The 220958-nt window shown below is 28.2% G+C and overlaps 41 protein-coding genes across 43 annotated transcripts; 22 read left to right on the forward strand and 19 right to left on the reverse strand.

Moving 5' to 3' along the window:
- Positions 1 to 8103: 8103 nt before the first annotated feature.
- Positions 8104 to 11454, forward strand: OCT59_001597 (uncharacterized protein; the record flags this gene model as incomplete). The annotated part of the gene is made up of 3 exons (XM_066143938.1): positions 8104 to 8186; positions 8290 to 9472; positions 11005 to 11454. 3 exons carry the CDS (start codon positions 8104 to 8106, stop codon positions 11452 to 11454), a joined length of 1716 nt encoding a protein of 571 aa, XP_065995149.1.
- Positions 11455 to 11547: 93 nt separating this feature from the next.
- On the forward strand, positions 11548 to 12042 carry OCT59_001598 (uncharacterized protein; the record flags this gene model as incomplete). Its single annotated transcript, XM_025332159.2, has 1 exon — positions 11548 to 12042. One exon carries the CDS (start codon positions 11548 to 11550, stop codon positions 12040 to 12042), a length of 495 nt encoding a protein of 164 aa, XP_025176147.2.
- Positions 12043 to 12124: 82 nt separating this feature from the next.
- Positions 12125 to 12595, forward strand: OCT59_001599 (uncharacterized protein; the record flags this gene model as incomplete). The annotated part of the gene is made up of 1 exon (XM_025329198.2): positions 12125 to 12595. One exon carries the CDS (start codon positions 12125 to 12127, stop codon positions 12593 to 12595), a length of 471 nt encoding a protein of 156 aa, XP_025176251.2.
- Positions 12596 to 12704: 109 nt separating this feature from the next.
- OCT59_001600 (uncharacterized protein) lies at positions 12705 to 13094 on the forward strand (the record flags this gene model as incomplete). The annotated part of the gene is made up of 1 exon (XM_066143939.1): positions 12705 to 13094. One exon carries the CDS (start codon positions 12705 to 12707, stop codon positions 13092 to 13094), a length of 390 nt encoding a protein of 129 aa, XP_065995150.1.
- A 10626-nt stretch (positions 13095 to 23720) lies between these two features.
- OCT59_001601 (uncharacterized protein) lies at positions 23721 to 24320 on the forward strand (the record flags this gene model as incomplete). Its single annotated transcript, XM_066143941.1, has 1 exon — positions 23721 to 24320. One exon carries the CDS (start codon positions 23721 to 23723, stop codon positions 24318 to 24320), a length of 600 nt encoding a protein of 199 aa, XP_065995151.1.
- Positions 24321 to 28100: 3780 nt separating this feature from the next.
- Positions 28101 to 28616, reverse strand: OCT59_001602 (uncharacterized protein; the record flags this gene model as incomplete). The annotated part of the gene is made up of 2 exons (XM_066143942.1): positions 28101 to 28299; positions 28429 to 28616. 2 exons carry the CDS (start codon positions 28614 to 28616, stop codon positions 28101 to 28103), a joined length of 387 nt encoding a protein of 128 aa, XP_065995152.1.
- A 7064-nt stretch (positions 28617 to 35680) lies between these two features.
- OCT59_001603 (uncharacterized protein) lies at positions 35681 to 39966 on the reverse strand (the record flags this gene model as incomplete). The annotated part of the gene is made up of 12 exons (XM_066143943.1): positions 35681 to 37113; positions 37189 to 37359; positions 37443 to 37691; positions 37764 to 38094; positions 38173 to 38333; positions 38427 to 38502; positions 38568 to 38791; positions 38857 to 38991; positions 39136 to 39256; positions 39338 to 39507; positions 39582 to 39645; positions 39736 to 39966. 12 exons carry the CDS (start codon positions 39964 to 39966, stop codon positions 35681 to 35683), a joined length of 3366 nt encoding a protein of 1121 aa, XP_065995153.1.
- A 4574-nt stretch (positions 39967 to 44540) lies between these two features.
- OCT59_001604 (uncharacterized protein) lies at positions 44541 to 45644 on the forward strand (the record flags this gene model as incomplete). Its single annotated transcript, XM_066143944.1, has 2 exons — positions 44541 to 44604; positions 44682 to 45644. 2 exons carry the CDS (start codon positions 44541 to 44543, stop codon positions 45233 to 45235), a joined length of 618 nt encoding a protein of 205 aa, XP_065995154.1. The 3' UTR covers positions 45236 to 45644.
- Positions 45645 to 49911: 4267 nt separating this feature from the next.
- On the reverse strand, positions 49912 to 55190 carry OCT59_001605 (uncharacterized protein; the record flags this gene model as incomplete). The annotated part of the gene is made up of 13 exons (XM_066143945.1): positions 49912 to 51425; positions 51505 to 51771; positions 51839 to 52166; positions 52247 to 52419; positions 52499 to 52574; positions 52636 to 52865; positions 52931 to 53119; positions 53203 to 53862; positions 53978 to 54105; positions 54346 to 54497; positions 54592 to 54761; positions 54838 to 54901; positions 54969 to 55190. 13 exons carry the CDS (start codon positions 55188 to 55190, stop codon positions 49912 to 49914), a joined length of 4173 nt encoding a protein of 1390 aa, XP_065995155.1.
- A 4575-nt stretch (positions 55191 to 59765) lies between these two features.
- On the forward strand, positions 59766 to 60212 carry OCT59_001606 (uncharacterized protein; the record flags this gene model as incomplete). The annotated part of the gene is made up of 1 exon (XM_025322799.2): positions 59766 to 60212. The coding sequence occupies one exon, from the start codon at positions 59766 to 59768 to the stop codon at positions 60210 to 60212; it is 447 nt and encodes a 148-aa protein (XP_025165370.1).
- A 4621-nt stretch (positions 60213 to 64833) lies between these two features.
- Positions 64834 to 65990, forward strand: OCT59_001607 (uncharacterized protein; the record flags this gene model as incomplete). Its single annotated transcript, XM_066143946.1, has 7 exons — positions 64834 to 64918; positions 65317 to 65328; positions 65403 to 65444; positions 65511 to 65567; positions 65645 to 65701; positions 65776 to 65832; positions 65914 to 65990. The coding sequence occupies 7 exons, from the start codon at positions 64834 to 64836 to the stop codon at positions 65988 to 65990; spliced, it is 387 nt and encodes a 128-aa protein (XP_065995156.1).
- A 2187-nt stretch (positions 65991 to 68177) lies between these two features.
- Positions 68178 to 68977, forward strand: OCT59_001608 (uncharacterized protein). 2 transcript variants are annotated; one of them, XM_066143947.1, is made up of 2 exons: positions 68178 to 68610; positions 68724 to 68977. In XM_066143947.1, exons 1-2 carry the CDS (start codon positions 68198 to 68200, stop codon positions 68737 to 68739), a joined length of 429 nt encoding a protein of 142 aa, XP_065995157.1. In that variant the 5' UTR covers positions 68178 to 68197; the 3' UTR covers positions 68740 to 68977. The 2 variants fall into 2 exon arrangements, with proteins under 2 accessions (XP_065995157.1, XP_065995158.1); XM_066143948.1 differs by having other exon boundaries at positions 68188 to 68977.
- A 2006-nt stretch (positions 68978 to 70983) lies between these two features.
- OCT59_001609 (uncharacterized protein) lies at positions 70984 to 71968 on the forward strand (the record flags this gene model as incomplete). The annotated part of the gene is made up of 6 exons (XM_066143949.1): positions 70984 to 71023; positions 71343 to 71354; positions 71547 to 71612; positions 71682 to 71738; positions 71818 to 71874; positions 71958 to 71968. The coding sequence occupies 6 exons, from the start codon at positions 70984 to 70986 to the stop codon at positions 71966 to 71968; spliced, it is 243 nt and encodes an 80-aa protein (XP_065995159.1).
- Positions 71969 to 75224: 3256 nt separating this feature from the next.
- OCT59_001610 (uncharacterized protein) lies at positions 75225 to 79114 on the forward strand (the record flags this gene model as incomplete). The annotated part of the gene is made up of 6 exons (XM_066143950.1): positions 75225 to 75446; positions 75533 to 75596; positions 75670 to 75839; positions 75925 to 76441; positions 76510 to 77202; positions 77277 to 79114. 6 exons carry the CDS (start codon positions 75225 to 75227, stop codon positions 79007 to 79009), a joined length of 3399 nt encoding a protein of 1132 aa, XP_065995160.1. The 3' UTR covers positions 79010 to 79114.
- Positions 79115 to 81714: 2600 nt separating this feature from the next.
- On the forward strand, positions 81715 to 84072 carry OCT59_001611 (uncharacterized protein; the record flags this gene model as incomplete). Of its 2 annotated transcripts, none has more annotated exons than XM_025328718.2 (2): positions 81715 to 83702; positions 83811 to 84072. In XM_025328718.2, the coding sequence occupies 2 exons, from the start codon at positions 81715 to 81717 to the stop codon at positions 84070 to 84072; spliced, it is 2250 nt and encodes a 749-aa protein (XP_025165365.2). The 2 variants fall into 2 exon arrangements, with proteins under 2 accessions (XP_025165365.2, XP_065995161.1); XM_066143952.1 differs by lacking the exon at positions 83811 to 84072 and having other exon boundaries at positions 81715 to 83433; positions 83513 to 83566.
- Positions 84073 to 88543: 4471 nt separating this feature from the next.
- Positions 88544 to 89215, forward strand: OCT59_001612 (uncharacterized protein; the record flags this gene model as incomplete). Its single annotated transcript, XM_066143953.1, has 1 exon — positions 88544 to 89215. The coding sequence occupies one exon, from the start codon at positions 88544 to 88546 to the stop codon at positions 89213 to 89215; it is 672 nt and encodes a 223-aa protein (XP_065995162.1).
- A 7584-nt stretch (positions 89216 to 96799) lies between these two features.
- OCT59_001613 (uncharacterized protein) lies at positions 96800 to 97189 on the reverse strand (the record flags this gene model as incomplete). The annotated part of the gene is made up of 1 exon (XM_066143954.1): positions 96800 to 97189. One exon carries the CDS (start codon positions 97187 to 97189, stop codon positions 96800 to 96802), a length of 390 nt encoding a protein of 129 aa, XP_065995163.1.
- A 6119-nt stretch (positions 97190 to 103308) lies between these two features.
- OCT59_001614 (uncharacterized protein) lies at positions 103309 to 105951 on the forward strand (the record flags this gene model as incomplete). The annotated part of the gene is made up of 7 exons (XM_066143955.1): positions 103309 to 103527; positions 103619 to 103682; positions 103755 to 103924; positions 104004 to 104499; positions 104568 to 105776; positions 105853 to 105860; positions 105949 to 105951. 7 exons carry the CDS (start codon positions 103309 to 103311, stop codon positions 105949 to 105951), a joined length of 2169 nt encoding a protein of 722 aa, XP_065995164.1.
- Positions 105952 to 107136: 1185 nt separating this feature from the next.
- OCT59_001615 (Ubiquitin-conjugating enzyme E2 1) lies at positions 107137 to 108422 on the forward strand. The gene is made up of 7 exons (XM_066143956.1): positions 107137 to 107184; positions 107286 to 107384; positions 107453 to 107530; positions 107610 to 107715; positions 107820 to 107861; positions 107948 to 108046; positions 108128 to 108422. The coding sequence occupies exons 1-7, from the start codon at positions 107143 to 107145 to the stop codon at positions 108130 to 108132; spliced, it is 471 nt and encodes a 156-aa protein (XP_065995165.1). The 5' UTR covers positions 107137 to 107142; the 3' UTR covers positions 108133 to 108422.
- A 564-nt stretch (positions 108423 to 108986) lies between these two features.
- Positions 108987 to 110424, reverse strand: OCT59_001616 (uncharacterized protein; the record flags this gene model as incomplete). The annotated part of the gene is made up of 1 exon (XM_066143957.1): positions 108987 to 110424. One exon carries the CDS (start codon positions 110422 to 110424, stop codon positions 109204 to 109206), a length of 1221 nt encoding a protein of 406 aa, XP_065995166.1. The 3' UTR covers positions 108987 to 109203.
- Positions 110425 to 112798: 2374 nt separating this feature from the next.
- On the forward strand, positions 112799 to 113730 carry OCT59_001617 (uncharacterized protein; the record flags this gene model as incomplete). Its single annotated transcript, XM_025316022.2, has 8 exons — positions 112799 to 112886; positions 112967 to 112978; positions 113063 to 113104; positions 113180 to 113248; positions 113316 to 113372; positions 113438 to 113512; positions 113584 to 113649; positions 113720 to 113730. The coding sequence occupies 8 exons, from the start codon at positions 112799 to 112801 to the stop codon at positions 113728 to 113730; spliced, it is 420 nt and encodes a 139-aa protein (XP_025181563.2).
- A 610-nt stretch (positions 113731 to 114340) lies between these two features.
- Positions 114341 to 114652, reverse strand: OCT59_001618 (uncharacterized protein; the record flags this gene model as incomplete). Its single annotated transcript, XM_066143958.1, has 1 exon — positions 114341 to 114652. One exon carries the CDS (start codon positions 114650 to 114652, stop codon positions 114341 to 114343), a length of 312 nt encoding a protein of 103 aa, XP_065995167.1.
- A 601-nt stretch (positions 114653 to 115253) lies between these two features.
- Positions 115254 to 115865, reverse strand: OCT59_001619 (uncharacterized protein; the record flags this gene model as incomplete). Its single annotated transcript, XM_066143959.1, has 4 exons — positions 115254 to 115360; positions 115446 to 115487; positions 115605 to 115659; positions 115857 to 115865. The coding sequence occupies 4 exons, from the start codon at positions 115863 to 115865 to the stop codon at positions 115254 to 115256; spliced, it is 213 nt and encodes a 70-aa protein (XP_065995168.1).
- Positions 115866 to 116939: 1074 nt separating this feature from the next.
- Positions 116940 to 118136, reverse strand: OCT59_001620 (uncharacterized protein; the record flags this gene model as incomplete). The annotated part of the gene is made up of 1 exon (XM_025316021.2): positions 116940 to 118136. The coding sequence occupies one exon, from the start codon at positions 118134 to 118136 to the stop codon at positions 116940 to 116942; it is 1197 nt and encodes a 398-aa protein (XP_025181562.2).
- A 3364-nt stretch (positions 118137 to 121500) lies between these two features.
- OCT59_001621 (uncharacterized protein) lies at positions 121501 to 122845 on the reverse strand. Its single transcript, XM_066143960.1, has one exon. It carries the CDS (start codon positions 122410 to 122412, stop codon positions 121591 to 121593), a length of 822 nt encoding a protein of 273 aa, XP_065995169.1. The 5' UTR covers positions 122413 to 122845; the 3' UTR covers positions 121501 to 121590.
- Positions 122846 to 123078: 233 nt separating this feature from the next.
- OCT59_001622 (uncharacterized protein) lies at positions 123079 to 124443 on the reverse strand (the record flags this gene model as incomplete). The annotated part of the gene is made up of 1 exon (XM_025316020.2): positions 123079 to 124443. One exon carries the CDS (start codon positions 124441 to 124443, stop codon positions 123247 to 123249), a length of 1197 nt encoding a protein of 398 aa, XP_025181561.2. The 3' UTR covers positions 123079 to 123246.
- A 6429-nt stretch (positions 124444 to 130872) lies between these two features.
- OCT59_001623 (uncharacterized protein) lies at positions 130873 to 131196 on the forward strand (the record flags this gene model as incomplete). Its single annotated transcript, XM_025310532.1, has 1 exon — positions 130873 to 131196. The coding sequence occupies one exon, from the start codon at positions 130873 to 130875 to the stop codon at positions 131194 to 131196; it is 324 nt and encodes a 107-aa protein (XP_025181559.1).
- Positions 131197 to 133910: 2714 nt separating this feature from the next.
- OCT59_001624 (uncharacterized protein) lies at positions 133911 to 135194 on the reverse strand (the record flags this gene model as incomplete). The annotated part of the gene is made up of 1 exon (XM_066143961.1): positions 133911 to 135194. The coding sequence occupies one exon, from the start codon at positions 135192 to 135194 to the stop codon at positions 133911 to 133913; it is 1284 nt and encodes a 427-aa protein (XP_065995170.1).
- An 8300-nt stretch (positions 135195 to 143494) lies between these two features.
- Positions 143495 to 144268, forward strand: OCT59_001625 (uncharacterized protein; the record flags this gene model as incomplete). The annotated part of the gene is made up of 7 exons (XM_025331098.2): positions 143495 to 143522; positions 143599 to 143640; positions 143714 to 143779; positions 143846 to 143902; positions 143982 to 144044; positions 144117 to 144185; positions 144258 to 144268. 7 exons carry the CDS (start codon positions 143495 to 143497, stop codon positions 144266 to 144268), a joined length of 336 nt encoding a protein of 111 aa, XP_025181556.2.
- Positions 144269 to 150967: 6699 nt separating this feature from the next.
- OCT59_001626 (uncharacterized protein) lies at positions 150968 to 151366 on the forward strand (the record flags this gene model as incomplete). Its single annotated transcript, XM_066143962.1, has 1 exon — positions 150968 to 151366. The coding sequence occupies one exon, from the start codon at positions 150968 to 150970 to the stop codon at positions 151364 to 151366; it is 399 nt and encodes a 132-aa protein (XP_065995171.1).
- Positions 151367 to 154343: 2977 nt separating this feature from the next.
- OCT59_001627 (uncharacterized protein) lies at positions 154344 to 154701 on the reverse strand (the record flags this gene model as incomplete). Its single annotated transcript, XM_025325380.1, has 2 exons — positions 154344 to 154491; positions 154604 to 154701. 2 exons carry the CDS (start codon positions 154699 to 154701, stop codon positions 154344 to 154346), a joined length of 246 nt encoding a protein of 81 aa, XP_025181555.1.
- Positions 154702 to 158298: 3597 nt separating this feature from the next.
- Positions 158299 to 158706, reverse strand: OCT59_001628 (uncharacterized protein; the record flags this gene model as incomplete). The annotated part of the gene is made up of 1 exon (XM_025325379.2): positions 158299 to 158706. One exon carries the CDS (start codon positions 158704 to 158706, stop codon positions 158299 to 158301), a length of 408 nt encoding a protein of 135 aa, XP_025181553.2.
- An 878-nt stretch (positions 158707 to 159584) lies between these two features.
- Positions 159585 to 162707, forward strand: OCT59_001629 (uncharacterized protein; the record flags this gene model as incomplete). Its single annotated transcript, XM_025316018.2, has 10 exons — positions 159585 to 159806; positions 159898 to 159961; positions 160036 to 160205; positions 160288 to 160915; positions 160996 to 161225; positions 161292 to 161367; positions 161456 to 161628; positions 161709 to 162036; positions 162103 to 162216; positions 162286 to 162707. The coding sequence occupies 10 exons, from the start codon at positions 159585 to 159587 to the stop codon at positions 162705 to 162707; spliced, it is 2427 nt and encodes an 808-aa protein (XP_025181552.2).
- Positions 162708 to 172214: 9507 nt separating this feature from the next.
- Positions 172215 to 172820, reverse strand: OCT59_001630 (uncharacterized protein; the record flags this gene model as incomplete). Its single annotated transcript, XM_025310531.1, has 1 exon — positions 172215 to 172820. The coding sequence occupies one exon, from the start codon at positions 172818 to 172820 to the stop codon at positions 172215 to 172217; it is 606 nt and encodes a 201-aa protein (XP_025181551.1).
- Positions 172821 to 179729: 6909 nt separating this feature from the next.
- On the reverse strand, positions 179730 to 180356 carry OCT59_001631 (uncharacterized protein; the record flags this gene model as incomplete). Its single annotated transcript, XM_025331835.2, has 1 exon — positions 179730 to 180356. The coding sequence occupies one exon, from the start codon at positions 180354 to 180356 to the stop codon at positions 179730 to 179732; it is 627 nt and encodes a 208-aa protein (XP_025181550.2).
- Positions 180357 to 186156: 5800 nt separating this feature from the next.
- On the reverse strand, positions 186157 to 187685 carry OCT59_001632 (uncharacterized protein; the record flags this gene model as incomplete). The annotated part of the gene is made up of 11 exons (XM_066143964.1): positions 186157 to 186226; positions 186299 to 186322; positions 186583 to 186629; positions 186700 to 186771; positions 186860 to 186882; positions 186963 to 186987; positions 187150 to 187187; positions 187264 to 187274; positions 187434 to 187464; positions 187537 to 187607; positions 187672 to 187685. The coding sequence occupies 11 exons, from the start codon at positions 187683 to 187685 to the stop codon at positions 186157 to 186159; spliced, it is 426 nt and encodes a 141-aa protein (XP_065995172.1).
- A 3511-nt stretch (positions 187686 to 191196) lies between these two features.
- On the reverse strand, positions 191197 to 191859 carry OCT59_001633 (uncharacterized protein; the record flags this gene model as incomplete). The annotated part of the gene is made up of 1 exon (XM_025329743.1): positions 191197 to 191859. One exon carries the CDS (start codon positions 191857 to 191859, stop codon positions 191197 to 191199), a length of 663 nt encoding a protein of 220 aa, XP_025181549.1.
- A 7638-nt stretch (positions 191860 to 199497) lies between these two features.
- OCT59_001634 (uncharacterized protein) lies at positions 199498 to 200148 on the forward strand (the record flags this gene model as incomplete). The annotated part of the gene is made up of 1 exon (XM_066143965.1): positions 199498 to 200148. One exon carries the CDS (start codon positions 199498 to 199500, stop codon positions 200146 to 200148), a length of 651 nt encoding a protein of 216 aa, XP_065995173.1.
- A 1208-nt stretch (positions 200149 to 201356) lies between these two features.
- On the forward strand, positions 201357 to 205466 carry OCT59_001635 (uncharacterized protein; the record flags this gene model as incomplete). Its single annotated transcript, XM_066143966.1, has 4 exons — positions 201357 to 203722; positions 204290 to 204396; positions 204796 to 204809; positions 205172 to 205466. The coding sequence occupies exons 1-4, from the start codon at positions 201394 to 201396 to the stop codon at positions 205464 to 205466; spliced, it is 2745 nt and encodes a 914-aa protein (XP_065995174.1). The 5' UTR covers positions 201357 to 201393.
- A 2656-nt stretch (positions 205467 to 208122) lies between these two features.
- OCT59_001636 (uncharacterized protein) lies at positions 208123 to 209674 on the reverse strand (the record flags this gene model as incomplete). The annotated part of the gene is made up of 4 exons (XM_025310530.1): positions 208123 to 208451; positions 208536 to 208739; positions 208804 to 208858; positions 208925 to 209674. 4 exons carry the CDS (start codon positions 209672 to 209674, stop codon positions 208123 to 208125), a joined length of 1338 nt encoding a protein of 445 aa, XP_025181547.1.
- A 6076-nt stretch (positions 209675 to 215750) lies between these two features.
- On the reverse strand, positions 215751 to 216789 carry OCT59_001637 (uncharacterized protein; the record flags this gene model as incomplete). Its single annotated transcript, XM_025330253.2, has 5 exons — positions 215751 to 215788; positions 215865 to 215909; positions 215979 to 216095; positions 216166 to 216273; positions 216342 to 216789. The coding sequence occupies 5 exons, from the start codon at positions 216787 to 216789 to the stop codon at positions 215751 to 215753; spliced, it is 756 nt and encodes a 251-aa protein (XP_025181546.2).
- Between the last annotated feature and the right edge of the window lie 4169 nt (positions 216790 to 220958).

Below are 220958 nucleotides of genomic sequence, written 5' to 3' on the forward strand. Positions count from 1 at the left end.
TGGGTAAATTACTCATATAAGTGACTACTGTACCATTGCATATTTACTCCAGTATCACTGTCACTTTTTTACCCCATGTAATTTTTTGTGGCGCATCAGCTTCATTTGCTTTTTTGTGTAACATTTATCTTAGAAAAATTTTAATTGCAAAATTTTTCGCTTCTTGCACTTTTAAAATATTTAAAAAATTAAATTTTCATACTTAAAGTATAAAAAATATTGATTTCTTCCTCTTAAAATTTTATGTTTTTAAATTTAATAAAAAAACTAAAAGTTAATAAAACAATAAAATATGCTTTATTAATAAAAAATGATAAGTTCATTTGATTTTTACTTTGAAATTTATATCTGCTTATTTATTAATAAAATAAAATGCATAACCCATAAAATAAATGTAATAAATAATACTTAAATAAATATAAAAATGCGCGTCTCCTATATCTCCTAATAAATATAATAAAGCAAATACAATAAATAACATTTAAATAATATAAAAATGTGTATCTCCTAATGAAATAAATATAATAAATAATACTTAAATAAATATAAAATGTGTCTCTTTTAACTTTCCTAATAGATATAATAAAACAAATATGATAAATAACCTAAATAAATATATAAATATGTGTTGTATAAAGAGGACCCCAGATATCTAATATAAAGGTCATAATGGACTTTTGGCCAAAAACACCACTTTTTGCTGAAACTCAAAAAATCGTTTCCAGTGATTCAATTTTAATGAACTTTTTTTTATTTTGTAGCCCTCATTTAGCTCTACAATTTAAAAAAACGTTCATCAAAATTGGACCACTAGATGCCGAGATATTTACAAAAAACGATTTTTTGAACCCTGAAAAATGGGCCAATCTGCCAAAAGTGTGACTTATGACCTGTTTTGGAGATATCCGGGGTCCTGTCTAAAGAGATTTAAAAAATGTATAATGCACTTAATATTGTTACAAAGTATAATTATAACTCCATAAATATGTAAAATAATTCAAAAAAATAATTATTAAAGTACACTGGTAAAAAAATGGTCTATCCTACACATATCCTACACATATCTTACACATATCGGGTACTCAAAATGTAGAAAATCATACACAAATAATACACATATCATACACATATCGGGTACTCATATATATAGTATACTTATCAGGTACCTGATACACTCCCGCGCAATAAGTTTAGGACCACCTTATTTTTGTTTATATTAATAAAGTTTTATTCTTATTTATATAATTTATTTTTTTTAAAAAAAAATTTGTGTTATAATTTTTTGAATAAACATAAAAAATTACCATATTTGCATTTATAAATCATGTAAAATAAAGTTTTTTTTTAATAGTAAAATTTTAACTCTTTAACTAAAGCAGTTACAGTAAAATGAATACAAAATTCTAATAGTTTAGCTAACAATAAAATTATATTCCAAATTTCATGAAAATTGAGTCAGTAGTTATCGAGAAATTAATAATTAAAGATCGACAATTTATATATGAAAATCATTTATTTATTAGGTCAAATATATAAATTGTCGATTCTTAATTGTTAATTTCTCAATAACTACTGATTCGATCTTTACGAAATTTGAAATATAATCTTATGTTTACCTAACTATTTAAATTTTGTACTTATTTTTGTTGTAATCACTCTGGTTGAAAAGTTAAAAATTTGTCATTGAGAAAAAAACCTTGTATTATATGATTTATAAAGATCAATATGATAATTTTTTATATTTATTCAAGAAATTACAATGTAAAGAATTTTTTTTAAAAAAAAACTTATATAAATAAGAATAAAACATTATTTATATAAACAAAAATAAGGTGGTCCTAAACTTATTGCGCGGGAGTGTATATATATGATATATATATTAGTACCCGATATGTGTATGATATGTGTATTATTTGTGTATGATTTTCTACATTTTGAGTACCCGATATGTGTAAGATATGTGTAGGATAAATCATTTTTTTACCAGTGGTAATGCTATACTTGTTAAGCAACTTTATTTAGCTTTTAAAAAATGACCAAAGTACCAAAATTATGCTCTAATCTTTGTATAAAGAAAGATAAACAAAAAAATAAAAATAGTTAATATAGTAGTTAAAAATAAACTAACAATAAATTTTATACTTAAATAATTATTTAAACTCGATATTTACAGCTTTTTATAAACTTTTTGTCTGATATTAAAGAAAGAAAGAGAAAAAAGAAGAAAGAGTTACAAAAGTTATAAAATTACTGTTGTTAAACATAAATAAATAAATCAATGAGGCTAATGTGGCACAAAATCACGTAGGGGTAAAAAAGTGATGGTGATACTGGAGAAGATGCTATTGTATTATATACTAATCTGCAGCAACATGTGATCATGTCACTTGCTGTATATAGGGGTCGTTTAAAGTCATGTTCAATCATGTGACTTGACATTTTATGAATAAGCTATTTTTTTATAAACTAAGATTAATGTAAGTATGAAAATTTTAGAATAAGTGTATTTTGATCTGCTTTACAAGTTTACTTAGTGAAAAAAAGCTGGTTTTAAACACTGTTTTTGACTTTACATATGAATGAATAATCTTTGCTGATCATATCCAAACACAGGTCGAAAAGTGAAAAATCAGGCATCAATCAGTCACCAATCGGTCACCAATCAGGTACCTGATTGGTGACCGATTGGTGACTGATTGGCATTTTCGTCAAATACCGTCACCAATCAGGCAGTTTGTTAACTTTTGATCCAGTGATCAGAAAAGAATGAAATATAGCTCATTGGAATCGTCTCAACAAGACGAATCTAATGGTAGTAAAATCGCATCTCTAGGATTAATAGTTAATAAAAAATTAAATAAAATATAAATGATACATTTTATTTTTATATTTTACTTAATTTCTCATCAAGTATTAATCCTAGAAATGCGATTTTACTACCATTAGATTCGTCTTGTTGAGACGATTCCAATGAGCTATATTTCATCCTTTTCTGATCACTGGATCAAAAGTTAGTAAACTGCCTGATTGGTAACGGTATTTGGCGAAAATGCCAATTAGTTACCAATCAGTCACCAATCAGCTATCTAATTGGTGACCGATTGGTGCCTGATTTTTCACTTTTCGACCTGTGAAAAATGGATAATGAAAATGAAAAAATTCAAATAAGTCAAAAACGGTATTCAAAACCCCATGTTGCGCACTAAGTAAACTTGCACAGCAGGCTAAAATACATATATTATGTATAATTTAAAAGTTTTATGTATTGGCAAAAAAGTTTTATTTGTAAAAAATAAATTTTTACAAGTTACGTGATTGAACATGGCTTTAGATAACCCCTGTATATAGTAATTCTGCAGCAAGTCACGTGATAGCAAATATGTGCTTTTTACTAGCCAGTTGTAGTCGTAATAAATAACAAATTACTGATGATACACAAAGCTATTATTAATGAATTTTTAATAAAAATTCGTTATACAAATATTCTGAATTTTGCTATATGATATTAAAAGCCCATTATAGTATTACCAAATTTTTTCATAATAAAAGTTAGATTAGTATGGACACTAAATTTGTTATAACGTAAGCCAACTATATATATTTAATTTTTTTTATTTGTATGTCAATCAAAATATTTATGACACTATATGTATTACAGTAAATGAATAATTTTTTTTTTTCAGATAAGAAATCAATAAGATAATTTTTTGATTAAAAGTGATGAAACATATTAAGACAATGATACAGATTATTAAAGATCAATTGAATGAATTAAATTTTTTGAATAGTTTGAACACTTATACAAGAAATAAAAATATTTTTAATGACCTTTAGTAAATTCCATTCATATTAGTAAATAAACAAGTTATTATTTAGATAAATTGTCTTTAAAAAAGTTGAGCTAGTAATAAAATAGCCAATATATCATTATCAGTTATACTGATTTACCAGTATATATTTCTTTATAAATATCATAAATACAGTATCATATAATCTTGTTTTTCTGTACAATTATGTATTTTCAGTGATTCAGCATAACTAGGAAATGGTTCAGTTTCTTTTGGCAAAGCAAATAGTTTATAGAAGAACTAATCAATAGACTAGTGATTATAATTAAAGTAAAATAAAATATAATTACACATTTGAATCAAATTAAAAGGATTGAAGTTTTTTTTAAATACAGTCAAACCTCTATAATATACCGATAAGGTTCATCAGAAAATTTGTTTAGGCGTAATTTAGTGTAATATTTCGAAGGTGGTGTAAAATTTCGAAATATTACACTAAAAACGTAATATTACAAAAGTTTACACTTTTAAATTTAAATAATTATAGTAATTTAAGAATATCTCGCTATCTACTGATCCAATCAAGACGATCTATAGCTTATTGGAATCAGCTCATCAAGACGAATCGAATGGTAGTAAAATCGCATTTCTACAGTTGATAGAACGCTCTATAGTATACAATAAAGTTTTAAATTAATAGAAAGCCATCTATTGAACGTAAAGATGCGATTTTACCACCATTCGATTCGTCTTGATGAGCTGATTCCAATGAGCTATAGATCGTCTTGATTGGATCAGTAGATAGTGAGATATTCTTAAATTACTATAATTATTTAAATTTAAAAGCGTAAACTTTTGTAATATTACGTTTTTAGTGTAATATTTCGAAATTTTACACCACCTTCGAAATATTACACTAAATTACGCCTAAACAAATTTCCTGATGTTGTTTTAGGGAAAAAGTATCAGTATATTGAATTATTAGTATACAATTCTTTACTAAAAATGATATATTTTTTGACATATATTTTTAGTATTTCTGAATGCCTTACAAAAGCTCTACAAGAATATTTTGTTATACATTACAACCATATTATCTGGACTTATAATTTCATCTCAGTATATTTGAAATTATTTTTTTATATTTTTGTCATACATTTTAAATAGATTTTGAAATAAATATTTATTAATTCAGTAATCATTTACATAATAGCTTTACAATGTATTTATAATAGTTTTTTAATTAATTTGCAATCTTTATACAATATTCACAATGTTATTAAATTATATATTTAACACGTGATATACATTATTTTTTCTTATACTTCCTACTATTACCATCTGATTTTTGGCATTAAAGTATAGAACGTAATGATCCATGTCGTCGGGCTGGTAGTGTGCCTCGCTAGCGCTCACCCCACCTCGGCCATGGCCTCGCAGTACCTACATCCCCCCTCCGTGGGGCAGGTTTACCTGCCACAGTACCATGGTCTGCCACGGTATTTTTCCACTTTTTTTTTTTCTACATTTTTTCTTATATATAACTTACTATGACAACTATGGCAACTATGGCAGACTACTTAAAAACGGAATAAAAATGTGAATAAAGCCGAAATCAAACAGAATCTCCTGCCATAGTACCTGCCATAGTACGAAAAATCTTATAATAATACTATGGCAGCCTTAGTCAGCCCCTCAGACCCCAAAACCCGATTCACGCTATGATTACCCTTTATATACTCACCTAGACCCTCCAAGTATGATTCCCTATGTCCTGAACTATGGCACCCGAACTATGGCAGCCGAACTATGGCAGCCGAACTATGGCACCCGAACTATGACCACTTACCCCCGTCAGAAAAAATATATTCGGCAATTGAAGATTAGGTAACTATAAATTAGTACTCGATTTGATAGAACAAAAAATGGCCGCTCAAGTTCCAGCAATCTTTAACCCCAACAACCGTTTCTTCTACGATGACCTTCTTAAAAAATGTGTAGGTACACACACGAAAGAAAGCGTCAATTCAGCAATCTTGGCTTCTGTGGCTTTCATCACCACAAAATCCGGCATGTGGATTAGAAAAAAGAAGGCTTACAATGGAAGCATATACTTCGAGTTCGCCGCAGATCTTAAGGGGATTTCTACTAAGCACAAGGTAATTATTCGGTCAGATACCGGAGAAGACAGTGACGTGACCACATCCACCAAATTAAAGGATCTTCTTCTCCAAGCATCAATCGCAAAGATCTGTTATACAGATGTAAACTTCATGCCTTATCCCCCAAATGCGCCAAAGTATAATCCTGAATTCTTCAATCTCTTCCTAGGTTTCAGGGCCCAACCCGCTAAGCGCATCAAACCAAACCTAGTTAATCCAATCATCCGACACGTTCATGAGGTATGGTGTGCAGAGGACAAGCAATTAACTATATACATCCTCAACTGGCTCGCATTTCTAATTCAAAATCCAGACAAAAAACCCGGTACAGCAATTATCATGCGCAGTCCCCCCAGATGTGGTAAGAATATCTTAACCGATTTTATCGGAGAACGTATTCTCGGCCGTGAAAATTTCCTCTCCACTACTCGTCTTGAAGATGTAATGGGAAGGTTCAATGTGGCTGTTCGTGCCAAAAAACTTATCATCCTCAATGAATGCGATATGTCAGGCAAGGAATGGCACGGGGCAAACAACCGACTCAAGAGTTTAATCACCGAGCCTTACATCTCTATTGAGGAAAAGGGGATAGATGTGAAGGTTATTGATGACTTTGCTGGCTACATGATCCTTAGTAATCATGCTATGCCAATTCGCATAGAAATGGGAGATGAAAGATTTGTAGTTCTCAACGTCTCAGCCAAATATAAGGGCAATAGAGAATACTTCGGTTCTCTCGTAAAAGTATTAGAAAATCCGGATACAGCCAGTTCCTTCATGTCCTATCTACTTAGCCGAGACTTAACTGGCTTCAATCCCCGATCTATTCCTGATACTCAAATGAAACAGGAGTTAATTGAAGCAAGTATCCCGAATCCCCAGCGTTTTATACAATATTACCTTGAAATGATGTGGCCCGACAATTGCGACACACTTGAAATCCCGTGTACAAATTTCTATAGCACTTACCAGAATTGGTGCAGTGAGAAGGGTGAAAACAAAATACTAAGTGACAATAAATTCGGTATGGAGATTAAACAATTCGCCCCTAAAATGCGTGTAAGCCGCTCAGGTACCCGAATAAACTATTACATACTAGATAAAGCAAAAATCGTGGAGAATTTTAGTAAAGTAATCCAAGATGTACAAGACGTACAGGAAGCACCAGTAGAGGGAGTAGAGTTAGTTGCCGAGAAACCCGCTGAGGAAAAACCCGCTGAGAAAAAACCTGAACCCGCTGAGGAAAAACCCACTGAGAAAAAACCCAAACCCGCTGAGGAAAAACCCGCTGAGAAAAAACCCGAACCCGCTAAGGAAAAACCTGCACCTGTAATTCGCAAGACTCCTCCACCGCTTCCACCCAAGCCTGACCACTTAAAAGAACGTCCACAAGAGTTAAGAAAAGAACAACCAGATCCCGATGAAGATACTAATGAGTCAAACACTGATAAATCTATAGATAACTTCTCAGATTGTTATCTATCTGACGAGGAACCCGACCAAGAAGAACCTATCCCCGAGCCAGATAACTACGACGTTTTAGATGACTTGCTATCTGACTCAGATTTTACAACTGTGAACCCAGCTCCTGAACAACAACCCGAGTATCCCGCAGAATCTTCTGCATCTGTCACTAAGCCTGACCCAGAACCAGCTTCTGAAGAGCAATTTATCCCAGAACCCGACACAGAACCAGAAGTTGACCAGGATCCTGAACCAAAGGAAGGCACTCGAGCGCACTGGGCTTGGCAAGAAAGGCACCGATGGGATCGCAAACCATGGGTTAAAAATTTAAAGGACCAGGTCTTCAATGATCTCTACAATACAGGTAAGGAATTATGGGCCAAGTACCAAGACGCGTCAGACGAATATGACTGGGAAATACTCGCGTTTGAAATAGAGGAATGTCCCACAACGCGTATTGAGGACGAGTACCAGTACTACCTTATGGAGGTAGTAGACCGCTTCAAGGACTGGATTGAATATAATGGATACTTACCTAAAATACCTAGCCGTAAAGAACTCGCAGATTTAATAAGAATATACAAGGAGAATCGTAATGCCGAGATTATTCCCACCCCTCTGGTTATGAAACTATGAGGGCAGATAAGGGTAAAGCGCGAGAGATCCCCGAAGAACGTCCAAAAACCGATATGGAACGTGAATGGGAGGCTGCCAATGGAATCATCGATGACTGGGACGAAGAGGATACTGAGGGCGCTATCAACGACATATTGTAAGCGCTATTTGAGATTATTTCTTTTTTTTTTCGTATATATATAGAAAGATATTATTTATAGTTGAAGACAAATCATATACATAAAAATGCAATACTCAAGAATTGCCCGCACTTTACCAACACGACCTGACATCAAGGAACTTCAGTATTCCGGTACTCGCTTTTCCAGAGGAGCTATCGCCAGACTCGGTCAGACTCTCCAGACGCGATTTCCAGATAGAAAGTTCCAGATCCTACTTCCCTATGAAAACTGGAAACCCGGTGGATGGACATCAGGAAACCAACCAGCCAGCCTCTTTTCACTATTAGACCATTATGATGAAGCACAACTACCGGATGACGCAGACCCTGATTATTTTGAACGATTCATAATTTATGCAAGAGATAGTCCACCGGCCGCAGGAGGATGCAATGGGGAGCTAAATGATTGCCTGTATGAATGCCTAAAAAATATTTACGGCACATTCTCTAAAATGCCAAAGTCAATCGAAAAGCCCGAGTATATCAAAAAGGCATTAGGTCTCAATCGCGATGCTCCCATCCCAGTTTCATGCATGGACAAGGTTGAACAACTCGCAGGAAGTCTCACAATTAATATTGTGGGGGACATTACCCGAATCTCTAAGAGTAAGTCCGATAGATGTGTAACACTCATCCTATCAGAAGGCCATTACTCCCTCGCGTTAAATCCCGGAAGACTCCACCCCAGTAAAATAGATAGAAAGCGTAATTTACCCATCGTATACCATGAAGATGGGACCAATAATGTAGTCACAATATACAACGGCAAAACGGTTAAGTCTTGTACAATTGCGCAGTTTCAAAAAACTAAGAATTCCAAGAGTTCCTTTATCTCTGTTGAGAAAAACCGTAAAACGGGAATATATGAAACTCTTGAAGAAGCATATCAGAGAATCCACGAGGAGCGGGATGTCTTCTTACAAACTACAAAGAAGTTCGGTTTAGGAATCGACTTATCATACCATAACTGGTCTTACAAAAGAACGGCTCTCTGGTTATTCGAACGATTAAGTGTAGGGATTCCAGCCAATGATCCTCTTGACCCGATAGAAGCAGAGTGGTTAAGTGATGCAATGATGGGAGGATTAATCTGGGCAGATAACGAGTGGAAGGGCTATGGAAGACAGTACGACGCAACAAGTTTATACCCGAGTATTCAACAATCGAATGCAAACTTTCCAATCAGACGGGGTAAATTCCAGACACTTAATGACTTTGTTGACCACAGGGGTTATGCCTTGTATGGATTATTCTGTGCCAAGGTAAGTGGGAATAATATTCTCTTCCGACAGAATAAAAGGGGAATCTATACATTCATCGACTTACAACGAGCAAAAAAACTTGGTCTTAATATACAGTTAATACAGAATGGTGAGATCCCCCAATTCCCTCTGTCATCAATTTACAGAGTTGCCACATCGAACGGGCATTCCCATGGTCGAACGAACGAATAAACGAACGAACGAACAATTAAACGAGCGAACAATTAATCAACAACATAATCAAACAACATAATCAACAAACAACATACAACAACATATAACAACATATAACAACATATAACAACAACATTCTTGGTTCACAAAATAAATAGCGTTAGTAATATAAAACGTCGAACGATATAAAATAAACTTTAACTTCTCTAAATTTTCCCCAAATTATATCCACTTTTACCTTTAATTTCAAACTTCGATAGCTCTCGCTACGAATTATTACTTTTCAAAACATATATTTAATTCATCTTAAAATTTTTATTTGTTTAATTAAAATTAATTAAGCGAACATTAATTAAAGTTTAGGGCGAACCTATTACCTTTAATTAACATTAAACTTCATTAACAAATAATTAAATGAAACTTATATTTTATTTGAGTTCTGTGGATGAGAACTATGGAATTACTTTGAATTCCGCTCTCTATATATACAATTTTTATGCTACTTTCTATTCTATCTATATACTATCTTTTATATTCTTTACATATTATCGTTGAACTATCTTTCTAATATACTTCTTTTATGTTCTTTTACATATTATCTTTGAACTATCTTTTTAATATACTATTTATATTCTAAATACGCTATCTTTTAATATGCTATCTTATATATTATTTTATATATTATCTTTTCTATTATTCGAATATTACATCGTAAAGAAATAATTTATAACCCATCTTTTATGGCTGTGCTATCTTTTCTTTAAAATAATCTTTCAAATATTATGTCGTAAAGATATAATCCATCTTTTGTGGCTGTGTTATCTTTTTATATATGTTCTTTTTAATATGTTATCTTTTATATTCCATCTTTATACTATCTCTTCATATTATCTTTTATATTATTTCGTGTTCTTTAATCTTTCCGACATTATTTTATATGTTCTTTTAATCCACTTTATGTGTTTTGCTTATAATTTATCTTCTGTGGCTTATAATTATTCTTTCTTATCGTTCTTATTGTTAAAGATCGCTAAGCCGCAAATGATCGACTCTATTTTTCCTATTGGTTCTTTGTCAATCATTTGATAAATATTACATCATGTAGATCATTACTCTTCCTAAATGTTTATCCTTTTCGGCTAATTATTTATCCATCCACGCCAATTCACAATCAATTTGTTCGTTCTTAATATTTGGAAATTACATTTGGTGGTTGAATTTTATCATCTTTTCATGCTTGATATTCGACCGTTTACAATGGGAAGCCAAATGCATTGATATATGATAGAGAAGCGAGAATCCCTGGAACTGTAATATTCGGTGAGTATGTACACTTCCTCTTCAAAATTAAAAACCAGGGTGGCGTAGCTGGCCGCGTGGCAAAGCGAGTTCTCAACACATTATGGGGAGCATTATGCCAGAGGAAGCGTAATTACAAGACACTCACCACAGATCAAACAGACCCATTTACATTTCCAGAGGGCCATACACTCGACTCTATCATACCAGTAGGATCTGACCAGTGGCGATTCCAGTTTACAAACCCGGGTAATCCCTTCAAAGGTGAGTATCCCAGGATCGCCCCATTCTTATTAGCACGTGGTCGCAAAATCACATCTGAGGCAATTCAACCATACAAGGATAAAGTACGACATATCCATACAGACGGATTTATTTTAGAAGAACAGCCAGATAGCCCCGCGCTTTTCACTTGTTCAGAGAATGCAGATACGACTCTAAAGACTTTCAAGTTTGAAACCGCGGGATACTGCCATGTGAAAAATGCGAACAAGGTTATCTGGACATGATTGCTAGGGACCGGTATGTATATTTTTTACTGACATATCGTTATGGCATAATTGAATAAACCTATGGGATATGTAATCTTACGAGATACCCAAATGCAAAACACCGACGGATTAGGTAGACAAGACGATGAAAGTTTCCACGCGTGGGCTAAGCGCATTCAGAATGCTGTGCAATATTATGAGACTTGTAGTAGAATAGGTTTTCATAGGCGGCTACCTTATCCAAGGTCTCGTCAAGCTGTATATGCTTATATTGTGCACATTAGAAGAATAGTATCACGACTACCAAATAGGTGGTACTGTACCTACTGTAAATCTTTTATTGATCGCGGATGGGGAGCTGACGCTTTCATGGATCAAGCGGTGCGACTACATTTATATAGTTGCCCAAAGCATTTTAATTTCGACTATTATACTCATCATGCTGAAATGATCCAGAATGCCTTTAGGAGATATATAGAAAGAAGGAACAATAAAGCGGCTAGGATAATCCAGAAAGTCGCTATCCCCTGGTTATATAGACCAGGCTCTCCATTGATACAAAAGGCTGAGCGACACTTCTACTGCCTCGCAGTATCCCAAGTGTAAACCCCGAGGTTCATATTTATTTTTTCTCATTCGAATGAACAGGTAACTGAAGATTTATATTTTTTACAAAGTACAAAGAATCATGTCAACATATACCGAATTCACAAGCATTGTTAACAGCACTGACAGCACTAGTGAGGAGGTTATTTACGAGGCATCGCGCATTCAGCCTAGTGTTATCTCTGACGAAACTGTCCCCAAGATTATCCGCGCATTAAAAGATACTATAGTAGTCGCATTAGTATCTGGGTTTAGCAAAACCAGTTACCTCGTCCAGGACCACGTGAAGTATATCAAGCGAATCCAGACGGCAAATTCTCCTGTATCATATGTGAAGTTCGTGGCCAGAAAACTCTTCCCAGATAATGCGGCATATACTGCTAAAATAGCAAAAATCCGCGAATCATACAAGAATAAACAAGCTCTCCTAGATAAGCTTGAGGCCCTCTTCGAATTGTATTATAATGCGACTAAGGACTCATCAACCGGTCCCCCAAAGCGAGCTATTACTAAAAACGAGGCTGAGAAAACCTTAACAGAACTTCTTGCATAAGCGGCTCCTGTGGTCCTACGATTCTGTACGAATTTAGTCTATATTTTTTATCCATGTGTAATAGGCATACAGTAATTGAAGATAGCTATAGTATAAGTAACATAACATCATGTTGGACCGATTACCAGTAGAAATAGTCGAACGCATTGTCACAAAGATCCTGGATACTGACCTTATTGCAGCGAGTAAGGTAGATAGAGTGTGGTGGCAGGAAGTTCGTCGAGAGGCATATAAGAGGTGGAAAAATTATGCCACTACGATCGGGTATGTCCGAGCTCTTGGAAAGCCATTCAAAAAAGGGAATGTTGACTGGATAACATTTGAAGATGTAAACGACTTCTATAAAAGATGGATAGACCGCCTCACCGAGGATCAGCTTTATATTATGGAGAAAATGCTTAGGAATGGGATGGTCGTGACCCAAGAGAGGGAAACCATAGAGCATGCATTAAGTGAACATAGATGGGGAGGCGATCCTTGGAGACTGGGAGTGGAATGAATGGACTCAACAGGAGTAAGCATTTTGTACTTGACTTTCGTAGGAATTACCCTGCAGAGTCATATTTTTTAGATCCGGCCGGCATTACCGCGTAATCCCGAATTACCGAAAAAGGAAATTTATGTTACACAAGGTTCCAAACGCATTCTTACCAAATCGATTTTTTGTGGAACGGGTATCGCCCAAAAAGGAAATGATCTACGTACCGCATGAAATCACGTGACACTCTACACATTTGTTCAGGGTATCACGTGACATGAACTCCGTTCACATTTTCTGTAATATAATCCATAGTTTTTCCATGAATGCTTTTTAGGCCAATAATCCAATAACTTATTCATCAGGTATCCTCGTGTTTTGCGACAAGGACTGATGACCATGTAACCTCATCATCAGGCATCCTCGCATTTTTTGACAAGGACTGATAGATCTCTTACTGCCGATCTATTAACCAAAAATTTTCGGAAAGAAAATTTTATATCTTCGTATTAACAACTCTTATATTTTACCCAACTCATACCTTCTAACATGTCTAGAAACCTTGCTAGAAGAGGTGGCGGCAGCTATAACCCTAACAGTAATAAGGCTGCTCGTCAAGAGAAGAAAAATAATAAAAAACAACTCTCTGACAACTCTGGTTCCGATAGTGATAACACTTCCCAAAAACGTTCCCGTATTATTACAAAAGACTCTATGGATGAAGACTATGAAGATTTCGTTGCCGACGCGCCGGCTGACGGTGGTTTAGTTGGTTCAACTTCGACCGCTATTCCTCAACAAAATAATTCCCGCAGCACCGCCCAAGAAAATACTCAAGCTTCTACCCCAAATAATTCTGCTGCGCCTACTGCGCCTGGCCAAGACGCGTCCACTGGAGCTAACGCGTCTATTCATGCACCTCGAAACAAAGAAAATAACTCATCCCCTAACGCGTCCCTCAATATGGACGTGAATGATGGCACATCGCCCGATCAGGCTGTCGATCCCTCCCCTACCATTACCATTAATCGTCAAGATTTCCTGGCTGCGGCTGCGCCCAACTCCGCTCCCCAAACTCTAGAGAAACTTAAAACTAATAAGGCAATTATAGATGCCGTTAACAATTTATTTTTAGAAACTTACGAATCATATACCGGTCGGGCTCGTATTTATGGATTCAGGTTGGGGACGCTAAGCGTCCCATCATACATTTTCATACTGCGGAGGCTCGTGATTTGTGTGTTGGAAGCACACACTCCAATTTTCCGGACCTACAATTCCACCTATACGATCCCAAACAACTCCAGTCCGATGAAGACCTCCGTGCAATTCAAGTCACAGATATACCTTTCTTCATTACTAAACCGCAACTCCAATCCTACTTCAAGAAATTCAGCAATCTCCTCGCCCCTTCATCTCTACTCAAGGAAAGGCGCTAAGATGCAACAAGCTCGCATTGTCTATGATCATGCTGATGCCATCTCCCGTTTCACTACTCAATGGGCAGTTTACTTCTTTTCCACCTGCTTACGTGTTACCCCATGCCATTACTCTTTGGATCAAAAAGCTGCTCGTAGAACGTTTGTAGCTGTTCTCTCTGGACTTCCCGCTAATACCAAAGATATCCATCTCGCCCCTTTGGTCAAAGAACATGGAGCAAAAGCCATTAACATCCCCCTTTCCCTAAATTCTTATAAACCCAAACCTTGGGCTTATGTTACCTTCAACTCGCAAGAGACAATGGATGCCGCTATGGAGCAGACTATTGGTTTCCAAGGTCGTACTCTTCGATGGGGTACATCCAACGATTCGAAAGCTCTTTGCCACCGATGTGGTAAACTCGGTTGTGCTCCTACCTCTTGTCCGCTTAACCAACGCCGTGGTCGTTCACGTACACGTGACCCTGTAGCTGCTCTTAAAGAACGCTTCAACATTGGCCAAAGGCCCACCCAACAAAGAACGCCGCGCAATAATTCTCGATCTCGATCTCGATCTAAATCTCGGGATCGTTCTGCTTCAGCTCAACGTTCTAATTCCAACTCCAATAGATCTAATAATAATAATTCCAATATTAATGCTAAGCCCTCCTCCTCCTCTGGCTCAGCTAACTCCTCCTCAACTGCTCATGGACGTACACCTTCCAACAACCGTAAAAGCAAAGATAGATCTGTTTCCTTTTCATCCAATGCTCGTGCTCCACTTCCGGATCAGAATTCTCCTAATGCTCTTGAGGCTGCCCTTAAGATTCTTAATGTTTTAAAGAATCTTCAACAAGATGTTGCTCAAGTGGAATCCCGCATTTCAAATCTTGAACTTAACAATCAACGGCTATCTGCTATTGAAGCCCATTTAGGCATCAATCCTCCCTCTGCACCTGTCGTTAATACTGAACCTGATCGAATGGAAGAAGACCCTCCTGAAACCACTGGCACCTTAATCCAGCATCCCAATGCTCCTTTATCTGCTGGTTCAATGAAATCCTCTTCCTCTGCATCTACATCCAACAAAGCCCCACACTCTGTTTCCGCATCCACTTCTAACCCTTCCCCGCAAGACGAATTGATCTCCGTTATTCAAGATCAAAAAGCGATTAAAGATACTTTACAATCGCTCACTGGTTCCATCCAAGGTTTTATTGCTTCTCTTGGTGGTTCTCCCTCCGATCGAGCTTCAGCTCCTTCGCAATAACTGATTTCTCACCTCCTTTCCCCGTACTTTATTATCATAGTGTTCTAATGTCTGACAATTTTAATTATGATACGTTTGTTCGAAACCCACCCAATTAGAGATGTGCCACTTAGTGTTATATAACATATATAACACATATATATAATTAAAAAAATACATACAATATGAATAAAAATTTTTATAAATACAATATATACTTTTATTATTCTATATTAAAAATATACCATTTTTGCTATATAATATTTATAACATTAAAAACAACAAATATAACAAACATAACATGTTATATATGTTATTTATGTTATTTATGTTATATATATCATTAATCTCACTTCACGTGACCAGTGACAGATAAGGGATGAAAATTTTTGTGACTTCAGAATATACAGCCTGGTAATTGATTGATCAAAAAAATTTTTATTCATATTATATGTATTTTTTTTAGTTATATATATATGTTATATATGTTATATAACACTAAGTGGCACATCTCTACACCCAATCCTGTAGATACTTATAATTTTTCAGAACATGAATCTTTATTTACTACATTAAATTCCCCCCCTATTCCCAATTCCTTTAATATTTCATCCTTTAATATTAATGGCCTTCGCCATAATAGTCAAGTTAAAATTGAACAAATTTCAAACTTTTTCAACCTCAAACATATTTCCTTTGGTGGCATTGTAGACACCCATTTACCCCCCAAACAAATTCATTTTTTATCTAAACGCCTTCCTAATTATACTGTCTTTTCCTCTGACATAGATAAAACTAAACAAGTCAAATCTACTGGTGGCGTTTCCCTTTTTATTGAAAAATCTCTTGCTTCTCATGTACAAGATTTTGTTTCACATTCCTCACGTATTTTATCTGTTGACCTTTATTTTAAAGGCAACATTAAATTGCGTATTTTTGTTATATATATCCTCCTATTTCCGATTCTAAACTACGATCTGAAACTATTGATCTCCTTTTACAATTATTAGTGCAAACTAAACAACAAAATTTTTATCACGCCATTTGTGGCGATTTTAATATGCACTTAGATACTTATTACCCTATTTATTTTAACCGCCCTTCTGTTGCTTCTCAACGATCTTATCGTTTGTTGCATCATCTTTTATCTCATGGTTATGAAGAAACCATTCCTGTTAATGCTTCTGATTCCCTAGACACCTTCCACCGTGATGACCAGATTACTCGCATAGACTATGTTTGGTCCTGCCCGATGCTAAAAAGCTTTGCTCTCACTTCCTACATATTCGACGCCCATGATACCTGCTCTTCTGATCACAATCCTGTCATCACGTATTTTGATGATTCACTCTTGGCTGCGTCTATCAAGGTTGCTCGTGCTAAACAACTTCAACGTCGAACTCGCCGCATTTTCAAATTTGATTCAGTCACTACTCAACAATGGGAATCTTTTTCCACTCACACTGACTCATTTTGCGACGTTCTTCCTTCTACTTTTTCAACATGGCACATCAATCAACAATGTGAATACTTACATTCTCGTATCGTGAAAGCTGCTAATGCTTCTCTTCCATCTGTCACAGTTGGTAATCAATACACACCTACGGTGCCTAAAGATTTGGAAGCTTTAACTCAACATTATCGTTTTCTCAGCCATCTTCTGCATTCGATACGCTTATTGCGCAAATATCCTTCCACATATTTTAATAGATATGAACATGTTTGGTCCACTCATTTCATTAGACTTCAAAAGATTCTTCATCTTTATAAGAAGGTTATTCCTTCCCCCCTTATTTTACCTACTTCTTTAACCACATGTAGGCAAGACGGGTTTAATTCTTTACTAGAATCCTTAAAGACTATTTCCAGTGCCCTTTATGGCCTCCTTCTTCTCAAAGAAAAAGATTTTCAAGATTTTTCCATTCGTGCCAAATTGGATTAGGGACAACAATTTTGAATCTGATATTTCCTCATTCATTAATTCAGCTCTCTCAAGGACTCGACGTCGTATCACATTGGATCGTGTCTTTATCGACCACCCTACACAACCTAAACTTCTAACGGACCTGCATGATATTGATGACGCTGTTATCAACCACTTCCAGAATTCCGTACCTATTAAATCATCTCCTCCTGATAACATTTCAGCTCTTCCTGAAAAATGGTCTTCTGCTTATCGCCCTATGGATGATGTGAATTCTTCTATTTATGATTCTTTGTTGGATCCTCCTACTCTTGAAGAATGGTTGTCTACGGTCTCTTCTATGCCTAACGACAAAGCTCCTGGTCCTTCTATGATTACTTATGAGATGCTTAAGCATCTGGGTTCAAACGCTACTGCTCTGGTTTTAATCCTGGTCCAATCATGCTTCCACACTGCAGACATTCCTGATTTATGGCGTCAAGCTATGGTTTTCCCTATCCCTAAACCTCACGAATGGAAATGTCAACTCAAGAATACAAGACCTATTACTTTACTTGAAGTAATTAGGAAATCTTTGGTCAAACTCTTTTATAATCGTCTCGCTTCCATTTTGGCTTCGAATGAAGTTCTCAAAGGAGGAAACTTCGCCGGTCTCCCTGGTGGTTCTTGTCGCGACCCTATTGTCGTCCTGGAATCTATTATCCATGATGCTCATGTCAACAAATCGCCGCTTTGGATCCTTTCACAAGATATTTCGAAGGCTTTCGACTCGGTTGATCTCAAGATGTTGCGTTTTGCTTTAGATCGCATTAAACTTCCTGCTTCTGCCACCAAGTTTATTTTATCCCTTTTTATGAAGCGCTCTAATCGCGTTTTTACTGCTCATGGCACTACACCTTTTTACCGTGTTCGTATTGGTATAGATCAAGGCGAAGTTATCTCTCCTTTACTCTGGGTTATATATATAGACCCTTTATTGACTGTTCTTAAGAATGAAATGATGGACCCATATATACTTCATGCTCCTTCTTTATCTAATCCCTTGGCTGAGACAAGTCCAGATGGATTACGTATGAATAACTTAGTCTTTATGGACGATTCCACTTTAATTTCGTCATCTAAATCTGGAATGGAATCGATGCTTTCTATTACGGAAGAATTTTATCAGATCAATAATACTTCCGCTAATCACAACAAATATGTTTTAATTACTAATTCGTTGCCTCCCACTTCAGCTCCTTCACCTTCTCCAGTCGTGTTTGACTTGCAATTATCTGGACTGAACAAAGTTCCTTCCATTTCTATTGTGCCTATTTCCATGAATAGTTCTTTTCGCTTCCTGGGCGTCTGGTTCAATGTCGCTAGATCTCGTGATTTTGTCAGAAAGCAAGTTGCTTGAGAATGTAACTCTTTCGTTGCTACCGTTCGTCCTGCCAAATTATCTGCTAAACAAGTAGTTTATTTACACAACACTGTCCTTATTCCAAAATTGGAATATCGCATGCAAGTCATACACCTCTCTGAATCTGAATGTGCCTCGGCAACCAGCAGTATCCGTTCCTTGGTTAAACATAAGGCCAATTTTTCACGCGTACTCCCTGATTCTATTTTGTTTTTATCTCAAGGCTTGGGATTGAGGCTGCCTCTCTTGCTTTTGCTGTCTCACCGTTAGCGACTCCTCCTGATAATCATTATTGTTTTTATACTGATGGTTCTTTAATTAACCTTGGCACTCCTGATGTTTCTATGGGTTGGTCTTGGGTACAAGTCCTTGATGGCGCTGGTTTTTTCCAATCTATCGCTGCTCACGCTCATGGAATTTTTCACAATTGGCCTTCTTCTACAAAAGCTGAAATCGCCGCTATACATGCTGCTCTTACAGTCACTCCTCCATCTTCAACGGTCACTATTCATACTGACTCTCAATCTGCCATAGATGGCCTTAGTCTATGTGCTACCTTTTCTTATTCCAATAGTAGGCTTTATTACAAGACCACCAATTTTGAACTCTGGGCTATTATTGAACGTCTCATTTCCTCCAAATCTTTATCCGTCACGGCTGTTAAAGTGAAAGGTCACTCTGGTAATTTCTATAATGACTACGCGGACTCTCTGGCCAACTCTGCGCATACTTCTCCTTCAGCAATTCTTCTTTCTGATCTGGATCAAGTATCTCCTCACGATTTCTTATTAAAATATGATGATATTTTATGCGAATCCAACCCACGACGCCTATTTAAGCAATATTCGCAAATGCTGTGGATGCATAGATTAACGCGTTTATCGCGTTTTAACTTTACCATTGCTTTATCCTCTATCTCAGATTTCGTGATTGATTGGGATCTTACCTGGTTCTCGCTAAATTCTGAACCTCAGCATGATGCTTCATTTACTCGTGCTCATGCTTCCTTTCATCGCACCTTTAAATTCAAACTCTTTTTGGAAGATTTGCCTATCTTGGAACATCTTAAAAGAATTCGCCCGGACTTGTATATTGACATCTTATTGTGTCGTTCGTGCCTCGACTCCAAGGAAGATTTCATGCACTTGTTTATGTGCAAATGTAGACGTATCGCTATGGAACAGATTCTCTTCTCCTACCAACATCACTTTATCAACAAACTTCAAGAAGCTGGTGATCTCGTTAAGAAAGATCCCTCTTTAATTATTAACAAATTTAAATCTCTTCCTTGTTGGTCCTTTTCTTCTTCAAATTGGACTTCATATAGCCTTGTCCATGGCTGCCTTCCGAAATCCTTTGTCGAATTTTTTGAAGAACTTTCTATTCCACGTAACTCTGCGATGAAGGTTATCTCTGCTATCCACAATCACTTTATCCAAAAGATTAGAAAACGAATTTGGCTACCGCGCTCCTATGATAAATCTAAATGGGAAGACGCGATGAATATTACTCATAAACTCAAACTTTCTCGGCCTTCAAATTTGCCAAAGTCTACGTACTTACCTTTCTCAACTTTACCTCCTCCGACCCTTTCCGACGCTGCACGTGACTCCGACGTTGATTATTTAAAGAACTCGATGAAATATGGTTTGCCTTGGTTTAATCACTATTCGGGTTTTATGGGTCGTCTAACGGTGCAACTTACTAACAGCTTTAGCAGGGTGGTGTGTCGATTTTAATAATGGGCGCATTGTTCGTTGGTTTGTTTGCATAGTTGCCTCTTCTTAGGTTGAAATATATTTAGGCGGGGGATCAGGATAGTTTTAGTGTTATGCGATTTTTCTTTTTGAATTATTTTATAGCTTTATTACTGTTTTGGAGACTATATAGTTTTGTTTTTAGTTAATTTTATTTTTCTTTTTTTGTACTTTGAAAATTTTATTTTATTTTTGTAAGTTCGTTAAATAAATTTAATAAAGATAAAGGCTACTATGCCATGTTTGCCTTGACAAGGACTGATGACGATGTCACTTGGTTATTGTAAATTGAAGATAACAATTAGGTATGTAGACACGTACAGAAAAAAGACATGTCATACCCTTATATAACTAATCCTATAACCGGACGTCCAATCCGTGTTGGTGGAGATACCTTTAATCGAATAGTTATGGAATCCCATGATTATATCGATGGAAGGCTTGTCCGTAGACAAACCGTACCGCCTCCACCCCAGGAACAACCTGTATATTTAAATACAGATACAGGACGCTATATTCAACACAGTACTAGAACGTATCATAGACTGGTTGAGAGTGACTACGAGGTAGTTGAGGACTACTACCTTGTTCATTCTGAAGAGGAGGAGCTTATAGAGGAAATCATCAATGAAACACGCTATAATGAGGAAAATCTTGATGGCCAGCGGTTAACTTTCAATAATATACAACAAATCAGAGCCGCTATTCAAGCTGACCAAGATGAATATGATGATTTTATCTTACAGCAGAATACGACTAACGGGACACCTTCCTCCGGTCCTTCCGGTCATCCACGAACTTTGGAGGACCATGCCCCGAGATTTGCAGAGCTTAATATTGAGTTGTGTAGGGAATGTCTCATGCCTGTAAGCCCAAGTGACTTAACGGACAAGTTGTGCAAGGACTGCGCTTCCTAATGGTCAGTCCTCCGGTCCTCTGGTCTTCCGGTCTTTCCAACGGTTGATCCCTTAATGCCAGTTATTTTTTTTTATACAAATGACAGGTATTTAAAGATAACAATATATAAAAAAGATTGTGAAGGATACTAAGTGAGCGAATAATCAAAGAAAGATAGCCATGTCAACATCAATCGTAATAAACCAGTGTCAGAACTGTGGAGTATTCTCTGCAAAAGCGGCATATAGAGGATTATCCAGCGTGTTGTATAGACAGATTATAAAGAAGATTGGTGACGAGAGTGAACCTTTACAAGCCTTGGGACTTGCCAGGGATAAGTTGGTCCAGATTATCCGTCGGGCAAGTAATGCAGATTTTACGCAATTATTCACACAAAGACTAGATATGAAAATTATGGACGGAGATTCATACGAGGATACTAGGAAGTGGCTTCTTGAACAGCTTATAGCCATTGGATGTGACAGTGGGGAAATTGCCTTATATCAGTTCTTACGGAATACATACTCGGATGGTATTGACGAACCCTTTACTACATTCTATGAGAACTATGTAAATCATGTAAGAAATCCGATGACTAAGAACTTTGCTTCTCGAGCCTTAGGAGCTATTGGATTAAAAGCTAGGATGCTACAGATTGACTTCGAAGGACGTAAAAAAAGCGCCATGATTCTTAGGGCTTCTGCGGAAGAACTTCACGAGATGGGTTGCTAAAGCAGCCAGATTCTTACAAAATACTATTGATCCCTACTCGTAATGCTCGACGGTCCATATGACCCTTAGAAAAGATCTGTAAAAGGACCCCGATGCCTTCTATTAATTTTTTATTATCCAAAGGGTGACTAGACTTCAGGACTTCATATCGGGAGAATAACTCCTTTACGGTCTCAGGTTTTGGAATTTCAGTCTTCGTGGTCCTATCCCGTACTTTCGCTAAGAAGTTTTGGAAGTCTGATCCCAAGGTCTTACCAGATAGTCCGTAAGCTTCCCAAAAGACGTACTTAATCCAGGTATCTGCGTTCTTAGCTATAACACCAGATACGAGAAGGTGTTTTCTCTCTTTAGGCGACGGATATTCCCGAGCAAACTCGATTAGCTGGGAGGACTTTTTTGCTTTAGCTACGGCTTTCTGGCCATAGAAACTAAACTTTGATCGAACTGGGTTCAAACTCGGATTGAACTTCGATCGAACTGGGTTCAAACTCGGATCGAACGGGGATTGAACTGAGATCGAACTAGGATCGAACTGAGATTGATCGGTGATCGAACTGAGACTAGTATCCCATCTAACCCGAATAGATAACGGATCGCTCTTGGATCTTCTAAGATCAAATACTATAAATTCGCGTTGTAGAGTAAGGTCATCAATTACTGGAGCTAGTGACTCCGATTCTTCTGTATACTGGCGGATGATCCTCTTAGTATCGGTCAAACTTCCGTGACCTCCATGTAGGGAAATATAATTCACATTTTCACGAATAGCCTTGGGAATGGTAAAGAATCTTTGGGCCACATAGATACACGAGATATTTTTGTGATGCCCGTGTGTAAAAAATCCAGTGATGAGATCCTGGGTTTTTTTAGGCGCATCCATCAAATCCTCGAAGATTACCACAGTAGCCTGGGTGGAGTTGAAGTCCTTAACATTTGGAATCTCACTATGGGATACTGCGGTAAACGGAATTTCTTCTTCTTTGAAAAAATCACGTACGACTGCCCACTTCGGTTCATCGAGGTATCTGCCAACTAGAATTACCGCATCACATAATATGTACCTTTCGCCATCCTCCTTTGCCTTCTTGTCTCCCATTAACAAATTAATAATCATAGTTGTCTTACCCGAGTCAGAACTTCCTGCTACGGCAAGACGGAAAGGCCATGATGGGGCAAACTCATTACCCTGTCTCGAGTCGGTCGTGTACTCGTCCAAATTGTATACATAAAGATCCATTTGAATTTTATTCTATCTTAGTTTAAATACGATGTCGACATCAATTGCAATTTATACTTCTTCAGAGCCTACTGGACCGCCTCCTAGGGATTTGCGTGATATGAATAATATACCATTAGTTGCGGTAATTAAGGATCTAACAGATTTTTTAACTGTCAGTGATCGCATAGTTGTTAATCGAGATGTACAAAATGCAAACCATCGTCTTAAACATGCTCTTAATTTATTAATTCATCGCTGTAGAGAAACATACGAAGAACGCGATATATTAAAAGCAGAACGTGATCGATCTCGAAAAGAACGTGATGAATTACAAGATGAACTCGAGGTTCAAACGGGTTTGTTAGGTCTTACACAAGATGAGCTAAATAACGTACAAGATACTATTACTAGTTTAGAAGCTAATTTGGCTGAATTGGAACGTGAGTTTGGTGGTATGCGGACGACTAATCGTCGTCTTCAGCAGCAATATAATCTTATGAGAGGAGAATGTAATAGAGCTATAGGTGAACGTAATAGAGCTATAGGCGAGCGTGATGCGGCACGAAATCGGCTTGTATATGCCAATAATCGGGTTCTTTTGGAATTCGGACATTGGGACGTCTTAGGAATCGACTTTTCCAACAAATAGCCGCTCTGCATATCCAAGTACAATGGTTTCGGATTAGACAATTGAACTTTCCTCCACCTCCTCTCAACCATCCACAAAATACGATATGGCTGCCGTTGGTATAGCTGCCCCCATATTTCATGGTCGGGAAGATGAAGATCTTAATCTTTTTATTGATAACTTTTTAGGGTATATTAATACCGTTGGTATTGATCCATTGGACGATGCTGGTGCGCCTCCGGGTCGGGTGCGAGCGATGGGGGTTCTTCGTAGCTGTATGAGAGATGAAGCGGCGAGGTGGTTTGATGCAGAACTTACTGGAAAAAATTGGGAACTCTCGAATATTCGGTTAGTGGCTACTGCAAATGGTGGAGCCGGTGCTACTCGCCGAGCGTTCAGAGCTTTAGCTGTTCCTGAGGTTGCTAATGGATTACATGTTGGTACTTACTTACCCGGTTCTGATGCTGATGTATATTCAAGGGTTGCAGGTAATGCGGCGGTAACCGTTGGAGATGCATTTTTCCCATCACGCGCTGATATCATTAGAACGAATTTTAAAGTTGAAGAGCAGTGGAGGCGTGCGGGCGGACGTCCTACTCATCTACCCGTTAATGGGTTGGGAGATCATGGAGGTCCATTCAATGCTGCTGCCCAGAATCAACCGATAGTCTTACAGGGGATTCTCCTGGATCAAGCATTTATGCATATGCGCACAAATTTTCCAACCGTCGTGGAAAAAAGACTTCAAATACGATTTAGTAACCTTTACCAGGAACAAGGTGAACCTGTTCGATCTTACTACAAGCGAGTTGAGAGGGCTGGAGATATTGTAGGATATAATCGAATTATGGTTACTGACCAGTTCTATAGAGGACTTTTGCCGGAAAACGTTATTGAAGCTTCCAGAATCGGGGCGGCACCTCTTAATACATTAATCGATAGATTGAGTGATCTTGAGTGACGAAAGGGTGAAATGTTCTATGGATTACAAAGGCGTCAGGGTATTGAAAAGGCTAAAAAAGAGGAATTGGCTGGCTATACTCATCCCGTGACTCCACACGAAGGTGCTGTAATACAAAGGTCAACAGACGTTATTACTCAAGAACGATTACAAGAATTGCTCAAGGCGCAAGCCGAGGAACTTACCAAGAATTTCCAGGCACAATTTAAACAATTACAAGCATCTAAGCCAGTTCGTAAACCACTGGTCTATAGACAACAGATTAAACCTGTTCGGCCAAAGCCACGGCCACGCGTTGTTCAGGATCATCAGGATCCTGATTGGGATGATGGTTATATAGATCATAATTTTGGTGATGACCCTGGTGACCCTGATGCTCCTGAGTGGACTAGTGAGGATGATCAACATGTTATTGATCTTATTATGGGATATGAGACGTCTAAAAGATTTCTAAAGAGACTTCAGAAGGCTAAAGATAGACGCGATGATCTGGAATTAGCCCGAGCAATGAGAAACCTTGATCTTAATGATGATGCTATGGATATTGATACTAATACCGCGAGTTTTGATGACTTGAAAATTGTTCCCGATGAGGAAGGTGGTTTTCGGATTTGTGCAGTTCGAAGTACAAAAAAAAAGTAAACTCGGATAAGGGTGTAAGTATCTCGAAACTTCTTAAATCTGTTCCAAAAAAATCAGTTAAAATGACTCCTATTAAGATTCCTGTGAAGGTTACTAGTAGTAAGCCCACACTTATAAAAGCCGTCACCAAAAATGATTCATTAAGTTTATTAAGGTCTGCAGATTTTAGAAAATTACTCCGCGAGATTCTTCGGGAAGAATTAAAGTCTGCTCGTAAAAGTACGGAGATTCCGGAAGACCTAGTTGAGGAAAAACAAGAAGAGGATATCAGGGAAGATGACCCGATGGATATTGACGTAGCTCGTTTGGAGAATACTAAAGATCTTTTAGCGCTGGATGGGAAGGTCAATGGGATAGCAATTCAGTGTTTAGCAGACACTTGTGCTAACGCGTCTTTTATTCAGAGGGAAGCCGCTGAAGAATTAGGGTTGGATATCGACAAGAGTATTACACATAACATATCCGGCGCTCCGGGTTCTGGTAGGACATTTGGCATGGTAAAAGGTGTGTCAATCAAACTAACCCCTGATTGTGTAATCACTGAGAATCTCGCGGTTTTAAGCGATTACAAGCATAGGGAGATTGGATTGAGCCGGACGTGTCTGAAACGTTACAATTATGATGTCCATGAATCACGTGAACATATCGCCCTTACTTGTAATGAGAAGAATGTTTTTATCCCGATAGTTTCTGACGTGAATCGAGGAGACAAAAAATAGGGAATATTTATTTTTTATTCCCAAAATTTGCGAATTAAATCGGGAACATCCTCCTCCAACCGGTCAGCGGGTTCCCAAGTGGCTTCGGTATCTGGGTATCATTCCCACTTGATTAGATATTGGTCTTGACCCTTCCTGATGCGATGCCGGAGTATCCGCTCAGGTACAAATCTTTCAGGTTGCCCTCTTATCACGGAATCAGGTGGGGGATATTCATTTTCTGGAACAATCTGCAACTCTTTTCGGGTGTACGCACATCTGGATACACCTAGTCGCCCGTGTGGTCCATCAAGAAGATATGTAGGAGGTTGTTCGGGTGAGAGTATCATTTTTTTGATGACACGGATATTGGGATTCCATCTTATGTCTCCTGTACGAAATTTTCCATGGAGTTTATTACCGAGTACTGAGATAGGTTCATCTAACTTTACTCGGACACGCGTTCCTTCAGAGAGAAGTTCCGTCTTTTTTGACACCTTGGGTGACCCAGTCGGAATATCTGGAGGATTTTTTTGCCAGATTTCATCTATTTTATTAACTACATCATAGAAATCTTCTGACCATTCCACGGATGTCACCCCGGTCTTCAACTCCTGTGCCACCATTCGTTTTAGGAGAGGCTCCTGGATCGCTTGGATAGCTCGTTCAGCGTATGATTGCTGTTTGTGTCTTCCTGGCTCTCCAAACCTCATCATCACCCCTAGGCTGTTCAGGAAAAAATCACGTACCTGTTCGTTAGTGAATTCTGATCCAGAGTCCATCTCCAGTCTGTGTGTTGGTGGCTTAATACGATTTCTTCTGTAGATTTTGACAAATCCATTGAGAACCCTATTTGCGGTTTTATCCTTTAGGGGTTCTGCGTCGACTCGTTTACCCGCGACTTCCACCACTACGAGGAAATAGTGGAATCCTTTGGGGTCGACTGGCATCTCTGCGAGATCTGCCTGATGCGTCGCATTTGGTTTCCATACAACTACTCGTGGACGCTCTGATGACTTTTCCTTTAGGGGCTTTTTGTATAGGTTGTAGTGCTCCTCACCTTTTAGAATTCGTGCTGGTACTCCGGAGAGATTGTAGTATTTGTAGTAATTCTCTAATTGCGACATATTACGACAAATTAAAGGAAAGATTTCGGACTTCAAATCTTAAAATGACACGATTTTACTGCCTAAAGTGTAAGAAGGAAACCGAGACTGCTAGTGAAATACAAGATATGACCACAAATGGGCGTTACCGGCTGCATGGTGATTGCACAGTTTGTGGTATGCATAAGAATACTTTTACTGGGATAGACTGGGTTATCAAAAAGAAAACCAAGGAGAAGAAAAAAGAAACTGCGGCTAAAAGACATCAGACGGCGTACAATCGGCAATGCAAAAAACTCGGGCAGAAAATCTTAGATTCTGATGACACGTGTAAGCAGTGTATTGATAATGCCTTAAGGAGGCAAAAAAGAGGAAGACGGATTAGTACCGCCTTCTAAAAGTATTCCTCATCATCTGAGTCATCGAGAGATACCTCTCCATCATCTGATTCATCATCCGAATCGTCAGGAGTGCGACCTTCCTTAAGCAATTGGATGTTGTACGTTATTTGAGTCCATTTCTCCCAGTCGGACTCTTGCGTTATAAAGCCGCATCTGAGGAGTGCTCTTTCTATTACTACTATCCCTGCAAACCTGGTGTATTTTTTCTGATCGGCTTCATTGAAATTGTCAATGGCTTCCTTGTAGTAGTCTACTGCCTGTTTGTATACCTCTTCGGCTTCTTTACGCCGCTTCTACAACTCGGCTTTACAACAGTTATACCAGAGTCTGTTAATCTTGAGATGTTTTCCGAATTCTTTAACCGGAAGGTTTCTGACCATCTCTGCTACTATGTCCGGGTCATTGAGGGGTGATGCCCGAATTTGGATCCATTTACGGATTCCATAGATGTCTACAAGATCAAGCCCGAGGTCTTCGGCAAGAGAAGTGGCGGCGTGTAAGTTTATCATTGTATGTTACTTATAGTTACCTAATCTTCAATTGCCGAATATATTTTTTCTGACGGGGGTAAGTGGTCATAGTTCGGGTGCCATAGTTCGGCTGCCATAGTTCGGCTGCCATAGTTCGGGTGCCATAGTTCAGGACATAGGGAATCATACTTGGAGGGTCTAGGTGAGTATATAAAATGTAATCATAGCGTGAATCGGGTTTTGGGGTCTGAGGGGCTGACTAAGGCTGCCATAGTATTATTATAAGATTTTTCGTACTATGGCAGGTACTATGGCAGGAGATTCTGTTTGATTTCGGCTTTATTCGCGTTTTTATTCCGTTTTTAAGTAGTCTGCCATAGTTGCCATAGTTGTCATAGTAAGTTATATATAAGAAAAAATGTAGAAAAAAAAAAAGTGGAAAAATACCGTGGCAGACCATGGTACTGTGGCAGGTAAACCTGCCCCACGGAGGGGGGATGTAGGTACTGCGAGGCCATGGCCGAGGTGGGGTGAGCGCTAGCGAGGCACACTACCAGCCCGACGACTCCATCCATTTGACTAGATAATTGATTGCTATCAACGAGTCACATCTAAAAGGAAACAAAAGTTATTAGTAACGGTGTGAGCGGTTGAATACCTAGCATGAACAAATAATATACCAAATGGACAAATGTGAACGTTAAGTATTAAGTACGAACGAACAAATCTTGAATCAGCGTAAATGGATAAATGATTAGCCGAAAAAGATAAACATTTAAGAAGAGAAATGATCTACATGATGTAATATTTATCGAATGATTAACAAGAAACCAATAGATTGAGTAGGGAGTCGATCAATTGCGGCTTAGCAACCAGTTTATTGAGTTCAACAATAAGAACAATTAGAAAGAATAATTATAAGCCACAAAAGGAGGACCCCGGATATCTAATATAAAGGTCATAATGGACTTTTGGCCAAAAACACCCCTTTTTGCTGAAACTCAAAAAATCGTTTTTTGTAAATTTCTCAGCATCCAGTAATTCAATTTTAATGAACTTTTTTTATTTTTGTAGCCCTCATTTAGCTCTACAATTTAAAAAAAAGTTCATCAAAATTGGACCACTGGATGCCGAGATATTTACAAAAAACGATTTTTTGAGCCCCTGAAAAATGGGCCAATCTGCCGAAAGTGTGACTTATGACCTGTTTTGGAGATATCCGGGGTCCTCTCTAGAGTTTTAAAAAGAATTATGAAATAATATTAAATATATATTTTAAATTAAATACAATGAAAACTTTTACTTACGAACAGTTAAGACACATGACTTCTTGATGCGTATTTGCATCTTTATTTTTTCTGAGTTGATTTGTTAGTTCAGCAATATCAATAGTCTCAGACATTATTTCTTATTCATTAATAAAGTTTTTTACAAGAAAACTCACATTTTGTGGCTTAATGATGGGGAAAACCTGCGTCATCCGGGTCATCCGGGTTGATCTGGGTCAAAACAACAGTACGACCCTAACCCGATGGGTTGGGTCATGCGGGTTACAAGTCATTAAAATGATCAATCCCGATTCGATTCAAAATTCGAGTCGGGTCGATCACCCGGGTCTGATCTGACCCGTACAGAGCACTAGGAATAATTAAAAAAATAACTATTTTTCTAGGACCCCGAACATCACATATATAACTCATAACTGATCTGCATGAATTTAAGTACTTTTTGCTCCTGCTAAAATAGACCTAATTTGCTAAAAATTAAATTATCACATTTCAAATCTATACTAATTTGCTAAAACTCAAAATATGAGTTAATAATCTTTTTTTTTATTATCAATAAAAAAATAAATGATTAATATAAATTAAACTGCCAATTTTTATAATTAAAATATATAGATTATAGATAAAATAATAATTAATAAAAATAATAAATTAAATAAATAATTATTAAAAAATAAAATGTTGCGAAACTAAACGGACGGGTTTTGGCCCGCATTATGCTTAATTTTGGCCGGAATTATACTTAATTTTGGCCAAAATATGACCTGGACCCCGAAACTAATATTTTTAAAAATATTATTTATAAAGTTAAAAGCAAACTAAGGATAAGTTAAATTTAAAAAAAAGTACCAATTTGCTCAAATATAAAATATGACTTTGTAAAATCAATACAATTTGCTAAAACTCATAATTATGACTATTAATTAATTTTCAATCAATTTGCTCTTTCTAAAATTATGAGTTTAACCTAATTTTGATTGAATTTGCTAAAACTCAAATGTGAGTTATATATGTGATGTCCAGGGTCCTATTTTTCTACTAAATTTCCATATATTTAAGAAGAATCAAGTCGTCTGAAAAAAAGAGAAAATCAAAATATTAGTATTACGTTTTAAAAAATAATTCATCTAATTTGTATAAAAATAGTATATATATTTATTTAGCTTCAATAAAAAAATACATACAAAATCGCAAAATAATATCTAATTATCAATAGAAATTTTTAACTTAATCCAAATTTCCAAGTAAATGTGAAACTTTTGTTAAAAAAAAAGATCGTAAGAAAAATACCTAAAAAAGTAAAATTGAAATATTAGTAGATATTTTGTTAAAAGAAAATTCAGAATGGAAATAAAATTCCTACCAAAATCCTGTAAATTAGCTAAAAGACCAAAATTCTAGTTGTCTAAAAAAAAAAAATTAATGAGAAGCTATTTATTAAAATAAAACAACTAAAATAAAATTAAAAAAAAATGAAAACTTGCCAGAATGTCATGTTCAGGAAGACAAAAAGAACCATGAAAAATTGGAATGTTAATAAATTAAAAAGGTTTCATTAAAGAATATTTTTAATAGAAAGTACGGGAGAAAAGGTTAGGAAGAAGAATGAAGCAAAGGGAGAGGGAAAGAATGAGATAAAGGAAAAGAATGAAATAAAATAATAGTGATAAAGTTAAAAAAAGCTTAAAAAATAAGATCTGTACATCACGCCAAGCTATATTATTAATTTTAATTAATCACGTAATATGCAAGAAATTCTTAATTTAATATAAATAGAAAGTATTGCAAAATATATAAATAACTGAGTCACTAAGCATTGGCTGCATTGCACAATATATCAAATTAATTTTAACATACTTATTTTTGCAATATTTTTGTTATTATTTATAATCTATTTGCAAACTATTTCAAAATACATTACAAAAATATTACAGTTATAATTTATTATTACAAAATAATACATAAATATTACCAAAGTATTGCAGAAATATTAAAAATACATATCAAAAAAAGCATCATTTTTAGCAAAGTTACTGTATATCATATTGTAATCACTGTCTATTATCAGATTAGCAGACAGTCAGACCAGGACATTAATCCTTTACTAATAGTTTATTTTTACCTTACTTTTTTTCTTAAATTCTATTGGTTAATTAGCTAAAAAGGAAAAAAATCATAATAATGTAATATAAAATTTCCTTTTATAGTAGGATTTGCAAAGAATTTTATATATAATTTTTACCTTAGGCCTGGAGGTAACCTATTTATAAGTAAACGGTTCTGTCAGACCTTAATAGTTAATACTAATGAAAAATATAAATGCCACCTGATTAATGGGCAAAATAATCAAATTTTGGCAAAATAAACCGCAAGAGTTCAAATTAAATCTTTTTACTTGTGCCAACTTTATAGTAATATATATTTAGATGTACTGATTATTATAAAGAGATTGAGAAAAAGTATTAGTATACATTGCATCATGAAATTACAGTATATAATACAACGATAAAATTATTTTAAATTGTCATAAATCAAGTCTTATGTTTTCTTGTGTTAAGTGAATATTGTATAGATTATTGATTTATTGCCATTTTTAAAATAGTTGAAATATTTCTCTATAAACATTGGTTATTAAGTACTATATAACTATTTTAAAATCTATTTAGTTGAAAAACAAGTTAAATTTCTTTATTTTAATAAGATACCATCATTATTTTTAAAATTATTAGTTATTAAATGTTAAAAAAAGGAAATTATAAATTGAATTAATTGTTAATTCACATATATATGATAAACTAATAAAAACCCTATTTTTACTTAATAATTTGAAATATATATACAAATACAGTATATATTAGAATATATAGCTGCTGTGCAATATATTTTAAAGTATCAAATTTTGATTTTGCATTATTTAGCCTGAAAATTTTAAAAAATTTAGAAAAAAAATGAAGTTTTGCTGTAAAAATTTAAAATATTGTGGCTAAGGTTGCCTGCTTAAACCTCTCCAAAATTCTACAATTAGTTTCTCCAAAATTTTACTATAGTTTTATTATAGTTTTGGCAAGGTTTTGGCAGTTTCAGCATTTATAATAAGTTTCGTCAGGTTTCGCTTTTCTCTAGAATTTCGCCAACTTTTTAATAAGACTTTTATATAATTTCGGCAAAGTTTCACCATTTCAGCATTTCACCAACTTGCCAAAACCCTCTAGTTTCTCCAGTAACCTTAGGCCACTCCAATTTAATAGTTTGTTTAACGTATCCCATCCCTTCATTTTTGAAAATTTTTTAAAAATAAACAAACATATGTTATATCATGCAACTTATAATAACATCACCGATCTGTATAATATTTAAAAGAATTTCTTTCCAGTGCATTTGAATCTACCAAAGAGTGGTATAATTAGTAATAAAAGTAATATATGTAAACTTATTAATTGCATTATCTGTAATAAACCAAGATGTATTTTTAGTAAAAATGCATTGAATGATAAAGAAAAAACTATGTTCATTTTTAAATGTTTACTTAATTTGACCCCTTTCCCCCTCAATTTTTATATAAAGTTAGGATGTTAAACAAACTATTAAATTAGAGCAGCCTTAATTGTAGCATACATTTTTGGAATTGTCAAATTCTCACTGGTAAAGTTACTTGTCTAAACCTCTTCAAAATTCTACGATTAGTTTCATCAAAATTTTACTATAGATTTATTATAGTTTTGGCAGAGTTTTGGCAGTTTTGGCATTTATAATAAGTTTTGGCAGTTTCGCTTTTCTCCAAAGTTTCGCCAGTTTTTTAATATAACTTTAATATAGTTTCGGCAGAATTTCACTTTTTGGCAAAATGCCATCTTGCCTAAACCCCTAGGTTTCAGCAAGCAACCTTACTCACTGGTGGTGATTTTCACCGGTCATGATCATGTGATTACTTATATTACATAACATAATATATATTTACTATCATATTTATGAAATTTGTTTTTGCTTTACTTGCTTTGCTTTTCTTTTAATATTTTATGTGTTTTTAATACAAAAAATATTACTTTTGTTACACTATTAAACCCATAGAAGTATATTTCAATTTCATAAAGTTAGATATAATATTTATGGAAAAAAACACATTTAAATATTTATTTTTCTGTTTACTAACTTCAAAGCGTAATTTCAACACTTTAGTCAAATGAAATCAGCTTTCTTTATTAAGTGAAAGTTGTTTAGCGAGATTGAAACTAGTTGTATATCAAATTTCATGAGTGTAAGTTTAATACTTGTGGAGAAAATCACATTTTTCATAACGGTACTAACTTTCAAAAATTTTTTTCTATTTGTGAACTTCAGAGCGTAATTTCACTACTTTAGTCAAATGAAATCAGCTTTCTTTATTAAGTAAAAGTTGTTTAGCGAGATTGAAACTAGTTGTATATCAAATTTCATAAGTGTAAGTTTAATACTTGTAGAGAAAATCACATTTTTCATAACAGTACTAACTTTTGAATTTTTTTTCTGTTTGTGAACTTCAGAGCGTAATTTCACCACTTTAGTCAAATGAAATCGTCTTTCTTTGTTAAGTGAAAGTTGTTCAGCGAGGTCGAAACTAGTTGTATATCAAATTTCATGAATGTAAGTGTAATATGTGTGAAGAAAATCATATTTTTCATAATGATACTAACTTTTGAATTTTTCTTTTTTGTTTGTTAATTTCAGAGCATAATTTCACAAATGAAATCATTGTTCAGCAAGATCAAAACTAGTTGTGTATCAAATTTCATAGGTGTAAATGTAATACTTTTGGAAAAAATTGCATTTTTCATAATGGTATGGTGGCCGTCACCTATAAACCACACTAATATTATGTGACTTCAAATTTTTATAAATTGTAAATTGAATAGTAAAAAGAAAAAACTAAACTGATAAAATGATAGAACAACATGTACTGAACATTTCTATCAGGTTATTTTATATATTTTAATAAGAATTTTAATTAATATTATGGGTTAAAGTTAGATAATTTTAATAAGTAACCATAATAAAAACATAAAATTTCGGACTAGTTTTTATATAATTTTTATGGATTTTACAAAAATTCCATGGAAATCCACAAGAATTCCATGTAATATAGCAAAAAAAATTTTGCAGCAATTATTATATTTTAGCAAAGTACTTTAAAAATAAGTTACACAATATAAATAAATAAAATTTTAAATTTTGGACTATTATTAATATTGTTGTTTATAAGTGACGACCACCATATTAACTTCTGAATTTTTTTTTTCTGTCTATTAAATTTAAAGTGTAATTTCCCTACTTTGGTCAAATAAATTAAGTTTTTTTATTAAGTAAAACATGTTTAATATTTAAAAAAAACTACTTATATTTAATTTTTTTCTTGGTAAAAATTTGCAAAAAAATTTTTTATAATTCTGGCTAAATCATAATTTCTGCCAACATTAATAATGGTAAAAATTACTACCGGTGAGATTTAGCAATACTCTACATTTTTTATTAAATTTCTTCTTATTCATTATATAGTGTATAATATAATAATGAAATTTTTAAAGGTCATTATTAATATATTTTCAGTGATAAAAATTTTTTATTTATTATTTAATTAATTTAATTTTATAATAAATGTAATATTGTAAAATTACACAAATAACAAATTGTACAAATTGTTAAATCTCTGTATTACCTTATTTACAACAAATTAAAACATCATTGTATTATACATATATATGGATTTGATTTAATAATTTTGATGAATCCAGTTTATTTTTTAATTAATTGTGATAAATCAAGTTATTTAATAAGTTTCTGATTCTATTCTAATTCTGATAAATTCTTACAATTACTTTCTATATATTCAGCAACCAGTTTATGTGTCTCATCCCATGATTTTAATTTAAAGTAATCTACCTGACATGCTTCATCTAAATAGTCCAACATTATCTTTCTTGACCTTTCTCTTATTTTTTTATTAATATTAACTGTATATTGATCATCATCATCAGTAATTTGAATATTTACTGAAGGATTGTCTACATGAATAACATCTCTACATGATTTAACTATTTCACTAATACTCTCATTTTCATTATGCAATTGATTCTTATCTGCTTCGCATTCCTTTTTTTTCTTAAAATTACTGAACTTAGTTCTCACAATAGTAACATATTCAAGAATGTTAATTTCAAAAATATTGATAATAAGACCTTTGAGTAAGTTGAATATTTTTATTTCTTCTGTTGTGAATCTTCCATCAATCACAAATAAAATTTGGCTTATCCCTTCTAGCATAGAAAAGATTTCTTCTACTGATTTAAGTAAAGTATTTCCTGTAGTTAGCTTAGGTCCAATAGCATCAACTATACAAAAATATTTTCCATTCCATTTAAAATGTTTTTTCTTGAAATTTATAGTCTTACTAGCTGTGTATGCACTTTTACTGAAATAATCAGAGCCAGTTATTATATTGGCTAATGTAGATTTACCAACATCAGTGCAGCCAACTATCACTATATTCTTAATTTTTTCTTTTTCTTGGATAATATCCATATTAGGAGGTTTAACCATAATAGATTTGGAGCAAATACTTAGGTCAAGAATAGTTAATTTACTGCTGGTACAATCAAGAAAGTCTAATTGTGAACAAATGCTTACATCTAAATTAATTAGTTTTTCATTGTTAGAACAAATGAGTTTTTTAATATTTGGACAAAAATTAAGATTTAATTCCTCAATTGAAGTATTTGAACAGTTGAGCTCAATAAGATCACTAACTTCCAACTCAGTTAATTTACTATTAGAACAGTCAAGCTTGGTCAGTTTTTGACATTCAGTTACAGATAGATTTGTGAGTTTAGGAAGTTTTGACAAGTCAATCTTATTAAGATGATAACAATTACTTATTTCCAAACTGGTTAACTCATTTGATGAGCAATTTAATGTGATTAGTTCCGAACATTTAGTTATGGATAAACTTGTAAGTTTGAAAAGCTCTGATAAGTCAATCTTAATAAGCTGAGAACAACCACTAATTTCCAAACTGGTTAACTCACATTTCTCTAAACTAATACTTTTTAACTTCATAAAGTCTTTTATTTTCAAAGGACCTTTAAGTTTTAACTTTTCACCTTCAATAATATCCATAACTTCTTTATTTGAATATTCTTCATTAATCCAATCTTGATCTCTTAATTTTGATTTACTGAGAGAATGGCTAAATAAATTCTTGGAAGTGTCTGAAGATAAACCTGATTAATATCAGTAGCAGATTATTAATAAATTCATTCTGATGCTAATCAACATAATTAATATATCACACTTACTTATTAAATTTGAATTTTGATAATCTGAAGAAATAGTTAAGTTGTCATTGTTATCAATATTTGGTAAATTAAATTGTGAAGATTGTGAATCCTCAATATTTAATCGACTTGAAATTTCATGTACTACTTCAACATCAGATCTTGATTTTGATTCGCCATCCCAGCATTCTTCTGTAAATTAAATTAATATAATTTATAACTACTTTTTTTTTCAAAAAAATTCGATCGAGCAACAGATACTTGATATTGCATACTTGAATTGCTTCCAGATTCTATATTATTTAATGTGGCAAAATCCACTGAACCTACTGATAAACTCTTATTTATATCTTCTATTCCTTCACTCGATTTTGAGCTTGATTTATATTTTTCTAATAAGATATTTTCTTCTTTATAAATGTCATCAAATTTTGTATCATTTTGTTCAGGAGAGATTAAGGCTTTAAGAATTAAAACGACATCTTGCATATTTGGACGTTCATCTGGTTCATATTTCCAACATTCTAATAAATAAATCAATAAAATTTAATTTTATCATTAATTAAAAATAATTAAATAATAGAATTAATTATTACTTGTATATAATTTACTATATTCAGCAGGGGTCCCCTCAATAACTTCTTCTCTTCTTCCATTTATTATTGATATGGCTAAACTTACGTCATAATTATTATCATATGATGGATATGGATGATATCCACTTGAAATTTGCCACATTAGAACACCAACACTATATACATCAGACTTCTTATTTAATTTATAATTTTGCTGATCGCTTAACCTTTTTGGATCGATATAAGGTATCACTCCAAATACTTTTAGATTACTTGATGCTGCAATTTTCCTTGATAAACCAAAGTCTGCCAGTTTTAACTTTTTCTCATGTACAAATACATTGTCAGCATGCTGTTTTAATTAAATGCAAAAACTTTATTACTAATCAGCTAAAATTAATATTAAAAATCATAAAATTTGACTCATTACCAAATCACAATGAATAATATCACATTCATGTATACACGCTACCGCACTTGCTAGTTGCAATGCAAACTGGTATTTATCATCCCATCCAAGTTCATTAAAGTGATGCTGTAAATAAGTCTTTAGTGTACCACTATCAGCATATTCCAAAACCAATGCGTATTCTTGAATTATATTTAAATGTAGTATTAAAAAAAACATTAAATATATTTTCTTTAAAAACAAGACAGAAATAATGTAATTATATGTAGATTTACCAGCTTTTTTTGTTATTGTGATCCCATAGAATCGTAAAATATTTTCATGAAAATCAACTTTCTTTTGCAATTTTATCTGCAAAGAATTTATTAGATAAAAATCATTGAAACATTTTTAAACTATTATATATAATTTTGTACCTCATTAATGATTTCCTTTAGTGTTGTTTTATCATCATTGAAACTTTTCAATGCAAAATATTTATCAGTATTTTTCCAATTAGCACGAGTGACATTTCCAAATGAACCTTTCCCTATTGTTTGTGGATTTTTAAATTCCGAATATTCGTAATATGTGATAAATTCTTCGGCAATTGATTTTTCTAACCAGTCCGTATACCAATTTTTTTCCGGTCCGAGCTTTTCTATATTTAATTTATATTTATTAGTTTTTCGTTAAATTCATTGTTTACATTAAATTATTTTGTACCTGTATTTAATTGACATAAAATTTCATGTACTTCTTCGATATCGGGTCTTGATTTTGGTTCGCCATCCCAACATTCATGATAAAGTCTTTGATACTTTAGAGGTGTACCCTTGATTGATTCTTCTCTATGACCATCTTTAATGAGATGATAAAGTTTATTTCGTGTGTCTTGCGAACAGTTAGAAAAAGGAGGACGTCCACTTGAAATTTCCCATAATAAAACACCTAAACTATAGATATCGGACTTTATATTTATTTTATAGTCGACATGCCTAAAACGTTGTGGATCAATATATTCTACCATCCAGTTTTTACTGGTCGTGACTTCTGTCAACTTTTTAAATGATCCAAAGTCTGCAATTAATAATTTTCCATTATTCACTAATATGTTGTGTGAGTGCTACAAAATAATTGACAGTAATTATTAAATTAACCATCGAAATATAATCACGAACAAAAAATTATAAACTCCTTTACCAACCAAGTCTCTATGGATAATATCTTTGGAATGTAAAAATTTCAATCCATTAGTAATATCCAATGCCATTTGAATTTTATCATTCCATTTCAAGGAAGTAAATTTTTTTTTCAAATAATCTCTTAAATTTCCTTCATTGGCATATTCCAACACCAATATATAATACTCAGAATCTATTAAATTGAAATATAAATAGGTTAGGCTGGACTGTATAAATAAATTATTTAAAAAAAATCTTAACATAAACCTTTTGTTATTCCCAGAATACGATTGATGTTTTGACGATAATCGATCTCGCGAAGGAGTTCTAACTAAAAAATAAAATGATAGAACAAAATTAATCCTTATTTTAATGAATATAAAGCTAATATACTGTACAACATAAAAAAAGCGATTCCTACCTCCTTGACAAGCTCATAATTAGCCTTAATAAGTTCATATTCTCCAATATTTGAATTTTTACTAAAAATAATTTTTAATGCGACCAATCCCGTATTAGCCAAATTTGCTTTACTCACTTTACCGAAACCTCCTCTATCAATTTCAACGATTTGACTAAATTCATCATATTCAAAATATTGGATATATTTATTTTTTATCTTTTCCTCAACCCATTCTTTTACCGAAGTCATTTTATCTAGTAGTGGAGTTTATTTCAGTTATTTTTTTTTTTTGAGCAAAAAAAGCCCGATTAACAAATGATGTGGTAGACAAAGTCACAAGTCACAACATAACTACTGTATGTACGTTGCCAATCCATTGTCACTCTGCATAGATCAACCGTACACTTTTTGTTCCTAATTTTATATATTGCTTATAAAATTAATTGTATACAGTGACTACTGCGGACGAAGGGAAATAGAGAGAGCTTTTTGTATAGTTTTATTATAGTTTTTAGTTTTAAGTTAAATTGCAGATCGCAATATTGCTTCATGTTTCTATTGTTTCTTTTCGATATATTTTATTTTTTAGCATTTATTATTAAGTTTTATTTATGTTCAATTGTTAATAAACGTATTTATTATATAGTATACACTTTAAATTTAAAGCTACATTCTTATTATACACTTTATTTACGATCTACCAATAAAATTATTCTGTTATCAGTACACCAAAGAAAGAGCTAAACAGATAATTGAAATTATAACTAAAGGGTATAGATATTACTATATGTAAGTTTTAAGTTTATTAATAATTTATTCTACACTTGAATGATATTTATATTTTAACGATAAATTGCTCTTAATCTAATTTACTTGTAAAGAGATCACAAAAGAATGAAATCCATAAGGATCGTGAATATATGGATGGATTCAATTGGGAAGTTCCTGTAAAAGTTTCAATTAATATGGATAACGTGCAACTCGAACATGGCATATTGCATAAGCGTCTTGAATGGTTTGATGTTACCGAATTTGTTAAAGAATATATCAAAACAAGTACTTGATAACTGTTAAAGTGAATTTTGCAGTTTACGATCACATCACATGATCAATAATTAATCAATATCGAGAAAATTTTATTATATTATGTATATTTTAGCTTTAATCCATTAAGAAAGATGCATATTTTAAGTTCACAATGAAATCTAATAAGCCAAGATCCACTTTTGTTATGTTATAATTTTTACATTAGAAAAATTAAAAAATGGTTTAATGAATAATCAGGTTAATAGGTTAATAATACAGATAATAGTTTGCAAAAGTGGAACTTACAATATATAGCTAATTTTAAGGTAGTAGGAAAAAGTACTACAACGTTACTGTATGGAGTAACGATTTTGGTATGGAGGGAGGTAATTTCGTATATAGACCCTATTAAGTTCTAATGTGACGCGTGTGACAAATTCTATAAAAATCAAAAAATAAACGCTACAATTAAATAGCTTCAAAATATAAATGAATACAGCAGCATGTCAAATCCTTAACATGATGAGATTGTGGGATTAGGGTTGGAGTCAGCAAATTGGTATTATTTACATACTTTTAAATGATAGTGGCATTTGTATATAGTATCGTTGGCTCATTTTTGCCAACCAAAAAAAACTTGCGATTATGAAATTATTATAAAAAAGAGAATACATTATACATTTGAAATAATATTTGAATAAAATCAATAAAAATTTTCCTCATTAACTGGAATGTTAACTGTGTTGGAAGCGTCTGAATAAATTTTGAAAATAAAGATTTATAAATAAAGTCCTTTTTTCCGGCTGAATTAAAATTTTTTTCATAAATGTCATTATTCACGATATAATCAATCAGGCTAGCCAATTTTTACTTTAATCACTTTTTAGGAGACTATATAACTTTATTTTTAGTTAGTTTATTTTTTATTATTTCCTTTATTGTAATTTGTTTTAATTGTAAATATTTCTAATAAATTTAATAAAGATAAAGGCACTATGCCAATCAGTGCCAGTCAGGTGTCGATTTACACGACTTACATATAGTTACAATGATCATCTGACATGCGTCTTTTTTTTTAAAAAATTTTTATTTTTACAACTGACACTTTTTAGCATTTACTTTGTTTTTGTAAATTTAAGTTTCAAAAGCTTGAAATTAACGTTCAGGACTCTTGAAAAAGGTATTTTTGAAGGTGTTAGTGTTAAATTTTTGTATTTTATTATTTAAGAACATTACTGATATTTTCTTTTCTTTGTTTGTAAATTTCAATTTTGGAGACTTTGATTAACGTTCAGAACTTTTTAGAAAAGAGATTTGAGTGGTATATTTTATTTTTTATTGCAAACAACTTACTAATTACTGTGTATTTGTATTGCACTTAAAAAATAAAGTTTTAGTAAGAACAATTTTTTATCTCAAAAGTTTTATCTAGTTTTTACGCTGTTTTTACATGGACGACCACCTTCCACAATAGCCTCCTATCTTTTTGCAACTACATTTCATGCTATTACGTTCACTTGCAATTACAAGTAGCGCCTCAGCACCCTGTAAACTCTGACAGAAATTTTCAAATTGCTAAGTTCAAGAAAAGACATTTGTACCAAGCGCTAAATGGCTAAAATTTCTCCAGCAGGTGAATAATATGAATTAATGATCCCAAATTTTGATCCTAAGAGATATTTATCATTTCCTGTTATCTTTATTAATTTTACATGGAAGTATAGCATGATTTATACCAGAACCATCAATTTTTGGATCATTAAATCTCCTACTTCATGTTTCTTCGGCCTTTATTTTTCTTGATCATTTGATTTACCATTTGGTTGGCATAAATTTGAAGCGTGCAGCCTCTCTTAAATTCCATGTCCTGTTGACATAGCTTCAACCTTTGATGATGAGGTTGTATTTGTAATATCATCAAGGATTGGATTGTAAGTTTTCAGGTTGATTAATTTTCGTCCATGTGTATTGAATTCATTGTTCAAAGGTTTCAATATTATTAATGCTCATATTATCATCATTTGGTCGTTCTTCAAGTATATTCTCTGCAATTGAATTTATATTTAAGTGCAACAACGTAGATCTCGATGTAGATGATGATAAAGTTATAGTAGATTTTGCTGAAGTAGCTCATGGTAGCGGGGTAGGTGCTAATGTTGGAGATGAAGTTGCGCCTATTGGTAAAAAGTAACTGCTGATGGCATATGAATAATAGGAAATGATAAGATAGAATCTAAAATTATAAAGAAAAATGGGATGAGTTAAAAAAAAGTGGTTATAAATAGAAGTGGAATACAAAGACGATATAAATAAAAAAGAATTAATTGAAGATAAAGTTCGTATTATTGCGATAGCACATATGGATGATGCGACATTGATAAGTAACTCACGTGAAGCAGTGAAGGCGCAGCAGAAACGTTTAGAAATTTGTCATAGTTTTTATAAAATGAATGATATAAAAGCCAATCCAGATAAATACGAGATAATTAAATTAATAATAATAAGAAAGAAACAGATATATTAATAGATGAGAAAATAATTAAAAAAGTCAACGCATAAGACGGAAATAGGTTTTTAGGGGTATTTTTTACACATAAGAACAATAGGAGAATACATGTTGAGAAAATTGAAAAAATGATAAAAGGTTTTGTAAAGATTACAAATCGGAAAATTTTAACAGACAAACAAGTCAGATTGTGAAATGTGACGCTAATCCCTGCAATAGAATATCAACTTTTGGGTGTAGTACTTTCGAAAAAGGAAGCTGAAAAATTGATGTCGCCGCTTAATGTGCTAATTAAACACAAAAGCAATATGCCAAAGTTGTTGCCCAATTGTATTATATATGATAAAGATTTATACGGGATAAAGAGTATATACGATCTTCAGTTAAAAAGCATTAGCAAGAATATATTGTACTTAGCGAACGGTAATGAGGAATTAAATAAAATCTTCAAAATTCAGATGAGAAAATTGGACGGAGGTATTGGACAGCTTTGTGTTTTGCAGAAACAGCGGCAAGTGAGAAGTTTCCAACAGGTACACATGTAGGTGATAGTTTGATAATTTTGAACGAAAATAATTTTAAAGATTTGTAATCATGAAGATAGAAACGGTCAGTTTCCGAATCATAAAATTAAAGGGGATAACATTCGAATAGAAGAATTATTCAAATATGAATAAGTTGCATAGAGATAGAATGAAGAACAGAGGGATTTTATTTTTGGAACAATTGATTGAACCGTATACAAATAGGATGATGAAATGGTCACATTTTTGGCAAAAAATAATTTATCTGCAGAGCTAGAACCATTATGGTACAAAAAATTGAGTGAAAAAGTGATGGATACGAAAAGGACAATAAGTCTATCAAAAATAATTACGTGATTTTGAAAAAATATAACGAAGGAGAAATTACGCTAAGAAAAGTGTTACCACCAAGTACGAGGAAAGAAAGCAATAAAGAGATGGTGATGTGGAAAAAAGGGGAGGATAATATATTTAGTATTAAAACAAAAAGATCGAAAAGTAAAAATTATGATGAAGTGGTAATTGTACATAAAGATTTGGAGATGTGAATGAAAAACTAATTCACCGTTTTTGGTGGATTGTAAAGGATGTGTATATGATAATAGTAGAAAACGTAGTACAGGGAAGTGTTTAGTATATATTGAAAAAGAGATAGCGACAATGATAAAGGGGAGAAAAATTAAGAATAGTGGAGACGAGAATATAATGAAGCCATTCATGACGTCAGAAAATAAAATGAGTTAGCGATAAAGGCGAACATAAAAGAAATGCGAGAAGTGGATGCTAATGTTATGTGGATTGATAACAATAAGTTAGACAATATAGAGAATAGTATGATGTGGTTAAATTATATATTAGAAGACAATGATGCGGTGAACAAATTGAGTGACTTTATACAAAAAAGACAGGTAAAGAAGTAATCGTAAACATGGGAGCAGTGATTCAAAAAGGAAATGAATTGAGTTTATACGGGTTCTTTGGATTTGAGTTAATTCTGAAAAACAGTGATGTTGATAAATTTAGTTTTGAAGGAAAATTAAGATCTGTTAAAAGTGAACGGAAAGTATATGTGATTGCACCAATTATCGTAATAATTATATTACCATGCAATATAAAAATAGAATTAAGAACAGATGTGGATATTATTGCATGGTTATTTAGTTACAGTAAAATAGGAAGTGTGCAGAGAGAATTAGATGATAAACAGTATATTTATTTAAGTTTTATTAACACGCTATTAGAATTAAAAAATGTAAAAATGTTAGTTAAAGATGATAAAGCTGGGATGCAAAGGATAATACAAGATGTGAAAATACCTGCGATAAAGAAAGAACTTGTTAGTTGTAAAGAGACGATCGAAGAAGTGGTAATCATAACAAGTAATCTGTTGGTCAATGAGTATGCGTTAAGATGGAATTACATACCGATCGAAGGTTCATTAGATCATGGTTTAAAGAATTGAGTTTTAATAGTACGAAAATAAATATAATGTTATTTGGATTATGTCAAATAAGGTTGGTTGCCGTAAGTAACGATTATTATATATCGAATTACAACCTTTGGCGGTTGTAATATTATTAACGTAAGTTGTAAATTGGCTGTAAATACTACACTATTGTGGTTTATAGTTAGGCCAAGTCAAAATTGAATCAATGCAGTATGACATTAGATTAGCTATAGAATCATTTTCTTTTCTAATTATACGCTTAGAAATATGTTGCAGGTTGCGCGGTCAACAAAACTATATGGACCCATATAAAAATTTACTATTAAAGACTTTCTGATTAAACTATTGATTAATTACATTTTATAATAAATTCCTATGTTTTTCATACTTCTGTAACATTAAATTCTTCCAATTATTTACATTCAAAATTCTACAAGTATTCTACCTGAAATTATCGACTCTTTTATGTGGAGTATATATAATATTAGTATAGTATGATTTTTTAAGTTAGTATGTTTGTGGAATTTTTACTTTGTATGTATGATTTTTATGGTACTGTACATACAGTATATACTTTATCGGGTCTGGTACAAAATCCTGAATGTCAAAATCCCGAAAATCCCGAACCAGGCAGCATTATGCTTAATGCTGGCCAATTTTTTGGGATTTCGTACCATTCAGGATTTTGACATTCGGGATTTTGTACGGATCCCACTTTATCATATATAATATTATGTATGTATGATAGTATGATTTAAATTTTTTATTAGATAATTCGAAGTTCAATCAACGGTTACACAGAAAACAATTACACAATATATTAAATACGAAAAATATAATTATTCTTTCCCTAATTTTTTTATCAATTCGAAATTTTTTTTTTAAATAAAAAAAATTCTTCATAAATATTTTATAAATAAATTTCACATTAATTAAAATAATTATATCAATTAAAATATTAAATAATTAATAAAATGGAAATAGTTCTCTCAGATGTAAAGGAAATTATTGAAGCTTTAGAATTGGCTAATTTAATAAAGAAAAAAGATTAGAATTATAATGTAGGCAAGAAATCCTATATAGTTTATTTATAGGTAATTTAGTATTTTGCAGATATTTTTCACTTAAGTTCTATGAGAAAATTAAAAAAATTTAAAAATTTAAAATTTAATAAAGAACATGAAAAAGCTTAAATATGATTGTATTTACAATAAATTTATTTAAAGATAAATGCACATAAATAATGACATGCTAGTATAAGTGTATAACAAATACCCTACGAAAAAATGCGTCCGGAAAATATTCTGAAATTATCCAGAATATAATTATACAAATTCTGGACAAAATGAGTGTCCTGAAAACATCTGGAACATTTTCCGGTCATTGATTTTTGTCCGAAATTTGTCCAGATTTGGAATTTTTCCGATTTTCTCTAAAATGATCGGCAAGTCATAATATCAATGATATATTCCTTTATAACATCACAGATAGTATTTTTGCTTGCTCTTTAAGTTTACTTAGTACACATACAGAGGTTTTAAATACTAGTTTTTTACCTTTTACATTTTTTGATTTTTTATTGTCCAGAATTTGTCTGGAATTTTTTCTTGTCCAACTATCAGAATTTGTCTGGTTTTTTTTTATCCAGCAGAAAATGTGTCCAGGATTTTTTGTGTCCAGAATTTGACCAGTTTTGTTTATCCGAAATTTGTCCTGAATTTTTCATGTCTGGACAAATTCCGGACTTGAAAAAATTCCGGACACCATGTTTTTTCATAATTTCGGACATTTTCCAGACATTTTATGGGTATACTGGACAATTTCTGAACAATTTTGGCAACAAATTCTGGACATTTTTTTTTCGTAGGGATAAAAATATTTATTTAGATTTTTATTTTCATATTTTAAAGAATGAGCGAGCACTATTGCATAAGACTACAAGGGATTGAAAAAGTGTATGGCGAGGCTGGTAAAAAAGTATGTATGTATGATTTTTCTATATTCAGCAATCAAAGCAGTGTTCAGAAATGACCTGGTCATTTGAACATTTTTTCGGATTAGGAGTCATTTGGTCAAATGACATCCTATCATTTGGCATTTAGCATTTGAATTATTCGCGAAATGATAAATGCCAAATGATTGGGTATCATTTGACTGTCATTTGCGTCCTTTGTCATTTGGTCATTTGTCATTAAAATATTTAAAGATTATTGGACAATTTATAATCACGTGATGTACAAAAAAGGAAGGACGTAATCAAAATAATCACAAACAGAATCAATTTCACCAAATTATTTATTTTTTACTGTAATCTGAAAATAATAAATAACACAACCATAATTATTTAAGTGATAATATCTGATATGTTATTTATTATATATAATTTTATTATATAATTATATGCATAAATAAATATTATGGCCATCTTATGATTAAATAAAGACAACAATTATATATAAAAATGGTGAAAAATGGGATCCACTACATGTGTTACAATTAAATATTTTATTGCAAAATTAATTAACTTTTATCTGTGTGGATAAAATGATCATTAGTGAAATAATTATAAGTGAAATAATCCTGTCTATAATAATATTATTAACAAATAATAACCTGTAAAAATAATACTCAAATCACATGATTAAAAAATCTTTACTACTATTGGAACTTTTTTGATTATATATATTAAACCAATTTTGTTTTAATATTTTTGTTTTCTTAATTAAAATAAACAAAATAATTAATAAAAATTCTCAGAATATTTAATATTTTTCAAATGACTTAAATGACAGGTCATTTGAGTTGCAAATGACAAATGACAAATGACTTGTCATTTGAGTCATTTGTTCATTTCAAGTCATTTGCTGAACACTGAATCAAAGTAGTACGTACGATTTAAAATCATACGTACTAACAAAAAACGCAAACTACATACTATTTTACAAAATCATGCTATACTAAGATCAGATACATCGTTTATGTGACAGTCTGTTTGTTTCCAAAAAGATCGTTTGTGTTTAAAAAGTAAATAAAATAATACTTTTGGACGTAACTGCATAAGGAAAAAAAAAAATTTTTTTTTTTAGCGTTTTTCAAAAAAGCGAGACTGTTGTATCATTTTTCAAGTTATTGGGTATTTATTTAAATTTTTATATTCTTTGAATGTTAATTAAGTTTTAACAGGTAATACCACTAATTTGTATTATTGAATAAAAAAATCTTTAATAGTAATTTTTATATGGGTCCATATGTAGTTTTGATTTAATTAGTTGACCACGCACCTTAATCATCTGTGTATGCATCAATTGCATCATAAATACATTAAAGGGCTTATTTGAAATGAAATAAAATAAAAATAAAATAAAAATAAATTAGATTTCGCAATTATAAAAAATGAAATTGGTAAAAGAATGGATTAAGGAAAAGATAATGTTATTTTGAATATGCATATGACGAATTTAGCAAAATCGTCGAAATTGATAGTGGAACTTTTAGTCAAGTGAATAAAACGAATATAGCTAATATGGGTTGATTGTACTAAAAAACTAAAGAGAAAATAGATGAAACCAATGATGAATTTATCAATGAGATAGCATAGGGATCACTTTTTTATGTTGTATGGTATATTAGCTTGGTATAAAATTAATTCTATTTTACCTTTTTTTAGTTAAAACTTCTTCGTGAATGGTAAAATCAAAATGGCATTGGATATTATTAGTGGATTGAAATTTTTACACTCCAAAGAAATAATTCATAGAGACTTGGTATTTAATATTTTGTTTGTGATTTGACCGGGCCCTATAAAAACGAAATTTGTTAAATTTGTTTTATAGTTGTGCTCATGTGTAATAAATGTCTAAAAAGCACCATTTTATCCGATTTATGTCTTATTACAAAAAAACAAAAATTAAACATAATGGTGCTTTTTTAGACATTTATTACATATGAGCACGAATTTAAAATAAATTTAACATATTTTGTTTTTATAGGGGGGTGATGACTAATAAATACTATCCAATCATTTTGTAACACTCTAAGAATATATTAGTGAATAACTGATTGCGTAACGGATATAACGTTAATGAATTTGTAGTTTAATAGTGCCGCAAAGAAAATGTAATAACTTACCGTCATATTGACTTTTGGATAGAAATTCTTTCACCACCCCGCGATCATCAAAGGATATAACCTTATTATTTACGTCACAAGTGCATAGGTTATATCCTTTGATGATTACCTGAGTGTGTGTCTTTCATACAGTATTTCACTTTTGGCATACTGCAAAAAAATTAAAATACTTTTGGTCTTTGATTTTATGATGGAGTCGTCATCTTCAGAAATTTGTTATTTTTTAGATGCTAATAAATTCTTAACGCTGCTGGCATGAAATCAATAATCATGAAGTACTTGAAATTTAAATACTGTTCATGAATATATATACGTACTGATTTATTAGGAAAAAAAATTTATTTTATTACTCTTGCATTAAAACATTATTTCTATTTTAAACCTGTCGATACATAATTTCTTATCCTAATTCTAAAATATGAATTCAACTTCACGAACATTGGAATAATGAAAGCATCGAGCATAAATTATTCTTCTGATTTTATTCTTACACGCTATTTTTTAAAGAATTAAGCAAGCTTCTTCCGTCAGACAATCAGAATATCTGGATCAATTTCTAACTCTTATAAATTATGATTCGTATATTCAACAATCTTATTACATAATTCATCCCAATTTTCTGATTTGTAACGTTTGTCCTGATATTTTTCCTCCAAGTAGTCTAATATCTTCTTTCTTGATTTTTTTCTGACATTTTTATTAGCCAAAATTCGATCTTCATAATCATCATCATCATCTTCTTTAACAATATCTATTGGGGGATTGTCCACATGAATGAACCCATTACATGAATTAATTATTTCAGCAATTAATTCATTTTCTTTACTTTCTTCACGAATTTTTTTTATGTCCACTTCACAGACTCTTTTATCTCTAAAGTTAGAAAATTTAGTTCTCACAATAGTGACATAATCAAGAATACCACTTTTAAAAATGGAATCTGTAATCATATTAAACGTGCTTATTTCTTCTTCTGTAAATCTTCCATCAATCACATATAAAACATGGTTCAGCCCCTCTGGCATTGAAAGGATTCCTTCTGCTATTTTGAATAAAGTATTCTCTGTACTTTGTTTAGTACCTCCAACTCCAATAGTATCAACTACGCGAAAATTTTCCTCATTCCATTTAAAATCAATTTTCTTAAAATTTTTAGTCTGACTAACTGCATAAGCTCTTTCCTTGAAATTACTAGTGTCAGTTAGTACATTAGCCAACGTGGATTTACCACCACCAGTGCGACCAACTAGTAATATATTTCTGAAGTTTTCAAGTTTTCGAGTAATAATCAGGTCAGAAGGTTTTACCGTAATAGATTTGGAGCAATAACTTAGGTCAAGACTAGTTAATTTACTGCCAGTGCAATCAAGAAAGTCTAAGTAGGAACAGTTGCTTAAATCTAATTTAATTAATTTTTTATTATTTAAACAATCGAGTTTTGTGATATTCGGACAAAGATTAAGACTTAATTCTTCAATTGAAGTATTCGAACAATTGAGCTCTTCAAGATCACTAACTTCTAACTCAGTTAACGTCTTAGTTGATGAACAATCTAGCTTAGTCAGTTTTGGACAATTTATCACGTATAAACTCGTAAGTTTAGGAAGCCTAGAAAACCCGGTAATCTGATTAAGTTGAGAACAACCACTTGTTTCCAAACTAGTTAACTCAGGAAAAAGTGACAAGTCAAAAATCTTTTTAAATTGAGAACAATTGATTATTTTCAAACTTTTCAAACTGGTTAACCCAATTAATGAACAATCATCCGTAGTTAGGTTTGGACAATCTCTTACATATAAACTCGTAAGTTTAGTAAGTTCAGACAAGTCAACCTTGTTAAGTTGAGAACAATCATTTATTTTTAAACTATTTAACTTAAGGTCCTTCAGATTAATAATTTCTAAATTTTCAAAGCCTTCTATTTCTAAGGAACCTTCTAATTTTGTAAATTCTGATTTAAAAAAACTAAATAGTATGCTTCTACTACCAACAATGTATATCTCTTTCTCTTTCGAGTATTGAGTATTAAACTTTTCTTGTTCTTTTGACTTGGTATTTCTTGGTTTTGATTTGCCATCTATAAAACGATTTAAATTCATAAATATTCTATTTTCAAAAATATTAAAAATATTCACCATTAATATAAGTTACCTTACCTGGCATTTTTGGTTGGGCAACAGATACCAAACTCGAATTGCTCTCAGGCTCTATATTATTTAATACGTTAACATCTGAACCCACTGATAAACTCTTATTTATATCTATAGTTCCTACACTTAATTCTGGAATTTTTAATGAGGTATTTCCTTTTTTATTAACATCATCGGGGTTTGTACTATTTTGATCAGGAGAAATCAAAGCTTTAAGAGTTGAAACAATATCTTGCATGTTTGGACGCTCATGTGGTTCATATTTCCAACATTCTAGTTAAATAAACCAAATAAAATTTAATTTTTTAATAAATAATAATAATGATATAGCTATTATTACCTGTATATAATTTACTATATTCAGCAGGAGTTCCATCAATAATTTTTTCTCTTCTTCCATTTATTATTGATATGGCCAAACTTACATCATAATTTTCATTTCTATATGGTTGATATCCACTTGAAATTTGCCACATTAGAACACCAACACTATATACATCAGACTTTTTATTTAATTTATAATTTTGCCGATCTTTTAACCTTTTTGGATCGATATAAGGTATCAAGCCAAACGTATTTGGATTACTACTTGATGCGGTAATCTTTCTTGATAACCCAAAATCTGTCAGTTTTATCTTTTTCTGGTGTACAAATACATTGTCAGCATGCTATTTTAATTAAAAATGAAAATAGTTCAATATTAATCAGCTAAAATCAATATCAAAATCATAAAATCTTAAATTATTACCAAATCACAATGAATAACATCACATTTATGCATACATGCTATCGCACTTGCTAGTTGGAATGCAAACCGATATTTATCATCCCATTTGAGGTCATTAAAACAATCACTTAAGTAAGTTCTTAATGTGCCGCTATCGGCAAATTCTAACACCAATGCATATTTTTGAATTGTATCTACATATTTAAAAAAATATGTTATTATTGGATGTTTATTTTAAAAAATAGAAATAATTTATATTATATGCAGACTTACCAGCATTTTTCGCCACTGCGATTCCATGGAATTGTAAAATATTTTCATGAAAATCCACTCTTTTGCATATTTTTATCTATAAAAGAAATTAATTAATAGAAATCAAAAAGATTTTAAGATTATTATAAATTTAATACCTCATTAACAACTTCTTTCAGCGTGGTTTTATCCCCATTGAAACATTTTAGAGCAAAAATTTGGTCAGTATTTTTCCAAGAAGCACAATAGACGCTTCCAAATGAACCATTCCCTATCTTTCGTATTATTTTAAATTCTGAATATTCATAATATGTGATATATTCTTCGACAATGGATTTTTCTGACCGATCCGTATCGGTATACCGATTTTTTCCCAGTTTGTTCTTATCTATATTTAAACTAAACTCATTAGTTTTTCTTTGAATTCATTGTCTACATTAAATTATTTTATACCTGTATTTAAAATTTCATATACTTCTTCAGTATCGGGACTTGATTTTGGTTCGCCATCACATTCTTGATAATATTTTGAAGATGAACCTTCAATTGGTTCTTCTTTATGATCATCTTGTAGTTTATTAAGCATGCTTAATGAATTTGGATTTAGACAATCAGAAGAAATATATAAGTCGTCGGCATCAACTTTTTTGATATATTAAGATGCGGAGATTGTAGATCAGTATTTAATCGACTAAAATTAGTAAAAATTATTAAATTTACTTTACTTGTATTATCAGCTTTTTTCACTTCTTCAGTAAATTCCTTATTTAATTTAGAATAACCGGCAATCTTACTTTGTAAATCGTCCCAATTTTCTAATTTGTAGTATTCTTCCTGACATTCTTTCTCCAAATAATTTAGTAATATAGCTCTTGACCTTTTCCTTATATCTCTGTTAACAATGATTTCATCTTCATCACAAGTAAATATTGGAGGATTATTTATGTAGATGGTATTATTGCACGACTTAACTATCTCAGTAATTATCTCATTTTCTTCAAACACATGTTTTTTATCCCTTTCACACTCATTTTTAATGCTAAAATCATCAAATTTATTTCTTATAATAGTAACATATTCAAGAATACCAGTTTCAAAGATAATTCTTTTATATGACTCCAACATTATCTTTTCTTCTGTCGTAAAACTTTTGTCGACCACAAATAAAACTTGACTTATCCCTTCTGGCATCAAATCTATTATTTCATTATAAACTTTCTTTTCAATTGATCCAAATACAATTTCAATCATATAGTATTTTAATCCATTCCATTCGAAATCTTTTTTAATTATATATTCATTTTCGCTAAAATCATCAGTATTACATAATACGTTGGATAACGTTGATTTACCACTCAAAGTTCGGCCAACTATGAGCAAATTCCCTAGTTGATTAGAATAATTGAATTTAGTAATGCTCAGTATTGAAAATGTTGTAGTAAATTATTAATAAATTTTATTGTTATTAATATATATATAATATTAATATATTATACTTACTTATTAAAGAGGGATTTAGACAATTAGAAGAGATGGTGAAGTCATCATTATAAACTTTGGAATCACCTTCGTCGTCATCAATAGATTGTGGAAATTGTATATCAAAAGGATTCTCAGCATTTAATCGACTTAAAATTACATATACCTCTTTAATATTAGGTCTTTTTTCCGGTTCGCTTTCCCAACATTTTTGATAAAGTTCTTGATACTTTGGAGGCGTACCCTCAATTGGATCTTCTCTTTCATCATTTTTAATATAATGGTAAACTAGATCTTGTGAACAGTCAGAAAAAGGAGGATGCCCACTTGAAATTTCCCAGAATAAAATACCTAAACTATAGATATCGGACTTATTATCTTTTTTATACTTTCTATTCTTAAGACATTGTGGTTCAGTATATTCAACCATTCCCCTTCTATTACCCAGTGAATTACTAGACATAACTTCTTTCAACTTTTTAGATAATCCAAGGTCTGCAATTAATAATTTTCTATTATTCACTAATATATTTTTTGAGTGCTAAAAATAATTGGACAGTATTTATTAAAATTATCTTCAAAAATAAAAACAAAAATAGTGAAAATAAAATATTATAAAGTAAATACTCTTTTACCAAGTCTCTATGAATTATTTCTTTGGAGTGTAAAAATTTCAATCCATTAGTAATATCCAATGCCATTTGAATTTTATCATTCCATTTTAAGGAAGTAAAATTTTTTTTCAAATAATCTCTTAAACTCCCTTCATTAGCATATTCCAAAACCAAAATATAATGCTCAGAATCTGTTAATTTAAATATTAGTAATTAGTTAGATTGAACTGTATAAATAAATTATTTAAAAAAATTCTTAACATAAACCTTTTGTTAATCCTAGAATACGATTTATGTTTTGATGATAATCAACTTCACGTAGGAGTTTTAACTAAAAAAAAAATTATATTATTTATATGCACACACTAAGAAAATACAACGTAAAAAGTGATTCCTACCTCCTTAACAAACTCATCATTATCCTCATTAATTTCCTCTTTTGAATTTTTACTAAAAAGAATTTTTAATGCGACCAATCCCGTATCAGCCAAATTCGCCTTACTCACTTTACCGAAAGCTCCTCTACCAATTTCGTCGATTTGACTAAATTCATTATATTCAAAATAACGAATGTGCTTATCACTTATCTCTTTCTTAATCCATTCTTCTACCAAAGTCATTTTGTCATTTAAGTAATAATAATGAAATTTTATTTATAAAAAAATTTCTTCAAACGTATTATTTTATTTCATCCCTTAATGCATGCATGATGCAATAGATGTATACACGGTAGCCATATGCATACATTCTATAACTACCAATCTAATGTCACACTGCATTGATCAATTTTGACTTGGCCTAGCTAGTGTTGATCCGCCAATCCGCCAATTCGCGAATTTATCCGATTCGAAACCATCCGGATTGTATCCGGATGAAGATACGAATGATTCACATCTGCTATTTCTGTATCCATCCGTTGATTAGTACTGTTTGGTTATCCGGATCATCCGTTATTTACGGATTGGTCATCCGGATTTTATATTGAAATTCATTCGGATGTCATCCGGATCATCCATTTATTTACGGACCGGGTTAAACGAATGACGAATCCAAATTGTACTAATTTTCCAAATTAATAGATTATCAAAGTTTTAATTTCTAAAAAAGCTTATATTTTTAAATTTTTCTGATATTTATTTTTGGGTTTTGTATTTTGTCGCGCCTGCGATACATCGCACCCTGGGCACCCTGAGCAAAATTACGTAATGCCGGGCAAAATTAAAACATGTGACATTTAACTAGGGTGTGAAAAATAGATTTTTTACAACTGAAAAAAGTTAAAGTCCCAGAATACATCGCAGGTGCGATAAATTATAAAATCCGTTATTTTTATAGTTATAATTTTGGCCACTATTATAATAAATAATTTTGGCATTTTATGTTAAAAGTTGCGCCACTAAAGAAGTTTTTACTCCTCTTGGCGCATTAGGAGAGACGCAGTTTATATTTATTCAGGTGTTATTTATTATACTTATTTTATTAGGAGATACGCGTTTTTATATTTATTTATGTGTAATTTATCGTATTTGTTTTATTTTATCCATTAGGAGACATAGGATACGCGCGTTTTTATATTTATTTAGGCGTTATTTATTATACTTATTAATAAATAAGCAGACATAAATTTCAATGTAAAAATCAAACGAACTTATCATTTTTTATCAATAAAGCATATTTTTATTAACTTTTAGAAAATAAATAATTTTTTTTTTTTATTAAATTTAAAAACATAAGTATGAAAACTTAATTTCTTAATATTTTAAAAGTGCGAAAAGTGAAAAAATTTGCAATTAAAATTTTTCTAAAATAAATGTTACGCAAAAAAAGCATATGTGACGGGTAAATAGAAATTCTTTTTTTTTTTCATAGTGCGTAGACATATATTGTCCTTCGCTTCGCTCCGGACGATAAAAAAAAGTAAATAAATTAAGATTCATTAAAAAAAGGCTATTATAATTTCATGATAATGTTCTACATATACACGGCTAATAAAAAAAATACATATAACGTATACACTGTTTTATTTCATAAAGAGTTAAAGAGTTCAACGTGCAGTGTCGAAACAAACAGAAATTTTACTAGGCCAATATGTTACAAAAAGAACAAAATAACAGGAATAGCACCAACTTATTGAATCACGAACTAAATGAGAGAAATAACATCAGTGTTCAGAAATGACCTGGTCATTTGAACATTTTTTCGGATTAGGAGTCATTTGGTCAAATGACATCCTATCATTTGGCATTTAGCATTTGAATTATTCGCGAAATGATAAATGCCAAATGATTGGGTATCATTTGACTGTCATTTGCGTCCTTTGTCATTTGGTCATTTGTCATTAAAATATTTAAAGATTATTGGACAATTTATAATCACGTGATGTACAAAAAAGGAAGGACGTAATCAAAATAATCACAAACAGAATCAATTTCACCAAATTATTTATTTTTTACTGTAATCTGAAAATAATAAATAACACAACCATAATTATTTAAGTGATAATATCTGATATGTTATTTATTATATATAATTTTATTATATAATTATATGCATAAATAAATATTATGGCCATCTTATGATTAAATAAAGACAACAATTATATATAAAAATGGTGAAAAATGGGATCCACTACATGTGTTACAATTAAATATTTTATTGCAAAATTAATTAACTTTTATCTGTGTGGATAAAATGATCATTAGTGAAATAATTATAAGTGAAATAATCCTGTCTATAATAATATTATTAACAAATAATAACCTGTAAAAATAATACTCAAATCACATGATTAAAAAATCTTTACTACTATTGGAACTTTTTTGATTATATATATTAAACCAATTTTGTTTTAATATTTTTGTTTTCTTAATTAAAATAAACAAAATAATTAATAAAAATTCTCAGAATATTTAATATTTTTCAAATGACTTAAATGACAGGTCATTTGAGTTGCAAATGACAAATGACAAATGACTTGTCATTTGAGTCATTTGTTCATTTCAAGTCATTTGCTGAACACTGAATAACATTGCTTGTTCGTCGATCATCCAAAGAGTTTTAAATTTAAGAAAGCATTGGTCGCTCGTGTATTTATATTCCATATGTAATAATATGTCTCGACCAATATTCTGATTTAAGATACAATGGATATAGCGCTATATATAGAATTTGTAGTTAATACAGTAAAGAAAATGAAATACTTATCGTCATATTGAATTTTGGGTAGAATTGATTCTTTTGGATATTCCACTTTTTGGCATACTGCAAAAAAACTAAAATACTTATGATGGAGACATATAAAATGTTACTTAAAATTTACCCAAATTTTACTCAATACAGCAATAAATAATGCGAAACCAATTTTTAAGATAACCCACATTTACAGTATAAACTTGGTTTAAACAAAATATTTTTACAAAGATAATTAAAAACCAATTTTTATGCAACAGCAAATAAAATTTTCTCGTCTGATATATTGTAGTTTAATGGCTAAATTAGGTTAACATAATTTTCTCTAATAAATAAATCTTTAATGACGTAATATTAAAAAAGAACTTTAATATTAATCATTTTAAATTACATATTTTCGCGTAAAGATACTGCATAGTGCGTTAACAAGTAAACTGGAACATTTCGTAAATCAATTCTTTTTTAATTAAATCATTATATTATTAAATATAATAAATTTCCGTGGAAAAAACCTTTGGAGGAAAAGTTATAAAAAAATTTTACTATTCATATTACAAATTTGTTTCCAACATATCAATTTACAAACTATATAAAAAATCATAATAATTAAGCTTGTTCAATCAAGATTTAACGAGCTTTCACGGTCAATTAATTTAAGGCTACGTAATTGTTATATCCATTAATTTTTGTCAATATTAGTATAAGTTATAGCGAAAACTATTTATCTAATTCATGCAACGAACGGTTTTTTGAATCTGTCAGATATTCAGCTTCAGTCCAGAATATGCAATAGTTTTAAATTAAAGTGCTAAGGAGTAATAAGTATTGTTTATGAAAATAGTTTAAAGCGCAATTTCGTATGATTAAAGTTCCAGGAAATAAATTATTTATATTTTGTTTCATCTCATCTCGGTTTTTACCTATGATAATAAAGTGTTCGATATATCGAGCGAGAAATGATACCCTCCATCAGAAATAACAAAGAAATATTTAACCTATTTATTTCCTATTAATTTATTTATTTTTATTTTATTACTAGAAGAGTATTACTCCCAAAACTATTACAAAATAAAAGTAAGACTGCATTTACATGTTGGACAACTAATATACGTGTATAGAATTTTGGAAATAAATCCCCTACGGGACCTCACCCTTCGGACAAACTATTCAAAATACTAGGACTACGCTAATATATCAAATGGTAAAAGAAGAAAAAGAAACCAAGAATTCATCTGAATCTATAAATATAAAGAAAAAATTAGTCCTAGCAGATGTGGTACATATATACGGAAGTTACTATTTATTTCCTATTAAAAATTATTTGACGTTTTTTGTATCATGTTACACTCAATCACGTGACTAGCATCCGTCTAATTTTTTTTTTTCCGAAAATTATATTTGGTAGCATTCTAATAATAAAGTTGTAAACTTTTACGTACAGATGAGCTCTACCAAATGTTATAATTATACAGAAAAAAAATGCGAAATTTTTTTTTTTACATAAAAGCATATCAATAATATCAATGAATAAAACAATAAACAGATTTTAATGTTTACAGTCTAAAACGTATATATCCGATGAAAGATTATCTCTTCAATTTTAATACGAGGCTAAATTATCAACATACCTTTATAACGAATTAAAAGGATCAACCAGTATTAGTGATGTCACAACATATTGTACACCGTCGGTACACCATGCAGGTACATCATGTAGTGTCAGACATCCCTGTAAAGAACACTCATCGTCACGTTACATCTTGTTTACGTTAATTTCGGTTATGCCGGTTACTCTCGTTATATCATCCTTCCTGGAATTCAATGTTACGCTATTTTATTGTTCACTCGGCTAAAAAATCATTTTGAGAAATTAGTGTAAACGCCAAGAAATTAAATAATCATTTTAAATTTTTATAAAAAGGCAACTTTTTCGACTTACTCTATTAAAAACTTACCCTGATCAAACATTTGTTAAGTTATCAATTATTACATTCATAAAAAGAACTATGAAGCAAAATTTTATTTTTGTCATCACTTTATTGACTATATTTTCAATAGTCAACGCTTTTCCACGTCAATTTTATAAAAGAGATACTATTTTTAATCCATGCACTACTGGATCTCCAGACACAATCACTGTAACAATTACACCTGATCCTCTCGTCGCTGGACCTAATGTTTTTAATGTTACTGGAACGCTAACGAATGGAACCATCGACACAGGTTCTGAATTACTCATTCAACTTCAAGATGACGCTGGTGAGGTCATTGGTGAACCTTTTCCTTTTGACATTTGTGCTAATGTCACGTGTCCAGCCACAGCCACAACCTTTAGTTTACAGGAAGAAATTCAAATAGATACATTACCTGAAGAATATAATATTCAGGTCCAGATTAATGATGCAGATGGCAATACTTTAGCCTGTGCCACAAGCACCGTTCCTAGTGCTTAAAACTTTTTAATTGTTTTACATATTTTTTTTTAATCATTGAAAAAATTATACTATTTAATTAATATTTTTTTTTTAAAAAAATCATTACTATATTTATTGATAGAGTTTATTTTACTGTTAACAAAATTTATTTGAGCTATAGTATTTAATGATGTAATAACCTTTTTTTTTTACTTTTTCTGTAAAATAATCAATAAATTTAATATTTTACAATTGACTGAAATATGTACCGTTATTAAACATTATTATAATGCTGACCAAAAGCTTCATGGTAACGGTAATGCGGACCGAGTGCCTATTCCAAAGAGTAATAATAACTATATAATGAAGTAATTGAAGTTTCAAAAACTAAATTTAATTGATAGGTTATTGTGTACATGTAATCTTCAACTTGAGCTTTGTCCATATGAGCAATAAAATGAATTTGTGTCTTACACAAAGATAATTAACGTAATATAACAGATTATAACAATCGCCAAAATATGTTTAACGCAATTTCGAAAAAATGTGAGACATCATAGAAGTAGAGGTTGAAACCGATAAAAAGCTTATAATGGACGTTCAACGTTAGAAGAAACCATAACAGATAACGCAGTTTGGTAGGTAGTGAGGATATATGATTTATCATATTCAATCTATGTACTTATTTGTGCTATGCTTTATGTAATTTGTTATCATTTTACAAAGCTCAATAATGGCCAAAATAAAAAAAGAAAAATTTATAATAATAATCAATTAATTAACCGGTTGCATTCTAATGCATCGTTATCTAATAATGATAATAAAGCTAAAAGTCCTTTCTTGATAAGATTAATGAATTTCCCTTTATATTGAAGTATGCTAAGTAATATTTTAACTAGGAAACGGGAACCGTTGTAAAGTCCGGAGCGAAAAACTAAAATTTGCGATTCATGTGATCGATTTTTTTTTCACAGTGCTTCGCTCCGGACGATTAGTCTTAATTTACAGTTTAACATATCCCACCTTCTCTATTTTTTAAAAAACCCAAATTTTGATAAACATATATTTTGGAAATTTTGGGGAAATAATTTATGTTTATTTTATTTAGTTTGTCACCTCTTTCCCTCAAACTTTTCAGAAAATCCGAACTTTAAAAGAATAATTGAGTTGGAACGGTATAAAAAGAAATTTTTATACGGATATAAAGTGGCGCTCTAGTTTTAGTCTAATTTTAGTAAAAATTATTTAAATTTGTAAAATAAACGGAAATCCTTCGAGTAAAAAACTGAAACATAAATAGAATCGCTTAATAATTTTTATAGCACCAGAAGTTATTGTTGGAAAAGGTAGAAAATTAAAATTTGCCAAGATGTTAACTTTGGCCAGAATTTTAATGCCGGCCAGAATTAAGGTCATATGGATTTTTGCTTGGCCGAATGAAATTTTTATTAGGTATGTTGACGGTCACTACTAGCAACACTTATTTTGATAACTTTTAGTTTAAACAATATCAAAGTTTTTTAAATTCAATAAATATCTTGATTTATATGATATATTTATTGAGAAAAAGAATTGATATTTGTCCGGATAATACCGGGATATTACTCGAGACTCGAGTAATATCTGATAAAAAGGTAAATGGGTATAAACGGGTAATACCCGTTGTGGAGTCGGTAATACTTTTTTGATTGATCTGGATCCAGAAATTCTGACGGATAGCAGTTCTACCCAGTAGGACCAGTCTTCATGGTTCATTTTTCCAATAATTCACATATCATAAATCAAATTATTATTTTCGCAATTACCATAATAGTATAATGATCAATACTCAATCATGATCCTTAATTCTATATAGGTCTAAAAGTAAGTTTATTATTAAATTTTGCAAGAATTATCTATCATATTTCAATCTGAACACGGATAAAGTTTTTTAAATTATACCATATATCTAGGGATGGCAAAAAACATGTTTTAAAACAATTTTGGCGTTTTAAAACATGTTTTAAATGTGTTTTAAAATATTAAGCACTTTACTAGCCTTTACTAAGTAATACATATTTGCAATAAAAATTTAAGCACTTTATTATATAATATATATTTAGAATATAGCAAAACTGACCTTGTTGGGAATTTTATTTTGTAATAGCTTAATGATACTCTACTATTCGTTAAAAAAAATTATATAATATATTAATTTTAAATCTTCTAATCGATCAATTAAATCAATAACTAATGTCATTTCCACAATAATTACACACTTTGACGAGGTATTTTTCGTAACTTTTCAAAGTGCTTAAGGACGTCTTCTGATGATGGTTTTCCACGAGAATAATTTTAAAAAAGGTTGCTTAAAAATAAAAAAAGATGTCATTAAAAAATAATTACGCAATAATCCGATCAATGTTTTATTTAAAACAAAAAAAAACGTTTTAAAACAATAAAAAATTGATTTAAATTGTTATAAAACATCTTGTTTTAAATCACGTGCCATCCCTACATATATCACGGGCCATAGTACCCCATGTGTAGTATCCTTTTTCTGAAAAAAATCTCCGTTTTCTTTTGATTATACTATTTAAACAATCTAATTTTACTCAGGCTGTTAACACATTTAAATATTTTTTTGAATATATTACAAGTTTTTAAAACCCTTCATTTATAATAAAAGTTTCGTACATCCCTGGGTACAGCATCAACTGACCCCAAAATTTGCAAGATACCTGGCTGTGATATGTAGTAAAATGGGTAGTTTTTAAAGTATAAAGTGCGGTAAAGTTTATAAATTATATAACAAAGCATTAATATTATATATAATAGAGCAAAAACTATGACTACAAACAAAAAAAGGAAAATTTTAGTTTGTTAATAATCATGAAATATATTTCTACAGAAACCTTTTTTATATAACTTTATAATAAATTGAATATGATGACTATAATATAACAAATATGTTTTAATGGGTTACTTTTTACAATTTTTAAAGTCATATTCCTAACAAATCGGCTAATTATAGCAATATATATATTTTCTTATATCATATTAGGAATTAAAAAAAGTCAAAAAAAAAAAAAAAAAATCGACATATAATAAGTAAACCAGCTAATTTGATTATAAAAAAAGTTGCTTTTTATAATTTAACATTGTTTTTTTTTAATATATTTACAATTTACGACCGTTCCCAATTTTTTATCTAACAATAAAATGTCCAAGCCGACGTTAAACCAGGATATTCGTAATTCTGGCCAAAATCGGCTTAATTCTGGCCGAAATTAAACTGGCCAAAATTAAGTTGGCCGATTTTTTTGTTTTTACAAATTGATATAATAATAGTCCGGGTCCGGGTTTTAATATATTAAGTCCGGGCCGGGCAATTTAGGTTAATTTCCAAGTGCGGGCCGGGCCGGGTTGTAAAATAGGGGTCAATGCAGACCTCTAACTCAGAGTTACGGTTTCGGTAACACTATGCGGTATAAAATAAATGCGACGTACAGGGTTAGCCAAATTAAGGATTATTTATATTTTGTGAACCTCTCCGAATTAAAAACTAAAACGCAAATAGAGTCGTTTAACAATTTTGAATTTTCGCTATTATGGCAACCATTCGAAATGATTTAGTTTATGCTGCGTATATATGAGCACATGCATTGCTTAATATTTATGACAGTATAGATAAACAAATTGAACTTGCAAAACAAACTATTCTTGCTGATAAATCTCTTACAAAAGATGAAAAGCAACAGTAATAAAAATTTTTAATGAAGATTATGATTATACTAAGATTATTTTAAATGAAGGGAAAAGAAGGATTTGTGAAAACTGTCAAGAAGAATGTTTGACAACATTATACTGTGAATTTTGTATTAGAAATTATTTAAAATCAAAATTTTCAAATTGGACATCTGGAAGTAATGATATTAATGATTTAATACAGAAATGTCAAACAGAATCATGTTCTCCAAGATTTATAATTGAATGGATTCCATATAGTAATTTACAAAATATTAAATTTTTAACTAAAGGTGGTTACTCTGAAGTTTATTTGGCGGATTGGATTGGTGGACAATATCATGAATGGAATTCTACAGAACAACAATTAGTAAGATATGGATCTCAACAAGTTAATCTAAAAGAGTTAAAAAATGTTGAAAGTGCTAATAGAAATTGGTTCGATGAGGTATGTTAATTGAAAAAGTATTTTGATAAATCGAACTAGTATGTTTATTTAGCAAACTTTTTTGTAGGCCAAATCTCACCTAACAATAGCTAACAAATGTCCAGATATAGTACAATGTTATGGTCTAACTCAAGATCCATCAAATGGAAATCATATGCTTGTAATGAGAAAATTAGATACAAATTTAAGAGAATATTTACAACAAAATCATAATCAACTTACATGGAAAGAAAGAATTAAAATCGCTGAAGATGTAATAAGATCACTTAGTAGGATTCATAGAGAAAATGCAATTCATAGATATTTACATTCAGGAAATATACTTTATAATCAACATACTAATTATTGGTTTATTAGTGATCTTGGATTTTGTGGACCTGAGTGCTGATAAGCCATTAGAAAGTATATGGAAATCTTCCTTACATTGCACCAGAAGTTATTGTTGGAAAAGGATGTACTTTTGCATCTGATATATATAGTGTTGCAATGCTATTGTGGGAAATTTCATCTGAACAACCACCTTTTGCTAACTATAATGATGATTATAGACATGCAATGGATATTGTTAGTGGTATGAGACCAAAGATTATATCAGGAACTCCTTCAAAATATAAAGAATTAATGGAACAATGTTGGGATGCTGGTCTGAGAAAAAGACCTGATATTTATACAATTAGATATAAAATAAGGGAAATTAATAGATTATATTACCTAAACGTAACAGATAAAAACACAAGTATTTTATAAAATTCTTAAAAAATTTTAAAAAACCAATAATTTAGATAAAAAAAGTGATTTAGAAATATTGAGTTGTTATTATGCAAGTAGTAGATTATCTACAAGTAAAGTTTATAAATTTGACAATTTGCTTGAACCAAGAAATGCAACTGAATGTATGATTAATAATTTTCTTCTAGATTTTATTAAATTGATTTTTATTTTTATTTTTAAAAAAAAAATATATAATAGAAGAGCAAGAAGGTTAGTTATATATTTGATGTTTTTTTATTAAATGTTTAATTTTTATAATATGACATTATTTTATTTTTAAAAAGCATATCATAGCAAACTTTATAATTTTAATATTCCCGAAGATAGTGAGTATTTTTTTATTTGTAATATCATTATATGATTACATTTATAATCAAAACTCTCTTTTCCAGTTGATGATTTAAATCTGAATAATGATAGTGCATCAAAAACAACTAGTGATTTTAAAGGTGAATGTTCAATATCAAAATTTTATTTTTAATATTCATATAAACATATCAGATATTAATTTTCATTTAAAATGTAGGAAATAGTAAAGCATTATCTAAAGTATTTCAAAAATTGCGTCTAGGATCAGGAGATAGTAAGTAATTAATATATAAATATGACTACTCAATATAATTAGCTTTAATTATATTTATAATTTTTTTTTTTTAGATAATCAAGATAATTATGGAAAAGAAATTGTAAAACAGCAAATAAAAGAAACAAGATGTTAATGGTATGTAAAGTTTATAAATTTTATATCAACAACAATGATTTTAAATATTCTTATTACTCTCTTTTATTTTATAGATAATGAAGAAGATATTTTTAATAATCCAAATATTGATTCAAAAGATCAAGAAATTCCTGATGGTAATTTAATTTAATTGTTATGAAAATAATTTCAAGAATTTTAATATTAAAATACTAATTTTATTTATTTTAAACGGTTTTTAAATTATTCTATTATCAATAACAATTCATATTTTTCTTAGTTTGTAATTTAAATAATTCATTTTTTTTTAATTTTGCTATAAAATTTTGTATAACAATATTTCTTATCACATAATAAAAAAAAGATAACTAAATTTTTCAAGATGATTATGTCAAAATGGAGTAATGTAATATAAAATTCCTTGAATTTTGTATGTATTACTATAATATTTGGTAGTTGAAGTAAGAATGAGTGTCTGTATTTTCTTTTTATTATGTATTTATTATTCAGGCTAAATTTATTGCCTTTTTTGATTTAATATTAGATCACGTAATAATATTTCACAATTCATATCATCCGAATAATTTTTGTTATATAAATGTTGTCACATATGGAAATTGGGCGTTGATATCTAATCTTGATAATCTTTTAAAAACAACATAAAATTTTATATTGAATAATGCGATAAAACTATCAGCATGTGTAACGGGTCTGCATATTCCAATTATTATTACAAAGTGATGAAAAACAAGTACGGCTAGTAGTTAAAGAAAAACATCCCATATTCTTGTGGATTTAATATATAGAGATTGCAAATTGACGTTATGAAATGATTTGTGTTTTTAATCGTGATTGTAATATTTTACTTAATTTACTATATATTTATATGAAATATTTTTCTTTCTGATTATCTAATGCTTTGCTATATATAAACTGAATAATTTCACATTTTTTTTATTTTTTAAAATATAAATAGGACATCTAATGATGCGGAATCTAAAAATTAGATGCATGAATTTTAATGGAATAATAGTTTAAAAATTCTAAATTTTCCACGAAGTATATTTCTAAAATCATCATCTTTTCACGTGGTTATTTAGGGTGTGATTTGATAAATTGATCTTCATCACCATTACTCATTTTATTAATTATTTTTTTTTAATATTTGAGTAGAAAATTCGTCAAAATTTTTTTTCGCTTCTGAATAAAGACCATTCATTCTAGAAAATAAGATTTCGCTATTACTTCCATACGCCTGTTAAGATCACTATATAGATAATATATTCTACCCAACGGAAGACCAGTATAATCGTGCACATCGATTTTATCTCGCCAAAAAGCAGCATACATTTACATTTCATATATTGTATAATATCTTCAACGATCATCGTCATTTCTGCTAATAAATATTATCTGTACAAACGATCCACAAAATATTAATTAATATTAATTTGCAGTACGATCTTGTCGTTCATTACGCCATTATCCCATATATAGTGTTTACTACAAGAAATATACAAATGTGGCTTTTGAACGGTTAGATGTTAATTTGAAAAATAAACTAAAATGATATTATATCATATCACTACTACCTTCAATATGACATTTAAATTGTAATCGAAATGGTGAAAAAGTTTTCATTATTTTTTTTTTAATTGACGATATATTTATGTGATAAAAAATTGTTATATAACGTAAAATAGATTTTTAAAAAATTAGAAAAGATAGAAATAATAGAAAAAGGAGAAAAAAGTATCTTCGTTAGCGTAATTTTACTAATTTTTACTCATTTTTTCGAGATATTTATTCATTATATAATTAAAGTGAGTCATGATTATCCTTCTGAATTGTATGAATTTGGATGTTTCCAAATGAACGTTTTTTAAATAGCAGACATTTCTGAAATGATTTACAAAATGATAAGCAATTAATCCATTTTTAAATTTTTAAATTTTTTTTTTTTTTGATGAACAAATTAATTGTTACGCAAAATGATCATTCGATTATTACCAAAAAGCGTAATTCAAAATGTACATATCAATCATTTCATTTTTTTCATTTTCATTCATTCCATTTAATGTAATATAAATAAATATATCTTATTTTGGTTTCGATCTTCTTTTTAAATAAATTGCTGACAAATTCAATCAAACAAAAAAATTATGCAGCATCTTTTTTTCAACTTCTTTGTTACAAAAAATGCCGAATTACTAAAAATAGAAAATTGGTTGCAAAGGTATTTTATCCTAAATTGATTTAGATCTACATCATTACATCATATGACATCGACACAACTCCTGCATACACATAGTGTAACCAAAGAATTATTTAAAAAAAACTAAAAGGACGCTAAAATTTCGAATTCTTTTGTTCAACAAAATGAGTAATGAACAATTTCACCCAGTAAATTTTAACGATAAACATATTTATGAAAAATTGTCTGACGAAGTAATATTTCCCGAATTAGATAAGCAAACCATTAATTCTTATAATTTTTATTTACCTTTAGATACACTGATAAGTAATAGTCAAACTTCTAGAAGACCAAAAAAATTAAGAAATAAAACTCCTCGTCCTCAAAATGCTTGGATACTTTATCGTAAGGATAGATTAGCAAGAGATGCTAAAGTATATCGAGGTTGGAAAGCTTGCGATATTAGTAAAGACCTTGGTGAACGTTGGAAAAATGAGGATGAAATTACTATTGAAGCTTTTAACGCTTTAGCTAAATTAGCTAAACATAGACATGGTATAGTTAACGAAGGTTACAAATATATACCACTTAAGAAACGGTAATTTTTTTTTTCAAATGAGGTACAAATTTTTTTTTACGCGTAAAGTACTTAAAGTATCATTTTTTTTACTATATTTTTTCTCGATATTAACTTTTTTTTTTCATGATAAGAAATATGATAGATTGATATCACTTCTTATTGTATATTGATTTTATGTTGATTGTTGGAAATGTGATTTATGGATTTTTTTTAGAATGGGAAAATAGACGTTATATATAAATGGGTGATTTTATGAAATTAAATATAGAATTTAGGTTTTTAGATAATATAAATTATATTAATGAACATTAAATATGAACTTTTGAACTTTGAGATTAATAAAGATTATAGAATGATTGTATTTTGAACAGTCTGAATTTATGAATATCCTTATATCCAGCGTTTTATAGTTAAATGAGAGTTTATCAGTTAATTTACATTTAAATAACTAAATAAGTGTTATAATTTTCATACATAAATTATCTTTTTTAACTACCGCTAACTACAATAAGCTTTTTTTTACTCACCAAATCCAAAGTTCTAACGGTTGTAGTGTTACACAATTTTCAATATCATGAATATCATGGTATCATATCACTTCAGAAAAACACTCGAGTTAGTTGACTATTTAATCAATGATAGCGTAAAAAAAACTTTTTGATATAAAATAATAATTTAAATCATTCTAAATCAGCGTACTGGAATGAAGTTAACGTAGTACGCAGTCACTACTATAAAAAATTTGGTTTCATAATTGATATAATTTTTTATTCTTTTTATTTCAATGATAGTTTAGCATTATTAAATTTTGATACATCACATTCAAATTTACGACTTTTTAAATTCTTATCCTACGATAAAATAAAATTAAATATTTTCAAAGATAAGAATCAACAAATGAATATGCACTTTATATCTATGGTCACTCGATAATATTTCTTAATCTAATTTTTCTTTTTTTTGCTACTGAATCTGTATTTTCGTGACGTCATCATTGATTTTTTTAGTCCTATAAAAAAGTGCATGTGGTATCACGGTAGTACTAAATTAATTGTGGCGCATGATGCGTTCAATTGGCCTAATTTTGGTAAGGATTATTTACATTTGTGAAACGAGCGGAAATCACCGCTCCGAGTTAAAAGGAATCATACGCACTTTTTAATTTTGGTTTATTAAAGGTTTCTATTATGTCAACCATTCGAGATGATTTAGTTTTTGCTGCATATAATAGAGCATATGCATTGGTTAATTTTAATGATAATATAGACAAACAACATGAATTTAAAGAACGAACTATTCATGCCGATAAATCTCTTACAAAATATGAAAAATCAAAAATAATTGAAAAATTAACTAGAGATTATGATTATCATAAAGTCCTTATTAATAAGGGAAAAAGAAGAATTTGTGAAAATTGTCAAAAAGAATGTTTAGCAACTTTGTATTGTGAATATTGTATTAGAAATTATTTAGAAACAAAATTTTCAAATTGGACATCTGGAAATAATAATCTTGATGATTTAATTCAGAAATGCCAAATAAAATCAATTCATCCAGAAATGTTAATTGAATGGATTCCATATAATAACTTACAAAATATTAAGTATCTAACTGAAGGTGGATGCTCTAAAATTTATACAGCAAATTGGATTGGTGGAATTATTATAAATGGAATTCTACAGAGCAACAATTAATAAGATATGGAACTGGGCACGTTATACTTAAAAAGTTAGAAAATGTTGAAAGTGCTAATAGAAGTTGGTTTGATGAGGTATGTTAATTGAAAAAGTATTTTAAATCAAATATATTTTTAAATTATAATACTTAAATCCTTTGTAGGCCAAATCCCATCTAACAATAGCTAACAAATGGCCAGTTGTAGTAAGTTGTTATGGTTTGACTCAAGATCCATCAGATGAAAATTATATGCTTGTAATGAAAAAATTAGATACAAATTTAAGAGAATATTTACAACAAAATCATAATCAACTTACATGGAATAAAAGAATTAATATTACAAATGACATAATTCAAGCACTTTATAGTATTCATAAAGAAAATGTAATTCATAGAGATTTGCATTCGGAAAATATATTATATCAACAATATAATAATAGATGGTTTATTAGTGATCTTGGATTTTGTGGACCTGTTGATAAGCCATTAGAAAGTATATATGGAAATCTCCGTTACATAGCACCAGAAGTTATTGCTGGAAAAGGATATACTAGAGCATCTGATATATATAGTATTGCAATGACAATGTGGGAAGTTTCGTCTGGACAACCACCTTTTGCGAATTACGAAGATGATTATAATCTTGCAATGGATATTGTTAATGGTATGAGACCAAAGATTATATCGGGAACTCCTTTAAAATATAAAGAATTAATGGAACAATGTTGGGATGCTGATCCGACAAAAAGACCTGGTATTTATACAATTAGAGATAAAATAAGAGAAATTAATAGATTATATTACCAGAATGTAACAGATAAAAACACAAGTATTTTTATAAAATTCTTAAAAAATTTTAAAAAAACCAATAATTTAAATAAACTAAGTGATTTAGAAATATTGAGTTTTTATTATGCAAGTAGTAAATTATCTATAAGTAAAGTTTATCAATTTGAAAATTTACCTGAACCAATAAATGCAACCGAAGGTTAATTTCATTTTTTTTTTCTGAAAAATTTCGTTAATATTAAAATTAGTTTTCCAATTAATATTTTTTTTAAATCCCATAATAGAAGAACAAGAAGGTATATATTTTCAATATTTTTTATATAATCATTTTTAAAAGTTTAATATTTATGCAACATTTTTTTATTTTTTTAAAAAAAGCATATCATAGTAAAGCTTATAGTTTCAATATTCCTGAAAATAGTAAGTATTTTATTTGTAATTATTATGATATATACATATACTGTGTAATTAAATTTTCTTTTTTTTAGTTGATGATCTTAATAAATCAAGTGATCACGATAATGATAGTACAAAAATAAGTAGTAGTTTTAAAGGTAAGAGTTTTATTAATTTTTTTTTATACTTGTCACAATAATATATTAACTTTGTATTTAAAAATATAGGAAATAGCAAAAGATTATCTAAAGCGTTTCAAAAATTTTATATAGGATCACGAGACAGTAAGTGAATAGTATAATAATAGTAAACATATTAATGTATATTTTTTACTAAGGTGAAAATTTATTTAAATCTTTTTAGATAATCAAAATAATTATAAAAGAGAAACTACTATAAAACAGGAAATAAAGAAACAAGGTATTGTAAATAAATTTAATTGTTACTGCAAAATTTTTCAAAATTCAATTTTAATTTCAAATACTAATTTTTATTATTTTTAGATGGATTTTAAACTATTTTATTGCATAAATTTATATCAGTTAATGAGATTTTATTAGAATTATTTACTAAAGTAACATATTATTTTTGTTTATTATAGGTTTATATATTAAGAGTTTTATTATATAGCATATTTTTGATATTTCTATTATATAATAAAAAAATATATCTTTAGCTCAATTATTAAATTGAATCATAAAATTTTCAATAACTTGAAATACAAACGATAATTATACTTATCCTTAATAAATTAACTAAAAGTAACTTAAACTCTTATAATAGTAAATAATAAAAGGAATTAATATAAATAATGAATATAATAAATTTTGTAAATATAAGAACTAAAATGATTTAGCGTGTATTTTTAACAAAAAATAAAAAAAAATTACTAGGTAATAGGTATATATTCTTAAACAGGTTTTAGTATATATCTAAAATAATTTATTTATATATTTTTATGTATCGAGAGAAATTATTGAAATGTGATCAATTTAAGTGATCGTCTATTTAGGGATGGCAAAAAACGTTTTAAAACAATTTTGGCGTTTAAAATATGTTTTAAACTTTACTAGCCTTTACTACGTAATACGTGGGTGGAAAAGTGGGCAAATTAACCGATTTGTTGTTTTGTTCAGCTATTATTGAGATGTTAATATATGATTTGGTTCCAGAAAAAAGTTTTGATGTAAAGCCAGTTCCATTATATCGAATTTCACTGTGTATTTAGATAATTTGAATAAAATTAATTCGAGATCCGGCAATAAATCAGTGAAAATTACTAACAAAAAATGGGGCGAAATTTTGTAGCTAGATCATTATTTTTGTGGGTAAGGTATCACTGCATCCAGTGCAACAAAATAAAAATGTTACGCAGTATTTGTAGCAGAAAAACCACAGCTTTCGAATGCATTATTAATTTCTCTTCCGATGAAAATTAAAAAATGACTTGTCTTTGTGGCGACGGCAGATTCTTATTATTTACGATTTTCACTGATTGACATCCGGATCACGGATTAACTATTAAGTTCACTTTATTCTACAATAAAAAAAGGTTAACTTAAAATTTGATTTTTTATATTGTCATTAATATTGTTGATTTTACTTATACCAATCTCTAATCATTCAGGAATATAATATGACTTATGGTCCTAATATACTGTAAAATTAACAATCTAACCTTTCCGCAAAACTGCTTTCCCACGTGACAGATTTGCAAGGAAGTTTTGATACTCAAAATCTTATATGCAAATTTCAATTTTAATAAATAAATTATATGTAAAATCAAATAAGGTCACCTGGGTAGCGAGTACAAGTGATTTAAAAGATAAAGCTTATAAGTTTATTTAATGATCACTTGACTATTATCTTTATATGAATGCCATTTCAAGCATTCTTGGAAATTGAGTTCGTTTATTCTCTAAAAATAAAATCAATAATAGACGTAGTGATGGCACGTGATTTAAAACAAGATGTTTTAAAACAATTTAAATCGGTTTTTTATTGTTTTAAAACGTTTTTTTTTTGTTTTAAAACATCGATCGGCATGATTGTTGCATAATTATTTTTTAATGACCTTTTTTGTATTTTTAAGCAACCTTTTTTAAAATTATTCTCGTAGAAGACCATCATCAAAAGACGTCCGTAAGCACTTTGAAAAAGTTACGAAAAACACCTCGTCAAAAGTGCATAATTATTGTGGAATGACATTAGTTATTGATTTAATTGATCGATTAGATGATTAAAATTAATATATATTATATAATTTTTTTTTTTAGAGTTAGTGCACATTTTATTTAACGAATAGTAGAGGATTCACTAGTATCACTAAGCTATTACAAAATAAATTTCCAACAAGGTCGGCCAAGCTATACTCTAAATATATCATATTATATAATAAAGTGCTTAAATTTTTATTGCAAATATGTGATTATTGTGGCGCAGCCTCATTTGCTTTTTTGCATAACATTTATCTTTGAAAAAATTTTAATTGCTTTAAAGTATTAAGAAAATTAAATTTTCATATTTTAAAGTATAAAATTATTGATTTCATGCTTTTGAAATTTTATGTTTTTAAATTTAATAAAAAAAAATTATTTACTTTATGAAACAATAAAAACAATGCTTTATTGATAAAAAAAAGTGATAACTTTACATTGAAATTTATGTCTGCTTATTTATTAATAAAATAAAACGCATATCTCTTAATAAAATAAGTATAATAAATAACACCTAAATAAATATAAAAACGCGTAATATATAAACAAAGAAATATAAAAAAATGTATACAAATATAATTATAACTCCACAAATATGTGATCATTTGACGATTAGTTCAATCTTTGTTTTTCTCATTGGTTACGTTATAAGACAAGTACAGGATGATGATGATTTATTTAAAAATATCAAATTTAATGTTAATGAATTTGTTGGAAAGGGATATGTTGTTGACAAATTTAATATAAAATGTAGATACTTAAAAGCGGATGAGAGAATTGATAATAAAGCGAAAAAAATCCATAAACAGATTCTTTTTCTTAATATATTCTACATTATTACAAACAAAAACATAAATACAAACTCACAATAAATAACATTAACTGAAAAAATATTAAAGGCCGTGCCAACTTAACTCCTGACGCCACCCTAGTTCAAAAATATACTTTTTTGGTCGATATTGCATGATCTGCAAAATTTTGAAAATTATATTGATTCTGCGTCACGGTTTTTTATCTTTATATAACCATGAAATAATCTCAAATTTTGCTTTTTTAATACTTTAAAATACCTATTCTATAGCATATTAAAAATTTTACCCAATTTGAATTACTAGTTATTAAGATATTCTACTTAAATAATTTTACTACGGTAGTTAAAATTCATTTTTTTTAAAAAAAATAAAAATAAAAAAATATGTATACACAAATTAGTTTATAAAAATTTAATATAACACTTCTTAGTGATTTTTATTATTTAATATTATAATCGATAGCTTTCATATGAATTCAATAATAATGATTGTGATCCAAATTTTTTCTAACCGCAGTTTTTTTCGTTACACACTGTACGTCTGTACGTTGTAGCCTCAAATATACAAATGCATCATCTGTGCATGCATCAATTGCATCATAATGCATTAAAGGCTATTTAAAATAAATAAAATACCCCCATAATTCATAACGCTGAATAAAATTTTTCTTTTAAAAAAATAAAATAAACATATGAAATAAAATAAAAATAAATGTTTTCACTATTATAACTTAGAAGGTAAAATGAAATTAATAAAAGAATGGATTGAGGAAAAAATAACGAATGGGTCTATTCCTTATTTTGAATATGATGAATTTAGTGAAATCACTGAAATTGGTAGTGGAAAATTTGGTCAAGTATTTAAGGCGAGCACAGCTAATATGAAATTGGTTGCACTAAAAGTTATTATTAATAAAAGTTCAAAAGAGGAAATAAATGAAGCCGATGATGAATTTACCAATGAGGTAGGAATCACTTTTTATGTTGTACAATATTAGCTTGTATATTTATATAATAAAATAAATTAATTTTATTTTATCTTTTTTTTTAGTTAAACCTTCTTCACGAGGTTGGTTCTCATCCAAACATCGATTGTTTGCTGGGAATAACGAAAGGTTTGTGTTAAGAATTTTTTTAAATAGTTTATTATACAGTTCAATCTAACTTATTTATATTTAAAATTAATAGATTCCAAGGATTACATTTTGGTGTTGGAATATGCCAATAATGGAAATTTAATGGATTATTTGAAAGAAAAATTTGCTTCTTTGAATTGGAATAATAAAATTAAGATGGCATTGGATATTACTAGCGGATTAGAATTTTTACACTCCAAAGAAATAATTCATAGAGACTTGGTAAAGTAATAATTACTATAATACAGTATTTTGTTATGATTTTTGTCTTGATGATAACCAATAAATACTGTCAATCATTTTATAGCACTCAAAGAATATATTAGTGAATAATGGAAAATTGTTAATTGCAGATTTTGGATTATCCAAAAAGTTGGTAGATGCTAATACTGGTTCTGTAGCTAATATAATGGGGATAATTGGATATATCGAACCACTGTGCTTTAGCAATAAAAAATATTATAAAAAAGATAAAAAGTCCGATATCTATAGTTTAGGAGTTTTATTATGGGAAATTTCAAGTGGACGTCCTCCTTTTTCTAATTATTTAGAAGATAAGATGTTAACTTATCGTATTAGATTTGAAAATCTTAGAGAAGAACCAATTGAGAATACACCTCAAGAGTATCGACAACTTTATGAAAAATGTTGGAATGGTGAACCAAAGTCAAGACCCGATACTTCAGAAGTGTATAGAATCTTAAGTCAATTAAGTACTAAGGATTTTTCTTATCTACTGTCTCCGCAACACGAAGAAACTATTCCGAGTGTTGATAATACTCACAATAGTAGTTATGGCTTTCATATTTCTACCAATTTCCTAAGTAAGTATGATATAATTAAGAACAATGATTTTTATTATTAATTATGTTAATTTATTACATGTTCTTAGAAATTAGGAATTTACTAATAATCGGCCGTACTTTAAGTGGTAAAACAACATTGTCCAGTGTGTTATGTGATACAGATGGTTTTAAAGAAAACGGAAATACAATTAACGAGACTGAAAATTTACTGAAAAAAGATTTCGAATGTAAAGGAACGAAATATTACGTGATTGAAATTGGAGTTGGGTTAATTAAAAAGAAAGATTTTTATAATGAAATAATAGAATTGATGCCAGAAGGGATAAGCCAAGTCTTATTTGTGGTTGACAAAAGCTTTACGACGGAAGAAAAACAAGTGTTAGAGTTGTACAAAAAAATTATTTTTGAATCTGGTATTCTCGAATATGTTACGATTGTTAGAAATAAATTTGAAAATTTTAGAAATAAAAACGAGTGTGAAAAGGATATAAAAAATGTGTTTGAAGAAAATGAAATAATCATTAAAATAGTTAAGTCGTGTAATAACATCATCCACATAGATAATCCTCCGACATATATTTATGATGATAGTGGTTATAAAATTGCTGTTAATAGAAATGCAAGGGAAGAGTCAAAAAATATATTACTAAACTACTTAGAAGATGTATGTCGGGAAAAATATTACAAATTAGTAAAATGGGATGATTTACATAGTAAGATTAATTCTACTGAATCAAATAAGAATTTCGCTGCTAAATTGGAAAAAGCTGATATCACTAGTAAGTAAATTTAATGATATTAATTAGCATCAAATAATTTTACTAATAAGTTTCTACTGATATATATTATTTAGTCTCTACCGGTATTAAAACAAACAATAGAGCTCAACAATGGTTTAACGAAACATATTCGAAAAAGGAAAATATAGATATTTCTGAAAGCAAAAATTTAAAGCTTAAAGGTTTTTTGGAAATAAAAGACTTTACAAAGTTAAAAAGTATTATTTTGAAGAATTTTGAATTAAACAAATTGGAAATTAGTGGTTGTTCTCAACTTGATAAGATTGACTTATCAGAGCTCACCAAACTCACGAGTTTATCTTTAACTGACTGTCAAAAACTGACCGGACTCGATTGTTCGTCAACTAAGTTATCTAGTTTGAAAATAATTAATTGTCCTCAACTTAATAAGATTATTGACAGGTCTAAGACTAAGACTAAGTCTTTATATGCGAGAGGTTATTCAAATCTATCCACGCTTGATTGTTTAGAAACTGGCTTTACTATTTTGGAAATAAATGGTTGTTCTCAACTTAATGAGGTTGATTTGTCAAAACTTCCTAAAATTACGAGTTTATCTGTAATTGACTGTTCAAATCTATCTAATCTTGATTGTTCATCAACTGAGTTAACTAGTTTGAAAATAAGTGGCTGTTATCGGCTTGAAAAATTTGGTTGTTCAAAACTTCCTAAACTTACGAGTTTATCTGTAATTGACTGCCTAAAATTGACCAAGCTTGATTGTTCTAATAGTGAAATAACTGATCTGGAAGTTAGTGATCTTACTGAGCTCAATTGTTCAAATACTTCAATTAAAGAATTAAGTCTTAATCTTTGTCCGTATATTACCAAACTTGATTGCTCTAATAACAAAAACCTAAAAAATCTAGATATAAGCAACTGTTTAAAATTAGAATCTATTAATTGTTCTAATAGTAAATTAACTGGTCTTGACATAAGTTATTGCCCCGAACTTGAAGAAAAGAAAATTCCTGGCGTGGCTATTACTCGAAAAAAAGAAAATGTTAAGAATATATTAATAGTTGGTCGCGCCGGTGGTGGTAAATCCACATTAGCCAATGTACTAACTAACACTGATGAATTCAAAGAAAGCGCGTACGCGGTTAGTGAGACTAAAATTTTCAGGAAAAAAGAATTTAAATGGAATGAGATAAATTTTCGCGTAGTTGATACTATTGGAGCTGGTGACACTAAGCTAAGTTTAAAGGATATTTTGTACAAAATAGTAGATGGAATTTATGCAATGCCAGAAGGCATAAGTCAAATGCTATATGTAGTTGATGGAAGGATTACAGGAGAAGAAATAAGTACGTTTAATATGTTCGAAGATTCCATTTTACAAGATAAAATTAATATTTTTGGTTATGTTACTCTTGTGAGAACTAAATTTGACAACTTTAAAAGAACGGAAGAATGTAAAAGAGATAAAGAAAAATTGCTTGAGGGGGACGAAAATATTGCTAAAATAGTTAGAAAATGCAATGATGTCATTCATGTAGACAATCCTCCGATAAATAGTGATTTTTATGATGATGATGATGATGTTGCCCAAATTATTAAAATGAATAAGAATAACAGACAAAAGTCAAGACAAAAACTACTAGAATATCTGGAAGGAGTAGATCCGGTAAAGAAAAATAAGTACTTCAAATTAAAAACGTGGGATAAATTACGTGAAAATATTAGCGAATATGTAAAAAATAATGAAGATGCACTAAAAAGGTTGGAAAATGAGCCAGAACTTGAGGCATTTTATAATGCTTCTAAAGGATGTTTAATTATGTAGTAGACAAAATTTCAACGAGTGTATAAAAATTATTATCTTTTAATATTCTGAAAAAATTATAATTGCAAATACTGTAATACAGTTACGATGAAAAAATTTTTTTTCTCTTTGTACTAAAATCACTTAAATAAAGTTAATAAAAAAAATCAAGGTATAGAAATAGTATACACTTCGAAATTAATATAGGTAATTTCATGGGAGGTTTAGGAATATCAAGGTTTTTTTCCCTTCATTAATATACCTATAACTAAAAGAATTCGAAACTTTTATATTCATAAATTGATTCATTCAAATTTATAAATTTCCGAATTGCCGCAAGTTATAATGTAAACTTTATTTTACTTATCAACAACCTCATAAATTCTAACGGATATACAATTATGGTATGTATGAAATGACGCGAGTTAAATTGATAAAAATTTTTGTAAACCATTATTCTGGTTATTTGATTTATTGACAATTTAAATTATGAAAAATATTACACTAAGAAAAAAAAAAAACTTTTTTACAAAATAATACAAACACTAAAATGATATAATTTGTAATCCTCTATTAGAAAAATCTATAGGACCCGAAATAAGAGTTTGCGTACAACGAATCAAAATTAATCATGTTTATCTTTCCTTTTATGGGTAATCCCAGCCGAGAACTTGCAACATTTCTAGTAACTTGCCTAAAATTATCATAATTCCGGTCCTGAAAAAATCGTGCAGTTACTGAATAGTAAATATTGAGGAAAAAATACAAAAAAAAAAAATAATAATTCTTATTACTTTAAATACAATTTGCGTATCAAACAAAATTAAAATTTTTTTATATCTGAATTAATCGTCATGTTAACTTCGAAATGATTTAGATTTTATGTATCTGATAGAGGATATGCGTTAGTCAACTATTAAACTCAGCTGCTTTTCTAAAGTGAAATCATTTCATTAATAAGTAAGGAAGGAAGTCAAATTTTAGTTATAAATTATATATATTTTGAGAAAAAGTTTATATAGAAATCACGTCATATTAATACTATTAACAAGCTTTACTTACAAAAATGAAATAATATTCCAAACAGTCCAAGTAACAGTGTCAATTAGAATAATAGGAATAGAAATCAAGTTTTAATATAAGGTGCGCTTAACAGTTAATTTATTAATAATTAAAGGTATTATACTTTTTCATCATTATTTAAATCTTCAAGGACGTCTTTTTTTTAATTTTTGCAAGCTATAATGTAAACTTTGTTTTACTCACCAACAACCTCATAAATTCTAACGAATATACAATTATGTCCAATAAAAGAGCGCTAAATTCAACATCATATTAGATGGTTCAATATGGAATTATATCATAAAGAGACAATTTTATCCATAATATATTAATATACTTTGTTAAATTTCATTTTGTTAATACATAAAGCTGAGGTAAAATTGTCATAGCCCTATAAAAAAAAAATGTCCAGTTTTTGTTCAGAAATCGTCCGCCTATATTTTCCAGACAAAAACAGGATCTATAAACATCCGGAATATTGCAATATTCCGGACATTCATAAATAAGGAATTTGTCCGGTTTTTGCCATATATTTGTCCGTCATTTGTCCAAATTTTGATTATTTATAAATAAGTAATTTGTTTATATGATTTACTTTATAGTTTTTTTAGCAGTATTATTTATTTATTCAAATTAAAAGCATAACAATAAAAATCATAGACTATTTATTATATTATAAAAAAAATAACTTTATTATAAATTAATCAATTAATACGATATGCCTCCACTAATATTATAATCTACTTTCATTAAAATTAAGATACAAGTAATTTTAACCTTGCTGAATAATTTTACTTAAGCATGAAAGAGTAGTTTCATTTGAATAAAGTGATGAACTTACGTTCTAAAGTTGGAAAATAGAAAAGTAAAATTTAAAAATTAGTATTCAATTAAAAAATGCAACTTACTCTATGAATATTGTACCTACACTTATGAAAATCTAAATTACAAGTAATTTCGACCTCATTGAACAACTTTACTTAAGCACAAAAGGGTAATTTCATTTGGTGAAAGTGGTGAAATTACGCTCTGAAGTTTAAAACAGAAAAACGAAAATTTTGAAAACCAGTACTATTATAAAAAATCATGATTTCCTCTATAATTATCATACCTATACATATGAAATAAGTATAATTTAACATTGCTGGACAACTTTGCTTCATAAAAGATAGCTTCATTTGGCCAAAGTGGTGAGATTATGTGTGAAATTACGCTTCAAAACTAGAAAATAAAAATACAAAAGTAAAAAGAAGAAATTAAGGTACTATATATTATATAAAATATTATAACTTTACAAGAACAAGTAATAAAAACTGAGTTAAAAGAGTTTATTATGTGTTAGTTTGTACTTTTGAAAAAAAAGGGAAAAAAGGGGAAAAGATTTTTTTACAGCTATCACGTAAACAATAAACAAATAAACAAAAAATATAATCACGTGATATCAGTGACGATCATTTGAATTTTGATCTTAATAAAATTAATGTTTATGTAAAAAAATGAGCTTTTTCTGCCGATTGCTTTGACCAAAAATTTAGCGAAAGAAAATATTGATTTTATTTGTTAACTATATTTTTAACCCATAAATTTTATTACAAAAACACATTTCTCGGCTCAAAAAGCTTTACTTTTGATATAAATAACAGCCATTTTAGCACATTTTTATTATGTCAAATATCACTACACGTTCCAAGGCAAAAGCAACTGATAAAAGAACGTTAGACGATACTGAAATCGTTAAAGAAGTTTATTCTGTTAACAAAGATACACAAAATAACACAATGAACGAAAATAACGATAGACCCAATAAAATCAGAAATATAGAAGCCTCAGATAATACTGAAGCCATGGAAGTAGAATTTGAAAATAATTCTTCTTCGTCTCATACACCTATATCACATGACTCAAATACAAGATCTACAAATGAACCAATGGAAACAGATAAAGTAATTATTTCCATTCCAAGTGATCAACAAAATAATTCTAATCCTATTAAAGGAAAAGATAAGGAGACATTACAAATAGAACAAATAGACTACAACGACTCTGAAACACAAAACACAGCCACAGAATCTTTTTCAGTTTTCATAGCAAAAGATCAATTTCCGAATGAAGGAAGTAACTTCGAGATTAGAAAAAAAATAAGGGACGCATTTTCCAACCATATTAATGATATCATTCGCATTAAATGGGAAAACCATCAATACCTTACAGTATTCATAATCGAATTTTCTAGAAAAGAAATTTTTGACAAATACGTTTCTAAACGTCATCTAATATTAAATGCTATTATACATCCATATGATTCCTCAAATATCGAAGCATACATACAAAGAGATGTTGAAAATCAAGCAAAAAATTCAGTCAAACTCACAGACGTTCCAATCTTTTATGAGACAGAAGCTCTTTTAAAAAACATAATCAATATAACGGGAAAAGAAATAAAAAATTTCCACTCGAATGAAAAGAAATTGATACAGAATTTTGAATTTGAAATGAAACGATATAGAAATAATAACCAAGGTCGTAGAAATGGTCGATTTGCACCTAAACAACCACAATATAAAACTGTATATATCGAATTTAGAACAGCAGCAGGTGCCAAATACCTAATTGAAAAAGGATGGTCACTCAATATAGAAGATTTCAATATCAAGATATTACCTACTAATAATAATCATGAAGCCTATATCCAACGTACGTCTAAAGGATATAGAATAACCGGCTTACCTAACAATACTAACGTTAAAGATATGACTAAAATCTTATCCTTCATAAATGGAGAAACTTGCTCAATACCCAAAGCAAGATCTAGATATTGTTCTAAAACGGCATATGTTATGGTCGATCCAAAAAATTTTGAAAACAAAATCAAGAAAATCACAGCATTCAATACATCGTTATATATCATTCCACTTGACAACAAAGTCAAGACTTGCATACAATGCAGCTCACCAGAACACATGATACAAGATTGCACTACCGAACATACTGTTACACCTAATGGTCAAAAATTCTTCAAACCGATTAATATTCCTCGAAATACTACAAAGATAGTGGTTAGCAAAAGTATTTCAGACAATTATGGATCCATAATGAAAATCAATGAAGACTTCAATAAACAAAAAACCCCAAAAGTATCAACCAAACCTAATCAATCAAATAACAAAAATTCCTTAAACCAACAACAGCAATGGGCCCAACGTCAAATGATTAATTATAATCAACCCAATAATACCCCACACCCTAGACAAAACGTCAATAGTCATTCAATCATTAATAATAATATCAATGATTCAAACTCATCTAAATTCACTTTAGAAATCGCTACCTTAAATGACAAAATGAAATGGGCTGAAAAAATGATCAAAGATCTGGAAAAACAGGTAGATGACCAAAAAAGAGAAATTGAACAACTTAAAGTTTTTGCGAAAGAAGTTTCCGCACACAATAACTACGTCAAAGAATCCATGGATAAAATGGTTGGCTTTCAACAACACATGTCAGAAAGAAAGTTAGTGAAAGACGCTCAACTCAAAGAAATTTTAATAGCCGTCAAAGGACAACCACAACAGTATCATCAAGAACACCAAAACCAAGAACAACAATTACAGATACAATATATTCCCGAACAAAATTTAAATCCTCAGATGCAGTCGAATCAACCTTGACAAAATTCCAGAGAAGGTAGAACTACGCCAACATATCAATCATACAATACGCCAAAAAACCAATCATACCAATTCCATAACTATAATAATAGCCATCATGATTTAATCAATAATAAGTTTTATGACGCTACTTCACAAACAAATGATGGGTGGGATGATACTTACGCCTCCTCAGCATCATCCCTACACACGCCTTCTTCTACGCCTTACATTAATGAGACTGAAGACATTTCACTAGAGGATCGCCTAAGTCAATATGGTAATGAACAAAATGATCACGAACAAAATAACGATAACCTGACTCAAGATCAAAATACAGGATTTACAGGATATATAAAATCCTTTGTTTGTTAAATCACTCTTCAACAAGTATATATCTCTCAAAACTATCAGGGTGGATTAATGATGGACAACAATTCTAATAATACTGATCAGTCTCGAAAACTGATCTCTGATTCTAATTTTTCTATTTCTTCATTTTCTTCTTTTTCAAATTCTCAAACTAATCAACAAAATATAGAAAACCCCCAAAAAAATATAATAATCATAAAAATCAAAAAAATGATTTCTCTTATTTTTCTCCTTTTAATTCTTATTCAAATATTAATTTCGCTACATTGAATTTACAAGGATCATTTGAAAAGAAAAAAAGACAATTATTATCTTATATGATTCAAGCTGATATTCATTTCTTATTATTGACAGAAACTCACTTAAAAGATCCTAAAAATGAATCAACAAAACGATTAACCCCTATCAAATTAACGTACCCTACAAAGAATAAAACATTATCAAATTTTTATATCATACACAACCCCTCGAAAGATCATTCTGCCAGTGGTGTTTCATGTATTATCTCTTCTCTTCTATACAAACACATTCAGAAAATCGATCATGTTCCTGGTCGCCTCCTTCATGTTACCTTTTTTTTTAAGAGACACGAACAATTACACATAATAGGGTTATATTTACCACCAATAACGTCTTCTAAAAATAATGAATCTACTTTGAAAAACATTATTTCTTATCTTAACAAATATTTTTTGTTAAAAAATAATTACAAAAAAACGTTAATCATGGGTGATTTTAATATAAATCCTCATAAACCAAATTCAACTTTTACAAATCTTCAATCAGATGACCCTTCTATTTCTAATCACGTGACTTTAGCACATTATCATAAAGTCATTTTAACTATCCTAAAAAATAATCAATTTAAAGATATTGTTAAATTTTTTAATGAAACACCTTCTTTTACCTTTAAAAATACTTCTGAAAATACTTCTTACATAGATATTATTTTTGTTTCACCAAATTTTATATCACAATGTATTTATGGTTCTATAGCTGCTGAACCTGTTCATACTGATCATTGATTAATAGTGATTACTGTGAATAATAAATTTTTTTATTCCCCAAATCAAAACACTATTAACACGTCCTTTAACGAAATTGAAATGTGTAACAAAAACTCTCTTTCCCATAATGAAAGATATAATTATAGCAAAATATCTAAAGAGAAGTGGGTAGATTTCAAAAACTTTGTATGGAACAATTTTCAATCAATATCGACACGCTCCCAGACACACCATAACCCTCAAAAACACGTTAATATAGTTTTTGAAAATATTGTACAAAGTATTCACAAAGCTATTAACGCTATAGGTTTCCCTATAATTAAACAAAATACTCATCAATACACATATTCCTTTTCTATTAGAATTTTAGAAAATGATTATTATTATATTAATTCACTCATTATGAAATTAGAAAATTATTTTAAACCTAAAATATATATATCAAATAATATTTTTCCTTCTACAAAATTTTGGGATAGTCCTAAAAGCTTAAATAGATTAAAAAGAATCGTTTCAAATTTAGATCTTCCAAATTTATCAATTAACCCACAAGATGTAATTTGGCCAAAATTTATTATCGCTCCTTATTATTCACATATTTTAGACACTTTAACTAAAATTAAAACCTATCTTCATAATTCATTAAATCTACAAATTAGTCAATTTCAAAAAAATAAAATAGAAAAATTTATTAATAGAAGAGATGAAGATTTACGTCTCAACCAAAAAAGGATGTTAACGTCATTATTGGACCGCGTACCAGAGAAAATCAACATGAATAAATTAATTTTTCAAGATGAACATAACATTACAACCTTTACAACAAATAAAGATGAAATAGAAGAATGGGCGATAGATCATTATCGTGATATTGGTAAAGTTACCCCATCACCATTATCTTATAACGCAACAATACCTCTACATGAACCATGGAATTCCATATATAGACCAATTAATATTACATCACATGAAAATATCAATAAATTAAATAGATTGATTACGATGGATGAGTTACAAGAAGCAATTAAAGACTTACCATCAAAAAAAGCACCTGGTCCAAACAAAATAACTTATGAAATTATTAAACAATTACCTTTACAAATTTTAGAAGTTATTTTATCTCTTTTTAATTATATCCTTATTAATAAAGTTATCCCACAACAGTTTAAATTGGCCTTTCTTTACCCCATACCTAAACCTACTTGGTGGAATTATGATATTAATCATACACGCCCTATTATACTATTAGATTGCTTTCGCAAACTCTTAGTTAAAATTATTAATTCACGTTTAAATTTTTATTTAAGTACCAATAGCATTCTTCAACATAATAATCAAGCTGGCGTTCAAGGAGCTTCATGCAATGAAATTATTTTATATATCCAATCAATAATTGAACACCAAAAAGACACTAATAATCCTCTATACTTGGTACTCCAAGACCTTAGTAAGGCGTATGATAGAATAGACATTTCATTATTGTCTTTAGCGTTAAAAAGAATCAATATTCCTAGTAATATAATCAAATTCATAGAAAATTTATTCATTGGATACAATAATAGAATTATACTCGCAGATACACTTTCTGATCCTTATGAATTAAAACAAGGTATCATTCAAGGCGAGATCATTTCACCACTTCTTTGGGTAATATATTACGATCCTATGTTTACAGCAATTAATAATTCTCCGCATCAAGGATATAAATTACACGCTTCGCTGCCTACAAATATTTATAGAAAAGATGATAATCATGAAGAACATCTAGAATTAAAACTTATTGGATATCTGGACGATACCACTTGGTTCTCAAACAATTTTGAAGATTTGAAAGCGAACTTAGCAATTGCAGATGATTTTTATTCTTTGGCTAATATTAAAATCAACAAAGAAAAAACAAAATTATTAACAAACGATGTGGAATTACTGAAAAATGATAACAAACAATATCCATTTGAATTCGGAAGTGACACGATTAATATAGAAATAATACCAAAACAGAATAATGAACGTATACTGGGCATATACGTAAATATTAATAATTCACCGTCATTTACTTATAAAAAAATTAAAAAAATGTTACACTATATTTGTTATAATTTACGAAAGAAAAAAATCACTCATGATCATGTGATATATATAGTTAACAAAGTTCTTTTACCAAGGATAGAATATTTAACGCAGCATATTTTTGTCCCACCACATATTATCAATGATTTTAATAAAATCATTAGATCAATTTATAAACACTCCTTATCTTTACCAAAATCCTTTTTCAATTCTGTTATCCATAATCCAATTTACCCGAACATTTTAAATATTTGGGATTCACAGTTAAGATCACAAGCCTCTTTATTAAACGCTCAAATTAATAATCCCATAACATCTCCTTTAATTCAATTTTTAATTTTAACATCACAGAATAGACTTTGGACTAATAATATTAGTGAAACAACTAAATACTTTCATAAACCTATGAAACTATTTAATAGATTAGAAAATTTATTATGTATTTTTCATTATTACAAACTTTCTTTCATCCATACTACTAAATACAATGTCACAGGAGGTTCACACCCTATCAGCTATTTTATAGCTGATCCAAAAAATTATTTTAAATTTTTAAAATCACTTAAAAACAAAGACATTTTTTTTCTTGATCAAATTATTAGTAATGATGGAGCGTTCCTTAAAACTTGGAAAGAGATCAAAAAGACATTGAAATCTAAAAGCGGGCGATGACCAAAATGGTACGACTTTCTAAAGAATAATATTGTATTAAATGACGTTACAAACCGTTTACAATTCACCATACTTGACAATAATCCTTCAACTTCACAAGCTTTTTCACGACCAAAAATCATCAAATGTAATAACCGATCTTTACAATGTAAAAATCAATGGGCTTCTTTTTGGTCACCACGTTTCTCTGATATTATTTATATTAAAATATTAGAAAAATCTCATTTTCCATCAGACATTCCTAAAATATATGGTGAACACCAAGTAGTATGAAAACCCCAATTCTGGCTCACTCCCACCATATAATCTAAAATACTACCACTTTATATAATCTAATTACCACCATCATATAACTTAATTACCATCATATAATCCACCTACCACTTTTACTATAATTTAACTACCACTTTATATAATCTAGTTACCACCATCATATAATTTTAATTACCACCATATAATCCACCTACCACTTTTCATATAATCTAGTTACCATCATATAGTTTTATTACCACCATACAACTCTATTACCACCATACAATCTGAAAAAATTAACCGAACAAGAAATAGGATTTCAAAGCCAACGGAGCCAAAAAAGGTAAGGAATATTAACCCATCCAGGAAACCAGCCATGGAGTCAATAGAGCGGAATAGCAAGGCAAGCAATTACCCTTATACCGAGAAAAAATGTAATTGAATAAAAGATTCACATATAAAAGACTTACAAGATGTCACAATACAGACCATTACTAAGACGTATATTAGGCCAGTTTGAACTCAACATAGAAGAATGGGTAAAGGAAATAATGTGGTATTTAGATATAGCATATTTAAAAGCTTTAGATTCCGAATTTAGCAAAGAAAGTATGTTAGTATCTGGATTAGAAGAGCTAGTAGAAATATTTGATGAGATGTTAGAAGGTGATGATATATGGATACATCCATCACTTTTATCACGAATAAGATATTCTATTCTACCAGATGAGATGGCAATATATGAAAGATTTTCAGATATCATTAAGAACTTCTCAGAGGATAAAGAATTAGCATATGCATTATTAGACTTAGTAGAAATATTATCAAAAAAGAAACCTACAACATTCAACATTATAGATTACAATATACAAAGAATATTCACGAATCCTAATGATGAATATAGAAATGAATTCAGCATCTACCATATTAAAGGAGATGAAGATATGGACGAAGACACAGATGAAGACATAGATGAAGTAGAGCAGAATGAATTCAATGAATACTATCAGAATCTTGCACCGACCACCGAGAGTCAGCTGGATAGACTAAAAAATGAGTTGGCTATAACTCTATGTGACGAATGTCTTATGCCAACAAGAAGTCAGGAATGCGATTGCTGGATTTTACAAATAGAGGGTTTTTAGTTCTCAGTGAAACCATTTTTTTTACCTCTCACAATCTGGAATAGGTGCATCACAAATAAAATCCCCAAAATCATTCGGATTAGAAAACAACTTCTGTAAGAACTTATAAACCATATCAGCATCTAATTCAGTCTTAGTGCCAAATATATTAACCTTACCAGATTTAGGCCAGATATGTACCCGAATCTTTGAAGTAAAGATTATAGCAATTTTAGAATGAATATCACCTGCATCATTCTTAATATACTTTATCGGAAAGGGAAGAATCTCACGAATACCATCTATAGATTCTAAAGCATATGCTAAGGTAGAAAGATTAATAAACTTATCACCCCCAATATTAATCACAAATTTATAATTGCGCAGGAGAGCCTTATTTCCACCCACAAGTTCTACAGAAGAAAATTCAGGTAGGGAACATTCAGAAAGGTAACGTAAGAAGATAGCAACAGGATCAAAAGACCCGAAAACTTGTATACTACCAGATTTAGGAAAATAACGAATAGTATGTACAGTATCAGCTAAGATGATAACAAACTCAATGCATGCATTAAAAGTGCTACCATCCCCTGTACGTCGCTGTCTATTTAATGGATTGTCAGGTGTACTTCGTCTGCATCGCCTCTCACCTTTTGGTTTAGACAAGTACTGTTCATAACCCTCAAAAGCTTTATGAATAAAGTTGCTATTAATGGCAATAACATCCTTAGTAGGTTCAAGCTTATGACCAAGCACGGTGTAATCAAGCCCTTCAACATTGATCTTAAATTCAGTAACAGTAAGAGATGGAGTAAGTTCACTAAAAGTAAGCATGTCTGGTTTTTTCTATTGATAGAAAAGAAATGTTCAAATTATTTTATCCTAAGAAAAAATCTAATTAAATAAAACTTCTTCATCAATATCTCATATGAGATACCATGACAAACAATAGCTTACCTTTCGAACTTTTAGAAAAGATATTCAAAACTTCATATGAAGGTACTTACTCCCGTTGGCATTATCTTTGCAATTATGCATTAAACAGCTATATCAGTAGGACGACCCTCGACTATTGACCAATCTTCATCCCATACAGTATGATCAGGTATAAAATTAGCACCAGTAATAGTATTATCTGCAGCTGCTTGTCCATGTAATACACCAGCCCCTCCACGAAATTGATTCGCCGCTACAGCCTGTATAGCGGCATTATTCAAAGCATTAAAAGCAGCAAGAGTGGCCACACCAGTATTATCCAGAAGATTTACACATTCCCAATTTTTTCCTTTGATATGTGTTTCATACCAATCTCTAGCATCATCTTCAAGTAAAGTTTCAAAGATCCCATGAATCCTAACACGAGTCCTAGCATTAGCAGCAGGATCAAGTCCAGCAGACTCACACCATTGCCTGAATTCTTGAAGCCAAAGTTCTGGATCTTCACCAGATGCTCCTCTAAATTTTTTAGGTGCATATCCTGCCATTATAGGTTGTTGTATTACCGGAGGGTTATTTTGTAATGCTAGAATCTGTTGATTCAAATTATTGACCTGATTTTGCAAATTTTGACCATGATTGCGACAGTTTAAAAATTGCCCTCTCCATGCTCGAGCTTGCTGAATGATACCATTAGCCCGCCTTCTACTTCGCTCTGTTTCAGTATTATAGCGCTGTAATAATCTATGAGCATTTCTTCTACTCTCATCACGTTCTCTCTGGACATTAGCTAGTTGGATTTGACTGTTAGCAAATTGAGCCTGGATGTTAGCCAATTGGATCTGAGTATTTTGTGCAAGGCCTTCCCAATGTTGGCGATGACGCACTTCATTTGCATATGCATCCTCATAGGTACGTCTTGTTCTTAGTATAGTAGCACGTGTATTATTAAGTTCTCGTCTAAGATATTCTTCACGGTTATGTGCATCATCTAACAAACCTTCAAGTCTATCCTCCATATTATCTTGATCTTCTATAATATTTCGCAACTTATTAGCATATCGGATAATGGCATCAAGACTATCATTTGCAGTGTTAAATAAATGATTTATATGAGGGTGTGCTGCTATAGTTGTACGATCAAGGTGAATACGAATACCAGCTACACTATTTGCTATAGTTGTCCGATTATTTAAGATTTCTGTAATAGGGTCAGGAGGAATTGCTGCCATGTTTTTCCGTTGTCTATTAGCAAGTTCTTTTATTCGATCTTTGAGTTGAATATTTAGAGTATCAACTTCAATCAGCTGACGTTCTAATGCTTGAAGCCCTTCCTCCTTTAGTGATGCCGTTTCTAATGCTTTCTTAAGCTTTGCACGCAACTCAGCATTTTTTTGCCTAAGTTCTTCTATCTCAGATTCATGACCCTCGATTACACCATACAGGTATTTTATATATTGCTCTTGTGATTGCAATGTATGTGCAAGCTTTGTAATCTGTGTCTTTAACGATGTATCTTCCATTGCCAGTTCCACAGATTTTTATAGACCCTACATTTAATAAACAAATCGAACAAAATTATATCCTTCAACAAATCTATTACCATCCATGTGGATATTATCGTACTCCTGAAAAACTTTGGGCTAAAGTGCAAGCTGAAGGCCATGATTTTAATATATCTGATATTACAGAGTGGTTGCATAAACAGGCTATATGGCAAATACACTCACCTATACCCAAGTATGTTCCACAGGTTTCTTTTAATAAGATTACTCGACCAAATATGTATCATCAAGCAGATATCTTATATATGCCCTATGATACTGTAGATAGAAAGCTGTATAAATACTGTCTGAATATTGTAGATGTTGCTAGCCGATATAAAGCTTCAGTACCTCTAGAAGATCGCAGCTCTGCACGTGTTGCTAAGGCATTTAAAAAGATTTATGGTAAAGCAGACTGCCCGCTTATTTGGCCAAGAGTTTTACAAGTAGATGGGGGATCAGAATTTAAGGATGAAGTTATCCGATTAATGGATGAAAAAGGTGTGCGTATTCAGGTGGGTACTACTCATAAGAGTCAGGCTATTGTTGAACGGTATAATCGAACTTTAGCAGAGAGACTTTTCAAAATACAGGATGCAAAGGAACTCCTTACAGAAGGTGTGAATACTGCCTGGGTTAAGAACCTTTCTGATATTGTGAATGAGCTAAATAATTCTAATACTCGTCTACTAGGTATGTCTCCAGTTGAGGCAATCCAGAAAGATCAAGTGTATGCACTACCTTCAAAAATTCGGAAGGATAGACCTGTAGGTGCAGAAGAAATACGTTTACCAGCTGGTTCTCTTGTGAGATACTTACTTGATAACTCAGATTACCAAGGTAGGAGACGTGCAACTGATCCAATATGGTCTACTAAAGTTTATACAATTGAATCTTCCACAGTTGTTGATGGGCAGCCAGTTATATATAGGTTATCTGATGGACCTAAAAAAATATTTACTCGAGAAGAATTATTAGTTGTGCCATCTGATACTATGCTGCCTCCTACTCATATATTATATTAATTTTCAAGTTGTGGTATCCTATAATCTCCATGTGCATACATTGTGATATTATCTTGTGCAATCCATTTTTTATCATCCATAGGGGATAATCCTACCTTCGACATTTCTATAACATTTATGGCATGTCTATCAGATCGGATTGCTCTAAAGGTGACTGTATCATTATGTTTAGGATCAAAGAGTGCCTTATTATACCGCTCATGGTGGAACTCTTTTTTAACTACCTTTGAGGGGACACCTTTAGCCTTACGGATACCATGTTTTGGATTGGTGGTCTCATCCCCTACCTTGAGAATGGAATACATTTTGGGACGGAGGCCAATAAATTCTGCTATAACTGCTCCATTACATTCATCCTTAAATTTCCCTGGGATTTTCATATTTATGTCAGTCTTATCACCTAATGCTTTTCGTACAGGATGATCTTTAGGATAATCACTGAAGTCAAATTGGTCTGCCATATCTATGAGGTCTGCATTAATATCCTCAGTTTGGATTTGTACAAGAAGTGAGTCTGTGTCTGTATAACATAACTGGATTTTTTCACCATATCGTACTTTAAGAGTATCATAGTAGAATTGATACATACAGAGCTTCGAGAGGTCAAGCACACTCATACCCACATATGTTGGACGGTTAAGCATTACCTCCACTTTTCGTCAGTGGATTGCAACAAGATTTTCTGAGAATATTTTACGACCCTTGAATGCAGGATCTGAGGTAAGCTTTTTATATTTCTTGGGATGGGTTTGGGGTTGTACTACTGAGACACGTACACGTTTCCTGAGATTTTCCATAGTTTTACCAAATACACTATTATTCATGAGTTTATAGAAGTCCTTCTCAAAATCATTCTTAGCCTTAGCACGTTCGGCGGTGTTAAATTCTATATATGGTTTCATCCATGGAGCCTGCTCGAATTTTATAGCTTCATAGACCTTCTTGATTACTAAGCCCTGGCTAACATAATACTGGAGATTTCTATAATGAACTACATATTCATCCTTATCAAATAGGTTAGGGATGAGCTTATCTGTGGGTGTGTATCATTGTCCTGAGCGTGCTATTATTTCCTGCTGCTTTTTACTAAGCCATTCCTTCTTAACCTTCATTCGTTCTGGTGCAAGGGGTAATCTGTGTGTTGTGAATGGAGGGCTTGAGGGTACTCCAGTTTAACTTTAAGGATATATCCTTCAGAAGAATCGTCTGGTATTTCATTACTTTCTATTTGCCTTTGAATGTTAGATAACTCGTTTTCCTCCTTTATCCAGTGGAAGTTACCTGTAGGTAAGTATTGCAACATGGCCCATCCATATAGGTTATTTGCGTCTAAGTATAGAATAGATGACTTGGGCTTATCTGCGGTCCATTTACCTTCTCCCATACCTGGATTATTTGCACGAGCATATCGTTTACTTACCATAGAGATTCCACCACGTAATCCTTGTTCTACCATCATGTACATGTCCTGGTCAGTTATAAGATCCAATCTTTGCCCTGTTATTAAGAATAGTGCATCCCATGCGAAGCCTGGTGTTGAATAATACCAGAGAGGATCTAACCCATATTTTTTCAAGGCCATTTCTCGGAAATTCTGAAATATATCGGCTAGTAGGAGGACGTCAGTTTTGAGATAAATGTCATGATAATCTTGCATTGTTTTACATCCTGCTTTTTCCCATATATACTGTGCATATTCATATTCTTTATCACTAATGTGGGTTTCATTAAGTTTGCTATAAAATGCTCCTTTAGGTGGTAAACTAGTTTTCTCAAACTTTTTCCAGTCATCCATGTATTCATACAGGTAGACACCTTTTTTAAGATAAATCTCGAGTAATTCAGGTGGTATTTGACTTCGTGTTATCTTAAAGTTTTCGGGATGTGCAAAGCATCTACCTGCATCAATTCGCCATAAGTGTTGTGGATTACTACATTCTTGTGCTCTACATTTTTCTGCACCTAGATTGGATGCTAATTTGTCGAGACTTGATTTCATGAATTGTAAGCTGTCTATAAATCGGAGGGAACCTAACTTGAATGCCATATACTTTTCCATGTTATAAGGGATAGGATCAATATCATCCTCACATTCCATTGCACCAATTCCTTGCATAATTATGTGTCCATCATATCCTGATAAATTGTGAAAGATTACTGGGATATGCATTTCACGAGGTTTTATGGATAAGTCAAGATTACATCCTCTATGTGCTGCACCTCGATACCTTCCTGTAATATGGCAGTGGTCTCTTACTTTATTTTTATTTAAGGGGTTACGACATATCCAGCAGTTTATTGCATTATCATAACTTGCTTGCTCTTGGGTTGTTAACGGCATCATTTCCATTGGGTTTCTGAATTCATTACGGATTGCTTCAGCCTCATTTAGCATTTCGATTACAAATTTTTGTGCTGCATTTTCTCCTGTAAATATCTTCTGTGATTCACTTACACCATCATATCTTACCTTAATATACGAGTATGAGCAGGGGATTTGCTCTTGTACTTTCTTGGTTTTCTTATCTTTGTCTTCATCTGTGGGTGGTATGTCCATTACTAGGGCTTCAAAGTCTGCAACAAAGTAATATGGGACTTGCATGCGGCGTTTCCAGTTCTTGAATTCATATATATCATTTCCTTTCTTTACTGATGGCATTCGGTCTGCTTGTGGGGTTTTCTTTAATCCTCGACATATTGCTACATGTTTGTCATGGATTTCTTGTTGATGTGTGAAGTGGGAGATACACCATCGGCAGACAAATGTTGCATGTCCATCTTTTGTACGTTTATTTACTAAACGGCTCATATTCTTAATCCAGCAATAGTGCTGCTTTTCCCCGTTACTGATAAGTACTAAATCTATTATTTTACGGCCCTCTGCATCATCCCTATCGGTAACATATATTGGGCATAGGCGGTGGTCACGCCATTCACAAATGCAGAGGGCAATAGTTGGGTTCTGTCGCTCAAATCTTCTTAGAATTACCTCATCAGCTTGTACTGGAAATTCGATACCTTCAAAGTTTAACTCATTTACATACTCCTTATACTTGGAAATTCTTTCTGCGTTCTTTTCTACTGGATGTAATGCTGCTAGGATTGCCCACTGGAAGCATTTGTCATCATCATTAGCTGGATTTACTACTCCCTTTTTCGTGGCAAGATCTTTTGGGAGTGGTATATGTCCTGCTCCTGTGGGTGGTTGAAATTGCGAGATTTCTATAAATATTTTTTCTACACGATAGAATTCCCAACCTGATCCGTAATTTACATAGTCTTCTACTTTCTGCATGATTCTTGCTAATGCAAAGTTAAATGTACCATTAATATCTGTTGATGGTAGGATTGGCATATTGCGAGTTTTAAATGGTATGTTATATCTGTAGATATACTCTACTCCATCATCTTCACTAAAGTTACCATCTCCGAATAATCCCTCAAGGTAAGAATCTAAACGTCTTATTGTGGCAAATATTCCAATTCTTACTTTTATTGATCCCAATCGATTTCTTTCATCCTGAAGAATATTCTGGATTGTTTGACTGTGTGCTGTAAGAAATGAAGCATAGTCATGCTCTCCAGGTGTTCCTATAGCAATATCAGCCATAAAGTTTGAGTCTGTTAACTCCTTTCCTATACGTACCTGATCACGACGTTCAAAGACTACCTCATAATGTGGGTCTGGATCAATTTGCATCATGCGGGTTATCTCTTCATTGGTTACCGCCGCTTGTGCTTCACGGATTTGGCGGATCTCATCCTCATATTCCTGCAATTTTGCATTTGAGCGGGGATATGGGATGGACTTGACAGGTACCTGCTTGAGTTCAGCTAGAACTGATCGGGTGACTTGTCTGTGTTGGGCACTTCTTGCTTGATGTGTTGACATCTTGTAAACTTTTTATACTCCTCTTTTATTCAATTACATTTTTTCTGAAAATAAAATTAATTGTTCGCCTACCCTATGAGGGTAAAAAAAGAGGGAGACAGATTAGTACTGTCTTCCTAAACTATTCCTCACCATCTGAGTCATCGGGATTGTCATCCGAGTCACTGAGCACATCCTCGTCCTGATGTATACTCTATCCTTAAGTAACTTATAGTTGTAAGCTACAACGGCGAATAGCTTCTTTTACCATAATATGCTCTACTGCAGCATTTGTTTTCTCTTTACAAGCCTTTTGATATGCCTCCCATTCAAGTTCACGGAGGTCACGATTTCTATTACCCTCCTCCTCTGATCGACCAAGAGCATCATTTGCTTTTTCCTTCTTTTCTACTGCTTTGTCGTATGCCTCCTCGGCTTCTTTATGCCGCTTCCAGAGTATTCGTTCAGCTTCGGCTCTCCAGATTGGGCTGACTTCTAGAAGATGTGTCCTGAAATTTCTACTTGGAATGTATTCCAGGATATGGCCCACAAGTTCGGGGATTACTGATACTGCGTACGGGGTTTGGTGGCTTTTTAGAATCTCTCTATTGATAGCCATAAGATCAGAGACTGTGCAGCCAAAGATTGTTGCTAACTTTTCTGCGGTATATACCATGTTATGTACTATTTATCTGTATAGTTACTTGGTACCTACCTTTTATTCAATTACATTTTTTCTCGGTATAAGGGTAATTGCTTGCCTTGCTATTCCGCTCTATTGACTCCATGGCTGGTTTCCTGGATGGGTTAATATTCCTTACCTTTTTTGGCTCCATTGGCTTTGAAATCCTATTTCTTGTTCGGTTAATTTTTTCAGATTGTATGGTGGTAATAGAGTTGTATGGTGGTAATAAAACTATATGATGGTAACTAGATTATATGAAAAGTGGTAGGTGGATTATATGGTGGTAATTAAAATTATATGATGGTAGTAACTAGATTATATAAAGTGGTAGTTAAATTATAGTAAAAGTGGTAGGTGGATTATATGATGGTAATTAAGTTATATGATGGTGGTAATTAGATTATATAAAGTGGTAGTATTTTAGATTATATGGTGGGAGTGAGCCAGAATTGGGGTTTTCATACTACTAACACCATATACCATTCAAAGATCCTTTATCATATAACCCTTCCTTAACACCACATACACAACCCAATTTATTAACACCCTGTCCAGGATGTGATTTACATGATTCCTTTTATATTGGTGATACTCGTCCTAGATGTATAATTAGTTATCCTTCTAATAATTCAATTACAATTCATGCAAATCTACATAGGAAAAATAATAATAGATTTAATAATATTTTTTTAGTTCACAAATCACAGTGAATTACGTGCTGATGCGTTTATCGATTATAATAATCGTACACACCCTCATTTGAGACCTAACAATAATATTAATTGCACAACATTTCATTCTACTATTTTAAAAGAAAATTTTAATTTAATTAATAATATTTTGTTACCTAGTTCAATTCATTCTTCTTTTTTTTCTTTAGTAAATTTAACGTCCTCTTTAAATAGATTAGAATTTTACACTGATGGCTCCTTATCTAGATATAATGATTCATCCATCATGGGTTTTGGTTGGATTTTGACAAGTGACATCAATCTTGACGTAAAATATAGTGGTAAAACAGCCGATTGGGCGAGCTCAACAAAAGCCGAAATTTTTGCTATTCTCACATGTTTAATCATCTGTCCTTCTAATAGTCACGTGACTATATATACTGATAGTCAATGTGCAATCGATACGTTCAATTCTTTACATCACTATAAGATGACTCCAAGACGTTTTCAAAAAATTAATAACAATTTATTATGGCAAACTATTCTTTATATTATTAAAAGACTCAACCTCACGATCAAATTAATTAAAGTACAGGCGCATTCAGGTGACAAATATAATGACATGGCTGATGCTCTAGCTAAATCTGGATGTGACAAACAAGACATTATTTCTATTTCACCAATAACTGTCAAAACCGTTAAAGGATATATCATGTTCAATGATGAATTAATAATCGATCGAAATATCCGAAAAACAACAAAAAAAATTATTAATTTTAGAAATACAGAACGACAGATTTCTCATAGATCTCTACATCATATCAAAGATTTCACTTTTGCCAAATTAATTAATTGGGAATATACACAAGATTGGTTCAATTATAACCCGTTTTCGAAAGCTACTTCACAATCTTATAGTAAACATGTTAGTTGGCATATTAAATGCTCTAATTATGCGTTACCAACACTTGACTCTCTCAACAGAAATTATCCGGATATCCTTAAAGGATTTGATATATGCTTTCTATGTTCAACAGCTCAAGAAACAAACGAACATTTCTGGACATGTCCAGAATCCATTAAAATTTTGAAGGATATTTTTAAGAAACATGAATTGATTTATAAAGCTTTAATCATCAATAATCTAGATCGTAAGATCATTGACGATTCCAACAACATTAATCTTAATTCTCCGGTATTCTCTTGTTTTAATTTACCAATTGAAACTATTAGTGACGCAAAAGATCTCCACTGTATATTAATCAATATGGTCCCATCATCACTCATCAAACCATTTCAAGATGCAAAAATCTCAAAGAAACTTACAAAAAAATTATTATTAACGTTCCTATTTAACCTTCATCGTGATATTTACGAGATATTGTGGACAAAACGTAATGCGAAATGGAAACAATACAAAATTGATCACAACATTACAAAATCTTTATTCACCAATAGAGTTAATCGACAAAAAGACCAACAACGTCAAAATTTTAATGAGATATCGCCTAATAATCCAGTTAATGATAATATACTCAACATAGGATATACGAACCCATTTATGACCTCCAGACGTAATCTGGATGATACAGTCCTTTGGATCTATCTCACTAGTTCAAATTTTCGACATAATCTCCCGTGGATAAATTCTTTATATCTAGATATTATAGATTCAATTACATATGATCGAAATTTATTTTATTATAATATATAAACCCTTCGTACAATTTTAGTTAGGACAAATTTTATTTACATTTAATTTTATAGGTCTCTTTATCTTTCGGATGGGTGGGTTTCACTTTTGTTTTTCTTTTTCCCATTTGAAAGGTTAGCGTAGTCCTAGCTTTTTGAATAGATAGTCCGAAGGGTGAGGTCCCGTAGGGGATTAACGTCCAAAATTCTATACAAGTATATTAGTTGTAGAACATGTAAATGTTGTCTTTCTTTTATTTGTAATAGTTTTGGAGTACTACTCTTCTAGTAATAAAATAAAATAAAAAATAAATAAATTAATGTTTATGTAAAGTGAAAAAATCAACTGCACGTGGTACGGTAATTCTATAAAATTAATTTTTTTATTGTTCAACCATTAATTATTGAATATAGTAGAAGAAAAAGTTGTGAGATATTTTGCTGTAACTGTTTTTTTTTTTTTACAATGACAAATGCATATTTATTGATTAAAAAAAGCCCTATGTTAGTATTTCGCGCACTAGTACAAACATAGGCAGTAAAATAACCTCAATATACCCATTGAAATTGAGCAGTCTAAAACTACTCGCTTTCTCCATGTCAAAGAGTTTTTTTTTCCAAATATGTACAATATATAGTAAATCGGCTGATGGCTGATTTTTTTAACTTTTGATCGGTTAAACTTAAAATTTTATTGCGAAGATATTTTTTAAAAAAAATTTTTGCAAACACATTTATTCAAAATAATCTTACTTAATAAAATTTTATTTTTATTTGCAAATATTAAAATTTAAGTCACACATTTACGATTTTAAAGAAAAAAATCACCGTATTTATTTTTAATGAAGAAATACAAATAAAAAAAACAATAACAATAAATAAAAAAGATAAGTAAATTACAATAATCAAGGAGAAAGATGCTAATAAAAAATAATGAAACAACAATGGAGTAATGGAAAGTAATAGAAGATGAAAAAGAGTAATGAGAAGTGATAGGAAACAAAAAGGAGAAATAGGACATGATGAGAGATGAAAAGGATGGGAGGTAAAAAGGAGTGATGGAAGACGAAAAGAAGTGATGGGAAGATGAAGAGGAGTAAAAATTTATTAAAATTGAAATTGTAAAATTTAATAAAAAATTTTCCAATAAATTTTCAATAAAAAAAAAATATAATGAAATTCTTTATTAAAAAAAAAAAAATATCAAGCCAAAATTCTCGATACACTTATTTAAAAAAAAACTATTTTCAATAAAATTTTCTATTAAGATTTCTAAACAAAATTTTCCATCAAAAAAATAAAAAAATTCTTCAACAAACAATTCTCTAATGAAATTCTCGATTAAAGAAAAATTTCTAACGAAAATCTTCCATCAAAAAGCACATTTTCCCTATTAAAAAAAATTCAAAAGATTCTTACCACCTATTTAAAAAAAATTCTCAAAAGAATTTCTATATCAAAAAAAAAAACTCCCCTCCTATTAAAAAAAAAAATCTTTACCGAAATTCTCTATCAAAAAAAAATCTCCCCTGTTAAAGAAATTTACTAACGAAATGATCTATCAAAAAACAATCTTACCTATTAAAAAAAAATTCTATGATGAAATTTCTATCAAAAAAAAAAATTCTCAGCGAAATTATTTATCTTCCTATTAAAGAAAAATTCTTTAATGAAATTCTCTATCAAAAACAATCCCCTATTAAAAAAAAATTCTCTAATAAAATTCTCCATCAAAAAATACTTTCACCTATTAAAAAAAATTTTTAAAAGAAATTCTTTATCAAGGAAAACTCCCTCCTATTAAAAAAAAAATTCTTAACGAAATCCTCTATCAAAAAAAAATCTCATAAAATTATTTTTATCAAAAAAAATCTTCCCTATTAAAAAAATTCTCCAAAGAATTTTCTACAAAAAAAAAAAATTCTCAATTCTCAATTCTCAATGAATTCTCTATCAAAAAAAAAAATCCTGTTAAAAAAAATTGTTCCAACAAATTAGGTATATGTCCGAAAAAAAAATCTTATTAAAAAAAATTCTCCAATGAAATTTAAATTTTTTAACGAAATTATACATCAAAAAAAATTCTCTAACAAAATTTTTTATCAAAAAAAGAAGTCTTTTTATTAAAAAAAATTCCAAAAGAATTTTATCAAAAAAAGCCTTTGCCTATATATATTAAAAATAAAAATTCTCCACAAAATTTGTTTATAAAAAAAAGCCAACAAAAAAAAATTATTTGTGTAAAATTTAAAAAAAAAAAAATTTTTTTAAAACTACGCTAAAAAATATCAACCCTGTGAACCCTGTGCTGACTAGGGATGGCAACGGTCGGTCACAGTCAGTTATCAGTCAGTCATAACCGGTTAAGGGCCTTTGACTGACCGACCATTTTGGCTGACCATTTTTCTGACCGTTTAACCGACTGTTTAACCGACCGTTTAACCAATCACTTTTTAACATTTTTTCTTAATTAAAATTCGTTAAAAAGAAGAAAGTGTAATTTAATCAAAAAAAAATGCTATTTAGCTTTTTTTTATTGATTAAGTTCGTAAAAAAGGCTAAATAATTAAAAAAAGGCCAAATAATCGGTTAAACGGTCGGTTAAATGGTCAGTCAAACGGTCGGTCAAACTGGTCGGTTAAACAGTCAGTCAGAAGCTTTTGACCAACCGATATTGGTCACGGTCATAACCGGTCATGACCAGTTAATAATCATGACCGTTGCCATCCCTAGTGCTGACAAAGAAACTAATTTTTGACAAGATAAAATTAAAATCAAATACAGTTGGATAAAAACATCAAGTACAGATAGATAAAACCTCAAGCACGGACAGATAAAAATACCAAGCACGAACAGATAAAAACATCAAGCATCATGTAGAGATAAAACATCAAGCATGTACAGATAAAACATCAAGCACATGATAGATAAACATCAAGCATGAACAAATAAAAAATATCAAGCATGTACGGAGAAAACATCAAGCACGAAGCACGTGATAGATAAACATCAAGCATGAACAGATACGTACAGATAAATATCAAACACGGGACAGATGAAAATCAAGCATAAACAGGTAAAATGTCAGGCACGGTGTAACATTTTATTCTAGCCATGCTTTGTTTTTTACCGCACAATGTCTGATAATTTTGTCCAACTCGGCTTGCCATATTTTCGGTATCATGATTTTTAACCAGTTGGCCAAATAATCTCGAAATTTTTCTTTTATTTTAAAATACCTATTTTATAGTATATTAAAAATTTTACCCAATTTGAATTACTAGTTGTTAAGATATTCTACTTAAATAATTTTACTACGGTAATTAAAATTCATTGACAATGTTTTTTTTTAAAAAAAATTTTAAAAAATAAATTAGTTTATAAAAATTTAATATAACACTTAATAATTTTTATTTATTTAATATTATAATTGATAGCTTTCATATGAATTCCATATCCAATTTTTTTCCAACCGCAATTTTTTCGTTACACACTGTACGTTGTAGCTCCAAAGATACAAACACATCATCTGTGCATGCATCAATTGCATCATAATGCATTAAAGGGCTTATTTAAAATAAATAAAATACCCCATGATTCAATAAAATTTTTTTTTTAAAAAAAAATAAAATAAATATATGAAATAAATAAAAATAAATAAGTTTTCACTATTATAATTTAGAAGATAAAATGAAATTAATAAAAGAATGGATTGAAGAAAAAATAACGAATGGGTCTATTCCTTATTTTGAATATGATGAATTTAGTGAAATCACTGATCTTGATAGTGGAAATTTTGGTCAAGTATTTAAAGCGAACAAAGGTGATATGAAAATCGCACTAAAAATTATTGTTAATAGAAGCTCAAAAGAGAAAATAAATGAAGCCGATGATGAATTTACCAAAGAGGTAGGGACCACTCTTTTATGTTGTACAGTATTAGCTTTGTATATTTATATAATAAAATAAAATTAATTTTATTTTATCTTTTTTTTTTTAGTTAAACCTTCTTCACGAGATTGGTTCTCATCCAAACATCAATGGTTTGCTGGGAATAACGAAAGGTTTGTAAAGAATTTTTTTAAATAGTTTTATTATACAGTTTCAATCTAACTTATTTATATTTAAATTAATAGGTCCTAAGGATTATATTTTGGTGTTGGAATACGCTAATGATGGAAATTTAAAGGATTATTTGGAAGAAAAATTTGCTACTTTGAATTGGAATGATAAAATTAAGATGGCATTGGATATTACTAGCGGATTGAAATTTTTACACTCCAAAGAAATAATTCATAGAGACTTGGTAACGTAATAATTAATATAATATTTTGTTTATGATTTTGTCTGATGATAACTAATAAATACTGTCAATCATTTTATAGCACTCAAAGAATATATTAGTGAATAAAGGAAAATTGTTAATTGCAGACTTTGGATTATCCAAAAAGTTGGCAGATGCTAAAACTGGTTCTGTAGCTAATAAAATGGGAATAATTGGATATATTGAACCACTGTGCTTTAATAAAACATATTATAAAAAAGATAAAAAGTCCGATATCTATAGTTTAGGTGTTTTATTATGGGAAATTTCAAGTGGGCATCCTCCTTTTTCTGGTTGTTCACAAGATCTAGTTAATCATTACATACAAAATGATGAAAGAGAAAAACCAATTGAAGGTACACCTCCAAAGTATCAAGAACTTTATGAAAAATGTTGGAATGGTGAACCAAAGTCAAGACTCGATACTGTAGAAGTATATACAATCTTAAGTCAATTAAGTACTGAGGATTTTTCTTATCTACCATCTCCGCAACCTGACGAAACTAACCCGAGTGTTGATAATAGTTATGGCTTTCATATTTCTACCAATTTCCTAAGTAAGTATAATATGATTAATAACAATGATTTTTATTATTAATTATGTGAATTTATTACATGTTCTCAGAAATTAAGAATTTACTAATAATCAGCTATACTTTGATTAAACTCAATAATCAATTAGATCCCAGGAATTTATTAATAATTGGTCATGCAGGTAGTGGTAAATCCACATTGTCCAATGTATTAAGTAATACTGTTGATTTTGAAGAAAATAAGTACTCTAAAAATTTCCGAAAACAAATTTTTGAATGGGAAGGAATTAAATATCATGTAGTTAATGACATTAGAATGGCGTTAACTAATAAGGAAGTTAAGTTTGAAAAAATATCAGAAGTAAATTATTTGATACCGGAAGGAATAAGTCAAATATTATTTGTGATTGACGGAAAATTTACGGCAGAAGAAAGTACGTTTAACTTGCTTGAAGATTCCATTTTTGGAAACGATATCGCTGAATATACCACTATTGTGAGAACTAAATTTAGTGACTTTAAAAATGAAAAAGAATGCAAAAAAGATAAAGATGATTTGTATAATAAAAACGAAACAGTTGCCAAATTATGTAAAAGTATCGTCCATATAGACAATCCCCCGATAAATATTTTTGTTCATGATGAAGACGACAGGGAAACAGTTATAGTTAATAAAAGAAGAAGAGAGCAGTCAAGAACTATATTGCTAGACCACTTGAATAAAGTAATCTCAGAAAAATACTATGATAAAATTTACGAATTTGATAATCTAAAATTAGGAATTAGGAATTTGATAATAGTTGGTCGCACCAATAGTGGTAAATCCACATTAGCTGAAGTTCTGAGTGATTCTCATTATTACGAGGAAAGCGCTGGAAAGATCGAAAAGAAATACAATGTAGTAACTAAGCCAATTAAGAATATAATAAAATTACCGGAAAAAATAAAAGAGATATGCCAAATTTTATTTGTTATTGATGGAAAAATCACGGCAGATGAAGTGGAAGCTATCTTTGGCAATGATATTCATGAACATATTACTATTGTGAGAACTAAATTTAGTAATTTTAAAAATGAAGACAAATGCAAAGAAGATTTGTGTGAACAGAATGAAGCAGTTGCTAAAATACGTCAAAATATTGTTTATGTGGACAATCCCCCGATAAATATTATTTTAAGAGACGAAGATGATGAAGCAACGATTAAAATAAATAAAAAAAGAAGAGAATGTTCAAGAACTATATTGTTAGACCACTTGAATAAAGTATTCCAGGAAAAAGGTAATAAAATTGCTATAGAAAGTATTACTGAAGAATTAGAACGCCAGAAATTTCAGAATAAATAGACGCGATAATTACATTTTGAAATTCTCACAAGTTAGTAAGGTATTGCATAATATTTCGAATAGTTGACATGACGATTAAAGTAATTAAGAATTTTTTTTTTTTACTTTCCTCAATATTTATTATTTAGTGACGCTGCAAAATTTTTCAGGACCGGAATTATGATAATTTCAGTCGATATCCAAAAAAAAAATAATAGATTTTTCACCCGAAATTATCTAAAAGGAAAGATTTGCATGGTCATCGTCCTGTCCGCAGAAAAATTATTCAGAGACAAATAGAATTTTTATGTCCAGCAAACAAAACATTTGAATAGTTCTCTATCATTATTCTGTAAATCACTATATTCTCTGCTGTAACATTACATGTATTTGTCAGTTTTTTGTGTTTATTTATTCATATAAAAAAATAAAATTTTTTTTTAAAGAAAATTTTTTCTGTTAACCAATTACTTATTTCTTGAATATTATCGCTTAGGCTTCATTATGTATTATTAAACTAAAACATTGTTATTTTTCGTCGAATAAACGATTTAAAATTTCATTTATAAATGTAAGTTTTTAGGAATGAATATGAATAAAGATTATCTAAATTTGGATTATCAAGCAAATTCTTTTAACTACTGAATGTGGATTTAAACTTGACGATATAATTCATTTCAATAAAAATTAGTAAATCACTTTATGAACGTATCACGTATCATAAATATAACAAATGACTTATAAAATTTTTGTAACGAATTATGAGCGAATTAATGAGCGAGGTCAAGTAAATGAAACTAGAGAGAAAATGGTAAATTAAAATAGAAAATATTTTTACCTATAAAGTTATGATAATAACATTAATTAGGAGTAGAATTTAAAATACTTCTTTTATTGTTAATCAATTTACGCAATTTTACGTCGATCATGATTGCTTTTTTAGATATTAAATTGGAAACAAAAAACAAATATCTTTTTTGTAGCCTAAAAACGATAATATAATAAACAAATACAATTAATTCGAATTGTGTGTAAATATTTTTGCATGTGACCTGTATTTCAATAATAGTATAAATTACATGTTTTTTTGTTTCTTGATGATCATTGATCAAATGGGCTTTGTTATTAAGTTTTAGAAAATTGGTACGACATAAATCACAAGTCATGTGAACTTTGATTTCCTAATCCGTCTTAGTAAGTCGTGTAATATAAAAAAACTCATACTTCGAAAGGGAAGAATCATATGCTTTAATTTGTTGATCACGAGTTTCTTTCTTATATATTCTCTCCATTGTATTAATATATAAATTACTTTTCTCTCCCTTTATTTTTTTTTCAACGAAATGAATAATAATATTAATAAATCGCTTAAAAGAATTAACGTAGTAAGTTTAAAAGGAAAAAAAGTCGTTGACCTTTTAAATATGCCAAAAAAAAGTTTAGCGTTAAAACGCTTATTTTCGTGCGGTTTTTCTAATGTTATTAGGAATTGAACAATTTTGAACGTGACTCAGTATCATCATCTATCAATGCTGGACCTCTTGGAGATGATCCATTTCATTGGATAGCGACAATTTCGGGTCCAGTATGTTATTATATATTTTTATTTTTTACAAACTAATATTAACTCATCAATATTATAATTTGAATAAGTCTGACTCTCCATATTCAGGTGGAATATTTTTTCTTGATGTTCGTTTCCCTCAAAATTATCCATTTAAACCACCAAAGGTATTTTTTTTTATATTTTATTATATAATTTTACATATTTTTAACGTATAATCTCAATAAACTTCATACTCAATCAAAGATAAATTTCACTACAAGAGTTTATCATCCGAATATCGATAGTAATGGAAATATAGGCATAGATCACTTGATTCATCAATGGTCTCCAGCAATGACCATTTCAAAATGTAATTTATTTTATTATTAATAAGGGTTTTTGGTTATTCTTATATGGATTCTTTAGGAAAGTAAACGTTTATTAATACAGTATCTCCTTTTTTTCACCTTCAAGTGTTATTATCAATAAGTTCATTATTGGCAAATCCAAATCCAGGTATATACTTTATTTAAATATACTTTTTTTCTCATTTGCGATCCTTTTCCCTTTTAAAAAAAATTGGCTAAATTTTTTTTTTTTAGTATTAGAATTTACATTTGAACCTGAAATTGCTCAAATGTATAAGACTGATCGCTCTCGTTATGAAGCTACAGCTCGTGAGTGGACACGGCAACATGCTAGTGAGTCAATACATTTTGACGTTTGTACAATATATTATATTATGGTATTCATAAATTAATATTGATTTATTTTAATGCTAGTGTGAATTATAATTATCAATCCGACGTGATGTTAATGGTATATTAAAAGTTAATTAATAAAGTGGTGATTATTTTCTTCGTTCAACACTTGTAAAAAAATTTACATAATTAAGTATTACGATTAATATATAAATTAATTCCATGTGAAGGAGTATTTTACAGCTATCTTTCTATAATAAGCGCAAATAATTTAAATACTAGTATACAATTAAGGAGAAGATTAAGAAATTTACATTAAATCATTACCATTTCTATTGAATAATAAAAATCATTATATTTAGAATCAATTTTATTTAAATAACTGTAGTACACATGAACACATTGATACTTGGACGTTATTCTTGGCCCATTAATTATCTTGGCCCCTTAATGATCTATTTTAAAAAAGAATATTAGAAAAAAAATATGCTGTATCAATGAAGTTGCGCGCTCCATCAGAAACAAAAATTATGAGTAACGCAAATTGATTCAAACAAAAGAACGCAATAAATCATGGCAAATTACTAAAAAACAAGGTGTACATTTAGGAAGAACTTGAGTTATTACAAGATATATACAGTATATTTTTTGTCGTAACCTTAAATATAAATTATTGTAATTTTGACTTAATTTTTTAATACCTTTTCAATTATCAAACCCTTATAACTTCTACTAATAGGACGAAAAGTGAATATTATTGTGAAAACCTGCCCTTTTCAATAATAACGACGACAGCATAAAGCAATTTAATAAATTAGTTATTCTTCTTTGATTATGTTCTTATAAGGTTTACTTTCTACAATCTCTGAATCATTTCTGATTTTATTAGTAATAATGCATTATATACTGCAATAATTAAACAAAGTACATTTAAACAATTATAAATAAATACTATAAACATTTACATTTATTTATCAATATTATTTGCTTAACGAATAAATAATAATTGTCTATGAGAATATATATATATATATACTGTATATATAATACGTAAATACAATAAAATAATAAAAATAATAAAATATAATTCCAATAATTCCATATAATATTTTAATATATTAAAAATAATTTGTTTCTATTTAATTTACTGTAAAATTTCAATTTCTCATTTCACTAAAAATTAGTTTTATTTTAGGTGAATATTTCTTAACTTTCTCAGATATATCTTTTATATTTATACTTAAATAATTTTCACCAAAAACTTCAATACTTTCTAAATATTGACAATTGATAAGAATCAATTCTAATGTTTTAAACTCATCATAATTAATTCTAATAGAAAGATTTCTAAGATTTGGACAGAGTTCGATTATGGCTAAATTTAATGAATAATAATTATAATTACCTTTGACATAAAGTTCTTTTAAATTTTTACCATTATTTTCCAAGAATTTTATTAATAATTCATTCCTTGGACATTTCATACTAAATCTCAAACTTTGTAACTGCGGGAAAATAGAGTATTGTAATCTATTAAAATCTTTATAAAATTCGTTACTATAAAATGTAAATACAAGTTCTCGTAAATTTGTGAATCTAGCGATAAATGATAATGGTATAGCAATCACGCTTATTCCTCCGTAGATACTAAATTTAATCAAAGAATTAGGAATTCTTTCTAACAAAGTAATTATATCTGTAAAATTTTGATAACTTTTATATTGATCCATATACAAGTGCCTTAGATATTGTTGAGCAGAAATCAAGTCTGTTAATCCATTTGAAATAATTCCATTGAATCCTATTCTTAGTGTATGTATAGTTTTACATATTTTGGATAACTGATAAAGAAATTCAGGATCAATACTTGAATAAATATATAACATTGAGAGATTCTTTAAACAATCTATTGCTCCAGGATATGATATAAGATTTATTGATGTCGGATTTATAAATGTAAATGCACATGCTAATTCTCTCAAAGAAGAAATTTGACACATAAGTAATTTGAAAATTTCTCGTGATAACGTAATTGTATCTTTGTTTAAATTTTTTAATTTTGTAGATTGTCGATTCTGAAGAAATTCTTTAACATTGTCAATAATTTTATAAACTTCTAAATATTTACAAAATGATGCATAATTAAATAATGGAGTTTTTGATGTTGAAATTAAAATTCCATTATTATACAAAATTTCTTTTGAATCATTTGGAAGACAAGAAATTAAAGTATCAAGATTTCTAATATGTTTCCAATAAATTTTGACAAAAAATTTACACCAATTTCGATTGACTAATAAACATGAATAAAAAGTATTTAAATCATCCTCTAAAAATTCAACAATATCATTAAAGCAATCGATAGGAAATTCTATCATTTTTAAGGGGAAAGAATGCGAGAATCGGATTACATTTTGGCGTAATTAATTTGACGTATTTAATTCATTGAGTAACGGTGACGTAAAATTATTCGGCTTTCGGGTAAACTTTTAAGCACAATTGTCGATCCATTTATCCGTCATTACTTTTTTTCTTCGTCACTTGGTTACATTGGTTACAATGGTTACGACTTACGAGTGACATCAGTGACAAGTATGATGATGATCACTGGTACCCACTCAGGTGATCATCAAAGCTTATATCCTTATCAACCTTATATGGATAAAAACCTTAATTACCTTATATGGGCTAATTGTCCTGCCTCCATCAGCCCATTATTATTCTAAAAAAAAAAAAAATTTTTTTTCGAGTCTAACTTATTTATTAATGAGTGGCGGAAAAAAGTTTCTTTTAAGTATTCTTGAAAATTTTTTAAAGATAAAAAATATTAGTAACGAAAATAGTTTAAAAAAATATTATTTATTTGAATTAATTAAACGTACAAAAATTGAATACAAAAAAAAATATTTTCTTGTAATTTAATTAATTGTTTTGAATTTATTTCTATTTTTAATTACAATTTTTAATATAATTTGTTCAGTTTATTAATATTTATGAAACGATTATTAATATACATTTACTGACAGTCATAATTTTATCATATAAAAAAAAATATATATATATAAAAATAAATGAAAAAGAATGTTTGTACTTCCTCGAATGTTGTGATGCACAATGTAATTTATCGTATGGGGTGATTTGACGCATTGCATGTGATAATTTCATAGTAAATGGGAATTGGTTACTATTTGGTATGATGCGTCAAATCGGCCCATATGTGCATATTGTAGATTAGTGAAACAAACTTCGGGTTAAAAATCCGTAAAAATTTGAAGAAAAAAAATTTCTTATTTCTAAAAAACCTTTTTTTCAAATTTATTTTAAATAGAACTATAAATTTTTATCCAACAATTATGTCAAGTATTCGAGAACGATCGATTTTCACTGCAATGAATAAAGCATATACATTAACTGATCGTAATGTTTACGATGATATGTACAAACGACTTGAATTTAGAATACAAACTATTCTTGCTGATAAATCCCTTACAAAAAATGAAAAATCAGTAGCAATAAAAAATTTAAATGAGCAATATGACAGAATAAATATTCGTTATAACAAAGGAAAAAGAAGAATTTGTGAAGTCTGTAAAGAGGAATGTTTAGCAACATTATATTGTGAATATTGTATTAGAAATTATTTAAAAACGAAATTCTCAAATTGGACGTCTGGAAATAATGATATTGATGATCTAATTAAGAAATGTCAAATGGAATCACGTGCTCCTGACATGATAGTTGAATGGATTCCATATAATAATTTTCAAAATATTGAATTTCTAACTAGAGGTGGTTGTGCTGACATTTACACAGCAGATTGGATTGGTAGTAGATATAAAAATTGGAATCCTGAGCAACAACAACTAATACTATCTAATACTATTAGGAAAGTAGTACTTAAAAAGTTGGAAAATATTGAAAGTGCTAATAGAAGTTGGTTTGATGAGGTAAGTAATATAAAAAAATCTTGAAATAAAAATAATATATATTATAACACATTTAAATATTTTGTAGGCTAAATCTCACCTAACTATAACTAACAAAACGTCATCAATAGTACAATGTTATGGTTTAACTCAAGATCAACCAAACGGAAATTACATGCTTGTAATGAAAAAATTGGATATAAATTTAAGAGAATATATACAACAAAATCACAACAAACTTACATGGAGAGAGAGAATTTATATTGTAACTCGTGTAAGTTATGCACTTAGGATGATCCATGTAGAAAATGCAATTCATAGAGATTTACATTCAGGAAATATATTATATAGTCAGCATAGTAATATTTGGCATATTAGTGATCTTGGATTCTGTGGGCCCGCTGATCAACCATTGGGAAGTATATATGGAAATCTTTCTTATATTGCACCAGAAGTTATAGTTGGAAAAGGATATACTTTTGCATCTGATATATATAGTATTTCAATGATAATGTGGGAAATTTCATCTGGACAACCACCATTTACTAATTATGAAAAGGATTATAATCTTGCAATGGATATTGTTAATGGTATGAGACCAAAGGTTATATCAGGAACTCCTTTAAAATATAAAGAATTAATGGAACAATGTTGGGATGCTGATCCAACAAAAAGGCCTAACATCAAAACATTTTTAAGTAAAATAAATGAAATTAATAAATTATATTATCAAATCATACCAAATGATAATACAAATATTTTTAGTAAATTCTTAGAAAAAATTAAAAAAACTAATAATTTAGATAAAATGAGTAGCTTTGAAATAATGAGTTGTTATTATGCAAGCAGCAAATTATCAGTAAGTAAAATCTATCAATTTGATGATTTACCTGAACCAAGAAATGCAACTGAAGGTATATTTTAATTTTTTATTTATTAAATATTGTTTAATTTTAAACTAATTAATTATTTATTAATATTTTAAAAAATATAGAAGAACAAGAAGGTATATATTTTAGTATTATAAACATTTCTTTAAAATTCAAATAATTTTTTATTACTATATTTATTTAATTATTTTATTTAAAAGCATATCATAGTAAATCTTATAGTTTTAATATTCCTGAAAATAGTAAGTGTTTTATTTAGTTATTATGATTTCTTATAGTATACTGAGTATATAATTCCAAATCGTTTTTTTTTATAGTTGATGATTTCAATATATCAAATAATAAAAATAATGATAGTACATCGACAACAAATAGTATTTTTAGAAGTAAGTATTAATTATTTCATTTTTGTTTAAAACCACAAAATATATTAATCTTGTGTTGAAAATATAGGAAATAGTAAAGTATTGTCTAAAGTATTTCAAAAACTACACATAGGATCAGATGATAGTAAGTAATTATATGTGTATTTTTTATTAAAATAAATATTTTATTAATTTAATTATATTTATTAGATAATCAAAATAGTTATCAAAATAATTGTGAAAGAAAAATCATAAAACAACAAGTGAAGAAGCAAGATATTGATGGTAAGTAAATGTTTACAAATTTATTAGATAAATAACATTAATTGTATAACTGATCATTAAATTTATTTTAGATAATGATGAAATTTATAATAATCCAAATCTACATCCAGAAGAACAAGATTTCGAAATTCCTGATGGTAAATAAATTTCTTTATAACAAAATAATTTCAATAATCTATTTTTAATACTAATTATCAATTATTTTAGATGGATTTTAAACAGACCTGTTATCATAAACTGTGAGGGTATCAAGTATCCATTGGCATATTGTCTACTTGTTTAACTTACTACGTTTATTTAGCATGTGAATTATTTCACTATAAACTACAATATCTATTATTATGACATTACATTATTATATATTTATTATTTTTTATTTTTTCTTAGATTTATTTAAACACTAAGATTAGAATATCATATTATTCTTAGTTTGTAATTTAAATAAATTAATTATATTTAAAAATTCTGTGTAGAATATTTATTTGACATCCTATTATATATTAAGAATATATTTTTAATTGTTTCTTAAATATTTCCCTTTTACATAGTATATGGAACAATTTTGTCTTTGTTATTTGCGTATGCTATTTGAATCTTACTATATAAATATTTTTTAAAAAAATTTACTATAAATTTTCTGGGAATTGTAACAATTTAAATTATGATGGCTATTACCTTAATTGATTTTTCATATCATTAACAATTTCGTTGTTAGTTTTTTGGGCGTCAAATTGGTTTTTCGTGAAGAAAAATATAAATTGACTATCTGAGCGTGAAGTGTATTCCTTAAAAATGTCTACACTTCGTGTAGTTACATCATTGTTGTTGTCAGATGCATGTTGTGAAATATTCAAATTTTTGTTCGTTAACAATTGGTGTTTGATGATCTTCTGCATGAGAGTCACGTGACGTAACATCTTTTTCTGAGGAAAGTAGATGTTCTTTTTCGTTATTAATGTCGATGTCCATATTATTTTTGTTATTAGTAGGAGATGAAGGAGCTGAAACTATGGTATCAGTTTTAGCTTTTTTTGTTGGTTGCCTTGAAGGAGAAGGTTCTTTATTAGTGCCATAGGTTTCAGCAGCAATTTCTTCGTCTGAGAGGTTGTTATGGTTGTCAAATTGAGTTTTTTGAGTCATTTTTCTAGAGTTCTTGGAGCGAGTATTATGCGCCATGTAGTTAGTATATTTCACGTCGTAGAGTTCAATTTTCCAATAAAATGTGGAGGTTTGATAGTAAAAAAACACAAGTTTAGTAGTAACTATTCTTTAGCAAAATTTTTGGTCAGAGGATCGACGTGAAAAGATTTTTTATTTACCAAAAAAATTTACGTTCCGTACCTTTATAAGAGAAGTAACGTAATAGATCATGTGACTTTACGTTACTTACTTTGCCAATTTTCGTTACTTACTTTCTATATATTCATAATAAACGTTGATAGTTTTTTAGGCTGCGCCTCACTTACAATCTACTTTTAAATAACATAGCTATCTATAGATTAATCAGCTTGATAATGAGTAATATATAAATTCCACATTTTATATGGAGATTGGAAGCTTATTTATTTTCCACTCATTTAAATATTCAATAACTTTTTTTTATACTAAGATATTTGAGATATATTTGATCAATAATTACATTTAAATTTAAGAATAATATATTTAAAGTAAGACATTAGTGGGACATGTACGGTTTAGATAATAAAATTTAAATAATAAAATGTCAAATAAAGAAAAAATCTTATAATGTCTCATTAGCATATTTACGAGTCCATTCCCTAACAGTAGCTTCATAACGATTACGATCAGTCTTGTACAATTGAGATATTTCGGGCATTATATCACATTCTAATTTATTGATAAATTATTTTTTAGTTGAAATTAATCAGATCATTCAATAAAGTAATGAATGTAAAAAAGTGAATTATAATACCTGGGTTTGGATCTCTCAACAATTGACAAATTTCCGAGATTACTTGATAAAATAAAAGATTTGATTAATATTTTTTTTTATAAATATAATAAAAATTCCACATATTATTGTTGGTAATTGCTGGTGATCATTGGTCTCTTAAGGAATCCACGTCTATACTTCCATTATCAGTAATATCCAGATTGTAGATTCTTAATAAATTGAGTAAATCATGCTATTAAATAACTATACAAGGAAAAGTATACCTTTGGTGGTTTGAATGGATAATCACTAGGATGACAAATATCAAAGATAAAATATACCTCCAGAGTATGAAGTATTACTTTAATGCAAATTATACCGTAACATACAAGCGAAAGTTATTGTAATCTTTACACATGAAGTTTAAAAAAGTGGTAAAATATTACTTACGGGACCCATAATTGACGCCAGTGGAAAAAGATCATCATCGATAGGACCAACACTAAAAGATGACGGTGGGTCACGACCTAACTCATACAATTCCTAATAATATATATGTAAATAATAAAAAAGAAATAAATTAATTAACTGCAATTTGAAGCCTACAATTTTTCTAAAAGCAATAAATTATTCTTTATTGATTATAAATAAAGAAATGGTTTGAGCAATTCCCATTAAAAAAATTAAGAGAGCGATTATCACGATCAAATAATTTGAAATTAAGGCAGTAATAAGTAAGTCTCATCCAATTGATGATTTATAAATTTTTTGGTGGGATGGCAAATCGGGTAATTTTTATGTTGGTAAAATGTCATTTCAGTGAAATGAAGCTAGATAATTTTTCATGGAAGTCAACAAAATAATATCGGTTAATTTCATGTCGGTGAAATGGCTGCCTGCTGTAAACTAACCGATTTATCATAATGATCGAATACTCTTATACTCCTTAATGATACATTAAATTTACTTACGAAATTTTTTATAAAAAGTGTGATTTATCATAAAATTATGTTTTGAAATGAACTTGCTACCCTCATTTAATTATTAACTATAGGTCAATTAACTGTTAATTAACCGTTAATTAACCAGTCGTTAATTAACCAGTTAATTGACCAAATTTATAATTAACCATTATTTTCCCATCCCTAATACCGTATCATTAAACAAAAGTACTATACCGTACATGATATTAAATTTTTATTTAATAATTGTCTTTTGAGGAAAAAAAAAAACCGCGTACAGTAAATATAAAGATATAGTATAGTATAATAGAATAATTTGTTATTTATTAATATTCAAATTTCTTATTCACATTTAGGCCGTTCCAACTTGATCGTTTGTTTAAAGTACCCAATCCCCTCTATCTTTTTAGAAATATAAATTTTAATAACTATATAATGCCACCCTAATTTTTTCTTAAATTTCCCAAATTTTCCCATTTATTTCATTTAATTTGTTTAATGAAAACCCTCCTCTCCCTCAAAAATCTGGACGTTAAACAACAATCAAGTTGGAACGGTCTTAAGGTACATACTACAAACAAAAATGTAATTTTAATTTAGGTGAATATTTCATAATTTTCTCAGATATATCATCTGTATTTACATATGGATATCTATCATCAAAAACTCGTAAACTTTCCAAATATTGACAACTAACAAGAAACAATTTTAATGTTTCTAATACATCATGTTCAATTCTAATAGAAAGATTTCTAAGATTTGGACAGAACTTCGCTATTGCTAAATCTAATGAATTATCATATAAACCATATGATCTTGCACAAAATTCTTTTAAATTTTTACCATTATTTTCCAAGAATTTTATTAATATTTCATTCTTTGGACATCTTAAACTAAATATCAAACTTTGTAACCTCGGAAAAATAACGTATTGTAGTTCATTAAAATCCTCATGATATCTGTTAATAATAATTTTAAATTCAAGTTTTTGTAAATTTGTGAATCTAGCAATAGTTGATAATGGTATAGGAACACGTCTTAAATTTCCACGGATAAAAAATTTAGTCAAAGAATTAGTATTCTTTGCTACTAAAGCGATTATATCTGTCAAATCTACAATATCACTAGATTGAGTCACATAAAAGTGCTTTAAATTAGGCTGAACAGAAATTAAATTTGCCAAATCATTTGAAGTGACTTCATTGAATACAACTATCCTTAAAATCTGTATAGTATGACATACTTGAGATAACAGATGAAAAAATCCAGGATAAATATTTGAATTACAGTATAATTTTGTGAGATACTTTAAACAATTTTTTGCTCCAGGATATGATGTAAAAATTATTGACGCCGTTTTTATGAATGTTATTTCTCTTAAAGAAGAAATCTGACACATAAGTAATTTGAATATTTCCTGTGACAACATAGTTATATCATTGCTTAAATTTGGAGATTCCCATTTCTGAAGAAAATGTCCAACATTGTTAATAACTTTATGAACTTCCAAATATTTACAAAATGATGCATAATTAAACACTGGAGTTTTTGAAGTTGAAATTGAAATTCCATTATTATGTAAAATTTTTTTTGAATCATTCGGAAGGCAAGCGATTAAAGTATTAAGATTTCTAATATTTCTCCAGTAAATTCTGACAGAAACTTTACACCAAATTCGATTAACTAATAAGCATGAATACAAAGTCTTTGGATCATTCTCTAAACACTCAATAATATCGTTAAGGCAATCGACAGAAAAATTTAGCATTTTAATAGAATTATAGAATTTTCAGACTTTTAAAACAATATAATAGAAAGAGCGTGTGAATCGCAATTATGGCGTGATTAATTGGCATGCATAACTATTTATTGTGATGATGACATAATATTCCGGCTTTCGGATAAACTTTTAAGCACAATTGTCGATCCATTTATCCGTTTTTTTTTTGCGATTAAAAAAAATAAAAAAATTCTCGTACGAGCGATAAAATTTACAAGTATGATGGTCACTGAAACTTTGTTATTTAATTACAAATATTTTTAAAGTATTCCCGAAAATTAAGTACAAGTTACTTTCTGTCTTAATATTTTTTAAGATAAAAAAAAATTAATAACGAAAATATTTTAAATTAATTGTATGTACCAAAATGAATGCACAAAAAAATATTTACTGCAATTTAATTTAATTATTTGAATTTATTATATATTATTTCTATTTTTTATTACAGTCGTGAGTAAAATTTTTTGGAAAATTTCACGTGACTTCAGTCAAGTGTAGGTTGCTTGTTAAAAATTTGCAGATCAAATTGCAATATACTTCAACGCTGTACATCTCCAAATAAGAAAAATAACTCTGAAATAAAAAGATTTTATTGAAAAATGATAGCAAAAAAATAAATTTATAATTATGGGTTAAGAAGTGCAGTATTTGAGTGAAATTTAACTTCATACTATTATGGTTTAAAAAGTTTCGAAACAATAGGAGGATGGGAAGATATGGCTTAAAACCCTAGTAAAAATCAACTAAAAATGACACAAATATCGCAAAAAATATTATAAGCCAATACATTAGGTAGAATTTTATGATAATGACCAATAATTTAGCTGAAAAGTATTAGAAACGAATAATAATAATTTTTACTTTTTAGGCATATAATTAAAAAATATTTTCATCACCGTTGGATAGTTAAAAATAATACATTAAAACCTGGTCAAAAAACTGTAAAAGCTTATTAACAGAAACCTAAGAATATGAAAACCATTAAATTCGGAATGTTGAACGTTAAGGAAGGAATGAAATATTATTTCTAATAAAAATATAAATATTTTATTAAATTGATAAAATTAAGTTACGAGGAAATTATTAGGGTAAAGGGAGAGAGGATAATTTTTTAATTGTATATAGTTTAAATCTCATGGAATTACACTTTTAAATATATTAAACCAATTGCAAATATAATCACTGGTTGTTGAGTAAATTTACTTTAAAGTTTTCCAAATAATTTTGCTCACCACTGTACATATTTTAATTATTTATTATTTTTATTTTCTTTGTTTTATACATGACATGGTCAATTTGCACATTAATTGAAATTTCCATTTTTACTATATATTTGAAATAAATATTAAGTAAATTATTATTATTTTATTTATTAGTCAGGAAACATTTTCTTTTTGTTACTATTTTAAGCATTATCATTTACTATGTTTCTGTCGATACTATAATTATACTGGAATTATAATTCCAAATTCTCTTTCTTTATTTGATGACTTCAATATATCAATTAGTAATTTCATAGTTAAGTATAAGTTATAATTTTTTTAAAAAATCGCAAATATATTAATCTTATATTGAAAATATAGGAATAGTAGTAAGTACTAAGTATTATGTGTATTTTTTATCAAAGAAAATATTTTAATTAATAATTTAATATTAGATAATCAAAATAATTGTGAAATAAAAATCATAAATCAAAATAGAGAAGCAAGAATTAGAAAAATAATATAACTGTCAGTATAACTTATTATTCAATTTATTTATAGATGATGAAATTTATAATAATCTATCTACCTCCAGAAGAACAAGAATTCGAAATTCATGATGGTTGATTAATATAGTTTCAATAACTGTTTTTAAATACTAATTTTTTAAATTATTTACTTAAATATTTTTTATGGGATATTTACTGGATATTTATTTAGTTGATATTTATTATTTGACTGTTTGTAATGTATCTAAATACTTTCTTTCTATAATCTTTTATTATTTTCGTGCGCTATTGAATCTTTTCTATATAAATGTTTCTTAAAGCAACTTACTCTAAATTTTCTGGGAATTACTACGTTTAAATTATGATGGTCGTCATCTAATTGATTTTCGACAGTCTAAATATCTTATTTTTTTTTAAATTCGGCTTTGTTGTTTAAATTTGTGAGGAAAAAAAGATTTTTAATTGTCAATAATATTTTATTCATACTGTATTTAAAGTACATTGTGAAAATTAATTTGAATAAATATTTTACTATGTATAAACAATCAATAAAATATAAATATTATCATGTAAATTGAATAAATTACCCTTATTTGAAAATATTATATCTACAAACTTACATTAACATCTAAGTCTTATTACATCTGTCTATAACCATTTTTTGGTCTATTCATAAAGAATCCGCGCGAAGATTGGTTTTTAATTATAATTATTCGTTAAAATGCAGCTTGATCACATTAAAAATGCAACATAATGATATTCCAACATTCAGAAAATTAATAAGTAAGTGTAAAATTGCATTTTTAGTAAAATTTATTTCGCTATTTTTCTTCATCAACAAAATTATAATAATATATAATTTTTAGTAAATATTCCTAGTGAGCGATAATTATAGTCATTGTAAATATTAATTCATTTTTTAGAAATAGAATGATTAATAGAAATAAACAAATTTTGATATTTTAGTACGTGCTAGTAATAATCATATAATGGTTGAATACTCAGTTTTTTTTATAAAAAGTGTGATCACGCACGTAATTTATCATCCCACGATTGACGATTCACTAATTAAAATGAAATAAATTTGTTATGAAATGGCCAAATAAACTTGCAGACTTGCATTATCCCCTGATCCTATCTAAAAGTATATACACTGCGTCATTAAACAAAAGTGCTGTATTGTACATTATAAATTAAGTCAGAAACATCATTGATCAACACGGCGAAATATACAGTAAGCTTACCTTTATTTATCTTGCTTTTCAATTGAATAGTAATTGTCACATGAAACACTGGGTAGTCAGTATATTATCGAATTTTTTTGTGTAACAAAAAATGTTCCTCTTTTCTTGATGTGCATCTAAAAAAGTATGATCACAGACTCTAAAGTTGAATCCGCTTCGGACTCGAGTTTAAAAATTATAATAAAATTATTATTATAATATAAATAAATAAAACATGAAGTGTATCTTTCAATTTCAACCCATGCTTTCTAACCTCCAATCCGCTCAGATATAAAAAAATATTTATTTGGTTAATCGCTTGAAAATGATTAAAATTAAAGTGACCAAATATAGTTTTGATTTATTTAGTTGATGACCACTCCAATGAAATACGTACAGTAAATATGACCATAATGGATATGATACAAGAAGAATAATAAAAATAATTTATTACTATTTATTAATAATTACACATTTAAGATATACTAGTACTAATAATAGCTAGCTACTAAAGAAATAATTTTATTTTGGACGAATATTTCATAATAATTTCAGTTAAGCCTTTCTTATTGTAATACTTGTAACCAAAAATTCTAATGCTTTCCAGATATTTGCAACTAATAAGAATCGTTTCTAATATTTCTAATTCATTATCTTCAATTCTAATAGAAAGATTTCTAAGGTTTGGACAGAACTTGACTATCGCTAAATTTAATGAATTATCATTACTTTTAACATAAAATTCTTTTAGATTTTTTCCATTATTTTCCAAGAATTTTTTTAATAATTCATTTTCTGGACATTTCATATAAATGTTTAAACTTCGTAACTGCGGAAAAACAACATATTGTAATTTATTAAAACCTTCATAATATTCGTTACTGTAAAATATGAATACAAGTTCTTGTAAATTTGTGAATCTAGCAATAAATGATAATGGTATTACCGCCTTGAAATAACATTTTATTCCTCCATAGATACGAAGTGTAATCAAAGAATTAGGAAATTTTGATATCAAAGTATTTATATCCGTCAAATCTACACCATATTTATGCAGACACACTTTCAAGTGCCTTAAATTTTGCAGAGAAGAAATCAAATCTGCTAATCCATTTGAAATGGATTCATTGAATATTATTCTTAGTGTATGTATAGTTGTTTGACATATTTTAGATAAATGATAAAAAAATTCAGGATAAATATTTGAATAGCAACTTAATGTTGATAAATTCTTCAAACAATCTCTCGCCCCAGGATATGATGTAAAAGTTATTGATGTCAAATTTGTTAATGTATATTTTAATTCTCTTAAAGAAGAAATCTGACACATAAGTAATTTGAATATTTCCTGTAATACTATAATTGTGATATCATTTAAATTTTGAACTAAAATAGATTTTTGTTTTCTAAGAAAGAGCTTAATATTTTTAATAACGTTATGAACTTCCAGATATTTACAAAATGATGCATAATTAAACACTGGAGTTTTTGAAGTTGAAATTGAAATTCCATTATTATATTAAATTTCTTTTGAATCATTTGAAAGGCAAGCGATTAAAGTACTAAGATTTCTAATATATCTCCAGTAAATTCTGACGGAAATTTTACACCAGCTTCGGTTGACTAATAAGCATGAATACAAAGTATTTGAATCATCCTCTAAACATTCAATAATATTATTAAGGCAATCGATAGGAAATTGTAACATTTTAGCAGGACACTCAAATTTTAACAATTTAATGGGAAAGAGTTTGAGAAATTTGGTTCATGACGTAACATAAATTGGCGTGCATATTTATTTATGTTGCAGAATTTATCGGTTTTCGGATAAATTTTTAAGCACAATTATTGATGGCACAAATTGATAAAAGAATCCGGATTTGACTCGGATGTCGATCATTTTGGCCAAAAGTATCGTTAATTTTAGCCAAAATGATCGACATTCCTATCAAAAAAATATATTGAACTATCTACATGGTTAATCGTTTGAAAATGATTAATTTAAAGTAACCAAATATAGTTTTGATTTATTTAGTTGATGACAATGAAACACGTACAATAAATATGACCATAATGGAGATATGATACAAAAATGTGAATAAGAAATTGCTTATTAATAATTAGTAATAAATTATTTCTAATATTCTTCAAGATATACTAGCTATCAAAGAAATAATTTTATATTGGACGAATATTTCATAATAATTTCAGTTAACCCTTTCTTATTGTAATATTTGTAACCAAAAATTCTAATACTTTCCAGATATTTGCAACTAATAAGAATCGTTTCTAATATTTCTAATTCATTATCTTCAATTCTAATAGTAAGATTTCTAAGGTTTGGACAGAACTTGATTATCGCTAAATTTAATGAATTATCATTACTTTTAACATAAAATTCTTTTAGTTTTTTTCCATTATTTTCCAAGAATTTTATTAATAATTCATTCTCTGGACATTCCACGTAAAATTTTAAATTTTGTAACTGCGGAAAAACAACATATTGTAATTTATTAAAACCTTCATAAGATTCGTTACTGGAAAATATGAATACAAGTTCTTGTAAATTTGTGAATCTAGCAATAAATGATAATGGTATTACAGCCTTGAAAAAACATTCCATTCCTCTATAGATACTAAATGTAATCAAAGAATTAGGAAATTTTGATATCAAAGTATTTATATCTGTCAAATCTACACCATATTTATGCTGATACACTTTCAAGTGCCTTAAATTTTGCAGAGAAGAAATTAAATCTGCTAATCCGTTTGAAATTAATTCATTGAGTATTATGCTTAGTGTATGTATACTTGTTTGACATATTTTGGATAACTTATAAAAAAATTCAGGATGAATATTTGAAGAACAACTTAATGTTGAGAGATTCTTTAAACATTCTCTCGCCCCAGGATATGATGTAAAAGTTATCGATGTCAAATTTGTTAATGTATATCTTAATTCTCTTAAAGAAGAAGTCTGACACATAAGTAATTTGAATATTTCCTGCAACACTATAATTGTGATATCATTTAAATTTTGAACTGAAATATCTTGTATTCTAAGAAAGTGCTCAATATCTTTAATAACTTTACGAACTTCCAGATATTTACAAAATGATGCATAATTAAACACTGGAGTTTTTGAAGTTGAAATTGAAATTCCATTATTATATAAAATTTCTTTTGAATCATTTGGAAGGCAAGCGATTAAAGTACTAAGATTTCTAATATATCTCCAGTAAATTCTGACGGAAATTTTACACCAGCTTCGGTTGACTAATAAGCATGAATACAAAGTATTTGATTCATCCTCTAAATATTCAATAATATCATTAAGGCAATCGATAGGAAATTGTAACATTTTAGCAGGACACTCAAATTTTAACAATTTAATGGAAAGAGTTTGAGAAATTTGGTTTATGACGTAACATAAATTGGCGTGCATATTTATTTATTGTCGGCTTTCGGATAAACTTTTAAGCACAATTGTCGATCTGGGCACAATTGATAAAAGCATCCGGATTTGACTCGGAATGTCGATCATATGCTTAATAATTAGGTACAATTTTTTTTTTCTTTTTTGTTTAGATGAATAAAATAACAAAAAAAAATCAATCAAATATCTCAAATATCGCTTGAATTGATTACATGTACAAAAAATGAGAGTATAAAGAATATATACTGTAACTTAATTATTTGAATCTATATTGTCTATTTCTATTAATATTTATGAAACTATTATTAAACACATATTTGCAATCACATAAAAAATATTGTTTTTTTTTTCACATTTATAATTATTTTTGGACTATATTATTCAAAGTTGAATTTGCAAAATATGTTAAAAAATTTTTGGCAAATGATGTCTTGCTACAATAAGCTCTTACTGCGTAATGTTTATAATTTTTTACATGACGTATACAATTTTCACATTTACTACATTTTCTTTAAAATTCTATTCGTAGGCTAAGAAATATTATTTTGGTTATATATTGGTCGGTATAATATTATATATATTTCTGTTGTTATTTTAATAATGTTGATCTTCATGAATAAATTTGTCAATATTAATAAATAGTTTCCAATTTGTATGATAGTTTTGTACTTCCTCTAGTAGTTGAATGTTATGGCGCAATATCAGCATTCCATGTTGAGGCAGTCTATTAGGAATGATTTGACATTTTTGACGTCGATCACTCGATCATAATACATGGCTCGGTCCTTATGATCACGCCACAATAAATAAGTTATTGGGCAGGGGCTGTATCAGCCTCCGGCCGACACGGCCAACATAAACGCCTCTTATATTATTGATTCAAACCAATTTGGAAAATATGAATATTATGCACATTGCAGATTGTGAAACAAACTTTAGAGTGTTTTTTAATTTTAATTCTTTTTTTTTAATTTATAAAATTATATTTTAAGCAAATTTAAAAAATTTTGCCCAAATTATCATGTCAACTATTCGAAAAGAATTGGTTTGGGCTGCAATTCAAAAAGCATATGTATTAACTGATTATAATATACATGACGATATAGATAAACGACATAAATTTAGAAAACGAGCTATTCTTGCTGATAAATCCCTTACAAAGAATGAAAAATTAGAAGGAATAAAAAAATTAAATAAAGATTATGATAGTAGTAAAATCCGTTATAATGAAGGAAAAAGAAGATTTTGTGAAGTTTGTAAAGAAAATTGCTTAGCAAAGTCATATTGTGAATATTGCATTAGAAATTATTTAAAATCAAAATTTTCAAATTGGACATCTGGAAATAATGATGTTAATGATTTAATTCAAAAGTGCAAATAAACTCAACTGCTCCTAACAAGATAATTGAATGGATTCCATATAATAATTTACGAAATATTGAATATCTAACCAAAGGTGGTTTTTCTGAAATTTATACAGCAGATTGGATTGGTGGAAAGATATAAACGATGGAATTCTGAGAAACAGCAACTAAAAATATCCAAAACTACTAGGAAAGTAATACTTAAAAAGTTAGAAAATGTTGAAGGTGCTGTTGGTTTGATGAGGTATGTAGTAATTTGAATATTTTGAAATAAAAATAATATACAATGATAATATTCTAAATATATTGTAAGCCAAATCTCACCTAACTATATCTAACAAATGGACAGTAATAGTACAATGTTACGGGTTAACTCAAGATCCATCAGATGGAAAGTATGTGCTTGTAATGAGAAAATTGGATACAAAATTAAGAGAATTTTTACGATGTAATCATAATCAGCTTACTTGGAAAGAAAGAATTAAAATTATTGCTGATATAATTAATGCACTTTATTGTCCGGAGCGAAGCGAAGGACAAATATATGTCTACGCACTATGAAAAAAAAATCGATCCCGTGAATTTCTCTGTCCGCCACGTGATCGTCACCCAATGAAATCACAAATTTTAGTTTTTCGCTCCGGACTTACAACGGTTCCCGTTTCCTATTAGTATTCAATATGAAAATGCAATTCATAGAGATCTACAGTACATTCAGGAAACATATTATATTCAAAACACAATAATTTTTGGCTCATCAGTGATCTTTGACTTTGTGGAACTCCTGATAAACCATTTAGGAGTGTATATGGAAATCTTCCTTATATTGCACGAGAAGTTATTGCTGGAAAAGAATACACTTTTGCAACTGATATATACAGTATTGCAATGATAATGTGGGAAATTTCATCTGGACGACCACCTTTTACTAATTGTGAACATAATTATAGTCTTGCAATGGATATTGTTAACGGTATGAGACCAAAGATTATATCAGGAACTCCCTTAAAATATAAAAGATTAATGGAGCAATGTTGGGATGCTGATCCGGCAAAAAGACCCAGTATTAGAACTATTGGAAATATGATAAAAGAAATTAACAGATTATGTTATCGTAATGTGCCAAATGATGATAGTAATAATATCATTAAAAAACTCTTAAAAATATTTAGAGTATTTAAAAAAACTAAAAAAAATAATAATTTGAATAAATCAAGTACAAGTTCAGAAATAATTGTATTAAATAAACAATATTTTAATTTTCTAGATAATGATGAAATATATATTAATCCAAATTTTCATCCGGAGGAACAAAAAGAATTTGAAATTCCTGATGGTAATTATTAAATTAATTATATCAAAATTAATCCTGAAGCTGCAATCTGTTGTGTTGCAACAGGATTAATGAGTTATAACAATAAAAATGTTTTAATAATAAAACAATATATTTATTTTGATTGTATCACCGATCTAAAATCCTAATAATGATCGGCAAATGATAGGCAAATTAGTGAGAATTACTCAAAATAAAAATTGCGTTTAACTATCACCGATCTAGATATAAGCCTAAAAAATGAAATAAATAATAATGTACCTATTAGACATATGAAAGTTAATAAAAAGAATGTGTATAAAAAAATTACACAATAAAATATATTAATTTAATATAAAGCTTATGAGGTTTTAATTAATATGATGGTCATTCTGGTCTGGATATTAATATAATGATCTGATGTGGCGCTTCGCGCCACATCATACCATTATTAAGTCACGCCCAATAACATACAATTATTAAATTTATTTTTAGATGATGAAATTTACAATAATCAAGAATTCGAAATTCCTGATAATTGATTAATAGCTGATTTAAATACTAACTTTTAATTAATTTTAGATGTATTTAAATTATTTTACTATGAACGCTATAAACTACAATATTTATTAGGAACATGTTTTTTTTCGCGCCTTTTTTGGTAATTTTTATATATTAACTAGAACCGAGACGCTCTGGACCTTCTAACAGTTCCATCACTAGTTTATTTACTTAATTATCATTTGTGGAACTAATTAAAATATTATTTGATTTAATTCAAGAATTATAATTCAAATTCAAAATAAGTGTTAAAGCCGAATACTGAGAATTCGATTTTAAATGTAATTAATTATACAGTAAATCATTCAGAAATAAAGAATTTTATAACATTCGTAGCTTATTATATTAGAAATATACTTTCAAGGAACGTGAGTTTAAATTCAAATTAAGAAGTTGAAAATCTGTCCATAATTCTTTATTTATTGCCGTTTTCAGAAATGTTGGCATTAGAATGTCGATCATTTCTATAAATCGAACATACCGAACACACACCGAACACCCACTGAACACAGCAATTAAAATTAAAAAAAAAACAAATTTTCCTTTAAAAAAAACAAAATTAATATATTTTTAGGTAGTGTGCATAAAAAAATGTATAAAAATTATATTATTTACATATATGTATTCACTTGTATTTGCTTGTATTTGCCAATGTTCGGTGTGTTCGGTGTGTTCGTTTGTGTTCGGTGTGTGTTCGGTACAAATTTTCATATTTTCAATTGTATTCATATCTAAAAAATGACAAAAATAGTTTTTATATAAAGTTATGCATGAATACTTCAAGTTTGCATAATTTTTTGTATGTGTTCACGGTGTGTTCGGTGTGTTCGGTATAAAATGGTCAAAATTTCAGATTGTCAACATTTCTGAAAACGGCAATAATTTAGAGAAAAGAAGGTCATATATAGGTTTATTTTAAATGGAGAATATACATTATTTTTTAATCCTTATTTTTCTTTATAATACGAAATTCTTATTGAGGATTTAATTTGCTAGTTTATTGTTATTATTATTTTTTTTTTTTAATAAAAGCCAAATAAAAGCTTATGGTTTATCATTAAATGGTAATTATAGGCTAACCCACTACGTTTAACTTTAAAATACTGTAATATACAGTAATGTATATTTAGTTATTGTATATATTTAGTTAACCAGACTAAAAAATTTTTGCGTTTCCATCATTCTCATCAATATGACATTTTTTTTTTATTACTTGCACTAGTATTTATTAATTAAATTTTTATATTATAGCGTTAACGTTAACAGATTTTTAAAATAATGACTAATTATATATCCTTGAAATCAGTCATTTATTGTAAATGAAAATTAAAATTTAAAAATAAAAATGATTATTAAATCGATCGTGATTTTTTTTCTCATTTGATAATGTTTGGGACGAACTATCATTAATTATTATTAATTATTGCCGTTTTGAAATTGATGATCTGCAAGGAAAAACACTAATGTGTAATGTGTGTCATGTAATACGAGATCACGCCTATTGTCGATCACGTGATCATGACAATTATTTTTAGGTCAACAAAAAATAAAAAAATTATTGTTACAAATAAGTTATTACTTTTTTACTGCATTACATAATGTGGCGCTTTTTCGATATTCATAATTTTCTAATTTTAGAGTAAATTGTTTTTTGATGATCATATTGATCAATGTGTATATCTTCTAATCTTCTCAAGGAATTATCGTAATGTATTTCCTTTTATGAGTTTCAAAAAAAGAACAAATATTGATTTAGAGAAAGAATATTTCTTGGAAATAATATTTATTATATCAATGTAATCTTAATGCATGCATAAATTATGATTTATTCGTTTCAAAAGTCTCTTCCAAAGTTCAAAAATTGTTCACTTTGGGATGTCATGGGAGGACTTGGTATTGTTACACAAATTTACTCGTCGCAGTAAATTTTTTCTAAAATCAAATGGCTGGTTTGTCCTACTGATTACTTCTAATGATTCTGAATGTATAATATATTATTATGCTTTATATGATTTACAAACTTTTTCATACACAAATAAACTTTCTGAGACGGCTAATCAGCTATTGTCATCACTATTTTCGGTAATTTGAACCCAAATAGTGCGGAATTTAGATTAGTTGAAATTTGAAATGGAAGGATATAAGCTTTTCGAGAAAAAAATGATGGCGCAGTGAAATGATAAAATTAGATTGTCTTTTAATAATAATTTGATTATTTTTAACTATTTAAAATATAAATTTATTACTTTTATTATTCTATAAATAAATCATTGTTAGATAAGAAATTTAATTGTAAATTTATAATCACGAGCCACGACTCATTTTTTTGGACAAAAAAAAAAATTTTTTTTTTTCGAAATTTATTTATTTATTTATTTATTTTTCGTTAAAACCTAATTTTTCACTAACGAACTTTCAATTTAAATATTTTTTTTGAATTTAAGTCGATTCTCTAAACATTTTGAACATTGTACCACACATAAAATGATTTAACTCAATCTCGTATTATAAAAAACAACAAAGTCTTGTATCACCACCAAAAAAATTATTACGATTGATGTAATTTACTACTTATCTATAATTTAAGTATTACCGTATTATATGAAAGTGCATGATCATTTTCATCAATCGTAATATTAAAAGTTCCAAATTAACACAATAACACTGATGTTATAACGTTTGGGTTTGTCTTAGAAGATAATGCAATTATATCTGAACAGTTTATCATCAAGCAAGAAAACCCTGTATTTTCCTAAATAAATAATATCAAGATAATTCACTAAAAAGATATATAAAAAAAAGAATGAATTATTTGTTTAGTAAAAGTATCAGCTACAATATCTTTTGAAATTGGAGATCAACAGAACTTATCAGACTATCATACCGAATTATTACAAATCAAAGAAGAGAAACAAGCTTCTAGAAGACTATAAGATATTCAGAAACAATTAGAACATGTTACAAAGGAAGACAAACAACCTCACAATAAGTGAGTTGAAGTTTCACCTAGTTATTGAATATTAGGCGTGCTTGTAATAGAGTTCTTTCGATAAGTTCCTTGAAAGAAGTTGCTAAACAGTTACGATAATAAGATTGAGGATTGATAAGAAAATCAAGATGAATAAAGTGATGCAAACTCAATGCTTTTTTAAGCGTAGCGACCATAAAGATTTTATTTTAACTGCACGACCGGAGAAGTTTGTGGAAAAGTACTTGTATTATATGGAACAGATGGAAAAAAATAAGAAATCATTTGCAGAGATCAATTACGATGATGAAGTGGAAAAAGACGAAGTAAATGAATCCTTATCTGAATTTGACAATTCTGGAATGTCAAACTATTTTCACTTTCACGTGTCAGTGAATAACGCTAGGACGGTTACAAAAAAAATTGTAAATCTGAATGTTGTTTACATGGGACGTCTGAGACGCGATTTTTAAGTTTACAAGTTTGTTTTATTTTAATAATATATTATTTTTACGTTTAAAAATGGTTGGTTTATTTAAAATAAATAATTATTAAACACATAGTTCCATATTGGGCCGGTGACCTACAGTACCGCAGTACAACTAAAAATCCTATAAGCGGACTTGATCAGCTAAAATATTATCAGACTAATCGGGACTATTAATTATGAGTCATCTCTTTTGTCTCATGATGACATAATTGAATAACAAATTTATATAAAAAGCCACTCCAGAAATTTTTCTCTCTCTTTCTCTTCACTCTTGTCAATAAACATTTTTTTCACAGCATTTTATCCCTTCCAAATTTTTTTATTTTATTTTAGCTTAAATTTTTACTTTGTTTTATTGTTAATATGTCCTTCTGTCTCTCTCTCATACATTTTGGGGAAGACTTATGATCTAAAGATTAGGGTAGGTTTCAAAGCCTAACAAACGAAGACGTCACATATGCCTAAGAAAGGGACAAAGTGTCAAAATTTTTGACAATATTTTCAGCAAAGCTAATAGTAAATATTTATTACTTTGTTATTTTTATACTTGAATCTTTATTACAAATATTAAAAAAAAATATTTTTTTATTATAGAGTGATAGGATAAAATGAAGATGAAAGTGCACATATTTTCTTAGAGAAGTTCTTGAAAAAGAGTGCATATCAAGTATTAAAAATGCGAAATTTTTTTTTTGATGTTTATATTTTAAATTTGTTATCTGACCTCTTATCATTGGATTGTATTTATTCTTTGTTTATTTATCAGTTATAGCACTATTTTGTATTGAAACACTGGACAACAGATGAAAGTTCTCTGAATAGAGTATTACTAATTTCTAGATGAGTGTAAATGGCTCAAAAGACTTTAAAAGAGGTGTGTATTTTTTTATTTGCAAAGTGGGTAACTTCCTAAGCTAAAATTAGAACGGATAACTCATTGAGTTGGGGAGTTCACAAATTTTACTTAGGATGGTACTGGATTTATTTGTTTGGGTTGGGTAAGGGTGAGCAAAGTGGGTAATTCCTATGAAATTACCTGCTTTTTCTTTTTTATTTTATTTTATTTTTATTTTTATTTTTATTTTTTTATTCCCTTTTTTCTTTTTTTTTCTTTTTTTTATTTCTCTTGTTCACTTGATAACCAACTCAAGCAAATAACATCCTACTTTGTTATTGATAAAGTCTGCTAATTCTAAAGGAGGAATTGGCTATGTCTTCTTTACCATTAAATGAAAATTTAGCACACTATTAATAATTTTTTCTTTCTTATAATAGGTAAATGCAGAGATTTGCAATCACTGGTAAAATGAAGAAATTTCATAGAGGAATTCTTGAAAAAGAGTGCATATCAGGTATTAAAATGTAAAAAATTTTTTTATGTTTATACTTTATATTTGTTATCTGATTTCTTATTATTGAATTGTATTTAATTATTTATTAATTACAGCATTATTTTGTATTGAAATACTGGACAACAGATGAAAATTCTCTGAATGGAGCATTACTGATTTTTAGATAAGTGTAAATAGCTTATTAAGAGACTTTAAAAGAGGTGTGTATTTTTTTATTTGCAAAGTGGGTAACTTCCTAAACTAAAATTAGAACGGATAACTCATTGAGTCGGGGAGTTCACAAATTTTACTTAGGAGGGTACTGGATTTATTTGTTTGGGTTGGGTAAGGGTGAGCAAAGTGGGTAATTCCTATGAAATTACCTGCTTTTTCTTTTTTATTTTATTTTATTTTTATTTTTATTTTTTTATTCCCTTTTTTTCTTTTTTTTTATTTTTTTTATTTCTCTTGTTCATTTGATAACCAACTCAAGCAAATAACATCCTACTTTGTTATTGATAAAGTCTGCTAATTTTAAAGGAGGAATTGGCTATGTCTTCTTTACCATTAAATAAAAATTTAGCACACTATTAATAATTTTTTCTTTCTTATAAAAGGTAAATACAGATTTACAATCACTGGTAAAATGAAGAAATTTCTTAAAGGGGTTTTTGAAAAAGAGTGTGTATTAAATCTTAAAAATGTAAAAATTTTTTTTTTTTATGTTTATACTTTATATTTGTTATCTGACTTCTTATTATTGGATTGTATTTGTTCCTTATTATGATTGCCAAGGTACACTACTCAAATACATTTGTTAGAAGAAGATGAAGATACAAAATACATAAGTTTGGTAAGGAATAAGGCAATAAAAAGAAATATTACATTTAAAATCTTTTTCAAAATTCATAGCTGTATTTTTTTAGTATAACTGTCTAAAATATTAATAATATTTAAATATGATTTTTTATTGATTAAATACATTTATTTTATAAATTCAATTTTATGAGAGTTTGGATTCAATTTTTCCTAGACTTTTTCTGCATTATAAAGATTAATTTTTTTTTTTGTGACAAATTTTTTATTTAAAAATATATATAAAATTTTCCATATAATGCAAATGCATTTGTAACTAATAAGTTTCAAAAAAATATACACATGTATAGTTTTAATTTTTTTACTAGTTAATGAATGATCATTCCAATGAAACATGTACAGTAAATATGACCATAATGGAGATTTATTTATTTATTTTATGTCGACCATAATGGAGATATGATACAAGAAGAATATTAGAAATAATTTATTACTATTTATTTAATAAGCAATTTCTTATTCACATTTAAGATATACTAATAATAGCTAACTACCAAAGAAATAATTTTATATTGGACGAATATTTCATAATAATTTCAGTCAAGCCAGCCTTATTGTAATATTTGTAATCAAAAATTCTAATACTTTCCAGATATTTGCAACTAATAAGAATCGTTTCTAATATTTCTAATTCATTATCTTCAATTCTAATAAAAAGATTTCTAAGGTTTGGACAGAACTTGATTATCGCTAAATTTAATGAATTATCATTACTTTTAACATAAAATTCTTTTAGATTTTTTCCATTATTTTCCAAAAATTTTATCAATAATTCATTTTCTGGACATTCCACATTAAATTTTAAACTTCGTAACTGCGGAAAAACAACATATTGTAATTTATTAAAACCTTCATAAGATTCGTTACTGGAAAATATGAATACAAGTTCTTGTAAATTTGTGAATCTAGCAATAAATGATAATGGTATTACAGCCTTGAAAAAACATCCCATTCCTCTATAGATACAAAATGTAACCAAAGAATTAGGAAATTTTGATATCAAAGTATTTATATCTGTCAAATCTACACCATATTTATACTGATACACTTTCAAGTGCCTTAAATTTTGCAGAGAAGAAATTAAATCTCCTAATCCATTTGAAATCAATTCATCGAGTATTATGCTTAGTGTATGTATAGTTGTTTGACATATTCTAGATAAATGATAAAAAAATTCAGGTTGAATATTTGAACAACAACTTAATGTTGAGAGATTCTTTAAACATTCTCTCGCCCCAGGATATGATGTAAAAGTTATTGATGTCAAATTTGTTAATGTATATCTTAATTCTCTTAAAGAAGAAATCTGACACATAAGTAATTTGAATATTTCCTGTAATACTATAGTTGTGATATCATTTAAATTTTGAACTGAAATATCTTGTATTCTAAGAAAGTGTTCAATATCTTTAATAACTTTACAAACTTCCAGATATTTACAAAATGATGCATAATTAAACACTGGAGTTTTTGAAGTTGAAATTGAAATTCCATTATTATATAAAATTTCTTTTGAATCATTTGGAAGGCAAGCGATTAAAGTACTAAGATTTCTAATATATCTCCAGTAAATTCTGACGGAAATTTTACACCAGTTTCGGCTGACTAATAAGCATGAATACAAAGTATTTGAATCATCCTCTAAATATTCAATAATATCATTAAGGCAATCGATAGGAAATTGTAACATTTTAGCAGGACACTCAAATTTTAACAATTTAATGGAAAGAGTTTGAGAAATTTGGTTCATTACGTAACATAAATTGGCGTGCATATTTATTTATTGTGTAATGCTGCAGAATTTATCGGCTATTGGGTAAACTTTTAACTTTTAAGCATAATTGATTGTCGATCCATTTATCCGTTATTATACTTTTTATTGTATAACGATTGAAATGTCCTCGTCATTTGAGTAAATTTACAAGTATGATGGTCGCTGGAACTTATTATTTGATTACAAATATTTTTTAAAGTATTCCTGAAAGTTAGGTACAATTTACTTACTGCCTTAAATTTTTTTTGTAAGATAAAAAAAATTACTTATTATTTGAATTAATTAAATACATAAAAAATATTCGCGGTAATTTAATTATTTTAAATTTATTATATAGTATTATCTCTAATTTTAATTACAATTCTTATTATAATTCGTCCAATTTATTAATATTTATGAAACAATTTATTAATTCAAAAAAATTTACAAATAAATAATTTTAAAAATTTCGCTCCATACTGCCTGTACTACGCAATATTTATTATTATAAATAGTATTGATTGATATTTTAACATTTAATACATATTTCTGAAATTCTTATTTTTTATTAATTTTTCGCTTGAATATTAACTGTTAATAAAATTATTATTTTAGTTATCAAATCGGGAAACAATATTTTTGTTACTATTTGAAGTATTACCATTAAAGCTAAGCTTCTGTAGGTACTAATAAAAATTTTTATTTTTTAAAAATAGTTCATCATAATGTTTGTACTTCCTCTAATAATAATTGAAAATGATATTCCACATTTATTATTTTTAATTGGCAATCCGGATAAAGATCGGCACTTTGATTTTGGGGATAAGGTACTTAATAAAATTAAATCTACTGTGCATAGAAATAATTATAAATTCGAAGAATTGATTTTTGAGCTTATAAGAAAGTACCTTTTATATTTTAAGAAAATCTTTGAAAATTTGTCAAAAAACACTTAATTGGTATATGTACATATATAGTAAAATAAATCAATAATTATGCTTTAATATTTATGACTTAACCATATACGCAGCTCAGATTCCAAAATGATAAAAAATCATAATAAATTTGCTCCAAAATTTACTAATACGTTTGTATAGCGATAATGCCAATCTTATCCAGATTGGCAATTAATTGTTTTTTTATTCTAACGTATCGATTTAACATACATGAGCAGATACAATAATACTATCATATACACTGTTATCTGATGTATAAAATTAAAGTGACCTATTTAAAAAAAAAATAAAACAAATTTTTGTACTAAAAAGTACATTGTTGCCGATGAATTAACTAAGCCTTCCTGAGCATGTCACCTATCTATCTTGGTCACATGATCAAGATCGCCGCGGCACATTTTTAACAGGTTTAACGGATAAATTTATTCCAGAAGTACTTACATACGATACTATTGGTCTTCTAAAATCCGAAATTTTCCTTTTTTATCCAGAAGAACGAGCTTATATCCTGTTTTGCTGCGCCATCCAGAAAAATGAAAAATGACCAAAAAAACCGAAAACGGTAGGACCAAAAAAACGAAAACAAATATAAAAACGTAAAGAATAAACTACCCAAAGACTATAGATATCAATTTGAAAATATGTAATTTATTCAAATTGTAGATTAATTAAGCAACTTCGGTGTTTAAAAAATAAAAAAATTATTCTAAATCTTTTTTTTTAAAAATTTGTCTAAATTTACTATGTCAACTATTCGAAAAGAATTGGTTTTCTATATGATAAATAAAGCATTTATATTAACTGATTATAATATTTACGATAATATCGAAAAACGACATGAATTTAGAAAACAAACTATTCTTGCTGATAAATCCCTTACGAAAGAAGAAAAATCAGTAACAATAAAGAAATTAAATAAGAGTCATGACTGTAGAAAAATCCGTTATAATGAAGGAAAAAGAAGAGTTTGTGAAGACTGCAAAAATGAATGTTTGGCAATATCATATTGTGAATATTGTATTAGAAATTATTTGAAAGCGAAATTTTCAAATTGGACGTCTGGAAATAATGATATTGATGATTTAATTAAGAAATGTCAAATGGAATCACGTGCTCCTGACATGATAGTTGAATGGATTCCATATAATAAATTTCAAAATATTGAATATCTAACTAGAGGTGGTTGTTCTGAAATTTATACAGCAGATTTGATTGGTAGAAGATATAAAAAGTGGAATTCTGAGCAACAACAACTAATATTATCTAAAACTATTAGGAAAGTAGTTCTTAAAAAGTTGGAAAATATCGAAAACGCTAATAGAAGTTGGTTTGATGAGGTATGTAATATAAAAAAATGATAGAAATTAAAAACAAATTAAAAATTAAGATACTTTAATGTTTTGTAGGCCAAATCTCATCTAACTATAACTAGCGAATGGTCAAACGTAGTACAATGTTATGGTTTAACCCAAGACCCACTAGATGGGAACTATATTCTTGCAATGAGAAAATTAGATACTAATTTAAGATAATATTTACAACGAAATCATAATAGACTTACATGGAAAGAGAGAACTAATATTGTATATTATGTAAATCGTTCACTTAGTAGTATCCATAAAGGAAATGCAATTCATAAAGATTTACATTCAGGAAATATATTATATCATCAATATAGTAATATTTGGTATATTAGTGATCTTGGATTTTGTGGGCCTGCTGATAAACCATTAAAAAGTATATATGGAAATCTTCCTTATATTGCGCCAGAAGTTATTGTCGGAAAAGGATATATTTCTGCATCTGATATATATAGTATTGCAATGATAATGTGGGAAATTTCATCTGGACAGCCACCTTTTGCTAATTATGAAGATGACTATGATCTTGCAATGGATATTGTTAATGGTATGAGACCAAAGTTTGTATCAGGAACTCCTTTAAAATACAAAGAATTAATGGAACAATGTTGGGATGCTGATCCAACAAAAAGACCTGATGTTTATTCCATTCGGAAGAAAATAAGAGAAATTAATAAATCATATTATGAAAACGCTCCGGAAAATTTTAAAAAAGTCAATAATTTAGAAATATTAAGTTGTTATTATTACGCAAGTAGTAAATTATCTATAAGTAAAATTTATCAATTTGATAATTTACCTGAACCAAGAAATGCAACTGAAGGTACATTTTAAAATTGTAACGGTTTAATATTTAAATTAATTTTTAATTACCATTTTTTTTTAAAAAAAAAATAATAATAGAAGGGCAAGAAGGTATACATTTTATCATATTCGTAAAATCTTTTTAAAATTTTTAAATATAATTTAATGGAATATTCATTATTTATTTTTTAAAGCTTTCCATAGTAAACCTTATAGTTTCAATATCCCTGAAAATAGTAGTAGTAAGTATTTCCCATCTGAAATTTTTCTTAGTTAATGATTCATCAAAATAAATAGTATTTACTAATCATTTAAATTTCGCTTAAAAAATCACAATATATTAATCTTGTATTAAAAATATATAAGTACTACAATAATAGTAAGTAATTAATGCATATGTCAAAACATAAACTTTGATTAAATAAGGCAATGATATTTTTTAGAAAGTAATAATCGATGTCGTATTTTATACAGAGTAGTATAATTAAAATAATATAAAAGAGAATTTTAAAAACAACAAATAAAGCAGCAAGATTCTGACGATATGCAAATGTTTATAAATTTAGTAGTAGAAACATAACATAATCGTATTATTTAATTATATTTTACTTTACAGATAATGATGGCATTTATAATAATCCAAATCTTCATCCAGAAGAACAAAATGAACTCGAAATTACTGATGGTAAGTAAATACATTTAATTATGACAAAATAATTTCAAAATTAATTCAAACTACTAATTTTTAATTTATTTTAGACGGATTTTAAATTATTTTACTATCAATTATAATAATTATTATTATATTATTTATTAAATATCAATTATATTTTATTTTATTTGATTTATTTAAACACTGAGTTTATCTTAGTATTCTTAGTTTGTAATTTAAGTAAATCACTTTTTATACATTTATATATTATTTGTACTATATTTGTATTATATTATTATTTAGGTATATATTTTTTTAAGTTTTGTAATAAATATAAATATTTGTCTAATGCGTTTATTCATTATTAATATGATTACCAGCACTTGTAATTATGCAAATATATGTTTTTAAACTATCTTACTAGAATTTACTGGAAATTGCTAAATCCAATTAAATAATCTAAATTTTTTTTGAATTTTTTAAATTTTAGAAAGAACATGGTAACATAATTATAAAAAAACGAAGGAATTGGAACATTTACAATCCGGTTTAAAAAAAATAATAAATGAAAAAGTTACACCGAAATGCTCTGTAAGTTTGGTCAACGTCTTTCGATGTTGGGAAAGTTTTTCCTTCTTATTGTTTACAAGGCATTACTATAAGTTTTTCTATATGAGTATTACATCCACTGATAATGCCTGAAATATCGGATAATGCTTGTCATATTTGTCTTAGGATCTTCATCATAAGATACCCCTGTCATAATTATCTTTTTGTATTTTTACTTTGCTTTATATATTTTTCGTTTTTGATTTTTTTTTTGACATGAAAAAACGCCGAAAACGCGAAAAATCTTAACTCAGATTGATGAAAATTCACCTAATTTGAAATTGCGTGGAGGTTGTAATTTAAATATAAGTAAAAACAATGTAAATAGTCTTTCAGACGTTAAATAATTAATTAACTTCCTATGAATACCAAACGCCGACAAATTGCCACTTCAGATAAAAAGATAAGAAAACGTTATTGCTGACTTTTATATGTGAAATCCATTAAATTTACTTGTATTAAACCTGCATCCGAAGTAAACAAGACATTGTCTCCATTTAATACTGATATTGGATTTATTAGGCTGGAAGCGAGGTTTTTGTTTGTATAATAAAATAACGAACAAATAAACATATGAATATAGGGCCTTGGAATAATTTTATAGCCCATACAAAATTATAAATGTGCAAAAAAAATACTAGTACTGTCAGTTTTATTAGAAAAATTCTAATATGCTCCATTAATTCAGATTATACACATGGTATCAACAATAATATTAAATGGAATAGACTATTGATAATAATTTGCCTTATGAATATTTATAGTTTCTGCAATTAAGTTCATATAGAAATACTAGCACGAGTAATTCATTGAGCAAATTATCCAGTAACATTTATTTCTCTAGTATACTTAAAAGTATATGTAGCTTTTTGTTAGTGTGATATACACAGGCAGCCTCGACAAACCGACTCATCCTTCCATTAGAAAAGTCCGATATATCAAGAAATTCGATATATCAAAAATAAATTTATTATTGTACTATAATAATCCGTTACAGATCCGGTTTATTGTGTAATTTACTTTATCCTGGAATATATATTATACAGTATAATATTATTCCTCTATCTAATACAATACCGAATATAAGAGGTTGGGCCCACCGCTAGTTATATGTTCAAAAATCAATACATAAATTATTATTATATTAACTACACTAGGACCCCAAACAATACTAATATAGGTAGGAGCTGAAGATGCGTCGTTATCTTAGTAGCTCTCAATATGTTAGAATTTAGGAATGCGTACAATCATCAAAAAATTTTGATAAGGTTAGAATTTGATTTTGCGTAATTTTGATTGGATTTTAGGATGGTAAGATGTTGGATTTGCTTATTTTTGGTATATTTTTGGAAATAAAAAATAATAATTAATTTTATTTAACGATCATCTTAAAATAAATTTTTTTTTTTCGAAAAAAATCTTTTCTGTATTGCATACATAATGTTTCATTGGAAATATGGTAAAGAGTGATTGGCTAACATAAATACGTTACTCATATTGTTAATGCAAAAAAAGTAGTATGTATATGTGAAAAAGGAATCAAATTAAACCACAGGTATGAAGAAGATTATTTAAATAGACATGTAGCATGTTCAGGATGTAAAGCAGACGAAGACAGAGAACAATTTGATACAACTAATAAAAGAGCCAATTAAAATTTTAAAAACTGACTTGAAGTTAGAGGATTAAAATGCGTATTTTGTAAAAATTTCAGGGGTTAGGAGCTATAAATGCGTACTGATCATAGTCAAAAGTGCTGCGTACAGCTAATAGTAAATTTTTTTTTCTGGACCTTACCTATATCAGTATTGTTCGGGGTCCTACTACACTTCATATTCTAATTTATCCAGTTTATAAATTTTTATGAAACGGTTATCATCGCTCATCTGATTTTATCTTAAAAAGTGTATTGTTTTTACATTTTATGGTTATTTTGACAGTATTGTTTAAAGTTATAATTCACATGTTATACGGTATATATTAGAAAATATCGATACGTCAAGCTTGTACTGCGCAATATTTATAATACTATGAATATTATGCATGACGTGACTTTAATTTGAAGTAACCAATATCTTGCTAAACCATAATTATTATATCTCTTTAATAATCTTGTTCCCCTTATTTTATTCACAGATAAGGTTAGGAAAATTATTATTTTAGCTATTCAATCAGATGACGTTTTCTTTTTCTTTTTTAATATAACAGATAATAAATAATTAAATGTGACGTAATGATATTCCATATTTCTACCAATTTAGGAATATGCACATTGTAGATTAGTGAAACAAACTCCGGAGTTAAAAACCGTAAACATCGTCTAACGAAAAAAAAAGTTTTTATAACTAACTTTTTTAAATTTAAAAAATTTACATTTTAATCTTTTCTTCTAAGTTACTATGTCAGCCGCCGTTTATACTGTTCTTAACAAAGCATATGCATTAGCTAATAGTGACTCAGTGAGCGTAGATGAAAATTATAAATCTATGAAACAATTTATTCTTAATGATGAATCTCTAACGGAAAATGAAAAATTAGAAGCAAAAGAATTATTAAAAAAAGAATATGATTATACTAAAATTCTTTATGATGAGGGGAAAAGAAGAGTTTGTAAAAACTGTCAACAAAAATGTTTAGCAAAATTATATTGTGAATATTGTATTAGAAATTATTTAAAATCAAAATTTTCAAGTTGGACATCTGAAAATAATGGTATTAATAATCTAATTCAGGAATGTCAAATGGATTCACGTGCACCAGATAGTATTATTGAATGGATTCCGTATAATAATTTACAAGATATCAAGTATCTAACTGAAGGTGGATTCTCTGAAATCTACAAAGCAGATTGGATTGGTGGTCGATATCATGAATGGGATTCAAAAGAACAACAATTAAAAAGATGTGGATCCATGGAAATTATACTTAAAAAGTTAGTAAATATTGAAAGGGCTGATAGAATCTGGTTTGATGAGGTATGTAATCTAAAAGTGTTTTAAAAATCAAAATAATATTTAAATTATAATACTTTTAATATTTTGTAGGCCAAATCTCACCTAACTATAAGTAATAAATGGCCAGATATAGTAAAATGTTATGGGTTGACTCGAAACCCATTAGATGGAAAATATATGCTTGTAATGATGAAATTAGATATGGATTTAAAAGATTATTTACGCCAGTATCATGATCAACTTTCATGGAACGAAAAAATTACAATTGCATATCATGTAATTAATGCACTTGATAGTATTCATAAAGAAAATGTAGTTCATAGAGATTTACATTCAGGAAATATATTATATAATCAAAGTTCTAATTATTGGCTTATTAGTGATCTTGGATTCTGTGGACCTGTTGACAAGCCATTAGGAGGTATATATGGAAATCTTCCTTATATTGCACCAGAAGCTATAGTTGGAAAAGAATACTCATTTGCATCTGACATATATAGTATTGCAATGATAATGTGGGAAATTTCATCTGGACAACCACCTTTTGCTAATTATAAAAAAGATTATAATCTTGCAATGAATATTGTCAATGGTAAGAGACCAACAATTGTATCAGAAACTCCTTTAAAATATGTAGAATTAATGAAGCAATGTTGGGATGCTGATCCAAAAAAAAGACCTGATATTAAAATGTTATCAGATATGATTAATGATATTAATAGGTTATATTACCCAAATGTACCAACTAGTTATAATAAAAAAAATATTTTTAGAAAATTCTTAAGAAAATTCAAAAAAACTAACGCTAATAATTTAAATAATGTAAGTACTTCGGAAATAATGAGCTGTTATAATGCAGGACATGCAAGTAAAATTTATAATCTAAATAATTTGCCAGAACCAAAAAATGCAACTGAAGGTATAATTTAATTTTTTTTCATAATATTGTTGAATTTAAATTAATTACTATTTATTTATTTATTTTATGGAAAAAATTATAGAAGAGCAAGAAGGTAAATAGTCTAATGTTTTTAGAATTCTATTTATAATAGTTTTAATATTATTTATTTATTTTATTTTTTTAAAAAGCTTTTCATAGTAAACCATATAGTTTTAGTATTCCTGAAAATAGTAAGTATTTCAATTTATAATATTATCATTGCTTATATATTCTAATCCTAAAATTTCTTTCTTCTTTTTTTAGTTGATGATTTCAATAAATCAAATGATAAAAATAATAATACATCAAAATCAAATAGTATTTTTAAAGGTGAATATTAGTCATCTAATTTCAATTAAACCCGCAAAATGTATTAATTTTATATTGAAAATATAGGAAATAGTAAAGCACTGTCTAAAGTACTTCAAAAACTAAATATAGGGCCAAGTAATAGTGAGTAAATAACGCAGATACTGTATATAATTTTTTTTTATTAAAGCAAAAACTTCGACTAATGTAATTATACTATTAGATAATCAAAATTATCATGAAAGAAGTATTATAAATCAACAAGTAAAGAATCAAGATGTTGATGGTGTGTAAATTTAGCAAATTTAGCAGTAACATAATATATCGATATCATTATACTTATATTTTTATTTTTTAGATAATGATGAAATTTGTAATAATCCAAATCTTCATCCGGAAGAACAAGAAGAATTCGAAATTCCTAATGGTAATTAAATTCATTACTACAAAATAATTTCAAAAAAATTAATTCTAAATATTAATCTTTAATTATTATTAGATGGGTTTTAAATTATTTTTACTACAAATTATAATATTTATTACAACGTTATTATAATAGGTTTATTTAAACACTAGGAATATAGTAACACGCCAATTATTCTTAGTTTGTAATTTAAATAAATTAATTTTCTCTTATTTTATCATAATTTGTCCATGTCTAAATGTTCTTTATAGTTGTGTAAACTCGCAATCAACTTGATATCTGTCAAGACATTTATGTGAAGAACGCGAACAAGAAGGACAAAAGAAACTCTGAAAAGTTCTTTCCATTCCAAAGTAATCACAGCATTCTCAATCATAATTGTCATGTTCTCTTCAAAATCGTAGGATTCAACATACATGCAAGTGCGATAAATTCGTATACATTGAATTATTTCATATAAAACACAAACAACAATCCAAATATATAAGTTTATCAATTTCGTTTGATCCTCTTTTATACAAATATTTTCGGGAATTCTCGAAATTAGATACAATGCACTCATTCTGAATTTTTCTGTCCATTAAACAAGCTAATTCATTGCTTAACGTTGGGGATCACAATCTGGGTGACAAATTTTTGACCAGAATTATCATAATTTCGGCCAGAGTTACGATTAGTCATATACACGTCGGGTTCCTTAATGTACAGCGAGGGTGTACGATATTAACGTACGCAATTAATTTTTAATAAAAGTGTATTTTTCAGTTGTCTTCAAACTATATCATTCAAAGGATTTTATGTTAAAAAATATTTGCTAAATAACGTTTGTACTATACTTCATAATATTTTAATATGTTATACATTATTAAGTGACCGATTTACGTATTAATTGTTACATTATTAAGTGACCGATTTACGTATTAATTGTAATTTCAACAAGTCAAGAGACATTTTCATTTTTTTTTTGTTACTATTTTTTAAGTATTAAATTATACTCATAAAGCATATTAATGAGATAAATTAATAATATATCCACTGATTTTATTGTTACTAGAGAGTGACCGTTGATAAATTTAAAGGTTTATAATTTCCCATAAAAAATGAATTTATAAACATAAACATAAGTAATTTATTAGCTACTTGGCATTTAAATTTGCAGAAAAAATGTCCTAGAAGTAATGGAGCGTAAAAACCCTGCTTAATAAACAAATGATTCAGGATTATTAAACAATGTTGGAAATATGATTCTTCTGATAGGTGTCCAGAATGGACGGGTACAGAAATTACAGAAATTGGGTAATTTTATGATTTTTCGCAAATTCGGATCAGCCAAAATTGACGATATAAAGCGAAATGCTGATCATAATTTTGGCCGGAATTTCAAGAATTAATGTAAATCGCCAATAACGACCTGAAAAATGGTAATCGGATTTATTTTCCGGTTACACATGCCGGTTAATCGTTCTCAATTACGATCAATTCCAATTTTTTTTTTTCTTTCCCTTCACTATAGCTTTTTTTTTTATAACTCATGCATATTTTAAAGAAGAGTCACTTAATAACCTTACGGTTAAAAAATGTTCGTTTAAATTTTAAATCATTAGAGAAAATGAATAATGATATTATAGTTCTAAAAATCGTCAAACTATCCCTAGAACCTTGAAAGTTTCTAATAAGAATACAATATATTAGGAATAATTATATTAGAAACATAAAGAACATAAAGTTAAAATGTTGCACATCACAGAATATTGATTCAAAACTTTATTATTGTTTTTTTTATATTTAAAATTTTAACGTTAAAAAAATTTTTTTTTTATAATTATTGTAAAGTTTCAATTCGTTTAATTCTATCCGAAATCACATGTAACCGGCATTTGTACCGGTAAATAAATCCGGATTTTTCGGTGCCATCCAAATCCATGAAAATCGCAGAAATTTATCATCGTGCCAAAATCGTGCCAAAATCGTGATAAAATCGTGATAAAATCGGATCAACCCATTCTTGATACTCCTTTAATGACATTCCAAAGTATCCAGTAGAAAAATATTCGTTGAAATTGTTATCTAAATTGAAAAAAAATTTCTGATGGATAGTAAGAATAAGGCTGGAGAAAAAGTCTTGCAAATCATGAATTAGAATTTGGACATCTACGGTTTAGAAATTTTTCCTTCTATCTATACAATTTTTATAGTCATATTTTTGGTATAATTATTATTAAATACTCAGTTATTTACGGATATTTTTTTAAAAAAAGAAGAAATCTCAAATTCTTTTTTTTATAAATAGTTATCGTCTGTTTAAAAATTTTTTTTTTTAGAAAAAGATTATATACATCTAGCTATGGTTTGTCTACGCACTGTAGATAAATTATAATTAGGATTACAAGAATAATAAACGAAAGTAATTACATATCATTAATATCTAGTACTTTTAATTTATAGTTTTTCTTCGTAACTCATATAATTATATTATTTATTAAAGTTAATATTGGAATGATAAATAATTATTCTATTTAGATATTGTATCTGCGGTATCCATTGTAAAATTCCATTATATATCAAATTATCTGTATTCATAATAATTATAAGATAGTACAGTAACTTTATTAAACTAATAGGGATTAGAATCGATTTAATCGAAAATCGAATCTTAAGAATCGATTAAAGATTCGATTAATCGAATCTAAGATTTCAGTCAAAATAATTTTGGCTGGAATATAAGCTTTAATTCTAGTCAACATTAATAAAGTCTTAAAATAAGAGTCTTAAATAAGAATCTTAATTCTAGCTAAAATCAATAATTTCAGCCAGAATTACAGAGAAGTATTATCACATTATTTATTTCTGTCCAATCAAAAGTCAATATTAATTCAATCACGTGATTTTAATGATTTTTTAATTTGAAACATATATACAAATTTAAAATTTAGTAATACTTTCTAAATCTGTTTTTTTTAGCCTGTGTACTAGTAACTTTGGATATCCGGTAGGGTAGCTTCTGATTTACTGTATTAGGTAGAATATTTTTTTATTGTTTGGTTCGTTCGCACAGATATAAATCCTGGTTATGCCTTGGTGGAGTGTTTGTGTTAGTGTATTACTTCTGTTTTTTGAGTTGGGTGTGGTTAGGATTTCCGTCCACTGCCATCGACTCCGAAAGGAGAAGAGGCAGAGGAGACTTCTTGTCTTCTTACATTGTAAGACCTGGAGGTTGGATTAGATATACTATAGTTTAAGTTTAACGGTTCCACTTTTAGTGTGCGTGCTTTTCGTTTTCTCTCCGTCCCCGCTTCTGTCTTTATTATTAAAAATAAAAATAAAAATAAAATAAATAAAATTTAGTAATAAAAAAAATGAATTTTAATCGTGACTCTAATGAAAAAAAAAAATTTCTGTTATTTGAGTATCGACTAGATCCGTTGTCCGTTTGAATTTTCAGTAAAATTGTAATTTAAAGTTACAAATAATTGTTTGAAGCAAAAAATTTTGGAATAAATATTCTTTACGTAATTGATGTTTTAGTCATAAAATTTATTTCGATTTTATATATAGCAATAAATTCGCTATACATAAATTACACTTTGGATATCCGTTATCCGGATATCCGTCGGATATTACATTCTAAATCAATTACTACAACATTACGAAAATAAAAATTTAAAATTTTGTCATTATAGATGATAAATCTGCGGGTCACTATAAAATTGAACGATCTACAAAATTATCAACCAACCTCCATATTCGAGTCATCCGGTTGACCCGCAGCTTGCGCGTTACGTCCAATTAACGTTAAATTGATCGACATAATTACAAAATTTTGACATTGAAAAGTTGAAACAAGTTCTCAATCAACTCGATTCGGCCGTACGGAACACCAAACAAAATTAAGATTATAAGACGATTCTGGAATAATTATCAGACAATATCAATTGGTATAATAAGTCAATCATATTATGTCTTATTGGCATGATTTTTAATTATTTCTTGTTACACAAAGCAATGCATATAGGCGCAGTAAGTTTAGGAACGTGTCAAGTAATAATATTACAATGCTTCTATAATTAGGTTCTTATACAATATTAACTTTAGAATTTGTTCGACAAAAATGAAACATAACCAGTTAGACAAAATAAATTCCTATATCGTGTCAGTATACATTTTTAAAAAAATACGTAAAAATCTGTAAATTTCATAAAAAAAAAGTTTAATAATATTTATTGATGATCATAGATATTTTAAAGCTCAATCAATTTCTAAAATGGGTTTTTTGACACAAATGTAACATAAAGTGATCGTCCATAAATGGTTTCATTACACAAATAATTTTGAGTAACATTGAAAATCCCCCCCCCCCAAAATTCAGACAAAACCAGATCTTTGAAAGCGGGGGCTTCCTCTCTAATACCTTTTAAGTTTTATTTGTTTCACTTCTTAGAAACGTGCCATTATTAAAAAAAAAAATTTAGTATAATGTGTTATTAGTTGATGATGATATATATATTAAATAGCGCGTTTCAAGAATTAATCGGTAAAATTATTTTTTCGCCTTTCTTTCCTCAACAATATCCCTGTAGAAAATGTTGATCTGTGTTTATGTATCATTTTCATGGAATTTATAGCCTTAACCCATGGAAATTTTTATCTCTCTAACACGGATATCCGTGAATGTATCACTTTCATTGAATTTATAGCCTTAAATCATCTTTATAACACGGATATCCGTGAATGTATCACTTTCGTTGCTTTAAATCATGGAAATTTTCATCTCTCTGACACGGATATCCGTGAATGTATCACTTTGAATTTACGGCCTTAAATAATGGAAATTTTAATCTCTCTAACACGGATATCCGTAAATGTATCATTTTCACGGCACGAAGAAATAATAATTAAGTTCATTATTCATTTTATTTTTGGCAAACAGCCGTAATAAGCTTTGGTGATAGTCAAGCATTAATTTATGCTTTTTGTTCTTTAACCTTCTATTTAATCATTGTTTGCGAAGACAGTAAATTTTAATATTTTTTATTTTGCAAGTACAAGCAAACATCAATGACAACAATATTAATATTAACAATTAATATTGTTGTCGTTTTCGAAATGGCTGTCAAGTTTCATATAATGTATTGTAACGTAACACAAAATCATAGAACTTTTTGTGCTAAAAGTAAAAAACCTTAAAGGTACAAACCCCCAAATGATTGACAATCATGTGATATTTTGGATCAACTTTTGAGAGCGTAATAAAATTTCAACACAAAAAATAAAAGTATGTTCTATGATTTTGTATTATACATATTTTTTCTTGTATATGTTTTTGAAATTTTTTTTTTGTTTTTGTCACCACCTTACATCAATTTCAATCATTTTAAAAACAGCAATAACAAGGCATCGACGTCAGTAATTTTACCTTGCCCTTGATTTAATGATTCAATATAGATCATAACATATATTGTGTCCATTTTAATGAATACAAGAATAACTCTAGTTTACCTTATACAGTTAGATACATTCCCACTTTTTCATTGATTTCAATTTTAATATATTTTTCAATCATTTTCTTATTTTCAATGAAAATGTATTTTTACAGGGACGCGATCACGTGATTCATCATCATATGGATTCACGACGGACTTTTGTTTTTTACGACATTGCGTCTAGTTTCCTACATTTTTAGTACTCTTAGTTAGTATACAATGTTCTATCGGATTTGCACTATTGCATGAGTCCCCTTTTAGTCGTAAAAAAAAAAAACTTTTATTAATAATATAAAATTCTCATACACTAATGTGATGCAAATGATCAACATTTTTTTATAATGCAGATTTTACCCCAACAATAAAAAATTCTGATGGGTTCACAATTATATGTAGATAAAATATTTTTTTATTAGTAAAATGTCCATTCAAACCAAATCTGACATAGAATATTCCAAATGTTTACGAAAAGTGCGTTATGAAAAGTGATTATTATTGTGTTCTATCATATGAAACTTATTTAGAAATGAGTGTTAAAATGATCTCAAGGCTGCCCATAGCTTATTTTCTATCCAACCAAGCGAAATTCGGGTGTAGAATTTCGAAATTAATAGTGAGTATCGGCCGTATTGCTTCATGTTTCACGAATCTTGTTTCGTTGTTGAAAGAACAAGGGAACAAAATTTGATTGGCTAGATTTGTTGTCGATCCGTTACGTGTTACACGTTTTCTTCTCGGACATTCCTGAAACAACTAACAATTGTCACGAGATGGGTAGATTTGTATCGGAAAAAAATGTTTTATGCGTGGGATCACTTAGAGTTTCGGTACATGAATAAATAAAATTCTGTGATACAAGTACGACTAATTAAACTCCGGAAAAATTTTAACGAGAATATTATCAAATCATTTCAAAAATGAAAAACAAAATCATATGGAAACAGGTCTCCAGAACATAATTATATTTAAGTTGATAAATTAACAAATAAATTAAAGAGTTTTATTTTTATAAACTAATTTGGTAATCACATAATGGTCGTAACGTTTGAAAAAACGTTTTTAACAAAAATGTGCATCAAGTTAATAAACTTTCATTAGGCTGTTACATTAGTTAAATGTTTGTGATCATAAAAAAAAAAAAAAATGACGGAAGAGTTTTACCTTCTAGTTTCAAGTATATATAGAATCGAAATTTCCTCAGCTTTATTTTTTTCTTAAATTTATTAACTTTCTTACTTAAATATTTAAATATAAAATTTTAAATCAATACTTTCATTAAATACTCTTTAAAAAAAAATAAAAAAAATGTCTCGACAATTACCAAGATTTATTTTTGTTGATACGATCCAAGATCCCCAATCATTAATCCAAGAAATCAACGAGCTAGCGGCGAAAATGAAATATACATTCACATTGCCAATCAAAGAGCTTATTATACCAAACAGTTCAACTCCTCAAAATTCTTTTTTTATGTTCAAACGTGATCAGATGGCCAAGATGACCGGGATGGAAAACCTCAAAAAAAAATATTATAAATATAAGCCACTTTTCGAACTGTTATACAAGCTCCAGGTCATGTATAAAAATAAAGAATTTCAACATATTTCTACAAACATACAAAACACTAACGATGCAACCAATGAATTCGGAGAAGCAATAGATCATTTCATTGATAATGATCCGGAGATCAGAAGCATGCTGTAATTATCAAATTTTCTATATTTTATAAATGCAGTATTGTTATTATTTTTTTGTACTTATTTTCAAGTAATTTACTAATTCTTTTATTTTTTTCGAATTTTCTTATTAGTAATGAGCTTTTCGATGAGATGGATAGGAAAAGACATTAATTCTCGAACATCCTTAATTATTTATTCGTTATTAATTTTTTTCAGTTTTACTTTACCATTAATAATAATTAAAATAACATCAATAATAATAATAATAATAATAATACAAATAATAATTTTTTTTTTCTCACTTCTTTTTATAGACTAGAATATATTATAATAAAAAATATTAATGTACTACTATATTCAATTTATTTTTCTCTAAATAAACTAAATAAAAGATTGATAGTCAACTTATAAATCGCCAATCACACTTTACTTTTGTACTTATCCATGTGGTACGCCGGGTATAAATAAATGGAGATAAATTTTACATAAATTAAATAAATAAATTGAACTACAATTCTCCGATCGCCAAATCGTACTAATATTCGCAAAGGTGACACCGTCTGTCCGTCCGGCACGTGATGATGGGGCGTTCTGTCAACATAACTATATCAAGCTCTATAGTAAAATTTACTACGGAATTTTTAATCCGTATTAAACTATGTAGTACTATTAGTTTAAATCAGCTTACAAGCCCTATAAGAAATATGTATACGGAAATACGTTTTGTATACATTTTATGTAGATTCCGTATACAAATTCCGTATATTTAATAAGCAATTCATTTTTGAACATTTTTTAAAAAAACTGATGTATACGAAATGTATACGGAAAAAATTAATCATACGGAATGTATACGGAATTTTTAAACTTAATATTTTTAGAAAATAATTTTACAAAAATCTCGTATCATAACACGAGATCACGTGATTGTTTATTGTTTTGTTATGGTACGTTTTTTGTTTTTATATAAACCCTTACTTTGATGAGTTTGATCTTCCGATCTTCTTTCCCTTCCTTCTCTTTTCTCTTGTCTTATTTTTGTTATTTTTTCTAAATTTTTCTTCTTTTTTCGTCACCCCCCCTTTTAAAAAAAAATTTTTTTTTCGTACCTCACTTTAAATTTTTTTTTTTCATCACTCTCTCCTTTAAAAAAAAATTTTTTTTCGTCACTCCCTTAAAAAAAAAATTTTTTTTTTGATTTTATTCTTTTATTCCCACTCTTCTTTTTTTTTAAAAAAATTTTCTTCTTTCTATTTCTATTTCCTCTTTATAAAAAATTTTTATTTTTCTAACTTTGACGTTCTCCCTTTAAAAAAAAAAATTTTTTTAACTTTCCTAACTTCGTTACTCTCTTTTTAAAAAAATATTTTTTTTGATTTATTCTTTATTCCCTTATTTATATTTATCTCTTTTTTTATTTCATAGGCCAGCAGATTTTTTTTTGTGAGAAGACTCAGTTTCTTTTTTCTTTTTTTGTAGATCAGTTTGGGAGTCCTTTCCTTTTTGTAGGATTGTTCAGGATTTTTTTCTTTTTTTAGGTCAGTTCAAATTTTCTTTTTTTTTTTTTGTAAGTTGGGTTCAGATTCTTTTCTTTTTGTAGGTTGTTTCGGTTTTGTTGCTTCAGAGTCTTCTTTTTTTGTAGGTCAGTTTTGGATTTATTTTGTTGTTTTGGTTTCTTTTTCATCAGATGCTTCATAATTCTTTTCATTTATGTAGGTCAGACATTCTGGAGTTCTCTTTCTTTTTTTGTAGGAATGCTGACCTTTGGTGACTTGGACGATTGCAGATACTATATGAGGGGGGGTTTTGTTTCCAATAATTTTTTTTTTGTTCTTTTAGGTTGTTTGACTCCAAATGAACCTGAACTTATAGATAATTTTGGTTGCAATAGGTGGTTTTAATAAGGAGGAATTTTCATAATGTATTTGTATTTTGTTTATTTTTTATTTTTTATTTAATTTAATAAAGTAAAATTAGATTTATGTAAAAATTATAGTAAACTGTAATACAAATAGTAAATTCGGTGACCAAATCGTATAAATTTCGTGATAAAATCAGTGATCAAATCATGTAAATTCCATATGAATTCCGTGCAAATTCCGTATCCAAACCATATTTTTAGTGATACGGAATTGTGCATTTTTCCGTATCCTATTATGATACGTTATTTCTAAGGAAAAAAATCGTATAAAAACTTTATAAAAAACGTATCCAATTTTTTTATAGGGAAGAAATTTCTCACTAAATAGGTGCATTTTTTATACACAAATAACATTGAAACTTTCTCTTATTCTCGTTTCAAATTTCATGAAGGTGTTCCAAATACTTATTTTTTTTATAAAATATCTTGCTTTTTTTTAAAAAAAATAAAAAAGTATTCATTTTTATAATACCTTTAAGTATAGTTTCATAGGGAAAATCATAGGGAAAAAATTTTTTATTCAAGATTTTTACATAAAAACGAGGTATTTTAAGTTTCTTAAAGTTATCATGTAGTTGGTTAAACTTTTAGTATTTAATGGTTGGTGAGTTATTTAAGTTTTAAAATTTTCGAAAAATTTAATGGGAAAATGCCTCGAATTTCGAAACAAGCCTAACATTTAGTATAGTATCATAGAATTCATAAAGTGAATTTTATAAATAAACCCAGATTTCGGAAATAAACCCGGTTTCAAAATATAACATATACTATAATGATAATAGTAAATTTTACTACAATCTTGACATAGTTTTGTGAAACTATGTAAACGATGCACAACAATAAAACCTTAAACAGCACTTCGGACTTCCGTTTCCTAGTAATATGACCAGAAAGAAATGATTAAAATTAAAAAAAAAAAAATTCCAACGAATGACAAGCAATCACGTGAAGATAGCCAATCATATTAACAACTCGTGACAATTTAAACGTGATCAGCCCCGCATTAAAATTTTCCCCAGTAACACCATCAAAAATTTCACTATCACGTACTGCTGATAACTTAGGACTCGTTAACGCATCTTCAAATTGTTTCATCCTCCGAAAAGGATCGTGCACTATCTTTTTTCGTGTCCCTGTACTGCGGCTTTTTAAACTTCCTGTCCTTCCCTATGATTTCATCTTGTCCTTTCATCTGTAAACCTTTACCCATGTCTTCTTCCATTGTCGATCTATAAATGGCCTGTAATAAATCTCGCTCATTGTTAAAATACAATAGAATATATTTTATTTTGTTAAATCTTGATGATTTTAGCGAAATGGCCTTTAAATTTTCTAATATACCCTTTAACTATATTGACTTCTGCCTCTAAATTTTCTTTGTCATCTAGCTTTTTAACGGCTTGCCAACTATACCGTTGCTTAATATCTTTCACATTCATTGTTGCGTCAAAAATCCTAAAAAAATACTCGTGCTCGTTCTTTACAATTGTTATATTTGATCCGCCCTTTATAAAAATTGTTTCCATTTCTTTTGTTAGGCGAATGTTAGTCAATAGAATCATTGTAAGACCGGAATGAGAGACACTTTTTAATTAGTTAACAATTCATAAAACTTAAATACGAAACATGACAATAATAATTGAGCGAAAAATTGATTTTATGTATACAGTATATATAATTTAAAGTGGCGAAATGAAAATTTCCAGATCATTATTTTAAATTTTTGATCTTTCATATTAAATCCTTTCGAAAAAAGTATTGATTGGTTAATTGTCACATGATCAGAACTTTATCTGCGCAACAGATCGTTTACCAATGACAGCACAAATCGGAAACAGAACTCCACGTGATGATCGACAGTCAATTTTGTATAATGTCCTCTGGACAATAAATTTCACATTTCAATTATCGATATCTTGAAGTTAAGGAAGTAAAAATGCCAAGAGGAGTAAAGATGGTCATCGGTCCTAAAAGACCACGGTATTGTGGTCCTACACCTTAAAAAGACGGACTGGTCCGTCTTGGTGTAGGGCCGCGGTGTAACACGTACAATAAGACCGATGGTCTTTTTAAGAACTGCAGTCTTTTTAAGACCGATCAGTCTTTTTCTTTTTTCTGCAAATAAAAAATTTTTTCTATTACTTTACTAGGAACAGTCTTCCTTTATAAATGAACATTAATTGTATAAATTTATAGGAACCATTCCAGATGTATATTATAAGCAAATAACATGTATATAGACATACTTTATTAACGTTAATTTTCTTTTTTTCCCTTGGAGAAAGTCTTTTTTAGAAATAAGGCAAAGTTTCAATATGCATGTAAATAACTTATATATAAAGACCAATACAAAGACCAGGTCAGTCTCAGACCGGTCCTACTGCGCTAAGAAAAAATGAAAGACCGCGGTCTGGTCCTACAAGTCCTGGGACCGACTGGTCCAGGACCGAGTAAGATCAGTAGGACCGATGACCATCTTTAAAAACATCCTTAGTGGCGCAGCTTTTAATATTAAATGCCAAATCGTTTATTATAATAGTTAAATAATATCAGAAAATTATAAGCTTTTTTTTTAGGTCATAACTAGCAGTTATTCGTTGCTCCGCACCAGGACCAATGAGTTTGTTTAAATAGAAAATTTTAGTGTTATAATTAGATTAAAGATAGTTACAGCAGTTTTTTGTTTATGATTAGGAATTTAATATAGGTAATAATTAGTTAACATAAATTAATAAAATAATATGTACTAAATTATAATTATAATATTAGAATGATATAAATTATATTGGAAATCGCCTGGGTTTTCGATCATGTGGCAGATTTAATATTTTTGATTGGCCAGATTGGCTACATGATCGCGTCATATTTATTTGTTTATCGAATCTCATTTTCACTATAGGTTCAAGGTTCGTTTTCTCAGTTATTTCGGTCACAAGGTATTTTTCTTTTTTCTTTTTATTTTTATTTCTAACTTACATCCTTACATTTTGTTTCTTACTAACTCTATTTCATTATTTTTAGGTCTTTTAGTCCTTCCGGTTCTGCAATTAAGGTTCAGTTGTTTATCACTTTACATTTCGTTTCTTATTTTTTATTTTGTTTCTGGTTCATATTTCATTTTTCACTAATTTTATTTCATTTTTTTTGATCTTTTAGTTCTTTCAGTTCTACAATTAATAAAGGTATGTTTTTTATTTTTTATTTATTTTTTATTATTTTGTTTCTATCTTATATTTCGTTTCTTACTAACTTCATTTTTTTTAATTTATGATTTATTTTTTACTAAGTTTCCTATCATTATCTTTTGTTACCCAACCTCCTATCATGATCATTTTTTTATTTTTTGTCTCTCATCATTTTTCACTTTTTATTACTTCTCATTATTCCATTCTTTCGTCTCCCATCATTCCTCTCATCTCCCATCACTTCTTTTTGTCTCTCATCACTCCTTTTCGTCTCCTATCACTCCACTTCACCTTTTCATTATTCCTCTTCCATCGCTCCTTTTTGTCTCCCATTACTCCTCTTCATCTTCCATCATGTCCTATTTCTCCTTTTTGCTTCCTATCACTTGTCATTACTCTTTTTTACTCCCTTTCATCTTCTATTACTCCTCATTACTCCATTGTTATTTCATTTTTTATTAGCATCTTTTCTTTTATTTGTATCACTTCATTAAAAAATAAATACAGTGATTTTTTCTTTAAAATCATAAATGTGTGATTTAAATTTTAATATTTGCAAATAAAATTTCATTAGATAAGATAGATTATTTTGGATAAATATGTTTGCAAAAAAAATTTTTTTTAAAATAGATCTTTGCGATAAAGTTTTTTAAGTTTAACCGATCAAAAATTAGCTGTTTGAAAAAATCAGCCGTCAGCTGATTAATAAATTTACTCTTTATATATTGTACATCATGTGACATATTTAAAAAAAACCCAGGCGACAATCGCCCAGGCGACGTTTAGCAATTCCCAATTATATTTACAATAATGTAGTTATTTATATTAATGATTTGACGTTTAAGTGTAGAATGAAATTCGTATTAATTAAGGAATTGCGAAAAAATAATTATCAATAAAAATTGATTAACTTTTTAGAAGTATTTTCGAAAAAACTTTAATATTGTGAAAATACTACAAATATTTTTATTAATTAATTATAAATTTTATAATTATTTCTTATTATTTTATATTACGCCAACCTTAAACTCATAACCAACTTAGCAGTTAGGAAAAATATTTGAAGAATTAAATGTATTAGAATTCTGTTCATTTCATTTATTATTATTCTTTTTGATATTCATTTTACTCATTTTACTTGATAAATTATTAATTTAACTAAATCATTTGAATTAAAATATTTATTAAAAATCTGGTGATTATTTAGAGAATTTCGGATATGGATTTGGTTATCAGTTATAATAATCTATTATTAAATCATCAATTTCTTCAATCAATTAATTATAAAATATTGTAAAAATATCAAATTTTTTTGATTTTTATGAATTTGAAAACCAAACTATTTATCCAGCATTCAATTTATTGAAAACCTTTTAAATGATCTTTCTATCAACATCGATCAATCTTCCTACATGTTACTTGATTTTTTTTTAAAAAATAATAATTTTGTAAATATATTTAATACTTTAATACAATATTTTATTTCTTTATTTAATAATAAAAAAAAATTTGAGGGAAAGAAAAAGGATAAAGAAATCGGTTTAAAAAAATGGAAATTTCTGAAAAAAAGGAATCTGAAAAAACTGAAATAATTCGGTCTAAAAAAGAGTTAAAAAAAAAAATTTTTTAGAAAAATAACAATATGGTCTAAAAAAAAGATCGAAAAAAATTAATATAAAAAAAATCGGTCTTAAAAGACCGAAACAATAGGATAATTTTTTCAGTTTGGGAAAAAAAATTAAACCTAAACGGGAAAAGAATAAGAAAAATCAAATTTTTCGGTATGAAAAATTTAAATTAATAATCAAAAATCATCTTCCGGTTTCCGATTTCTCTAAAAAAAAAAAATTTTTAATTTGTTAAAATTTTTGGGATAATTTGTTTATTCATTATCTGAATTGTCCTTTCTCCCTGCTTTCGCACTACACGCTTTTTGTTTTTATTTGTCTCGTCTTCATTATCCAATGTATCCACCGCTTTTTGTTTATCTTTCTTTGATGGCAAGCTGCTGGATTTTTCCTCTAACTCTTCAAGTCTTTCTCTAAAATTATTGTTCAAATTATCTAATTCTTCATGTTCTTCTAGAGTCCTTGGAATTGTCGAAATTTGATCGGTGGGGGCGTTAACAAATTCGTCCTTCTTATTTTGTTGAGGGATTTTAAATCTGTTGATTCCGAAACGTTTCTTGTACGGTCCATTTTCGCCGATCAGTTCGTCCTGACTCTTGATCTGTAGTCCTTCACATATCTCTTCTTCCATTGATGATTTGTAAATGGCTTTTAATAGATCACTTTCATTGTTAAAATATATCAAATATATCTGACTTTGTTTATTCTGATTATTTTTAAAAAATGACCGCCATAATTCATATTAATTAATCTTGTTACTTCATGATCCATTTTGTCTTTATCGTTATACTTTTCTTTAACTTTCATATATGCTTGCCATTCGAATCTTTTCTTTATTTCTGTCGCGTCTTCTTTGCGTCAAACATCCTACAATAATAAACTTTATCGTTCTTTTTGATTACTATATTGGATCCTCCATTAATGAATTTTTTTTCCATTTCTTTTGTTAGGTGGATCCTGGCTCGAACAGTTTTATACTTGTAGTTCCGTTTAAATTCTACTCTTTCTGCATATCCAACTTTCTTTAGACTATCATAAATCTCGTTGTCTTTCCAATAAGCGGGAAAATCGTAAAATTTTAAGTCACGTGATCGGTCGGCAAAATGTTTATTCAGATAATCATCATCGGAAGTTGTTTGAACCGGAATTTCGGTGATCTTCCCCTTTTTGATTTCTTGTGTAGATGATTTCTTTTTTTTTTGGATTTTCCTTTTTGTCTTGGTTATATAGATTTTTAATTTGGAAAAATTAGCACAATTGATTTGGAGATATATATTCAAATGAAACTAGGCCAGGCCAAAATTGATTGATGCAGTATGACAGTAGTATGACATTAGATTGGCTAACATTAGATTGGCAACATGCATAGTTGTAGAATTCATTTTTAGGCATGTTGTAACCCATGCATCTGGGCTAACTGTACATGCATCATGCATGCAATGAAGTTTTTTTTAAGAGAACTAAAAATAAATCAAATTTCATTATTATTACTTATTACTTAAATGACAAATGACTTCGGTAAAAGAATGGATTGAGGAAGAAATAAAGAATGAACACATTCGTTATTTTGAATATGATAAATTTAGTCAAATCAACGAAATTGGTAAAGGAGCTTTCGGTAAAGTGAGTAAAGCGTATTTGGCTAATACGGGATTGGTCGCATTTAAAATTCTTTTTAGTAAAAGTTCAAAAGAGGAAATTAATGAGGCTAATGATGAGTTTGTTAAGGAGGTAGGAATCGCTTTTTAGTCAGTATGTTGTACAATATATTTATTATCTTGGTAAAACAAATTTAATATTATATACACACCATTTTTTTTAGTTAAAACTTCTTCGCGAGGTTAAATATCATCAAAATATCAATCGTATTCTAGGAATAACAAAAGGTTCATATCAAAGAATTTTACTAAATAATTTATTTACAAAGTTCAATATAACTTACTTATATTTAAATTGATAGATTCCGAGAATTATATTTTAGTGTTGGAATATGCCAATGGTGGAAATTTAAGAAATTATTTGAAAAAAAATTTTGTTTCATTGAAATGGAATAATAAAGTTAAAATGGCATTGGATATTGCTAGTGGATTGAAATTTTTACACTTAAGAAAAATAATTCATAGAGATTTGGTAAAGTAGTATTTATTATAATATTTTGTTTGTGATTTTTGCCTTTGATGATGATTAATAAATACAGTCAATCATTTTATAGCACCCAAAAAATATATTAGTGAATAATGGAAAATTATTAATTGCAGACTTTGGATTATCTAAAAAATTGGAAGAAGTTATGACTAATTCGATTGCTAATAGAATGGGAATGATTGAATATATTGAACCACAATGTTTTAAAAATATCGATATCGGGTATAAAAAAGATAAAAAGTCCGATATTTATAGTTTAGGTGTTTTATTATGGGAAATTTCAAGTGGACGTCCTCCTTTTTCTAACTGTTCACAAGATGTACGAAAAATAATTGACCGTTACATTAGAGATGGTCATAGAGAAAAACCAATTGAGGGTACACTTCCAACATATCAACAACTTTATCAAAAATGTTGGGACGACAAACCAGAATCAAGACCAGATATTGAAGAAGTATATGAAATTTTAAGTCAATTAAATAAGGATTCTTTTGATCTACTATCTCTGCAACCTATTAATGTTGATAACACGGGAACTGATGATAATGACGACTTAGATATTCCTTCTGATTATCTGGATCGTCACGCTAAAGATAGTCATAAAGAAAAACAAATTGATGGTTCATCTTCAAAATATCAAAGACTCTATCAAGAATGTCAGGATGGTGAAACAAAGTCAAGTCCTGATATTGGAGGTATATGTAATTTAAATACTGATACAAAATAATTTAATGTAAACAATGAATTTAAAGAAAAACTGATGATTTTAATTTAGTTGTAGATAAGCTTAAATTGGAAAAAAATTGTTATATGGAATGGTTAGAAAAATCAATTGCCGAAGAATTTATCACGTCTTATGAATATTCAGAATTTAAAATATTACAAAAGATAGGAAAAGGTTCATTTGGAAGCGTCCGTAGTGCTTCTTGGAAAAATACTGATCAAGTTTTTGCTTTAAAATGTTTCAATGGTGATAAGACAACATTAAAAGAGATTGTCAATGAGGTATTAAATTTATAACGATTTTAAAATATTTTTTTTTAATTGTTTATTAATTTAATACTTTTACAGATAAAATTACATAAAAGAGTGGATTTTCATGAAAATATTTTACGATTTCATGGAATAGCAAAAGTGAAAAAAACTAGTAAGTGCTTAGTGTTTATATGTATTATGCGTATTATTGTAATTAAGGTATTTTTTGGTGACCTAAACTTTTTTTAATGCATATTTAGATACAATTCAAAAGTACGCATTGGTTTTGGAATTTGCTGATAGCGGCACATTAAGAACTTATTTAAGTGATCATTTTAATGAACTCAAATGGGATGATAAATACCGGTTTGCATTCCAACTAGCAAGTGCGATGGCGTGTATACACGAATGTGATATCATTCATCGTGATTTGGTAATAATTTGAAATATTATGATTTTAATATTGATTTTAGCTGATTAATATTAAACTCTTTCATTTTTAAATTAAAATAGCATGCTGACAATGTATTTGTACATCAGAAAAAGATAAAACTGGCCGATTTTGGTTTATCAAGAAAGATTGCTGCATCGAGTAATAATCCAAATATGTTTGGTTTGATACCTTATATCGATCCAAAAAGGTTAAAAGATCAGCAAAATTATAAACTAAATAAAAAATCTGATGTCTATAGTGTTGGTGTTCTAATGTGGCAAATTTCAAGTGGATATCAACCATATAGAAATGATAGTTATGACGTAAGTTTAGCCATATCAATAATAAATGGAAGAAGAGAAGAAATTATTGATGGAACTCCTGCTGAATATAGTGAATTATATAAAGGTAATAAATAGTTATTTATTTTTTAATTAATGTTAAAATTAAATTTTATTTGGTTTATTTAATTAGAATGTTGGAAAGATAAACCACGTGAACGTCCAAATATGCAAGATATTGTTTCAACTCTTAAAGCTTTGATCTCTTCCGAAAAAAATAGCATGAACTTGCAACCAAAAATGTCAAGTAAGGTAATTTATATTAATGTGAATATTTTTGAAAATAAAATATTTATAAACATAAATTAATTTACAGAACCAAGATCAATAAATTTCATGTCGCAAAAAGAATTTAATGCTCAATATTTGAATGAGAAAGAGATAAATATTGTTAGTAACAAAAGCATATTTGGTTTCTTTAAATCACAATTAGAAGGTTCTTTAAAAATAGAAGGCTTTAAAAATTTAGAAATTATTAGTTTGAAGGATTTTAAGTTAACTGGTTTGGAAATAAATGGTTGTTCTCAACTTAATAAGGTTTACTTGTCTGAACTTACTAAACTTACGAGTTTAACTGTAAGCGATTGTCCAAAACTAACCACGGATGATTGTTCGTTAATTAAGTTAACTAGTTTGCAAAGTTTGAAAATAATCAATTGTCAGCTCCTTTTACAACAGCTTACCGAATATTTAAAAATTTCCAGATTCTTGAGCAATATCGATTGTAAATTTTGTTAGTTGTTACCGAATTCAAAACTACACAGTAAATACTTTATTATTTTTATTTTATATAAAATATTGCTTTAATCTTTTAATTTAAAAATAAAAAGTAATGTTTCGATCCAGATAAATACTTTATTTGGTAAAAATTGGGATTAAACCAAATTATTAAGAAATTTCATCACTACAATCATATTTGTAGCACTAAGAGCTGCTACAAATCGTAAAATTCTGACCATTAATTCATGAAATATATCAGATTATCCGAAATCTGCACATGATTTTTATCCAGATATTCGCGGTTTAATCCAGGTTGACCTGAGTCAAACCAGACTTGGGATTGAAACACTAATAAAAAGATTCAAGTTATGTATAAAATATATTAATTAAGAAAATTTTGTGGTTTTGAAATATGCCATCTATCAAAAAAACTTTTAAAAAAATTTGTGTTTTCCTTAGAAGGACTGATCCAGCTAAAACATATGCTTAAAGAAAAAGGCCAGCAAGGTTTCAAGATTTTAGATTTTACCAATATATTTAATTGGTATTATTATTTATTCTTTAATGTAACGATCGGTTATGGTCGGGTCATAACCGGTCAAGAACCTTTGACTGACCGACCATTTAACCGACCGTTTTGGTTGACCATTTGACTGACCAATATCAGTCACCGGTTATGAGACCGTTGTAGACTTATAAATTATACTATTTTCCAAAATTTATTATCTAAATGTGAGCATTTGATACTTTTGGAAACACCAAGATTTACAAAATAAAAAATTTCAAATACATTTGTGTAGTCAAACTGAAATTTTCCTGAAATCAAAAGAATCAAAGAACCGACCACTATAAAAAAAATTAAAAGTAAAAGAAAAAAATTTTTTTAAAAAAAATATTTTGAAGTGAAACCGAAAAATGAAAGTTCTGATTTCATTTTCAATTTTGGTTACGTAATCAGTTTCATTCTTTAAAATAAGGAAGAAACCAGTTTTTTAATAGCAGTCTTATATTAAATTATATTAAAGACTTAAAGTGTGTGGAAAGTAAAGGAAAAATTGATAACATGTAATACTTAAAAACTTCAACGTAATGTTGATCCAAATTCTCTTTTTACAATACGAAATCAGTAAATCAGTTATCGCCGTTTTCAGAAATATGTGTAATCCAAGCCACACGATGATCACTTAAATTTTTGTAAAAAAAAAATTTCCCGAATATAAAACTTTTACACTTTACTAAGACAAACCGCGATTTTTTTTTTCCATATGAACATACTGCTCTATATAAAGCTTTGACATAAGTTTTATAATATATGAAAAGTTCTTTTGCCGCGAAACTTGCTAATATTTACGAGAATTTTTGCGATTTTAAAACTTTACGAATATATTACAAGACAGTAAGTTGTTATAATAATACGCGATTTTTTCCTTTCCATATAAATATATTACTTTATACAAGATTCTAATATAAATTTTATGATATATAGATAGTTATTTTATCACGAAACTCACGGTACTTTGTTGAGATTCTTATAATTCTTGCTTACTGAGGTATATTGCATGATTTTTTTTTCTGAAACATTTTTTTGAAAATTTAAAACTATTATAGACTATTCTGGTTCTTATTGTGATTTAATTTCGTTTTAAATTTTACTTATTAATCATTTTTTAAAATATTTAGCATTAACATGGTAGACTTTAAGTAATGATATAAGATGGTGTATCATTTACCATCAACTTCAGTTGATGGGTTTTCAGCAATAGAAACTGCTCTTAGTCTTTACATTGGCGTTTCTACTGTGTATGAGATCAGAAGAATTTATAATCATTGGGATTGTGTGTCAAGGAAGAAGAAAAACTGAATCTTGTTGTTTTAAATGTATCTATTTAAGATAAATATTAATAATTAAAAGTAATATGGTTCGCCCTAACTTTTATTAATGTTTAATTTATTAATTGATAAATTATTTATTGATTAAACATTTGATATTACAGATTTTAGATTCACTTGTAAAAGATAAGAAAAGTTTGTTGCATTATTGGTTTAATAGTATTACAGTAAAGGCACTTTTGACATGTATATAACAGGTTCCTATTTAATATTATACATTTATACTAAAGGTTTCTGGTTTTTCAACTTCGCAATTACTCATTGTAATATTTTTTGTAAATGCTTTTTAAAAAACAATTGTTTTTTGTACGCGAAGGTGCGATAATAAATTATTAATAGTTAGCACGTGAAATCTGGATAAATATTATTGGATAATTTTTAATTGTTACATAAAATTTCGAGTTTCGAATTTTGCCCGTGAACTACTTTTACAAAATAGCAAATACACATATTTCTGAAAACGGCGATAATAAAAAGAAAATAAATTAATAATTTTTCAAACAAAACAAAAAGACGCGAAAAGTCTGAAGAATCAACTGACAAAAAGAAAATATATTCAACCTATAATACAAAAAAAAAGAATAAAATATAAAATAAAAGAATTTAAAAAGCCTAAAAAAAGGGAAAGAATAAAATCAAAAAAAAAATTTTATAAATATGGGGAGACAAATGAAAAGAAGAAAATTCTTTTTAAAAAAAAGAAGTGGGGAATGAAAAAATGAAATCAAAAAAACAATTTTTAAAGGGGTGACGAAGCCAGTAAATAAAAAGAAAAAAATAAATTTTTAAAAAGAGAACGACAAAATAAGAAAAATAAAGGAAAGAAAGGAATTATGAAACAGAATGACGATAAATTATGATAAACATGAATATTATCCTACAACCCAATATCATTCAAAAGTTTGTAAAAATTTTTCTAAATTTATTTTTTTAATTATTAAATTTATTTTTAATTACTAAATTCATTTTTTATTTTCTAAATATTCGGTAAGATGTTGCAAAAGAAATTTTCTTTGCTGATCCGCTTATGTAACAACCACCTGCTGCAAATAAAACAGAAATATCTGCCTAATGCAGGTCTTTCCTTTTTACAATTCAAAGCAACAGCGTAATAAAGTAAAAAAACTTTCGTAAATCAATTAAATAAAAAAATGCCTATAATCCTCTCCTTCTAATTACCTTTAAATCCGACTTGTACAAGAAATCCTGCATTCCTTGAAAAGAACAAGAAATGAAAGTTAGAAATGTTTAAATAAATGAAAAAAAAATAAACACGCTCCTAATTTACCTTTGAAACTTGGCGTCCCTAGAATAAAATAAGAAATGAAGTCTAGAGATTGGAACTGATTGATTAATTAACCGGTTAAGACGGTTAACTGGTTAAGGTATTGTAGAGGACGACTTTATCTAGTGACATTACTAATTTTGGGGCGCAATATTATATTTAAAATTTTTAGGTATTACTTTTGTTTTAAATTATTGCGGCCCGTAAAGACCTTTAAACTATTGGATGATTAATTAACTTATATAACTGCGGTCAGGAATGACGTTCAACTACCATCAAGTTATTTTATTGGGCAAATTATTTTAGTGGGTAATTTAGTTAGGGATCCGGTGCGGTCGGAGATCGACCTTAAATTAGAAATTGTACTACAGCTGCGGTCAGAAATTTTAATGATCCATTTCATGCCGGGAAAAGTATTTATGAATTAATTATAATTTTAGAAAATTTTGTTACCATGCGTTTTTGAATTATTAATCATTTAATTAGTTCTAGAAGGGGAAATTATCATTTTAATTGGTTATGTTAGAATTTGATCTTAAATAGACTTTGATTTTCATTCCACATAACTTAAAAATTTCTTGGAATTTTCGATTTATTAATTTTATTTTGAACTTGGGAAAACATATTTTTATCTACTAATAATAAAATTTATATTGCATACTAACCGGTGGAAATGATTTAACAAATCATGATCAATACAGTATCTCAAAATCGGTTAATCGATTAAATCATAATTCTGGTATGCGGCTCATAAATGAGAAATTTTGGTCACGTGTTCTCCCTACTAAATTTAACAAACGCAACAAACGCATCTTTATTAAAGTTTTAATAATAAGATTAATAAATTATGACTTTCCTCAACTAGACATACGAGTAGAAACAAATTGGTATAATTTACAGCGGTTAAAGCTTTTTTGATCTCTATTCAAATAATTTCCAAAATTTCTGGTAATTCGTATATTAATCGAATAATTAATCGAATAATTAACATTAGAAACGTTTCTTTAAAGTCAATTAATAAAAAAATAATTACATACCTCCCCTTCCTAATTTGTCTTCAAAAGTCCGGGTTATATAAGAAACTTGGCGTCCTAGAGGAAAACAAGAAATAAACGTTAGAAGAATTTCTTTTAAAGTCAATTAAAAAATGCTTTTCCAGCCCATTCTAAGTTCTAAGCTGAAACTTTTATTTTTATTTTATTTTTAACATAAGGACAGAACACCAAACTATACATTTAGACAGTTGAAACCTAATCTCACGCATGAGAACGTCCCACCTAATACAGTACAAACCAAGAGCTTGAGGCCTGTTCTAATTATGTAAATTATTATTAAAAGAAAAATAAACGAATCCAAACTAAAAAAGAAGAAAAATAAGAAAAATAAGAAAACTGCTCTCTATAAATTGATCTATATTTTCATAAGTATTTATATAAAAGGTCCGTCCCCGCGTGTAAATAATTTGACGTTATATAAACCATCCATAAAGGTGTAAAATGATCTTCATGTCGCGTTGATAAATGTAGGAGGTTGGTGTCGGTTACTAAGAGGAGGCACCATCACGGGGACGTCCAAATCAAATGATTTTGTAGTCGCTTTCGGTGATATTGCTTTTTATCTTTTTTTGGGACGTTAATAGATTTTTCCCATTCTTTTAGGAGGCGACTGTGCGTTGACCAAATTTCCGATAAATTATCCATCTGTACCGAACTAACTATTGCTAAAGTGACTGTTTGTAAGGAATTGAATTTTTCTACGTAACTGTAAATAAAATCCGTTAAGGAGGAAAGAATAAGCTGATGAATAATAAAGTAAATTGGGTGTGAAGGTGACCTAACCGGCTGGAATAAGGCAAGTTTGGTGATTTCCTCATTGCAGAAATAATATGTTATAATGTCATCAGTATGTTCATCAATGAAATCAAATAAAATGCGTTGATGTTTGGTGAGAATCATGTTGATCGTATCCGTTAAAGTAGAGCAAAAGCCAAGATGTTGTGTTTTTACAATGTGAGCATTGTATGGTGTCATTTGGATATAAATCTGTGGTAGTAAATTATTTTAATTTCTGTGCTTTATATTGGAGATAGTTAACTGAAGTTGTGTTAACGGGGCAGTTAGTCTTCTGGTGTTAAGGGATAACGTTCCTCTATCTTCTAATCTCTTAAATCAATTTGGCGTACGTCCTTTGAATTTGTTTGAGGTAAGTTCTTGATAAATTTCCAAGTTTCCAAATAAAATCAATCCATCAACAGAGGAGACTTGATCAAGAAATATATTTCGTTTATATTGAAGTGACTTTACGTCCCAAGACGACGTTGGGTCTATTAGATGTGGAACTATAAGGGTATGTCCTCCGATTACTCGGGTATCCGTACGAGAAAGGCAATTTATACTTATGGAGTTATAAAGGTGTAATTCTTTCGTTAGGAGTGAAGGTTTAATCAATGGTAAGTATTTAAAGTCTCTGGGGTAGGAAAGTGTAGTAACCAGTATTCCTTTTGTGTTTGTATGATTTTTTTGTAACCAATAGTACGAAAAATGGGGGAATTAAATAACATTGGTAATAACACAATGAGCATAAATTTGATTAAGGAAGAAATTGTGTATACTTGGGAAAAGTTTGTTATGAATGATATTATTATGTGTTGATTTTGGAAGGTTAATGTGAGATTTGAATAGTTTTTTTAAAGGGGCTAGAATATTATTACATTTTGTTTCTGAAGAAAGTAAAGTAAATTGATTAAATGTATGCGTTACAAAAAGATCACACATGTCCACTTGATATATATTATACAAAGTTATTATCCCAAAAATTTGAAAAGTGTCGAGTGATTTGTTTTAATTTATTGATAATGGGCGTAAAACTGTTAAAAGAGTTGATATAAATTCCTAGGATTCTTTCACTCGAAGACCAAGCTGAAACCTAAAGAAAAAATTATTAATGATTGCTGCGGTAAGCTACCTAATTTGATGATTAACCTTATACTCATACCATATGCCCCGTATCAGTTTTATTTCAAAAACAAAAAATAAGACACTTTGACAAGTGACAACCAGAAGGAATCTGCTTCAAGATAATCTAAAAAAGAGAGGAAAACAACATTAGCAAAAATATATTAACAGTTAAAAAGCAAAGTAAAACCTACCTCATGCCCAATCAAAATTTAATATTAATCACGTGACTTTAGGCGGCCGGGCGTAATAGTATGAGTTCTCTTTTTTAAAAAAATTTGTAATCCGATGCTTATCAATATTATAGAAAAATGATCAGTACCTTAATACTGTATATACTTTGAAGTCTACTAAACAGAACACATTATCAAAAATAAAAATAACCATCCTAACTCTTATCTTCTTTATGATAAGTCTTCTTAAATGAATCTATAAGGAAAAAAGAATTTAGAAGTAAAATATTTTGAAAATTCTTAGATCTGAAAGACAAAAAAGAAAAATAAAAACTACTGGCATAACTTATAAATACAACTCATTCAAACTGACATAGCTTAAGTCGAATGGGTTGGGACCATGTAAATGAAATGAGAACCGACTCGTCGGTCTTATTTCGGTTCTTATCGACCTCGCATTGGCTTCTTTTTCTTGACGAGCTTTTTCAGCATCTCGTTTTCTTGACGTTCACGTCAACGACGTTCATTTCTCAACCACGTGCGACGTCTATTTTTAATACGATTCTTTTCCGCCTTTTATTTAGGTGAAAGAGGTGGATGAAGAAAACGAAAGAAAGCTTTCATTGTGAGTTAAAATGCGTCAATTTAACAGGTGATGATCGATTAGAAAAATTTTGATTGGCCATCAAACGATAGTTGGTCCGTGATCATAATTTTCGATTTTTTTATGAAGTCGGTTTGAGTCAGCTTCGGCTTGATTTTAAAAATAGTCGAATATTCAGAATCTGCTGTATTAGAATCGGTTCCAGAACCAACTTGAGGCAAGCAATCCCCATCCTTAATTGAGACGAATTTTTATGTTTTATTTTAACGCGAACAAAATTAAAACAAAAATTTTTTCAATCGATCTGCATATTTACCTAACATAAAACCTTACGTATTCCGTCAGTAAGTACAATTATAATATTGTATTCTTTAATTGTGAGTTATAAAAGCATGATGAAAATTAAATACTTGAGTAGTAGTTCCATTTAACTATTATTTAGCAAAACAAGCAATTTCGTTACAAATTCTTATATTTGCCAAAAATTATGTTCAATTATTTATTAATACAAAGAAAGCCAAAAAAAAAGAAAGGGAAAGGAAAGTGAGTGAAATAAATACAAATAAATACACCATACCTCAAGCCATGAGCTGCATTTCAGATTACATGAATATAAATTTTTACTGCCGAAATAATAACTCAAAAAACATCGGAATCGTAATAAACGTTAAGCATAACCATATATTTAATATGAAACTTGTCTATAAAGGGATATTTGTTCAAGAATTCGATTTTTCAAATAAAAATGAAAGTTTATTAATTGGAAAATGCGTAAACATGAGGATGAGGTGTAGAGATGTCTAAAAAAATGGTCAAGAGGAACGGTAGAACGAGTTTTCCTAACTCGTTAGATTCACCTTTGAGCATTTTGTTAAAATTTCAATCATTTTAACAAAATTAATTATCACTAAAACACGTCATTTTTGGGAGAAAAAGAATCTTAAAGTCAAACTACCTAAAAAAATGTGATCAAAGTTCTTGGTTTTAAATTTGCGTAATATTTCTGTCAAAGAAGGATCACTCGAAAAAGAAATTACCATTTTCAAGAAAAGCTATTTTCAAAAAAAAGTAAAATCATGATTAATAATATTCTCCTTATAAGCTAATTATTCGCATATCTAAACAAATATCCAAGAATATGAAGAAATAGATGAAATTTTGAATAATACCTTATATTAGAAGGATTTTTAGGCATAAATGTTTAAATTTTGCATTCATTACAGGACAAATCATTCAAGAAAATTTCCGATAACAAATCTACAATCTAACTTCTATACCTTAGATTAAATTTACGAAGAAATATTATTAAATATTTTCATAATTAACGTTAACGAAAACAAAAAGTTGAAAAATTATTTGATACAACCCAATAATAAATTTATTGATACAATTATCTTACTCAAGTGAGTGTGAATTCCGTAATCGATATTACAGTTTACATATCTAAAAATTTTGAAAAAATAAGTACTTTTTTACCTATTATATATTTTTCTCTTGAAGTTCTATTCTTTTAAAACGTCAACTTTATTTCCTCATTATTAATTTTAAATCCGACATAAAATAATTTTTAATTATTCATTCTTCATAGAATAATATAAAAGATATTTTATGGAAAAAATATTTAATATATTCGCTTGATAAGTAAATTCATAAATATTAATTTTTTAATTTTCAAATTTTTTTAAGATAATGGTATTGGTGGTAGTTTAGTCAATCAGGATTATAAATTAGAATTTAGGAATGAAAATAAAAGAAAATGCAACATGTATCCTCTATCTTAAAAGAAATTTTTACATAAAATGTGAAATAAAAAAAAGGTTTTATACGTCCGGCGTAAAGATTTATCAAAAATCATGTTACACAATTGTGATTTTATCATTGTCAGTTGGCGGGTGATACGGGTTTTTAATATGATATTGATGTGATAACAAACAAACTAAATAATGTCACGTCACACACATTTTTTTAATAGCATTTTATCACATATCCTTTATTTTATTTTATTTATTTATTTTACAAACTTAAAGGGTTCTTAATTCGTGGAAAAAATCTTAATTCGTGGAAAAAAAAATCTTAATTTAAATCTTAAAACCAAAAATTCTGATGATATGAACCGATGAAAAAAAATCGAAACGAACGAAAAAAAATCTTAATTTAAATCTTAAAACCAAAATTCTGATGATATGACCCGATGAAAAAAAATCGAAACGAACGAAAAAAAATCTTAATTTAAATCTTAAAACCAAAATTCTGGTGATATGAACCGATGAAAAAAAATCGAAACGAACGAAAAAAAATCTTAATTTAAATCTTAAAACCAAAATTCTGATGATATGAACCGATGAAAAAAAATCGAAACGAACGAAAAAAAATCTTAATTTAAATCTTAAAACCAAAATTCTGATGATATGAACCGATGAAAAAAAATCGAAACGAACGAAAAAAAATCTTAATTTAAATCTTAAAACCAAAATTCTGGTGATATGAATCATAAAAAAAAAAAACAACGAAAACAACGACGAGATAAAAATAAACGAAAATATATCAAAAAAAAAAATAAAAAAAAATAACCGGGAATAATATTATTCAAAATACAGAATTAACCAGTTTCGAATAAGATTACTCGTAATTGACATAATTGACAAAATTATTGAAACACACTTCGCAGAAGTATGGCTCAATAGAATAATTGTCAAAATTGAAGAAATTATCTACTGATGTAGAAAATTGGTAAGAATAATCGGGGATTTGAATGTAACTTGGAAAGTATAGATGCGGTGGTCCAAATTGGTAAGAAAGGTCGGAAAAGACTGGAATATAATTTGGGTTAACAACATTGTTATCGGTAATTCCGGAAGGTGAGTTATCTTGTAGGCCCAGAGACGATGACTCATTGATGAGTACTAACTTTTCCTTCTGCCTAATTTCTGTTAGGCGATTTTCCACTTGTTTGGATAGATCTTCATAAGCATCCCTTACTGAAGTCGTTTCGTTGAACCACATCGAACTAATGTAAGACGATATTTTCGTCATAGACACATTTTCATCAGTTCGCTTTCTAAGCTCTTTAAGGAAAGCGAGTCTATATATGAGGTATCTATTGGGAGCTTTCGATTTAAGTCTGTCATCAGATCTACTGCTCAAGATTTCTTCAACCGTCAGTTCTGGTGGAAATGGTACTTTAAAGAGCGGAAGTACATATTTGGTTGATTTTTTAACATTCATTTTCCAAATATTATCAAATGAAGGAAAGAGAATTAGAACTGTAGAAATGAAATGGGGGAAAACCAATAGCTTATATATTTATTTTTGAATTAGCTTTATCTTTTTCTTTCTTTTGTAAGTTAAATGTAAAAAACATAAATTGTATATAAAAAGTTTATTATGAATCAATACAAAAAAAAGCGTACATTACTTTAAACATGATAAGATCAATTAATAAGATTTCATGCATAAAATTTTTGTTTTAATTGACGAAAATAGTTATTTCGACTTTGAACTTAATAACAATATTTGATGAGGCGCATAAAAGATAAACTAAATTCTAAAAAAAAAAAATTAAATAAAAAAAATCGCACCATTCCAAATCCAGTTTAGATCTTCGGTGGTACTTATTAGATTTTTTATAGTAAACGTGAAAAAATGAATTCAATTGTGATTGTGTAATTAGTATAATTAATATCCAGGTCACATAATTCAACACAGATATCTAGTTTTTTTTTATATTAAATAAAAAAAAAAACAATATTAATATATAAATTATAATATTTATTAAACAAATGACCAATTGATAGTATTTTTTTTAAAAAAAATATACTTTATCCCCTATTGATTCTTCTTGATAAGACTAATTCCGAAAAGGTAGAAAAAAAATCTACAATGATTGTATCTAAAAAGTAAAAAATAAATAATCGTCATTTAATCGTTCATTCATCATTGATTTATTTATTATTTTATACTTTCCAGTAAAAAAGAAAATTCGACCAAGATTTCCATTTAATTATGGCGTTTGTTGATATTGAATGTTACAGAATTTCAAATCGTTTAAAAGTATAAAAAAGGTATTTACATATGAAATTATCAAGAAGATATTTCTAAAATGTAAATTTATCACTTTATATCTTCACGCACATGTATTCTTTATTTACGTGTAATCCGGTTTAATTAGATACGCCATATGCAAAAAAAAATTGGACAAATAATATGACTGTACAACTCAACTTGGTGCCCCTGTTCACTACTATGTTTATCTATTGTATCTGAACGAAGCATTATTTCATTATGCTTACTAAATTGGTAAAAAAATTCAAAAATTGTAACTCTTGGTTAGTTACACTATTATGATAGATAATGAAATCAGGTATTTTTCTTCATTTTCATTTCTAGAATATATCATTGTAAGTCTGTGTGAATACGAAAGATTAAATCTATATTTGGGTATTATGAATGTTGTGAATGTTTTGAATGTTTCAACGAGTAACTAACGAGTAACTAATTAACCTTCTTCGTATCATGAAAGAACATCCAAACAAAAAAAGCGAACTGAACCCTTGTGTTTTTATTTCATATTTAATTGAATCACATGTCATGTTATTTTAGCGTAATCGATTGGTGATATGCATTGTGATAAATGATTTCTTTGACCGCAGCAGCAGCAGATCTAAATTTTCGATCAAAATTGATTTTCCCTTTTTATTCATATTGTATTCTATCCTAGTACTTTATATTCAAGATGTCGGCATTTACCGTTATATTATGTATTCTCGGATTTAAAAATCCTGTGTATTTTTAAATTTACAATGATTTATGTCATTTTAACCCATTATAGTCGATAGAATGGAAATATCGCTGTCGTTATAGGGAATACAATTCAAAGTTGGGTACTAGATCGTTTCTTTTTACGGAGAACAGTGATTTTAACTCACTAAAAAGTTTAACAGATAAATTTTATATAATATCAGATGATGCAACATACGTAAAGTATATACATAAGGTACTTTCTTTTTATTTCCAAAATTATCCAATACTTTCAAATTTAAATTTTCAGCAATATCCCGCATCTTTATGTTATTCCTCAAACCTAATCTTTAATTTAACCTTTTGACTTTCAAAAAATATTGTGCGCAGGAAGTTTAAATTTAATTTATACATAAATAATTTCGCATTTGCATCTTTCTTTAGAAATAGGACTCTAAAAAGGAAATTTTGCTTTGAATAAGAAATACATTTTGGCGTCATGGATTATTGATCTATATCTGTTTCATTTAAAAGAATATTTCCTCGCAATATTAACATAAAAGTATAATGGAATGAATTGTTATGGCGTAAATTTCGCGCTTCTACAAGATACTATTGTATAATGAAAATAATAAAAAATGTAGCACAAACACGATAAATAAGAGGATTATCAATTAGAGAGATTTCCACAAAAACAAGGGGTCTATTAAATTTTTTATTTTATTTTTAGAAAAAAAAAAAAATATTTTTTCTTTTTTATTATTATGGATATAGGTTATAAGAAATGATTCATATAATTACTATAATGGTAGGTTAAAAACAACATTTTAATTCTTTTACTTATTAACTTTTAAATTTTCATGCATGTCGCACATGAATTGATCGTCAAAAAGTAAAGATTTTCATCTAATTTTAGATTAATTCAAGCCTTTTTATTAAATAGCCTTTTTGATACTTATTTCCGCACTTTAAATAATTTTTAGCAATTAAACCAAATTAGATTGATGTGAGTTGCCGCCATCAGGTTATGAATTTATGAAACAAAAAAAACATTACTATGAATGAACATATTTTAATCGTACAATAATAAAACGACAATACATCTGACGTCGATCATTGCAGCACAAATCACAGTCACACGATAATTGACCAATCAAAATGCGTTATTTATTATATATAAAAATTTTAAACGCGTTGCGCCTCTTATTTTTTCAGTACAGAACATAATAATAAAAACAAATAAGTTGGAAGTTATTATTTATTTGAAATATTAATCATTAATTATTTGTATATATTATTTAATCAAATATAAAAAATAAATTATAATATTAATTATTAATTAAAACAAAAAATTAAAAATGTTTAAAAATATATAAATATTAACAAAGTAATAGCGAGCAAACAATCCATATACAAAACCTACAAAACTAGGGTAAAAATTGCTGGCATAGTACTTATTATTATCATTATTTATTTAAAAAAAAAAAATAGAAATTTATTTGTTTCATTTTTTTTTTTATTTAATTGATATCTTATCTATTATTCTATTTGTTTTAACCAATTTTATATAAAAAAATTTTATATGAGAGTTATCAAATTAAAAACGAAATTTAATATTTCATAAATAAAATCTAAAAAATAATTTGACATAATTATTATAATAATATTTATTGACGTATCTAGTAATTTTTTCCATAAATTGTCAATAATGTCAATATACAATTACGTTCACCCGTCCATATTTTTGCTTATGTTCATCATCATGTGATGATCACTATCCGAGGTTTTATACATTTATATCATATTATTATAATAATATAAAGTCGTTTTGCAATCCAAAAATTATTATATTCAATCACAATTCATTAGCAATATATGATTGGATGACTACAAAATTACTAATTTACAAAGAAAAGGCAAAAAAACGAGCGAAAAAACGATAAAAAATAAAGTGAAACAAAAGAGACAAATAAAATCCAAATAATTGGAGTATCGACACTGCGTCAACGCTGTAAAGCAAAAAAATCGAAAGTACAAAATTTGTAGTAATCTTTCGTTTATAAAGCTGAAAAAACTAAGTTATAATTAAAATGAAAATTTATCAAATCTTTCATCTCGATTCTAACGGGAAATTTCATGGCACGACTGACATGATTCCGGTTAATAATCATTTGGATTAGGAAATTTGTTGTAAACAATTTGGGATGATCCTATATTAAAAACGGACATGTCGTAATACCGTAACCGCAAAAAACATGTATATGTATAACATTTATTTATCGCTGTGTTCAATTTAGTACGACCCCTAATTATCCATTTTATTTTCGACCGCTTCTTATAAAATTTTCTTGTTAATTTCTCATAATTTTGTAAACCTTTTAATAACAAACTATACACTTGCAAGATTATAAATATCTATTCACCAGATAAGAATTGGTTTTCAAGTTATGAAGTTTCATAAATTTCCTTCAATTTTTCTTTTTATGCAAAAGTTGTCTTAAAATGTTATATTTTCAAATTCAAACAAAAGTTTACTTTTATTTAAATTAATAAATTTTTTATTTATATTTTAATAAGTTTAAGTTTTATTGAATAAACCAACCAATCTTTGTTTGTTTTTTTAGAAAATTAAAAAAAAAAATTTCAATTTCGTCTGAAATTAATCACGGAATACAGTTAAATTCTATTGGCTATCAATGACTGGTAATAATAATTTTATTGGCTTTTAACGTTAATCTAATCATCACGTGCGTGAAAAAATCAGATGTGATGAAAATTGAAGGGTCACACTAAATTGTAAATCGCTGACGTCATAATTCACGATCTTGAATTTTGAATTTATAGACATTTTTCTGAGCTCAAAATTAACGATTAGGTGATGTTTATCTTTTTTCGTTTTGTTCTCTTGTTAATAATAATTTCATAAATCATGTTTTTTCGATATTACAATGAATAGCTAGTGACCCAAATGACCTCAAATGACTTGTCATATGCATTTTGTCTTGGCCTGACCTGCCGCCGCGTAAAGTTATTATCTCCCTAATTTATACATTTTAAAGTCTAATAAGAAAAATATAAATTTTGAGTACAGCACATTATTAAAAAAAATAAAAATAGCCATCCTATTAACTTCAAAATTCACCTTTAAATCTTCTTTATGATATGTAGGACTTCTTAAATGAACCTATAAAGAAAAAAAGAGAATTTAAAAGTAAAATATTTTGAAAATTTTTAGATCTAAAAGATAAAAAAATAAATAAAAAGAAAAATAAAAAACTAGTAAAAATTTTTTTGGAAATAACTATTCATACAACTCACTAATCAGACATAGCTTAAGTTGAACCGACTCGTCGGTTTTATTTCGGTCCCGGTCCCGCTTAACTAAAGTAAAATGTGAGTTACAATGTATCAAATTTAAGAAAACAGGTAGAATGATCGATTAGAAAAATTTTGATCGGCCATCAAAAGATAGATAGTTTGTCCGTGACAACCCGAATTTTTTATGAAGTCAGCTTCGGGTTGATTTTAAAAAATAGTTAAAACTTCAGGAGGTCTAGAATCTGCTGAATTAGAATCGGTTTTAAGTTTTTATTTTAATGCAAATAAAATAAAAAAAAAATTTCAATCGATTCGTATACTTAACTAATATGAAACTTTACGGTGCCGTCAGTAATAAGTACAATTATGAAACGCTTATACTGTATCCCCCAATTAAGTTATAAAAGCATGGCGAAATTAACTATTATTTAGGCATCTTTCACCTGATAAAAATGCCCGAAATAATCTGTAAAACTTAAAAAACAAGTGTGGAAAGCAATTTCGTTACAGATTCCTATATCTTCCTAAAACTTTGTTCATCAATTATTTATTAATACAAAGAAAAACAAAAAAGTAAAAGACAAGAAATGGAAAGAGAGTGAAATAAATACACCGTACCTCGAGACATAAATATTAATTTTTGCTAGTCAAAATACTATCTCAAAAAACATCAGAATCATCGTAGTAAACGTTATGACCGTATATTTAACGTAAATAGCCCTCCTAAAACTCACTATAAAGAGGTATTTGTTGTTGAGAATTCGATTTTTCAAATAAAAAGAAAGTTTATTAATTGGAAAATGCGTAAACATGAAGTTCTGGTCGTGTAGGATATCTGAAAAATCGGCGGGACGAGTTGTCCTAACTCATTGGATTCACTTTTAAACATTTTCTAAAATTTAATAACATTTAACAAGAATAATTATCAGGCCTGAAACTCATCATTCTTGTGAGAAAGAATCCCAAAAGTATAACTACACAATAAATTGTAAATGAGTCAAAGAAAGATCACTCAAAGAAAAAAAATTACCATTTCAAGAAAAGCTATTGTAAAATCATGATTAATAATGGATTTTACCATTATTCGCATATCTAAATAATGTGAAGAAATAGAATAATATCTTATATTAGAAGAATTTCTTCCATACCTACGTTAAATTTACGCCTAAAATTTTGACAAGAAATATTATTAAGTATTTTCATAGCGATAGAAAAGCAAAAAGCCGAAGTATTATTTGATACAACTCAATAATAAATTTATTGATACAAATAAATTACTCAAGTTATTCAAGTGAATTAATTCAGCAATTGATATTACAGTTAAGTGAGTTAACATTTAAAAATTTAGAAAAATTTAATTTTTTTACATACTATATTATCTTAAAGTTCTATTCTTTTAAAACGTCAACTTCATTTCTTCATTGTTAAATATAAATCCGACATAAGATTGTTCTTCATAGAATGATATAAAAAATATCTTATGAAAAATATTTAATATATTCGCTTGATAAGTAATTCATAAGTATAATTAATTCATTTAAGGTAGCGGTATTGGTGTGAGCTTAGTTACTAATCAGGTCTATAAATTAGAATTTAAGAATGAAAATGAAGAAAAATGTAACATGTTTCCTTTATTTAAAGAGAATCTTTTAAAGAAATTTCATAACATGTGAAAGGTTTGTACATCTGGTGAAAGATTTATCGAAACACAACAAGGTGTGATTTTATCATTGTCAATCGGTGATACGAGTTATGTCACAACATATAAATTTTTAAGCATATAATAGCATTTTATCATATATTTTTTATTTTACTTATTTTTTTTTTTGTTACAAGTTTAAAAGGATCTTAATGTAATAAAATCATAATTTAGGATGATGAACTATTGGACTTAAAGGTTCTTAATGTAAAAAATCATAATTTAGAATGATGAACTATTGGTTTTAAGATTTGATTGATGTAAAGAATTCGGAAGACGATATAAAGTGAAATAAACGAAAAAAAAAACAACGAAAATAATGACGACATAAAAATACGAAAAAAAATTGAAATAAACAATACTGAAAAATGAATTTAGGTTTACCCATAATTAATAAAATTATTCCAGCATATTTCACAAGAGCATAAATCAATAGAAAAATGGTTTTGTGTAAAAAGCTGGTATGAAGGATTAAAATAAGGGAATTGAACATTTACGGTAATCTCTGATGGGAAGTGTGGAGGCGGAGACTGTTGTAGTGACAGAGGATATAGTGAGTCATAAAGTTGGTAGGAGGGATCAGAAAGGATTGGAATATGTCTTGGACTAACACCATTGTTGTATTCAGTAATTCCGGATGGTGAGTTATCTTGTAGGCCCAGAGACAATGACTCATTGACGAGAACTAATTTTTCCTTGCGCCTTATTTCCGTTAGGCGATTTTCCACTTGTTCGGATAGATTCTTATAAGCATCCATTACTGCAGTTGTTTCATTAAACCACATCGAACTAATATAAGATGATATTTTCGTCATAGACACAATATCATCAGTTCGCTTTCTAAGTTCTTTGAGGAAAGCGAGTCGGTATATGAAGTATCTATTGGGAGCCCTTGAGTTAAGTCTATCATCGGTCCTATTACTCAAGACCTCTTCAACTGTCAGTTCTGGTGGAAATGGTATTTTAAAGAGCGGAATTTTATATTTGGTTGATTTTTTAACATTCATTTTCAAAATATTATCAAATGAAGGAAAGAGAATTAGAACTGTGGAAATAAAATGGGGGTAAACCAGTAGCTTTATATATTTATTTTTTTGAATTAGCCTTATCTTTTTTATCTTTTGGAAATTAAATGTAAAAAACATAAAATTGCATATAAAAAGTTGACTATAAATCAATATAAAAAAAAAGCGAACATTACTTTAAACATGTTTAAGATCAATTAAAAAGATTTCAAAGATTTCATACATAACATTTCGTTTTAATTTACGAAAGTAGTTAGATAATTTTTTCCGCCTTTGAACTCTAAAAAAAAATTAAATAAAAAAAATCGCACCATTCCAAATCCTGTTTAGAAAAATAAAAATATATGTATATACACTATAATTACTAAAACCCTTCGCGGTGGCGCTTAATAGATTTTTTATAGCAAACATAAATTAATTCAATTGTGATTGTGCAATTAAAATAATTAATATCCAAGTCACATAATTATATTTATTTATTAATATAACTGATAAGGTTCAATTTATGACCGGTAACAGTCACACAGATAATCTAGTTTTTTTTATATAAATAATAAAAAAAAAACAATATAATATATAAATTATAATATTTATTAAACAAATGACCAATTGAAAGTATTTTTTAAAAAAAAATACTTGTCCCCTATTGATTCTTCTTGATAAAACTAATTCCGAAAAGGTAAAAAAAAAAAACTACAATGATTATATCTAAAAAGTAAAAAATAAATAATCGTCATTTTAATCGTTCATTCATTAATTTATACTTTACCAGTAAAAAAAAATTCGATGAATTCGTCCAAGATTAAATTTAATTATGGCGTTTGTTGATGTTGATTGTTACAGAATTTTTTAAAAAAGTATGTACATATGAAAATACGTCTAAAATGTAAATCAATTACTTTATGATGTTATAGTATCTTCACGTATATATAATATTATTTATTTACGTGTAATCCGGTTTAATTGGATACGCCATATGCAAAAAAATTGAACTGTACAACCCAACTTTGGTGCCCCTTGTCCACTACTACTGTATATTTATTCATTTTATCTGAACTTTGATAACGTATCTCATAATCTATTAATCAGAGGAAACATTATTTCATTATGCTTACTAAATTAGTAGTAAAAAAAAATTGTAACTCTTAGTTGTTACACTTTATTACTTTCTGATCCGTTAATATCCTATATTTTTTCTTCGTTTTCATTTTCTATTGTAATAAGTCTTTGTGAACACAATTAAAGAAAGATTAAAATTTTATTTTTAGGAATTATGAATGCTGTGAACGTTTCATTCGTTTCAAAGGGTAAACTAATTAACCTTCTCCGTCTCATGAAAAAAAAAAAAACATTTAAACAAAAAAAGCGAACTGAAACCTTATGTTTTTATTCATATTTAATTGAATCACATATCACGCGTAATCGATTGTGATATATATAGTCAATGCATTGTGATAAATGATTTTCTTTGACCGCAGCCAGATCTAATTTTTCGATCAAATTGATTTTCCCTTTTTATTTATATTGTTATTCTATATCCTGACAACTAGTAATTAATATTCAGGAGACTCGGCATTCACCGTAATATTATTTATATTTTTCGGATTTAAAAATCCTGCGTAATTTTTAAAATTACAATGATTTATGTCATTTGATCCAATATATTATAGTCGATATAATGGAAGTATCGCTGTCGTCATAGGGAATACAATTCAAAGTTGGATACTAAATCGTATCCTATTTCGGTGAATAGTGGTTTTAACTCACTAAAAAGGTTAACAGATAAATTTCATATGATGCAACATACGTAAGGTATATACGTAAGGTACTTTCTTTTTATTTCCAAATTATCCGACAATATCCTGCATTTTTATGTTATACAACTTTAATTTAACCTTTTGACTTTCAGAACTTATTATGCGCATTAATTTATACATAAATAATTTCAATATTTGCATCTTTCTCTAAATAATTAGAACTCTAAAAAGGAAATTCCGCTTTGAATCAGGATTACATTTTGGCGTAGCGGATCAACTTTTCATGGGGCCAAATAATTTTTAAGTTGATGATAATTATATTGATCTATACCTGTTTCATTTAAAAGAATATTTCACCATAAATGTATAATGAAATGAGTTATTCTGGTGGAAATTCCATACTGCCGCAAGATACCGTATAATGAAAATGATAAGTGTGATAAGGTGACCTTACCCTATCTATTTACCGATAAAAGCAGATTTATAATTAGCACAAAAACAAAAAGACTTTTACAGACATATAAATGAAACACCACATATCCCTATAAAAAAAATTTTCAGAAAAATTATCACGTGTCTGAGTTTCTTTGGAGTTAAAACTAGAAAAATGATCATTTATCGGAGTTTTTTCCAGAATTTTTTTATAGGGATAAACAGATTTGATTTTATTCTAACGTGCATTGATTGCATTCACCACAAATTTTTAAAGAAATCTTTCTAAGTATTAATTATTATGATCATTAAATTTGTTGCTTTATAAGTCTAGAAAAAAATATTTATTATTTTTTACGAATATAGATTATAAGAAATAATTTCAGTTAATAATCTTTCATATAACTACTATAATAGTAGGTTAAAAACAACATTTTAATTCTTTTAGTAAGTGTAATTTATAAACGGTTAAAATTTTTATGCCCGTCGCACATGAATTGATCGTCAAATAGCAAGGATTTTCATCTAATTTTAGACTATACGTTTATGAGTGACGTTAATAGTCTTTTTGATGCATATGTAGATCATTTTTAGTAATTAAACTAGATTAGGTTATGTATGGCAACATCGCCACCAGATTATCTCTGAGAGTAGAAAGAAAATAAAACAAAAAAAAGAAACATTACAATGAACAACAATCTTGACAAAATTTAATTATACTAGGTATTTATAATTATAATATCACATTAATCCGATTAAGGGTTAATCAATTTAATAACCAATTAATCGGATTAATTGGATTATGTTAAATCGGTTAAAATGCAGATCATCTCGGAATAGATGTGGAGATTGGTAATTATTACTTCAATTAGTTAATTTGATTTTGTAAAAAAATAAAAAAGAAAATTTTTAAAACAAACTTTTTTTATTATATTACATCTTTATAAAGTAGCTATCTAACATGAATGATAATGAACTGAATGATGATTGCTCTGAATATAGAAATGTTGAAAGCATTGAATGTCATAGTACTAATCTTTTTTGAGTGGTGGATCACAATAAACAAAGATTTCCCATACTAGTAATATTAGCACGCAAATAAATATTGTCTATCCCAATGACTTCTGTCCCCAGCGAATGCTTATTTTCAGGATGCTAGAAATAGTATGACAAAAATAAACAGACACACTTTAGTCCAAAAGTTTTTCAAGAAATTCTTTTCATTAAAAGAAATCCACAATAATTATATTGATATGTTCACACTTGCTGCTAATAAAGTAATATTTTAATTACATAATTGAAACATTCTCTTATAGTAAACTAATAACTTTATCGTTCTTTAAACATCCAAATAAAAATTTCTTTGGATCACGTGACAGGTGGTAAAATTTTAACGAGAATATTCAAATTTTACAAATAATCATGGCGTACATATTTTTTATAATTGATCATATTCTAATTACATTGGTTTTAAAAATTATAGAAATTTTATAATGTGATGAACATTTCATAATACTAAAAATTTCAACCCAAAGTGTTTAGTAGATTAACGAAGCATCATAAACAATATGATTATGCATACAAAGTAATTTTTATAAGTATGTAATTAACGAAATAAAAATAATAATTGTTTAATGGACGAATATTTTATTTATTTTAGGAAATGTTCTTTCTGTACTTCAATTGATATAACGAGAATAAGATCATAGGTTACTTTTCTCGTTTAATAGATAGAACCACTTTAAATGAGACGCAGTCACGCAGACAACTTTCCATTTTCCAAACACTTCCCCCGAAAATTATTCCCGCTGACAGGATAATACCTCGAATTTTAGTTATTAACGTATATCACAACGATTATTTTTCTGTTATTAATTTTGTTTTTACTTTAAGGACAAAAGAAAGTTGAGATTTAGAGTAAACGAATCCTAATTTCAAAGAAATACTTTAAGAGACATCCTTGAAAAGACATCCGTATAAAAGATAAAAACAACTAGTAATGTGATCATTAGACTTATAAATTTTACCCCTCGAAATCATATAACTTGTACTTTGACGAAAAAATATTTTTTATGTAATAATACATATGGGCGTGCGTCAGTTAAAAAGGGGGAAATCTACGTTTTCATCATTTTGAGGAAAAACATTTTGCTTTCGTGCGTCAGTTAAAAGAGGGGAATTTGGTGGCTAAACTTTTATCCATATCATGTGACTTCACATTAATCATTTACGTCATGCTATTGCTAAATAAGTCAATGATCGTCAAATAATCAAATGATCGTCCCTATAGCATATTTCAGTTATTTGATTTTATTTCGATAATTTATTATGCTTATCGGCATACAATATTAAGTGAAAATAGTGTACATTGATGGTTTACACAATATAAGCCAAAAATCTCAAATTTGGTTTTGAGGTAGATTTCCCCCTTTTTAACTGACGCACGCCCATATAATAATACACTTATTAGAATTACCGAAAGCTCGCTTACATTTTAACATCATGTAATATTTCTCGTTGTTATTAAACGTTCAATTAAAAAGTTACAACTTCCTATCGATTGACTTGAATATTTTAGGCCACGCAAATTAATATTTTAACATTAAAATTTAAAATTGACCCGGGACCGGTTTTATTTTTCACTAATAAAGAGTTTTTATAACTACCCCAAGAACACCACCAAAAAATTTTCGGTGACGTGACTTTGTACTACTAATCTAAAAATAGTAGATATATCAATGAAAGTAATATTTTAGTTCTTACTTCTCAGACTTCTCACCCAACTGCGTGTTTTTTCCAGTAATTCACCTTGAAATATATATTATTCTTTTTTATTATAGTTTATTCTATTCTATTTTCTTAATCTTATTGTATTTTATTTTGTTGTGAAAATAAAAACGCGTTTTTTATATTAAATACAAAATTTATAAATTTATTTACAACCTTGGGAGTATAAAGGTGAACTATCAAGTTTTGAATAAGAATAAGACTTTTCCATTTAATACATCATAAAAATTATCTGATTTATTGTTAAATTTCTAAAATAATAAATAATTTATTCACTTATAATAAAAAAAAACCAACAATAAATTTTATAAAGTGAAAGGACTATAACTGATAGGAAATATTTAAATTAAACGTTTCTTTGTATTTTTTTTTAATACTACATATCGTAATATAAGTTGTTAAAATGTATTTGTACTTTCATTGTAGAAAAAATTAATTGTACAATTTATTGATTGCCTATTGATAAACTTTAAAAATAATGATAATAAAACAGTTTTAATGTTTTATCTACGGAACCTTTTTGAATTTACCATTTAATCCAGCCAAGAATAAGAAACCCGTTCCTACAAAAAAAGAGAAAGAAGGAAGCATTATTAAAGTTTCCTAATAAAAAAGTTTCAAAAAACTCCAACTTACTACCCAACCCATTCATGAAGCGGAAACCGTCCCTCCAAAAAAAGAAAAAAAAGATAATAAAAAACGTTTTAACTTGGTTCAAAAATTTAATTTCCAAAAATTTACTTTCAATCTACTAATTTAGTACTTGTACAACATAAAATCCATTATCATACCGAGAGATAATGAAGTCAGAGGAGAAGATAAAAGAAGACGTTACTATAATTAACGTCTTTCATAAGGGTTACGAAGTCAGGAGTCCTATGATACAAAAAAAATCAGTTAATAAAAATTATTTTTAATGAAGTTTCAAAATTTTTTTTTGAAACTCACCTGGGAATCTGTTGCCACTTGCCACTGATTTCCTTACAAAAATCAAGTTTCAAGTATTTTTTTTTTCGAAACTTATCTGGGATCCCGGTTATAGGTCAGAGCTGATTGTCTTTAAAATAGAAAAAAGATTATAAACTGATTTTGATTTTTAAAGTTTTGAATTCATTTTTTTGAAACTTATCTTGGATCTGGTTCCAAGTCGAAGTCGATTTCTCTACAAAAAAGGAAAGAAAGATTAAAAAAATGTTTTATTAAAGTTTCAAATTTCTTTTTTCGAAACTCACTTGGGAATATGATGCCCACGTCGGAGCTGATTTCCTGAGCCGATTTCCTGATAAAAGGAGAAAAAAATTAAAAGAAACTTTTATAAAAAAGTTTCAATTCCTTTTTTCAAAACTTGCCTGTTCTAAGCGCCTAGAATCATCCAAAAATAAGAAAAATTGAGGCACCGAGATCCTATGTGTCCATACCATCTAAAAAAAAGGAGAAAATAAAAACTTATTAACCATTTTAAGACGGAAATAACGAATTAAATAAATAATATACTCGTCAAAATCCCACATCCCAAAGAGCCAAAGAAATGCCTAAAAAAAAATAACAAACAATTAGAAATCATTCATTAAAATAAAAAAAAAATTCAAGAAAAAAAAAGTGAGAATCTTACCGGAATTTTGCATCAAAAGAACCACCTAAGAAAAAAAAAACTGAATGTTAGAAAACGTTCTGTTGAAAGAGTTAATTTAAAATAAAAGAAAACACCACTCACCGAATCTACGTTCAAAAGATCCGGTGAATCACCCAAAAAAAAAACTGCTCGTTAAAAGGCGCAGTAAAGAAAATCATATATTTACCAAAAATCCCAATATCCAGAGAAATCCAAAAGAACCATCTTAAAAAAAGAAAGAAAATGAAAGTTAGTAACTGTTCATTAAACTAATAACAAAAAGAGAATTAAAAAAAAATACTTGCCAAATTCCTATATCGAGACTAGAAAACTCAAATTAAGTATAAAGTAACACCTTAAGCCGCATGTCCAAAGAATCGCCTAAAAAAGAATAAAACGAAATCATTAGTAAAACATTTCGCTAAAAAAATAAATTAAAAAGAAAAAAAATATTTTTTTGGAAGCCCTTACCGAGATAATACACGCCCAGGGACATGACCGTCTAAAAAAAGAGGAAATTGAAACGTTAGTAAAACGTTTCATTACTGTAAATTAAAAAGAACAAGAAACTCACCCACAGAATTCAACGTGTCAAAAGCTCTGAACGAGCTCCCATCCCTCGTATCTAAAGAATTGAACAGTCGCCTAAAAAAAAGGAAAAAGAATTGTTAGTAAAATTTGTCGAAAAAAAAAATTTTATTTTACTTACCGAAATCCGGCCATCTGAAAAATAAGAAGAAATGTTTCGTTAAAGAATTAATTTGAAAAAAAATATGGTTCACCAAAATTCGAAATTTGCGAAAATATTAATAAATAGTAAATATAATTATAAAAATTAGGTAAATAGTAAATATAAATATAAAAATACAGTACATGTAAAATATTAATATTACTTGCTAATAAGAAATATTTGTACATTATATATGTATAAATTAGATATTGTGAAAATTGAAAACCCAAATATTCATAAGAATATTAAGAATATGTATTTTACAAGTGTTTGCAAATATTGTTGGAAATATTGTACTATATATTTTAAATTTAAAAATACCTTGTACAAGGATCGCACAAAATAGTTATTGGATGGAGGAGTAGCTATATCAGATATAGCCCACATCCAATTAATTAATAACATCATAAATAAGCTTTATTTAACTTTCATTGAAATGCTATTTTAATCCACTTTATTAGCTTTATTCAAACTTTTCCTACAAAATATTCAATTACACCATATTTTTTACTCCACTTTATTATATCAATCATGTGTTATTGCTATGCGGCTATGCCTAATAAAAATATCGGTCTATGAAAATCTGCATGATCCTATTGGGCTGAACCCCTGAACGTATCTAGTAATTTTTTCCATAAATTGTATTTACTTTTGTGTTCATCATCATGTGATAATCACTCAGGTTTTCTCAAATTATATACATTTATATCATATTATTATAATAATATAAAGTCGTTTTGCAATCCAAAACTTATTATATTCATCACAATTCATTAGCAATATATGATTGGATGATTACAAAATTACTAATTTATAAAGAAAAGGCAAAAAAACGAGCAAAAAAAATGATAAAAAAAAAGTGAACAAATGAGACAAATAAAATCCAAATAACTGTACTTGTAGAAAATGTTGAATAAAGATTTTATAAAATAAAAGAGTAGTAAAAATATCTATTGGACTAATTGGATTATAAAAATGACGTTAAATTATGTTATTGAGCAATTAAATCCAAATAATTGGAGTATCAAATCTGCATCAACGCTGTAAATCAAAAAAATCGAGAGTATAAAATTTGTAGTAATCTTTTGTTTATAAAGCTGAAAAAACTACTAAGCTATAATTAAAAAGAAAATTTATCAAATCTTTCATCTCGATTCTAACGGGAAATTTCATGGCACGCCGAACTATACTCAATTATTGGGTGGGTCGACTCGCGTTTTAATCATTGATGATTCACATATCGGTGTTTTTTAAAACTAGATCAAAATAAAATAATAAAATAATAAATTAAAAAAGAAAAGATATACCTTTTAAGACGAAATTTAAACCCAAATGGAGCAAACGGATCTAGAACATATGAATCGAAAAAAAAAATAATAATCATCTTATTTTAATATACCAAATCTTATCGTCGATTTAGGTTAAAGGTCTACACCCTCCCACTACAAATAGAATAACTCACTATAATGAGGTATTTGTTGTCGAGAATTCGATTTTTAAATAAAAAGAAAGCTGTATTATTAATTGAAAAATGCGTAAACATGAAGTTTTGGTCGTGTAGGATATCTGAAAAAATTGGCGGGACGAGTTGCCCTAACTCTTCGTTGGATTCACTTTTGAACATTTCTAAAATTTAGTAACATATAACAAGATAATTATCTGGCCCAAAAACTCGTCATTCTAGAGAGAAAGAACCCTAAAAGTCGAACTACATAAAAAAATTGTAAATAAGTCAAAGATCCCTCAGAAAAAAAAATTACCATTTCAAGGAAAGCTATTGTGAAATTATGATTAATAATGGATTATTCGCATATCAAGAAGTAATGCAAAGAAATAGAATAAGTGAAGAGTTGTTTGAATTTACATACATTACAGGACTTAAGCCATTTATCGCCGTTTTCAAAATGATGTACGCAGTTAAATTTGAATAAAAAAAAAAAGAAAACCGAAAACCGGACGAAAACCGGACGAAATATGGACAAAAAACGGATGAAAACCGGGCGAATATTGGTATTCGAATATACAATCACAAATAAACTGCGTACACCATTTTGAAAACGGTGATAAGAAAATACAAACCTACCCTGTAAAAAAAAGTCGATACGTTTTTTATATTCCATCTTTTTTCCGTAAAAGGCTCATATTTCCGGAATTAGTAACCTTATATCATGGAATTTATCGACATTTTCCGTGAATGGATCCGTGAAAGGCTCATTTTTTATGATAAAATTTTTTATAGGGCTACAATCTGACTTCTATACCTTGCGACTTACGCCTAAAATTTTGACAAGAAACAATATTAAGTACAACTCAATAATAAAATTTATTGATACAAAATATTTAAAAATTTAGAAAAATTTTAAGTAATTTTTTTACTTACTATATATTATCTTGAAGTTTTATTCTTTTAAAACGTCAACTTCATTTCTTCATTGTTAAATAAAATCTGAAATAAGACTATTCTTCATAGAATGATATAAAAATATCTTATGAATTACTTATCAAGCGAATAATATATTAAATATTTTCCATAAGTATTATTTTTCAAGTTAATTAATTACTGTAAATTAGAATTCAGGAATGAAAATAAAAAAAAAATGTAACATGTATCCTTTATCTAAAGAGAATTTTTTAAAGAAATTTCATAAAATGTGCAATAAAAAAGGTTTGTACGTCCGATTGGAAAACATTGGAAAACATAACAAGGTGTGATTTTATCATTGCCAATCGGTGATAAGATGCCATGTCACAACATATAAATTTTTAAGCATATAATAGAATTTTATCATATATTTTTTATTTTACTTATTATTATTATTATTTTTTGTTACAAGCTTAAAGGTTCTTAAAAAATGGTTCATTGTTATAACTTATGATTTTTTTACTTTACAACGAAAAACAACGAAAAAAGAGAAAATTGAAATAAACGGGAAAAAAAAACAACAAAAAAAGAGAAAATTGAAATAAACGAGAAAAAAAAAACAACGAAAATAGAGAAAATTGAAATAAACGGGAAAAAAAAAACAACGAAAAAAGAGAAAATTGAAATAAACGAGAAAAAAAAACGAAAATAGAGAAAATTGAAATAAACGGGAAAAAAAAACAACGAAAAAAGAGAAATAAACGAGAAAAAAAAACAACGAAAAAAAAAAATCTTCAAGAGTAATCAAGAATCTTGGATACATCGCTGTAACCAAGTAATATAAGAACCAATGGTTTCCACCCAGTATAAATGTCTTAATGTCAGTAAAAGCAACTAAGGTTGCTAAAAGGCCGGCTATAGCAACAGTCGGCATTAATTGACAATCAGAATGATATGGATTAATTGATTACTCATATGTAATAATTCCTGTGAAATTCGAATCATAAATAAGCAATTTGGTTCTTTATGATAATATGATGAAGAAAAAATTGAAATAAATGAGAAAAAAAAACAACGAAAAAAGAAAAAATTGAAATAGACGAGAAAATAAATAATGAAAAAATTTTTGGAAAATTTTTGATTTAGAATTGTCCATATTTAATAAAATTGTAACAGCATATTTCACAAGAGCATGAATCAATATAAAAATGGTTTATATTGAAGAAATCATCTTCTGGTATAAAATGTTGATAAGGATGATTAAAATTAGGGATTTGAATGTAACTTGGATCAACATTTACAGTAATCTCGGATGGGAAAGGGGACTGTTGTAGCGACAGAGGATATGGTGAGTCATAAAGTTGGGAGAAAGGATCAGAAAGGATTGGAATGTGACTTGGACTAGAAACATTGTTGTATTCGGCAATTCCGGATGATGAGTTATTATCTTGTAGGTCCGGAGAAAATGACTCATCGACGATAATTAATTTTTCTTTCTGCCTTATTTCCGTTAGGCGATTTTCCACATCTTCAGATAGTTTCTTATAAGCATCTCTTACTGCAGTCTTTTCATTGAACCACATCGAACTAATATGAGAAGATATTTTCGTCATAGACAAAATATCATCAGTTCGTTTTCTAAGTTCTTTAAGGAAAGCGAGTCTGTATATGAGGTATCCGTTGGGAGCCCTCGATTTAAGTTTATCTTCTGACCTACTGCCCAAGATTTCTCCAACTGACAGTTCTGGTGGAAATGGCACTTTAAAGAGCGGAATTTCATATTTGGTTGATTTTTTAACGTTCATTTTCGATTATTATCAAAATAAAGGAAAGAGAATTAGATCTGTGGAAATGAAACGGGGTAAACTAGTGACTGTATATATACTTATTTTTGAATTAGCTTTATCTTTTTTTTTCTTTTGGAAGTTAAATGTAAAAAAAAATAATTATATATAAAAAGTTGATTATATAGATCAATATAAAACAAAGCGAACATTACTTTAAGCATCATGTTAAGATCATTAAAAAGATTTCATGCATAACATTGTTTTTAAGTGACGAAAATAGTTAAGTTCACATGGAGAATTTTTTCCGACTTTGAACTTAATAACAATATTTGATGAGGCAAACAAAAGATAACCCTATAAAAAAAGTTTGTGCTAAATTTGTGCCAAACGGGCTAATCATGCAGCATTTATTCGAAATTTGTAATATAAAATTCGAAACAAATATCGTATGATTAATCCATTTGGCACAAATTTAGCACAAACTTTTTTTATAGGGTAAATTAAATTTTTAAAAAAAAATTTAAATAAAAAAAAATCGCATCATTCCAAATCCTGTTTAAAAAAATATAATATTCTATATAATCACAGATCTTCGGCGATTAGATTTTTTATTGTAAACGTGAAAAAATTAATTCAATTATGTAGTATAATTAATATCCAGGTCACATAATTATTAATGTAAGATTCAAAATTTTATGACCGGTGATAATCACACAGCTAATCTAGTTTTTTTTGTATATATAAATATATAAAAAAAAATAATATAATATATAAATTATAATATTTATTAAACAAATAACCAATTGATAGTATTTTTTTAAAAAAAATACTTGTCCCCTATTGATTCTTCTTGATAAAACTAATTCCGAAAAGGTAGAAAAAAAATCTACAATAATTGTATCTAAAAGTAAAAAATAAATAATTCATTTTAATCGTTCATTCATTAATTTATACTTTACCAGTAAAAGAAAATTCGTCCAAGATTCCATTTAATTGTTCCATAATTTAAAAAAAGTATGTACATATGAATTATTTGTATTTTCATGCTCATATATTTTTTTATTTACGTGTAATCCGGTTTAATTGATACGCCAATATGCAAAAAAAATTGAACAAAATGATGACTGTACAACCCGCCCCTTGTCCACTACTACTGTATATTTATTTTATCTGAACTTTGATAACGTATCTCATAATCTATTAATCGGAGGAAATACTATTTTACTACATTAGTAAAAAAATTTTGTAACTCTTAGTTGTTACACTTTATTACTTTCTGATCCTGTATTTTTTCTTCGTTTTCATTTTCTATTGTAATAAGTCTTTGTGAACACAATTTAAGAAAGATTAAATTTATATTTAGGAATTATGAATGTTGTGAACGTTTCAAAGGATAAACTAATTAACATTCTCCATCTAATGAAAAAAAACATTTAAACAAAAAAGCGAACTTCCCCTTATGTTTTTACTTTATATTTAATTGAATAACATGTCATGTTATTTAGCTCAGATTAAATGATTTTCTTTGGCCGCAGCAGCAGATCTAATTTTTCGATCAAAATTAGTATTTATATTATTATTCTATTTCCTAATTAATATTAATTAATATTCAGGAGTCTCGGTATTTATCTTAATATTGTTTTTTATTCTCGGATTTAAAAATCCTGTGTAATTTTTAAAATTACAATGATCTATTCACTGTTGTTATAGGGAAGAAATTCAAAGTTGGGTACTATATCGCAGTAGATAGTGATTTTAAATCACTAAAAAGTTTAACAGATAAATTTTTCATACAATATCAGATGATCATGCAATATACGTAAGGTACTTTCTCTTTATTTCCAAATTATCTAACAATATGCTGCATTTTATCTTTAATTTACCTTTTTGCTTTCAAAACTTATTATGTGCATTAATTTATGCATAAATAATTTCAATATATGCATTTTTCTTTACACAATCAGAACTCTAAAAAGGGAATATTGCTTTGAACCATGAATACATTTTTTGGCGTAACGGATCAACTTTTCATGGTTCCAAATAATTTCAAAATTGTGTGATAATTATATTGATCTATTACTTGTTACATTTAAAAGAATATTTCACCATAAATATATAATGAAATGAGTTAATGAAAATAACAAGTATGATAAGGGAAAGGTGGTCCTACACTAATCTCCCACAAAAACAAAAGGCTTATACAAACATAGAAATAAATGAAACACTACATAACAGATTTAATTTAAGTATTAAATATTATGAACATTATATTTGTTGCTTTATAAGTCTAGAAATTTAAATTCCTTTTTGTTTGTTACAGATATAGGTTATAAGAAATAACTTCATATAACTACTATAATAATAGGTAAAATGACGTTTTAATTCTTTTAGTAATTGAATTTATAAACGTCTAAAATTTTTATGCCCGTCGCACATGAATTAATCGTCAAATAGCAATGATTTTCGGTTAATTCAAATTAATTTTAACTATATCTGATAATGATTTACATTGACGTTATAAAAATGATAGCCGAGTTTATCGGTTTTATATGCCGGGTACGCATATTTTGTGGCGTCTAAATTTTGATCGGCTTATGCAATGCAACATTTATCTTGAAAAAAAAAAACGGGGAAAAAATTCACAGACGAAAAAAAAGAAAAAGTAAATGTTTTTAAAATATTATAATAAAAAAATCATTTTATTTCTTTTATGATAAGAACATTTAAAATATAATATTTTTAAATCACATTAAATTTAATAAACAAATAAATCAACATTATTTAGTAAAATGCCAATTATTCTATGAATATTTAAACCAGAATGATAAAAAAATAACATCTAAATAATTTTACACCTGCAGAATGAGTTTAATTAACCTCCAAAGGCTAGTCTCATCACTAAAATTACGCTGTAAAGTGGAAAAACAAATTGCGCGTGGCAAAGTAATTTTATACACACAAAAACAATCATACCTTTGAAAATACTTTAAATAAAGTAGTTCAGTATATTCAAATATTAATTTTTATCATATTAGCTTAAGCTTCCTAGACCTATTTCATTCAACAAAATTTCGTTTATTATGCACTTACACAATAAAACGTATAACTATATCTCATATTTATGCTTTCATAAATATTCAGATTTTTAAAGTTTTAAATCAGTAAAAAATAAACAAATTAATAGAACTGCCCCTATGACACCCGAAAATCTGCCCAAAAAATTCCGCACAGGGCCAGCACTACAGTAACACGTGAATAAAGAGTGACGACTAAAAGCATGACAAACAGGATTTTGACTAACCGAAAAAAACCAAGTCCCTCATATAGAAAATGGAAATGATGAATAAATTTACTATTGCGGAATTTTTTCGGGTGTCACTGGGGTGCCACACAAGTCACGTGGAGAAGGAAAAAATACCAGTTACACGTGATTTCGGATAATTAATTATGTCAAAATACTACAGCTTTTTATAAACTCACTTATATTTAACTAGTCAACAATGTAAACTTGTAAAGGGTGTCATGTCCTTCGAAATCATAAAGAATTTCTGAATGAAAAAGGGGTTGCTTTAAAAAAGTGCTTAACAATGTCGAAATAAAATTAAAATTGTACGTTCAAATAAAAATAAGTCACAGTCTGACACAGTAATTAAATATTTTTTTATAGTGTATTACTGTAATTGTCGAATTGAAGCTTCCCTATAAGAAATATGTATACGGAAAGGAAACGTTTTGTATACATTTTATGTACGTTTCTATAGATTCCGTATACAAATTCCGTATATTTAATAAGCAATTCATTTTTGAACATTTTTTAAAAAAACTGATGTATACGAAATGTATACGGAAAAAATTAATCATACGGAATGTATACGGAATTTTTAAACTTAATATTTTTAGAAAATAATTTTACAAAAATCTCGTATCATAACACGAGATCACGTGATTGTTTATTGTTTTGTTATGGTACGTTTTTTGTTTTTATATAAACCCTTACTTTGATGAGTTTGATCTTCCGATCTTCCTTTCTGTCTTTCCCTTCCTTCTCTTTTCTCTTGCTTTTTTCGTCACCCCCCTTTTAAAAAAAAATTTTTTTTTTCGTACCTCACTTTAAAAATTTTTTTTTTCGTCACTCCCTTAAAAAAAAAAATTTTTTTTATTCCCACTCTTCTTTTTTTTAAAAAAAATTTTCTTCTTTCTATTTCTATTTTCTCTTTATAAAAAATTTTTTATTTTTCTAACTTTGACGTCCTCCCTTTAAAAAAAAAAAATTTTTTTTAACTTTCCTAACTTCGTTACCCTCTTTTTAAAAAAATATTTTTTTGATTTATTCTTTATTCCCCTTTCTTTTTTATTTATATATATCCCTTTTTTTATTTCATAGGCCAGCAGATTTTTTTTTGTGAGAAGATTCAGTTTCTTTTTTCTTTTTTGTAGATCAGTTTGGGAATCCTTTCCTTTTTGTAGGATTGTTTAGGATTTTTTTCTTTTTTTAGGTCAGTTCAAATTTTCTTTTTTTTTTTTTTTGTAAGTTGGGTTCAGATTCTTTTCTTTTTGTAGGTTGTTTCAGTTTGTTGCTTCAGAGTCTTCTTTTTTTGTAAGTTAGTTTTGGATTTATTTTGTTGTTTTGGTTTCTTTTTCATCAGATGCTTCATAATTCTTTTCATTTATGTAGGTCAGACATTCTGGAGTTCTCTTTCTTTTTTTGTAGGAATGCTGACCTTTGGTGACTTGGACGATTGCAGATACTATATGAAGGGGGGGGTTTGTTTCCAATTAAGCTAGACATTCTTATGTTTCTTTTTTTGTTGTTTGACTCCAAATGAACCTGAACTTATAGATAATTTTGGTTGCAATAGGTGGTTTTAATAAGGAGGGAATTTTCATAATGTATTTGTATTTTGTTTATTTTTTTATTTTTTATTTAATTTAATAAAGTAAAATTAGATTTATGTAAATATAATTATAGTAAACTGTAATACAAATAGTAAATTCAGTGACCAAATCGTATAAATTTCGTGATAAAATCAGTGATCAAATCATGTAAATTCCATATGAATTCCGTGCAAATTCCGTATCCAAACCATATTTTTAGTGATACGGAATTGTGCATTTTTCCGTATCCTATTATGATACGTTATTTCTAAGGAAAAAAATCGTATAAAAACTTTATAAAAAACGTATCCCAATTTTTTTATAGGGCTTGAAAAACGAAAAGCCAAACATTCTGATTTAGATAAACAAAGAGATATACCTATGATTTAAAACGATATCATTGTGAAAGGAGTAGTAAATATAGAAATTTCTCAAAATTGGATTTAGTAAATATTAAATATTTTCATAAAATGTTACACCCACGACCAAGGCAAACAACACTTGAAATCAAAAATTTTATTCAAGATAATCTGTTTCTAAGATTTTTCGCCAAATTCAAGAAAATTAAAGCTAATGGATATGAGCACAACAGACCTATTATTGGTGGTCTATTGTTTAACCAAGAGATTATAGTGGATACTTTTATGAAATTTTAACAGCGTTATTTTACTAATTACAAAATAAAGTAGGATATTATGTGACAAAAATTGTATTTAATTAATTATTTTTTTTTTCACTGTCTTAAATTTAATTTTAGACTAAAGAATTGTTGGAAGAGTCCCAAAACGACATTTATGGTTAAAAAATATTCATTTTCAAATTTTAAGCCATTAGAGAGATATTTTTAATAGCGCTAGAAAATCGCCAAACTATGCCAAGAACGGAAAGATTTCAATAAAAATATAATGTATTGGGAATAATTATATTAGAAACATAAAGAACATAAAATTAAAACTTTAGGCAGAATATTGATTCAAAACTATCATTATAAAAAAAAATCATGTTTTTCTTTACAAACAAAAATTTTTAAACTTAAAAGTTCGATAATCGATTGTAAATGATTTATCCGAATCACGTGTAACTGGCATATGTGTACCCGGCTATCATTTTCGGCCGTACTATAAATCGGTTTTTTAGTCAGTAATTTCTGAGAGTAGAAATAAAATAAAAAAAAAAAACATTACAATGAACAATCTTGACAAAAATTTAACGGGAATATTCAAATTTTACAAATAATCATGGCGTACATCATATTTTTTATAATTGATCATATTCTAATTACATTTGTTTTAAAAATTATAGAAACTTTATAATGTGATGAACATTTCATAATACTAAAAATTCAGCCCAAAGTGTTTAGTAGATTAACGAAGCATCATAAACAATTTGAATTATGATACAAAGTAATTTTTTATATGTAAAAAAAGCAATTATTGTTTAATGGACGAATATTTTATTTATTTTAGGAAATGTTCTTTCGACATACTTCAATTGATATAACGAGAATAAGATCATAGGTTAATTTTCTCGTTTAATAGATAGAACCACTTTAAATGGGACGCAGTCACGCAGACAACTTTCCATTTTCCAACAAACAATTCCCCGCCGCTGACAGGATAATGCCTCGAATTTTTTTTATTAACGCATATCACAACGATTATTTTTTTTGTTATTAATTTTGTTTTTATTTTTAGGACAAAAGAAACGGTACAAATATACGAAGTTTTCTTAGCACAAATGATTTTATAAAATAATTATTTTCTATTGTTAAAGTTAATAATATTCATTAAGATTCCATATTATTCAAGTGGATTGTTTAAAGAAGTATTTTGTTTTAACTGTAGGGCAGAATGTGATGAAGAAAATAATTGGGAATCAGTTGAAAGTAGGATTAAAGAAAAAAAATTTCGTAAAGTCAAATAAAATGAAAAAAAAAATGATTAAATTACTATTCTTTTATTTTTCATTTTTATGATATAGACAAGAACAGGGAATTAACGAACGTGGTCGGTACAAGTATTACAAATACAAGTCTAAACTAACCGCCATGTGAGTCGCCTTGACTTTTATTAACCCCTATCTTAAGGCGTAGTCAGTTTTCCACTCATATCATAAAAATTGGATTATTATTGGCCGAAATATTACGATTTGAAATTTTAATAACATTTGCCTTAAAATTAGGGGACATATCACATGACCGATAAATTTTGCATCAACTAATTAATTTTAAAGAAATTAAGTTTATGATGATTTTAAAATTTAAAAAATTTAGGATTTTAGATATGAATCGTTTTAATATACCATTTTTAATGTATTATAAGCCATAACATTCATGTTTAACAATAATAATATGTGAAATTTAAAAGTAATTTCATTCAAAATAATATATTTATCGTCATAATGAGGCATTTTTAGTTTAGAAAATGTCTATATAATTTATATAAATTATTAGTCATTTTTTTTTTAGGAAGTTAGTATGCATTGTACTGTACGGTATTAACTGACCACAGCAGACTATTGAGCTTTTTTTAAAAAATCTTGTTCGTCTATTTTAACGTACGTGATATTTGGCGTTCGTTGATTTTCGTCGTTGTGATGTTGTGAATCATTATTATATCATTTTTCGTACAACATAATACAAATTTAAACAGTTTGACCGGAACCTGATTCCGAATATTTTGTTTATTTAAACAACATTTAATTATTTCAAAAAAAAATACTTTTAGATATATTCTAGCAATATATTTTAAAACTCGGTTTACTTTTTTTTTTTGATAAAGAATGTCAAAACTCAATAAAGATATTCTTTTCTTAATATTTGAAGAATTACAAAATGATTCAAAATCCCTCTTTTCAAGTCTAATGGTTAATAGACTTTGGTGTGAAGCTGTGGTTCCAATTTTATGGAGGAATCCTTGGAACTATAATGAAATTAATTATTGTAATAAAAGTTATTTATTTGTCATTATTGCTTGCTATTTATTTGATGAAATTAAGGAATTCATAACAAATCAAAGTATCCAATTACCTTTAGCTTTCCACCAATCATTCTTGTTTGATTATTTATCTTTTTGTAGAAGTATCAAAGTTTTCACTATTAATAATATAATTTCTATCGGGTCATCTTTAGCTAATAATCAATTTTATATGCAACAAAATTTTTATTATTTCTTCATGAAAAAATGCTCAGAATTGAAATATTTTGATATGAGATTAATTAAACATCAAATATTTGATTTTCCAGAAGCTAAGGCACGTTTTGAATCACTTTGTGAATTAGAATGTGATACATCTACTTTTTATTCGTACTTTTATAAATTGTCACGTTTTTGTCAACATATGCAGAGACTCATCATTGATAATACAGTCACTAAACCTAACGATAGAATTGTTAAATTAATCGAGGTTCAAGAAGAATTTAAAGTATTTTGAATGGTTAGATGGTTTTAGCAATGAATTTTTTCCACGGTTTTCATGAAATCCTTATGAAAATTTCTTCTTGCACTAGAAGCAAAGGCAGATAGTATCGAACATCTTGGATTAATCTTCAAACGTAAAGGTAACTCCAACTCCACTTACTGCAAAAGATACTTCCAAAATTTCATAGACGTTGATTATTGAAGATAAATATCATTTTTTTACAGAAATACAATTGAATGGTTCGAATTTTTATGATCTTGAGATTCTTAAAATAGAGTGGAATAAGTTAAATGTAATTTCTAGTATCGTTGAAAATAATGGAGGACGTCTTAAGAACATTTTGTTTAATTCCAATATTGTTATCGGATATGAAAATAATAGTAGTAGCTTTAATGAAAATTCTCTCAAATTTATTCGTAATATTTATGAAAATTGTCCATCAATTGAATATTTGTCAATTATTATTTCACCTTCAAAGGAACATTTCAATGAATTTGAAAAATTACTAAAAGTTTGTAAAAATTTGAAGTCATTATCCCGACGTTTTTTGTATAATTAATAAAAAAAAAACGTTACAAACCGTTTTTTTTACTTGAAATATTCATAAAACTTCGGGTAACCCGAGTTGCCCGAAGTGACACGAATACTTTCGGGTCAAATGGGTCAGGTCGGGTCAGACCGGTTTACCCGACCCGATCTGACCTGAAAAAAAATTTCGGTTCGGGTTAACCAGGTAACCCGACCCGACCCGACCCGTGCGGAGCTCTAAAAATACCTATATCTTTGCTAATATTTGTATCTTGTGAAAAAACTTGATGTTACCTTTGTGATTATTCTTGAAACTTTATGCATTTTACTTGTAAATCCGTATGTGCTTTTTTTGCCTGTCACTAAAATATTTCTAATAAAGTAACTAACTACGTTATGAAATAATTGCTCAAAATTAGGTTTTGTCCAATATAACTTCATTTTTCTTCGTTAATGACTCTCTTTGTATATACGTATTTGTCTTTTTCTTAAATTTTTGATTAAAGTGATTAAGTGATCGACAGGAAAGATTTTCCTTTTTTTCCGGAGTGCAAAATTTATTTATCAATCAAAACCAAATTAAGTAAGTTAATTTGAATATCAAAATGTCAATCTTCACTATTTTTAGTCCGTGGCGTTTTTATTACAACAATAAATATTTGCACTTCGAACTTTGTCAATGGTATTCCTTGTTTTATTTTTAAAAAATTACTTGGAAGAAAAATTAGAATGTCAAGTAGTAATATAAAGGAAGAAGCCTTTTATTTATGTCAAAAAGCAGCAGAAAATGGTGATGAAAAAGCAATGTTTAATTTAGCCACATATTATGAAAATGGAGAAGGAATAGAAAAGGATTTAGAAAAAACCTTTTACTGGTACCAAAAAGCAGCAGAAAATTTTGAAAAAAATGCAATGAATAATTTAGCCTGTTGTTATAAAAATGGAGAAGGTACAGAAAAGAATTTAGAAAAAGCTGCTTACTGGTATCAAAAAGCTGCAGAAAATGGTATTGAAATAGCAATGTTTAATCTTGCTATTTGTTATTACAAAGGAGAAGGAATAGAAAAGAATTTAAAAAAAGCTTTTCACTGGTATCAAAAAGCAGCAGAAAATGATATTGAAGAAGCTATGTTTGATTTAGCCAATTGTTATTATGATGGAATAGGAACAGAAAAGAATTTAGAAAATGCTTTTCACTGGTTTCAAAAAGCAGCAGAAAATGATAATATTAATGCTATGTATAATTTAGCAAATTGTTATTATAATGGAGAAGGAACAGAAAAAAATTTAGAAAAAGCTGTATACTGGTATCAAAAAGCAGCGGAAAATGGTAATGGAAGCGCAATGTATAATTTAGCCATTTGTTATTATAATGGAGAAGGAATAGAAAAGAATTCAGAAAAAGCTTTTTACTGGTATCAAAAAGCAGCAGAAAATGGTGATGAAGTAGCAATATCCAATTTACCTAATTTTTATTATAAAGGAGAAGAAATAGAAAAGAATTTAGAAAAAGCCTTTTACTGGTACCGGAAAGCAGCAGAAAATGGTGATAAAGATGCAATGTATAATTTAGCCATTTGTTATTACAATGGAGAGGGAACAGAAAAAAATTTAGAAGAAGCCTTTTGTTGGTTTCAAAAAGCAGCAGAAAATAGTAATGAAGTAGCAATGTTCAATTTAGCCACTTTTTATTACAAAGGAGAAGGATTAGAAAAGAATTTAGAAAAAGCCTTTTACTGGTTTCAAAAAGCAGCAAAAAATGGTAATAAAAGTGCAATGTATAATTTAGCCATTTGTTATTACAAAGAAGAAGGAACAGAAAATAATTTAGAAAATGCCTTTTATTGGTTTCAAAAAGCAGCAGAAAAAGATTATGTTAAGGCTATGAATAATTTAGCTAATTGTTATTATAATGGAATAGGAACAAAAAAGGATTTAGAAAAAGCTGTTCACTGGTATCAAAAAGCAATAGATAATGGTGATGAAAACTCAATGAATAATTTAGCCATTTGTTATTACAATGGAGAAGGAATAGAAAAGAATTCAGAAAAAGCTTTTTACTGGTATCAAAAAGCAGCAGAAAATGGTAATAAAGTAGCAATATTCAATTTAGCCAATTTTTATTACAATGGAGAGGGAACAGAAAAGAATTTAGAAAAATCCTTTTACTTGTTTCAAAAAGCAGCAGAAAATGGTAACGATGCAGCAATGATCAATTTAGCCAATTTTTATTACAATGGAGAGGGAACAGAAAAGAATTTAGAAAAATCCTTTTATTGGTATCAAAAAGCAACAGATAATGGTAATGAAGAAGCAATGATCAATTTAGCCAATTTTTATTACAATGGAGAGGGAACAGAAAAGAATTTAGAAAAAGCCTTTTATTGGTATCAAAAAGCAGCAGAAAATGGTATTGAAGTAGCAATGATCAATTTAGCCAATTTTTATTGTAATGGAGAAGGAACAGAAAAGAATTTAGAAAAATCCTTTTACTGGTATCAAAAAGCAGCAGAAAATGGTAATAAAAGTGCAATGTATAATTTAGCCATTTGTTATTACAATGGAGAAGGAACAGAAAATAATTTAGAAAATGCCTTTCATTGGTATCAAAAATCAGCAGAAAATGGCTATACTAATGCAATGAATAATTTAGCTTTTTGTTATGAAAATGGAAAAGGAACAAAAAAGAATTTAGAAAAAGCTTTTCATTGGTATCAAAAAGCAGTAGAAAATGGTAATGAAGCAGTGATATTCAATTTAGCCAAATGTTATAAAAATGGAATAGGAGTAGAAAAGGATTTGGAAAAAGCCTTTTACTGGTATCAAAAAGCAGCAGAAAATGGTAATGAAAAAGCAATGATTCATTTAGCCGTTTGTTATCAAAAAGGAGGAGGAACAGAAAAAAATTTAGAAAAAGCCTTTTGTTGGTTTCAAAAAGCAGCAGAAAATGATATCGAATCAGCAATGTTTGATTTAGCTGTTTGTTATAAAAATGGAGAAGGAACAGAAGTGAATTTAGAAAAAGCCTTTTATTGGTATCAAAAAGCAGCAGAAAATGGTAATGAAATAGCAATGTATAATTTAGCCATTTGTTATGAAAATGGAAAGGGAACGGAAAAAAATTTAGAAAATGCCTTTCACTTATACCAAAAAGCAGCAGAAAAAGATTATATTAATGCTATATATAATTTAGCCATTTGTTATTATAATGGAAAAGGAACAGAAAAGAATTTAGAAACAGCCTTTTGTTGGTTTCAAAAAGCAGCAGAAAATGGCATTGAATTAGCAATGTTTAATTTAGCTGCATGTTATAAAAATGGAAATGGAACAGAAAAGAACTTAGAAAAAGCCTTTTATTGGTATCAAAAAGCAGCAGAAAGCGATAAAGAAAGTTTTAAAAATAAAGATGAAATATGTAATGAATGTAAACAACCATATTTTGATTACCAATGGTGTCAACAATGTAATTCAAAACGATTTCAGCAAGATTTTTCGAATTGGACTAGCGGAAATGAATTTATTGATAACTTTATTCAAGAAGCACAACTAAAGGCTAAAAATAGTTACGAAGTTTTAGAGTGGATACCTTATAATAAATTGTTAAATATTAATTATCATGATAAAGGGGGATTTGGTGAAATTCATAAGGCTATCTGGTTAGATGGACCTATTGATAGTTGGAATTTTGATAAACAACAATGGAATAGATGGAATTTTCAAACAGGTTATAAGGTTGTTCTTAAAATACTTAATAATTCATCAGGTTTAAATAATAAATTTCTAGATGAGGTATAGTAATCATATTTAATAACAATTTTTTTTTGTTTTACAGAAATTTAATAATTTTTTAATTCTTTGTGTAGTGGAAATATCATTATAATTGTCAGAAAAAATCATTTTCAAAATTTATTCAATTCTTTGGAATTACCCAACATCCACATAATTTAAATTATATAATAGTAATGAGTTATGCAAAAAAAGGAAATTTGAGAAAATGTTTATCTGATATAATTAAATTTAAGTGGCAAGACAAGTTACAATTATTAAAACAAATTATATTAGGACTCAAAGTAATTCATGAATCAAATTTAACTCATGGTGATTTTCATGATGGTAATATTTTAATATCAGATAACCATAATGAGGTATTTATTATTGATTTAGGATTATGCAAACCTATAAGTGATTTGCAAGAAGAAGTTAATGAAGTTTATGGAGTTTTACCTTTTATGGCACCTGAAATATTAAGAAATTATCCTTATACTTTAGCAAGTGATATTTATAGTTTTTCAATGATAATGTGGGAATTTACATCAGGTATTCCCCCATTTAATCATGAAATGCATGATCATTATCTTGCTGTAAATATTTGTAAAGGAGAACGTCCTAAACTTGCAGAAGATACTCCAAAATGTTATGTAGATTTAATGAAAAAATGTTGGGATTCAGATCCAAAAAATAGACCAAATATACTAGAGCTTGAATATGAAATATCTGAATGGATTAGATGTATTAATGAATATTATAAATTAAACAATGATGGAAATTATATATATGAAGTTACTAATAGTATTATTGATGATAAATTAAAAAATAATATGTTTGAATTTATAGAAGCAGATATTGCTAGTAGGCAACAAAATAGCACTGAAAGAATTTTATATGACAACAATGCTTTAGTACAAGAACAAGCTAATATTTCTAGTATTATACAATCTCATTCACAAACATATTATACAAGTCGTAAACTTACTGAAATTTTATTTAAGAAAGACTCTGAATATTTGGAGTACAGGATTTAATTTATAATAATTAATTCTATTATTTATTTTTATTTGCTGGATTATTTATTATAGAGAATATTATACTGTGTACTTTTATTGATTCTACAATAAAGCAAACATTATTATATACAAGTATTAATATTTATATTTATATTTACAATTTGTTTAGCAAGTATTATATAATTTATTATTAAATTTCTATATTTATAATTAACAATTAGGATTAAGGAGGCAAAATTTTTACTTTGTGAACAAAATTGTTTTATCTATAGAATTACTATATTTTTCTAATAATAAATTTGTAAACAGCTGAATGATAAATTTATTACTATTATTATTAATGTTTATTGTTTTAAATATACTCTACTATTAAATAAATAAAAAATTATTGTTAAAAAAAATGCAATGGATAGCATGATTTTATCCGATATATTAAGATTAAAATTAATTTTTTATTAAAATTATTTAATTAAATATTGAAGTAATAACCATTGCTCAAATAATTACTAATTACTATATATATACAGTATATGTATATTATTTGATTTACAAACTAAGTAATTATTTTTGTCTTCTTTTATACATACAGTATATATAAGGAAATCTCAAATGAAAAAATATTTTTTTTAAAAAATGACAAATATGTTTATTTTAAATTATTTATTTATCTTTAAACTATAATATAAACATAAAAGAAATTATACACACCAGTCTTGTATTGAAATACTGAGGTCGGCATCATTGGAAAAATCCTTATTAGGAAATGTGGTTTTGTTACAAAGATCGTCGGTCACGTGGCGATAATAGGGACCGACGTGACGATTAAATTATATTTGATATAACTTATATTTTTTGACTTATATTTAATATAATTTATCACTTATGTAACTTATATTAGACATAACTTTATATAGTATATAACTATATCAAATTTAGATAATTTAATATAAATATCGCCAGCAATCGATTAAGAAGAAGAACGAATGGATTTAGAATTAGTTTGATAATTCGATAGTTCCTTATTGCAGATCGCCGGCAATGTTGGGTTATATTCTTATTATTACATGGGAAGGGGAACATCAGGGGGTTTTCCCCGAAAATAGGTAATCCCCTGGAGCGTGCCACTCATTAAATATTAACTATTTTAAACGAAGATTCCCGGTCATTTATAAACTCAGCTAATCACTCGCAATTTTTAAAAATTAGTATGAAGGTGATCATGAGTGACAGGGGATTACATTGTTTATTTCAATGTTATTTATTTCTATTTTATAAATCTACATTTTTCGCATTACATACATCATTTTTTTTAAAAGTTTAATTTACATTTTATTCTGTTACTATCAAGTGATTAAACGAAAGTGTTTATACTTATTATAAACAATTGATTAATACGAATGTAGCAAATATAATATGGATACTATGTGTACATGCCCACACTTTCTAAAGGTAAAAGATATTCAAATTTTAAATTTTTTCTGTATTATCCGAATCATTATAAAATTCTGCAATCATTTAGTTTCAAATTTTATTTTATTTTTTTTTTTGGAATCTACAAAAAAAAAGAATGGATAAAAAATTTTCACTTCATATAAAGATTCTGTATAATTGTACTCATTAAAGATCACGAAAAATTTATCTTGCCTTAATATAAAAATTATTTTACTATAATTTAATTTATTAAACAAAAAATGATGAAGATACATAAAATTAAAAAGATAACAGATAAATTGAAATTATTTTAATACTGAACAATAAATCATACAATGAAGTTAAGATAATTGTAATAAAATAATTTAATTAATACGATGATATTTAGTGTAAAATTAAGCTGTGTGATAAATCATTCTAGGATAATAACTTTGTCGAGATAATGACCAAATTTGGATTGTCGGGAATGAGCTTTCGAGATTATGTTTATTGGTTGGTCTTGTGTCAGTCGGATGAACGATCTTTGGGATACCGAAACAAAGTAAGCCAATTAAAAAATATTGGATTTTATGTAAATAATAATTTTTTATCCGGTATCACGTCACGACGTCACGTCAAAAATCGTGTATAGTGAGTGAATTTATTAATTGTGAGGCGCAGTATTTTATTTAAATGTAAATTTTATTTACTGCGGTCCGAAATGACGTTAAACTATTAAATCATGTGAAAGGTTCGATTAAAGAGCTTATTATTTTAAGGAATCAGGTAATATTATTAAAAGGTTACATCCGTAACGATGTAATACTATTCTTGTGTTCACAATTATTTTTACTGGAAGTCTGGAACTTATAATAATTATATTATTATCCAAAAATAGTTTCTTCAATGATTTCACGCTTCACAATTACAAAATTTAAAATTTCAATATAGTAATTCAAACAATAAATTTTTGAAAGAAGCTTAAAAAATTCATATTAATTATAAATAAAAAAAATATTTGAAAGTATCACCAAATATTCACCTAAAAACTCTCGTAAATTATTATTAATTTATAAAAGAATGTATATTACTCAAGTAGAAAAAATAGTACATCACAAAAAACTCTTTCTTTGATTATTATTAATGGTATTGCTTCATATTATACTTTTAATACTTTTAGTTTAAATTATAAATAAATAAAATAGTTTTAAAGTAATAAAATTAACGTACATTAATCTGTAATTTATATTTATCCCTAATTTTACTATTCGTTTGTAACATGCTTAAGATGTTTGACCATATTAAGATGTTTGACCATATTTCTATTTTCATCATTTCCACGCTTTTTATAAACAATAAACCCAATAATACTTAAAATTATTATACTTATAACTCCAGAAATAACTCCAATCACAATTTTTATTCGTTGTATGTTTTCTGGTAAGTTCGCATTTGGTACATTTGGTGATTCTTCCGTTTTATTATTTGTGTTCTCTACTTCAAATGTTTCAACCCATGTATAATTTCTTATATCCATTATATACATCCTTGAACTATACATTTTATTACGTGAGTGTAATTCGGTAATATTCCCTATATTTAATTTTAAATTAATTATTTAATAACCAATAATAAAACAACAAAAAAATAACATTATAAATAGAATTTTTATTTTACCAAATGCTACAATCATATAATTTCCAACTAAATTTGCCGTATGACCACTTGTTGCTAAAATATGACCAACATTTGTGGATACTAATGGAACCGTCCACTCAAAAGGAGTTTTCCGTGTATTTAAAACAATTAAAGCAGGTTCGACTTTCCCGAAACCGACTTTTGATTTTCTTCCACCATAAACTATGATATTTTCATCAGGATCTTTAAAAAAATAACAAAATTAATTAAATATTCATAATCAAAGTATTATTGTAAATTATTTTACCTAATACAGTCGAATGAAAAAAACGAGATTCTATAAAACTAGTATTCGTCGCAATCTAAAGAAAAAAAAATATGAATTTAATTAAGATAAATCTAAAAATTATTATTTAATTCGCTCTTACCATTGATGACCAAGTATCTTGTTTAGTATCATAAAGATGAATACGATTGATATCTTCTGTTATTTGATATTCAGTCATTGATCCTCCAATGTATACAATAACACCACTTTTTAGCATAGTTGCACTATAACCAGCACGTCTAATAGGCATATCAATTGTAGAACCATAAGACCACGCTGAATTAACCGTATCCAAAATTAATATTTCATCATAAAAATAAAAATCACTTGAACGAAATCCACTAAAAATATAAATTTTTCCATTATCATCACTAACACCACGTATATTTCTTCTTTTTAAAGGTTCTTTACCATTAATAGTTGGAACATTCCATTCTAATGTTTTTGGATTAAATCTATGAACATTTGTAACATATATATTTACATTTGTAATTGGATCGTACATCATTCCACCAAAAAGATAAGCAATAGGTTCATTATCAATATAAACTAATGACATTGTAGTCATTGCACTACCAAATGGCATCTTTGCATGTATTGAAAGGTCAACCCATGGTGGTGATTCAATATTAAATGTTTTAGAGACATCAAGATAAAATACTTCATCCGATAAAAATCCATTAACTTTTATTCCACCAAAAAAATATAATTTAGAATCTACGAGAACAGAGGAATGACCACAACGTTCTCCAGTAAATGATTCTGTTTTAATGACAAAAATTCCTAACAGTATTAAAATATGAAAAATATTCAAAATTTTTTTAATAAATAAATAAAAAATAAAATTCATTTTTTTTTTCTAGATCAAAAATTACTTATGTGGGTGGAAAACGATTTATGTATGTCGAAATCTTATATAATTATTTCAAATAATAATAAACATAAACAATTTGACGACATACTGTACAGTATGTAACACAAAGTATAAATCAATTGTTGATCATTTTGAAATTTTTTACGAAAAAATTGTATATTGATTCCCAAGTTTCTTTAAGTTGGAGAATGTGAAATTTATTATTTATGATGATCCATTAAGTGAAAATTCATTTGAAATTTGTACGATTTATAATCTATATATAAAGGTCGTAGTGAATTTTACAGACTTAATCTGTAGATACAGGTAATATCATACGATATACTTGTATCTGCAGATTAACATTAGATGCAGCATCGATCCGCTCATGTGTTACCCAAATTCGGATATATTCGGATAGAAACAAACAATCTTACTAGTAAACTGTTTTTTGTTTAGGGACAAGAACGTTACACCTATGAATATAATAGTCAATTTCTGACTTACAATCAATTACTTAATTTATCATTTTTTGTGGAAGTTCTAATAATTTAATGTAGATGAATAATTTTCGGATAACTATTAAGAAAATTTTTATTAATATGAAATAAATTGTTTTGTTCGTCCAATTTATCATATCAAAAATTAATAAAAGTATTGTAATTAAATTTAATGTTATTTTTTTCATATATTAAACTTTATTTGTTGGATTTTAATGATGAAAATCATTTTAGAAAGTTGGTAAATAATAGAAAACCGTTCATGATCCATTGATCCATGATTTGGTGATGGATTTTCCTTTTACATTTTTTTTTTCAATGAAGCATTACTCACGTTCTGATTTTTTTTTACAGCCTGCTCTTCGGCCTAATTATGCCTGGGGTTTTGGTCGGTTCTTTCCTTAAATTATTTTTTTAGGCGACTCTTTCAGTCTCTTTGGATTATTTAGACAGTGGAATTTTGGTAGGGTTTTTTCTTTATTTAATTTAACAAACTGTTAATAACAGTTCATTTTCTTCCTTTATTAGGCATCTTGCTTAATGGATCTTTGGATCTTTTTGGATGCATTGGTCATTGTCTTTTTTCTCCGATTTTCTTTAATTTAACAACTTTTACTAATTAATCTATTTTTTGTTCTCTTTTATTAGATGATCGGGTCTTTGGATGCATGAGAAACTTGGTGGATTGGTCTTTTGACATGTTATTTCCTTCAAATTATTTATTTTAGTGAAACATTTACTAACATTTCATTTTTTTCTCTTTTTAGGTGGCTTGTTCCAATTTCAAAACACTTAGAATTTATGCAAAGTTTTCAAAAATCTTAAAAAAGTTTTTTTAATGGTCCTTTAATTTTTTATAGGGTTTTCAACTTAATGAACAAATTGAAAATGAAAATATATTATAAAATCGTAGTAAATAGCTAGTATTTTATAAATATTTTAGGTGGTTGCCATATTATTAATTACTGTATATACGAAAAAAATGAGTTTTTCAATACATTATACGCATTTTTTAATATGCTTTTATCGCCTTTATCGCTGTTTTCAATTTTAAGTGCGATCCACCCTAATTTTCATCATGTCATCGTAGGAAATCGGGTTTTCATATTTTTTACGTGATGACCAGCCAATAAAATTATTGTTACGACACGTGAGAAATATTGATTCCCAATAAAATTAGTTGTATCACGTGATTAATTTCGAAAGTATAATTTTAAATTTTAATATCTTTGTTCCCTGCGATTCAATTTAAATAATTTTTAATATTATATGTATCGTTAAATATTTTTTTAATAACAAATTAGTTTAAATAATATGTAAATATATTATGTAAATATGTAATAATAAAATTAAATAAATAACTTACATAACTCACAAACTAAAAGAAATTACAAAATAATTTTGTAAATAGAGTTTAATTAGTTTAAAATTATATAAATAATAGAAATATAAATAACATGTAACTTACACCCTAAGTATTATTAATTATTAATTAGCTGAATATAGACAAAAGTATATACTGTCAGAGAAATATGCAATAAATACTTCCAAACGCCTACTTTATCACCTCTGAATAGGTTAAAGAGTAACTTTCGTTTATGGAAACTTTAACTGTAATTCCTTCAGTGTAATTTTTTGTGATTTTTTGTGATTCAAAAAAAAAAAAAAAAAAAAAAGTTTCAACAACTAAAGGGTATAATAACGGTTTTTTTACTATACAAGCTTTAATATTATTATAAAATATATTTAATAAAGCGTCTATTAAAAAAATTTTTGGTAAAAAATATTAAAATTATGCTTTATTATAAAGAACAAGCAATCAACTATTAATTTTTTTTTTTCATTATTTTTTTGCGTTTCGTATTGGTTCGTTGCGTTACAATATTATGGAATTAACCGAAAATAGTGAACAATTACGAAAAAAAGTCTTACGAAACATTTTGATATAAAATTTGTAAAAAGAAATCCATAGGATTATTGTGCGATGTAACTTCTGGCTTTTTTTATTGTCATTAAATAAGGATCTTATTCGTTCGTTGTCATGATACTTGTAACACGAAATTCTATACAATTCTTAGACTTACAATAACAAATAATAATATTGTTTAATATGGGGTGAAAATAAAAGGTAGGACGGATGGTCTCGTTTTAAGGATTAGGTAGTAAACTCAGTTTTAGATAGTTTTTTTTTCTAGTTAAAAAATACTTTTACTCCTCTGTACTTAGTCTCTATTATAAAAATAAAAATATTATCTATATTATCCTGTACGGCTGTACTTTTTAAATATGATTGATTCAAAATGTGGCACAGCTAGCTACAAGCAAATGTCGTACACCATTTGTTATATTCTTCGCGAGCTCGCGCTTCACGAAAAATATATTATAAAAAACATGCACTAAAAAATACATTCAACACTATACTTCATACTGAATATTTTTAAACGAAAAAGGACTTTGAAAAAAATTATTATAAAGGTTTTTATTTCTTTTTTCACTTATTTAATATTTCCCAATAATAACAAGTAAACCTTTATCAACTACAAAAAATAATTAATAAGTGTTCTAAAATCAAGTTTCTTTAATATAAAAAAAAACACTGTAAAAGATTAGTATCTGATAATAAATCAAAACGACTAACATTACATATAATTTACATCTTTTAAATAAAAAATCAAAAAAAATATTCCTAAAGAGAAAATGTTTATACAAAAAAAAAAAAATATTTAAAAAAAGAAAAAAGAATTATTACTAACACCACATGTTTTAGACAAAACATATATAAATAATGTATTGCAGAAAATTTCGCGTAATTCCTTTGTTCTAAGTGTCCTAAGAAAAAGACTAGGTATTTTAAAATAGTAGGCCAGAAGTAAAAAGAAGTGTAAAATGGGAAAGCGAAGCATAGTAAAAAAAAAACTTAACACATTCCTAAACAAGAATATCCTAAATTAAAGTGCAAAGTGTGTCCCTAAAAAGAGAGAAAGAGGTGTTTTAAAGTTTATTTCAAAATAGGATAGAGAATTCTCCGGATAAGTATCCAGTCACATAAAAGTTTACCAGTGTTCTTTAAAATAAACGGAAAAAATTTACTATCACAAAATAAAAAAAAAAATTTCAAGTTATTTTCTAATGTCATGGAAAATACATTACTTTTCAAATTTTTAAAATTAACTTCATTGTATTTGTAACCCATAAACCGAACTTTAATTAATGTTAACAAGTCCAAAAATTTTCGTGATAATCAACACTTGAAATTTACGAGTTTTATATATAACGATAAAATCTAAAAAAAAACCATTTTATCGTGAATTTCACTATATCAGTAGTTGTTTATCATATAAATCATTTCTGATTGGTGCAGCTTTAAATTTCACTAATACTCACATTATATATATACCTCCTCGTCTTTTTGAACTTAAATTACTCTATAATGAATGTTATTACCATAAGTATAGAAAAATTGGTTAAATAATTGGAAAATACAAGTTTTTATGTAAATAAGCAAAATTAGCAATAAATTTTATCCCAGATATCTTGCAGGCAAATTTGCCTGTGAAGATTTTAAATTGGTCTATAGGTTTTTTACTTAAATTTTTATCAAAATATTTATCTACAAACATGTAGAAAGATGCCAATGTCGACCAAATAAATTTCTTTATTTAGCAACAAGGTTCGTTCTTTCTACCTTTATTTTCAAATCCTTGTATTCAAAGATTTTTCATGAATTAGTGTTAATAACCTAATATCCAGGAGGATTCGGTAATTTTGAAAAGTTTGCAGCACAGGGTCTAATGGACAATAGTAGCAACAGTGACATCAACAACGAGAATTAAGTCAAGAGAAAATAGAATGAAAAGATTAACTCAATGTGATATTAAGATGATGTAAAAAAAGAATTATGAGGGATACAATTGTAATATTGAAAGAGTGTCGAAATTTTCAATTAGACAACAAGCTGAAAGCGTAAATAATAACTTCTATAATTCCCATAGAAAATGTTGTTAATGCCTTAATGGTAATAAATATTTAAAATTGCTAAAGCTCACCGGCGGTGATGGTTACCGTACCAGCATTATGATGTACTTTCGACCAGAATTAAAAATCTAATAAAATACTGGCCGGAATTACATCATAATTTCACCACTGGTGATGTTTAGCATAAATATTTATTATACTCATATTTTTATCAAGCATAATATTCCTGTGCGGAGAAAAAATAATAAGTTATACGTTGAAACAGTAATTACATTTTCCTGTTGTTGACATTGTATTATCTTTTATTAAACTTATTATCTTTGAATTTCCTTTCGCTCCTCTTTTTCTATTAAGCCATTTTAAATTATCAAAGAATATTATGGTTTTACTATTATGTGCTTGAAAAGTTTTGATCAACCTTTTTGTGTCTAATGGCAGACTATAATTAAAATTTTGATTAATATTTCAATTTTATTTATTTATTTATTCATTTATCGAATGTTACCGAGAAAGTACAAGATATTCAACGTGTTTTTGATTTTATTTGTTTGTAATTTTATTATTCAATTATATTACTCATATGTATTTTAATCGTAACCGAATATTACATTAATGGAAAAAAAATTAGTTAAGCCTTTAAATTGACTACTATAACATATACACGCATCAGTCGCATCACATAATAATTTACTTCCTTGATATTTGAGAATCACTATTATTATTATTATTATCATCATAAGGCTTTATTGGGTTAATTTCATATTCTATTTATTTGTGAATAATTTTCTTTCAATTAGGTCAGAATTAATTTGACCGAAATATATGAAATCATAATTACTGCCAGAATCAGACGAATTAGACTTAACCATTTATATTTACAATTTTAACTGTATTAACAAGAAAGCAGCTTTAATGTTTTCATTATTACACTTTTAAAATTATTAAGATGTGAAATATCTATTAAGAAGCAAAGATGATAAATGATAAATATCAATAAAATTTTTACGTAAAATCACTTTAATAAATCCTTTTACAAAAGGGTTAATACTGAAAATATATTATAGAAATTCAGGTGAAATTTTCCGGTTTATTAAAGTAGCATGGTATTACAAAAAAGTATTATTTATTGAAGCTGCGAAACTCTTTCTTTCTGTATATTAATTTATGAATTAATAGTTTCTTATGCAAATTCGATCTTAATAGATAAATTATCAGCAGTAATATAATGAACATTTTATTCATCAGGAACAAAATTAAATTATATTTTAGTTTCAAAATGTTTTTATTTAATTAATGAATCAAATAAATAATAAAATAAATAAATAAATACATATAAGTTAATAAATAGGGCAAGTATAATTTAAAATTTTATTTATCATTATTTCTATTCTTACTCATATCATATGGCTTTATCAAACTAATCAAAAATTGTAATTCACTAATTATTGAAAAGCAAAAACAAGACCGCATTTTAATAAAATTTAAAATGTTACCTTTCAACTGAAGATTATGATAATTGAAATATTAAACTATAATGGCGACAAAAATATAAAATATGAAAAATTTAATAACTAAAATAGCAAATGGTTATAATTGGACTAAATTTTTTCTTTGCCTTTAGAATTGCTATCCTGGTCTAAAAAATGAACAAATAAAATAAGTATATTATATAATAGACTTGTTTTTTTTATCCATATCTAAAGAATATTTACCATCTTTATTAGTATTCGATTGAAAAATATCAATTTGTAGTGATTCTATTTAATGGAAAGAAATTAGTGATTTTATTTTTAATAATGATCTGGTTATTTTTTATTAATCAATACCTGAAGAATTCCTACTAATCGTATTATCATTTTTTTCATAAGAATCATCAGAATTATCTTGTTCAGGAAAATTATTATTATCAATTTTTAATTGTAAAGTATTAATTTGTAAGAATTCTATTAATGAATTAAAAATTATTGATATTTTATAATTAATTTTATTCACTTTTTTTTAAAAAAAATATACCTGAAGATTCCATTTTAATATTATCATTTTTTTCATAACTATCATCAGAATTTTTTAGTTCAAAAGAATTGTTATTTTTCAATTGAGAAATATCAATTTGTAATGATTCTATTTAATAATTAAAACCTTATTAGTATATTCTACAATTAATATGAAATTTTTTTTACTAAAAATACCTGAAAATTTCATACTAATTATATTTTCATTTTCTTCATAATAATCATCAGAATTTTTTGGCTCAGGGAGATTATTAAAATCAAGCAATCTACTGGTATAAATTGCTTCTGAATGTGTTTTATATGATATTCCTAGACTAGTAGTACTATTAATCAGTGATTTTTTATTAATTATTTCTGCTTCTTTTATTTGATTGTTTAACTCCGCATAACCATTAGATTTAGGATCATATGTTTCTCTAAACCAATTGCTTAAAGTTTTTTCAATTTCTTCAGCTTTTGGTCGATTTAATGGATTTGCATCCAAGCATTTTTTGATTAGATGCACAATCAATTGGGGTACATTAATATTAAACCTTGGTCTAAGTCCTTTACAAATTTTCACTGCTAAATTTATATCATGGCCTATATCATAATATGGAGGTAATCCAGAAATTACTTCATACATAATTATACCAAAACTATAAATATCTGCAGCTTTGGTATAATTTTGTCCACGTAAAATTTCAGGCGCAATATAAGATAAAATACCATATAATTTGTTTTTTGCATTCTCTGGTACATTATAGTCTGCAGGTTTGCATAATCCCATATCGGTTATACAAGTGTGATTTTTAAGCCTTAATATATTACCAATATGCAAATCTCGATGAATTAATTCTTTTTCATGTATATTTCTAAGTCCATCTGCAATTTTATGTAAATAACTGATCTTATTATTCCAATTTAAATAATTATATTTTATATCTAAAAAATTTCGTAAATTCCCATGCTCTGCATAATCTAAAACCATGATGTAATTTTTTTCTTTTGGATCTTGAGTTATTCCATAAAGTTTAATAATACATTTGTGCAAATTTACTTTGTAATGTAATGTAATCTGTATATTTATAAATAAGTATTAATACCAATAATTAAATAACTTTTATTGAGTAATAATTGACTAATTTACCTCATTCATAAATTCCAATGTAACATTTTTTGAATTATTTAAACTTTTCAAAGCTACGACCATGTTTTGATCCTTTCTTTTCCAATTTTGATTATAGTCATCCCATTCGTCTATATAACCATCAATCCATTTTGCTCTATATATTTTTCCAAACCCACCTTTTGCAATATATTTAATATCATAAAGCCTATCATAGGGTATCCATTCTAATACATTATTTGTATATGATTTTTGAGCATCTTGAATAAATTTATCAATGTCATCATTGCCACTGGTCCAATTTTTGAAATTTTGTTTAAAACGCATTGTATTGTGCACATATTTCCCATACATGTCATTAAAAATCCCCATATAATTCTTGATTTCTGGATCTTGAGTTATTCCGTAAACTCCATGAGGTATTACAATCTGTAATATAATAAAGTTAATAATATTAGTAAAATAAAATTTTTAACTATTCACTCTTTTAAACGATATGGTGCAGTACAATTTGATTAATTTGTATTACAATTTTCAAAGAAATGAAACTTTTACAAAATAACACATTTATTATACCTTATTTATAAATTCTGATGTAATATTTGCTGGATTATTTAAAATTTTCAGAAATACAAACATATTTTGATTTTTTCTTTTCCAATTTTGACTATAATCATCCCATATATATATAAATCCATCAATCCAATTTGCCCTATACAATTTGCCAAACTCTTCATCTTCTGAAATATATTTAATATCATAAAGTCTATCATAAGGTATCCATTCTAATGCATTATTTACCTCATGATAAGTATGTACTGATTGCTGAGTATCTTGAATAAATTTATCAATATCATTATTACCACTAGTCCAATTTTTAAAATTTCGTTGAAAATATATTGAATTACAAATTTCTTTACATTTTTCACATATATCATTCAAAACCACCATAAAATTCTTGGTTTCTGAATCTTGAGTTATTCCATAAACTTCATGAGATACTGCAATCTGCGATATATTAAAGTTAGAAATATTAGTAAAAATAAAATTTCAACTATTTGTTTTTAAACGACTGGAAACTTATTTCACAAAATGGCATAGTACAATGTGATTAATTTATATTATAATTCACAAAAAATGAAACATTTGATAAATTTATTATACCTTATTCATAAATTCTAATATATTACTTGCTGGGTTATTTAAAATTTTCAGAATTACAAACATATTTTGATCTTTTCTTTTCCAATTTTGATTTTCATAATTCCAACTATTGTCACAATCATAATTAATACATCCATCAATCCAATTTGCTCTGTACACTTTACCAAACACGTCATCTTCTGCAATATATTCAATATTATAAAGTCTATCATAAGGTATCCATTCTAATGCATTATTTACCTCATAATAACTATGTTCTGATAGCTGAGTATCTCGAATAAATTTATCAATATCATTATTACCACTAGTCCAATTTTTGAAATTTCGTTGAAAATGTATTGAATTACAGTACACTTCATTAGTACATTCACCATTCAAAACCACCATAAAATTCTTGGTTTCTAAATCTTGAGTTATTCCATGAACTTTATGAGATACCGCAATCTACAATATATTAAAGTTTGAAATATTAGCAAAAATAAAATTTTCAACTATTTGTTTTTAAAAAATTGATAATTTTTTCCACCAAATGGCACAATATAATAAGTATGATTAATTTATATTATAATTCGCAAAATAATGAAATTTATTATACCTTATTTATAAATTCTGATGTAATTGTTGCTGGATTATTTAATAATTTCAGAATTACAAACATATTTTGATCTTTTCTTTTCCAATTTTGATTTTCATAATCCCATTCATATATGCATCCATCAATCCATTTTGCACTATACACTTTGCTAAACTTATCATCTGCAACATATTTAATATCATCAAGTCTATCATAAGGTATCCACTCTAATGCATTTACTACTACAAATAAAGTATGTTCTGATAGCTGAGTATTTTGAATAAATTTATCAATATGATAATTCCTGCTAGTCCAATTTATAAAATTTTGTTTAAACCGTCTTGCATTGCATATATAGTTACAATGACATAACTTAATCTCCACACTTTTTTTAATAGAAGAATCCATTGAGAGTTTTTTAAACTAAAATTCATACATATGAAAAAAAAAAATTTGCAGTAGTAAGAAAAGAACAATTTCTTTATAAATGGAAGAACAATATTTATGCATAATTTATATGTATTGCTGATCATTGTAAGACAAATTTTTATGAAAAAATTCAACCAATTATTTGCCGATCTAAATAACACAAAATTGGTGAAACTTTTTGAACTAAACATAATATGTTCATTATTATAGAGCATTTTTTTATGTTATTCATGTCATATATTATATTGTATATTTATAAAGTTATAAGCTAATTATCCGTTATTTAAACTTAATGCTATAATAAATGGTAATTATGTATTGCTGATCATTGTAATGGGGCTGAAATTTGATCATTTTGCACGTGAATTTTCCTAAAATAACAAGAGTTCGTTACAAAGCTGTAAATTAAATATATGGATGAAGCATTTTTAGGTTATTTATACACAGTGAAAGTTGATAAACTGGATCTTTGATAAACCGGATTTGGGCCTAAACCGGACTTTTTGCTGGAACCAAATCACATATATTAAAATAGTTTCGATATACCGGAGTTTACTAGTAAAAGCTCGATATTCGCTATAACGGATCAATTTTCTAACCAGCTATTCGATAAACCGGATCACGTAATCATAACCAATAAAATTTAATTTACGTGATGCGGTAAATCTTAATTTTGGCCAGTATTATAAAAATCTTAATTCCGGCTGAAGTTATGTATTACTTATATCTTCAATTAAAAGTATTTTATATTCATTTTTATGAACTCTATGACTTAAAACTAGGATGAAAAAATTAAATTATAGCGTATATTAATTTTATTAGCATGAAAATTCAGTATAATAGATTTTCAGTATATCGAAATTTTTTCTTCTATACCGGATATCCAAATAAACCGGACATTTTTAGTGGAACTGATAGATCCGGCTTATTGAATTTCACTGTGTATACGTTTATAAAGTTGTAAGTTATTATCCATTATCTAAAGAATACTAAAATAAATATCAGTCAATGATATATTTAATCATGAAAGAAATCATCACATGGAAACCTAATTTTTCTGAAAACTTGAAAAGGTGCAGAATCTGAAGGTCATAAAAAAATTATTATAATTACTAGTAGTCTACTAAAACCCTGTTATATGATTCATGAGAAATTTGGTGGAGTTGGTTTTATTTTTTTATTTCACTAGTTCCTTATCGTTATGCAATCAATGGATGCAACCAAACACTAATTACCTAATTGAAGAAACAAATATGATGTACAATGTCCAAATAGGATTTCGTCTGAGGAAACTTGACAAAATTTGAAATACTGTTAAGTTATAAATACTCTTGTTGGTTGATTCTTTATTATAGGAATAATGTTTAAAATAATTATTCTCATTATTTTTATTTTTCATTATTCAACTCTTTAGCTTGGAGAAAAGAATGCTGAAAGGTTGTACAATGAGTCTAACTTTTAATCGAAATTCAATATATGATTAGTTTGATGCCAGCATTTTTATAACATTACATATTAA

The sequence above is a fragment of the Rhizophagus irregularis genome, chromosome 10, assembly GCF_026210795.1.
Source record: "Rhizophagus irregularis chromosome 10, complete sequence".
Taxonomy (NCBI): domain Eukaryota; kingdom Fungi; phylum Glomeromycota; class Glomeromycetes; order Glomerales; family Glomeraceae; genus Rhizophagus; species Rhizophagus irregularis.

Bases quoted from the DNA above. Each gene is read 5' to 3' on its own strand.
- OCT59_001621 (XM_066143960.1), bottom strand. From the start codon at position 122,412: ATGTGTCAGATTTCTTCTTTAAGAGAATTAAAATATACATTAACAAAT.
- OCT59_001615 (XM_066143956.1), top strand. From the start codon at position 107,143: ATGAATAATAATATTAATAAATCGCTTAAAAGAATTAACGTA. The intron at 107,385-107,452 runs GTATGTTATTAT...AATTTGAATAAG, and splicing joins TAGCGACAATTTCGGGTCCA to TCTGACTCTCCATATTCAGG. The intron at 107,862-107,947 runs GTATATACTTTA...TTTTTTTTTTAG, and splicing joins ATTGGCAAATCCAAATCCAG to TATTAGAATTTACATTTGAA.
- OCT59_001608 (XM_066143947.1), top strand. From the start codon at position 68,198: ATGAGTAATGAACAATTTCACCCAGTAAATTTTAACGATAAACATATT.